The 288,358-nt window shown below is 37.4% G+C and overlaps 2 protein-coding genes across 4 annotated transcripts; one reads left to right on the plus strand and one right to left on the minus strand.

The window, feature by feature from the left end:
* The first annotated feature begins 100,618 nt into the window (after positions 1-100,618).
* On the plus strand, positions 100,619-216,719 carry ABCB5 (ATP binding cassette subfamily B member 5). The gene is given in 29 exon segments (XM_047694740.1): positions 100,619-100,670; positions 102,139-102,209; positions 105,214-105,268; positions 107,437-107,587; positions 111,569-111,623; positions 120,573-120,673; positions 120,676-120,763; positions 120,849-121,020; positions 123,630-123,754; positions 123,835-124,012; positions 125,591-125,704; positions 126,015-126,125; positions 129,070-129,195; positions 130,424-130,627; positions 140,423-140,593; positions 158,350-158,511; positions 163,304-163,438; positions 168,664-168,807; positions 169,794-169,898; positions 170,084-170,161; positions 177,488-177,571; positions 187,254-187,457; positions 190,861-190,961; positions 191,845-191,985; positions 200,737-200,893; positions 203,807-204,004; positions 207,922-208,128; positions 214,029-214,175; positions 216,312-216,719. Coding segments are annotated over 28 exon segments (3,765 nt in total). The 5' UTR covers positions 100,619-100,670; positions 102,139-102,156; the 3' UTR covers positions 216,510-216,719.
* Positions 216,720-234,609: 17,890 nt separating this feature from the next.
* Positions 234,610-239,260, minus strand: SP8 (Sp8 transcription factor). 3 transcript variants are annotated; one of them, XM_047694983.1, is made up of 2 exons: positions 239,129-239,260; positions 234,610-238,122 (listed from the first exon to the last, which is right to left on the minus strand). In XM_047694983.1, the coding sequence occupies exons 1-2, from the start codon at positions 239,147-239,149 to the stop codon at positions 236,620-236,622; spliced, it is 1,524 nt and encodes a 507-aa protein (XP_047550939.1). In that variant the 5' UTR covers positions 239,150-239,260; the 3' UTR covers positions 234,610-236,619. The 3 variants fall into 3 exon arrangements, with proteins under 3 accessions (XP_047550939.1, XP_047550940.1, XP_047550942.1); XM_047694984.1 differs by lacking the exon at positions 239,129-239,260 and adding an exon at positions 238,735-239,040; XM_047694986.1 differs by lacking the exon at positions 239,129-239,260 and adding an exon at positions 238,278-238,341.
* Between the last annotated feature and the right edge of the window lie 49,098 nt (positions 239,261-288,358).

The following is a 288,358-nucleotide window of genomic DNA, read 5'->3' on the forward strand; positions in this document are numbered from 1 at the left end:
TGAACATTGAGAAGGTCAGATTGATTTATCTGCTGTGTTAGTGAAGATCATATGTGGGACCCATATCCAAAACTACTAGAATCAAGGAAAATATACTTTTAATTTATTTAAGTCAAAATCATTTGTTAAAAAAGTATGAACATAATTCTTGAAGATATTTACACAAACACATATTATACTTCTTTTTTTTTTTTTTAGATACTACTTATTTATTTGGGTGTCACAGACATCATAAGCAGAGGGGAAGGGTAGAGGGAGAAGCAGACTCTGCAATGAGCAGGGAACTGGATGTGAGACTTGATCCCAGGACCCTGAGATCATAACCTAGGCAAAGGCAGATGCTTAACCGACTGAGCCACCCAGGCACCCCACATTATACTTCTTTAAAACTAATACAATGCTTCAATCATTTCTTCATCCATGTTTAACCAAATTTCTTTCTGTTATAAAATCTGAGTTTATTCTGATAGGTGTTTGCCAGAGAAATACTAAAACTTTTGCTTGCTGATACTATTTTTCACTCCCTAACTTTAATTAATGTATATGTATCACATATGTATTACATATTTTGATAATATAACTTACTCTTTTAAGATAGACTATTTCAAAGATAATAGAATATTTCAAGTTCCTTCCTTTTCAGTTGGAACCAATTGCCATTTTCTTTCATATCATGCTCACATAACACGGAGTAAATTGGGTAAATGAAGATGAAATAATAGCCATAAATACTCCTAAAATAGTAAAAGTCAACTTTGGCTTATGTAGAGCAAAAACTCTAGGATATGACATATTGGGAAAGTTTCTATTCTGCACAAAAAAATTGTTTTAAAAATGAACATTTCTCTGAAAATATAAAAAAAGTATTTTCCCAGGGAAAATATATAATATTTCCTAACTGTGAATCTTAGTAAACATTTTTTAAAAAGTTAATTTTCTCACAATCTAATCTACTCTAAATAATGATTTCTTCAAGTCCATGAATTTTGTTAACTTTCAAATGTTCATCCAGAAAACTGAAAAGCTGAAATTTTATCAAAAGATTAGCTGAGAGGAAAGGAAGCTCCGTGGTTCAATGAGAAGTCAGATGTTATTAACGAGCGTGGACTGCAGCTGTAACACATGAATCATTATAAGGAGCTAAAAGTCTCACTGTTCAGTGCACAAAACTATTAGTCTAATTCAGCCTCAGTTAAGTGGTAAAGACCTGGCAATGAACCAGATGGATTACTGGATGTAGTCATAGTGATAAATTGAATTTTCTTTTATAAAACATAGGCAGCTAAGTCTCATTCCCACAAGGACAGACGAATCATACTTAAAACCAAAAACACGGGATTAGAAATGTCTAGATAAAAATTTTGCAGACATTTTCTACTGTCTTCAAACAAGATCTCCAAAAATTCAGATTAAAAAAAACTCAAAAAACCTTCCATAATGTTTACATGTCAGCACCATGGAGAATATGTTTCAAACACCCCAACCCCCACTACTACCTTAAGTAAAATCATGAGGTTATTATTATTTCTGAATAGCAGGGCTATAAGTGATTTTTTAATAAAGTTTTTTCTTACCTCTATTTTCCACAATGAACATTCATTTCTTTTATAAAGAATACTCTATAAGGTAGAAAAAGAGTTATTGCAATCTCCTTCCAAAAAAGCAAGTTTTAAAATACCTGTGATAACACAGAACAAAGATGTTAAGAAATATTTTTCTAATTTAAATTGTAAAAAATTATTTAAAATAAACTCAAAATATTTGCCCTTAGAAATAAAATAGAACAATCTATGGAGTATTCTTACTCTCAGTATGTCATTTGGCCACCACAAAATCCTGTCAAGCAGGTGGAGTGTTACCTTTTTCATTTTACAAAGAAGATCATAAAAGCTCCTAGAGAAAAAATATTTAGTCCTAGAGTAAAACAACCTGTAAATGGCAAAAACAGATTTCCAAAGTCCCTACTCTCTGTCATTTGTGTTTTTTCTAAACCATTTCTAAATAAAAAGCATTCTCAATCCCTTCTCCTATATCACAGTAAATAAAAAACCTACAAAAAATATTTTTAATCACATAATATAATGGAAAATGTTTTATCTACTACCTGAAACAATCTATAATTATTTTTAAAAGACAGTGTACCCCCAAAAGATGATTTGATAACTTAGGCAATGATAAGGGGAAGGAGATGTGTTAGCACTCTCCTCCACTCCCAGGTGAACAATTAATTTATATTATCAGGATGTTGGCTACAGATCATCCCTACTCTGTGTTCTACCCAAAGCCATGACTCTAATGGAGGAAATCTGACCATGTCAGAGAAGATCTCAAGAGCTAGCAAGTATAGCATTTTGGTAGATTGGCCTCTTTAATCTTCCTTAGAGCTCTGACCAGCATTGAGTGATTTGGAAGAGCAACTAATCACAATAACATATGCTGACTTAAACCTACCTGGTTGATAAAAATCCAGAATACCAAAATCCTCAGGGAATATTCAGAATGAACAAATATGAGTGTATAGGAGAATTCCTAGTATAATCTATAACTGTCTCAAAAGAGAGAAAGAACTAAAGGAAAGCACAAAATAGATGAAATATTTTATTTTATTTCAAAGATTTTGTTTATTTCTTATTTATTTATTTATTTCAGAGAGAGACAGAGAGTGCACACAAACAGGGGAAGGGGCAGAGGGAGACAGGCAGAGAGAAAGGGAAAGAGAATCTGGAGCAGACTCCACAATGAGCCTGACCCCAAGGTGGGGCTTGGTTCCAGGACTCTGAAATCATGATCTGAACTGAAAGCAAGAGTCAGACATTCAGCTCACTGAGCCACCCAGGCATCCCTAGATGAAGTATTTTAATACTGGGAATTACAGTATGCATGTAAGTGTTGAATGTGAATATTTAGTAAAGTTTTAAAAATTTTGCTCTCAAAAGCAACTCATTGAATTGTGCCACATCCTGCGTAATACCATCCTATGCTCAACTGAAATTACAGATGGACTCTTTTTAGGCAATAGTTGCTTCTAGTCTTAAGAGAAGACGGACTTTAAATTTTAAAATGAAAAATCCATTTCTACAATGGTTAAAAGGTTTCATAGAAATCATATAGATTTTCTACCAAAAGTTAAATACTGCCAAAAAACAGCATCTATGTCAAAAAGACAAATTAAACACTTATTCCAGGAAAGAGCATATTTTATTTTGTTATGTTTTTGAATTAAAAGTAATTGAAAATTCCAAATAATGTATATTATATATAGCTTCTGAAAATAGTTTTCTTCTTAATAAAATGAACAAGAACAAACAAAAGTTATTAAAAAATGATTAATGCAATGGAAATACAAAGTGCTATGGGCAGACCGAAGTGAGATGTTTTTAACTTCAAATTAGCAACAACAACAACAAAAATCAGGTAAATTCCAATTCTAGTGACAACATGACAAACCAACTGTTCTCATATATGCTGGTGGGAATTTAATTTGGTCCAATCCTCTTATTAAAAATAAATCGACAATATTTCATTATTTTAACATTTATTTATTTATTTATTTAGAGCATGAGTGGGAGGAGGGGCAGGGGGAGAAGGGAAAGAAAGAATCTCAAGCAGTTCCAAGCTGAGCATGGAGCCCAATGTAGGTCTCAATCTCCTGACCCTGAAATCATGACCTGAGTTGAAACCAAGTCAGACACTCACTCAAATGACTGAGCCATCCAAGCACCCCCAAACTGACAATATTTACCAAGAGTCTCAAAAAAGATTTATATGCTTTGACCTTGAATCCTCCAAATGAGAAATAAAAGTTGGACAATTTATACATAAAGATGATCATTGCAGAACTGTCATTCATCTGTATATTTTCTTTGGAAAAATGTCTGTTGATGTCTTCTGCCCATTTCTTAATTTGATTATTTGTTTTGAGGGTTCTGATTTTGATAATTTCTTTATAGATTTTGGATACTAACCCTTTATCAAATATATCATTTGCAAATATCTTCTCCCATTCCAAAGGTTGCCTTTTAGTTCTGTTGATTGTCTCCTTCGCTGTGCAGAAGCTTTTTATCTTGATGTAGTTTCAGTAATTCATTTTTGTTTTGATTCCCTTGCCTCAGGGGACAGATCTAGGAAGAAGTTTCTACAGCCAATGTCAAAGAGGTTATTGACTGTGTTCTCCTCTAGGATTCTTATGGTGTAAGGTCTCACATTTAGGTCTTTAATCCATTTTGAATTCATTTTTCTGCATGGTGTAAGAAAGTGGTCCAGTTTCATTCTACTGCATGCTGCTGTCCAGTTTTCCCAACACCATCTGTTAAAGTGAATGTCTTTTTTCCATTGGATAATCTTTCCTGCATTGTCAAAGATTAATTAACCATATAATTGTGGATTTATTTCTGGGTTTTCTATCATGTTCCATTAATCTATCTATCTGTGTTTGTACTAATACTATACTGTCTTGATCATTACAACTTTGTAATATAACTTGAAGTCTAGAATTCTGATGCCTTCAGCTTTGCTTTTTATTCAAGATTGCTTTGGTTATTCAGGATCTTCTGTTGTTCCATACAAATTTTAGGACTGTTTGGTCTAGCTATGCCAAAAATGCTGTCGGTATTTTGATAGAGATTGTATTAAATGTGTAGATTTTTGGGGGTAGTAAAAATATTTTAACAATATATGTTCTTCTATGAGCGTGGAATGTTTTTCCATTTCTTTGTGTCATGTTCAGTTTCTTTCGTCAGAGTTTTCAGGGCCAAACTGATTTACATCAATTTTTATATGTTAGAAATTGCTGTAGATTATAAATATCTAATGATAAATATTAGTTTATTCTATTTGTTTTCTTAATTTATATTTGTAATAAACTGATAAAATTACACTTATGTTCTTTTTCAAGGAAATCAAGGAAGAACACATTAGAATATGATTAATAATTATTTCTGCTGAAGACTGAAAATACTAAGTAGTGGAATAATAATTATGGCATAAAGTATTTGAGACCAAGATAATAATCATCTAATAAAACTAAATAGAGAGTTATAGAGTTAAATTTTCTAGATTATAAAAGTAAGGTGATTTATAATCCAATGTTTATATATATTGGAAATTCTCACTAGATTTAAGATTCTCTTTCCAGAGTTTGCTTGCTTATTATTATTATAATCAACCAAATATACATAATTCTTTTTTGCAGTCTTTATCTCTACCTCTGAAACTCCCTCGTATCCTAGTTTGGACTTTTTGTCATTAAGACTTATAAGGACATTTTAGTCATATTTTAAAGTGGAATTTTCCTTTGTATAAAAAAGTATGATTTTATTATTTGATTTAATTAAATGTTTACAACTTCTTAAGGAATAGCATAGATTCCTCTGCCAGATGGCATTTTTAAATATTTTTGATATATAACCAACATTTGGGGTTTATTTAATGCAAATCCAATAGTTTTCAGGATTAACCAACCATGATCATGAGGTTGGCAAAAATGGTGTTCAACTCTTAAGCAAGTCACTGAGATCTTGAAGCCCAAAGGAGGAGTGAAACACAACTCTGGGAAGAGGGGCAAGTTCCAAGAGCGTGTCGAAATATTAAGGACTAAGCAAAGGCAGGGATACTAGTAGGAGATAAACTCCTATGAGTCTTGACAGGATGCTTTAGTGTAGTGTTGAAGGAACATGCTAAACTGTGACACACAGGAGCAGTTCTGACACAAGCAAGTGTTGGGTAAGGGGTCCATTACCTATGTTATTTATACTTCAACACATAGTCTTTAAGACCCATGGAAGGAGAGGCTGTGGTGATTTCTGGCGTATAAACCTGAGTTACAGTATAACCTACTGAGGTGGCCACTACTCTTCTAGAACTCAATAATATTATCAAGCAAATTGATTCCACTTCATTTAATATTCTGTCACTGTATTTGTTTTACAATCTAGAATGTAGGGACATGTGGGTGGCTCAGTTGGTTAGTATCAGACTCTGGATTTCAGCTAGGGTCATGATCTCAGGAGTCATGGGATGAAGCCCTGTGTCAGGCTCTGCTCTTCGCAGGGAGTCTGCTTGAGATTCTCTTCCTCTCTCTTTGCCCTTCATTTTCTCTATCTCTTAAATAAATAAATGAATATTAAAAAACTAAGACAAAACAAAATAAAATAATATCTAGAATATTTACATTGGTTCATATCTATTTGTGCATTCCCATTCCCAGGATGGCTATATCTGGCATTCATCTGCAAGTGGCACCTGGAAGCAAATACACCTATCTACCTCATCACACATATCCCTAAAATAGCCCTGTCAAGCTCCAACCCAATAAAGGAAATAAAATTAAAAATCATTTTAAGGGGCACATGGGTGGTTAAGTCAGCTAAGTGCCAGCTCTTGATTTCAGGTCAGTTAATGATTTCAGGGACAAGCTCAGGCCCTGCCTTAGACTCTGCACTTAGTGTGGAGTCTGCTTGAGATTTTTCTCTCCCTCTCCCTGCTCATGCTCTCTTTCCCTCTCTCCAAAATAAATAAATAAAATATTTTTTAAAATCATTTTAATAACTGCTAAACAGAATGAATCTTATTTTTCAAGTTAGTCAATCCTCTCTGTATTACATAGTTGTGTATTTATATTTTAATTTTACTTTTAATCTGTAATAGTGATTTTGAATTGGCCTAAATTCTTGATAAGAAACAATTCTTACCTATTCTCAATTTTCATGCACTAAGTGTTAACTCTGAGTGGCTAGAGGCAGTGAGAATTCATCCAAAAGTAGGATTCTGGTATTTCTAAGTGGAGCATGGGCAAGGACAATTGCAGTTTGCTATATAACCTTCCATATAATGACACTTATTTTTTTCCTATTTTGATGTTAAATTTCAAATAAATAAATAAATAAATAAATATAAATAAATATATATATATATATATTAAAATATTTAAATAGGAAAGCTACTATAATATGCAAAAGAATGATGAGACTGAGGAATATACTTCAATATTACCTTTAATGTAGGTCCACAACCAAAAATATAATTTTAGTGGTTTCATAAAAAGTACTGACATAAGGAAAAATATTTGAAAATAAACTTAAAAAAAAAAAGAAGTTTCGGGCGCCTGGGTGGCTCAGTGGGTTAAGCCGCTGCCTTCGGCTCAGGTCATGATCTCAGGGTCCTGGGATCGAGTCCCGCATCGGGCTCTCTGCTCAGCGGGGAGCCTGCTTCCCTCTCTCTCTCTCTGCCTGCCTCTCTGCCTACTTGTGATCTCTGTCTGTCAAATAAATAAATAAAATCTTTAAAAAAAAAAAAAAAAAGAAGTTTCTAAAATTTAAATGCAAGAAAAGATCATTGGAAGTTGAAATATCTAAAGTCTTACAGAACTGATATGTGAGTTGGGGTTGGCAAATGGTGGTAACAAACAGGACAATATCTCTGAGGCTTAACATAAGATTTATTTCTTGCTAATGTCACATTCTTTTGCAGTCATGAAAGGACTCAGATTTCTTCCAGTTCGTGAGTCCACCATTCCCAATTGCCTCTCTGCTGCAAAATGATCAAAGAGAACAAATATGGAATATAATATGTATATAAAATACAATAATTAAATATCATATAAATAATATAACAATTAGTATTATATATAGGTATTATATATTATTTAATATATATTACATATATATTTATGTATAATATATATCATGTATTTTTTAGGGTCAGAAGGTATTTTCAACATACTATTTTTTTCTTCAAATTTTTATTTAAATTCTAGTTAGCTAACATACAGGGCAATATTGGTTTCAGTAGAATTCAGTGATTCATCACTTACAACACCCAGTGCTCTGGGTATTTATAAGACTGATGAATCATTGAACTCTACGTCTGAAACTAATAATATACTATAAGTTAATTAACTGAATTGAAATAAAAACAGACACCCAGTGCTCTTCATAACAAGGGTCCTCCTTAATGCCCATCATCCATCTTGCTCATCCCCCACCCACATCCCTCCATCAACCCTCAATTTGTTCCTTAACTCTAGTGTTAAGAGTCTCTTATGAAGGGTGCCTGGGTGGCTCAGTCGGCTAAGCGGCTGCCTTTGGCTCAAGTCATGATTCTAGGGTCCTGGGATCGAGCCCCACATCTGGCTCCCTGCTTGGCGGGAAGCCTGTTTCTCCCTCTCCCATTCCCCCTGCTTGCGTTCCCTCTTTCACTGTGCCTTTCTCTCTATCAAATAAATATATTAAAAAATCTTAAAAAAATTTTTTTAAGTCTCTTATGGTTTCAAAATTCTTTGAATTCTAATTCAAAATATCTTTTTTAATATCTTTTAAGATGTGGCTAAATCTAAAAGTTTTTTATAAAGTCAATATAAAGAGAGACATTAAATAATTAACAATACCAGTATTGTATTTCACTGATATGGTAAAAATAAGTTGAAAGGTTTATGAATGACTGAAATGTGATACTGAAGGACCCTTCCAAGTTAAAACTCTTATTACTTTATTACATGAGTCTGATGTCCCTCAAGTTCCTCTGTTTCAAGTAAGCTATTTATAGTTAAGTCATGGTGCATGAACCATGTTTCTGCTCCAGAAAAAGTTATGGGTATGTTGAGATAAAGATTCCTTCAGGCTTCAATAGTCACAAGCACCTGTTACATTGATCCCAGTGTGAGGGACTAATATTACCATTTCTTACCCATGCTCTGACCTGAAAATAATGAGAAATACTAAGATCACTATACAAACAATCCTTAGGGGCACCTGGGTGGCTCAGTGGGTTAAAGCCGCTGCCTTCGGCTCAGGTCATGATCCCAGGGTCCTGGGATCGAGCCCCGCATTGGGCTCTCTGCTCAGCAGGGAGCCTGCTTCCCTTCCTCTCTCTATGCCTGCCTCTCTGCCTACTTGTGATCTCTGTCTGTCAAATAAATAAATAAAATCTTAAAAAAAAAAAACACAATCCTTAGACCTGATTTTTTAGAGTATCTTACAGTGAAGCTCACACTGTAAGATAGGTCACACAGTTCCTTTTACAGATCATAATATATGCAAAAATCTAGAGAAATTCATAGAAAAGCAAAGTGAGGCTTAAACATCCTTAATATTCAAGGACCATAAAATTTTCCAATATTTTTGCTATGAAATTGTGCTTGTCTCTGAGATGTTCTTAATGTTTGGCCTCATGGCATACACTTAGAAGATTGTTGGTCAAGGGCTATTCATTGTTACAGGCTAAACTGTCTCCCCTAATTCATATGTTGAACTTGAATGTGACCATACAATGTGACTATATTTGAGGACAGGGTCTTTAAAGTGGCTAAATTAACTAATTAGGATTAAATAAAGTTATTAAAGTGGGCAGTAATTTCATATGACTGGTGTCCTTATAAGTGATTAGAGCACAGATATGCACAGAGAGAAGACCATGTGAAGATGTAAAGAGAAAACAGCCATCTACAAGCTAAGGAGAGAGGTCTCAGAAGAAGCTATCCTGCCAAAACACTGATTTCAGACTTCTAGCCTCCAGACCTATAAAAAAATAAATCTCTGTAATTTAAACCACCCAGTCTGTGCTATTCATTATGGCATCCCTACAACCTAATACACACCATGTTTATTAAAATCTTGCACTTCAATGTTTTCAAACATATGCTCTCCCAATTCTTGAGAAAATTTTGGTTTTCTCTAAAATGGACTAGGAAGGGGTTCCTGGGTGCCTCAGTCGGCTGAGTGTCTAACTCTTAGTTTTGGCTCAGGTCATGATCTCAGGTCCAGGGATTGAGCCCCACATAGGGCTCTGTGCTCAACAGGAAGTCTGCTTGAAGATTCTCTCCCTCTCCCTGTGCCCCTCTCCCCACTCTCCCTTCTCTCTCCCTCTCTCTATCTCTCTCTCTCTCTGAAATAAATAAATAGGAGCACCTGGGTGGCTCAGTTAGTTAAATGTCTGCCTTTGGCTCAAGTCATGATCCCAGGGTCCTGGGATGGAGCCCTGTGTCTGGCTCCTTGCTCAGTGGGGAGTCTGCTTCTCCCCCTGCCTTCCCCTGCCCCCCACTCCCACTCTCTTTCTCTCTCTCTTTCTCTCTCAAATAAATAAAATCTTAATTAACTAATTAATTAAAGTCTTTTGAAAAATGGATTAAGGAGGGGTGCCTGGGTGGCTCAGCTAAGCCTCTGCCTTCAGCTCAGGTCATGATCTCAGGGTCCTAGGATCCAGCCCTGCATCGGGCTCTCTGCTCAGCAGGGAGCCTGCTTCCTCCTCTCTCTCTGCCTGACTCTCTGCCTACTTGGATCTCTGTGTATGTGTGTGTGTGTGTGTGTGTCAAATAAATAAATAAAATCTTTATAAAAAAATGGATTGAGGAAATTTATTGTGAACCAAGACAGTCAACCTATCCAAGGGAACTCCCCCCCCACTCCAGTGGCTCAGAGATAACTCAGGATTATAAATAGTTTATGGTGGGGCCCACAGTTTCCCAATTAAGATGACATTCTTCTAACCTCAATGCAGAATCAGTTCTCTAGGGCAGACTCTAAAACAAAAAAAAAAAAAAATTCTCACTTGGAAAGCCTTTATACCAGTAGCCACTTCTCATGAAGGGGCTTGATTTCAGAGTATACTTGGGTCCATATGGTCTTAGCTAGGATCCCACCCATTTGCAGAATTCTCCTAAGAGACTGCTTCGCAGGGAGACAAAATGTTCCAAAGCACAACTTGGTAAACAACAGTGTTCTGTGTGATTAGAGAAAGAGGAGGAACAGGTGGTTGGGAAAGTCTGAATCTTCGTCCCCTAAGAAGAAAGATTTATCTTATCTACTGAAATATCATAAAAAAAGGAATAAGTCTTGAATAGGAGACAATTTAGTATGTTCTTGAGGACCACAGCAGTTTTTCCCAGAGTGATCCTCTTGGAACACTAGCTTCAGTAGATGTTCCTCATTACAAGGGCTTCATGACCAAATGAATTTTGAAAATATTGCATTCTCTATCAACTTAGGGATTCACAATTGCATAAATACATAAAAGGTCCTAAGAAATCCTATCAGTTAAAAAAAAAAAAAAAACCAACGATACTAAAAAACACAACAATTTAATTCTGTGAAACCCATCATTTCTCAAACCTATCTGACCAAGAACCCCTTATTAGAATTATTAGCAAGCATGCTATGACATACAGTTTGGGTCTACAGTTTTGAACAGAGAGTCATGAAGAAACCCTGCTATATATAACATATGTATATATTTATATATATATATTATATATATATAACAGATATATATATGCCACAATGAGAATGTCAAAGGAATTGAAATTCCCTTCTCTTAATAATAATATTTAGTTGCTTTGAGCAAAGCAACATATTTATCTTAGATATTCTAATATACCTCTTTTTAGAATTTATCTGGAGATATATAGATAGATAGATATAGATATATACGTATATATACACACATATATATATACACACATACATGCCATACTACATGTTACAACACATACACAAATGCATATTCTATTTATTTCCAAAGAATGTTCAGCATTTATCTATAGAGGAGTAATGGCCCTTGTGAACTAGGTTAAGAGGCAACATGAAGAACAAAAAAGGAAATTCTGTAAGCGTGACTTGACTCCAATTACTCCTCACTGAAAAAGCTGAGTAGTTCTATGTAATATCTGTCAAAAAGATGGCTGACTCAGAAAGATTTGGCCTCAATCCCTTGGCAACCATTTTAACTTTGTGACTGTTTATGCCAAAAACAATCAGCCTAAACTGTACACATTTCAGACAGAAAAAAAAAGTTATCCAAAATGGAATGAAGTCAAGTGAGGAGTTAACCTTTTCAAATAAGTTGATAGTTTTGCAGTTTTACGTGGTATATTTTCCTACCAGCCTTCACTCTAAAGTGTAGAAGATATGTCTGAGATATGAAATTAATACTGTGTTGATTTTGTTTAATTTTAAAATATTTAGCCTGCATTTTTAAAAGATTTTATTTATTTATTTATTTATTTTAGAGAGCTATAGATAGCATGAGCAGGGGGAGGGACAGAGGTAGAGGAAAAGAGAAAGGGAAAGAATCTCAATCAGACTCTACACTTAGCACAGAGCCTGACATGGGGCTCAATCCCATGACCCTGAGATCATGACCTAAGCTTAAACCAAGAGTTGCAACTTTAACCAACTGAGCCACCCCTGTACCCCTAGCCTGCACTCTTTAAAAGAAACTGGCCTTCAGACATTTATTTGCATTAATCTAAAAAAAATTGGTATTGTCAAAGCTGGAAAATATACCCAGGGTGTTTCATCACAATGGAGTATATGAATGCTTACAGTTTCTGCCTGGCAGAAACCAAATTGCTTCATCAACTCAATTAACTCCAAAGATTCACAGGCAAATGAGTCATCTACCACTGTTGTTTACATGAAGTTTTCAAAGGGTTCAGTGACAAAATGAGTCTGGCCTATTTCTTGATAAACATGTCTCAATACCACTCCACTGAATACAACCAAATCATCTTCAAATTCTCTCATATCATATTATCACTGAGAACAAGTAATGTGATTATTAAAGGTCCAATTAATTCTAACTATTAAATACAATAATATTATTTTTTACTCTTTTTTAGAAATTGTGCCACTTTTAAACATGAACATTTAACATTTTATATTCCTTTTTATCACCAGTAAATCTTACAACTCATGAAATCTTAAAATCAAAGAAAGAGAGTTCCATTAATATTTTTTCTCTTTAGAAATGTTTTGAACAAAATTGGATTAATGTAATACGTGGGCTCATGATGCAAAGTCATTAATCTACATATATGCACCAAATAACAAAGTACCAAAATACATGAAGCAAAAATGATAGCAGTGAAGGGCAAAAATGGCAGTCAACAATAATAGTCAGAGACTTTAACATCCCACTATTAATATTGGAAATAATAGCTAGACAGAAGATCAGAAACAGGAAACTTGAATAAAGCTACGAACTAACTTGACATAACAGACATCTATAGAACATTCAACACATCAATAGAATATATGTTCTTCCCAAGTATACATGGAACATTCTCTAGGACAGACCATATGCTAAGTCAAAAAGCAAACCTCAGAATATCTGAAAAGATAAAAAAAAAAAAAATGTAAAAGTATGTTCTTTGACTAGAATGGAATGAAATTACAATCTTTTAGTAGGAAAATATTTGGGAAAAATCACAAATACATAGAAATTAAAACACTCTTGAATAACCCATTGGTCAAATAAATCAAAAGGAAATCAAGTAATATATTGAGATGGAAAAAAATACCAAAATTTACAGGAAGCAGTTAAAGTGGAACCTAGAGGGAAATTTCTGTTTATGCCTATATTAAGAAATTATAAAGAATTCAAGTGAAAATTCTAGCTTTCCTCCATAAGACACAAATGAAACCTAAAGCAAGTAGAAGGAAGAAAATAATAAAGACTACAGCAGAAACAAATGAAAAAGAAAATGGAAAAACAATAAAGAGTATCAATGAAACCAGAAGTTTGTTCTTTGAAAAGTCTACAAAATTGGAAAATGTTTAATTTTGTACACCTGGAAAAAAAGAAATAATACTCAAATTACTAGAGTGAGTAATGAAAGAGGGATATTATTGCTGACATTAGACAAATAAAAAGGATAATAAAGAAGTACTACCAACAATGACACACCAACAAAGTAAATAACTTAAAAGGAAATGGACACATTCCTAGAAAGACACAAACAAAATTAACTCAAGGAGACTACACTGGGCGTACCTGAGTGGCTCAGTTGGTTACATGTCTAACTTCAGCTCAGGTCATGATCTCAGGGTCCTCAGATCAAGCCCAGTGTCACACTCTGTGCTCAGCGGGGATTCTGCTTGTCCCTCTCTCTCCCCCTCTAATCCTCCCCCTACTCGTACTCTCTCTCTTTCTTATATAAGTAAATAAAATCTTAAAAAAAAAAAAAGACTACACTGAAGAGCACTAAACATTGTTGAAAGAAATTATAGACAATAAAAATAAATGGGAAAACATACCAAACTCATGGATCAGAAGACTGAACACTATTAAAAAGGCAACACTCCCCAAACTGATCTACAAATTCAATACAATCAGAATCTGAGCTGAATTCTTTGAACAATTTGACAAGCTGATTATAAATTGCAAGGGACCTAGAATAGCAAAAACAATCTAAAAGAGAAGAACAAAGAACAAAGTAGAAGGATTCACACTTTCTGATTTCAAAATATTACAAATAACAGTAATTGAGACAATGTGGTACTATAAGGGTAGACATATAAATTAATGGAATAAAACAGAGAGTGCTGAAATAAACCTATACAACTATGGTCAACTGATTTTTTGACAAGGGTGCCAAGGTCATTCAATGAGGAAAGAATAGTCTTTTTATCAAATGGTGCTGAGACAACTGGACAGCTACATGCAAAATTAGAGAGTTGGACCTTTACCTCACATATTCACAAAAATTAACTCAAAATGGATCAAACACCAAAATATAAGAGCTAACACTATAAAACTGTTGGAATAAAATTGAGGTAAATTTTCAGGACACTTGATTGAAAACATAAGAGCTAACACTATAAAATGGTTAGGAAAAAAATGGGGTAAATTTTCAGGCCATTTGATTTGGCAATGGATTCTTAGATCTGACAGCAAAGGCACAAGCTTAAAAACAGATAAACTGAAAAATGTGGCTGTGTGTAAGCAGCCCCAATAGGGCTCAGCACGACCCCAAAGTGAATTCTGTCCTGTGGTAAGGGAAGAAAACCAAACACACCAGTTTTGTGGGTGGGGATTACCTATTTTTAAAATATTTTATTTATTTATTTGACACAGAGAGAGAGAGAGAGACAGTGAGAGAGGGAATACAAACAGGGGGAGTGGGAGAGGGAGAAGCAGGCTCCCTAATGAGCAGGGAGCCTGATGCAGGACTCAATCCCAGGACCCTGGGATCATGACCCAAGCCAAAGGCAGACACTCAACCAACTGAGCCACCCAGGTACCCCCAAACATACCAATTTGACTGTGGGTCCCAGCAATGAAATGTGGGTTGACATCCGGTCTAACTTCAGGCCCCACTCACCAATAAAAGGTTCTCAGGGAGAGTGCTCTCCAGTGTGGTGTGACCACAACTATGACAAATACTTGGTCTGTCCCAGCTCAAGCCCAGGGCAGCTCAGACTAGCTACTAACAGCACAGAAACCAAAATCTGCCCACATCAGGCAAAGAGACCCACTGCAGACAACCAGACTGAAGACAAACAGGACTCAGCCACAATAGTAGGGTGCAACACATAGGAGACATTCCCCAAGTACCAGGTTCTGGTGAACAGGGGACATTGCATTACAGGGCACCATAGGACTTCCTCATAAGGCCATTATTTTCAAGAGCAGGAGACATAGCTGACTTTCCTAACACAGAGAAACAGACATATAGAGTTAAACAAAATGAAGAGACAGAGGACTGTGTCCCAAACAAAAGAACAAGGCAAATTCACAGCAAGAGAGCTAAGCAAAATGAAGACAAGCAATATGCCTGATAGAGATTTTAAAGTAGTGGTCATAAAGATACCTTCTTTAGGTAGAGAAGAGTGGAGGCCCTCAGTGAGACCCTCAACAAACAGATAGGAAATATAAGAAAAAACCAATCAGAGATGAAGAACTCAATAACTGAAATTTTTTTTTTAAGATTTTATTTATTTATTTGACAGACAGAGATCACAAGTAGGCGGAGAGGCAGGCAGAGAGAGAGGAGGAAGCAGGCTCCCTGCTGAGCAGAAAGCCCGATATGGGGCTTGAACCCAGGACCTGGGATCATGACCTGAGCCGAAGGCAGCGGCTTAACCCACTGAGCCACCCAGGCGCCCCAAATAACTGAAATTTAAAGTACTCTAGAGGAAAAAAAAAAAAAAAAAAGAAACCAGAAGAATGGATCAGCAACCTGTAAGACAGAGTAAAGGAAAGCAATAAGACTAAACAGGAGAAATAAAAAAAAGAATTTTTAAAAAATGACTAGATTAAGAGAACATAGTGCCACCAGCAAGTATAACAACATACTCATTATAGAGATCCCAGAGGGAGAAGATCAAGAAAGAAAAAATAAATATAAGATGAAGAAAAAGTTTTTAAGAAATAGTAGCTGAAAACTTTCTGAATCTGAAGAAGGAAACAGAAATCCAGATCCATGAGGCAGAGACAGCCCCAACAAAGTAAACCCAAGGAGGTCCACACCAAGACACACAGTAATTAAAATGGCAAAATGTAGTGATGAAGAGAGAATTTTAAAAACAAGACAAAAGAAAAGTTACATACAAGGGAAACCCCATAAAGTTATCAGCTGATTTTTCAGCAGAAACTTTGCAGGCCAGAAGAGAGTGGCATAATATAATTAAAGTGCTGAAAGAAAGAAAGAAAGAAAGAAGAAAAAAAAAAAAAAACCCTTCAGCTAAGAATACTCTATCCAGTAAGGCTACCACTTAGAATAAAAGAAAAGATAGAATTTCCCAGACAAAAAAATAATTAACGAAATTCATCACCACTAAGAAATGTTAAAGAGGCAACTCTGTGATTGGAAAGGAAAGACTGTAAACAGAAGAAAAGCAGGAAAGACAAAAGCAGTAAAATTAAAATATATAATTAAAATTTATACATATACATAAACAATCAAACAAACAAACAAACAAAATATATATATATAAATGAGTCAAGAGATTCACAAAAGAGAAGGATGTAAACTATGATACCATGTACCTAAAATGTGGGGAGAAATGAGCAAAAAAATTTAGTGCTTTTAGAATGCAACCATCAACTTAATATAGTGGCCATCAACTTAATATAGACTAGTATATGCATAAGACGTTATATTCAAATGTAATGGCAACCACAACCAAAACATAAGATGTTATATGTAAATCTAATGGCAACCACAAGTCAAATTTGGATCAAAAATAATAAAATACCTAGGCATAAACTTAATCAAAGAGGTAAAAAACTATAACCTAAAAACTATAAAACACTGATGAAAGAAATTGAAGACAACACAAAGAAATGGAAAAACATTCCATGTTCACGGGCTGGAAAAACAAGTACTGTTAAAATGTCTATACTACCCAAAGCAATCTACAAATTTAATGAAACCTATCAATATACGAATAGCGTTTTTCATAGAACTAGAATAAACAATCCTAAAATTTGGATGGAACCACAACAAAACCCAAATAACTAAAGCAATCTTAAAAAAGAAAAACAAAACAGGGTTGCTGGAGGGGAGGTGGGCAAGGGAATGGGCTAAATGTACAATGGATATTGAGAAAGGCACTTGTCATGAACATTGGGTGTTATATACAAGTGATCAATCACTAAATTTTACTCCTGAAACTAATATTATACTATATGTTAGAATTTAGAGGATTTAACAACTTGAAACATTAAAAAAATTCAGTGTCAGCCATCATTTTAGTGTTTACTATATATCAAGAATTTTACATAAATTAGTTGGTATTTTAAACTTATTTTAAATTTACTGCTTGGTTCAACAAATATTTATTAAGCTCCAACTCTGTGTCAGGCATTGGATCTGTAACAGCAAGCCAAATAAACAAGATATTGAGTCTCACCAAAAAAATAGCCAATAAGCACTTGAAAAGATGCTCAGCATCATTAGGTATGAGAAAAATACAAATAAAACCCACAATGAGATACCACTTCATACCTACTAGGATAGCTAAAATCAAAGTTATAGAATAACAAGTGCTGATAAAGACTTTAAAAAAATTGGAATCCTCATATACTGGTAGGTGGAATGTAAAATGGTGTAACCACTTTGGAAAACAGTCAGGCATTTGCTCAAATGATTAAACAAAGAGGCATCAGATGACTTGGCAATTCTACTCCTAAATATATACACCCAAGAAAAGAAAACATATATCCACACACAAAAACTGTACATTAATGTTTAAAGCAGCATTAGTCATAATAGCTAAAAGGTAGAAACAATCCACATCTTCATCAGTGAACAAATGGATAAACAAAATGTAGTAATTCCATATAATGGAATATTATCAATCCCTAAAAAGGAATGAATACTTACACATGCTACAATGTGGATAATAAACCTTGAAAACATTATACTAAATGAAAGAAAATAGTGATAGAAGTCCACATATTATATGATTTCATTTACATGAAAGTTCAGAACAGGAAATCCCATAGAAATAGAAAGCAAATTAATGGCTGCTTAGGACCAGTTGGAGTAATGGGGGACAAGAAAGTGATAGTAAAAGGTATGGTGTTTCTTTTTGAGAAGAAAATGCTCTAAAATTGATAGCAGTGATGGTTGTATTTATTTGTAAATATACTAAAGACCATTGAATTGTATACTTTAAATGGATGGACTACATATGTGAATTATATTCAAGAAAGCTATTTAAAAATTGATAATATAAAAAAAGTTGATATTGGGGCGCCTGGGTGGCTCAGTGGGTTAAAGCCTCTGCCTTCGGCTCAGGTCGTGATCCCAGAGTCCTGGGATCGAGCCCCGCATCGGGCTCTCTGCTCAGCAGGGAGCCTGCTTCCTCCTCTCTCTCTCAGCCTGCTTCTCTGCTTACTTGTGATCTCTGTCTGTCAAATAAATAAATAAAATCTTAAAAAAAAAAGTTGATATTATAGTAAATAGATAGAAATTGATAATATACAAAAAAAGTAACAATAGAAGAATTAGAGTATTTTGTCAGCATAAGACATTTTAACATCTCTTCCAACAATTGATGGATTGAGCAGATAAAAAATCAGCTACTGTAGAAAAAAAATTTTTTTAAATTTTATTTATTTATTTGACAGAGCTCACAAGTAGGCAGAGAGGCAGGCAGAGAGAGAGTGCAAGCAGGCTCCCCGCCAAGCAGAGAGCCCGATGTGGAGCTTGATCCCAGGACCCTGAGATCACAACCTGAGCCAAAGGCAGAGGTTTAACCCACTGAACCACCCAGGCGTCCCTACTGTAGAAAATTTTAATGACATAACTAATACTGAATAAATAGAACCAAATATTAGAGTACAAATTTTTCTCAAGCACACATGGAACATTTACAAAATCAGTTATGTATAAGGCCATAAAACAACTCCCCAAAGTTGAATGTGTCACACAAAATCCCACTCTGCAACAAGAAAGCAATTAAGTTAGAAATTACTAACAAAAAAATTTTAATTCTGTGTATTTAGAAACTAACTAATTGGTCAAAGAAGAAATCATAATAGAAATTTTTAAAATATTTTCTCATATTTTTATCCATTTTTAAGAAATCTGAAATGTGATAGAAGTATAATAAATGCCACCTATAATATAATTTAAAAATATCACAAATAAGCAGATTGGAGCCTTGCAATTTCCCATGGACTGTTTGGCTTGTATAATTAGTACCAAAGCAATGAGTAAAAATAAATTTCTAGCTGACAGATTAGAGAGATTACTCAGCTATATACAAAAAGTTGGATACTGCTGGAAGCCTCCCCTATGATTGGCTTTATGAGTAAAAAACTAACAAGATCAGACTTTTTTTTTTTTAAAGATTTTATTTATTTATTTGTCATAGAGAGAGAAGCGAGAGTGAGCACAGGCAGACAGAGTGGCAGGCAGAGGCAGAGGGAGAAGCAGGCTCCCTGCCAAGCAAAGAGCCCGATGTGGGACTCGATCCCAGGACGCCAGGATCATGACCTGAGCCGAAGGCAGCTGCTTAACCAACTGAGCCACCCAGGCGTCCCAAGATCAGACTTTTTAAGCTCTTTTTCTATAAATACACAATTTTCAGTATCCATTTCCATGGGAGAAGTGTCAGAGAGTTTCTGATTTTTACTATCACTCTCTCAGCAATAATTATTTAAATTAAAAAGATATACAGATATGAAGAGTCTGAATAAACAGGGCTTTATATACAAGGATTTTCCTAAGATGTTCCTTTCCCTACCTAATTCATTCAAAGTTTAAGTACACCCATTTTAATAGGCCTCCCAGAAACAACATCATAACTTCAACAAGCAAATCATACCCACAATTTTGTTTCATGAGGCACTAGTGATATGATAATTACATAAATGCTATTGATATTTTTTGACCCAACTTAAAATAGGTTTTCCCTGAGAAAAATGGTATGTTACATACAAGAAACGTTGTACAGAATTAGTAATTTAAGTACAGGTAGTTAGGGGTGCCTGGGTGGCTCAGTGGGTTAAGCCGCTGCCTTCGGCTCAGGTCATGATCTCAGGGTCCTGGGATCGAGTCCCACGTCGGGCTCTCTGCTCAGCGAGAAGCCTGCTTCCCTCTCTCTCTCTCTGCCTTCCTCTCCGTCTACTTGTGATCTCTCTCTGTCAAATAAATAAATAAAATCTTTAAAAAAAAATAAAATAAAATAAAATAAGTACAGGTAGTTAGGAATACCATCAAATTAAAATATTCTCTTTTTTAAGTTACACACCTATAACTTTCAAGTTGTTTTTAGAACAAAAGTGATTGGCTAAAATATGTCAATCATATATCTGACAGATACAACTACCAAACTAAGTTAAGTTGGTTAAACTACCAAACTAAGATTTCTAGAGTCTAAATTGTCTTTTGACATTTAGAACAAAACTAAAAGCTAAACACTAAAACTGAGACATGGAGCATGGTAGACTTTTTGTTCTAGACATATGTCAGAAATATGAAGTGTTATATGCAAGAAAGATTTAAGAAAAGTTTTGGCAATATTAAGCTACAATTTCAAGATTCTCAGTAATCTTTCAAGACATACAATGAAGAACAGATATTATTTATAGAATGGATTGGCTTCTTCTGGACAATTCAAGACCAGATAATATCCCTCTATTCAATGGCTTAACCATCATACACACTACAGCTGATTCTCTTAAATATCATACATGTATGTAATGAACACATTTAACTCCTATTTACTTTTTATAACAAATGGTACTAATGATGATGACATCGGTTACCATTAACTATTTCCTTTGTACCAGACGTGGTGTCATATATTTCACATTTCTCTCTAATCCTCATAGCAACATAATAAGGTTCTAGATATTATTATTATTTCTTTTTAAAGATAAAAATCTGAGGCCACAAAATTTTAATTACATCAAGCATCCAGTAAACATTCAATCCCAAGTCTGTAGTTCTTGAAAATCCAGGATCTTTCCTCTATTCCATGATTTCACTTGCATCTCCCTGTTGATCAGCCAGTTACAAACTAAAATCCAAATAGATATGTCTATCCTCCAGTGTGTGAAAAATATAATATATAGTTGAGAGTTTTTCAGACAACAAGAATTGTCATGACCTTGAGCAAAAGATTTCCTGTCTGGCTTTTGGCTGACTGTACCTACCAAAGAATATTCATGTATTCCCACAGGCTTCCTTTGTGTCACTGGGGCTGTTGGTTTATTATCATATTGCTTCCCTTTCACAGGAACCTGTTTATTACAGTTGGTTTTGAGTAACCTTGAGAGACGAAAGAGTTCAAGTATCATTTTTCAATCTACATTTTTCCAGTCTTCACGCCCTCTTCAAGAACAACAGCTCTCATATTTTAATGTGCATAATAAAGCACACCATGGGACTTGTTATAATTGCCACATTCCAGGCCCTTCCCTAAGATTCTGGTTCCTAAGTCTGCAATGAGATTGGGAATTTCCAAAATAATTTTGAAGCAGGTGACACTCATGATAGATTTTATCCTTCTCCTTGATCAACTGTATATAATTATATCCAAATAAGAAGAGTAGAAGATGAGGTCCAGGTTTGGATTAACATAGAGTTATATTCTACAGCTGCTGCTTTCTAGCTCTGACCTAGGACAAATCTCCTAACCTCTCTGAGTTTCAGTGTTGTGAAGATTTAACGAGACAAAATATGAACACTCTTAACTCCATGACTATTGCTCACCGAAGTCTTCAAAAAACATTTTCTCCCTTTCCCTCTCCCCTTTTAAAGCTCAAATCTTCATACTCCAAATCCAGTTTTCTCTCTCTACAACATTACTAAGAAAGAGCAAAATGCTGCCTGCTAGCCATGTTGCAGCTCAAAAATGCTGCCTGTCTTCTTAAACTTCAGTGCATTAAAACAAGGCTAATTATTTCCTTGATGATTAATCTTCTACTCATTGCTAGTGGAATTTTCCACTGACACCAGTTAATTTTGGCATTTTAAGCCTTCTTTGGGTAATAATGCCATTTGTTTAGAGAAAACAGAATAAATATAGAAATTCAACACTATACAAAACAGTTTATAAAGTACTGTGTTCCAGGGCAGCAAGAATTCACCTGAACTTTGTAAAGACTTACTGCTTCTTTGGTTCCTCTGAATGTGACTGGCATGTAGCTTGAGTCATACTGGCCTGATCAGCTTTTATTTTAGCTTCAAATAGAAGTAAATTACCTTCTATTACTGGACACACTTCAGTAGACATAAGTACTTTGGAAGAGGCTAAAAGAGTACATTCTCTACACTGGGTAATAGCTGTGCCATGGAAGAGGACAGAAAAGAAATGTAAAAAGTTGAGCAATTTATACTTTAATCTTCACATATATAGATCCTTGCTATAGGTTCAGGTTGGTGAAATACAAAAGAATATTCTCTCATTTATTAACTTCTTACTGTCTATGGACTTTTCATCTTAAAGGGGCCCTGAATTTAAAATGATTTTCTAATAGAAAGCAAATGGTAGTAAACTTTAAGATAGAATGGTATAATCATTAAAACATTATTGAAAGAATATGAAATACTTATTTGAACAAACTACTTGCATAGCCAGAAAGAATCTTTAAACTTTAAGTATCTTTACAGCTCTGATTCTTCTCTCCAAATTTAGATTTCATGAGCACCAACAAAAAAATATATGAAAAGTAGCCTCGATGCAGGATTTATTTTGCCATTTTCATTTACAGTTTTCCTACAAACAAAACATAAATATATGGAAACAAAAATGAGATAAAATGGTGTTTATCAGTACTTTATTTTATACTTTGTTCCTTTCAGACAATAGCCTACTCTCAAGAATCTAATTTGTAGCATTTATTTCTTCCAGAACTAAGTCTGAAACTTAGCTTTTCTGTTTCTTTTTTCTTTTTTTTTTTTTTTTAAGATTTTATTTATTTATTTGACAGACAGAGATCACAAGTAGACAGAGAGGCAGGCAGAGAGAGAGAGGGAAGCAGGCTCCCTGCTGAGCAGAGAGCCCGATGTGGGACTCGATCCCAGGACCCTGAGATCATGACCTGAGCTGAAGGCAGCGGCTTAACCCACTGAGCCACCCAGGCGCCCAGCTTTTCTGTTTCTAAACTGTGTGACACTGGTGATGTTACTCAACTTCTCTGACCCTCCATTTTCTTATGTGTAATACAAGAATAACATTAGTTCTCTCATAGAATTATTGTGAGGATTAAATTAAGTTAGCATCTAGGACTGATCCTGGAACATAGTGGGCATTCAATAAAAAAGAATTTTTAATATGCTATGAACATTTTAAAGAAATAACCATAAAGATAAAATAGATCTACAAAGAAAGACAGGCAGGGCATTTCCCAAGATGTCTAGTTGTTTCAAGGCATAAAATCATAAAAACTTAGTTGCCACAGGAAACTTAGGAAGTCCAAATGCTTGCATTTCTTTAGAACTAAACGTCTGAGCTTTTGCTATTTTGACATTGGGATCATCATATTACTCTTTGGTTTTAATGAATTTATCAGTGTTTCTTACTATAACCATTGTGTCTGAAGCTCTCCTCTATGGGTTTATCTATGGAAAAATGGAAAGTATCTACTACCTTATGGAAAGTATCTACTACCTTATTAAAATGGAGGTCTTCAGATTTGGTATATAGCTTACTACATAGGGATAACTAAGACTTGAAGGCACATTTCTTTAAGAAGAATTTATTATAGTGATAATCAAGAATACCATTTTCAAAATTTTAATTGTATATAGGCAAAATAACTGAAGCCCCAAAATATGCAATAGCTTGGAGTTTAATTGCAACTGGAAAACTATCCTTTGGAAAGTCTATGTGGATGGAAATATTTATGAGTTGGCACGGAGACCTGGCACAGTACATTTGCTATGGAATAATTTTAACTGTTACTTTGTTTTACAAGATGGATTTTATCTGGTGCCTTTATGGGAAGGCTAAACAAGTCTATACCCTCACTGTACATGCTGAGGTTGCTGTTTTAGTTTCAATTCCAGATATGCTTGAGAAGGTTTAATAAACATTTTATAGAAAAATGATCAAATGAAGCAAACTAGAAACATTTTCCATGTAAGAACAACATATTTTACTTGCTCTATTGTTTCATATATCATCAATTTTGCACCAGATTTTGGCAAAAAAAAAAAAAAAAATCCTGCCCCAAGAATTTTTATTTTTTGGACCATAAACAAACAAAAATCCAAAAGTAAACAAAGACCAAACCCAAGAAGGCATAAAACAATAAAAATCAGAATAATGACTTGCATGTTAAGTGGAAAAAGAAACCATATAATAAGTTTTCTGCTCATTCTGATTATAATCGAACTTTATCAAAACAGAGTGGTCTTCCCCACAAAAGATTCAAAATCTCTAAGTTTACTCTTAAATGTGAAAATAGCTACACTTTGGAACTACTGTTAATACTATGTTTCCACCTCTGAATGTATACTTTGAAAATATTAGATTTTAGGAATATATCTTACAGAAATATTCTAAGTCTACCAAATCTATATATATACAAAGATGTTCACACAATATTGTTGGGGCGCCTGGGTGGCTCAGTGGGTTAAGCCGCTGCCTTCGGCTCAGGTCATGATCTCAGGGTCCTGGGATCGAGCCCCGCATCGGGCTCTCTGCTCAGCATGGAGCCTGCTTCCTCCTCTCTCTCTGCCTGCCTCTCTGCCTACTTGTGATCTCTGTCTGTCAAATAAATAAATAAAAAAATCTTTAAAAAAAAAAAAAAAAAGAAAAAAAAAATATTAGAGTTTAGGAATATATCTTACAGAAATATTCTAAGTCTACCAAATCTATATATATACAAAGATGTTCACACAATATTGTTAAAATAGAAAAAATATTCAAATAACTAGATTTGTCTAAAGTAAGGAAGTATTAAGTTATATTCACAGTGGTTTATTCTATAGCCATTGAAAAATGATTTTGTAGGAAAATAAAAGGACATGGGGAAATGTGCATCTGATCATAAGTAAAAAAAAAAATAAATAGTATCATCCTATTTTTGTTTAAAAAATTTGTGCTTGGGTGCTTGGGTGGCTCAGTCATTAAGTGACTGCCTTCAGCTCAGGTCATGATCCAGGGTCCTGGGATGGAGTCCCACATCAGGGTCCCTGTGTGCAAGAAGCCTGCTTCTCCCTCTCCTACTCTCCCTGCTTGTGTTCCCTCTCTTGCTGTGTCTCTGTCAAAAAAATAAATAAAATCTTTTTTAAATAAATAAATAAAATAAAATAAATAAAAATTTGTGCTTATGTGCTGAAAACTGGTTTTTAGTTCTATTTGTCCATGTTTCTCCATGTGATATAGACTTACACTTTTTTTGCTTTGAAATTTAATGTATTTTCTAAAATTTCTAGCAATATATATACTTACTATCTTTGTGATAAGAAAGTATTTAATATAATAATAATTAAACATGGAAAAACTATAAGTAGTAGCAACTGCATTTTTACAAATAAGTAGACTACTTCTCTATTGACATTTCTGTTTCCAAACTCGTGTCACGGTATTCTTGTGTGTCCAACCCAATTAAATCAACTGAAGAGCCAAGTCTTGAGTCAAGGAAGAAAATTCAACAAAGGTCAAAAGTAAGTTAGGAACCAGGTAACTAGAGCAAAGTCAGAATCCACGGGACCCAGAAAACATTACACAGGTTATCCCACAGATCAAAGGGCCAGGAGCTGAAACCCAAGCAGTGAAAGGCAACTGTTTCTTGCCTAGCTCCATCATTCATGTTAAAGTGTGTCCATAGATGCGTGTGCATGTGTGTCAGATTTTAACAGAGTTCTAGAGAACTTGAATTTTCCTGACATTATATTAGGAAAGACAACTTTAAAACAAATACTTTATTTGAATTTAAATTCTGAACTCCAAACCAAAACTTCGGTCTCTAATTTCAGAATGGTTTTGGTGTGCATATTATAAGAAGCAGATGAGATCGTACAATGCTCAAGAATGTCCTTGCTAATGTGCTCCCCAAACTATGAAGATTCTTCCAATATTACTATAGCTATAATGGGAGATAATTACTTCATTTTAAATCTTTACCTCTACGTTAAAATAATCTCAATTCAATTACATTTTCTGCATTGGCTGGCAAATGGTTTTGGTTTGGGGGGGTTAACCTCTGAATTTGCCAATTTTTCTGAAAATCAGATTTCCAAAAGTGAACCCCTAGCACTAATACATTCAATACCACAAGGATTCCATTCCCAGCATTTTCATAATAATTAATCTTAGATTACATTTGGCAAAAAAAAAAATAATAATATTTTTTATTTTTAGAGTGTGAGAGAGCACAAGTAGGTAGAGGGGCAGAAGGAGAGAATCTTCAATCTGACTCCTAGTTGACCATGGAGCCCAATGCAGAGTTCTATCTCACAACCCATGAGATCATGACCTGAGCCACAACCAAGTTAACCGACTGAGCCACCCACATACCCATAGGCAAAAACTTTGAGAACAACTTGTGTTGTAGTTACAAAGATAAGACAGAACATGCAAACTAGATGATAATTTCAACTAATAATAATGTTATTTGTTAAGTTGGTAATAGTAATGACATAGTTTTATTTCATTATACCTGTGATAAAAATATGACCAGACCCAAGGGCTGGCTCTTCAAACAAGTTTTCCAGCTGGTTTCCCAGATAAAACCAAATTCCCAGAGTTCCATCATCTCTTACTGGCAACACCAAGGATCAGAACTACTTCCTCAAACACTTATCCCTGGTCCTAAGAGTCTTTCCTCCCACTTCTTATGGGACCTTTCCTTCGTAGCTCATTTCAGTAAGCTAACCAAAATAGCTACTTAGAGTACAGAAGCCACTTCTCTTGGTATGTAGAGATCTCAAGGTACAAAGTAACTAAGTACAGGCCAGCCTCTCAATTTACCTTAGCACAGTTTAACATATAAATCCAGGATTTACAGACATCCCAACTCTACTTCCTAGTTCACTTAGCATGACATAGGAGCACTTTATATATTGGTGCTTAACCACATACCTAATGACTCAACCTGAAAGATATCATGTAGTCCACTAGGTGGCAGAGATGTTTACAAGGAAGTGAAGATGAACAATGCCCAAGTCTCCTTAAAAATAGTTCAGGAAGCAGGAAACAAAAAAGAACCCAATTAGAGGAATATATGGCATTTATAATTTACATAATACATACACATTAAACTGTGAAACCACACATACATAAACAGAAATTTGAATTTTTAACAAGATATAAAAAGTCTACCACAAAGAGTAACAGCTATTTAGCTCAGCCAACACTGTTTATTTTAAATAATTTTTTTTTAAAGATTTTATTTATTTATTTGAGAGAGAGACAGTGAGAGACAGCATGAGCAAGGAGAAGGTCAGAGGGAGAAGCAGACTCCCCATGGAGCTGGGAGCCCGATGTGGGACTCGATCCCGGGACCCCGGGATCATGACCTGAGCCGAAGGCAGTCGTCCAACCAACTGAGCCACCCAGGCGTCCCTTAAATAATTTTTAAAATAAAATTTGCCTCTTTTTTTTTTTTTTCATTTTTAAGGGAGATTGAACTTTAAAGGAAAACCCAGTTAACTAGGATTTCACTGACAAAAGTAATTTATTTCCAGTCTGTACACCTACAAGCTTTGGATCTCTTCCTGTTGTCTGTTGTCTGCTATATGTCAAAACTTGCTATTGTATCAGAGTTAATATATCTCAACTCTGGAGGTGACTTGTTGGCCAGAGTTTTCGGGAAGCTTTTTTCTGTTCTCATTCTACAGTCTTTGTTTAAGCTATCTTAGAAATTATTCTCTTAACTTGACAAGAACTTCATCTCTCTATATGTTCTATATGACAAAAAGAAATAAGTCCTGGTGGAAAGAACTAAGATTTTTAAACCAAATACCTAAATCTGAATCCTGACTTTGCCACTTAGTAACTACCTGATCCTGGACAAGTTTCCTGACATCTTCAAGCCTTTGTTTCCTTCTTAATAAAATGGGAGAAAATAGCCAAACTCACAGGAACATCATGGGCATCAAATGAGAGTATGTGGAAAACATTTTAAAGCATTATACAAATATAAATGATTAAATATATGTGAACATATATAAATATATATGTAAATATGTATTATCATCATTCAGAATTAACAGATCAAATTTGAAAGAAACATAGGACTGAAAAATATCAATGTTAGAAACCTAAAAAGACTAGTTGTAAATGTTCTTCAGGGCCCAACCTTCAAGTTTCTAGAGAAAAAATACTTGGGTTAGCAGAAGGCCATGATTATGACAAGGGCACATAGATTTACCTGCTGAAGAAACTTTATGAACCTTGGCATAACAACATGAGCAAACAAATGATTCAGATCCTCTTCTCTTAGAAGTTAAAACTATGTATGAATACAATGTGTGCTATTTCTGTTTACCCTGATGGAAATGTAAAGCCATATTCTCTAGTACTTCAAAACTAATTACTTTCTTTTGGATTCTTGTCATCTTACTTGAATCCTTTAAAATTCATGCTTAATTGGTTGATTCTCCATTGCACATCTTTCTTTCTTTCTTTTTAATCTACATACTAAGATCAGGTATATTTGAAGTTATTTAAAAATTTTTCATAAAAGGTCTTCATGTAAAATGTATATTTCAATGCAAATAGATTAGCGTATTCTAAAACCATGCTACTCAAAGTATGCCCACGGTCTAGCAGCAACCAGCATCACTTTAGAGCTTGCTAGAAATACAGAATCTCAGGCTCCACTCTCAACCCACGGACTTAGAATCTGCATTTTTAGTAAGATTCCCAAGTGATCTGTATACAGTTCAAAGTCTGAAAAGCATCATCTGATATTTATGTTTAATTCAACTGTTGTGTCATTTGATCAATCCCAAATATTGACCTTCTCTATAATTCCATTAGACATTATGAGGTTTTCTCCTTTTAGCATTTATACCTTTTTTTTTAACCTCCTTGGAATATAGCATGTGAGGGTCTTTGTGATTCAGCCCCTACTGCCTCCTCAAGCTTTTGTTCTCTCCTTCTTCTTCTTTTTCCTCCCTATCAAGCTGTCTTTCAGAAGTGTTGCAATACTTGAAACTGACATTAAGAGACTAAAGGTGTACTGCATATGTTCCCAGTTAGGTATTCACTTTGACTACAGTATTAATTAAGAAAATAAATATGGGGATGCTAGAAAGATTTTTAGCCAGGAAAAGATTGAAGAGGAAGATTAAAGCTGAAAATATTGATGGTTTCATTGAGATTGGCCTGAGTCATCATAGAAACTTCTCTTTCTAAATGTTTTTCATTATATACCTAATTATGAAATTTCTAATTCTGTGTTACCTGCCATTATGGAGAAATAATAGAAAATATCCCCACATGAGTTGGGACTTTACTTATGGAGGTGAAGATGGAAGCCATTTTAAACCCAATTTTAAAAGAAGGAGGAGGAAATAAGGAGACTGAGGAGAAATAGTGTTCCATACAATAGAATAGTGGCAACTCAAAGGATACAGGAGGGTACAGAATAGAAACCGTAGATTTCAACACTCAGAAGAATATTTGGGTAACCAAGAGTAAGGAAATATTCAAAAAGATATGGCAAGATTGAACCTTGAGGACCTGCATCCAGAGAGATATGAAGAATCAGATCCTTTCTTAGCACACCATGTAGGACTTCCAACATTTCTTGCAACATGAGACGACAGTACCAGTATTAGGTGAGTATTATACTTTGATTTTAGAAATAAGTCGATATTCAAAGTGATGATCTTTAAAGCTTTTCTAAATGAGAAGACTCAAAACTATATTGCTAAAAACATAACACATAAGATATCATAATCAAAATATCACAATATTATTAAAACTCCGTAATTTGACTTCAGAATATTTCCCATTGGCAATTACAAAGCAGCACGGATTCTATAGGTTTCAATTGCAAAAAATACTATGTCCTTTGAATTGCAACTTAGTATAAACAAATAGAAAGAATGACCAAAGATGACTACATGTCTAACTACAAACTCATCATAATTAAGAGAATTTGTAAGTCTTATAAAAAATTCTATTGCTTGATGCCATAAATTACATCATAAACTCAAGTAGAGATTATTTTACTTTGAAAAAGTTATTTCGGTCCTCTGCACCTCATTTTTCCCCATTTATCTAATGCTGATTACTAATCCTCACTTTACCTGCCTTAATTCATAGGAGCTAACAACACAACAGTCCTATTTGCCAACATACAGTCTGATGGGAATTTTCTTTCCTAATTTTTGAAAGTCTTGCAAAAGCATAAATATTAAATATGATTCATGAAAGCATGTAAGAAATTATCATTATTGAAAAGTATGAACTACATGAAATAAAGGTTAGGAAAAACTGAGATAGTTAATTACAGTTAATCCAATCTTTGAAGTCAAATAATTGTATAAGTGACTAAAAGTGTTCCATATTATTATGTACAAAATCCTAATTTAAATGCAAAGCTTTCATATTTTATTAGGAAAAAAATCAAGATTTTTGAGTATGCCATGTTTAAGGCATTCCACTTATTTATACCCTAAAATTATAATTGTATATGAAGGAATTTGATTAGCACTTTGACATAATTGATTTCTTAACTAGAAGGAAGAACCTAGAAATAAATAAAATCCTTACCTTCTCCACAGTGTCGAGTTGAAGAGGCAGCTCTCTAGGGCTGCTTGTTCTCAGTCCTGACAGGAAGGAAGTGCTCATGGAATTCATTTCCTGCACCAACTATCAGCAGTCCCCAAAGCCATAATGGAAGTCTCACTTCTTGCTTTCAGATGTCCTAAAAAGTCATATATATGCTTTCTCATTATTTTAAAATACAGAAATATAATACACTGATTAGAAAGGAGTATGCCTCTCTGGTGGCCATAAACATACATTCATTTTTGCTGAAATTTTACTTTGAGAACACATTTTATCTTTTAGTACTAAAGAAGTTCTACAGAAATGTTGTAAGAATTACACAAAGTACTTGTGTATCCTTCACCCTGATTCATCAATTGTTAATTTTTTGCCATATTTGCCTCATCTTTCTCACTTTCTATTTATATGTATGTGTATGTATATGAAAAAATTTTCCAGAACCATTTGAAAGTGAATCATAGACATTTTACCTATTAACCCTTTAATACCTCAATACATATATCTTCAGAAAAGGAATTCTCTTTCACAGATCCAGTATGATAAACAATTTTAGGAAATTTAACACTGAGGTTGTCAACTAATCAGAGTTTATATTCAAATTTCACCAATTATTTAGCCATGTCACCTCTTACTAAGCAGTCTTAACAAATAAACTGGACATCCTACTTTCTTTAAGGGCAATAGACAACTGGAAGTTACAAAAAGTCATTTTATTTCCCAGAATGCACTAGGCATCAACATAGATATGTAACTAATGTGTTGAACAAATGTAATAAAATGTCATCTGCTATCTACACAGAAAAAAAATAAAATCCGAAACTATGGTTAACACAGTCTAGCAACCTACTAGAAATGGGTAACTAGAAAAATATATAAATAACAGATAAAATTAATATTTAATGAACTCTTTTACCATATTCTAATCATGGAAGAAAAGTGGAAAGAGTCTCTTGGAGCCTCATTGAATGAATTCAGAGTCCATAGATTCTGACCTCACAGATTCATAAAGTTAATTCAACTATTGCCATTTTTCAAAATTTAACAGTGTGAACATCTGCTAGTAATATAGCAAAGGCTAAAGAACAACTGTTTTCTCAAAGTTTGAGTATAGTACTCGTAGAAGAAGACTTTCTTCTGAAGCTATCTTAGGGCTTAACCTAAAACTTAGCCTTCATGGCCTTCACAGTTTACAATGATATCACCAATGTGGGAGAAACTGGATTAACAATTCAGTCAAGGGAATTGCTGGGAACAATATTAAAAACCACAATAATCTTTGTATGGCTGTACAGACTGTTTAGAAAACTCTGGAATATGTCCCAAGAGATAAAAGTACTCATGTTAAGGCTGATTCCTGGGCATCTATACAAAATCATAGCCACTTCACTGAACAGACTAATAGAAGAGGAAATTCCAGCAGCTTTCAATAAAAGTTAATATTTACCTTTGTAAATGCATAAATACCACACTTGATAAATAAAGTTAAAGCATTCTAGTCAAATAGAAATAATACTAGAATAAGGTTTAACTCAATAGGACAGAGAAAGGCATAGGCCTGTGAGGGCTCAAAATGAGGAAATATCAGTTCTCTTACTTTTTTTTTTTTTAAAGATTTTATTTATTTATTTAAGAGACAGAGCAAATAAGAGAAAGCATGAGAGGGAAGAAGGTCAGAGGGAGAAGCAGACTTCCTGCAAAGCTGGGAGCCCAATGCAGGACTTGATCCCGGGACTCCAGGATCATGACATGATCCGAAGATAGACACTTAACCAACTGAGCCACCCAGGCACCCAATTCTCTTACTTTTTAATCTAGATAAAATCTTTCATTTCTGGTCAAGCTTTTAGAATTTCAGCCACTAAAATACCGAAGTTCTTCATATCTGCAATGGAATCTCTTATATGTTGATAAAGAAAATAATTGAGTCTTTATCAGCTGCATCATAAATGTATTCTATAATATGTTAATATGTAGGTTGTATAACTTAATAAGCTTTATGTTCAAGGAGCTCCCAAATATTTAAAAAAAAAATTAAAGAACATATACACAACAGGCATTTTTATCCGTCCAAGGAACTTTAATTGCAACTGCTACTGTACTTTTAAATTGTATATTTAGGGACGCCTGGGTGGCTCAGTTGGTTAAGCAGCTGCCTTCGGCTCAGGTGATGATCCCAGCGTCCTAGCATCGAGTCCCGCATCGGGCTCCTTGCTCGTCAGGGAGCCTGCTTCTCCCTCTGCCTCTGCCTGCCATTCTGTCTGCCTGTGCTCGCTCTCTCTCCCTCTCTCTCTGACAAATAAATAAATAAAAAATCTTTAAAAAAAATAATAAAATAAAATTGTATATTTATTTAAAAACATTTCTACCAATTCAAAATTTAAGAGTAATTTTTAAAAATAAATTTAATGCCCTCCCCTAAAAATGAGACTATGTATGCATTTCAGCTAGTTTTTTCAATTTAATAAAAAAGGTCTTACCTATTTCTGACTTAATTTAAGCAATTACTAAAGTTGTTAGGGTTTTTTTTTTTGTTTTTATTTTCGTTTAGAGATCTCTTTTAAAAACTACCAGTTGGTAGAATTACTCAAACAATATTTACAATCATCTCAATCCCCTCTGTGTGGATATGTAAAGAAGTTTTCTATTTATTTTGTGTAATTGCATTATATATATTTAATTGAAAATATTTTTTGAATGACAGTACATTTAGCTAAGTTACAGATAAAGATAAACAGTGTAAAAGGAAGAATTGGCTGATAGTTTAATTATAATGTTCTTCTTACAGAAGAACAAAAAAAGCAAGACAGCAAAATGTCCAAACCATGTCAAATGGTGATATCTCACTTGGGCATCATATTCACATAAAAAATGTGGAAGAAGAAATTTAAATATAGTACATAAATGTTAATGCTTCCTTCATTCTTAGTTTCATTTTTAAGGATAATGAAGCCAGGTTTCAATTCAAAAACTTCTTTTAAAATACATCATCTGCTATAAATAAACTAATTAATAATTAATTAATTAAAATATATTTTCTTGTGGTGCTGCTATGAACAATGCTGAATTAAAATATTCCTGGAGCCATCTTACCTCTCAACAGCACAACATATACCCTCCCCGCCTCACTTATTCAACCAATCAATACCTTTAAATTGTAATACTTAAACCCCGATCAAAAGTTTTGAAAAGAAGGGTCACCTAGGAGAAAAAAAAATTCAAAACTCCTTAGAATGTGAAATGGTATAAGATATGTGAAAGTAGGGCGGAGAAGTAGCAGCTGAGACTACTTCGGGTAGCGGGAAATCAGCTAAATAGCTTATCTAAAGATTGCAAACACCTACAAATCCAACGGGAGATTGAAGAGAAGAAGAACAGCAATTCCAGAAACAGAAAATCAACCACTATCTGAAAGGTAGGACTGGCGGAGAAGTGAATCCAAAGCAACAGGAAGATAGACCGCGGGGGGGAGGGGCCGGCTCCCGGAGAGCGGCGGAGCAACGGAGCACAAAATCAGGACTTTTAAAAGTCTGTTCCGCTGAGGGACATCGCTCCAGAGGCTTAACCGGGGTGAAGCCCAGGCGGGGTCAGCGCGGCCTCAGGTCCCGCAGGGTCGCAGAAGGATCGGGGGTGTCTGAGTGTCGCAAAGCTTACCGGTATTGGAACGGGGAAGCCGGCTACAGAGACAGAGCGGAGGCTACAGAGACAGAGCCGAGGAGTGACTCTCAGCCCGGGGTTGCCTTGAACCGGTTGCAGGCTCCGTCAGCTCAGAGCATGGCCGGAAGCCAGGGTGACGGGAGTCATTGGGCGCTGTTCTCTGAGGGCGCACTGAGGAGTGGGGCCCCGGGCTCTCGGCTCCTCCAGGCTGGAGACCGGGAGGCCGCCATCTTCATTCCCGTCCTCCGGGCTCTACGGAAAGCGCTCAGGGAACAAAAGCTCCCGAAAGCAAACCCGAGCGGATTACTCAGCGCGGCCCCGGGTAAGGGCGGTGCAACTCCGCCTGGGGCAAAGACGCTTGAGAATCACTACAACAGGCCCATCCCCCAGAAGATCAGCAAGAAACCCAGCCAAAACCAAGTTCACCTAGCGAGGAGTGCAGTTTCAATACCAAGGAGAGCGGTGGAATTCCAGAGGAGAAGAAAGCAAAGCACGGAACTCATGGCTTTCTCCCCATGATTTTTTAGCCTTGCAGTTAATTTAATTTTTTTTTCTTTTTCAATTTTTTTTTCTCTTCTTCTGCTAAATTTTTTTAATTTTTACCGTTTTCTTTTTTAACGTTTTCAAAATAGTTTATCTAATATATATATATATATTTTTCCTCTTTTTATATTTTTTCTTTATCGGCTTTCTTTTTTTGTAAATAGTTTCTTTTTTTTTTTTTCTTTTTGAACCCCTTTTTATCCCCTTTCTCCCCCCTCACAATTTGGGATCTCTTCTGATTTGGCTAAAGCATATTTTCCTGGGGTTGTTGCCACCCTTTTAGTATTTTACTTGCTCCTTCATAAATTCTTATCTGGACAAAATGACAAGGCGGAAAAATTCACCACAAAAAAAAGAACAAGAGCAGTACCAAAGGCTAGGGACCTAATCAATACAGACATTGGTAATATGTCAGATATAGAGTTCAGAATGACGATTCTCAAGGTTCTAGCCGGGCTTGAAAAAGGCATGGAAGATATTAAAGCAACCCTCTCGGGAGATATAAAAGCCCTTTCTGGAGAAATAAAAGAACTAAAATCGAACCAAGTTGAAATCAAAAAAGCTATTAATGAGGTGCAATCAAAAATGGAGGCTCTCAATGCTAGGATAAATGAGGCAGAAGAAAGAATTAGCGATATAGAAGACCAAATGACAGAGAATAAAGAAGCTGAGCAAAAGAGGGACAAACAGCTACTAGACCACGAGGGGAGAATTCGAGAGATAAGTGACACCATAAGACGAACAACATTAGAATAATTGGGATTCCAGAAGAAGAGGAAACAGAGGGGAGCAGAAGGTATATTGGAGAGAATTATTGGAGAGAATTTCCCCAATATGGCAAAGGGAACAAGCATCAAAATCCAGGAGGTGCAGAGAACCCCCCTCAAAATCAATAAGAATAGGTCCACACCCTGTCACCTAATAGTAAAATTGACAAGTCTTAGTGACAAAGAAAAGATCCTGAAAGCAGCCCGGGAAAAGAAGTCTGTAACGTACAATGGTAAAAATATTAGATTGGCAGCAGACTTATCCACACAGACCTGGCAGGCCAGAAAGAGCTGGCATGATATATTCAGAGTACTAAATGAGAAAAACATGCAGCCAAGAATACTATATCCAGCTAGGCTATCATTGAAAATAGAAGGAGAGATTAAAAGCTTCCAGGACAAACAAAAACTGAAAGAATTTGCAAATACCAAACCAGCTCTACAGGAAATATTGAAAGGGGTCCTCTAAGCAAAGAGAGACCCTCAAAGAAGTAGATCAGAAAGAAACAGAGACAATATACAATAACAGTCACCTTACAGGCAATACAATGGCACTAAATTCATATCTCTCAATACTTACCCTGAATGTTAATGGGCTAAATGCCCCAATCAAAAGACACAGGGTATCAGAATGGATCAAAAAACAAAACCCATCTATATGTTGCCTACAAGAAACTCATCTTATACCCGAAGACACCTCCAGGTTTACAGTGAGGGGGTGGAAAAGAATTTACCATGCTAATGGACATCAGAAGAAAGCAGGAGTGGCAATCCTTATATCAGATCAATTAGATTTTAAGCCAAAGACTACAATAAGAGATGAGGAAGGACACTATATCATACTCAAAGGAACTGTCTAACAAGAAGATCTAACAATTTTAAATATCTATGCCCCTAACGTGGGAGCAGCCAACTATATAAACCAATTAATAACAAAATCAAAGAAACACATCGACAAGAATACAATAATAGTAGGGGATTTTAACACTCCCCTCACTGAAATGGACAGATCATCCAAGCAAAAGATCAACAAGGAAATCAAGGCCTTAAATGACACACTGGACCAGATGGACATCACAGATATATTCAGAACATTTCATCCCAAAGCAACAGAATACACATTCTTCTCTAGTGCACATGGAACATTCTCCAGAATAGATCACATTCTTGGTCCTAAATCAAGTCTCAACCGGTATCAAAAGATTGGGATCATTCCCTGCATATTTTCAGACCCCAATGCTCTAAAGCTAGAACTCAATCACAAGAGGAAATTTGGAAAGAACCCAAATACATGGAGACTAAACAGCATCCTTCTAAAGAATGAATGGGTCAACCAGGAAATTAAAGAAGAATTGAAAAAATTCATGGAAACAAATGATAATGAAAACACAACGGTTCAGAATCTGTGGGACACAACAAAGGCAGTCCTGAGAGGAAAATATAGAGCGATACAAGCCTTTCTCAAGAAACAAGAAAGGTCTCAGGTACACAACCTAACCCTACACCTAAAGGAGCTAGAGGAAGAACAAGAAAGAAACCCTAAACCCAGCAGGAGAAGAGAAATCATAAAGATCAGAGCAGAAATCAATGAAATAGAAACCAAAAAAACAATAGAACAAATCAATGAAACTAGGAGCCGGTTCTTTGAAAGAATTAATAAGATTGATAAACCCCTGGCCAGACTTATCAAAAAGAAAAGAGAGAGGACCCAAATAAATAAATCATGAATGAAAGAGGAGAGATCACAACGAACACCAAAGAAATACAGACAATTATAAGAACATACTATGAGCAACTCTACGCCAACAAATTTGACAATCTGGAAGAAATGGATGCATTCCTAGAGACATATAAACTACCACAACTGAACCAGGAAGAAATAGAAAGCCTGAACAGACCCATAACCAGTAAGGAGATTGAAACAGTCATCAAAAATCTCCAAACAAACAAAAGCCCAGGGCCAGACGGCTTCCCGGGGGAATTCTACCAAACATTTAAAGAAGAACTAATTCCTATTCTCCTGAAACAGTTCCAAAAAATAGAAATGGAAGGAAAACTTCCAAACTCATTTTATGAGGCCAGCATCACCTTGATCCCAAAACCAGATAAGGATTCCAACAAAAAAGAGAACTACAGACCAATATCCTTGATGAACACAGATGCAAAAATTCTCGCCAAAATACTAGCCAATAGGATTCAACAGTACGTTAAAAGGATTATTCACCATGACCAAGTGGGATTTATTCCAGGGCTGCAAGGTTGGTTCAACATCCGCAAATCAATCAATGTGATACAACACATTAATAAAAGAAAGAACAAGAACCATATGATACTCTCCATAGATGCTGAAAAAGCATTTGACAAAGTACAGCATCCCTTCCTGATCAAAACTCTTCAAAGTGTAGGGATAGACGGCACATACCTCAATATTATCAAAGCCATCTATGAAAAACCCACCGCAAATATCATTCTCAATGGAGAAAAACTGAAAGATTTTCCGCTAAGGTCAGGAAAACGGCAGGGATGTCCGTTATCACCACTGCTATTCAACATAGTACTAGAAGTCCTAGCCTCAGCAATCAGACAACAAAAGGAAATTAAAGGCATCCAAATCGGCAAAGAAGAAGTCAAACTATCACTCTTCGCAGATGATATGATACTATATGTGGAAAACCCAAAAGACTCCACTCCAAAACTGCTAGAACTTGTACAGGAATTCAGTCAAGTGTCAGGATATAAAATCAATGCACAGAAATCAGTTGCATTTCTCTACACCAACAACAAGACAGAAGAAAGAGAAATTAAGGAGTCCATCCCATTTACAATTGCACCCAAAACTATAAGATACCTAGGAATAAACCTAACCAAAGAGACTAAGAATCTATACTCAGAAAACTATAAAGTACTCATGAAAGAAATTGAGGAAGACACAAAGAAATGGAAAAATGTTCCATGCTCCTGGATTGGAAGAATAAATATTGTGAAAATGTCTATGCTACCTAAAGCAATCTACACATTCAATGCAATTCCTATCCAAGTACCATCCATTTTTTTCAAAGAAATGGAACAAATAATCCTAAAATTTATATGGAACCAGAAAAGACCTCGAATAGCCAAAGCAATATTGAAAAAGAAAGCCAAAGTTGGTGAATTCCGCACTTCAAGCTCTATTACAAAGCTGTCATCAACAAGACAGCATGGTACTGGCACAAAAACAGACACATAGATCAATGGAACAGAATAGAGAGCCCAGAAATGGACCCTCAACTCTATGGTCAACTCATCTTTGACAAAGCAGGAAAGAATGTCCAATGGAAAAAAGACAGCCTCTTCAATAAATAGTGTTGGGAAAATTGGACAGCCACATGCAGAAAAATGAAATTGGATCATTTCCTTATACCACACACGAAAATAGACTCAAAATGGATGAAGGATCTCAATGTGAGAAAGGAATCCATCAAAATCCTCGAGGAGAACACAGGCAGCAACCTCTTCGACCTCAGCCGCAGCAACATCTTCCTAGGAACATCGCCAAAGGCAAGGGAAGCAAGGGCAAAAATGAACTTTTGGGATTTTATCAAGATCAAAAGCTTTTGCACAGCAAAGGAAACAGTGAACAAAACCAAAAGACAACTGACAGAATGGGAGAAGATATTTGCAAATGACATATCAGATAAAGGGCTAGTGTCCAAAATCTATAAAGAACTTAGCAAACTCAACACCCAAAGAACAAATAATCCAATCAAGAAATGGGCAGAGGACATGAACAGACATTTCTGCAAAGAAGACATCCAGATGGCCAACAGACACATGAAAAAGTGCTCCATATCACTCGGCATCAGGGAAATACAAATCAAAACCACCATGAGATATCACCTCACACCAGTCAGAATGGCTAAAATTAACAAGTCAGGAAATGACAGATGCTGGCGAGGATGCGGAGAAAGGGGAACCCTCCTACACTGTTGGTGGGAATGCAAGCTGGTGCAACCACTCTGGAAAACAGCATGGAGGTTCCTCAAAATGTTGAAAATAGAACTACCCTATGACCCTGCAATTGCACTGCTGGGTATTTACCCTAAAGATACAAACGTAGTGATCCGAAGGGGCACATGCACCCGAATGTTTATAGCAGCAATGTCTACAATAGCCAAAGTATGGAAAGAACCTAGATGTCCATCTACAGACGAATGGATAAAGAAGATGTGGTATATATACACAATGGAATACTATGCAGCCATCAAAAGAAATGAAATCTTGCCATTTGCGACGACGTGGATGGAACTAGAGGGTATCATGCTTAGCGAAATAAGTCAATCGGAGAAAGACAACTATCATATGATCTCCCTGATATGAGGGAGAGGAGATGCAACATGGGGGGTTGAGGGGGTAGGAGAAGAGTAAATGAAACAAGATGGGATTGGGAGGGAGACAAACCATAAGTGACTCTTAATCTCACAAAACAAACTGAGGGTTGATGGGGGGAGGGGGTTGGGAGAGGGGGGTGGGGTTATGGATATTGGGGAGGGTATGTGCTATGGTGAGTGCTGTGAAGTGTGTAAACCTGGCGATTCGCAGACCTGTACCCTGGGGATGAAAATATATGTTTATAAAGCTGTAAAAAAAAAAAAAAAAAAAGAAAAAAGAAAGGATGAATACCCAAGTTTTGTAGCAACATGGACGGGACTGGAAGAGATTATGCTGAGTGAAATAAGTCAAGCAGAGAGAGTCAATTATCATATGGTTTCACTTATTTGTGGAGCATAACAAATAGCATGGAGGACAAGGGGAGATGGAGAGGAGAAGGGAGTTGAGGGAATTTGGAAGGGGAGGTGAACCATGAGAGACTATGGACTCTGAAAAACTGAGAATTTTGAAGGGGTGGGGGGTGGGAGGTTGGGGGCACCAGGTGGTGGGTATTGTAGAGGGCACGGATTGCATGGAGCACTGGGTGTGGTGCAAAAATAATGAATACTGTTATGCTGAAAAAATAAAAAAATTTAAAAAAAAAAAAAAGATATGTGAAAGTATGGTAACAGCTGCTAGGCACAGATGAAGGTTTTTTGTTTTTTTTTTCCAGAGTCGGAAAATCACTAAAAGACTCTAAGAGTCAGAGACACCCATGATTTTTGGTGCCATTTAAAAGCTTTATTGCATCTTCCACAGCTTTACTTCGTGGTTATTTACTTAGGAAGAAACTGAGGGGACCTAACAAGCAGAATGAACTAAAAGTGCCACATTCTCTGATCAATTCCCACCTCCCCACTCCCAGGTTTCATTAACTAGAAATACGTCACATGCTTAGCTTCAAGAGAAGCTAGATAAATTGTATTTAACTTCTGCCACTTCTATAGTTAAAGTGCCCAAGAGAGAAAGGGGTGGGAAAGGGTGTTGAAAATAATAACCAACAGGATCTACCATATTTCCTTTGAAGAACTTTATACAGTATGTTAGTAATATTATTATAATCCCCCATAACAAAATATTTTGTTTTTACTCTACATAGTGTACATCTATTTTTGTCCTGGGGTTGATTATTTTATCAGCTTTCATAAGCCTCCCTCTCTCTGATCTCAGCAGCAAGTAACTGCCTGTTACTGATAAATCTGCCTTCTGTAAAACCTGGCACAGCCGTCAAAAAAAAAGAGGGGGCATGTTCCATGATCACACTATGGAAGAAAAAAACAAATATACCAATTATTTTATTTAAAGCAAATTCCTCACATTTTAATTTTAATAACTTAATTATTAAATGAAGTAATTTACATCCAGTTTTTCCTTTAAATAACTACTCTGTAATTAGTTGAATGTGGTAAGATGTGCTGCCTGAGGCTGCAAAACCTGACTCTGTGCCTTGCATATTAATTCTGCTGGTCCACACATGCTTAACCTTTACTGCCAGCTTCTGGAGGATTTACTTTTATATGCTAATAGGTAATACCGGGCCAATATACCTCCTTTCTTTTTTTCTTTCTTTCTTTCTTTCTTTCTTTCTTTCTTTCTTTCTTTTTTATTTATTTATTTATTTATTTATTTATTTATTTATTTATTTATTTATTTATTTATTTATGGATACTAACCCTTTATCAGATATATGTCATTTGCAAACACTTTCTCCCATTGGGTAATTTTTTTTATTGTTTTCTTCACTGTGCAGAAACCTTTTTTCTAAAAAGATTTTCTTCATTTATTTGAAAGAGAGAATGAGAGAGATAGAGCACAAGAGAGGGGAGTCAGAGGGAGAAGCAAACTCCTGGCTGAGGAGGGAGCCTAATGTGGGGCTCAATCCCTATATTCTGGGATCATGACCTAAGCAGAGGGCAGCCACTTAACTGACTGAGCCACCCAGGTACCCAAATACAACTCCTTTCTTAATGGGACCTAGAACCACAGGCCCTTTACAGTATCTCAAATGAAAAGAAAACAGAATACCTTAACCTGGGCCATGGAAGCGAATACCTCAAAGAGCACTTCAGAAATAACAAGAGGGAGCCTCGGTGGCTCGGTTGGTTAGGCAACTGCCTTTGGCTCAGGTCATGATCCTGGAGTCCTGGGATCGAGTCCTGCATCGGGCTCCCTGCTCCACAGGGAGTCTACTTCTCCCTCTAAACTTCTCCCTTCTTATGCTCTCTCTCTCACTCTCTCTCAAATAAACAAATAAAATCTTAAAGAAAAAAAAAAGAAATAACAAGAAAGTCACCTGTCCAGAAAAACAACCCCTACTTACAAGCAGAAGGCTGTATTTGCAACAAATCAAAACCACAATGAGATACCACCTCACACCAGTCAGAATGGCTAAAATTAACAAGTCAGGAAACAACAGATTTTGGTGAAGATGCAAAGAAAGGGGAACCTTCCTACACTGTTGGTGGGAATGCAATCTGGTGCAGTCACTCTGGAAAACAGTATGGAGGTTTCTCAAAAAGTTGAAAATAGAGCTACCCTATGACCCAGCAATCACATTACTGGGTATTTACCCCAAAGATACAAATGTAGTGATCTGAAGGGGCACGTGGACCCAAATGTTTATAGGAGCAATGTCCACAATAGCCAAACTATGGAAAGAACCTAGATGTCCATCAAAAGATGACTGGATAAAGAAGATGCAGCATGTATATATATACATATGTATATGTATACACACACACACACACACACACACACACACACACACACACACATATATAATGGAATTCTATGCAGCCATGAAAAGAAATAAAATCTTGCCATTTGCAATGAGGTCTATGGAACTAGGGGGTATTAGGCTGAGTGAAATAAGTCTTGGAGAGAGATAACTATCATATGATCTCTGTGATATGAGGAATTTGAGAGGCAGGGCAGGGGTTGTGGGAGGTAGGGTGGGAAAAAATTAAACAAGATGGGATTGGGAGGGAGACAAACCATAAGAGACTCTTAATCTCATGAAACAAACTGAGGGTTGCTAGGGGTTGGGGGGAGGGATAGGGTGGCTGGGTTATAGACATTAGGGAGGGTATGTGCTATGGTGAGTGCTGTGAAATGTGTAAACCTGATGATTCACAGACCTGTATCCCTAGAGCAAATAATAGATTATATGCTAATAAAAATTTTAAAAATAAAAATAAATAAATAATTTTTAAATTAAAAAAAGAGAAGGCTGTATTTCCAGGATCAGGGTTCCATGTTAATGGTCAAAGGCTGAACCATGTCGAAAGGTGAGTACCACTGAAAAGAATAATTTTTTAGAATGATATCCATCAATTCCAGCAATTCCAATTGCTTTCTTATTATGATAGATCATGAATGGGGTACAGGATGAAGTATATAATACATGAATAACACAAATGTCACCTCTGAACATCACTATGCACAGCCCTGCTGCCCAAAAGGTAAACACAAACAAACCACAATTTGAAGGTGATATTGTCTGGGGGAAGGAAAGGCCAAACTGTGAATACAAACAGAATGATAAAATTTGGCAGCCAAGGTATAGCAGCCAACGGAATACGGCAACCACAGTTTGTAAGCAACTCACATTCAGGAATCTGACCTCAATTTATTGGCCATCCCCTAAGACATACTGAACAGTCATGGGAAATCCAGTGATAGCAGTGGTCAAACTTCAGGCAAAGAGGCTGACAGCGAGTACTAGGAAAGTCTATCAGCGGAATGTAGCACCCCAGCCGCTTAGCCAGGGCTCAAGAGTAGATGCCGTTCTCTGAATCAAGCCCATGAAACGTAGCACAAATATTCAAACCTAGAGTTATTAAGGATTTAAAAATTTATTGTGACAGGAAACAGACTTAAGGCTGCACATTTCAACCTTCTTGCCTTTTGGTTTACAAAGAATATGGGTATAGCTGCTCACAGACTTGGCCCTGGGCATTCACCACATCTGTAACACTCCATCTCCACAAACCAGATGGGAGGCTCCAACAGAGAGGAAAGACCCAAGCCAGGTTCTCTGAATGGGGCCCAAGGTCAGAGCCAGAGGGAAGGAAGGAAGAGGGACTTAAAGCTCAGATTTGAAGGGTTAGGGAGGGACTCAGGGTTGTGGCTGAGCTCTAAATAGGAGGCAGATGGCTCCTGTTATGCCAAGAGACGGCCCAATAGCTACAGTATCCTTTTTGTAAAGAATACAATCATAGTGTTTAAGTCATCTGTTTATACAACAAATATTTATTAAACCTGTACCATATGACAAGCATAGGGTCAGCACTACAGATAAACTCACAAACAAAATAGATATAGTCTGGTCTAAAACTATGAGCTTAAGTCTACAGAGGAAAACTGACATTAAGTAACAATTCCAAATCTTTTCTTACATATTGCAGTAGGTTCTACAAGGAAAAGAACAGAGTTCTAAGAAAAAATGATAGGGCCAGTTGGCCAACTTCTTTAAGTAAGGAGACCAAAAATTACCTTTCTTATATAAGGAAGGTATTCCAAGAACATGTAACAGAAAAATACAAGCATGGCGCCTGGGTGGCTCAGTCTGTTAAGCATCTAACTCTTTTTTTTTTTTTTTTTTAAAGATTTTATTTATTTGTCAGAGAGAGAGAGAGAGCGAGCACAGGCAGACAGAGTGGCAGGCAGAGGCAGAGGGGAGAAGCAGGCTCCCCACAGAACAAGGAGCCCGATGTGGGACTCGATCCCAGGACGCTGGGATCATGACCTGAGCCGAAGGCAGCTGCTTAACCAACTGAGCCACCCAGGCGTCCCAGCATCTAACTCTTGATCTCTGCTCAAGTCATTATCTCAGGGTGGAAATTGAGGTCCCCCCCCCCATCAGGGGACCTTAGTCCCTTTCCCTTTGCGTGAATGTGTGTGTTCTCCCTATCTATAAGAAAAAACACACATATATATATAAGTATATGAAAAACACAAGCAATTCTTTTTTAATCTTTTTAAATAAAAATTTAAACTTTAGTATTATATATTATATTGTAGTAATACATAAACATACAGTACTATAGAGGGATGATTGTCCAACCACTAATGGCAAAAAAACCTAAAATCAACTTTTCTTTTTATTTGGTTTTACTATAAAAAATAACATAATGACCTTCCCCTCCATGTGATACAACAGGTAACTATTCACAAAACCAACAGAGAGCTAGAAGGTAGTAAGAAGGAAGAGAAGATCCCAGATATTACTTACATATTGATCTATCTACTTCTAAGAAAGCAATATTTAATCTTGGTTACTATTTAGGCAATCCAAATATAATAGTTGAAATCTGGGCAAACAAACTCATACAGGCACCTATTAGAGATAGAGGTTTCAAGATAGAGGTTTCCAAGATGATAAAAGAATTCCAAGCATTAGTAGATACAACTAGCTCTGGAAAAAATCAAAGTAATTTCAAGTATTTAGAGAATAAGCAGACAAACTCATTGGGGTATGATGTATAATCACATTTGAAATGTCAATTCCCAAAGGAGGATAAAAAATCTAAACTGTGAAATGACCTAACTAGAGGTTCATGGGCCCCCAGATTTTGCTTTTATATATATACAAAAGTTTGTAAGCATATAGAAGGGAATACTAAGGGGTCTGTGGGGTGTAAGTTATATGGTGTAACTTATTTGTGAAAATTTCAGTAAGTGTATACTTGTGACTTGTACAATCTTTTCTGTTTGTTTAATATGCAAACTAAAAATGATTTGGGTTTTTTTCAGTTTGAGAGAGAAAAAAGTCAAGTGGAGAAAAATACAGGAACCTTTTAAGAGGGACACTAGAACAAAATCTTTTTAAAAGGAGAGCTTAGAACAGCTTTTACAAAATTGGAAATTAGTTGGTAAAACATCGCCATGCCTGCTCCTTATTTTAAATAACAGGGGAACGTTCAAGAGGTGCACAAACTTAGTGAAATCAAAGATCTTTGTACTCACTTAAAAAAAAATTTGACCTTAACTGTACATTTGAAAAATCAATGTCATCCTTTAATCTGTATTCTAATCAGAACTTTATCTTCACATATGGCTTTCATTTACATACACCTGGCAAGTTTTATTTTGCTCTTTTGCAATTTTAATCGTTAATGCCTGAGGCAACTGCTCATAAAATTATAAATACTGCACTTGCCTCTTACAGCTATCAAGTAAAAAATAAAAGTAATATGATGCTTACTCTATAAAAACAATGGAGGAAAATCTGAAGTTGCACTTACTCAGTATTTATGAAAGAATCTAAGTTAAAAAGAATTTCTCTTTCTTATGACTCAATTTTCTGTCTCTACTTTTTGTATTGTACAGTTATTTTGAGAGATAAAACAAATTCTACCAAGTGTTCATCCTAGTTTTTCTGGCTATTTCCTAATTATTAATGCAATTTTTTTTAGATCTTAATCCCCTGGAAATTTTGGATTTTCAAATCCCAGGTAATTATATAAGAATAGGCTCTCCTCCATTCTGTCCTCCACCACCACCCGATATCATGGATTTTCCTTAGATAAAACTGAAGATGATCACTCCCTCTGAATGTGTAACAGCTATTCAGCTCTTGATAAGAATTGGGTCAAATTTATCTATTATTTGATAGCTTAGAGAGCTATCAAACAGTATCCTAGGACATAAATGATACAGATGCACAACAGACACTTACTTGTGAACAAAAAATAAAAGTAAAGAGCAGAATTTGTATTATGGAAAATTATAGTTTTCAATAGCCATTATTTTCTTCATGAATGGAGTCTTAATTTCACTGGGGAAAAAAAAAAAACACCTAAGCATGTGCTAATATTGTGGTTTATCCCCTAAGTTGCTTAGATGAGATCACAGAATCATTCATTCATTTCGTGAAACCAGTTACTCATGGTCACTCAACTCAATTTCCTTCTTATTAGACCCTAACAAAGGCATTCACGAGGCCCCCTTTTCTCAAAGGTTAAAATACTCCATGAACCACTACATAATTGTGAAAGTATGTCTTGGTCATATGTACAAACTCAGCAACATGAACTAAGACTCCCAGAGAAGGAGTGGGGAGAATTTTAATTTTAATCCACTCACTGCAACTAACAAGCTGAAAAAAAAAATCAGCCAATTGTTCCATCCTACTCCATATATATATTTTTAAAAAAATAAAAGCAGTTCCTTAATGCAACTGTCCCTAAGATGTGTTCCAAAACACTAAGTTTCTTCACAAAATTTTGGGCAATTCTGACTCTGGCAATCCTATACAATCATCTTGGAGATTTGCAAGAAACATTAACATAGTAAAGGTTCTGAGAATTCCTGCAGTTCTGCTTAACTTTGTGCAACCTACACAAATGTTTTACATTTTCTTGTAACCTAACACCCCTAAACATCTGTAAAGCCTGCACTGAGAAATGCTGCACTGGTGATTTTCAAATTCTGTTCTGCAAAATCATCTTAGGATTTGCCAGGAAACCACAGTGAGGGAAACCAAGAAAGCAAAGAGGAAGCAGTCAGCTGGGAGTACATTGGATTTCCCACCCCCACTTTAATCTTATTTACCTTTGGGCCTCGACTACAATATCACTCTGAAGGAATCCATGACTGAAAAAAAAAAATCTTTTGTTTCTAAAATTCTCTGATTCAGAAATAATTTATTTCTGGACATCTGAGTGGTTCAGTCGGTTAAGCTTCTGTCTTTGGCTCAGGTCATGAGCCTAGAGTCCTGGGATTGAGCCCCTCACCCCGTCGGGTTCCCTGCTGAGGGAGAAGTACATACAGCTGTTTCTCCCTCTTGCTCTGCTGCTCCCCTTCTTGCGCTCTCTCACTCACTGTCAAATAAATAAATAAAATCTTTTAAAAAAAGAAAGAAAGAATTTCTTTCTAGTCTGAATTGACATGTTAAGTTTATTATGGGAATGCCTAGAGAGAGTCCATGGTATTTCCAAGATATAGGTTCTTATGGTACATTGAATTATTGTTAATGTCATCCCCTCCCTACACTTGCTGTGCCTTCCTGGAGGCAGAATTCACTTCCCTGCCTCACTGACTGGGGTTGAGCCCTCTGACCTGCTTTGGTCAAGGGGATGTGAGGGTCTAAATATACTGGTGTGGTTTACTTATATCCCTCTTGACTTAACAAGAGAAGAGTATGCCCTAGAAAATGCCTGCTCACCAGCCAAAGCCTAGGAATCAGGAGACACATGAAGCCCAGTTGATACCAACAAAGCTACGGCCAACACACAGCCCTCACCTAACCTGAGAAAGAAATTAATGTTTATTGTTGTAAACCTCTCAAATTAAGGGATTATTTGTTGACAATGCAAAAGATAAAGTTCTAAATCAAATCTATGCTGACCTAATCCCAAATCAAGAGTCTGCAATTCTACCCTTGAATAGCCTCAGACTACATAATTAGGTTTAAGATAAGAGTTGCTGAATTCACTCATAGTTTTCCAATTACTCTGGATAACTTTAAGAAAGTATAGTAATGCTGTATTTCCTCTCTCTATACCCAAATTCCATTCTTTACCCTGCAAAGGTAAATATTTTACCCTTTATGATTTATAGGACAATCAATAGTTAACAACAATGCCAATAAAACTCAACTATATGTAGTTTTCCAGAAGGGGAATCAAAGTATTTTCCCTTTGTTTATAAAGCCAAATACCACTTTGGGGTTGGTATTTAAATAAGAAAAATTTGTGTACACATTATCCAGGCTTATGAGTGTTTTCAGACAGCTTAATCAGCTCAAAATTAAAAGTCAACTATGCTTAATCAACCCGTAAATCAAACAAGAGCCTTCCCAAACAATGCGTGAAAAGCAGTCCATAAAGGAAAGAAGAAAAAAAAAACACCAAAAAGCTATATTCACTTCCATCCTAAAAACTGAAACCACGTCTACTAAAAACAGGTACACAGGGAGTTAATAGGTTTTCACTTGGCTCAAGCTATTTAAATTTACAGGATAGTTATATGAAAATAGTATCCCATAGTATCTGGAATAACCATGGAATTACTCCACTTAATAGAAAATACAGTTGGAAAAATACTTACCTCAGAGAAAAATTCTACTAGTAAAGTATCCGCCCATGGTCATGTATAAAGAAATGAATAATGAAAGACTTCTGTAAGTAATATATTCTCACTGAGTTAAACATGTGCACAGAAGAGCCATACAATCAAAACGAGAACTGTATAAGAATAGTAAGAGACAAAACAGCAGCAAGATTCAAAATTCCTAAGAAATGAATGTTAATAATATACATGAAGCTTAGAGCTCATGATTCTTTTGAAAAGGAATGAGAAAGGGATTTGTGATCTATAAAGGGAGAGGAATTTCTCTGACTCAAATAATGAAAAATAGTACTAACTACTATATATTAAGCACCAACAATGTGACCATAAATAGTTGAATAAAATAACGTTAAATAGGGAACAGTAATCTGGCACCATATATAACATGCCCATTTTACAGATGAACAGATAAGAACTCCAAGAGTTTAAGTAACATGTTCTCACAACTATTAAAAAGTGGATTTCTGGGGTGCCCAGGTGGCTCAGTGGGTTAAGCCTCTGCCTTCGGCTCTGGTCATGATCTCAGGGTCCTGGGATCAAGCCCCACATTGGGCTCTCTGCTCAGCGGGGAGCCTGCTTTCTCCTCTCTCTCTGCCTGCCTCTCTGCCTGCTTGTGATCTCTGTCTGTCAAATAAATAAATAAAATCTTTAAAAAAAAAAAGTGGATTTCTTGTGTGTGAATACAATACAGATTAAATATAACCTTATAATCTGAGAATGTGTACCTTGGGAGTGTATTACCAAAAACTTCTGTTAATTAAAGAAATGAAATTGTCAAGATTCAAGTTACTGATTTTTATTTTGACAGTAAATTTTTAAATTATTCATAAAAAAAGCTTTTGATTTTCTTTGTAGTGATATGGAGACATGTATGTAAAAAACAAATAAAGATTGTGGGAGCATTAATTTGAAAAAAAAGTGGATTTCTTTAAATGAAAGAGAGGATATTATAACAAATGCTGCACAAATAAAAAAGAGACTACCTGTGAATAATTATATACTAACAAAACACAAAACATAGAAGAAATGGATAAATTCCTAGAAACATATAACCTACTAAAACTGAATCATGAAGAAATAAAAATATGAACAGACCTATAACTAATAAGGAGAATTAATCAGTAATCAAAAACCTACCAATGAGGAAAAACCCAGGACTAGATGCTTCACTGGTGATTTCTACAAAACATTTTTTTAAACATTAATTTTTTAGAAGAATTAATATAACCCTTCTTAAACTCAAAAAAATAAAAGAAGGAACACTTCCAAATGTATTTTATAAGGTCAATTTCACCTTGATACCAAAGCCAGAAAACATACTACAAGGAAAGAAAAACTGAAAACCAGTATCTCTGTTTACTATTGACATAAAAATCCTCAACAAAATACCAGCAAACTAAAACAAAAACCAATCAATATAATGTACCACCTTCACATAATGAAAGGCAAAAACCACATGATCTTAACTGATGTAGAAAAGGCATTTGAGAAAATTCAACACCCATTCATGATTCAACAAACTAAAACAGAAAACAACCCCAACATAACAAAAGTCATATATGAAAAGTTCTTCAGATTCATTGTACAAAAATGTAAATACACTTAACACTACTGAACTATACATTTAAAAAGGTAAAGACAGTACATTTTATGTTATGTGTTTTTTACCACAATTTTTAAAAGGTGGAGAAAGTATTCGGATCCAGTTTTTGTTTTTGTTTTTTCACAGATGTTTTCCTGCAACATATACCTGGAAGTGAATGAAAGGAACAGTAAGCAACCCCTGGTGGAAAGAAGGAAATGGCTAGGTGAGCAGGTGTTGACATTTGTATCTGTTAAATGAAAGTAACATGACAGGAAACCAGAACTGTTACATAAGTACCAATACATACAGGAGCCGGTTGTTCGAATGTCAGGATATGTACCTTTTTAAAAGATTTAAATGACAATCTTTTTCTTCAAAGATTTAGTACTTACTTCACCGTATTAGTTTGCTAGGATTGCCATAACAAAATAACCACAAACTGGTAATTTTCTCAAAATTCTGGAGGCTGAAAACCCAAGATCAAAGTGTCAACAGGTTTGGTTTCTCTTGAGGTCTCTTTCCTTGGCTTACAGATGGCCTTTCTCGGTGAACATGCATCCCTGATTTCTCTTTCTGTATCTCCAAATCTCCTCTTCTTCTTTTTTTTTTTTTAATTATTTATTTGACAGACAGAGATCACAGGGAGTCAGAGAGGCAGGCAGAGAGAGAAGAGGAAGCAGGCTCCCCGCTGAGCAGAGAGCCCGATGTGGGGCTTGATCCCAGGACCTTGAGACCATGACCTGAGCCAAAAGCAGAGGCTTTAACCCACTGAGCCACCCAGGTACCCCCAAATCTCCTCTTCTTATAAGGACACCAGTCAAATTGGATTAGGGCTCACCCTAACGGCCTCATTTAACTATAATTACCTCTTTAAAAGACCTATCTCCAAATACAGTCATGTTCTGAGGTAATGGGTTAGGACTTCAACATATGAATACCTGGGGAACACAATTTAGTCTATAACAATCACACATACAGTTTAATTTCCTAGTTAGTTTCTCATGTGGTTTTTACTAAAGAAAAATGGAAGAGCTGTGGACAAATAGTTCAGGTCATGTGTTAAACCAGGGAATATAAGAGAATGTAATTCTTTTATGTTCTCAGCATCACCAGTCATTTATGTTTCAAACCGTATTTTCTGAGGCATTCACTATAGGCAATTTCACAAATTATACATTTCTCCAGATCCAGCCTTTTTTGTTTGGTTGGTTGGTTGACTGGTTAGCTGTTCTGCATTTCACTCAGTAGCAGGAAAAAAAAACAAACAATCAGGCTATCAGGGCCAAGTGCAAGTTTGGAAGAACATCTCTATAATTCTGCAATTTTGTTCCCAAGAGATTTCACAACATCCTTGGGGAAGTCTGAAATTAAAACTTTCCTCAAAATGTTTTAATAGTCTGGCCTGCAGACTTACTCCAGACTGGTAAGTCCCTAAGTATTTTTAAATAAAATTTAAAATAAATCTACAAATATCTCAAAAGTTTTTTGTAATATTCTAAATGAAAATGTGATTTAATTTTGTCTCTGGAAACCAGATATCCTTTCTTTTTTTCCAGATTCATTTCACAGTCATTTCTGTAATACATTCAACAGCCATTACTTCCTCTTCTGCATTTTTACCTGATTTAAATTCTTGTGAAAACTCTATGCTTGCACCCACTGACTAATTTTCTCAGTTGTCACCAACATCAGTAAATATTTATAAAAGACCAGCTAGATAAACTGCATTAACTAAATACATACACATATTATATTCTTCACACGCACACGCGCGCGCACACACACACACACACACACACACACACAAAACAGCTCAGGAACTACTTTTAATTCAAGGACCTAATTGGTGTGTTTAAGTACATATTGGTGTCGGGGGGGTGGTTAGGTTCTCTTAATAGAAATTAATGGAATTGAGGAAAACAATCCAACTCACAGCTTTCTATAATTTATGAAGAGCTATGCACCAAAAATTTTCCTTTTTCAATAGTATGAGATCTAGTACATCTTTTGATCTATAAATAGAAAAAATATAAGACAGTTTAGAACTGTTTCTAAATGGATAAGAAAATTAGATTGTTCAAATTTAAAGATCCTTATATTTGCCTGCCACTGTGAATAAAACCTAAAATTCTTATAAAAAAATTTGAAGATTCTATTTATTTATTTATTTGAGAGAGAAAGAGAGTACAAGAGGGGGTTAGGAGCACAGGGAGAAGCAGACTCCCCACTGAGCAAGGAGCCAGATGCCAGGACCCTGAGATCATGACCTAAACCGAAGGCAGCCACTTAACTAACTCAGGTGCCACTGGGTTGTTCAAATTTAAATAACATCACCATACTAGTAAGAACATATTTGTTTATAGAGATTTTAAAGTCTCTATTACAATTTTTAAAGTACAAACAAATTCATAAACTTTATATCCCAAATACTGTTTATAAAGGCCCAAGTTTTTTCTTCCTTGATTATATCTTACAAATACTGATCTACTTTTAAAAAGTTACATATTTTTATTTGTAAGTCAAAGTGCTGATTAAATATTTCATTTAACTTCCCTACTACTGTACTGATAGCATTCTTTTTTTTTTTAAGATTTTATTTATTTATTTGACAGAGAGAGACCACAAGTAGGCAGAGAGGCAGGCAGGGAGAGAGAGGAGGAAGCAGGCTCAGAGAGCCTGATGTGGGGCTCGATCCCAGGACCGGCATCATGACCCGAGCCGAAGGCAGAGGCTTTAACCCACTGAGCCACCCAGGCATCCCCATGTACTGATAGCATTCTTAAATACAGCTTACTACATTAAAGAAAAAAGTCACTCTAGTTCAATGGGAATATCAAAGAATGAGTATCAGTAATAGTCATACAATAGTCAAATGAGACTATGAGAATGTTAAATTTCAAATACATTGATGTAATACCAAATTTTCCCCTACTAACCTAAAGATGCTGGCACATAATACTTTTCTACTTCCTTGAAATGTCCAGAAAACAAAGCATTATCATGCTAGGAATTTAAAAGGATACATCAAGGAAATACTGATGATGAAACATCATCATCATGTTGCTCTTTAAAAAAAAAAAAAAAAAAAAAAAAACTTTCCTGAGGGATACCTGGGTAATTCAGTCAGTTAAGCATCTACCTTTTGACTCAGATCATGACCCCAGGGTCCTGGGATGGAATCCTACATCAGGCTCCTTGCTCAGTGGGAAGCCTGCTTCTCCCTCTGCCTGCCCTTCCCCCTGCTTGTGCATGCGCAAATAAAATCTTAAACAAATAAAATCTTAAAAAAAAAAAAACTTTCCTGAAAACACAGAAGAACAATATTTTATGACTCCCTGATTAGACTGGGACCCCCTTGTGTACATTAAAATAACATAAAATAGGAGAGAGGGTAAGTTGGAGATAAGTTGTGTTTAAATGTCAACTTTCATCTAACATTTGAAATATCAACACCTTGTTGGCTGCTAGGATCTTCGTAACAAAGTAAGTATGAGAGCACTAATACCAGGAAATATCCCTGCCAGACAGCCTAAAAACATAAGAAATGCTTAGGACAGACATTGGAATAAGCTTTGATTCTCTATATAGTCAAACAGTTTCATCTCCTAATTGCTTCTCCACCACCCAGGGTACTTCTGAACTATCTTTTATGATCAATTTTATGACTTTATGAAATGTGAATTAATATTAGCATCAGATTAAGAAGAAAATATCAGAAGGAGATGAAAATATGGAGGTAAATACAAGGTCCATAAAAGGGTAAAATAAAAATGCTTTTAGGATTTTTTTTTTGCCATTGCTTTATTTCTTGAGTTAACTGTATTTTATAATTGATTTCTGTGCTTCTAATTCTCCATTAAAACATTACCAAGACATTAATGATTCTGCCTTTGGTCAGAATGCCTCTCTTGCTGAACTCTTATCTAATCTTAAAAGGAAAAAAAATGACATGTTTATGTATAAAAGCTGGCGTTCTGACTGCATTTGATGGCTGACAGAACCTGGAAAGGAAACACTACCCAACAACCACATTACCAAGAAAGCAAGCTCCTTTTGCAAGGGTTATTCTTAATTCTTTTGGACTTAGCAAAATGTGATAAGAAGGAGGATTCCTTCTGACACCAGTTATGTTCCGCCTGCCTGTCTCAAGCCTCTCCTGTTACCTCAGCAATCACATTTATGTGGATGACTCTAGCCCAATTTCTCCCCTGCCCTCCACACCAACATTTCAGTGTAATGGTTGACACTTCCACCTGGATGTTCAGCTAACACATCTGGCTCCAAATGTATTCAAAATGGAATGCCCTCCATCTACCTCCCTTCCCCCTACTCTGATAAATCTCCCTTCTTTTCTATTTCCTGTTTGCCATCACTATCTGTCACCCATCTTTGAAGCCATGTGTGGGTCCTTCCATTGTCTCCTCCCCACCAGATTCTAAATCAGCCCATCTTTTCGAAGCTAAGCTCCTTAGTGTCTGTCTACTATTGTCAAAACCTCCAGTCTTTCTCTGAAGCAAGTGGTCCGCTCTTCTGCTTAAAGATGTGCCTACCTATGGCACAGCTGTCACAGGCTATCACGAACCCATATGGTGCTTTTATACATATCAGAAAAGGCTCTTCAAGACACTTGGCATCCATCTGTCAGGGAACTGTCATAATGTAATATAAATAACATGATAAAAGTAATAAATACCGTAATAAACACAGAAATATAACAATACATATAGAAATGCAGAGTTACCATGTGAATGACAACCTCTGAGATTTGTAGTGCATTCTCTTCACACAACACTGAGAAGCCCTGTGACCCTGCCATCCTTCAACTCCATACATTTTAATGACCCCTCATCACCTATAAAAAGAAAAATGCGCACTCACCTACCTAATACAGGAAATTCACCAGGCTGGCTTCAGTCAGCCCCTCCAATATTATCTCTTATTTCTTAAACTCTTCACATACCTATACTCCACTCTAGCTGGCACACTTTCTCAGAACTGACTCACACTTGCCTGTTACCTTGACTTTAATCATTTGTCTGCCTGGTACATCCTTTCTCCTTTTTCCATCTGTAAATATCTCATCCATTTTTCAAATGTCATTTCTTCCAACAAGCCATATCTCTTCTCCACCTAAAATAAAGAGTGAGCACTCCTTCCTTTGAACCCCACTGTGTTTTGTTTATAACTCAATTATAAAAAGTGCAATATTCTGCCTTTTATTAGAGTCACTGGCTCATTTGATTGATCCTGTACCAACTGGTAAACTTCTTAAAGTGGGTATTATGTGGTGGTAATTTTATGTCTTCTATGAAGCCAAATCCAGGGTTTATACAGAATAATTTTTTTTTAATTCACTTAATTGAACTAAATCACTGGGTCTCATTCTCAATAAGGATGCATTAGATTTTTATGGTTAAAAGCTTTCCTTATTCCTTAGGAACCCTATAATAAGAAATTTTTTGTTTTCTAGCTACTTGCCAAAAAATTAGAATTAATAATTTTATTTCCAGTCTTCATCATATTCCATTTGCTTTACTTCTCCAAGAGCTGAATAACAGTCCATTGTTATTAGATATATAACCCATAAGACCTATGTTCACTGTTTCATTTTGCTCAACCAAGCAAGGCTAAAAATGATTCCTTTTCTTTATCTTATAAAGTTAGTCTTTCCCTTATTGTATAGGTCTTCACTTCCCTAACATCTTCAGTATATATAATAACAAAAGTCTTTCAGAGAAAGTAAGTGGTATTTCCTTATTCAAAATGGAGCAAGGGCGCCTGGGTGGCTCAGCTGTTTAAGCGTCTGCCTTCAGACCAGGTCATGATTTTGGGGTCCTGGGATGGAGCCCCACGTCAGGCTCCCTGTTCAGCAAGGAATCCGCTTCTCTCTCTCCCCCTGCCCACCCTCACTGCTAGTGCTCACTCTCTCATTTTCTTTCTCTCTCAAATAAATAAATAATCTTAATTTTTAAAAGCCCCCAAAACAAAACAAAGCAGATCCAGCTCACAAATAATTATAAGACAGGAAGCATCTTTGTTCTTCATCTGCTGGGACAAGTAGGCCACTGTGGATTTTATCACTTTAGTGTTAAGACCATACTTAAACAGTGCTAATGAAAAATTATTACCCTATTTGATTCAATTTGGATAACTTATAAATATGTGACAAATGCATAATTTTTTTTTAAATATTTATTTATTTGACAGAGAGACACAGCGAGAGAGGGAACACAAGCCGGGGGAGTGAGAGAGGAAGAAGCAGGCTTCCCACCAAGCCGGGAGCCCGATGCGGGGCTCGATGCCAGAACCCCGGGATCATGACCTGAGCTGAAGGCAGACGCTTAACGACTGAGCCACCCAGGTGCCCCCAAATGCATAATTTTTAAAAATTATCCATTTATGTTTCTAAGGCCCACAGAATCAAAGACACATGTCAAACACTGGGTTCTAGATGCCAATTAAAGATGGTGATGATTAATGACACAAAAATACAAATGCAAGTAAGACTGACAATATTTATAATTTAAAATCATTTTAACTCCCTGCTTCATGACTGAACCTAACAATTAAATCCAGATATTTGCATTCGATTGCCCTGAGATGAGAGCAAATATTTATTCCATCACCCCTAAATAAGCTCAATTTCTATTTTATTGAAATGAGATTGCATTTCCCTTTTTGTTTTCACTCCTAGCAAGATCAGTTACCTGAGACTGAATTCTTACTTTCTAGACCCAAAAATACATAAGAATGCTGATGTTAAAAAACTCACAGTGTGTTAATTTTCAGTCACAGGGACTTAAAGTTTTGGTCTCCGATTCCTACTCCAAAATCCTCTATAACTTCTCTAACATGTGGCCAACTAATCTCCACTTTAATATGTCTAATATCAGGAAGCTCACCATTTCACAAAGAAGTCCTTTTCCGTAGAATTAATTCAAACTTAAGAAAGCCCTTTCTTATGATGTACTGAAATTTACCTTTTTTTCTAACTTTTCATTCATTCCTACTTCTATCCTCTAGGGCTACAAATGATTTAAAAATTACCATTTCACATCATGGCCCCCTTTTAAATATTTGATTAAAATTACCTTGCCCTTCCTTGGGTTTCAATCTTAGCTCTACGACTTGCCAGCCTTATGTATCATTCTGGCTTTAAATGACTTTGAAAAGATTATCCTGTGAAAGTTACTATCTTTAAGCCTCAGAGCTTTCCCCTATAACTTGGAGATGAAAATAGATCTATCTCATTGGGTTTATTTTTTAAGGATTTCACGAGACAAACACTTATAGAAGTGCTTAACACATTGTCACTGCCCCCTTTGACTATGATAAAGATCTTTCTTCAAATATCCTCTCTCGGTATGTTCTATGAGAAGCCCTCTTTCTCTCAGTCTGTCACCATCTCTCCATTTTTGTTTTTATTTAAATTGTTCTTTCACAATGTCTTTTCCATCTGCTTGGCAAAGAGAAAACAACAGTGATGCTGCTCTGGCCCCAAATAGTTCTACAACTTGTGATACCATAGTCAAGTCCCACTTACCCTTTGTTGTGGTCTACCTTCTCTACAGGCTGGAACTCAGCACAGTATTAAAGACCACGATGCTGATTGACACCGCCCATTCTTCTCTTGGAATTTCTATTCCAGGGTCCTCATTCCAGCCTTTATCCTCTCTCAGAGCTACAAAATGTAGATTGTCACAGATACTCTTTTCTCTCCAAGCTTCCCCTAACCTCCAACAGAAAATAGATAAATAAATGCAAGAATTCTAGGGTACCTAGGTGGCTCAGTTGGTTAAGCTTTCGACTCTTGACTTCAGCTCAGGCCATGATCTCAGGGTCCTGGGATCGAGCCCCATGTCTGGCTCCACACTCATGAGAGAGTGTGCTTGAGGATTCTCTCCTCTCCCTTGGACCCTCTTCCTGCTCTTTCTCACTCTCTCAAATAAATAAATATTTTTCAAAATAAGCAAATAAAAAATAAACACACACATTCCATGTTCTTTTTTGTCAGTGCCCTTGTCTGATCAGGTGTTGTATAGTTAATCTGACAAAGCACTTTTGCTGTTGAGATAACAGGAACTAATGGATTAATTTTTTACCTTTCCAAGTAACAAAAAATGTTATATTTGAGACCAACTTTAAAACCCTGACATATGCTTGGAATGACTTTAAGTCTTTGAGAACATATGATTTTTTCTTGCAGGTATCTTAATAACAGGCCAATAACCTTATTTCTCTCAGTTCTTTAAATTTGTCTTTTTTTTTTTTTTTTAAATTTTAGGGAGAGAGAGATTATGGGGGGAGGGGCAGAGAAAGAGGGAGAGAGAGAGAATCTCAAGCAGACTCCCTGCTGAATACAGAACCCCATGCAGGGCTGGATCTCATGACCCTGAGATCAGGACCTGAGTCCAAATCAAAAGTCACTCAACTAAGTGACCCCAAGAGACCCCTTTAAATTTGTCTTTAGTGGGGTGTTTGTGTGTATATGTGTGTGTGTATGCAGGACATCACAGGCTTTCGTATCTGTTAATAAGAAGTGGTAACTTCCTTAGAATGGCAGTGATGGAAATCTCAGACTAGAGAATGTTGATATGATATGGGCTTCTCAATAAGAAATCCTGTGACATATCTTAAGTAAAGGTACTTACCCCTGAAAGCTCACAATATCTGGTTTAGTCCAATTTAAATACAAGCCTATTCATGACCTCATGCTATGAACACATTGATATATAAAAAATATATTTCACAAATCCTGCTGCTGTTCTTTGTGGGTGGGTGTTCACTATCAACAGATGATTATCTAAAGATTATTAAATTACCTTTAAAAGAGAGAAAAAAAGAGGGATGGCAAATGCTGCAGGGCTAGTAGCAAGCTTCTCTTTCCTCAGTATTTTCCTAATGCTTTCTTAATGCTAGACCTCAAAATGGATTATCCAAACAACTAAAAAGATCCTTATAATCAAATAGATTTTTCAACCAACATCAACAAAAAATACAACCTTCCTGTGCATTTTGTGTATTCCCCAAACAGGAAATTACTTAAATTCCTCTAAAAGTTAGGCTACTCTTTAAACAGCATTGATTTCCTCAACCATTTCCATTAGAAGTTATCCTTGCTAACTAAGAGACCACTCTTCAAAACAAATTTAAAGTAATATGTTAAAATCAATTTTGCTCATATTAGTGGCTGGCTTTACTGAGAAACATCTTCTATTGGCTTGTTTTCTAGATGCGGCACATTTCAGAAACCCTATCCTATAGAAATTTAAATGGAAATAAAATAAGAAAATAAATCAGTGATTCAAAAGATTAAGTTTTAGCTATTAAACACCACACTTTGGGTCTTCTGTACCACTCACCATAAAGTGACCACTTTGAGTGGATCAAGTTGATTCAGCAGTTGATAAAAACTAAGGCATCAATAAAATCCATCTTTTGTTTTCACAAACATCCAAAATTCTCATTTATAAAATAAGGAGGAACATGATGATAACTATACATAAAAATGATAGAACCACAGCTCTGGGTGGCTCAGTTAGTTAGGTGTCCACCTCTTGATTTTGGCTCAGGTCATGATCTCAGAGCTGTGAGATCAGACCCTGCATCAGTTTCCATGATGGGTATGGAGCCTGCTTAAGATTCTCCCTCTCTATCTGCCCCTTTCCCCACTGCTCTTTCCCCCTCTCTAAAAAATTTTTAAAAAAAATTATAGAAACAACACAGATATGTCAAGAACAAAAGACATTAAAGAGCTCTCTTTTGTGGACATTGGTATCTGGGTAAAAGGAATGAGGGCTCAACTCAACCAGTTAACCAGTTAACTGGGCTTACAATCTGATGTCAGATATGCTTCTTAAAATAATGTTAAAAGAAAACATTTAACAATCTCACATTCTTAAATACTTTCTTTTTAGATTAAACCACTTTTTATTTTATTTTTTTATTTTTTTTAAAGCTTTTATTTATTTATTTGACAGAGATCAAAAGTAGGCAGAGAGGTTGGCAGAGAGAGAGGGAGAGGGAAGCAGGCTCCCTGCTGAGCTGAGAGCCCAATGTGGGACTCGATCCCAGGACCCTGAGATCATGACCTGAGCTGAAGGCAGCGGCTTAACCCACTGAGCCACCCAGGCGCCCCTAAACCTAAACTTTTTAAATCAATATTCTACACATCTTAAATGTATCAGTGTTTTAAAGAATATAACAGAGTTTCCTATTTATTATCTTACTCTGTAGAAGCCTCTCTAAACCTGAAGATTCCCTTCCCTTGCCCCTTTGGGACCCAAATCACGGGACTTTGCACAGTTATACGCTATCCTCAAGTTCAGTCCCAAGCTGCTAAGACTTTATCTCTGAAAAGGGATCACACATTTTCAGTGACTTATTCTGAAGCTCATCTTTTTATTCCTGACAATGACCTTTCTAAAAGGTAAACATTTCTTAGCATTACTGATAAAAGAGATCCTTTGTACTTAAACTTGTAGCAGAACAGACACAAATGTGAGTCAGCTAACATAGCAGTCAAAATGCATATAAACCAATCGCTGCTAGAAAGGTATCATGTGGATATATAGCTGCATTTCAGAAGATCACTAAAAATGTATGAAAAATTTGGTGGGTAGGGCACCTGGGTGGCTCAGTGGGTTAAAGCCTCTGCCTTTGGCTCAGGTCATGATCCCAGGGTGCTGGGATCGAGCCCTACATCGGGCTCTCTGCTCAGCGGGGAGCCTGCTTCCTCCTCCTCTACTCTCTGCCTGCCTCTCTGCCTACTTGTGATCTCTCTGTCAAATAAACAAATTTTTAAAAAAAATCTGGTGGGTATGTTAATTTTTAGAAATAGAGCCCTTAGCTTTTATCAGATTCTCAAAAAGTTAAATGACTCCCAAATTCTAAGAATCAAGCTTTCTAAGGTAGATACGTTTTGGAGAAGTTCCAAGTTAAATGCTTGGAATCAAATATAAATAATCGATAGATGTGCATACACATGTATATATGTATCTATATATATAGATGTATAAAATCTTCTGCCACTAATTTAGATGTTGCACAAATTGACAATGTGTTGGTACTTACTATATATGTTTCTCAGCACTTACTATATATGACTCTTTAAATATAATAAATACATACACCTTTATGAAGTTGTTGAAAATGTTTTTTTGGGATTCGCAAGTAAACAAATAACTATGTTTCACACAGATGAAAGCTTATATAATAACTATTTCAATGAGAAAAACAATATTATAAGTTCAAATGGCTACATATGGAGATGTCTAGCAACTTTTTCTCTTATTAGGTCATGTGTAAAGAAAAGATGGAGTTGGGGTGCCCGGATGGCTCAGTGGGTTAAGCCTCTGCCTTCAGTTCAGGTCATGATCTCAGGATCCTGGGATCGAGTCCTGCATCAGGCTCTCTGCTCAGCAGGGAGCCTGCTTCCTCCTCTCTCTCTGCCTACTTGTGATCTCTGTCTGTCAAATAAATAAATAAAATCTTTAAAAAAAAAAAAAAAAGAAAAGATGGACTCATTTGCTGTATCGTGGATTTGATCTTGCCTTAAGCTGTACACCACCAGTTACCAAGAGAAAAAGACATGAATCTTTCCAAGTAAAGGTATTAAATTCCTTCTGGCTTAAAAGAATAGTTATATAAGTTACACATGCACATGCACATGCACACACACGCATGTGCACACACACAGACATAGGATTCATGAGGAGTCTCTCATATCCTCATTCCCTCTGAATCCTTTATATGCCAGTGTAAGCCATGAAGAAGTAGGAGTTTTTAACTCAAGTTCATTTATTTAGAAATCTTTTCTGCTAGGGCGCCTGGGTGGCTCAGTGGGTTAAAGCCTCTGCCTTGGGCTCAGGTCATGATCCCAGGGTTCTGGGATCGAGCCCGCATCGGGCTCTCTGCTCAGCAGGGAGTCTGCTTCCTCCTCTCTCTCTCTGCCTGCCTCTCTGCCTACTTGTGATCTCTGTCTGTCAAATGAAATAAATAAAAATCTTTAAAAAAAAAATCTTTTCTGCTAATGCAGCATTTTGGTTCTGAATCAGGATATGTAACTCTGGGGTATGTGTGTAGAGTATCCTAGAGGCCCTCCTTCGGAATGCAGACTACCAGCCCAGACATCTTCCCAAATTTCATGATATTCATCTGAATGTTACTATGAGACCCTTCATCCCCATGCCACTGCCATAATATTCCGCAAGAAAGAAAAAATCAGAGACTGCACTTTGCTCCATTTCAAATCATTCCTTGGGAAAAAAAAACAAAAAACAAAAAACTTACATTATCTAAATTAAATTATAAAAAGGAAAAATCACAGAATCCAAATACAGCCCAACTATGTGGCTTTAAATAAGTCAGATTCATAAGCTCAATGAAAAAGTAACATTAGAACTTTAGGTCTTCTGCTTGCAAGTTCATCATTTTTTCTATGGTGCTTCTTGCCTTCTTAATTATGTCTTTGATACTTCATGAATCAGAACACAGTTCATATTGTAAAAATACTGCAGTTGAATGTTAGTCACAGAGTACTTTCCAGGTAATAGTCATATACATGATAAATAACCCATACCATAGTTAAAGTGATACTTTTTAAAATATCTCGGGGCGCCTGGGTGGCTCAGTGGTTTAAGCCGCTGCCTTCAGCTCAGGTCATGATCTCAGGGTCCTGGGATCGAGTCCCACATCGGGCTCTCTGCTCAGCAGGAAGCCTGCTTCCCTCCCTCTCTCTGCCTGCCTCTCTGTCTACTTGTGATCTCTCTCTCTGTCAAATAAATAAATAAAATCTTTTAATAAATAAATAAATAAATAAAATATCTTAATTCACATAGCAAGCATTTCCACAGTATTTTGTATATACCAGGAACTATTCAAAGCATGTTACAAATATTAATTATTTTGATCTTTACTCTAATCTCACATTGCAGGTGCCATGGTCACCCCATTTTACAGGTAAGAAACCAGAGACACAGAGAAAAAAATAATTTGCCCAAAGTGACCCAGCTAACAGGTCAGGGAGTCAAGACTTCACTGAGGTAATCTAGCTCTACGATCCATGAGCTCAGACAGTGTCATTCCCCTGCTTGAAAACATCCATTATCTTCCCATCTCACAGAGTAAAAGTCTAATTTCCCACAATGCCTTACTATGCCCTATGTAACACTGATCTACCTAGGACAAACCAAGCAGTCTCCCACTCAGGGTCTTTAAGCTATCCCTCCGCCTAGAGGACTCTGCTACTATACACACCTTTAGCTTGCTCTCTTGCCTTCCCTATTTCATACACAGATATTGCCATCTTCCCTATTCTTTATTTTTCTCCAGAGTGTTTATTATTGCCTAAATATGTATTTGTTTCTTTCATCTATTTCCCGCTACTACCATTTTAAGTGCAAGCTCCATGAAACAAAGGCTTTGATTTTTTTTGTTTGCTTCTGTATCTCCAGTGCCTAGACAGTTGCTGGCATGTAGTAGGCATTCAATCATCATCTGTTGGACAACTGAATAATGATTTATGAATGTGTAGAAGATTCATCCATCTGTGGAAAAAAGGGAAGAAATGTTGATTCTACTCTGTCTAGCCTGCCTTTAACTCCCATGCTATGTGACCTAAAATTTTTACCCTGCTGATGCATTTTCTTCAAAAGGACCCAGACTACAAAGTGATTCAAAGTACCTGGAAAATTATACTTGTAATACAATAGACCAATCCTGGACACAGAATAATCCTAAACTATTTGTAGATAATTACTCAGCTTTCTCATAGGCTAGCTAAAATTTAATGTAACTTTTTAAATTATTTACAATAAACAGTACTAGTAAAAATAATCAACGTAAATATTCTATTCTCAGTAAAATTTTTATAGACTAAAAACTGACAGGGGCGCCTGGGTGGTTCAGTGGGTTAAGCCTCTGCCTTCAGCTCAGGTCATGATCCCAGGGTGCTGGGATCGAGCCCCGCATTGGGCTCTCTGCTCAGCGGGGAGCCTGCCTCCCCCTCTCTCTCTGCCTGCCTCTCTGCCTACTTATGATCTCTGTCTGTCAAATAAATAAATAAAATCTTTAAAAAAAAAAACTGACAAAAACTTTTATCTTGTTGATAGAATTTACAGCCACAAAAACATAGCAAGTAAGAATTATATTTTGTACAAACAAAAAAGTCACATAAAATTGACAGCAGTTAAGTTTGAACATTTTATTCACTTAAAAATATTTATATAGCTTTCACAAGTTTAGCACCATTCTAACACTTCTAATAAAAAAGTTATTTATTGGGGCACCTGGGTGGCTCAGTGGGTTAAAGCCTCTGCCTTCGGCTTAGGACATGATCCCAGGGTCCTGGGATGGAGCCCCACATCGGGCTCTCTGCTCAGCAGGGAGCCTGCTTCCTCCTCTCTCTCTGCCTGCTTCTCTGCCTACTTGTGATCTCTGTCAAATAAATAAATAAAATCTTTAAAAAAAAAGTTATTTATTAACCCTCAGAGAATTAATCACAGAATTATAGTACAATATTATAAAATAAACTATGAGTTATATGCTAATATCATCCTTTTGCATAGAAGAGAGCAGTGAAGCATAAGAAAGTTAAGTAACTTACCCTAAGCAACCCAGAAGGCAGTGGCAGAGGCAAGTTTGGAACCTATCAATTTAGTCCTATAGTCCCTTCCATGTACTGCTCCCTCTCTAATAAACCTTTATTACTAATAAGAAAGTTATAGAATATTTACCTCTTATTAGAATTTAGATCTGAAAATTTTGACCAGGCATATTGAGCTTGTTAAAAATAGTAGCCACAAAAGAAAACTCCCAATGACAAAAGCTAAAAATCAGTGCACTATGATATGAATAAAACAACTATAAATTAATAATTTGGGAATTTGTACAAAAAATAGTTCATTGTAGTGAAAATAATTTCTGAAAAATAAAACAAAAGATGCCGTACAAAATAGTTATTAAAGAATAAAACAGGTTTTATGAAGTTTGCTCTTCTATACCAGCTGAGGTGGGTTAAGTAAAACTCTGGTAACCGATGACAACTAACTACATTCATTTCAATGGTTTGAAGCTGGAAAGTTTATTTTCATTCATGCTACATGTCTATCATATTCTGACAGAGGTTTCTACACTGATTGTGTTCTCTTGGGACTTTCATCATCTAGAGTGCCATTGGTTGAGGTGACAAGCATCACCTCTCCTATTTCATTGGCCACAGCAAGTTACATGCCATGCCCAGCCTCAAGCAAGTACAGAAGTGCCATTCCCTTGCGTGCCCAGAAACAAAGGAGAATCACTTGTTAGTAAGCAAGTTTTCAGTCAAGATTCAGCAGTATATGGCTCCCAGATAAATACACAAAACAATACTTGATTTACAAGGAAGGTGGGGGAGTGGGAAATGACTGTAGGTAGGATAGGCAACCATCATTTCTGTCACCATCAATGCTGGAAATAATAAGCATTTTGTGAGTTTGAGAACTCACAAAATGCCCAGCACTGTGCTTTTATTGTGCATTTATTTTTTAATCCCCAGAGCACACAAGATAAGTGGGTTTTTTTCCTGTCTATTTTACAAAAGAGGTTAACTGAAGAATAGAGAAGTAAGATAACTTTCTGAGCTTTAGAGCTAGTAACTGTTGGAATTAGGACAAGAATTTAGACAATCTGATAAATATTCCCCCTTAGAACTGCTCCTCTATAATGTTTCCCCTATTGTGCTTCTCTACAGAATAGCTCACAATTCAGAATTCAGAGCACTTTATGCCTGGATATTGCAGGTTTTGCAAACAGTATTCATCAGTGGATCTTGTGTGCAAAACAGAATTTGACCCTGGTGGTTTAGCTATAACTGGAAAAGACAACTTCCACAAAACTTTCTCATAAAGCCTGTTGCCAAGATTGTTGAGAACAGCATGTGCTTTTCCAGATTGTAGTGATAAGAAGGTCGATGTTGCTGACACCTGCAAATCTTGAAGAGGCAGCACATCTCCAGGAGGGGGATATTTTTGCTGGCCTCCACAAAAGCCTGCATTGGCTTCTTGGTGGGGGAAGCTGGCTGAGAGTACTGGCAAACCACACTGATGAGATTCACACTGTTGGAAGGGCCATCAACAGGAAATGGTCAATAGATTGCCCTAAACCCACTGAGTTTGCAGAGGGGTGCTACTGAAATAGTCTGGACATCACCATGCTGTCGAATCACTTGAATTCTAAAGGTGGAATAATTGAAGGAAAAAGGAGTCTCTGCCTAAATGTTCTCAAATTACTCACCCACCCCTGGGAGTTTATATATCGTACCAGGAAAAAAATGTAACTATTACAGTGTCTGTTATCTGCTGAGCTACAAATCTCTTCAATAGGTGCTAATTGTCATGGGCTGGTAGGCCCTGATGATAATGACCTCCAGTCATTGTTCCCACCACAGATCTCACACACACTCTCTCTCTCTCTCACACACACACACACACACACGCACAAGTATACACACACTCCATATCTTTCTTGTCTTGCCACAGCTTCCTTCAAGTCCACTTGATCTCTTTTAACACTAGGTATGCCCATTGGATCCTTTCTTTCACCCATAGGGTACAAAGGACTCTGTGAAGAGGTCTTCAGCACTATTAGCTCAGGTTATCCATCTTGTCAAAGCTGGTCTACTAACCAGCCCCATGATAATCAAAGGCCTTCTAATATGATTCCAGTCTACCTTGGCTATAACCTGAAAGCCTGGGATAGGATGCACCAATTCCCTTCTGCTTGGGAGGTGGGACTGAGGGGATAACAAAGCAGGATTTGAATCTCTGATCAATTCTTACATCATCATACATTTTGTCGATTTTGTCATAATCTTCATGCCTTATTATCAGGACTTTGGATTCTGATATCCAAAGCCACACTTTTGAACTTTAAAGTAGCTTACTTGTTTCAAGAACTTAGTTTTCAAGACTTTTGCTTCTGCTATGAGTTTCAAAATCCATTTATCAGTTCAACTAACATTCCCTTTCTAAGCTGTATACCTGCCCTCTCTCTGTGAGCAGTATACAAGAAAACTATATTGTGAGGAAAAGGTAATAGAAGAGCTCCTCAGTGAAACAGCAGAAAAGTGGGGTCAAAAATTCTCACTAATGTATCTCAGAATATTATTTGTTGGACATGCTTTCTAGAATGCTGAGTGTTTTATCCTATTTTGAGGTTAGTCTAATAAGCATAATAGCTACACGTATGAAGCATTTACTCAGTGCCAGCACCTTAGATGACTTTATCTTCTAATCCCCACAAAACTCTATGAGTTGGAGCTTTTATCTCCTTTCATAGATAATAAAAGGGAGTCTTAGATAGATTTATCAACTTAGCCAAGTTCACACAGGTGGTAGATGGTGCAGCCAGGCACTATGTTAGATCCTGGATGTACAAAAACTAATGATACAAGGATGAATAATACAAAGATGAATGTACCATCTTTACAGACATCAGACATCTCAATGGATCCTTATAGCCCACGTGACCAGGACTGTTACTAAGGTTTACACATATAGAAGAGGTATTTGACCAAGGATTATGGAAGACTTACTAAAGAAATTAACACCTGAGTTGATTCAAGAAAAATAATCAGGAAGGTTAGACAAGTACAAGGAATGGGAGAGGAAGGAAAGGAACGGGTATTTTAGTCACAAGAAACAGCTTCAACAAAACCTCAGAGGCAAGCTGAAATAGAATGATTTGCTCCCTGTTTAGGACTATTTCTCCAGTTATCAAGTACTGTGTAACAAAACACCTGAAAACTTAGTGTCTTTAACAGCAGTTATTTTGCTATGAACTTGTATTTTGGATGGGGCTTTGTGGAAACACCTCATCTCTGCTCTGCCTGGCATCATCTGGAACAGCTCAAAGAATGGGCTAGTATCAACTGAAAAACTCACTCTTACATGAATTGAAAATGGCAATAGGCTGAGACCTTAGCTGGGTCCATGAGCTGATAAACCTATACCCCTGGCTTTTCCCTGTGGCTTGAGCTTTCTCACAACATGGTCACCAGGTTGCCAGGGTAAGCATACTGAGACAGTAAAGAAAGTGGAAGCCATATCACATCTTTTGACTGAGCCTCATAAATCTTGCAGTGTCATTTCTACCACATTCTCTTTGTCAAGACAGCCACAAAATGCCATGCAATTTCAAAGACAGAAGCAAAGACCTCAACCCTTAAGGTGGGTATAGCAAGGTTTTTGAAAAGCATATGGAATCAGAAATATGGCTGTAATCTTTCTTAAAATATACAATCCAACACAACTCTAAACATAAAAGAACAATATAAAATGCAGGTAGTCATCTCCTGTAACAATGCTCTTTCCTGATCTAATCACACCATTAGCTGGATGAGGTCATCAATTTACTCATTGTTTACCAGGAGGCGGTTACCAGCATAAAGTCAAGAAAATAATGTAAGTCATTCACAAGGCATCAGCATGGCTTACCCACACAATAGAATGGGCACAGGGAAATCCCATCCTCAGTGTACATAATGCTTGTTGTGTTACCTTGGCCACGTGGCAAAAAATATATTCACGCAATGTGTGCAAAAGACTTAGCTAAAAATTATGTCCAAAGGTTTGAATTTCATTCTTGCAACTGAAAGTTATTTATTTTCTAGGTTGCTACAGAAGCTTCTACATCTTCTATAGGTCATAACCTGTAAGCCTTACCAAGAATCCCTAACGGTTTTCCAGAAACATTTCAGGAAAGGTCTTCTTGTTTGTGAAAATGTTCTCAGAATGGCGTGGATGCTTTTAGCTTCATCTCACTTACTGGATACAACAATCATAGCCCCACGCCATTTAATTTTAACAGTCAGATTTTAAGACATTATTGGTTCCAGGTCCTATGGGGCCAGAGTGCAGGTAGCTCCACAATGAAATGTAAGTTGGAATAGGGCCCTAAAAGGAATAGGGCCCTCTTATCTAGAAAAATTTAACTCTGCATTTTCAGCTTCTTAACCACCTCACCTCCCCCTTCGATGGGATCATCAGAGACGCAGAGTGGAAAAGCAACGATTTCTATTGCCTCCCACAGGTGAGAATCAAATAATGGTGAGCAAATGCAGACACGGACCCTACAACCATGGAATTTACATTTTGGGAGGAAGGGCAAAGGTTAATCAATTAGTTACTGAAAAAGGTATGTAATTGAGAAGGGGAAAATCCTATGAAGGAAAAAGCACCTGTGAAAGCATATTATAAAGCTGGCCCAGGAAGGCCTCCCCGCAGAAGTGACGGTTGAGCTGCAGCTGCAGAATGAGTATGAGCTCACCTGCAGTCAGGGGTGAGAGGGGCAAAGGGATGGAAGGGGAGCTCCTGACAGAACAAATGAGCAGGGCCCTCTCAGGATGCAGTAGGGTGAACTCAAGGAAGTGGAAGAAGGACAGAAGGCCCAGCACACAAGATACTTGGAGGTGTGGGCTCAGGCGAGATTGGAGGACCCTTCGTCCTGAGAACAAGGAGAGGTCATTAACAAGTTTTAAGCCTCGCTATTTTTAAGCTCATTCCATCCCAGTTCACATAATTGTCAACTAGAGGAAACCAAGCGAGGGTAGGGCCGTTTTTGAGGTACCCGTGCATGTTTGCCGCCATGGCTTAGCACTCGGACTCTACCGCTCGACCACTTTGTTTAGCAATACCTGTTCTTGCCGTCAACTCCTTCCCTAGACGCGTCCAGCCTCCACACCACAGCGCGGGAAGCCAGTTCCTCCCGAGCTGCGACCTCCGCCGTCTGCTGTGGCGGGAAAGCAGGCGCCGCCGGAAACGACGATGCCCTGTGGGAGGACCCGGATGTAGAGGGCGCAAACCTCTGGGGGTAAGAATCCGGACTCCTGCGCTTAAGGCAAGGACCCTGCTTGTCGTCGTCCATGGCTGCTTCATCGTCTTGGTCCTTGGCAGCACCTTTCTGGCGTATCTGCTTGATGAAAGATGCAGGGATGGGACCACTAAGAGGCTGAGAGGCTCGTGAGTTACCAAGAGGCCCGTGGCCTCCAGATCGTGGATTCCAACAGCTTGGACCCCAAGAAGATCCAGCTGCCGGACAGAAGACGAGGGCTTGACCCCCGAGAAGCGCCACGCCACATCCCCCAGCCTCTGCCCGCCATTCTGCCCTCCTCAGAACACCTCATCAAAGAGACCGAAAGTCTGAAAGGTTTGCCTGTCATGTTGTCAGAACTTTATAATGTGGGGCCTGGCCGAAGAGAAGATCTGTGAAACAGTCAGCCACCTGTTTTAGGACAGTTGGAAGAGAGAAGCCTTTGCTTGGAGACGTGCTGCCACTGAAGCGAAAGCAGACCTTTGATGTTTTTAAAGGGGAGCTGACTGGCCGAACATCTCTGAGAGCAAATTCAGATGATTTTGTAAATGGTCAGCCGAAGGAAGGCCAGTCTCTGGAGAGAAGACCAGACCAGAAACAGAAGCCCCAGCTCTATATGAAGACAAACGGGTACCTGTTTTATGTTGGGACGAGGTTGGGGGTGGTATCTGCTATGCCCAGACCAAGATTTGGCGGGAGGGGAACCTTAGCAAATGACGAAGGGACCAGGATAAAGTAATTACACAGTGAAGGAGGCTCAAATAATGGTTTACAAGGGACTGAGCTGTTGTGATTCTCCCTGACCCCAATACCCGAACAGTTGATGTTCCTACAGTTCTTCACATCCCTCTTCTGCTCAGAAGCTTTTAGAGGCAAAATCGGGAGGGAGGGTAAGTTACAGTGCTCCTCTTTGTTATTTCTGGTCCTATACAGTCTGTCTCCTCCGCAGCCAACTCCCACTCTTCCCCAATGAGTCTTGCACTTCACCCCAGCTCTATATTTATTTCCACCTCCATGCTTGTGCTCATGTCATTCCTCCTCCTCGGAATGATTTCCTTACCTAGGCCATCTCTTACTCATCTGTTAGAACATCCCCCAAGTCCCAAGTCTATGAAACCCCCACGGCCACTCCTATTTACATTTATTTCTCTCAGATTTTAGAGCCCTTGTTTCTTCCACCCTGCGTATTTGCAACTAGTCACAAATGAATGCCAGTTTTGTAATACTCTCTATTTGCCTAGGTTTGTCGTGTCTTTTCTAAGAAAAACACAAGTCCCTTGTGAGGAGCTGTGTTGGATCTCTTACATCTCTAATAGCTTAGTTGAAGGGTAAACTTCAGGGAAGAGGAACAGAGGCAGTCAACAAACCGCTCTTAAAAACTTGAAGTCCCCTAATGGGAAATTCTATATCATATGCAACAGTGACATCTAGTGGTTAGAAGGTTGCATGGCCTTTTCTGACTTTTTCAGTAGTTGGGACAAGACATTTACAAAGAAAATGTTGCAGATTATTTAATGAATCCAAATTATTCCCATCATTTGTGCTTGCTTATGAAGGGATTTTTAAATGCATATTTATTTTCTCTGCCTTCCCAGTGCCTTCCCCTATCCTTCTGTGACCCAGTGGCCCACAAACTGCTGGTAAGGGGTCCCTGAGTGTGCTTCTTACAAACCACAATTTCCCTTTCCCGTAGGAAGACCAAGAAGCTTTTCATGGCGATTATGTGATTTTTAATTCCCTGCTTCCTGTTAGGATAGAGATTTATGTGCGTAAATATTTGTTTTGGAAATAAAGTATGTAATTGAGGAAGAAACTTGAGATGATAAATATGATAGCTCAAGTGGAAACTCATCTCAAAGCCAAATGGGAGAAAAGCAGTGTGGAAAAGGAAAGCTTGTGGACTTTGGCTTCTGAGGCACTTGGGATCAGATGCCAATTCTTCCCACTAAAGTCACACAGTAGTTTCGTCAGACTAACATCCTTGGGACTCAATTTCCTCATCCCAAACAATGAGGTGACATATACCATGCCATGCTGCTTTGGGAGGATTAGAATCGTGTAAAATAATTTTGATCCAGGGGCATCTGGGTGGTTCAGTCAAGCAGTGAGTCTTGATGTCAGCTCAGGTCATGATCTCAGGGTCGTGGGATCAAGCCCTTTATTGGGCTCCCTGCTCAGCTGGGAATCTGCTTAAGGATATTCTCTCCCTCTGCCCCTCCTCCCACTTGTGCTTGTTTGCATATGCGTGCACTTGTTCTCTCTCTCTCTCTCAAATGACTAAGTTTTTTTTTTAGAGATTTTATTTATTTACTTGAGAGCGTGAGAGAGAGAGAGAGCATGAGAGGGAAGAGGAAAGAGGGCAGAGGGAGAAGCAGACTCCCTGCTGAGCAGGGAGCCAGCTGCAGACTCAATCCCAGGACTCCAGGATCATGACCTGAGCTGAACGCCGTTGCTTAACCCAACTAAGCCATCCAGGCAACCCTCAAATGACTAAATCTTAAAAAAAAAAAAAAAAAGAAAAAAGAAAATCTGGTCCAGAATAGGTAGTCAATAAATGATAGTTATTATTTTATTTACATTTTACTAAGAATAATTGTCCTCATGTTTCCAACTTGATATTTAAAAAAAAAAAAAAAAATCCTGGCTTTATTTTGGATTATCAATAACTAACTTTGATTCTGACTGAAATTACTTCATCTCTCTTGGTTTCAGATGCTTAAACTGAAAAATAATGCATTTGGGGAAAATAAGTCTCTGAAAATGAAAACTCTAATCTACCATAGACATCAAAATTTGAATGGTAATGAAAGGTTTAAAAAAACTGGAATGGACTGAAATTATCTTTATATAGGGAACTTGAAAAATTTTAACTCAAGTTATAAATTATAAAAATAATCTGGATTTGTGGAAGGAGGAAAAAAAGCTCTAGGAATAAATATGTAAACCAATTTATCACAAAAAAAAAAAAAAAGTTGTGAAATACTGATTTGTGTGGCCCTCCTGTGGGCAGAATGTGAATCACAATCGCCGTTTTAAACTGTATATTTTGTTAGAAAACATCACTTGAGTACTGTCAGTTTTATCTGAAGTCTGAAGTAAAAAGCAAGAGCTTATTTCAATAGTTGACCTTTTTGCCCGTTATTTGGAACGTGTACAGACTGTTTTCCACATAAAGAATATTCTATACCATGGTTTCTTTCCCAATCCCACAGGTTACTATCACTGTTAGGCCTCAACTATATAACTCCACAAATAGTGGTAGCCCAAGTAACAACAATGGGCAGAGATGTTTCTTTGGGAAAGTCAAAGAATTTCTGGGATGGAAGAAATTTGAGGTCTCTTTTCTAAATTCTACTTGAGTATATCAAAACACACCTCTCCCCCAGTTTCAGCTCTAGCAATGAGAGTAAATAATCCCCTCCCCATCTAGGAAAGATGCAGCTGTCTTCTCCTGTTGGGTATTAGACAAACAGCTAGGCATGAGCAGAAGACCTGGGTTCTAATTCTTCCATCTTTATGGAAGAGGGAGTAGGAGGTCAGGGGTAGTCATTCCAAAATCCCAGGGGGTTAAGCAAGGTCTGTTTTGTGCTCAAATCAACAACCATTGCAAGTTAGCTATAGCTCTGTTTCAAGTATTTATTCTGTGATGCAGGCTGAAGTAGCAGCCACTAACAGACACGTTAGTCTGGTGGCAGAGGGAAAAAATAAATTGACAACTGCGATGGCTCAGAGTTTCTTCTCACAAGAAGCTCAGGCCTCTTCCACTCACATTTCTCAGTCAAGGCAAGTTAGAGGACCAAGGCTGATGTCAGTGGAACAGTAAATATACCCCTCTGTACTTCTCTGGAGGGACTTGAGAGAAGGGCATAGTAATGAAAGCCAGCAAATATTTTGAACAAATAATGAAATTTACTCCCTTTTGTGAACATAAACAGACCAGCATGGTCTCCGAGTCCTATTTGAGTCAATCCAAAAACTGGAAATGATCATTTTCTCCAGACAAAGCTCAGGATTACAGTAAACATCAAGTAAAACTAATATATGTGTGTGTGTATGTATGTATGTATGTATATATATGTGTGTACAAGTTAATACATATATGTTGTTACATCCTTACCCAGAGATTCTGTCCAGTAGATCTCATGTGGAACCGTGATATCTCTATTTTTTTCAATGGTCCAGTATTGAGAAGAATTGTGGTAATAAAGTTCTGATAAGTAATCTCCAAACCCAGCCACACATCTTAGAAACCAGAGAGCTGTTAGAAAATACACATTTCTGGGCCTTATGCCAAAGATTCTGATTCAGTGGAGCTCAGATAGAGCTCCAGATTCTGTATTTTTAAGAGCTCCCCAGAACATACTCTCATGTAAGACTAGGCAGGGAACCCTTGAGCTCTAGGATCCTTTTTAGCAACAAAATTCAGCAACCTATAGTTAGTAACTTCCCCTTTTATGCAGGGAGAGGCAATTTTTGTTGTATTGTTTATGTAACTTTGTTTAAACTTTATTTTATCTCAATCTAATACAGATTTAGTCAGCTGATTTTAACCAGGCAAAAAGAACAGGTACTGATTTGTTCATAAGAAAACATAATTTTGCTCAGTAAGAGAAAGAGATATGTGACAGAAAAGTAAAGGGAATGATGCTTAAAGTGAACATTATAGTACTGACACAGAAAATAATGATGTTTAGTGCTCCCATTTATTCTGTGATCACAGGCTCTGGCTTAACATACAATATTCTCTCTGAAGCCTCAGGATTTGCCTTATGAGATAGGAAATATACCCATCTTAATCTGGGTGCCAGAAAAGTAAAGTCACAAAGACTAGAAATGGTAAACCAGGATTCACACTCAAGTGTCTAACTTTAAAGTGCAGGATTTCAGCCACAGCACTACCCAGATGACAGTGTCCCAGAACCTCCAGGAAACTCCATCAGAGGCTGCCAAAGAAAAGGGGGAAAGTCAGCAGTAACACAAGTGTCAAGTAAGCAATATTTTATACTTTGTTCCACCTCCCCAGGTGGCAGCAGTTCACTGGTCTCCTCTCATTGCTGCTGTGTCCCAGATGCCTTTTCTCTACTTGCATATCTCCCTCTCTGTTGTTGTCACTGTGAAGTCAACCCTCAGATTAACGATCACAATGTAGCCGCACTTTATCATTTACCGAGTGTTTTCACAGCTTTATCTTTTACTGGTGTCAGAAGTAGTATTCAAGAAATGCAGAAACCAAGGATCATAAAGCTTGAGGTGATTTGTCTAAAGCAGGTTTCCAACATAAGTATTATTGGACTGGATAATTTTTGTTGTAGGGCTCTGTCCTGTGCATTGCATGATCATTACCAACATTTGTGGATCCTACCCACTTGATGTACCACCACCCCCAATTCTAAGAACAAAAAAAGTCTCCAGACATTACCAAATATCCCCTAGAGGACAAAACCATGCTTGGTTCAGAATCACTGGCCTAAAGGGATGCAGCAAACAGATAGGAAGTACTCTCTGACCCACATCGTGTGGCTACAGACTAGTGTACATTCCATTGCATCCCTGAAGCCTCCCTAGAAATGTAAAATTTTGGAGCCTGAAGGTTTTAGTGACATCCAGGAGACTCCTTTATTTTACCAAGGAGCAACCTAAAGCATAAAGATGTAAGGTGACTATCACAATTTTATGGCTCAAAGCCAATTAAAAATAATTTTAAGATTGTTGAAATTCCTGTGAAGTCCTATTACTGATACACATTGTATGATGAGAGCACGTCTTGTCCTGTGGCCACATCCATTACCCATCACATATCTCAAAAGAGTGCATCTGTCATGCCAGTCTTTATATCTTGAATCTTCTTCACCCTCTATGCCAAACTTTCTGCAGGGTCTAACAGTGGCAACTGAATTATCAAATTAGAATAGCAAGTTAATGGCATAGATGCCCATGGATGAGCATTTCTAACCTAAGATTTCTTTTTAATCAGCTGATAAGCAGACCATTTAATAGCAAACAAAACAAAAAAAACTAGCTAAAGAACCTTTCTTTACAAAATCCAGGGACCTCCATCAAGCAAAAGGGCGTTTTCAGAATGGAGAGGTCACGGTCCTCCCCGGAGATAGAACATTTCATTGGAATAGCAGACTCATCCAAGAGATGTTATCCTGTCCCCCACTGCCATTGCCAGGCTCAGGGAAAGCCTCCAGCTGAAGGTCATCTAGCCACTCTATTTCCCCATGATCACTTTTGGACCTTTGCTAAGATGAAGTAGAATATTAATTCTTAACATCTAGTACTAGCCTTAAAGCACCTTAAAGAAATATATTCTCCTTGATTTATTCTGTCCTCAGTAAGTAACACAAACTATGTGGCCAATAAAAATTTATTAGACAACTTAAAAAAGAAAATCAGGGCTTCCTGATTGATTTTCATGATCCCAATGTCCACCTAGAAGCATTTTGCTTCTCCAACAAATTTTAAGAATTCTGCCTCTTTATCCTCACCCAGGAGAACCTTTAAGAGAGAGGGTGAGATTTAAGCATAATTCTGGTCCCTGAGTCTGGCTGTGCCTGAAGCTGGCAAACTCCCAAAACTGTTTTCGTTTACCTATTTGGTGTGGATTTCTGTCACTTGTAATCTAAAGAGTCCTAATTAATATACCACCTTCAGGAATAATCAGTTTTGTTGTTGTTCTTATGGTTTAATACATAAAATTTGAAGAAGAAATCAAGTAGGTAACCCAGTTCAGACTATTAGTGCTAAAACAATTCATGCCATACCACTGTTACTCCTCATGCTGAGGCTTTTCAGTCACCTACAAGTTTCTGTGGTACTAGAAGCCAGTCATCCAAGAAATATAAAATCTATCATAGGTGTTCCCATACAATAAAAGGAAAACCACTTTTCTGGCCAGATGAGAACATTTAGAAAATAGGGTAATGCTGTAGTCAAAGAGCTTTCCTTTCTAAATCTTCTCCGACTCCTCCCTTCTGTCTCCTTTGTCTAACATTCTGATCACTTCTATTCCACATCTGAGCCGTTTACCCAGCTCCACTTTTCTCAGATGTTCTTCAAACAGAATGAGCTCTGTATCCCTTTCATCAAGAAACCAATGGAATCTTAGCTAATGCCCTGGCTCCATGCCAATAGTAGATACTGTTGAGATGTAGCAGTTCCTCAGATTTATAAGTTTTCTCAGGTCTACTCCATCCCTAATTATGATATTCAGGTGTTTGGTGTTGCAAGGAAGAAAACCAATTAGTATTTCTCTTTGGCCACACACAGAATTTCAGAACAGATGGACTTGGATGCCAAATACTGCTGTAGAGTTTAATTTTTTTCTTGCTCTAAATTTAAAATATCATTGTAAAACTGTTTAAGAATTTAAAGCTAAGTTTTAAAAAGTGCCCTTACACTCTTTGAGAAGTGATAGAACATTAGCGCATGACCTCAGAATAGGGTTGGTGTATAGAAAACCACCCACCCACACATCTGTAAGTATATCTAACATTTGAATTCAGAAATTTGTCCAGTTTAGATCAACAACACAAGAAATTAACTGTGTCAGGTACTTTTTTTTTTTTTTTTTAATTTTCCATATTTTCTGATGTTTTGACATCTTGGGGCCTTGCTGACCCTGGAGGGACTGCCCCTCCCAGAGTTAGCTAATTCCTAGAGAGAGCAAACAATTCATCCTAGAATGCTCCTTTCTTACATAAACTTATCCAGAGCCCATACCTTCAAACATCTCCTTTATTAGGCTTTCGCGTGCTGAGTGATTTGTGAATTAAAAATTATTTCAGAAAGCTTTATAAAACTAGGAGGGCAAAAGCATTGCTTCTAACAACTTGCTCAATTGTTCATTTAGAGCCTATGATTTAATTTTATTATTACTATTTTTTAAAGATTTTATTTATTTGAGAGAGAGAGAGAGCATAAGAGGAGAGAGGTCAGCAGGAGAAGCAGACTCCCTGCCAAGCAGGGAGCCTGATGTTGGACTCAATCCTGGGACTCCAGTATCATTACCTGAGCCGAAGACAGTCGCTTAACCAACTGAGCCACACAGGCACCCTAATTTTATAATTTATTTACAGAAGGAGCTATTAACAAGCAAGTGGCCCCCACATGTAATTAGCTGGTGTTTCCTTGCTTGGAGGAAATTAATCTTGTGATCAATTATAGCTTTTCTTTTAACTGATGTTTAAATGAGAATGCAGTTGATGGCCTACTGGTAGATAAAAAATGCATTTATGAATGCCTGGCTGTCTGGCTGGGATATTTTACGCACCAGAACCACATTAATGTAATCTTCTATAATTCATATTATGTAATAAATTCATATTTTGAAATAAAAGCATAAGTGTCCTTGAGAAGTTACTTTTCCTTCATTTCAAAGAGGAACTCTAGGGGAGGAGTCAAGATGGCGGAGAAGTAGCAGGCTGAGACTACTTCAGGTAGCGGGAGATCAGCTAGATAGCTTATCTAAAGATTACAAACACCTACAAATCCAACGGGAGATCGAAGAGAAGAAGAACAGCAACACTAGAAACAGAAAATCAACCACTTTCTGCAAGGTAGGACTGGCGGAGAAGTGAATCCAAAGCGACGGGAAGATAGACCACGGGGGGAGGGGCTGGTTCCCAGCGAGCGGCGGAGCAACGGAGCACAAAATCGGGACTTTTAAAAGTCTGTTCTGCTGAGGGACATTGCTCCAGAGACTTAACCGGGGTGAAGCCCACGCGGGGTCAGCGTGGCCTCAGGTCCCGCAGGGTCACAGAAGGATTGGGGGTGTCTGAGTGTCGCAGAGCTCACAGGTATTAGAACAGGGAAGCCGGCTACAGAGACAGAGCCGAGGAGTGACTCTCAGCTCCGGATTACCTTGAACCGGTCGCGGGCTCAGTCAGCTCGGAGCGCGGCCGGAGGCCAGGGTGGCAGGAGTCATTGGGCGCTGTTCTCTGGGGGCGCACTGAGGAGTGGGGCCCCAGGCTCTCGGCTCCTCCGGGCTGGAGACCGGGAGGCCGCCATCTTCATTCCCATCCTCCGGAACTCTACGGAAAGCGCTCAGGGAACAAAAGCTCCCGAAAGCAAACCCGAGCGGATTACTCAGCCCAGCCCCTGAAAAGGGCAGTGCAACTCCGCCTGGGGCAAAGACGCTTGAGAATCACTACAACAGGCCCCTCCCCCAGAAGATCAGCAAGAAATCCAGCCAGGACCAAGTTCACCTACCACGGAGTGTACTTTCAATACCAAGGAGAGCGGCGGAATTCCAGAGGAGGAGAAAGCAAAGCATGGAACTCATGGCTTTCTCCCCATGATTCTTTAGCCTTGCAGTTAAATTAATTTTTTTTCTTTTCTTTTTCAATTTTTTTTCTTCTTTTTTAACAATTTTTAACTAGTTTATCTAATATATATATTTTTTTTCTTTTTATACTTTTTCTTTATTGGTATTCTTTTTTTAATTTTTTTTTCTTTCTTTCTGAACCTCTTTTTATCCCCTTTCTCCCCCCCCCCCCCCCACGATTTGGGATCTCTTCTGATTTGGCTAAAGCATATTTTCCTGGGGTTATTGCCACCCTTTTAGTATTTTACTTGCTCCTTCATATACTCTTATCTGGACAAAATGACAAGGCGGAAAAATTCACCACAAAAAAAAGAACAAGAGGCAGTACCAAAGGCTAGGGACCTAATCAATACAGATATTGGTAATATGTCAGATCCAGAGTTCAGAATGACGATTCTCAAGGTTCTAGCCGGGCTCGAAAAAGGCATGGAAGATATTAAAGCAACCCTCTCGGGAGATATAAAAGCCCTCTCTGAAGAAATAAAAGAACTAAAATCGAACCAAGTTGAAATCAAAAAAGCTATTAATGAGGTGCAATCAAAAATGGAGGCTCTCACTGCTAGGATAAATGAGGCAGAAGAAAGAATTAGCGATACAGAAGACCAAATGACAGAGAATAAAGAAGCTGAGCAAAAGAGGGACAAACAGCTACTGGACCACGAGGGGAGAATTCGAGAGATAAGTGACACCATAAGACGAAACAACATTAGAATAATTGGGATTCCAGAAGAAGAGGAAACAGAGGGGAGCAGAAGGTATATTGGAGAGAATTATTGGAGAGAATTTCCCCAATATGGCAAAGGGAACAAGCATCAAAATCCAGGAGGTGCAGAGAACCCCCCTCAAAATCAATAAGAATAGATCCACACCCCGTCACCTAAGAGTAAAATTGACAAGTCTTAGTGACAAAGAAAAGATCCTGAAAGCAGCCCGGGAAAAGAAGTCTGTAACGTACAATGGTAAAAATATTAGATTGGCAGCAGACTTATCCACAGAGACCTGGCAGGCCAGAAAGAGCTGGCATGATATATTCAGAGTACTAAACGAGAAAAACATGCAGCCAAGAATACTATATCCAGCTAGGCTATCATTGAAAATAGAAGGAGAGATTAAAAGCTTCCAGGACAAACAAAAACTGAAAGAATTTGCAAATACCAAACCAGCTCTACAGGAAAATTGAAAGGGGTCCTCTAAGCAAAGAGAGACCCTGAAAGTAGTAGATCAGAAAGAAACAGAGACAATATACAATAACAGTCACCTTACAGGCAATACAATGGCACTAAATTCATATCTCTCAATACTTACCCTGAATGTGAATGGGCTAAATGCCCCAATCAAAAGACACAGGGTATCAGAATGGATCAAAAAACAAAACCCATCTATATGTTGCCTACAAGAAACTCATCTTATACCCGAAGACACCTCCAGGTTTAAAGTGAGGGGGTGGAAAAGAATTTACCATGCTAATGGACATCAGAAGAAAGCAGGAGTGGCAATCCTTATATCAGATCAATTAGATTTTAAGCCAAAGACTACAATAATAGATGAGGAAGGACACTATATCATACTCAAAGGAACTATCCAACAAGAAGATCTAACAATTTTAAATATCTATGCCCCTAACGTGGGAGCAGCCAACTATATAAACCAATTAATAACAAAATCAAAGAAACACATCGACAAGAATACAATAATAGTAAGGGATTTTAACACTCCCCTCACTGAAATGGACAGATCATCCAAGCAAAAGATCAACAAGGAAATCAAGGCCTTAAATGACACACTGGACCAGATGGACATCACAGATATATTCAGAACTTTTCCTCCCAAAGCAACAGAATACACATTCTTCTCTAGTGCACATGGAACATTCTCCAGAATAGATCACATTCTCGGTCCTAAATCAGGTCTCAACCGTTATCAAAAGATTGGAATCATTCCCTGCATATTTTCAGACCACAATGCTCTGAAGCTAGAACTCAATCACAAGAGGAAATTTGGAGACTAAATACATGGAGACTAAACAGCATCCTTCTAAAGAATGAATGGGTCAACCAGGAAATTAAAGAAGAATTGAAAAAATTCATGGAAACAAATGATAATGAAAACACAACGGTTCAGAATCTGTGGGACACAACAAAGGCAGTCCTGAGAGGAAAATATAGAGCGATACAAGCCTTTCTCAAGAAACAAGAAAGGTCTCAGGTACACAACCTAACCCTACACCTAAAGGAGCTAGAGGAAGAACAAGAAAGAAACCCTAAACCCAGCAGGAGAAGAGAAATCATAAAGATCAGAGCAGAAATCAATGAAATAGAAACCAAAAAAACAATAGAACAAATCAATGAAACTAGGAGCCGGTTCTTTGAAAGAATTAATAAGATTGATAAACCCCTGGCCAGACTTATCAAAAAGAAAAGAGAGAGGACCCAAATAAATAAAATCATGAATGAAAGAGGAGAGATCACAACGAACACCAAAGAAATACAGACAATTATAAGAACATACTATGAGCAACTCTACGCCAACAAATTTGACAATCTGGAAGAAATGGATGCATTCCTAGAGACATATAAACTACCACAACTGAACCAGGAAGAAATAGAAAGCCTGAACAGACCCATAACCAGTAAGGAGATTGAAACAGTCATCAAAAATCTCCAAACAAACAAAAGCCCAGGGCCAGACGGCTTCCCGGGGGAATTCTACCAAACATTTAAAGAAGAACTAATTCCTATTCTCCTGAAACAGTTCCAAAAAATAGAAATGGAAGGAAAACTTCCAAACTCATTTTATGAGGCCAGCATCACCTTGATCCCAAAACCAGATAAGGATTCCAACAAAAAAGAGAACTACAGACCAATATCCTTGATGAACACAGATGCAAAAATTCTCGCCAAAATACTAGCCAATAGGATTCAACAGTACGTTAAAAGGATTATTCACCATGACCAAGTGGGATTTATTCCAGGGCTGCAAGGTTGGTTCAACATCCGCAAATCAATCAATGTGATACAACACATTAATAAAAGAAAGAACAAGAACCATATGATACTCTCCATAGATGCTGAAAAAGCATTTGACAAAGTACAGCATCCCTTCCTGATCAAAACTCTTCAAAGTGTAGGGATAGACGGCACATACCTCAATATTATCAAAGCCATCTATGAAAAACCCACCGCAAATATCATTCTCAATGGAGAAAAACTGAAAGATTTTCCGCTAAGGTCAGGAAAACGGCAGGGATGTCCGTTATCACCACTGCTATTCAACATAGTACTAGAAGTCCTAGCCTCAGCAATCAGACAACAAAAGGAAATTAAAGGCATCCAAATCGGCAAAGAAGAAGTCAAACTATCACTCTTCGCAGATGATATGATACTCTATGTGGAAAACCCAAAAGACTCCACTCCAAAACTGCTAGAACTTGTACAGGAATTCAGGAAAGTGTCAGGATATAAAATCAATGCACAGAAATCAGTTGCATTTCTCTACACCAACAACAAGACAGAAGAAAGAGAAATTAAGGAGTCCATCCCATTTACAATTGCACCCAAAACTATAAGATACCTAGGAATAAACCTAACCAAAGAGACTAAGAATCTATACTCAGAAAACTATAAAGTACTCATGAAAGAAATTGAGGAAGACACAAAGAAATGGAAAAATGTTCCATGCTCCTGGATTGGAAGAATAAATATTGTGAAAATGTCTATGCTACCTAAAGCAATCTACACATTTAATGCAATTCCTATCAAAGTACCATCCATTTTTTTTTCAAAGAAATGGAACAAATAATCCTAAAATTTATATGGAACCAGAAAAGACCTCGAATAGCCAAAGGAATATTGAAAACGAAAGCCAAAGTTGGTGGCATCACAATTCCGGACCTCAAGCTCTATTACAAAGCTGTCATCATCAAGACAGCATGGTACTGGCACAAAAACAGACACATAGATCAATGGAACAGAATAGAGAGCCCAGAAATGGACCCTCAACTCTATGGTCAACTCATCTTCGACAAAGCAGGAAAGAATGTCCAATGGAACAAAGACAGCCTCTTCAATGAATGGTGTTGGGAAAATTGGACAGCCACATGCAGAAAAATGAAATTGGATCATTTCCTTACACCACACACGAAAATAGACTCAAAATGGATGAAGGATCTCAATGTGAGAAAGGAATCCATCAAAATCCTTGAGGAAAACACAGGCAGCAACCTCTTCGACCTCAGCTGCAGCAACATCTTCCTAGGAACATCGCCAAAGGCAAGGGAAGCAAGGGCAAAAATGAACTATTGGGATTTTATCAAGATCAAAAGCTTTTGCACAGCAAAGGAAACAGTGAACAAAACCAAAAGACAACTGACAGAATGGGAGAAGATATTTGCAAATGACATATCAGATAAAGGGCTAGTATCCAAAATCTATAAAGAACTTAGCAAACTCAACACCCAAAGAACAAATAATCCAATCAAGAAATGGGCAGAGGACATGAACAGACATTTCTGCAAAGAAGACATCCAGATGGCCAACAGACACATGAAAAAGTGCTCCACATCACTCGGCATCAGGGAAATACAAATCAAAACCACAATGAGATATCACCTCACACCAGTCAGAATGGCTAAAATTAACAAGTCAGGAAATGACAGATGCTGGCGAGGATGTGGAGAAAGGGGAACCCTCCTACACTGTTGGTGGGAATGCAAGCTGGTACAACCACTCTGGAAAACAGCATGGAGGTTCCTCAAAATGTTGAAAATAGAACTACCCTATGACCCTGCAATTGCACTGCTGTGTATTTACCCTAAAGATACAAACGTAGTGATCCAAAGGGGCATGTGCACCCGAATGTTTATAGCAGCAATGTCTACAATAGCCAAACTATGGAAAGAACCTAGATGTCCATCAACAGACGAATGGATAAAGAAGATGTGGTATATATACACAATGGAATAATGCAGCCATCAAAAGAAATGAAATCTTGTCATTTGCGACGACGTGGATGGAACTAGAGGGTATCATGCTTAGCGAAATAAGTCAATCGGAGAAAGACAACTATCATATGATCTCCCTGATATGAGGGATAGGAGATGCAACATGGGGGGTTAAGGGGGTAGGAGAAGAGTAAATGAAACAAGATGGAATTGGGAGGGATACAAACCATAAGTGACTCTTAATCTCACAAAACAAACTGAGGGTTGATGGGGGGAGGGGGTTGGGAGGGGGGTGGGATTATGGACACTGTGGAGGGTATGTGCTATGGTGAGTGCTGTGAAGTGTGTAAACCTGGTGATTCACAGACCTGTACCCCTGGGGATAAAAATATGTTTATAAAAAATAAAATTAATTAAAAAAATTAAAAAAAGAGGAACTTTATAAAAATTCTATATAAAACAACCAGGGATAGAGCTAGAGTGCTCATTATTTTATGCAATGGATCTGAAACTCTAATTTGCATTAAATCACTTGTAGAGCTTGTTAAAAAAATGTGTATTCATGGTTCATACTCTCCAGAGATTCTGATGCAATAATCTGAGCAGAAGTTTAAGAATCTGCGTTTTAATCAAGAAGTCTGCATCCTGACACAGGTGTTCCAAGAATCACAGTTTAATAATCCCAGAGAAACCATTACCTCCTAAAGACCCATTGTTGAGCCAGTCTACAATCAGCCATCAGCTTTTGGGTCATAAGTTATTTTTTAGTAGCATCTCCTCTCTACATGTTGGGCTGATAATGTTAATTTTATATGTAGATAAATACATACATGTATCTAGATATATTTGTTTCATTAATACTCCCTCTTCAGATCCAGACATAAATAGGTAAACAGGTCAGTCACTAAATGTCTATCCAAGTTAAGGCAAGTTAAACACTTTGAATCTCCGTTTCCTCATCTTTAAAATGGGATTACAATGCTGCTTCATAGAATTATGGTGAGGATTGAATGAGTAAATGTATATACAACAAAGAGTTAAGGGGTCAGTAAATAGTAGGTATCACTGTTAAAAGATAGGGGCAAAGGCAGTATGACCCAGTGATGCCTTACATTTGTAAATAAATTGCTTTAGGGTTTCCAGAGCCCTTTGACACACATCATGTCATTATACTCATACAATATGTATGTGAAATAGAGAGTATAGGATTTTATTCCAATTTATATGTCAGATTCAACTTAAGTCCGCTGTCATGAGCATTTGCTCACAGACTAGTGGGGGTGGGAAATGAGCCTCAGAGTAGTTGAAAGGGTAAAAGGTAGGAGTTTCTTTTGCCTTTTGAAGCCAAGAAATTAGTGTGCCACAGAATTCCCCTGTAAATTTCAGAGCTCCTAGTGAGTTTCAAATTTATAGAATGGCAAAGCAGAGTAGCTCAGTGGTTATGAGCTTAGGTTTTAGAATAGACAAATTTGGTTCCACCACTTTAATAGTTGTGTTGGGGTGCCTGGTAGCTCAGTCATTGAAGTGTCCAACTCTTGATTTCGGCTCAGGTCATGATCTCAGGGTTGTGGGATTGAGACCCACATGAAGCTCTGCACTCAGCTGTGAGTCCACTTCTCTCTCTCTTTCTCTCCCTCTACCCCTACCCTTGTTGGTGTACTCTCTGTATCTCTCTCAAGTAAATTTTTAAAAAATCTTTTAAAAAATGGTTTTGTTACCAATATTATTTAAGCCTTCTAAGCTTCAATTTCCTCTTATAAAAAAAAACCAGTGACCAAATAAGATCTATTGCATAGTAGTAATAATATCTAATATTTATTGAAGCTTCTATCAGGTACTCTTCACAGTGCATAGCAGAGTAATGCTCAAAATAGAGATGGTATATACCCGCCCACTCATGCAACCTACAAGTACTACTGATATTTGGGAGCTCTTGATTACTATTGCCAACTCAAGAGTGAAACAATGAATTTTTTTCTAATGTGAAGAGATAGCTAATTGACAAAAGATTAGTCACCATTATAAGTACTTACTTTATTAGGATACAGAGTAAACATGAAGAGACTATGTTGATAAACCCAGATCACAAAATGATACCATGGCAAGGTCGGATTTCTGCTCTGTGCAAGACCTTTTTTCTTCTCTAGAGATTGCTATGATCCTTTCATTTTACTCCGAATAAAGAATTTCACTTAGGGAATTCCCTTATAGAGTTCCATGGTTTTATCCCACATGCTCTTGGTCTGGAAAATTACTTTGTAGTCTTCTGTTTAATATTCTGAGTTTCTGTTAAAGATGGAATTTTTGCTGAGTTAAAGGCCCACACAGTTCTTACAGGTTCCAATTTGGCACCAACCCTAAATCTTTTGTGGCTTTGAGTTAGTCTTGGCAGAACACTTCCAGAGTAGGAGGATTTTTAATGGATTTCTTTAAAGAGTCACTTTAAAGTGTTCATTTAGGCTCAAACCAAAGTAAACTGACCATTTTATTCCCATGAATTTTAGAGGGCCAAGGGTAAGAATTCAGGGGAAAATGTGGTAAGCAAACCTACTGAGAGTTTAGTTGATACTGTGGTTTGATACTATAAAACAGAAGCAAGACCATGGTGTCACTAAAAGAAACTTTCTCACAAAGGCTTTTTTTAAATTTCCGCTCTTATGCTCCCATAATATTGGTGGTGTTTTGAATATATAAATATACATGTACACATAAACACACACATATATATGTTTTTATACCAATGCCAAAGTTGAGTGGTAAAAATTGATAGTTTGCTGAAAATCAAATCGTAATATGAACTTCCAGTATAAAAGAATAACTAAAATTTTTACAGAAAATGTTAGTGAAAATTTTAAAGTCATGATAGTGAATGCTGCAATAAACATGACAGTGAAGAGCCATAATTTTCCACTATCAGCTGCTACTAGGTCCTAGAGTGACTACGCAGCATTTGTATCTTACTATGTAGAAATTTATCTGAGATAAGTGAAAGACAAAAATATTCTCTCACAATGGTATTTTCTCTTCTCCATAGTCTTTATATTATTTATTATGTCTGAAAATTTGTTTGATTTTGGAACTTTTTATCCTCAGGAATATTTGAGATGGCAAACTGATACTCTGCTTTTAATTCTTGCTCATAAGTTGTGAAGAATTTCCAATGAGACTTTTTCTTGAGAGAACTCACATTTTAAATATAGTTTAAAGGTTAAAAATTAAATGTGTCTTATAATGGTAACATTGTTTAATGTTATAATAAATGTTAGTATCCAATAATTCTATAAAGATTAAAATAATACTCCTTGATTTCTGTTGTACTCTATCTTTTGAATCATGTAGTGACTATTTTTCATAATCTTAAATCTATCTAGCTAAAGTAGCTTTTCTACTATTAACACCTTAGTCAAATTTATTTTGTTAACTGTTCTTTTTCTATTGAAAAATAGTTGACATATAGCATTTAAGGTGTTTAATTTTAAGGTATATTTAAGGTGTTGATCTGATACATTTATGTATTGCAATATGATTACCACTATAGCATTTATACCTGTGTCATATCATAAAACAATAATTTCATTTTGTGTTGAGAACATTTAAGAGCTAGTCTCTTAAGTTTAATAACTTCAATTTGTTATATTTCTTATTAAATATTTACTTTAAAAAAAGCTAAATATCGGGGCGCCTGGGTGGCTCAGTGGGTTAAAGCCTCTGCCTTCGGTTCAGGTCACCATCTCAGGGTCCTGGGATCCAGCCCCGCATCGGGCTCTCTGCTCAGTGGGGAGCCTGCTTCCTCCTCTCTCTCTCTGCCTGCCTCTCTGCATACTTGTGAACTCTGTCAAATAAATAAATTAAAAAAAAAAAAAAGCTAAATATCCCATCCGGGATTCAAATAAAATTATTCTAGTAAGTAAAAAAAAAACTCTCTTAGCAACTTTGAAGTGTGATTACAGTATTGTTGACTATAATCACAATGCTGTACATTAAACCTCAAGAACTTATTCATCTTCTAGCTGTAAGTTTATACCCTTTGACCAACATCTCCCTGATTCCCCTACCTCCCAGCCACTGGGAACAACTTTTTTTTTTTTTAAACATTTTATTTATTTATTTGAGAGAAGAGAGAGACAGTGAGAGAGAGCATGAGCGAGGAGAAGGTCAGAGGGAGAAGCAGACTCCCCATGGAGCTGGGAGCCTGATGTGGGACTCGATCCCGGGACTCCAGGATCATGACCTGAGCTGAAGGCAGTCGCTTAACCAACTGAGCCACCCAGGCGCCCAGGGAACAACTTTTATATTCTGTTTCTATGAGTTCGACTTTTTTAGGTTCCGTATGTTAGTGAGACCATGCAGTATTTGTCTTTCTATCTCACTTAGCATAATGCCTTCAGGGTCCACCCATGTTGTCCCAAATGGCAGGATTTCCTTCTTTATCATGGTTGGATAATATTCTGTTGTATACATTTACCATATCTTCTTTGTGGAGACTTAGATTGTCTCCATGTCTTGGCTATTGTGAGTAATGCTGCAGTAAACATGGGGGTACAGATATCTTTTCAATATACTGTTTTTGTTTCCTTTGGATATATATACCCAGAAGTCAAAATACTGTTTTCCATAGTTACTAAACCAGTTTCCATTCCCACCCTTGTCTTGTTCCTGACCTTAGAGGAAAAGCTTTTAAACTGTTATCATTGAGTATGTTAGCTGTGGGCTTAATATACATGGATTTTATTATGTTGAAGTAATTCCTTCTGTACCCAATTTGTTGAGAACTTTATCATAAAAGAGGTTGAATTTTGTCCAATGCTTTTTCTATTGTGTATCTATTGAGCTGATCATATAATTTTTATCATTTGTTCTATTAATGGGATATATCGCACGTATTGATTGGAATATATTGACTCATCCTTGCATCCTAGGAATGGATCCCACCTGTTCATGGTATATGTTCCTTTTAATGTGCTGTTGAATTTGGCTTGCTAGTGTTTTGTTGAGAATTTTTGCATCTCTATTCAAAATAGGTATTAACTTATAGTTTTCTTTCTTGTAGTATCCTCATCTAGGTATCAGGTTAATGCTGTCCTGTAAAATGAGTTTGGAAGTGTTCCTCATATTCAATTCTTTGAAATAGTTTGAGAGGGATTGGCGTTAATTCTTCTTAAGTGGTAGAATTTACAGAGAAACCATCTGGTCCTGGGCCTTTCTTTGTTGAGAGGTTTTTGATTATTGATTTAATCATTCTGCTCATTATTCAATAGATTATATTGTTTTCTAGGCATTTATTCATTTCTTCTAGGTTATGTAGTTTCTTGGTGTACAATTGTAGTTCATTATATCATAATTGTCTCTTTTGATCTTTTGTATTTCTGTGTTAGTGGTAGTATCTCCTCTTACATATCTGATTTTATATATATGAGTCCTTTCTCTTTTTTTTTTTTTTTTTTGTTTTGTTAGGCTAGCTTTTGGTTTGTCAATTTTGTTTATCTTTTCAAGAAAGCAGCTCTTAGTTTCCTTTGTCTTTTCTACTGTCTTTCTTCTCAATTTCCTTTATTTTCATCCTGATCTTTGTTATTTCCTTCTTTCTGCTAACTTTGGGCTTAGTTTGTTCTTTTTCTAGTTCCTAAAGGTATATAGTTAGGTTATTGATTTGAGATCTTTCATTTTCTTTTTTTTTTTAAGATTTTTTATTTATTTATTTGATAGACAGAGATTACAAGTAGGCAGAGAGGCAGGCAGAGAGAGAGAGGAGGAAGCAGGCTCCCTGCTGAGCAGAGAGCCCGATGTGGGGCTCGATCCCAAGACTCTGAGATCATGACCTGAGCCGAAGGCAGAGGCTTTAACCCACTGAGCCACCCAGGCGCCCCAAGATCTTTCATTTTCTTAATGTAGATATTTATCACTCCAAACTTTCCTCTTAAAACCAGCTTTTGCTACATCGCATAAGTTTTGATATGTTCTGTTTCCAGTTAGTTTGCATCAAGATATTTTTTGACTTCTCTTTTGATTTCTTCTTTGATCCATTTGTTGTTCTGAAGTATGTTTCTTAATTTCTACACATTCATGAATTTTCTAGTTTTTCTGCATTATTAATTTCTAGTTTTATGCCATAGTGGTCAGAAAAGATATTTGTTATCATTTCAGTCTTCTTAAATTTGATAACAATTATTTAGTGATCTAACATATTGATGCTGGAAACTATTTTATGTGCACTTGAGAAGAATGTATATTTCACTGCTGTTTTGTGGAATGGAATGTAGATATCTGTTAGGTCCATTAGGTCTAAAGTTCTAGTCCAAAAAATAAGTAAATAAATAAAAATGTAAAAATAAAGTTCTAGTCCAATGTTTCTGTATTGATTTTCTGTCTGAATGATCTATCCATTGTCGAAAGTGGAGTATTGAAGCTTTCAACTATTATTGTGTCATTGTTTATTTTTCCCTTTATACCTGTTAATACTTAATATATTTAGGTGTTCCATTGTTGGGTGCATAAATATTTACATTTGTTATGTCCTCTTAATGAATTGACTTCTTCATCATTATATAATGATCTTCTCTATCTCTTATTGCAGTTTTTGACTCAAAGTCTATTTTGTGTGATGCAAGTATAGCCACCCCTAATTTCTATATATGTGTAGTATCTTTTTCCATCCCTTCACTTTGAATGTATATGTATCCTTAGAGGTGAAGTGAATCTCTTGTAGGCAACATATATTGTGGTTTTTGTTGTTACTGTCTTTTCATCCAGCCACTCTGTGCCTTTTGATTAGAGAGTTTAACTCATTTATATTTTAGTAATTTTTAATAGGTACTGACTAATGCCATCTTTTTAATGATTTGCTGGTGGTGTTGTAGTTCCTTTGTTCCTTTCTTCCTCTCTTCCTGCCTTCCTTTGTGAATTAATGATTTTCTATAGTGGTATACTTTAATTGCCTTTTATCTTTTTTTAAAGATTTTCTTTTTATTTATGTATTTTAGAGACAGAGAGAGTGCACATGTAAGGGGGTGGTGGGAAAGGAGAGGGAGAGAGAATCTGAAGCAGACTCTGTGCTAAGCAAGGGGCCCACTGTGGGGTGGGCTCGATCTCACCACCACAAGATCATGACCTGAGCTGTAACCAAGAGTTGGACGCTTAACTGACTGAGCCACCAAGACACCCCATCTTCTCTTTATCTTTTATAAGTTTTTGCTTTGTTGTTACAGTGTGTCCCAATTAGGGAGAATCAACATAAAACATATTATGGATTTAACAGTCTGTTTTAAACTGATGACAGTTTTAATCATATACAAAAATTCCTTTCCCCAACATTTTGTTTTAGTATCATAATTTATCTCTTTTTATATTGTATATCCAATAATTAATTATTATAGTTATAATTATTTTTACTAATTCTGATCTTAAACTTTATACTAGAGGTAAATGATTTAATACATCATCACATTATGGTACTGGAGTATTCTAAATTTGACTATTATTTATTTTATCAGTGTGTTTTATATTTTTACATTAATTTTGTATATTTGCATCCTTTCATTTCAGCTTTAAGAACTCCTATCAGCATTCCTTGTAAGGCGGGTCTAGTAATGAAAAATTCCCTCAGCTTTTGTTTGTCTGAGAAAGGATAACTCTTCTTTATTTCTGAAGAACACCTTTGCCAGCTGTAGTATTCTGGGTTGACAGATTTTTTTTTTGTTCCAGTGCTTTGAATATATCATCCTGCTCTTCTGACCTGCAAGATTTCTGCTGAGAAATCCACTGATAGCCTTATGGGGGTTATCGTGCATGTGAAGAATTTGAACTTCCTTACTTGATGAACTTTGAGGTTCTCAGTCATTACTTCTTTAAAACAGCTTTCTGCCCTTTTCTTCCTCTCTTTTCCTTCTAAGGCTCCAATAATTCATATATTGTTTCTCTTAATAGTACCCTATTGTCCATATAGACTTTCTTCACTCTTTTTCATTTTTTTTCCTTTGTTCTCCTCTGACTGGTAATTTCAAATGTTCCATCCTCTACTTCATAGACTCTCTCTTCTGCTTCATCTAGTGACCTGTTGATGCTATTGCATTTATTTTATTTTATTTTCTGATTCTTCAGCTCCAGAATTTGTTTGTTCTTTCTTTTTCTATCTCTGTTATACTTCTCATTTTGTTCATATATTTTTTTCCTGACTTTACTAAATTGTCTATCTATTTTCTAACACTAGCTTGCTGAGCTTCCTTAAAAACAACTACTTTGAATGCTTAACCAGGCAAATTGCAGATTTCCATTTCTTTGAGAAATGGAAGATCATTGTGTTCCTTTGGTGGTGTCATACTTCCTTCTTTTTCATGCTCCTTCAAATCTTGCAATACTGTCTTTGCATTTAAAGAAGCAGTCACCTCCTCCTGTCTACTGACTGGCTTCAGGATTAAAAAATACCTCCATCAGCAGTGTTAGGGATTCTGAGGCATTCTCAGGATTTTTCTATGGATATACCTGCTCCCCATCCTTGTTCCCTTGGAAATTCTTAAGATTGTGTGCCTTCTCTTGATTTTGCAAAACCAAGCCAGGTGCTGACAGCTTGTTTGTTTTTTTTTCCCCCTAGAATGCTGCTCAGTTTTGTGTGTTATCTCCCAGTCCCACAGAATCAGGCAAGTTTTTTATGCATGTGCATGTATACTCACTAGCTATCTGCAAAGGCTTGCTTCCACAACCCCCAGTGGGTAGGGGCGGGACAGGTGAGACATGCAGAATGTTAGGGTGTCCATAGGCCAGCTTGGGGCGGGGCTGCAGGCAAGAGGTCCCCAGCAGTTTAAGAGTTGGCTTTCTGCTGTACAGTTAATAGGATCTGCATTCCTTTTGTACATTCCAAACCCTGGCTGCTATTCTACAAGCCACTCCCTGCCCTGCAGTCAAATAGCATGCCTCAATATTGTGGATAGAGTAAGAAAGGAATAGGTATCTTTAGCAGCTTCCCACCCAGCTTGGAAAGTGAAGCTGTTTATTTTACTTCTTCAATCCATCCTATCTTACAACTTTTTCCTCTAACACTGTGCTGAAACTTCTCCATTGGATTCCTAGACTTCCGCAAAGACACCAGTTACCTGTAAATGATTGTCTAAATTGGCGTGCTTTGGGAAGGAAATGATCGAAAGCTCCTATTTCATCATTTTGATCCCCGTCTAACTATGACTTTGCTTTTTTTTTTTTTTAATAGTGATGTTACAGTCACAGCTTGTGTTAATTGATATGCCTTGTTTGCCCAAAAGTGATAAAATGAAGCAAATAGTTATGTAATTCAAATAAGGAAGTTAGGTATTGTTAAGTTGTAGAATACTTTTACTGTTCAGTAAGGATTAAATGGCTTGCCCAAAGTTATAAGTCTAGTGTGAGTGGGGAATCCAGAATTTGATAGGCAGTTTGACTCTACAACTGTGCGTTGTTGTATGATGGCCTTTGGCCATATGTGGCTCTTTAAATTTAAATTAAATTATATGAAAATAGAAATTCAGTTCCCTTACCAGCTACATTGCAAGTGGTCAATAGCTACACTTGCCTAGTGGCTACCATATTGGATAGTAAGGAGAATATTTCCATTTTTTCAGAAAGCTCTGTTGGATGACACCACAATAGAAGCAAAATTCTTGGCCTCTATACTATACCACTTCATCTATACTTTTATATACCATTGTCAGATTATTAAAGCAAATTTATTCTCAGTTTTAATTATTCCATCTGTGCTGATGACCATTATAGCTGTAGCTTGGCAGTTTTCCTAATTATCAGTGCCACATTTCTATCTATATGCCAGATATGTTCACTTGGACAGTCTGATATCAATCCAAATATAGTTTAAAATTGAATATCTCCTTTTCTCTAAAACCAACAGCTTCCCTTGACTTCTCCAATTCCATCTTTGTTACTTTTTATTTCCAGATAGTAAGGTTAGTCACTGAACTTTTATTTTTTTGTTCCTTTTTGCTTGTTCTCTGAATCTATATCCAATCAAACTATCCTCTCAAGAGATATCTGGGTGGCTAAGTTGGTTAAGCATTCAACTTTTGATTTTGGCTCAGGTCATGATTCAGTGTCATGAGATGAAGCACCACATGGGGCTCCTCACTGAGCATGGAGCCTGTTTAAGATTCACATCCTCCCTCTCCCTTTGCCCCTCCCCCTCAAATGCTTTGTCTCTCCAAAAGTTTAAAAAAAATATGACTTTTCTGAAAATGAAATATGACTCTGAAATATGACTTTTCTACTGCTATGACACTGGACCATAATGGGTGTATTGAATCTTGTTTTCCCACAAGTCCTTCCAGTCTACCCATGACATCAGGTTAATAGTACCAAATACCAGTGGCCTTATCCCTCTCAGAAAATTACAATATTTACCCTTAAAAATTGGTTGAATGCCTTTTACAATCTTATCTACCTTATCTGTTCCTCCATTTCTGCACGAACTATTCATTCTAACCAGACTGGCCTCATTCCTCCATTATGATACAGTTTACCTTTGCATTCCTAAAATTATGTTCTTGTTCCTCCTCCACACATCTTCACTTATTGAAATCTTAACATCCTCTAAGGATTAGCCTTAGGGGCCTCCTCATCTGTGGAGTGAAACCATTTTAGGTCATTATGTTCTTCTCAGTTGCTGGAGTAGTCACTCTAGTACTAGTCTTCATATAACTTTCTGTTTTGCTAAGTGTATTAGTCAAGGTTCTACAGAGAAACAGAACCAAGAGGATATATATATCCTGTTGGGTTTATCTATATATTTAGGCATCTGTGTATGGGTGTGTGTGTATGTGTATAATATGTATGTGTATGGAAAGAGAATGAAAGAGAGGAACAGAGAGATTGATTTTAAGGAACTGACTTAGATGAGTATGTTATCTGTCAAGTCTGAAATCCTCAGGGCAGGCTAGAAGAATGGAAATTCTGGCAAGAAGTTGATGTCTTGTGTCTGAAGGTACTCTGGAGACAGAATTCTTTCCCCTTGAGGGGACCTCAGCCTTTTCTCTTAAGGCCTTTAACTGATTGTTAAGTTGTAGAATACAACTTAAGGCCTACCTACATTATGAAAGATAATCTGCTTTACTCAGGATCTACTGATTTAAGTGTTAATTACATCTAAAAAATTACCTTCCCAACAACATTTAGATGGCTATTTAATCAAAAAAATGGATGCTGTTGCCTAGCCAAGTTGATACATAAAATTAACCATCACTTTAGATGTGTGTATATATATATATATATATATAGAGAGAGAGAGAGAGAGAGAGAGCTCTTGTATAGAATTCTTAATTCCACAATCCAGCTACACATGTGGATGGGGGAAGGGAACAACATTTGAGGAATTGCAGTAAGTCAAAGTGTAAATATTGCAGGGTATAAAAACATTTGGAGCTTGTGAAGAGTATAAAACCACCCATCCATTTCAGAAAGCATAGCTTTATGGAGAAAAAGGAATAAAAAAATTTTGTGAAATTTGTCCATACACAACAATAATCTTTTTACTACTAGTTTGTTCCTTTTGGAGCTTCTGTAAAATTCATGTCTTCTTTTATCTAGTCAAAAATCCTGTGCTTTCCACCCAACTAGTCTCTTTTAGCTCTTTTAGCTGTGCATCAAATCATTCTTACCCAGCATGCTTAATTAAGTGCCACTCAGAAAATTTCTTCCCACGGTGATATTTTGTCATATGACTTTCCATTTGCCATATGAAATCAGATTTTTTTTTTTTTTTTTAAAGCAGGAGCCCTGAGGTACCCGGCTGGCTCAGTCAGTGGAGTATCTGACTCGACCTCAGGTGGTGAGTCTGAGCCCCAGACTGGGCATGGAGTCTACTTAAGAAAAAAAAAAAAGTAAGATCCCTTGTAAACAAAATGTTTCTTTCTAAATTTATATTTGTTTGTATCCTCTGTAGTACTTGCTATGATAACTTCTACGTAGTTCTAACAGCTGACTGACAGGTAGTTCTTTGGCTCAATAAGATGTTCTGAGTTCTATTCCCACATTACCTACTGATTTTTGAATATTACTACCTGATTATCTCACCAGTATCTCACACTCGATATGTTTCAAACTAATCTTATCTTCCTTTTGAAACATTGTTAGGATATGGAAGAACAAAAGGGCAGCTATCATGGACAACGTATATCTTCATATAATGATGACCTCCTCAGTTTCCTGTGACTTTTTTTCATCTTGTGTCCCTTTGCCTCAATGCACTTTTTCTTTCTACCATATAAATCATACTCCCTCTGCCTGGGATACTCTTCCTGATCTCTGTATGGCAACCCCCTTCTTGTAATCCACCTTAAACGTTACCTTCTATAAGAGGTTTTGTCTGACTAGAGAGTTTAATTGCCATATTACTCTTTATGATATCACCCTATTTTAATTCTATGAATAAAACTTAACACAATCTCATTTTTTAAAATGCACTCTATGAGATTCTGATAGCAGAGGTCCTTTGTTCACACTTTAAAACTATGCTATGGACAGTAGATAAGAACAGTATGTTGCCATTACACTGTATTTTGAACTTTATTTTTATATTCTTAGTTTTAGAAAAAAAAAAAAGTGCCTTCTATTTGCCAAGACTTTGCATCAAATGCCGTAGAATTGTGCTTCTCAAAATTTGATGTGCATACAAACCACCTGGAGAATCTTGTTAAAATGCAGATTCTATTCAGTAGTTTTAGGGCAGGACCCAAAATTCTGCATTTCAGGAATGGATTCTAAAAGGCATGATTCAGTACAGCAACTGTGAACAACAACATGGGGATTTCTCAAATATGAAAAATGGAACCACCATATGATCCAGCAATTACATCTCTGGGTATATATTTGAAAGAAATCAAATCACTATCTTAAAGACATTATCTGTACCCCCATGTTCATTACAGCATTATTTATAATAGCAGAGACATGGAAACAACCTCTAAGGGTCCATCAACAGATGAATGAATAAGGAAAATGTGGTGTGTACACAAATACAGACACATACACACCAGGAATATTATTCCCATAAAAAAAGAAATCCTGCCATTTGTGATGAATCTTGAGGGCACTATGCTAGGTGAAATAAATCAGAGAAAGAGAAGTATCATATGATCTCCCTTGTATATGGAATCTAAAAAAAATTATTTACTTTTTTATACACTAACATTGATCAAGAAGGAAAATTTAAAAAACCATCCCATTACAATAACATCGTGAGAAACAAAAGAATTAAGAATAAACTTAGTTGAGGAGGTGAAAGCTGAAAACTACAAAACATTGCTAAAAGAAAGCACAAATGGGAATCCATCCTATGTTCATGGACTGAAAGACTTAATATTGTTAAGAGGACAGTATAACTGAACGTGATCTACAGATTCAATACAATCCTTATCAAAATCCCAGTAATGTTTTTTGCATAAACAGGAAAACTCATCCTAAAATTCCTATGGAGTTTTAGTAGCAAATAACAAAACAATCTTGGAAAAGATAGCAAATAACAAATAGCAAAACAATAGAAAAATAATAAATAGCAAAGACAGTCTTAAAAATAGCAAAAACAATCTTGAAAAAGAAGAAGAAATTTGGAAGACTCACACTCCCTGATTTTAAAACATATTACAAAGCTGTAGTAATCAAAACAAAGTAGTACTATTGTGAAGACATACAAGCCAATGGAATAGAATAGAGAGCTCAGAAATAAACCCTCACATATGTGATGAAATGATACTCAGCAAGGATGTCAAGATCATTCAATATGGAAAAGATAGCATTTTCAACAGAATGAAACTGCTGCTGGTAACACTGGATATCTACATATAAGAGAATGAAGTTAGACCCTTCACTTTACACTGTATGGAAATATTAACTCAAAATGAATAAAATATCTAAATGTAAGGGCTAAAACTATAAAACTTTTAAGAGAAAACATAGGGGGAAAGCTTTCTGTCATTGGATTTGACAATAATTTCTTGACTATGACACCAAAAACCCAGGCAACAAAATAAAAAATAGATAAATTTGACTCCAGCAGAATAAAAAACTTTGTGCATCAAAGGATATAATCACAAGACTAAAAAGACCACCCACAGAATGGGAGAGAATATTTGCACATCCTATATCTGATAATGGTTTAATATCCAGAATACATAAAGAATTACAGCTTAACTACAAAATAAAAACATATTAATGGGCAGGTAGCTTAAACAGACATTTCTGTACAGAAAACAAAAGAAAATAGCCAATGAAAAATTAAAAGATGCTCAATTTCAGTAATGATTAGGGAAATACAAATCAAAACCATGATGAGATGCCACTTCACACCTATCAAGATACTATTATCAATAAACTAGAAAATAAAAAGTTTTAGTGAGGATATGGAGAAATTGGAACTCTTGTGCATTGCTGGTGGGAATGTAAAATGGTATAGCCACTGTGATAAACAATATGGCAGTTACTTAAAAAGGTAAGCATAGAATTGCTATATGATCCACAATTTCCACTTCAATTCCAAAAGAATTGAGAGAAGGACTCTAATACTTATATACCAGTGTTCATAGTAGCATTATTCACAGTCACCAATAGGTGAAAACAGTCCGAATGTCCATCAACTGATGAATGGATAAACAATGTGGTATATATAATTGATGAAATACTATTAGCCTTAAAAAAGGAATGGAACTTTGATACATGTTATATCATGGATGAACCTTGAAAGCATGCTGAGTGAAACAAGCCTAACACAAAGGACAAATATTACACTGTTCTACTTATCTGAGTTACCTATATTAGACAACTTCATAGAGATGGAAGGTAGAATGGTAGTCACCAGGAACTGGGAGAGGAAAGAATGGGAGTTTATTATTTAATAGGTATGGAGTTTCAATTTGGCATGATGAAAAAGTTTTGTACTGGTGATCTTTGCACAACATTATGTATTTACTTAATGACACTGAATGGTAATTTAAACGTGGTTAAAATGTTTAATTTTATGTATATTCTGCCACAATTAAAAACCAATGATTCTGCATGTCTAATAAAGTCTCAGGTGTTAGCTGGTTGCCGGTCTTAGAACCACTTTGAGTAGCAAGTCTATAGTCTTTGAGTAGCAAGACTATAATATAGAGGAAAAGTGTTGGGGAAGAAGGATTTGTGTGAGTTTCTCAGGAGAAGGGACTGTGTCTTTCTATTTTTGTAAACAGCTGCTACATTGTACAAGCTCAATATCTTTTTCAGTGAATTTTTGAAGGAATAGGTAAAGAAATACAATCAAATAGGGTAACTAAGAATTGTAATATAAGAAAGAATGTGTCAGTGAACATGATACAGATATGAGAAAAGCCCAAAAGAAAATCAGGGACACTACAGGTGTTTAAAAAGTGTTTCTTTGAATCACTTGAGTTTTTTTGCTCACTTTGTTTCCCATGTGCAGTATTGCATGAAGAACATAGTGTGTTTTACCTGGAAACTAACCATTGTTGTAATCTGATATTACAGCATGGTCAGAAAATAAGCTTGGTAAAGCACAGCGTGAAAGTACAGTTAGTTATTTGTTGAGGAGAGAAACCACACATGATTTTGGTGTAAATGAACATACCATGCACTGACTGAGGTAAGCCATAATTGTTTTTATTTTTTTATGAATTTGTGAGTTTTATTATGTAATTGTTAAATTCTATAAAATACAAATGATCAGGGGCGCCTGGGTGGCTCAGGGGGTTAAAGCCTTTGCCTTTGGCTCCGGTCATGATGCCAGGGTCCTGGGATCGAGCCCCGCATCGGACTCTCTGCTCAGCGGAAAGCCTGCTTCCTTCCTCTCTCTCTCTCTGCCTACTTGTGATCTCTCTCTCTCTGTCAAATAAATAAATTAATTAAATATTTTTAAAAAATACAAATGATCAGTAGAGTCGATTATTACTTTCCTTACATATATGCCAAATAACTGGAGATAATGTAAAGTCGGTATAGCAATTATAAAGATTTCTTATATTATAATCTTATGACCATTGATCCCGGAAAAAGAAATAATATGCCAATGTATTTGTATCATATTTTACTTCTCAGCCACTAAAAAATTACCCATTGAAATTCATTCCTTCATGGAGGAGCTTACTTTTTAAAGTGTAGAGATTTTGGTTTTTGGTTTTTGGGTTTGTTTGGGTTTTTTTTAATACTTGGATAGTATTTCATTAGTTAGTAATTCTACTCTAGAGTTTATTTTTTTTTAAGATTTTATTTATTTATTTGACAAAGAGAGAGATCACAAATAGGCAGGCAGAGAGGGGGAAGCAAGCTTCCCACTGAGCAGAGAGCCCGACGTGGGGTTCAATTCCAGGACCCTGAGATCATGACTTAAGCTGAAGACAGAAGCTTAACCCACTGAGCCACCCAGGTACCCTCTACTAACATAATACTAATACTCTAATATGGAGTTTAAATCCATATTATTTATAATCATCTCAATATCAGTAATATGTTATATTGTCTAACAAGTGAGACTGAGTCAAAATACATTGCAATGAAATGAAAATTTATGTACATAATTACAATCCTTCAGGCTAGGATTCTGAAGTGTCATCGAAAGGAAGAATAAATTATTCTCAATATAATTTTAATGATCAATGGGTTTTCAAAGTATTCTAATTTTTTGACAGCTATTTATACATGATAGAAATTCTAACTTGCTTATACTTGGTAAAGTAGAAAGCCCTACTCGCTAAAACTGCTGACTAACAGAAATTTGCATCAACTTTTTATAGAGAAAAGTAAGCATGAGAAGTTTAAAAGTTTCATCAATTACAATCAAATAAGTGGCAGAATAGGAATAAAATCCACTGTCCTGAAAAAATGCATTATCTATGGAATCTGGCTTTCCTTTTATTTCATTTCTAGAATTTTTATTAGCTCCAGATCTAAGCCCAGGATGAAGTAACAAAATTATAAATTCAGTGGTAACATCTGAAAAAATAGCTTCCTAACCAGAAACTTCATTTGGGGTGCTCTTAAGAATGTGAAGAATGCTTTATATCAACTACATGATGACATTTTACACAGTCATGCTATATTTCTTAATATTTCAGAAGAATTGAATTATAAATATGGCAAATTCTGAAAGAGCTGAAGAGATGCATGAAAATTATCAGAGAAATGGGTAAGCTTTGCCTAAATTCTACAAAAAGTGTTCTGCAACTTCAAATATATCTTATCCTTTTCAAAACTATAGCAAAAATGTTAATAATTTTTTTTCCAAAAAGAGCAATGCCTATTTGCGTTTTTCTGGACCTCATCTTAATCACTATTACAACTGCCTTAATAGCAACTTTAGGAAGTGTAGTAACTATAGGATGTATTGATTTAGTACTTTTAGTTCTTCAGATCTCTCTTCTGAATTTCTTTTTTTTTTAAGATTTTATTTATTTATTTGACAGAGAGAGATCACAAGTAGGCAGAGAGGCAGGCAGAGAGAGAGGAAAGGAAGCAGGCTCCCTGCTGAGCAGAGAGCCCGATGCGGGACTCGATCCCAGGACCCTGAGATCATGACCTGAGCCGAAGGCAGTGGCTTAACCCACTGAGCCACCCAGGCACCCCATCTCTTCTGAATTTCTTGTACCTTACCAGTATAAGAGGAGAAATACCTGAATATTTTCAATTCAATTCTCTATGGAAACTTTATTCCACGTGGTACAGTTAATGAAAGAAAATACTGGATTCTGATTATTTTTCACTAAATGGATGTCTTTTGTCTATGTATGTGTGTATGTTATAAAAATTTCCTATACCTATAATCCATTAATTTATAGATTTAAATTGAAATGGCTTAAAGTCTATTTTAATTTCACTTTTACCATAATAATTGTGTTACACTTAGATATATGAGCTGTAAAATCCAAGAGCCCTCCTTTTGATCTCCTGTTTCATTAATGCAGGACTACAAATAACCAGAAAGGGAGTTCTCACTATATCTGCCCATGTACTCTTCTCTACTCTCAACTCTGATAGAAGAGAGACTTTCAAAAGACTACCTGAACCTTCCTTCAAAGGCTTTTCATGAAGGTCAATGGGTGACAGAAAAGTTTCCCTGAAACAAAATGTATCAAAAGAGAGCATACTGAGTCTTACTCTTTAAAATCAGCATTTGGGAGACACATGGCTGGCTCAGTTGGAGGAGCATGTGTCTCTTGATCTCAGGGTGCATGAGTTCAAGTGCCACATCAGGTGTAGAGATAACTTAAATAATAAAATAAAAAACTTTAAAATCATGGGGCGCCTGGGTGGCTCAGTGGGTTAAAGCCTCTGCCTTCAGCTCAGGTCATGATCCCAAGGTCCTGGGATCGAGCCCCGCATCGGGCTCTTTGCTCAGCAGGGAGCCTGCTTCCTCCTCTCTCTCTCTCTCTGCCTGCCTCTCTGCCTACTTGTGATCTCTGTTTGTCAAATAAATAAATAAAATCTTAAAAAAAAAAACAAAAACTTTAAAATCAGCGTTTGGAATAATGGAAGAGCTATACAATCTTAAAGCACTTGTCATCTATGAAACATCTCAGAGCAGATTGGCCCAGTACTTAAGTAAATTATTAACTTCAAGAGGAATAAAATTAAGTGACTTGTCATTTATCAAAGCTGACAGAACAATATGTTATAAAGCTGTAGAAAAGAGAAGTTCATCTTCCTATAATGTATTTTTTAGAAAAGTTAATCTGATGACCTCCAGTCTTCCATTAATGTTTAAGAATCTTTTGTGTATGTGCTGTTGATGGGAATGCAAGCTGGCGCAGCCACTGTGGAAGATAGTATGGAGGGTCCTCAAAAACTTAACAACAGAGCTACCCTTTGGCCCAGCAATTCCACTACTAGGTATTTATCCAAAGAATACGAAAGTGCTGATTTGAAGGGGCATGTGTACCCCAGTGTTTATAGCAGTAATGTCCACAATACCCTAACTATGGAAAGAATCCAGTTGTCCAGCAGCAGATGAATGGAAAAAGAAGAGGTCGTGTGTATGTGTGTCACACATACACTGGACTATTACTTATCCATCAAAAAGAATGAAATCTTGTCATTTGCAATGAGGTGAATGGAACTAGAGGGTGTTATGCCAAGTGAAATAAGTCAGAGAAAGAAAAAATACCACCTGATTTCACTCATATGTGCAATTTAAGAAACAAAACAGATGAACATAGGGGAAGGGAAGGAAAAATAATATAAGACAAAAACAGAGAAGCAGACAACCCGTAAAGACTCTTAACTATAAGAAACTGAGGGTTGCTGGAGGGGAGGTGGGTGGAGGGATGGGGCAACTGGGTAATCGACATTAAGGGAGGGCCCTTGATGTAATGAGCACTTAGTGTTGTATGCAACTGATGAACCATTGAATTCTACCCTTGAAATTAATAATACACTCTATGTTAACTATATGTTAATGGAATTTAATTGAAGAAAAATACTGTATGCCTTACATGAGGCATACAGTATTTTTCTTCAATTCAATTCACAGAGATAGAAAATAGAATGATAGTTGCCTGAAGCTGAAGGCAAGAGAGAAGAAGGAGGATTGTTTAATGATACAGAGCCAGTTTTTCAAAAGAGTTCTGTGGATGGATGGTAGTAATGGTAGCACAATATGAATGTACTTAATACTAATGAACTGTACACTTAAAATTAGTTAAGAGGGTAAATTCTGTTACCTGTATTTTACCACAATTTTAAAAAATTCTACTTCAGAGGTATGACTTCAGTTGTTACCCTAACTAGTATAGAGACAGCCAGTGACAACTTACTTTCCCATTGATTATAATATAGATCTTTGTACTATGTATCATTGTGTTTTTAAAATTTCAGTGTTTATGCAGATTTGCTATCAAGAGTGAAATTTGATACTTTAGAACAATTTTTTTTAAAGATTTTATTTATTTATTTGACAGAGAGAGATCACAAGTAGGCAGAGAGGCAGGCAGAGAGAGAGGAAGGGAAGCAGGCTTCCTGCTGAGCAGCGAGCCCGACGCAGGACTCGATTCCAGGACCCTGGGATCATGACCTGAGCCGAAGGCAGCAGCTTAACCCACTGAGCCACCCAGGCGCCCTTAGAACAATTTTAATTAGAAAATTTTGCAAGTTATATTCACATTGTAACCTCTCCATTTTCAACATTTATTTTCCAGAAAACCACAAGAACTGCCCAAAGTAAGAAAACAAGTTGTTGGACCTATTGAAATAGTAAGTAAAGTCACTTTAAGAAAGCATGTGTATTGGGCGCCTGGGTGGCTCCGTGGGTTAAAGCTCTGCCTTTGGCTCAGGTCATGATCCTGGGGTTCTGGGATCAAGCCCCACATCAGGCTCTCTGCTCATCAGGGAGTCTGCTTCCTCCTCTCTCTCTGCCTGCCTCTCTGCCTACTTGTGATCTCTGTCTGTCAAATAAGTAAATAAAATCTTTAAAAAAAAAAAAAAAAAAGGAAAGAAAGCATGTGTATCCAAAACTTTTAGGGAATTGTCAGTAGTGCTTAAAATAATTGGTAGTTTACATCTATTGAAGGGTAAAGGGAAATTTTAAAAGTTATTAATCAAAATATGATTTCCAATAGGAAAAAATATAATCAAACCAACATTCCCATAATAGCGATAAGAAAAGAAACACAGTATTTATATAATGATCCCAGTTTTGCAAAAAAAAAAAGCATGTATGTGTATGTGATGCATAAGTATTGTCAGAAGCTATTTTTTTAATTTTTTTTAATTTTTTTATAAACATATAATGTATTATTAGCCTCAGGGGTACAGGTCTGTGAATCGCCAGGTTTACACACTTCACAGCACTCACCATAGCACATACCCTCCCCAATATCCATAACCCCACCCCCCCTCTCCCAACCCCCCTCCTCCCAGCAACCCTCAGTTTGTTTTGTGAGATTGAGAGTCTCTTATGGTTTGTCTCCCTCCCGATCCCATCTTGTTTCATTTATTCTTTTCCTACCCCTCAAACCCCCCACGTTGCATCTCCACTTCCTCATATCAGGGAGATCATATGATAGTTGTCTTTCTCCGATTGACTTATTTCGCTAAGCATCATACCCGTCAGAGGCTATTTCAAGTGGTGGGGAGTTGTGAGTGACTTTTACTATTTTGTGTTTATATTTCAGTATTTTCTAATGAGAATACATTGATATAAGTTGCTTTGTTATTTTTAAAGTGTATAAATTATTTTGAAATAAAAAATAATTATCTAAATATTTTATAAAACCTATACATAAAAAACTATATGAGTGCATTTCTTTAGGATTATGTTCAAGGAACATGTTCAGGAATGTGTTCCCAAAACAACTCCTCTTCCTACTCTAATCTCTGTGTCAGCCTGGCTGTCAGTGTCATTAGAAATTTACATGAAACAGTACCTGCTTTTTCAGAAACCAAGTTCTAAAAAGAGTGGGACATAGCAGAACATGACAAACTTTATCAAAAAGATAGCACACTATTCTGGAGGAAGGTGGAAAAGCAGATACCCTTTTCTCTGTAGTACCAAGTACAGTACTCTGGCAGTTACTCCATAAATACTTATTAGCAATCACATGAATAAATGGAAAAACATTAATTTTTTTCAATCTCTACTCATAAAATATGTACTAAGTTCGTCTTGCTGTTACACAAATCTCATTTTATTTCAGTACCATTTTAGGTTTTATCTTGACTTCTCAGTAGGATAATATCCACATTTTCAAATTTTGTTCATGTTTTTGTTTGGAATTGTTGGGATCTGCTACAGAATAGAATATAAAGCAATAAGTATTTGGCTTTCAGTTATTTCTTTCCTATTCTAAACAGCTTTGCAAATTGTTATAAACCCTTATTTAAAGAATAGATGTTGTCCTGGGTAGAAAAAATCCAAAGAATTTAAAATAATAATGAAAAATATGATGTATTACATTTGATGAACTAATTTTTACTACATGGTTACTGTTCACTGCACATAGTTGTATCACTGCTATGATGCTGATAAGCCTAAAGAATTGAGAGTTGAAAGTTCAGCTGACCATAAGCCAAGATACTGTCAATGCAGTGTTTCAAAATATTTTATTCCAGAATCAGCGAAATGGAAGGAAGTTTCTGATTCATACCCACATCTGATCTGACCTGTGTCAGAGATGTCACAGATATATAATTGTACTGATTTTGCTACTTTATATTTTTCAACACTTCTTCAAAATGCATTGTAAATCTTTAAGATCAGGGATTTTTTTTTTTTTACTTTATTTACAAATACCTTTCCACAATTTTATACATTTATTTAGTCTCCTAATTTATAAAATAACATTTACTTGATGGCAAAAATGTAGGCTCATTTTGGTTTTGTTTTTTATAGCTATAATGCCACCATGTTTTGTTTTCCTCAGTTCCGCTTTGCTGATGGACTGGACATCACACTCATGATCTTGGGATTACTGGCATCACTGGTGAATGGAGCCTGTCTTCCTCTAATGTCGCTGATTTTAGGAGAAATGAGTGATGACCTTATTAGTGGGTGTCTAAGCAAAACAAATACAAGTGAGTACAATATTTACTTTTCTGTATTTCTGGGCCTTAAATAAAAGCCTTATGTAAAACAGCTCATAATACAGATTTTTGTATTATCAAATAGTTTCTACATAATATGTATATAAGTCATTTATTCCTCTATGTTACTAGGGACAAAAGAACCAAAATTTGTTTTAGCCTTTGTCAAAGAAACAGAATCAGTAAGATATGAGTGTGTGTGTATATATATCTAGAGATAGAGACAAAGAAAAAGAAATTTATCTTAAGGGATTGGTTCATGTCATTATGGAAGCTGACGTGTCCAGAATTTGTAGGGTGGGCCAGCAGGCTGGAGACCCAGGAGGAGGAGACTGCTCATGGTATATAAAAATCATCTGAGACTGAGTATACCTCACCTTTTCTCTCTAGGAAATTAAAATAATTTTCATGAGAAGTGATGATTATATCATGATTTAACCAAAGGCTCAGGCCATTCCAGGGCACTGATCTATAATTCACCCTTTAAAAAGGAGCAGCCAAGAATGACAAAAATCTCTCAGCTGCTTAGAGTTTCATTAATAGTACGTATGTATATATGCATGGCATTGTAGAACATAATGCAGCAAGGAAGCCAAACTGAACATGCAGAAAATTACGGTACTGGAGACAAAAGCCCTAAATAAAGATAGGAGGGAAATCTAGCAATCAGATGTGGGTGAAAAAGGGGTTCTGTTTTCCCATAATTATAGATGTCCTTCATATATCATTACCTTTGTTGTATCCTATTTCAAGATCATGTCCTTAAAGGTAACATTTTTTAGATGTAAACCCAGCACTTCCATGCACTGACATACTAAGTATCCATAGTCTTTTTTTATCTGATGGATATTATAAATTTTAGTAATTCCCTGATTTTATATGTTTTTCTCCAAATAACACAGTAGAAAGCATCCCTATGGCTATCTATTATAACAGAGATAAATGTATCATTAAAACCTGGACTGTCTTGGGATGGTCCACTCTCACCACTGTTGTTCAACATAGAACTAGAAGTCCAAATCTCAGCAATCAGACAAAATAAATAAATAAATAAAAATTAAAAGTATCCAAATCAGCAGAGAAGACGTCAGACTTTCACTCTTTGCAGATGACATGTAGGAAACCTGAAAGACTTCACCAAAAAATTTCTAGAACTGATAAAAGAATTCAGCAAAGTCAAGGATATAAAATCATTGCACAGAAGTCTGTTGTATTTCTATACACTGACAGTGTATACAGTTGCACCAAAACCCATAAGATACCTAGGAATAAACCTAACCAAGGAGGTAAAATATCTGTACTCTAAAAGCTATAGAGCACTTATGAAAGAAATTGAGGAAGACACAAAGAAATCAAAAAATATTCCATGCTCATGGATTTGAAGAACAAATATTATTCAAATGTCTATGTTTCCTAGAACAATCTACATATTCAGTGTAATCCCTATCAAAATACTACCAATGTTTTTCACAGACCTAGAACAAACAATCCTAAAATTTGTATAGAACCAGAAAAGACCCCAAATAGATAAAATAATGTTAAAAAAAGAGAACCAAACCCGGAGGCATTACAATTCTAGACATCAAGCTATATTACGAAGCTGTAATCATCAAGACAGTATGGCACTGGCACAAAAACAGATGCATAGATCAGTGGAAAGAATAGAGAGCCAAGAAATGGACCCTCAACTCTATGGTCAACTAATCTTCAAAAAACAGGAAAGAATGTCCAATGGAAAAAAGTCTCTTCAACAAATGGTGTTCGGAAAATTGGACAGTCACATGCAGAAGAATGAAAGTGGAACACTTTCTTACACCATACAGAAAAATAAACTCAAAATGGATGAAAGACCTAAATGTGAGACAAGAATCCATCAAAATCCTAGAGGAGGATACAGGCAGCAACCTCTTCGACCTCACTCGCAGCAACTTCTTGCTAGACCTGTCTCCAGAAGCAAGGAAAACAAAAGCAAAAATGAACCATTGGGACTTCATCAGGATAAAAAGCTTTTCCACAGCAAAGGAAACAATCAACAAAACTAAAAGGCAATCTGTGGAATGGGAGAAGATACTCAAAAGTGACATATCAGATAAAGGGCTGGTATCCAAAATCTATAAAGAACTTATCAAATTCAACACCCCAAAACCAAAAAATCCAGTCAAGAAAGGGACAGAAGACATGAACAGAGATTTCTCCATAGAAAACATGCAAATGGCCAAAAGACACATGAAAAGATGCTCAACATCACTTGGAGTCAGGGAAATATGAGTCAAAACCATTAATGCCACCTCACACTGGTCAGAATGGCTAAAATGAACAACTCAGGAAACAACAGATGTTGGCAAGAATGGGGAGGAAATTGGAACTCTCTTACACTATAGGTGGGAATGCAACCTGGTGAGCCACTGTGGAAAACAGTATGGAGGTTCCTCAAAAAGTTAAAAATAGAGCTACCCTATGGCCCAGCAATTGCACTACTAGGTATTTATTCAAAGGATATAAAAGTGCTGATTCAAAGGGGTACATGCACTCCAGTGTTTATAGCAGTAATGTCCACAATAGCCAAACTATGGAAAGAGCCCCGATGTCTAGTAACAGATGAATGGAAAAATATATATATAAAATATGTGAGTGTATATGTGTGTGTATATATATATGTGTGTGTGTGTATATAAAATATATGTGCGTGTATATATATGTGTGTGTATATATATAAAAGTGTGTGTGTGTGTGTGTGTGTGTGTGTGTGTGTGTATGCCATCAGAAAGAATGAAATCTTGCCATTTGCAATGACATGGATGGATGGAACTAGAGAGTGTTATGCCAAGTGAAATAAGTCAGAGAAAGACAAATACCACCTGATTTCACTCATATGTGGAATTTAAGGGAAAAAAAAAACATGAACATAGGGGAAGGGAAGGAAAAAATAAGACAAAAACAGAGAAGGAGACAACCCATAGAGACTCTTAACTATAGGAAACAAACTGAGGTTTGCTGAAGAGGAGGTGGGTGGGGGAATGGGGTAACTGGGTGATGGACATTAAAGGAGGGCATTTGATGTAATGAGCACTGGGTGTTATATGCAATTGATGCATCTCTAAATTCTCCTGAAAATAATAATACACTATATGTTAATTAAATTGAATTTAATAAAAATGTTTTTAAACCTGTGCTCTTTTTTTTTAGACATAAGCCTAGCTTTTATATACTATACCCCCTTCTGTATCCTATTTAACTTTAAATACTAATTTATATCCTCTTGTTTTCCACCTGAAGGCTAATCTTTCAAGTGTCCCAGTCTTGTTTGAGCAGAATAAAACCATCACTTCCACCTCTAGATCCTTCATGTGATGATCTCCTGTCTCCAGAGTTATTAATTTTTAATATTTTAATGATGGAAAGATTAAGGATGTGATTCTGTTTATTAAACAAATGGAGCCACCAATTCACTGAGTAAATATTTATTGACTGCCAACCATGTCCTTCTCTCCAAATTAATGAGTGAAAGGAGGAGGAAAAAAAAACTTAGCAACCCTAAGTCAATATGCTTGGGAGTATTCCTTTTGTTAGAGCTGCTCTATAATAGATTCTCTCACCAGCTTTAGATAGGATGGGCAGTACATAGCAACTGGTACTGCTTTGATTATAATTTTTGATTTTGCTTAAGGCTTCTACAGGTTTTTTGAATTTCATTATGTAGGCTGTCAAATGTGATGAACATGTAAAGAGGTTTGATAAAGGTTTAGATAAATACATTGATATCATTGGTATATCATGACATATTATTGAAGAGACCAAAGATTACTATTTCAAATTTTAGTTTAAAGAATAGAAAGTTAACATTATTATAAATCTAAGATAATAAGTCCATTTTCTTGAGAATATATTATATTTGTTTTGGAGTGCTATGTATGAAACAGTATGGCCAATTATGAATTAATTGCTTTCAAAATTTAAAACACTGTTTTACAGCAAATTACCAGAATTGTACTCAGTCTCAAGAGAAGCTGAATGAAGATATGATTAAGTAAGTCCAAATAAAATGTTAATATCGTGTATATTGCATGCTGCTTTATTCAATACTTACAAGGAAGAAACTGGGGTTTGGTGATGAATATCACATGTAAGTTATTAAAGCAAATGAGTCCTTTTCTTTAAATATACTATTTTTAAATTTAAAAATTAAATATACTTCTACATAAATTTTTCTTTAATTTGAAAGGTTCATATGTAGGCTCATTTACTTTAAGTTGTATTTGACAGAATTTTCATGAAAATAAAATTCATTTTAGAATTTGCATTTTTAGGCCAATTTTGCATTCTAGAACTGAAGGTACATATCCTAAAGACAAAAGAATTTGTTTTTCCTTTTTTTCCAAATTATTTTCCTTATGAACCTTATAGAAAAATGCTACTTCTATACACTTTAAAAACCAAAGAGTCATGTGCAACAAATATTAAAAATAATAAAATAATTTTAAAAATTAAAACAATAAAGTTTTATTGACTAATTTTGGAGACTAATTTTCAGACTATTAAAGTAATGTTGTATTCATACTAAAAATTGTAAAATCTGGGGGCGCCTGGGTGGCTCAGTCATTAAGTGCCTGCCTTTGGCTCAGGTCATGATCCCAGGGTCCTGGGGTTGAGCCCCGCATCGGTCTCCCTGCTCAGCGGGAAGCCTGCTTCTCCCTCTCCTTCTCCCCCTGCTTGTAGTCCCTCTCTCACTGTCTTTCTCTCTCTCTCTCTCTCTCTGTTAAATAAAGAAATACAATCTTTAAGGTAAAATAAATAAATAAATATTGTAAAATCTGAAGTAAATAATTTATAAGGACATTCAGTTTTTGTAGTTTCTGTATTCAACAGTATCATTTCCTTTGTCATATGTTAAGTTTATTAACACTTTAACTGCTTTACTGTATTCGCTGGACTTTCATAGTGTTTCACTAAAATTATGAGAGTTTTTGCTACAGACCTAAGCGATCCCTCATTTTTCTCCAAAAAGTGAAGCCTGCGTGTTGCACAACCCAAGGGACACTTATCACATTGCAGTGAAGATCTCTGGACCATAATTCTTGACCTGCACTGTCCAGTATGTTAGCCACAGCTATATATGGTTACTTAAATTTGAATCAATTAAAACAATAAAACCTAAGTATTTAGTTCCTCATTCTCAGTCACATTTCAAGTGTTCAGTAGTCACATTTGGCTGGTGCCATCTTGTATATCACTGATAACAGAACATTTTCTTCATCACAGAAAGTTTTATTGTACAGCACTGTTCTATGCAATGTAAATGGCGCCCTCTCCAGTTGTACTTTGCTGCAGCCTCAGCTTTCTTTGAGAGACAGCTGGTTTTTAGCAACTTTTACATAGAATTACCTTATATTGGTTCTTTTGAAAATTTCTGATTAAAATTCAGTGTATTTCCTTCTACTGAATTCTGTTTCTACAATGTCAAACTGGGGTTCTTTAGAGAATTTTTTTTTTACAAAGATTTTTTATTTATTTATTTGAAAGATCACAAGTAGGCAGAGAGGCAGGCAGAGAGAGAGGAGGAGGAAGCAGGCTCCCTGCTCAGCAGAGAGCCCGACGCGGGGCTTGATCCCAGGACCCTGGGATTATGACCTGAGCCGCAGGCAGAGGCTTTAACCCACTGAGCCACCCAGGCGCCCCGTCAAACTGGGGTTCTGATGTATAATCATGAATTTTGAATTTCTTACAAAGAAGTTTGGAACTTTTAAATATAGGAACATCCATTTTTTAAAAAACAGATTAAAAAAAGGATAAAATGAAAAGGCATGTCTATGTACAATTATTAGAAGGTCACAAAATTTACCAAATAAATTCTTGACATTTATACTATAAAATCTGTTATGCTGTTGTTTTTCAAACTGGTGTTCTGTTTTGGAATATTTGGAATACATGAGGAAAACAAGTTTCCGTGGTCAAACGGGTTTTGAAATGCTGTATATAACAGCCTCCTCTTGGATACATACAGTATAGGTAAGTGTAGTAAAACTCCATTTACTCCAAGTTATTAAACCTGTTTGAGTATAAAACCCAATTTTTTCCCCAAACACCTGCTAACATCCGGTGAAACTAATGTTTTGATGTAACATTTTGGGGAATCATTGCTTTATATCTTTTTTTTTTTTTTTTTGATGAGGACAAGGTAATACCTCTTTCAGCTATAATCATCAGGAACCAAAGAATTTTATTCCACCTTTTATTTTCCAAAGACAATAACTTATAGCTTTATGTAAGTTTAACATTTTATTTTATTTTTTATTATGTTCAGTTAGCCACTGTATAGTACATAATTCGTTTTTGATATAGTGTTCAGTGATTCATTAGTTAAGCATAACACCCAGTGTTTATCACAGCATGTGCCCTTAATACCCATCACCCTTTCCTCCCCACCCAACCCTTCTCCCCTTTGAATCCCCCAGATTTGGATTCAACAAGAAAATATTCAACTATTTTCAGAATATTTGGTAAATAAAGCAAGGATACAGGTTGAACATTAAGTTTAACGTTTTAATGTTCAACCTGTGTCCTTGTTTTATTTACCAAAAATTCTGAAAATAATTGAATATTTTCTTGTTGAATCCAAATCATAATGACTAAATAGTACCAAGATTATTGCTGGTAATATGATGCCTCCTCTTGCCTCAAGAGTTAATTAATTAAATCCATATGAACTTCTAAGCAACTTGCTCCCTCCCTTTTACTACTTCTGATACATCTTTCATAGTCTACTTTAAAGGGGCAAACTATATGACCATGGTTGTGTTAGATTTAGTTCAGTTGTATTTCATGTAAAATCCATTATAATAGTTGTATAACCATGATAGAAATTATTTCTCTCACATGAAGATATCTGAACATAGGTAGTCTATGTATGAAATATGGCTTAAAAGCCATTAGGGACTTGGCACCCTCTGTCTTTGTACTGGTCCTGTCACCACATCTGTTTTAGCAGGGCATATTGCCACTTCAAATAAAATGGAAGTTCTGTTATTTAGGAAGAAGATAAAATCGGATATCGGCCAATAGCAATTTCTGCTGCACCAAGTAGTGGCCTAGAATAATTCCCAGATTGTGTACAGTGGGACTATTAATAAGTAATACATTGTAAAAGGAGAAAGATGTTCATAGTTAATTGGTCTGAGACAATTGAACTGAGTTGAAGAACAAAATTAAACAATTTCCTTACATTTTTTAATTTTTTTGTTATGTTCATATATATTATCAGTTTCCGAGGAAGAATGATGCTAGGTATACAGGGTTTCCCAAATCTACTTGAGAACCGTTTTTCCTCAGAAATACTGGTAAAGTGATTCAGATTTTAAGTTCAAGATTCAGATCATGGATTCAGGATTCAGATCTTGGGCTCTGCCACTTTTTAACTACAGAAGCTGTTGGGTAACTTGTGTAAGCTTTGGTTTCTTCATATGTGAAATGAGGTGTTAATACTTCGTAAAGATTCAGTAAAACTCAGATGTCAAGGGATTGACATAATATTTAACACAAAATAAATGCTTAATAAGTGAAGCCATCAAATCAGCCTTAACTTGCAAGCAGTTTTGAATCAGAAGACTTAGACCATGAAGGCAGTCTCATTTCCTGATGCAGAATAAAATATCCGGGCTCTGGGACTACTGATGTTTGTTCTTTGGGGACTACTGAGGTTTCTTTTCCTGGGTCCCAGGTAGTTTGGATGTCTGATTACTGGATAAATGAAGGGTTAGTAAGTATAGTATCTTCCTTTCAAAATAAATTGAATGTGTTGCTTTCTTTGTTTTTAAGAAATAATCTCTTAAAAAGTGCATCAGTTCTTCTGTAAAATTATTTTAACTACTTTTTCTGATTAAATGCTTAATAGTTTCATTGTAAATCGTGTAAAAAGGCACAAAGAAAAATAAATCACTCATAATCCTGCCATTAATATATAAGAACATTAGTTTTAGTGTATATTATTACAACTTTTTTACATGTATGTGTATGCATATATAATTTTAATATAATTAGAATTATACTGTTCACATTATTTTAATAGCTTTATTGAGGCATAATTCCCTTATCATAAAACTCAACAGTCTTAACTGTACAATTCAATGAATTTTAGTAAACTGACAGAGTTGTGCAACCATCACCACAATCCATTTTTAGCCTACTTCCACTACTCTGCAAAGATCCCTCTTTTGTAGTCAATCCCCATTCCCACACTCAGCCCCCAAGCAACCATTTACCTGTTTTCTGTCTCTAAAGATTTTCATCACCTGGACTTTGCATGTGTGTGGAAATACATAATATGTAGGGTATTTGGCTTCTTTTCTTTATTAGCATAATGTTTTTGAGTTTCATCCATTTTGTAACATGTTGTCAGTAGTTTATTCCTTTTAATTGCTTAGTAGTAATTCATTGCTGGGATACACCTGCAATATTTATCTGTTTACTAGTTGATGGAAAATTTGAATGTTTCTGGTTTGGGGCTATTTATAAAAAATGCTTCTGTGAACATCAATATAGAAGTCTTTGTGTATGCATACATTTTTATTTCTCTTAGGTAGACCTAGGGGTGGAATTGCTAGGTCATAAGTTATGTTTGTCTTTTTAAGAAACTACCAAACTGTTTTCCAAAGTGGCTATACCATTTTTGCTTTTTCACCAACAATATGTAAGCGTTCCAGTTTCTCCTTGTCAACATTTGGTTTTGTCTGTCTTTTTTATTATAATCATGGTAGTAGGTGTGGAGTGATACATTGTGGCTTTAACTTGCATTTCTCCAGTGACTAATAGTGAGCACTATTTTCATTACTTTTTAAGCATTCATATATTTTCTTTGGTTAAATGTCTGTTCAAATATTTTGCCTATTTTTTAATTCTGTCATTTGTCTTATTACAGAATTATGAGAATTCCATTTTATAAATTCTAGATGCAAGTTCTTTGTCCTATGTGTGATTGGCAAATACTTTCTTCTAGTCTGTAGGTAGTCTTTTCATTTTATTAAAGGTTTCTTCTGAAGCCCAGAAGTTTTAAGTTTTGATGGTGATATACAATTTATCAAGTTTTTCTTTTATGGATTGTGCCTTTGGATGTTAAGAATTCTTTGTCTAAACCAAGATCATGAAGATTTTCTCCTACATTTTCTTCTAGGACTTTGAATATTTTAGCTCTTACACTTAGGTCTGTAATCCATTTTGAGTTTATTTTTGTGACTGTTATGAGGTAAGATTCTAACTTTTTTTGCATATGGCTATATCTATTTGTCCTGGCACTATTCTTTGAAAAAATTGTCTATTCTCCTTTCTCCTATTCTCCTTAGCATCTTTACTAAAAATCAATTGTCCAAATATAAGGATTAGTTTCTGTTCTCTCAATTTTGCTGAATTTATTCTTGTATCTATTCTTAGGGTAGTATCATACTGTCTTGATTAGTGCAATTTTTGGAAATAAATAAATAAATAAAACCAGAAATTGTAAGTCCTCCAACTTTGTTCTTAAAAATTATCTTGGGTCTTCTGAGTTCTCTTCATTTCTATGTACGTTTTAGGATCATCTTGCCAATTTCTGCCAAAAAGTCTACTGGGACTTTTGATAGGGATTGTATTGAATCTGTACATCAATTTGAGGATATTGTCATCTTAACAACATTGAGTCTTCCAATCCATGAACATGGATTACCTCTCCATCTATTTATATCTTCTTTAATTTTTATCAACAGTGTTTATAGTTCAGTGTTCAGATCCTGCATTTCTTCTTTTGATTTGCTTTTATAACCCATTTTCCTCTTAAAATATTGTAAACATTAAAAACTGTCAACTCATTATTTGCAACAGTTTTATTAAAGTTGTCATAAATACTGAATTAGCAAATATTAAACCATTGTTACTAGGGTAAATACAGGGTTAGGTTCCTGTGACCCTATGGTCACAACATTTTCATCATTCAACACAAACCCTCAAATTATGTGTATTTCCATTTAAAGACAACTTATTTTAAAAACAATTATCATATGATCTCTCTGATATGAGGAATTTGAGAGGCAGGCTGGGGGGTTTTGCAGTTAGGAAGGAAAAAATGAAACAAGATAGGATCTGGAGGGAGATAAATCATGAGATTCGTAATCTCACAAAACAGAGGGTTGCTGGGGGGTGGAGGGGTAGGTATAGGGTGGTTGGGTTATGCACATTGGGGAGGGTATGTACTATGGTGAGTGCTGTGAAATGTGTAAGCCTAATGATTCACAGACCTGTACCCCTGGGGCTAGTAATACATTATATGCTAATAAAAATAATTTTTTTAAAAAGACAACTTATTTAATATATGTTGTTGATTCATTAACATTGAATTCAGAGTCAATAGCACTATAACTCATGCCTGAATGACACCTATCTAACACATATATTTTCTCCATAGGACACATCATAGCTTTCTTACACTTAGGAATGCTAGACAGCACTTAAGCATGCTGCCTAAGAGTCACTTTAAACAGTGGAATCATCAAAAATTAAAAACACAAAAATCAGAAAAAGGTGGCACTACATAGACCACAAAAATGTCACTTGTTCACAGTGTGAAAGCTAAAACAAGAAGGCAGAGTGTTGCCTTGTTCAACCTCAGCTGGGAACATCTTTGTTGGGCAGCTCAGATTTTTTATACTCTATGCATGTCCATGAGTAACAATGAAAACATCTGAGTATTTATTTGGGGGTTAAAAATAAGCTTTAGTGACCAAGCAGATTTGCCAACACATAAACTGGGAATAATGGGGAGCAACTGTATGTTCCTCTGTTTTCCTTGATACTTTACTTTCCTGGCTTTCTACCTACCATGTTAGCCACTCTCCAGCTTGCTTTGCAATACTTTCTCTTTACCCCAAACTCTACCATGTACCTGAGCTCATTCCTTGGTCCTCTGTCTTTTTCATCCACACTTAATTTTCTTTCTCTGTGGGTAGTCTCAGTCAGTCCTTTGTTTTAATTACCACCTACAAGCTGATGACTTTCAAATTTACATGTCTAGCCTAGACCCTGCTCCAAGTATTTCAGACTCTCATTTTCAGCTTCTTACTTAAAACCCACTTTGATGTTTAATAGGCACCTTGGTCCTAATGTATCTAAATCAAAACACATGATAGCTCTTACAAATCTATTCCATTCCCCATTGTCCATGGCTGTACATGGCACACCATTCACCGAGTCGCTCAAATCAAAATCTAAGGAGTTATCCTTAATTTCTCCCCTTCCTGCATTCTTCACAGTCAGTACATTGGCAGTTTCATTTTGCTGTATTTCCAAAATATAATTAGAATCTGTCCATTTCTCTGTACATCAGCTGCCACCATTTTCGTCCAAGTCCCTATCCTTCTCACACACTGGCCATTGCAATAGCCTCCCAACTAAACTCCTGCTTCAATTTGTTTCACTTCCATTTATTCTTCATAGAGGAGCCAGACTGATCTTTTTAAAAATTGAACTGATAAGGGCGTCCCATGCTTAAATTTTCCAATGGTCTACATTTTTTCTTAAAATAAAAGCTGTGCAGGGCACCTGGGTGGCTCTGGGTTAAAGCCTCTGCCTTTAGCTCGGGTCATGATCACAGGATCCTGGGATGGAGCCCCACATCAGGCTCTCTGCTCAGCAGGGAGCCTGCTTCCTCCCTCTCTCTCTGCCTGCCTCTCTGCCTGCTTGTGATCTCTGCCTGTCAAATAAATAAATAAAATCTTAAAAAATAAATAAATAAAAAATAAATAAAAGCTGTGCATTGTACCATGGCTGCCCTACAATATTTGCTAAATTCTCTGACCTAATCATTTCATACCACTTTGGAGTTCTTTTGTTCCTGGAACATGCTAAGGTTTTTCCTGCCTCAGATACCTTATTATTTTCTCTCCTTTTTCTCTATTATTTTTCTCTCTTTTCTTGCTCTTTTTATAGCTGGCTCCATTTTACCTTTTGGAATCCAGCTCTTTTACTTCCTCAAAAAAGTTTTTCTTAACCATTCTATCTGTACTAGCTCTCCCAACCCATTTTACTCACTGGCTATTCTGTGACTTTATTGCCCTGTTTACTTCCCTCAAAGAACAACCTAAAATTATTTTTCTATGTGTATTGTCTGTCTCCTCCCACCAGGATGTAAATTCTTACACCAGCATGTAAATAAAGGAGGGCCTTATTATCTTGCTCATGACTGTATCTCTAAAATGCCATACATAGTGGGTACCTAGTATATATTTTTTAAATGACTCCATTTATCTGGTCTCCTATTAGATTGTTTTCAGCTCTTCTTTTTTGTTGCTAACAACCATGACCATCCAGCTAGATTAATCTTTTTACATATTTCCTTAGGGCAAATTCCTAAAGTTGAATTTTGTATTTAATAGTATATATATATTTAAACTATTTTGTACAGTGCTTTAGACTACTATCATTTCTTCATCCACCTATTCCATGTACAACTATCTTAATTACTTCAATATAACTTTCCAAATGAAAGTATTAAAAATTATTGAAAGAAGATATAAGTAGCAAGTGTTATAAAATAGTAGTTTGTAGGGGCACCTGGGTGGCTCAGTGGGTTAAGGCCTCTGCCTTTGGCTCAGGTCATGATCCCGGGGTCCTGGGATCGAGTCCCGCATCGGGCTCTCTGCTGAGCAGGGAGCCTGCTTCCTCCTCCTCTCTCTCTGCCTGCCTCTCTGCCTACTTGCGATCTCTGTCAAATAACTAAATAAAATCTTAAAAAAAAATAGTAGTTTCTACTAATAATTTAAGAGAGACGTACTCTAGACTAGAGAAACCTAGAATTTTGTGTTCAATGTACTTTACTTCTCATGGAGATTTATTTTGACTTATTTTATAGGTTTTAGCACAAATTCTCTCAATCAAATATTATGACATCTCATTTTTTTTTATCAAAGGGGGAAACTGCACTTGAGTCTCACTAATATTTCCAATAATCTTTTTTCAGGTTGACTCTGTATTATATTGGAATAGGAGTTACTGCCTTGGTTTTTGGCTACATGCAGATTTCCTTTTGGGTTATGACAGCAGCACGACAGACCAAAAGAATTCGAAACAATTTTTCCATTCAGTTTTGGCACAGGACATCAAATGGTTTGATGGTTGTGACGTTGGTGAATTTAACACTCGCATGACTAAGTAAGAGGATTGATGTATAGTATATCGACTTTGTTTTCGTATATTCTATATCAGTGACTTAACTGCATTTACTTACTTGTTTCAGTGACATCAACAAAATCAGCGATGGTATTGGAGAGAAGATTGCTCTGTTGTTTCAAAACATATCTACTTTTACTATTGGCCTGGCAGTTGGTTTGGTCAAGGGCTGGAAACTCACCCTGGTGATTCTCTCCACATCACCACTTATAATTGCTTCAGCAGCCATATTTTCTCGGGTAGGCAAGATGGCTAAATGCAGTGTTGACTGGAAACAGGAGTATAAACTAGGTTATTTACTAAATTTGTCAAATAAGGCATTTCTATTCATTTCCTATATCTAAAAATGGAAAGGGATATTAAACATCACCAATACTTTTGATTTTGTTCACTGTTAATCACTTTTTTGCCTACAAGTTATTTGACCACAATGAGGTTAATTTTAATATCTTACTAACACTAAAAGAATTCCTCTTCATTTAGTAGCCTAGTGCAACTTCAAATGACAGCATAGATAGAGAATTATGAGAGAGTCTTACACGTTCTAAATTTCCAGATAAATGTGTGCAATTCATTTCATCAGAACAAAATAAGAAAATCCTAAAATTGTAAACACTTTTTCATATCGGCCATTTCAAGTTTTTATTTTTTATAAGGCTCTTAAATTACATTGCAAATGTCTGCTAATGTCGACTTTTTGTACTTTAGAAATCTGTTTCAATTTTTTAAACAAATTATGTATTTTCATTTTAAATTATATTTCTAGCACTGTTGTGAGTATACCACAAAATATTAATCTATTTATAACTGGGATTAGAAACCAATGCTCTTTGTTAAGTCCAAAAACAACCAATATATCCCAATATCTCTCTCCAAATCAAGTCTGGCAATTCTACCAATGTGTATATCCATCACCTAGATTGGAGGCACAGTGCATTCTTAGGGATGGATGAGGTTTTTGATTTTGCAAAGCTAATTATTCTTTATGGAAATCAAAGCTATAAAATTCACTGAGTTTATTTGCTAACACTATTCAAGTTCAACCAAAAAAGAATTTGCAGTAATAAAAGTCTATGGCTGAATAATTTCTTAACAGGCTTCAATGTTTAGGCAAGAAATCTTTATCTAATGAGACTTCTAGTATTGACCTTATAGCCCTTATAAAAATCTTCATCCCCAGCATATTTGAGATGAGGAAACCCTCTCAATAGGAAGATTGCCAACTATGTGTTACTGAGGTCAGAGCTTAAACTTAACTGCCCAGGAAAGTAAAGTGGATAAGAAGTTTAGAAGTAACAAGAATGGGAAATCTAAGTTCTGCTATTATATTAACTGGTTATAAAAAATAAGCAAATAAAGCTCAAAGTTACCCAAATAACCAAAGATGCCAGGATGTGTGGTTTCTACCTTACTTTTATTATTATTCATTTATTAAGCATCATTCATTTATTAAACATCAGGGCTTTTTGCTAGGTGTTTCTTCCTTTCCAGTGATATATATGTGAATTCAGAAAATAATGAGTATTACTCAGTTTATGCTACCTTCTTTAACAACTATCCAAGTGTGTCTTATTTAAAATCATCTCCAGGGGCACCTGGGTGGCTCAGTCGTTGGGCGTCTGCCTTCGGCTCAGGTCATGATCCCGGGGTTCTGGGATCGAGCCCCGCATCGGGCTCCTGGCTTGGTGGGAAGCCTGCTTCTCCCTCTCTCACTCCCCCTGCTTGTGTTCCCTCTCTCGCTGTGTCTCTCTGTCAAATAAATAAATATTTAAAAAATAAATAAATAAAATAAAATAAAATCATCTCCAATTATGTGGGATGTGTTTTGAAAATGAAATTTGTTATGTGAGTAGGCAATAAAGACTTATAGCTCAGAGGTCAATTTTCCTTCTATTCCATTTCATTGAACAATTGTGCTAAACTAAATGAAATCCTTTACTATTAAAAGAGTAGGAAGTGAGATGTTTAATAAAGAAGCACATTCTGATTTTTTTTTTAAAGATTTTATTTATTTATTTGACAGACAGAAATCACAAGTAGGCAGAGAGGCAGGCAGAGAGAGAGAGGAAGGGAAGCAGGCTCCCCGCTGAGCAGAGAGCCCGATGCGGGGCTCGATCCCAGGACCCTGGGATCATGACCTGAGCCGAAGGCAGCGGCTTTAACCCACTGAGCCACCCAGGCGCCCCGCACATTCTGATTTTAAAATTTTTACAAATCAGGTAAACCTGCCTAATATCAACAAGCATGATATACTCCTTCTTCTCTGTCTCTTAAATCTCACCTCTTACTGTTAGAGATATAGGATTTACTAGTAGCCTGCATTATGCAGTAATAGCTTTAGGGGTCATACTCCAGACATACGCAGGATCATCTTCCTCTTCCTGTTCTGTGACCTATAACCTACAGAAGACTTGCTTTTTACGTAATAACAAATCAAGTCAAATTAGGCTTACTAGTTTCCAAAGTGCACCCAAAAAGGACTGTGTCCCTAATACCCATCTCCAAATCAGGTCTTTCCCAATTTTATTTATGTAAGTACCCAGGTTCTAAGGTTTTAAAAATATAGGGAGGGAACAGTGAAGCTCTGCTTATACAAGGCAGAGCAGAGATTTAGATTGAAGATTACTTCAGACTAAGTTCTTTCACTGCAGTGAGACTTTAAAAAGTCAGTTAATATCTCTGGCTGTTGCTTTCCTAATTTGCAAACTGAGAAAGTTAGGTCAAATGATCTTAAGTACCTTTTCAATAATAAAAGTCTGCTGTTCTAGATTCTACCTGAATTAAATGCTCTGCACGTTACTGCCTCAGGATCATTTTTTTGGTTAACTGTGGTCCTGGTTTATTACAGATAATCATTTCATTGACCACTAAGGAATTAAATGCCTATTCCAAAGCTGGGGCTGTAGCAGAAGAAGTCTTGTCATCAATCCGAACAGTTATAGCCTTTGGGGCCCAGGAAAAAGAAATTGAAAGGTCTGTTCCTTTAATTATGACAATATTTGCTTGGTTTTAGTTTTCCCAAAGTCTGTTCCATTGCATTTTGTCTTTTTAAGGTATACACAGAATCTAAAATATGCAAAGGATATTGGCATAAGAAAAGCTATAGCTTCAAAACTCTCTCTTGGTGCCGTGTACTTTTTTATGAATGGAACCTATGGACTTGGTTTTTGGTATGGAACCTCTTTGATTCTTAGTGGAGAACCTGATTATACCATCGGAACTGTTCTTGCTGTAAGTCTTGAGAGCAAAGGTAACTGGCCCATATAGTCTTCTTATCTAACCAACTGAGCCACCCAGGCGTCCCTATAGTCTTCTTATCTAGAGCTTAGTAAAAATTGTCTTTGAATGACAATGAATGTCAAAAAATGAATGTTTTTTATAAATTCTCGTTTCCATCAAATGATTTGTATAGGGGCGCCTGGGTGGCTCTGAGTTAAGCCTCTGCCTTCAGCTCAGGTCATGGTCTCAGGGTCCTGGGATCGAGCCCCACATCAGGCTGTCTGCTTAGCAAGGAGCCTGTTTCCCCCTCTCCCACCCTGCCGGCTGCTCTGCCTGTTGTGATCTCTCTCTCTGTTAAATAAACAAATAAAATCTTAAAATAAAAAAATAAAATTAAATAAATAAATAAAATTAGAATAAAAAAATATTTTAAAAAAGATTTGTATATACCTTTAAATTATAGTTATAAAGGCAGGATTTATTCATCCAGTGTATCTTTAAAAGCACCATGCTTTTAGAAGAATCCTAAATGAATTCCCTATTAGGATATAGAGTTTTCTTAATCCAGCAATTAAAAAGGCCACTCTCTAGTGAGACTTTTTCCTTTCAAACTTGCTGAGGTAAAATGGTAGTCTACATTAACCTTGTTGAATGTCTTCCCTCTGAAAAATTCTGTAGATCAAACTCTCCTGCCCTTCCTCTGTCCTTCAGCATATGGTAATGTTAAAGACAGACTATCTGCAGCTCTGTCCAATGTCACAATTTAGAGGATTTTTTTTTTAACTCTTAGGGGTTTTATGTTAAATTTTTATTTATTCACTTATCCTCCCAAATTTCAACAATAAACAGTTCAGTTCAGGATTAAGAACAATTTGTCTTGCTGAACTGAATTGATCTGGTCTATATACTTCAGTTCTTATTTGGCCTTCCCATTCTATGTAGATTTCTTTTCTGTCAACTAAAGTTATCTTTTGGATTTGAGACTTTAATCATTAAAACTTGTATATAAATGAAACTTGAGCATGAGGAATTTGGGGCACATCCTTATTTCTCAATTTATGTGTGACTTGGGACAAATGACTTGCTAAACCTTAGCTTCCTCATTTGTAAGATAGGGAAAATGCCCCTGACTTAGGTTCTTTCCTTATTTTATTTTTTGCAAATATGTGTCTGTCTGAAAATGAAAGATGTCCAATAATATAAGAATTCAGAGAAGTTCAACAGAAATAGTATAATGTCTCTATGCTACTGAAATCTGTGACATCCTTCTCTGTAAAGTTTAAGGGATCAATCAGCAAAGAGGAAAGGCAACTCATCTCGCTCAACCAGTAAGCACTCCATAGTAAGCAGATTTTCCTACTCAAACTTCCCGGCAGGTGATAAGAAACCCATGGGATAATCAAAAGTTGTTTCACATTAAGAAAAAGCCATCATACTTGAATTAACTTGTTTCCTTTATGTTTAGACAACTTCCATTCCTTCCTACCTTATTTCTCTAATATCTCTTTGATCTCAACCATATATACATTTCATTCTGTTGTCTCTCTTATGTAATTGAGGAGGGTAAATATTATTTTCTTGTTCCTATAGGTTTTTTTTAGCGTAATCCATAGTAGTTACTGCATTGGAACAGCAGCCCCTAACTTTGAAACCTTCACTATAGCCAGAGGAGCTGCCTTTCATATTTTCCAGGTTATTGATAAGGTAAGACTTCAAACTGCTTTGAAAGATAGCTATCATTACTACAAGAAAGAAACCAAAAAATTGACACACTTATTTCACTAAAACAAAAAGATGGGCAAAATCCATGTTGGACAATTGGCTATGGAAAGAGATTGTTTTAACTTTTCTAAAATGACATTGTATTTTATTGAAATCTTCATGTCTAACTCAGTATAATTCTGAAGCAGAAAAGAAAACATTGTAAAAGAAAACAGTCTTTAAACTATTTTTAGGATGTAGAGTGTCAGGTTAGTCCATTGAAGATTTGTAACATTCTCCTTATTTTTCCAAGAAACCTGCAATAGATAACTTCTCAACAACAGGATATAAACCAGAATGCATAGAAGGAACTGTGGAATTTAAAAATGTCTCTTTCAGTTATCCATCAAGACCATCTGTCAAGGTAGCTTAATTTAATTATAGAATTGTGCAGTCTTATGTTATCTTATCCTGGCCAAGATCTCTTCTTAAGAGATTATTTAGGATCATTTTGACCAAAATTTTGCTACTTTTCTTTGAAACTTCAGGAGAGAAAGAGAGAAAATAAAGAAAAAAGAAAAAGAGAGGGAAAGGAAGGGAGGGAGGGAGGGAGGGAAAGAGTAGGCCAAAGCCGGGAGAGGGAGAGAGTGGAAGGGGAGGAAAGATAGATCAGTAATGAACCAAAAACTCTTGAAGAGCTAGTTGTATTTTGCAGCCTCTTTTCTATATCCAACTGACTAAAACATTTTCAACTCCCTGAAATTCCTTTACTCTGCATTTGGGAGCACACCAAAATGTCTTGGATTGATGGCATCACCTGTCGGTGGTCCCTGAATATTATCACATTCAACAGAGATAACTCAAATTAACTTTCTAGTCTCAAACCTGAAGAAACTATGCCCATGTTGTGCCTTTCCCTTCTCCCTTTCCTAAGAGCTCTACTGCACCAGCATTCGTGTCTCAGGTACATTCTTCCTCACTTTTAGATACATATATACCCTCATGTGTATGAGCAGGCACACTTGCTGCACAGAGTTTTTCCACCCTCCATCATTTAGACTTTGACAAGTTGTGAAAATATTTATCAGTCTTGTCTTTTTTTCTTTTCATTTTATTTGTGTACTTATCCAAAAAAGGTAGTTACAGCTAAAAATTGCAAAGAGTAATTACTAACAAAATACCTATGTCGTAGAAAAAGGAGACCATGGGGCAATTGGGTGGCTCAGTCATTTAAGTGTCCAACTCTTGGTTTTGGCTCAGATCATGATCTCAGGATTCTGAGATTGACCCCCGTGTTGGGCTCCATGCTCAGCACGGAGTCTCCTTGTCCCTCTCCCTCTCTGCTCCTCCCTCTGTGCTTGTTCTCTCACAAATAAAACCTTCAAGAAAAAGGAGACTATTATTTTAAGTAAAACTGATAAAAAATTACTAATGCCATCAACTTTAATACTGTCTAAAATGCCCCCATACCCCCTGCAAAATTTGCATCCAGAAAAGATCTGTCTACTCCTACTTTCTTATTTTTTTCTAAGTCTTTGATTGAAATTCTCTTTTCAAACCTTTTTATTTTTTTAAATTTTTGTTACTTAATTACCATTACTGGAATAGTGTTGTTTTTTACCATTTTTCTTAACATAAACACAGCATTTACAACTACATTTGGGTTGTTTGTTGAAGACTTAAGTACCAGTTTGCCATTAAATTGCATAGTAAAGTGCTCTCTGGGTTTTAAACAACTTTTTAAGTGAACTTTTGAAATACAGCCCTTTTTTAAAGCTAAAGAATGAATAATTTTAAACAAAGAAAGAGTCTACCACTTTTAAATAAACAAAACACAGATTCTTGGGAAGCCTGATTTGCTCAGTCTGTTAAGTGGCTCCCTTTGGTTCAGATTATGATCCCAGAGTTCTGGGATGGAGTTCCACTTCAGGCTTCTGGCTCAGCAGGGAGCCTGCTTCTCCCTCTGCCTGTCATTCCTCCTGCTTGTGTGTCTCTCTCTGTCTCCTTGACAAATAAATAAATAAATATTTAAAAAGCAACAACATAGATTCTTCCAAGGAAAGTAACAGAAGCCAACTCCAGAGTGAAGTACAGATGGGAGAGGAGGTACTCCCACCAGAAGTCCCCAGTTTCTCACCTCCTTTACACAATTCTTCCCTGGTTGGCCCTTTGAAAGTTTTATGTTTAGCTTATTTAAAGGGTCTGTTTCTTTACAAATGGGGAGACCAAAGTGAGAGAGTCCAAGGAGAGATTCCCATATTTTCTGGCCAAGTACATATAAATGCAAGCAAAAATAGGTGAGGGTTTGCTTGCTGTTGTCGTTTTCATAGGGTAATTATTTGTCAGGCTTCTCTCACATTGAAGGTCTGTAGGACACGAAAAGCTGGTAGCAACTCTCAGTGATTGAGAAAAATTTTTAAGTGCTACACCATGAGATCTGCTAGATAAGGAGGGTTTCTAATGGTGGAATCCCATTCATGGGAGCACCTAGAGAATCTTCCTGGTTGTTTTACTTTGCAATACATTTTGTGATAATATTAAATATATATATATATTTTTTAAGTATTTTATTTATGCATTTATTTGTCAGAGAGAGAGAGCGCACACAAGCAGGCAGAGTGGCAGGCAGAGGCAAAGAGAGAAGCAGGCTCCCCGCTGAACAAGGAGCCCAATGCGGGATTCAATCCCAGGACCCCAGGATCATGACCTGAGCCGAAGGTACCGGCTCAACCCACTGAGCCACCCAGGCATCCCACATTTTTAAGAAATAATTTTCTTAAGTAGCTCATGAAAATATCTGGCAAGATTTCATTCAGTTGTTGCAAATTAGAAGATAAAAATTTTCACTAACTTGGTAGTCATTAAATTGATATAAATTGAAAATATGAACAGTTTGCTGTGGCTAGTTAATATTCTATGAGTACTCTTAGTCTAGATCCCCTCTTTATATAGAGAGATGGTAAGAGATTTTTTATCATTTTTCAAAGTTATGTAAATTTTATTATACATATATATGAAAGAAAACAAGATCTAAATTTGTTTTTAAATATCACAGAAAAATTCATTTTCTGTTTATAATTATACATTAAATCTCTGAAAATATGGGAATCATATTTTCACATACCTACTTTTTTTTTTTAAAGATTTTATTTATTTATTTGACAGAGAGATCACAAGCAGGCAGAGAGGCAGGCAGAGAGAGAGGAAGGGAAGCAGGCTCCCTGCTGAGCAGAGAGCCCGATGCAGGGCTCGATCCCAGGACCCTGAGATCATGACCTGAGCCAAAGGCAGCGGCTTAACCCACTGAGCCACCCAGGCACCCCTCACATACCTACTTTTATAGAATTTTTCTCCCTACTTTCCAATAGATTCTGAAAGATCTGAATCTCAAAATCAAGTCTGGAGAGACAGTGGCCTTGGTTGGCCCCAGCGGCAGTGGGAAGAGTACTATAGTCCAGCTTCTACAAAGGTTATATGATCCTGACAATGGCTTTGTAAGTTCACCTAGCAAAATCATTTGTAGCACCTAGCAATCATTTCATCACATGATGAAATTAGGAAATACCACCTATAACAGAGAGCTTACAACTATATCGGTTTTTAATTTTTAACATTGGCTTGATAAGAGATCGACAAATAAAATAAGTAACATATAGTATGTTAGAAGGTGATGAAAGCTGTGGAGAAAAATAATTTGTAGTACTCAGAATTTACAAGATTATCATTTTCTCAAAACTCCCAGAAGAATATCTGTAGAAAATATGCTCTCTCATTTTCTTCTATTACCCATAATGTTGCACTTGACTTTGTTACCCTTGTAAATAGCATAGAGAATAAGACTACGATAGTTATGGAAGCATAATTCTTAATGCTTCTCTTAAGATTTTCAGCTATTTAAAAGAAAATCTACCCCACTAGAGCCTGGTTTCATTTAAATTTGACTTCCTAAGTCTTCATTTGGAGTATACTAGATTCACATATTCATGCTAATATTAAATAACTAAATTATTGGATAAGCATTCCATACATAAAACAATAGCATAGAATACCAATTCCCAGAGAGAATACTAAAGTTGGTGAGAAAGATAGGCTCTGTAAGTTATAATTATCAAACCTTGACCCTCCCACTGGAATATTTGGAATAATGGGTAATGACACTATCTATGAGAAAGACTGTGTTCATTTACTATTATTTATATAAATGAATAAAAGATATTTTTGCCTTTTGCAGTGAAATGGGGTGTTAAAGAGAAGAAAGGGAATTTCCTAGGGTCACCTAGCTGGCTCAACTGGAAGAGCATGTGACTCTTGCCTCAGGGTTGTGAGTTGAACCCCACGTGGGAAATAAAACTTTTTAGAAAAAGTGCATGTTTTAGAAAAATATGCAAAGATCACATCAATCTTAAAATAACGAAATTGAAGTTTGTTACATGTGTTGACATGATAACATTTGTGGCTCCTATAGCATTAATCTACATAGTAATTTGTTTTTCTTAGAGTTAAGATTTTCAGGTGGTTTGACAAGATTTTAAGCCAGGTTTTTGACATTTTATTCATTCCCATTTATCAGAAAAAATATACATACTATAAATATTTTATCAAAATAAGTCTTTGATCCCTGTAACACCCTGCTTCTCAGCTTATGGTTTGTACGACTAAAAAGACTCTAAACACAATGCAGTGTAAGGCATCACAACATGATTCATTCCTTTGGTTTGGCAGATCACAGTGGATGGGAATGACATCAGAACTTTGAATGTACACCATTACCGAGAACATATTGGAGTGGTCAGCCAAGAGCCTGTTTTGTTTGAGACCACCATTAATAACAATATTAAATATGGACGAAATGGAGTGACTGATGAAGAGGTTGAGAAAGCAGCAAAAGAAGCAAATGCTTATGATTTTATAATGGCATTTCCCAATGTAAGTACACTATGTAGCCTGTGGTCTTAACTTAGAACTAAAGCAGGGCAATATTCCAAAAATAAGATAACAAAAACAATAACTTCTACAGAGTAGGGGCAGTGTGAATAACTGTTGAATTGTCCTAAATGAAACATCTATAAATGAGAAAGCATGGCAACAACCAGAAGAAGAAATGCATCATTGAATCATACTTAGTTCTTACTGGTTCTCACTGCAACTGGAAAAGAAAAATAAATGAAGAATATATAACAAAGAAATATGAGACAAAATCATCAGTCCAAACTGAGAATTGCTGTGTCTGCAAATTGTTGATTTGTAAGGCCATCTTGTGGCTAAAAGTGAGAATATCACAGATAGTGTGGAGATTGGTTCTGTGATAAGGCAAAAGGAAAACCAGGACTGTTTTTTAGAAGCACATGAGGATCATGGGGAAGGAGAGAAATAAATGAAATAGGATGAAACCAGAGAGGGAGACAGACCATAAGAGACTCTTAAGCTCAGAAAATAAACTGAAGGTTGCTCAGTTTTATAAGTTTTATACTTTTTTATAAGTAATATATTATACGTTAAAAAATTTTTAAAAAGAGAAAAGGAGCACATGAAGCCAATAATGGACAACAGAAGTAAAATCATATTTGGAAAGAGATATAATAAACTAAAACTCTTGATATTAGTTTATATCACATCCTAATGGGTATTTAGAATTGATAGGTATAAAACCATTTATTTACATTTCCCAAAGTATTCATTCATCAAAATCACCTTGAACCTATTGTGGGGAGCATTCTGTAAATTACAAAAGGATGAGATTTGAAATTAAAATACAGAATAAGGGATGCCTGGGTGGTGCAGTCAGTTAAGCGTCCAACTCTTGATTACAGCTCTAGTCATGATCTCAGGGTCATAAGATCAAGCCCTGTGGTGGACTCTGCTCAGCAGGAAGTCTGCTTGAGATTTTCTCTCTCTCTCCCTCTTCCTTTGCCCTACCACGTGCACATATTTCCCTTTCTCTCTTACTAAAATAAATACATCTTTAAAAAATAAAATACAGAATAAAATTCTATTACATCAAAAGGAAACAGTAACAGAAAAGTTTATTTCAGTGGATATATATTACATGAGTCATAATAATTTTGTTCTTTTTCTTTTAATAAAAACTTTTGTTATGTCACTAATTATCTTTTATCCCCCATTATTTTGGGTCGTAACTGGAATAGCAAACTCATTAAAGGCTTGAGATCATTCTTTGCCTTGTAGTTTGGGAAAACAGACTTCCTTTCTTTGACCTTTTAGCACTTTCAGTGACTTCCTTTCCTCAAACACCAAGGATCTTCAGTTTCCCACTTGGAATTAGGGAGTTTTCTGGACCTCTTAACTCATACCCTGTAAGTTACTACTTGCCTTTAGTAGAAGGTCAGTATTTACACGAAGATGTCCCTTGCTATAAATTTTATGTAAATCTTAAAGATATAATCCAAAGAACAAATTAAAGATACTGGCTTATCATGATGGAAACTAAATTACACAGCCATGATTGACCAGAGAAATAATAAGCACAGTAATAAATAAGATTTCTAGAAGTCCTCAATAGAAAAATTGGGGAAATTGGCACTTAAATGCCATTACTTTTATGATATGCACATATTTTTAAATTAATGTATTAGGATTAACTGATATTTCCTGGCCTTTTCCCATAATCAACCATAAAAGTGGTTAAAATATATTAGGCATAGAATAATTGTTTCCAAGCATTGAACAAGAGATAACACAAAACCGTGATCCCTGAGAGAAAGGACACTCATGAGGAAAGCCCATAAAGTTGCAGCATTCCTCGTAGGAACAAATCTCTGACCCCATCTCTGTGAACTAGAATCCAGACAGAACATGGCACTCCACTAAACTGAAAGGCAGAGATAGAATTTCACAGCAGCTTAAGCAACTGGAGAGGCAATGAAAGAGCTGTAGAGTTAAGATATGGGGACAGAAATCCCTGTATGCACCCCTTAGGAATCCTTAGCTGAGGATAAGACTTCCCAAGGATTATCAAAGAGCAACTGCAACAAAACTTTGAGTATAATAGAGATTCTAAAAGTCAGGGAGTGCGATGGGGATGTTGAAAGCACAGCCCAGCCATAGTGGAGCAATAACATTTGTACCTTTTCAATACCTCAGGCATATAGCTGAGACACCAAAAAAGGCCACACCTTAAGATTAAAGACCATACCTTAGAGTATGCTGACTCTAGACCTGCCCTAACAAATTCTAAAACCTAGCCATGACAAGATCCCCAAAGGAGATAGAACTTATAGGTTGGGTCCTGCCAAGTTTAAAGATTTTCTACAGATTCACCCAACAAAGCATAAAACCAGAATTACACAAGTTCAAAATGACCAGTCAGGATTCGAATTGCTTACTAGAACAAAAATCAACTTTGTTTTCAGAAGAAAATAGAATTCAATAGTTTTTCCAACATAATGTGCACAGAATTCAGTATATATTCTGCAACAAATAGATACCCAAACAGGAAACTATGACCCATAAGCAAGAAATCATAATCTAAATGTGTATGCACTTAAAAATTTCAAAATGCATGAAGCAAAAACTGCTAGACCTGAAAGAAGAAAAAGAAAAACCCACAATTTTACCGAAGCCATCAGTACTTGATAGAACAAGTAGGCAGAAAATCAGTAAGTTCAGGTAATCAGATGACCTGAACAATGCTATCAACCAACTAGCTCTAACTGACATTTATAGGACACTCCACCCAATAAAGCAGAATACATCCTTTTCAAGTACACATGGAAGATTCACTGAGATAAACAATATTCTGGGCCATTAAAAAAAAAAACAACTTTGCAAGTTCAAAGAAAACATATAAAAATGTTCTCAGACCATAATAGAATTAAAGTATAGAAATCAGTAACAGAAATATATATGGAAAATCCACAGATATTTGATGAGATCGGGCGCGTTCAGGGTGGTATGGCCATAGGCTGGAAAATCACAAGTATTTGAAAATTAACTAACTCACTTTTAGATAATTTATGAGCTGAAAGAGGAAGTTTTTTTTTTAAGATTTTATTTTATTTGACAGAGTTTACAAGTAGGCAGAGAGGCAGGCACAGAGAGGGGGGGAAGTAGGCTCCCTGCTGAGCAGAGAGCCCAATGCAGGACTCAATCCCAGGACCCTGAGACCATGACCTGAGCCAAAAGCAGAGGCTTAACCCATTGAGCCACTCAGGCACCCTGAAAGAGTAATTTTCAATGAAACTTAATGACTATTTTAAACTAAATAAAAATGAAACTGATATTTATCAATACTTGAAGAATACAGTTAAAGAACTGCTTTAAGAGAAATTTATAGCCTTAATTCTTCTTTGAGAAAGAACAAAAGATCCAAAATCTGTAAGTGAAGCTTCCAATTTGAGAAACTAGAGTAAGAGCAAGTTGAACCCAACTTGCGGAAGGGAAATAATTAAGATTAGAGCAAAAATGAGTGAAAGCAAAAACAGAAAAACATTAGAAACAATCATTAAAATCAAAAGTTGTTTGCTTAAAAAGATTAATGAAATCAGTAAAACCATAGCAAGGCTGATAAAGAATCAAAATAGAGGAGAGAAATTCCCAATATCAGGAATGAAAGACAGTGTACCATTATTGATCTCAAGGAGGTTAAAAGATTACAGGTTTAATATGAGAAAAGCTTTGCCTATGAATTTGACAACTTAGTTGAGGGTCAATTTATTGAAAGACATCACCAAAACTCACTCAAAAAGAAGCAGATAATTTTAGTAAGACCTATAACTATAAAAAAAAGTTGACTAGATATCTAAATAGAGGCAACAGTAACAAATGAAAATAAAATTAAAAGTGGTATTCAGAATAACATCAAAAAATATTAAAATAGAACAAATTTAATGTATGTGTAAATCATCTATATGAAAAATATGAAATGTTTCTGAGAGAAACTAAATATCTAAATAAACAGAATGTAACTTATTCATTGATTTAGAGATACAGTATTTTTAAAGATATGTGTTCTCCCAAAACTGAAAAATCTGATGCTATACAAGTCAAAATCCCAGTAGTCTTTTTTTGTGTGTCTAGAAATTGACCTGCTGATTCCAAAATTTATTTGAAAATTTAAAGGACCAAGAAAGGGAAAACAATTATTAAAAAAAAAAAAACAAACAAAACAGCAAAGCTGGAAGACATAAATATCTAATTTTAAGACAACCATTAAGGCAGTGGAAATGGCACAGCAATGGACATGTAGATCAGTAGAAGAGAATAGTGCCCAGAAAAAAGACCCACACATATCTAGCCAAATGATTTTTGACAAGGCCAGTATTAATTTGTTTGGGGAAAGGAAAGTCTTTTTAACAAATGGTGCTGGAAAAATTGGATATCCATATGAGAAAAACAAATGAAATGTGGCCCTTACCTCACCCCAACACATATTAATTTGACATGTATCTTAGATCAAATGTAAAAACTTAAACTATCAAGGGGCGCCTGGGTGGTTTAGTCAGTTGAGTGTCCAACTCTTGATTTCAGCTGAGGTCATTATCTCAGGGCATGTAATTGAGCCCCAAGTCAGGCTCACCAGTCAGCAAGGAGCCCGCTTGAGATCCTTTCCCTCTGCCCCTCTTTCCACTTGTACTCACACTCTCTCTCTAAAAATAAATTAATCTTAAAAAAAATTAAAGTATCAAACTTCAGAAATAAAAACTTAGGTGAAAACCTTTGTGATTTTGAAGTACTCAAGGAATTTTTAGATAGGGAAGCATTTATTATCTAAAAAATAATAAATTGAACTTTATTGAAATTAAAACCTTTTAAAGGGGCGCCTGGGTGGCACAGTGGGTTAAAGCCTCTGCTTTCAGCTCAGGTCATGATCCCAGGGTCCTGGGATCAAGCCCCGCATCGGGCTCTCTGCTCAGCAGGGAGCCTGCTTCCTCCTCTCACTCTCTGCCTGCCTCTCTGCCTACTTGTGATCTCTGTCTGTCAAATGAAATGAATAAAATCTTTAAAAAAATAAATAAATAAATAAAAATAAAAAAAAATAAAACCTTTTAAAATACACTATTTAGAAAGTAAAAAGATAAGAGAGAGTGAAAGAAAATATTCACAATACATAGATCTGACAAAGGATACACACCCAGGATATAGATAGAACTCTTACAACACAATAATAAAACAAATGTACAAACTCGAACAGATATTTCAAACACCCACAAAAAGAAATAGACAATATACAGAAAAAAAATATTCAACATTATTAGTCAGCAGGGAAATTCAAAGTAAAACCACAGTGAGATACCATTCCACACTTGCTAGAATGGCCAAAACTAAAAAGAATGACAGTCATAACTTTTGATGAGGCTGTAAAGCAATTAAGTCTCTTATTCATTCTGAATAAAGTGAATTGGTACAGTTATTTTAGAAAGAAATTTGCCACTTTATTATAATGTTAAACATATACTTATGATTCAGCATTCAATCCCCACATATTTTTCCAAAAGAAATGAAAATATGACCACAAGAACATTATGTACATAAATGTTTGTAGCAGCTTTATCATACTATTCAAAAGTTGGAAACATTTCAAATGTTCATCAGCAGTTGAATAGATAAGCAAATTGTGATTGATATATGATTGTTAGATGAAATACAAGATTTTCAGTACATTTTGAATTTCAGATAAGCAATGAATAATTTTAGCATAAGTATATCCTAAATAGTGTATGAGATATACTTATGCTAAAGAAGTATTCACTGTTGGGCGCCTGGGTGGCTAAGTTGGTTAAGTGACTACCTTCGGCTCAGATCATGGTCCCAGGGTCCTGGGATCAAGTCCCGCATCGGGCTCCTTGCTCACTGGGGAGCCTGCTTCTCCCTCTCCCTCTGCTTACTTGTGCGTGCTCTCTCTCTCTCTCTCTTTCTCTCTCTGTCAAATAAATAAATAAATAATCTTTAAAAAAAAAACAAGAGGTATTCACTGTTAACTGAAAATCAAAATTAACTGAGCTCCATCATTTTTTGTTTTTGTTTCTGTTGAATTTGGTAACCCAAGATAGATTCACATTTTGTGGAAGCACTACTCAGAAATAAATAGGAGTGAACTGCTGATCCACACATTATGGATGAATCTCAGAAATATTATGCTAGGTAAGACAGACTGAAAAAGCACACACTGCAATTATAGCATGGCTGCAGGATACAAGGTTAAAACACAAATGTCAGTCATTTTCCTATATATCAACAATGAACAAGTGGAATATGACATTAAAAGCACAACACTATATATATTAGCATCCAAAACAATGAATTACTTAGGTATAAATCTTAAAAAGTATGTATAAGAACTATATAAAGAAAACCACATGACTGATGAATGAAATCAAAGAATTTTTTAAATAGAGCGATATTCCATGTTTGTGGAGAGAAAGACTCAATGTTGTCTAGATGTCAGTTCTTCCCAATTTGATCTATTGATTCGGTGCAATTCCAATCAAAATCTTAGCAAGTTATTTTGTGGATATCAACAGACCAATTCTAACATCGATATGGAGAGATAAAAGACCCACAACAAACAACACAATATTAAAGAACAAAGTTAAAGGACAACACTAACTTTAGAACTTACTATAAAGTTACAGTAATCAAGACAGTGTGGTATTGGTGAAAGACTAAGCAAATAGATCAATGGAACAGAGTACAGAGTTTAGAAACAGACTCACATAAATATAATCAACTAGCATATGACAAAAGAGCAACAGCAATACAACAGAGCACATATAATGTGTTATTGCTCATTTCAATGAACAAATGGAACAACTGGAAATCCACATGTAAAAAAAATCTAGACACAGACCTTATACCTTTCACAAAAATTAGCTCAAAATAAATCATAGATCTAAATATGAAATGCAAAAATCATAGAACTTCTAGAGATAACAGAGGAGGAAACCAAGATGACTTGGGTATGGGAAGATTTTTTAGAATCAACATCAAAAACACAAACCATGAAAGAAGACTTTGATAAGCTGAACTTCATTAAAATTAAAACTTCTGTTCTGCAGAAGACAAAAGCATGAGAAGATAAGCCACAGACTGGGTGAAAGCATTTGCAAAACACGTATCCAATAAAGGACTGTTATTCAAAAATATATAAAAAAATCTTAAAATTCAACAAGAAACCAACTTGATTTAAAAATTGACAAACGTCTTTACAGACACTTCACCAAAAGAGATATGCTGATGGCAAATAAGTGTGTGAAAAATGTTCCACATCAAATATCATCAGGGAAATGCAAAATAAAACAGTGAGATACAACTACATGCCTTTTAGAATAGCCAAAATCCAAAACACTGACAACACCATATGCTGACAAGGATGTGGAGCAACAAAAACTTTCATTCATTGCTGGTGGGAATATAAAATGGTATGGAGATTCGGAAAGACAGTTTGTTGGTTTCTTATAAAACTAAACATAGTCTTATCATATTATCTATTAATCATGCTCCTTGGTATTACCCAAAGGAGTTGAAAACTTAGGTTCACACAAAAACCTACACACAGATGTTTACGGCACCTTTATTTGTATCCCCAAAGCTTAGAAGCAACCCAGATGTCTTTCAGTAGGTGAATGGATAAATAAACAGTGATATGTCTGGACAATAGGATGTTATTCAGTGCTAAAAAGAATGACCAGTCGGGGCGCTGGGTGGCTCAGTGGGTTAAGGTCTCTGCCTTCGGCTCAGGTCATGGTCTCAGGGTCCTGGGATCAAGCCCCACATCGCATCGGGCTCTGTGCTCGGCAGGGGGCCTGCTTCTCTCTCTCTGCCTGCCTCTCTGCCTACTTGTGATCTCTGTCTGTCAAATAAATAAATGAAATCTTAAAAAAAAAAAAAAAGAATGACCAGTCAAGTCATGGAAAAATCCTAAATGTGTAAGTGGAAGAAACCAGTCTGAAAAACCTACATACTGTATGATTTCAATTATATGATGTTCCTGAAAAGGCAACACTATGGAAACAGTAAAAAAGATGAGCAGTTGTCAGAGTTTGAGGTGGAGAAGAATAGTCAGAATACAGGTTTTTAGGGTAGTGAAAACACTCTGTATGATACTATAACACTCAGATACATGTCATTATGCATTTGTCCAAACTCATAAAATGTATACCACCAAGAGTGAATCCTAATGTAATCTATGGATTTGGGTGATTATGATATGTCTGCGTAGGTTCATCAGTTATAACAAATGTACCACTTTTGTGGAGGATGTTGGATGGGGGGATATCCTGTGGAATGGGGGACATTGCATGTGTGTGTAAAAGGTATATGGGAAATCTCTATACCATCTTTTCAATTGTACTTTGAACCTAAAATTGTTCTTAAAAAATAAATCAAAAGAAGGCATGCACTGTATGATTCTATCCATTAGAAGTTCTAGAACTAGTGAAATTAATTTATAGTGATAAAAATCAGTGTGTGGATGTGGACTGGAAAGATTAATGAGGGAACCTTCTAGGGTGATGGAAATATTCTGTATCTTTACTGGGGTGGTGATAACATGGCTATAATCATTTGTCAAATCTCATAGAACCATATCCTTAATATGTGTGCATTTTATTATGTATAAATTATTCCTCAATAAGGTTTATGGTGGGTTTTTTTTTTTATGTGAAGACCAGACTCTAAAATAATCAAAGTTTTAGAGACTATTTAAATTTATAACCTTGAAGAAATGAGCTGTGGGTCATGGACATAATCCAGTACAATATTACTATGTTCCGTTAGTTCTAGAAATTATCTCCACTTATATCCCAAAAAATAAAAAAACAAAATAAGCAAAAGAAGGCCTAAAAAGTGTTCCAGGATGGAAAAATATTTTGAGAAGTTTGATTTTGCATTAATCTTCCCATACTTTCTTTCACGACCCAGAATATCCAGGAAGGAAATTGTAGGTAATATATTAAGTTGTTAGTAAACCTTTCAAATAATAGTTAAGAATGTAGGGGTGCCTGGGTGGCTCAGTGGGTTAAGCCTCTATCTTCAGCTCGGGTCATGATCTCAGGGTCCTGCATCGGGCTCTCTGCTCAGTGGGGAGCCTGCTTCCCCCTAGCCCTCTACCTGCCTATTTTCCTACTTGTGATATTTCTCTCTCTCTGTCAAATAACTAAATAAAATCTTTTTAAAAAATAGTTAAGAATGTAGTTGTATTACTATGGTTCTTTTAAAGATATCAGTGCATTCTAAAACTGTCTTTAAAAACTTTGAAAATTGGTTCAAATTATTATTAATCCACCTAAAAATCCTTCATGATCATACATTCTCATTTCCTTTTTTTTTTTTTTTTTAGATTTTATTTATTTATTTGTCAGAGAGAGAGAGCTCAAGCAGGGAGAGCTGCAGGCAGAGGGAAAGAGAGAGAAGCAGGCTCCCCGCTGAGCAGGGAGCCCAATGTGGAACTCCATTCTGGGATCCTTGACCCTGGGATCATGACCTGAGCCAAAGGCAGACTTAAACTTAACCTCCAGGTGTCCCGTTCTCATTTATTTGAGTACTAGCCAAATTTTTCTTAGGTCCTCTCTTTATTAGACTCTTTTTTTCAAATAGTTGTTTGTATTTACAAAGAACAGATCAAAGGTCAAAAGCAGCCAGGCTGAAGTAGTGATTAAGCTGATATTAAAACATAATATGTAATAATATGTGATTGTCATTTCCTGCTCAAATGACTTGATCATGCTGTCTTTTGTTTTGTGCTTTTTCTGATTTTTCAAATAGAAATTTAATACCTTGGTAGGAGAAAAAGGAGCACAAATGAGTGGAGGACAGAAACAGAGAATCGCTATTGCTCGAGCTTTAGTTCGAAACCCAAAGATCCTGATCTTAGATGAGGCTACATCTGCCCTTGATGCAGAAAGTGAATCAGTTGTTCAAGCTGCACTGGAGAAGGTAAGTGAGCAGATCATTTCTTATATCCATAGTCCTGGTTCAACACAAGAAAGTATGTCTCTGCAGTAGATTATTTCTTGAGTTGAGAGCCGTCGTTAAGATACTGATGCAGAGTGTTCACCCTTGTAAAAACTTCTACATGATGGAAGTGATTTGGACGAGAGAAGAAGATGCCATAGCTGCTGCTAAAAACATACAAGAGGCTGATATCCAAGCAGTCATCCCATCTATGCCTCTTTTCCAATAGCTCTGCACTTTACACCTCCCCATAATGATCCCACACCACTACCACCATCACAGCTATAACCACATCAACTCTTAGTCTCTTTTTTACACACCTGTGGGTTCTCTTCTGTGACCACTTTTCCTCTTTTTTGTGTGTGTGTCCTCTTTTACCACAACCCCAAAGAGTTCTTAACTTAATTTCACCTCTTGTGGAGAAGCATAGAGTCTGGTTTTCCTGCCCTTAAACCATCCTCCTCTAAAAGCCCTGGACCCTCTAACCGCACACTAACCTCCTGCTCACTGCTAACTGCTGACATACTTCAGGACCACAATGCAGGGATGGTCCTTTACCAAATTGCATTGCATTTGGGAGAGTAATTTGGGGGAATAATTTTTCATATCACTGCCATATGAAAAACCATTGAATACTTCTTTCAATGGGCAACCCTACTTTTACTTTTTTTTTTTTTTAAGATTTATTTATTTACTTGAGAGAGAAAGAGTGAGCAGGGGGACAGGCAGCAGGAGAGGGAGAGAGAGAATCTCAGGCAGACTCCCTGTTGAGTAAGGAGCCCAACACAGGGCTCAATCTCAAGACCCTGAGATCATGACCCAAGCTGAAATTAAGAGTAAACTCTTAACTGACTGAGCTGCCCAGGTGTCTCCAACCCCTTTTTAAAATCATGGCCTTCAGACCCTTCAGAAGGCTTAATGACACATATTACTTTGAGCTTGTTTGAAAATGTGTTTTTCTGCCTAAGAAGATTACAGGCTTTTTCTTTTTAAGTATTAACTTTGTGCAACCAGAAATGGATACTGGCCACCAGAGTCCCCACTGCTTATTGAATAATCTATTAGTTACTATTATTACTTGCAAGTCAGACTGTGTAAGTTTTTACCCTTGTTTCCATTCCAAAATAAGAGTGCCGTGTGTTGCTTGTGTGTTGCACTCAAATTGTGTTCAGTGGTGATGCTTAGTTCCTTAGGGCGTGAATGTACAAAAATTTATTATACTTAACATAACCATCTTTTAACTTATATAAGATTTGCTTTCATTTTATTGAGATACAGTTAACAGATATATAAGATTTTTAAAAACATATCATAATAGTCTCCAGCCATTTTTTAGAGGTTAAGTGCCCATTGCCTTTTCATCCAATGTGTTAATCACTTCAGGCAATCAGAACTTGCTCAAACTTCTAAAATGATAGTTGCTTGGTAACATTATAAACTAATAAAAGATTTTTTTTACTACTGGTTAAAGTGAAATCTATATCATAATAAGAGAGCAACATAAAATGTAAACCATGATACAGTTATATACAATAGGTGTCCTTGTGCACAAAAATGAAGACAACATGTATAAAAATACCAATTGTATGGCAGAATTATGAGGGAATTTAAGTTTTTAAAAATTCATTTACTATTGTTTTTCAGTTTTTAAACATGAGGGGATTATTGACATTGTGGAGATGTATAAGTGTGAAACTTCTTTAAGTAGGTTTTGCCGGTCTTGTGGGATGGAAGTAAATGGTAACAAATGGGGTGACAAGTAGCACAATAAACTGAGTAATTATATATGCCTCAGTTGATTGGAAAATGACTCATAGCAAAGAGAAGAAATAAAATATCGTAAAGGTAACAAGAGCTCCAGTGCCATGAAAGTCCTCTATACATACCACACAGAGCACAGTTGTGGAATCAAACCTTTGGAGAGGTCCCTACCTAACAAGGGAGGGCTTGCAGCAGATCTCATTTCTGCTCATCTAAGAACTCTCACACCTGCTGCATAATATGGCCTAAACTACAATAGGCAGCAGATTTTTACAGCTCAGAATATCTTGTAAGCTACTAACCAAATAAAGAGGAAACAACAAAATGTATCCCTTCTTGTTGGTGAATGCTGTATCCACCTCTCTCTACACCGAGCCTTCACTTGTTCCTCCCAACCCAGCCTCCCCTTTACCCTCATTGCTTTCCACTTACATCAAGTTCTAGAACAGTAAAACTAATCTGTAGTGATTAGTTATCTTATCTAAAGCAGTCTAAAGTAGTCACTGATCTAAAAGCAGGCAGTTCAGGTCATGATCTCAAGGTGTGAGATCAAGCCCCACATTGGCTCCCCACCCAGGGAGAGTCTGCTTAAGATTCTCTCTCTTGCTCTCCCTGTGCCCTTCCCCACCCCATCTGCGTATGCTCTCTCTCTCAAATAAGAACAAATAAATCTAAAAGAAAGAAAGAAAGAAAAAGAAAAAGAAAGAAATTAATCAAATCAGTGGTTTCCTGCAGCAGATGGTGCATTTAGACTAAAAGAGCATCAGGCATCTATCACTCTTGTCCTCACTTAGATTATTGCAGTAGCTAACTTCTTGCCCCCACTCATGCCCATGCAATCTGGTTTTTGTTTGTTTGTTTGTTTCTAAGATTTATTTATTTATTTATTTGACAGACAGAGATCACAAGTAGGCAGAGAGGCAGGCAGAGAGAGAGAGAGAGAGAGGAGGAAGCAGGTTCTCCGCTGCGCAGAGAGCCCGACGTGGGGCTCGATCCCAGGACCCTGGGATCATGACCTGAGCCAAAGGCAGAGGCTTAACCCACTGAGCCACCCAGGTGCCCCCCATGAATCTGTTTTTAACACAGCATTCAGGTGATGCTACTAAAATGTAAATCTGAACATGTCATGTTCTGTTTCAAATCCTCCTGTGGCTTCTTAACTCACTCTTGACTCTGAGTAAAAACCAAATTCCTTATAATAAGCTACAAGTTTCTGTGGAGTCAGTCTCCAAACTCCTTCTGGAACCTCACATCCCGAACATTGGCTGCTCTTTTTTTTTTTTTTAAAGATTTTATTTATTTATTTGTCATAGAGAGAGAAGCGAGAGTGAGCACAGGCAGACAGAGTGGCAGGCAGAGGCAGAGGGAGAAGCAGGCTCCCTGCCAAGCAAGGAGCCCGATGTGGGACTCGATCCCAGGACGCCGGGATCATGACCTGAGCCGAAGGCAGCTGCTTAAACAACTGAGCCACCCAGGCATCCCCACTGGCTGCTCTTTAAAGTGCCATAGCACTACTTATCAGCTAACAAACTGCATGTGTATTTGTTTATTTTGTTTTCTGTTCTCCACTGGAATGTAAAGTCAGTGGTGACAAAGGCTTTGATTGGTTAACTGCAGTATCGCCAGCACTAAAATGATGCCCCGTCCTTAGTCCTTAAGCATTTGTTAAGTGTATGAGTGTGATACAGAATAGTTTCAAAGCCTGAAGTCCTATTTTCTGGATTTCTTAAGTTAGGCTTGTTGCACAGTAGTTTTGCTTCACTTATCTTGTTCATGAAGGGAACCTGGAGTCAGTGAATAAAGATTTATGCTACAGGCTATGTGCTTCCACTCTGCTACTGGTTTGGACCCAGCGTGCCGATGCAACAGGCTGCCATTCAGTCCCAGTAGAGGAGGGATGGCAGTAAAAACCTGTAGGCCCCTGGGGAAGCAGAGGAAGCCCACACTGACTTTGGGATAAAGCCTGTGAAAGCTCTTTGAAATGTTAAAAGTGGTATGCAAATCTAGGGATAATTATTACTAAGGGAGGGTCAGCTACACCACATCAATGGAGAACCTTTAAAAAGACTCTTTGCTAATTATGAGGGAAGGGTTTCCATTACAGTTTTATTCTTTGAAGAGACAGAGCTGCTTTGTTGCCGCCCTCATGGGCTTTCTTTATCATTACTGTTCTTTCTCACTGTGATGCATTCTGCTGATCTTCCTCAGAGGCCCCTTAACATATTTATATTACTTGGAGAACTGAACAGTAAGAAAATTGATATATTGCATTAAGCTGTGGGCTACTTTATTAAATTAAGCCCAAAGAAGTGGTTATCCAAAGTTAAAAATAGGTTAATTATTACACAGTTGGTGCATTTTTTCAATTAAATATATTTGCTTTTTATATGTAGAATTAGGGATTTATTCATTTCTTTCTTCCTCTCTTTCTTTCTTTCTTTCTTTAACCATTTGTAGCAACTTCATAATAGTTGAGAACAGAAAGGGAATTTCTGCAAGGGGATTTCCTTGGTTAGAATTTAGCCAGAAGAATGAAGGTAGCATAGAGACTATCTCATTCTAAAAGCATCATGAAACACTTTATAAGCCTGCCTAATCAAGCTCACATTTGTTAGGCTTGGTGTTAAATTATAGACCACTGATTTATTTTAGGATAGTGCTTCTTCCTCTTTGATAGCTCAGGTCCCCATTGAGTCTGACTAAGAAAGGGAAAAATAAATCAAGGTAACTCCCAGAAAAATCTACAAATGCACTTGTACACCAAGATTTACATATAGTATATATTGAAGGGTTTAGAGGTGCCCTGAGGCCATTCATGAGTCATTATTTTAGGTATAGTAAAGGAACAAATGGGTGATAGTAGCTAATCCTTATAAGAACCCAATGAGATATGAACACTTATTTTCCTATCTTACAGATTTGCACACTGAAGCACAGAGAGGTTGAATAACAGGTAGGCAACAATGAAGCCAAAATGTGGACCCAGACATGTTTCTTTAACTCATTCACGTAGCCACTTGCCTCAAGATTATACATCTGCTAGGAACTTAAACTAAATCTTAATCCAGATGACCCTTCAAAACTAGCCCCTTATTAAAGATAGAATTACCATATGATCCAGCAATTCCACCTCTGGGTATATACCCAACAAAATTAAAAAAAGGAATTCAAACAGATATTTATATACTAGTATTCACAGCAGCATCATTCACAATAGCCAAAAGGTAGAAACAACCTAAGTGCTCATTGACAGATGAATGGATAAACAAAATATAGGTATATACAATGGAATAGTTCTCAGTCTTAAAAGGGAAGGAAATTCTGACACATGCTGCAGCATGGATGAACCTAAAAGATACTATTCTAACTAAAAAACAGATGCAAAAGGACAAATATTATGTGATTGCATTTATATTAGAAACTTAGAATAGTCATGTTCATAGACAGAAAGTAAAATGGAGGTTATCGGGGTCTAAGGGAGAGGGGGAATGGGAAGTTATTGTTTAAAGAGGTATAGAGTTCCACCCTGGGATGAAGAGTTCTGGAGTTAGATAGTGGTGATGGTTGCTCAACAATATGAATGTACTTAATTCCACTAAATTATACACTTTAAAACGGTTGAAACGGGTTAAAATTTTATATGTATTTTACCACTAGAAAAAGAAAAAGAATAGCAATCTAAGCCTGAATATAAAAGGATAATGATACAGAAGGAATTGACCTCTCTGATCCAGGAGGACCCAACCCTTAAAAATAGTTAGAACGGTAAATTTCATGTTATTTATATTTTACCGGAGTTAAAAAAAAAAAAAAAAAAAAAAACAGGAAAAGAAAACACTAGGCTTTTTCTGAAACCACATTGCCTCCTTGGGAAAGAAACAAACCATACCCAAATTGAGGCTCCCATGTCAGCTTATAATAGACTCACTTTTGTCCCCTTAAGCTGCTTATTTGGATCCTATTGTGTATATAGCTCATGGGTTTTTCTTTTACAAATGGTTTTAAATCATTATTACTCAGCAGGATATTTCAGAGTCTTAAAAACAATATAATAAAAAGCCTTAAAAATATAGCAAAATATTTTTCCATGATACAAGTAACTATCTTGGTAATTTCTGTAAATTTTAATTATTCCTAAGCCTCATCCTCCCCCATAAATAAGAAAACCTTCTATATAAGATATTAATTTTTCTAATTGCTACCAAATAAGATATCTCTAATATATCTCTTATATAATCTACATAATATATCTATATTATATAATATATCTCTAATATATAATCTATGTTATATAATAATATATTTCTAATATATTATTTGTTCATCAGTATTCTGGGCTAGATAAGATATTATTCCCTCCTGGAAGAAAGATGAGCTAATTATTGTAGCATTTTCTCTTCTTGCCCACCATCTGCTTTATCATTAATTTTTTGTTGTAATTTCTCCACAGATATTTGCTTAATAAAGTTAAATGAAGGAGAAAGGTATTAAATGGCTATGAATAATTTTATTATTATCAATTATTAACTTCTTTGTTAACTTATTTAGAAGAGAGAATGGAGATATTTCAGGTTATAAAAAGAAAACATTGTACTATAGAGTACTGTTCCATATTCCTAATTAAGTAGTACATGTGGCCTCATCTCATCAAAGAGTTTAGATTTTGAATGTGTTTTACTCTATATAGAGTCTTAACCTTAGTGTGTGTGTGTGTATATATATATATTCTCACATGAGTAGATCCCTACAAGCTGAAAACAAGAGGTTTGAGTAGGAGGTGAATCACTTATTAAATATGATATTTTGCTATTTGCCACTCTGTTTTACAAAAGAGAAAGCATTTTCGGGCAGTAATTCTACATTGTTCAGCTATGGAACCAGTGTTGACTCAGAAGAATGGCAAGCCAATTGACTTTCAACATCATAAGGTAGTTAAGACACCAAAAATGCTGTGTTTCCTTAAAACTGCCATAAAGACCTTTTTATAGCAGATGTTCAATTAAAATTCAGTAGCTCAAAGGGAAGAAATTTGTAAAACAGTAACGAGAGGTTTTTTGGACTGTTCTTGGAGTATTAGGTACTAGCATTTTCCAGGAGCCTCTTTTTTTTTTTTAAAGATTTTATTTATTAATTAAGAGAGAGAGAGTGTGCACAAGCAGGGGAAGGGCAGAGGGAGAAGCAGACTCTCTACTGAGCAGGGAGCCCAACATGGGGTTCAATCCCAGGACCCTGAGATGACAACCTGAGCCAAAGCCAGATGCCTAACTTACTTGAGTCACCCAGGCGCCCCTTCAGGAGCCTTTTGAGGAGTGGAGGGAAGTAGAGAGGGTGGTTGAGCAGGGAGGGCTGTGCGCCACCACTCCAAAAATTCAAATGGCAACTAACTATTAGTTTGTATGGTTAATTTAAATCCGTTAAGCTTCCACATGTGCTTTTACTTAATAAAAGGATTTTGTAGCTTAAAAAAAAAAGAATTTGAAGACCACAAGACTGTATTACATCACGAAGTATATGTCATCAGTGAGCCCCAAGTCCACCTGAGCCAACCTGCTAGGATGCAGTCAGTGGGAACTTGCCTTCCATAGGTTTCCCACCCCTTGCTTGCCGTGGGACATGAGAACTCTTGAGTTTACAGGCTTTAACAGAGAGTGTATTACCCCTGTTAATTGACCCACCAGTCAAATTCAGACCCTCTCAAATGCTCACAGTTTTACATTGTTCTTTCTTTTCCTCTTGCTAACCTTTATTCAAGGCACATGACCACCACTGGTGAAAACCTAGCTAGCCTCCTCAGGCCCTTATCTCTGCCCTAGTATTTCCATGAGGGATGTTTTAAAACAGCCTCTATTTCAAAGTGCAAGTTAATTACCTGGTGATTTATTGTTGTGCATGGAATTACAAGGTAATCTAAAAAAATGCCAGCAAAGTGTCAAGTAGAGACCTACCTTCCTGTTGACCTTTTTTTGGTCAAATACCTAATTGTCTGGCTTTTAACTTTGTTTAAACTATGAAGGAGGGGAGAAGATACTAGGAAGTTCTTTCAACTTGGTACTCTCTGGAAGAACTAATAGCAACAAAGACATATTGAAAATCTACCATATCTTCTCTGAGACATCTGAAAAAATCAGTGGAATGGATTCTACTACCTCCCTTATTTTTATAATACTTCTTGTTAAAAAACAACAACAACAAAACCAAAGCATCAGCTCAAATTTCTTTGATCAGTTTTCTACAAAGTCTTGATTTCCAAAATTTCTCCCATGTTTTAAGTCTGAAACAATTAGTGTTGTCTCCTATTGCTAATACATCAGTTTTCGGTTCCATTTATGATGAGGTAGTGGAGCTGTATTTTTATAGTGCACTTCATAGTACCTTAACTGTGTAAGATAATTGGAAGCCCATGTTATGAGTTTTTCAAAGCATAGCTTTTTCCCTTTTTATTTGTAATTTTTTAAAAATAACCTCTATTTCCAATGTGGGACTCAGATTTACAACCCCAAGATCAAGAGTCAAATGCTCTACTGACTGGGGGACCAGCCAGGGACCCCTAGTTTTTTACCTTTTAAAGTATTAAACATTTTTTGTGGTTTGAAAGACTCAGACACTAATTCATGCTATAATAGATTAAACTGTAATAAAATATTTAGAGTTTGGACCATGAGCCTGGCAGAGTAAAGATGGTACAGATGGGTAAATGCAGTCCATTCCGGTCTGCAGGAACATCAGTGCTCACTAAGGCACAACTGCAGAAATGTCATCCCTTACTGTCAGTTTTCAGATGTCAGACAACAGCATTAACTTTTACAAAATAAGTAAACTTGTTCCATATGTAATGGCTGAGAAGTGAAGAAATATTAGAAGTAAGGTGTACAAAAATACCTGTGAAGTGAGCCTCCCATGAAGAAAAGAAGGTCTAGAAAATACAACCTGCATCAGGAAACTTTGTAATTCTGACTATGTCATAAGACTGCATATGATTCTCAAATCTTTTCTAATTGCAGTCTCCTAATTGATTTTACAACTTCCTTTTCCCTACATTCTCCTTAGAGTATCTTGTTATATGTGCCCTTTTATATATTTTAAGTAAATTTCATACATATTAATTTGCTTTGAGAAGTATTTAATAGTATTGTAAAATCATTTAGCTAATTTGTAACATCTTACACCCTCATCTTTAAGGTTTGAGATCTGGTTGCTTTTATAAAATAACATTTAGGGGCGCCTGGGTGGCTCAGTGGGTTAAGCCTCTGCCTTCAGCTCAGGTCATGGTTTCAGGGTCCTGGGATCAAGCCCCACATCGGGCTGTCTGCTTAGCACGGAGCCTGCTTCTCCCTCTCTAAAAGAAAACATTTGTCACCTTGAGGGAATGTAATTGAATAAATGAGAGAGATATGAGCCAGGAGCCTGGGTGTCTGAGTATTTTCACCTTTGTACTAGTAGTCCTAATGCATGCCTACTCAACAACACCATTCTATGTTCATTGCCCTTTAGGGTTCTGGAGGCCAGTCTCCGGGTCTCAAGACCCAGCATACAGTTAAAATTGAAGTTTGAATGAGAAAAGTGGGATTACTATAGGCTGAATGTCTTATCTCTAAAAAAACTAGGCACATCAGACAAATCCAGACTGAGGGACATTCTACAGAGTATCTGACTGGTATTCCTCAAAACTATCAAGTTCATAAAAAATAAGGAATATCTGAGAAATTGTCCCAGCAAAGAGGAGCCTGAGGAGAGAAGATGGTTAAATGTAGTGTATTGAGAAGGGGATCTGGGAGCAGAAAAAGAATAATAAGTAAAAATTAAGGAAATCTGAATAACGTATGGAATTTAACGTATTGATACTGGTTCATTTGTTTTAACAAATGCATCATAGAAATGTCAGATGTAGGGGCACTGGGTGGCTCAGTGGATTAAGCTGCTGCCTTCGGGTCAGGTCATGATCTCAGGGTCCTGGGATCTAGCCCCGCATCTGCCTCAGCATCCCTGCTGAGCAGAGAGCCTGCTTCCCCCTCTCTCTCTGCCTGACTCTCTGCCTACTTCTGATCTCTCTCTCTCTGTCAAATAAATAAAATCTTAAAAAAAAAAAAAAAAAGAAATGTCAGATGTAGACACTGGGAGATACTGTGTACAGGATATAGGAATACTGAAGTCTTTGCACATTTTCCCTAAATCTAAAACTATTCTAAAATAAAGTTTATTTTAAAAAAAACTAAAGCAGGGGCGCCTGGGTTGCTCAGTCATTGCGCATCTGCCTTCAACTTGGGTCATGATCCCAGGGTCCTGGGAGGCTGCTTCTCCCTCCCCCACTTGTCCTGCTTGTGTTCCCTCTCTCGCTATCTCTGTCTCTCTCTGTCAAGTGAACAAATAAAATATTTTATAGATAGATAGATAATTAGGAAAAATAAAAACAAAGCAAAAAAATAACATTTTACCAATTTTATTGTACCATTCACTAGGATGATTCTGTATAGCAAGCCTTAGAATTACCACATACAAGTAAATAGGAAACTGAGGAAAACAAAAAGCAAACAATAAAAACTCTCTTCCCAATTATCTTTCACTTGTTAGTTTAATAAAATGTCTATATATTTGGCAATTTGAAAAATAAAGGAAGCACTAAACATTTTAGTGTTTTGACCTCTTTTCTGAGGACTATGTTACTCATAAATATAACCTAGAGAAATTCACATATGCTTGTAAGTGCCAATTAACAACATAATTATGTGTACATTATCAGACCATGCAGCAATTAAGAAAAATAAATCTTCCTACCTACAATACAGTCAGTTGCTCCTCAACCCACTTTATCATTACATTTGCATTATGTTCATCAAAGTGCCTCAATCCCATTCAGAATTCTTAGAGAACTTCAAGAATGGCAACTTGGGTGCTATAAATACAGATGCTTCTTTTGTTCGACATTGTTTAACAGATTTTTTTGAGATTTAACTGACTTAAACTGCACATATGAAAGTATACGATTAGAAAAGTTTGGGCTGGGGCGCCTGGGTGGCTCAGTGGGTTAAGCTGCTGCCTTCAGCTCAGGTCATGATCCCAGGTCCTGGGTTCAAGCCCCACATCGGGCTTTCTGCTCAGCAGGGAGCCTGCTTCCTCCTCTCTCTCTGCCTGCCTCTCTGCCTACTTGTGATTTCTCTCTGTCAAATAAATAAATAAAATCTTTAAAAAAAAAGAAAAGAAAAGAAAAGTTTGGGCTTACATGTATACCTATGAAACCACCACAATCAACATAGAGAAAAAATCACTCCTCCAAATTTTTACATGCCTTTTGTAAACACTCCATTCAACCTTCCCTCTCCCCGCCCTGCCCCACTCTTATCAACTACTAATTTGTTTACTACCAGTATAGATTACCATGTATTTTGTAGAACTTTGTGTAAACAGAATCATACATTATGAATTCTGTCCTGCCTGACTTCTTGCACTCAGCATAGTTGTTTTCAGACCTGTTGATACTGTGAAAGGTATCAAGAGTTCCTCTTTATTGGTGAATAGTATTGCATTATATGGATGTACCACTGTTTGAGATGATTGGTATTGATGCCCATTGAAGTTATTCAGTTTGTTTGCAGTTTTTGGATATTACATATAAAGTTACTCTGAACATTCATTTGTAAGTCTTCTGTGGACATGCACTTTTATTTCTCTTGGGTAAATATCTAGGATTTAAATGGACAGGATTTAAATCTAGGATTTAAATATCAAGGATTTAAATGGACCTTATGGTAGGAGTATGTTTAAATTTTAAATGAACTACCAAACTATTTTCCTTTTATATTCCTGTAATATATAAGAATTACAGCTAGTCCACATACTTGCCAACACTTGGGATAACCAGGCATTTTAATGTTAGCCATTGGAATAAATTTTTATTTATTTTTAAAATTTTATTCTTGATAGTCCATCTTGGGATGAAAACAGAAGTCTGTCTTTTTTTTTTTTATACCACTTACTCCATTTTTTGAGGCACTGCTTTGGTATTATCCTTTTCCAAATACTCACTTTTTTTTTAACTTTTTAAAAGATTTTATTTATTTATTTAACAGATACAGATCACAAGTAGGCAGAGAGGCACATGGGGGGTTGGGGAGGTGGAAGCAGGCTCCCTGCTGAGCAGAGAGCCCAATGCAGGGCTCGATCCCAGGACCTGAGATCATGACCTGAGCTGAAGGCAGAGGCTTCACCCACTGAGCCACCCAGGCACCCCACTTTTTTATTTTTTATAAAATTTAGAAACCACCCATCTTTTAAATCATATACAATAAACTGTCAGAGGGTATATTTATAAATATTGTTTAGGGCGCCTGGGTGGCTCAGTGGGTGAAGCCTCTGCCTTCAGCTCAGGTCATGATCTCAGGGTCCTGGGATGGAGCCCCACATTGGGCTCTCTGCTCAGCAGGAAGCCTGCTTCCCCCCTTCTCTCTCTGCCTGCCTCTCTGCCTACTTGTGACCTCTGTCTATCAAATAAATAAATAAAATCTTTCAAAAATAAATATATAAATAAATATTGTTTAGATGAAGTATATGTTATAGAATCAAAAATAGCTCTTTTGATATGTATGCCCAATATTATAAGATCACTCTTAAAGATCAGTAATTCTCATCATTATCTGCATTTCAACAGAGGGAGTTTAAATGGGTATACTTGGTTCATGTGTAAAACTGTTACAAAGATATATACTTGCCAAATGAAGGCCTATCTTTAGTGCTGGTACAAGATACAGGGAAAAGAAAATTTGCAATGGGAAGCAGTCAATGCAAAGGGCTTTAGTCACATTAATAGGAACACATCATGCCACAAAGATGCAGCAGAGTTTGTGGACTTAGAGTATTCAAATGACCTGAGTTATGTTGTAGCATTGCCACCTACCCTCTATATGGACTGGTACCCATTAATTTCTCTAAGCCCCAATTTTCCTATCTCTCAGAAACCTATCTTCCCAGACAGCTCATAGGACTGTGTGAGCAAAACCAAACAGAGGAATGTTATAGAACATTTTACACTCTAACGTTCTTTAAAATATGTTTTCAAAAGAATTATTTTTGCCATCAGTAGTTAATAGTTAATCTGTAATATTGTTTAGTAGCTCATTGATGGATGATTATTTTATGGCCTTCCTATTTCTTTATTAAAGATAACAAAACCAGGGGTGCCTGGTGGGTCAGGCAGTTAAGTGTCTGCCTTTGAGTCAGGTCAGGATCTCAGGGTTCTGAGATAGAGCCCCACATTGAGCTCTCTGCTCATCAGGGAGTCTGCTTCTCCCTTTCCCTCTGTGCTCTCTTGCTCTTTCTCTCTCAAATAAATAAATCTTTTTCTAAAAAAAGATAAAGCTAGTGTGAGTCACCTGAAATTAAAATTATATACATACACATATATATGTATGTAATATTTAACATATTTATATTCAGTTGTCTTGAGTAAAAAAACAAATTAGCAAAAGTAATTCAAAATATCATGTCTATATTTATTCATTATAGCATACAATAATTTTTACCTTGATCATTTTACAATGTCTTATATCTCAAAAACATGGTAAGATTGGCATCTAGGGAAAAAAAAATAGAATCTAAGTGTTGAGAAAGACCTTGAAAGTCCTATATCCATATGTAGATACAGAGTGTTGGGTAATTTGTAAAGAGCAAATATCATTTATATAAACAATTTCCCCATTCTGAAACTTCCAATAAAAGAAGAAATGTTACTTAGCATTGCTTTATATGAATTAGTCCCAAATATTCTATTCCTAGGCCCATGACCTTCCATTCTTCACACACCTCTGCTATATGTGAACCTCAGTATTTTTTCAGAAATCCATGTTCTCTTAGGCCCAAATGCCTGGTCTTGTCATAGCCTCTGTCATCATTGCCCCCCTCTCTCTTTCCCACTTGGCAAACCTTTGTCCATGTATTAAGACTTTACTCAAAAGTCATCTATTTGGCAATGTTCCTCTATTCAACTAAACAGTTAATTATGTCTGTGCTATAATATTTTTATATAGCTTCTGTTGTATACTTACTACTTTATGTTGCAATTCTTTTTTTGTCCCCCCTTATTAGCTCTCTCTGTCAAGGGCTTTGGAATTGCCCTCAATAAATACTCGAGAGTCTCCAGCTTGAAGATATTTGATTAATAATTTAAAATTAGTTATTTATGGGGTGCCTCGGTGGCTCAGTTTGTTAAGTGTCTGACTCTTGATTTTGGCATGGGCCATGATCTCAGGGTCATGAGATTGAGCCCCACATCGGCTCCATGCTGATCATAGAGCCTGCTTAGTATTCTCTCTTTCCCTCCCCACTCCCCCATCTCCCCAGGTGCATGTACTCTATCTCTCTCCCTAAAAAAAAAAAAAAATTAGTTATTTCCTAAGAACTTCCCATGTGCAGAACATGGTACCAAAAACATTAATCTGCGCAATAACCCTAAAATATAGGTGACATTATTTCCCCATTTAATAAATGAGGAAACTAAGACTCAGGGAGTTTAAATATCTAGTCTGACACCACAAATCCAGAAATTGACAGAAAAAAGATTTAAACCTAGGATTTGTGATTCCAGAGAACACAAATAATGAAGAAATTATTGAAAGTTAGGTTTTCCTGCTGTGCCTGGGTAGCTCAGTCATTTAAGCATCTGCCTTCAGCTCAGGTCAAGACCCCAGGATCCTGGGATTGAGCCCCACATCAGGCTCCCAACTCATCAGGCAGTGTGGTTTCTCTCTTTCCTTCTGCTGCTCCTCCTCCTGCTTGTTCTCTCTGACTTTCCCTCTGTCAAATAAATAAGTAAACTCTCCAGAGAAAAAAGAAAAAATTAGGTTTTCCTTTATAAACATGATACACTATATATGAGATTATTTACTATTTGTACTTAATTAGCATGTAATACAATAGTTATATGCATCATTATATATATTAGAGTATCTATAGTATGAATTGTTATTGAAACAGTAGACTGTTCCTGTATCGTGAGTCTTCTTAGTCTATAGTTCATAAAACTTCCTTAGCTATTCATGCAGTGTGATGATCTGCCTTCAATCTAAAAAATCAGTGGAAATTTGATGAAATTATCTCATTATCTCATACTTTTAGAAAAGAAGAATGAAATTGGGCTGCTGGAGGTAGAAACAACTATCTGTATTATCTAGTCTGTGTGATAGGAGATGTAGGTTAAATATAATGCACATTTAGATGCTTTGAATAATAATTACAGAGTCTCATTATTATAATGTTATTGAGTCATGACAGGGAGAGATCCAACCTTAGAAAGATGTTAAACTATCCTTTTTTCCCCTTTTTTTTAATCTGCTTTTTTTAAGGACTCTTAATATCTATGCTTGACACAAACCAGCAAAGGTACACCTATTTGGAAATCTTTTTACTTTTATCAGTGGTCAGGGCCAGCTACATAGTTTGTGAAGCCCAGTGAGAAATGAAAATGTGGGACCTCTTTATCAAAAATTACCAAGAACTACGAGATGATAACAGCAGAGCACTAAACCAATAGTGGGACCCTTTTAAGCTATGGGGCCTTGAGCAACTGAATAATTCATATACCATGAAACTGGTCTCTACTGCCATCATGACTAGGAGGAACTTTTGACTGATAGAGTGACTTACCCTCACTTCTGAGCTTTAGGTGTCATTCCTCCTTACTAACCCAAATTCTAACATTCTTAGTTGGCATGGTTGAGTACAAAACATGCATACATGCACACACACACACACACAAACACACACATACACAGACACATCAGGAATGTATACACCTATATTGAATATGTTTATATGTATGGATGTACTCTTGACATAAATATATTTTTACATGTGTATGTATATTTACAGATGACTATATTTCAAAAACCTAAATTAGTAACAATATCTGCTTAATGCAGAAGTCTAGTTTTTTGTTTTTTTTTTTTAAGATTTTATTTATTTGCTTGACAGAGATCGCAGGTAGGCAGAGAGGCAGGCAGAGGGAGACAGGGGGAAGCAGGCTCCCCACTGAGCAGAGAGCATGACGCAGGGCTCGATTCCAGGATCCTGGGATCATGACCCAAGCCAAAGGCAGAGGCTTTAACCCACTGAGCCACCCAGGTGCCCCAGAAGCCTAGTTTTGATGATTTGTAGTATCTCTATCCCCAATCCTGTTTCCCCAAATAATTTTAAAAATTAAAGTCCAGGTAGAGTACCCAACTTAGGTAGTTAACCACCTCTCTATTGCCATTTGGAACCTAAATGATATATATGATTTCACTGGAACTTTCCTTATTTTTTTAATTTAAATTCAATTAGCCAAGGTAATAAATACATCATTAGTTTTTATAAGAGGGTGCTTCTTTCTCCAAATGCTCACCAATATTTGTTGTTCCCTGTCTTGTTAATTTTAGCCATTCTGACTGGCGTAAGGTGGTATCTCATTGTGTTTATGATTTGTAGTTCCCTGATGGCAAATGATGTGGAGCATTTTTTCATTGTAATATTATGTGACTAAGTCCTCAAAAAAGAATATATAAACAAGTCCTGAAAATTAATAAGAATAAGACAGTTCCAACAGAAAACCAAGCAAAACCTGACAATTCACAGCAGAGAATATCCAAATCATCACTAGCCATACGAAAAGTTGTTCAACTTTATCAGTCATCAAGGAAATCCAAATAAAGCCACAATATGATAGTACCCACCTACCAAAGACAAAAAGTACCAAGTGTTAGTGAGAATAGAGTAGCCATAACTCTGCTGCATTTGGGGAGTTTATAAATTGGGACAATCACTTTAAAAAGCTGTTTGGCAGAATCTAAAAAAAACTGGGCAGTTCTTCTCCTTAGTATGTAACTTATAGAATTCTCTGCATATATGTTCATCCAATAAACGTGTATAGGAATCTATTCATAACAGAAAAAAACCTGGAACTTCCCAAATGCCAATCAGCAATAGTATGGATAAATAAATTGTGGTATATACAAATGGAATTTTGCTCAGTAATAAGAATGAATGATCTGCAACTAAATACAACAAAATGGATGAATATAAAAAAACATAATGTTAAACAAAAATTCATAGATACAGGGGGGTATATATTGCATGGTCCCACTTACATAAAATACAACAGAAAATCAAAACTAATCTATATGGTTTAAAGTCAGGAAAGTGATTACCTATCACTAGTGGTGTGGATAAACAGTGACAGTGATTGAACGAGCCTAAAGAGAGTTTCAGAGTCCTGGTAATGACCTTTTTAAAAAACGGATGTTATGCATCTGGATGTATTTTTTTGTCAAATGCACTGATCTATGCATTTATGAGTACTTTTCCATATCTGTAAGAAATTTGTGAAAAAGTTAAAAATATGTATTACCTTGAATTCATACCCAACTAGTTAAGTAATAGAGATTACTTAACATTTTAGAGATGAAGAAAATAGTGAGTTAAGTTACTGAATTACTTTTAGTTACTAATAGCCAGGCAATTATTACATAGCTCAGAATAAATGATCTTTAATTTCCTGTCTAGTTCAAGATACTGTCATTTTACAAGTCCACCAAATTAGAATCTAATTAACTTTCAGATTTTCTTTTTATTCTAATTTTTATTGGCCTTCCTAATCTATTAAAGTCCAAATTTCTATATGCACAGATAAGTTTCCTTGATATTTAAAATAATACTACAGGGACACCTGGGTGGCTGAGCTGGTTGAGCATCTGATGTTGATTTTGGCTCAAGTCTGATCTCAGGGTTGTGAAATCAAGCCCCATGTTAGGCTCTGCACTCCATGGGGAGTCTACTTGAGATTTTCTCTCTCCTTCTTCCTCTGCCCCTCCCTCTTACTTGTGTGTGCACCCTTTCTCTCTCTCTCTCAAATAAATAAATCTTTTTAAAAAATACTACAATAGGCTTTCTTGAATATTGCAGAGTTTGTTATTTATATTATTTTCTTATTTATTTTTTATACTTACTCTTTGTAGGCAAGCAAACGTCGGACTACAATTGTCATAGCACACCGACTTTCCACTATTCGAAATGCAGATCTCATTGTGACTATGAAAGATGGGATGGTGGTGGAAAAAGGAACACATGCTGAACTAATAGCAAACCAAGGTCTATATTATTCACTTGCAATGTTACAGGTATGTTTATGTTATATAATGCTATGTTAGCAGGGGTTTGTTTTTTTTTAACTTTTCAGAGATCATACCATAGACGTATTGAATCATCATCTCAGTTTTCAGAAAGCAACCAAGGAATTCCTCAGTGAAGAAGTTCACTGTGATTAATATCTTCAGCATTGTGCTAGATAATATGAAAATTAAAGAATTAATGGGTACATAGCACCTAATAATTGCTGGGCGCACTGCAAATAGGCTTCAAAGCTTGTACATGGCAGATCCAGAACAGTCTAACTCTATATACTGTCATCTTTTCATCAGAACACAAATTTAACACACAATCTCTGAAAACTTAGTTGCAGAGGCAAAATGCAGAATCTTGCATATGGATGTTACAAAATATAGAAATAACCAAAACTGATAGGGAGAAGGGAAGCTAGATTACCCATGGAAGGTTTCATGAAGAAGTCTTAAAGGCTAGAAGGTGGGAGTTAGAAGAGGAAGAGAAGTCTTTGTGGGTGGAGAAGCACCACAGATATAAGAAGGAACTTGGTGTGCAACAAACAGAAAAACCAGCCTTCCTCCCACAAGTAAAAATGAGCATAATCAAAAACAGTTGTATTAGAAAGCCAAGTCATGGAAATTCATTTTTTTAAAGATTTTATTTATTTATTTGACAGAGATCAAAAGTAGGCAGAGAGGCAGGCAGAGAGAAAGGAAGGGAAGCTGGCTCCCTGCTGAGCAGAGAGCCCGATGCGGGGCTCGATCCCAGACCCTGGGATCATGATCTGAGCCAGAGGCAGAAGCTTTAATCCACTGAGCCACCCAGGCACCCCCAAATCATGGAAATTCTTAGAAACCAGGCAGAAGAGTTGTTATTTTTTTTTCCACTCTGACTTACTTTACTGTATCAGAATCACCTAGTGCATTGCCTGACACATATAGGCATTCAATAAATGCTTGCTGAATAAAAGGATATATATAAAAATGTATGTTATATAAACCACACCCTCTCAGGTAGACTAGAAAGCTTATCAATCAAAAGCTTTAGCCAATCAAAAGGAGGTATGATAATGCTGAAGGCACTCTGGCATATTCTTTTTTTTCAGATCTACATTTCAGCATGCCAGGTGATCTCACATAGTTTTTTCATTAGGACACATTAATATAAATTGTAGGAATTAGGCTGTAGCTAACTTCCTCCTTCTGGCCCAGGTCTTCTCTTGACCTGGAAGGCAGTCTTCTTTTCAAGGGGTCATGTACAGACAACAAATCTCACCGCTTTGCAGTTTATTTTACTTCTTCAACTTTCTGATTACATTTTTTATGTTAATATTATTATTCCATATATAAAGGACCTATATAACTCAACATGAGAAAAAACAAATCCAATTTAAAAATGGCAGAAAATATAGTAGACATTTATCCAAAGAAGACATTCAGATGCCCAACATGAAAAGCTGCTCAATATAACTCATCATCAGGAAAATACAAATCAAAAATATCCTAAGATATCACCTCACATCTGTCAGAATGGCTAAAATAAAAACCACAAGAAACAAGTGTTGGTGAAAATGTGGAGAAAAAGGAAACTTCATGCACTATTGGTGAGAATGCAAACTGGTGGAGCCACTGTGGAAAACTGTATGGCAGGTCCTCAGAAAGTTAAAAATAGAACTACCCTCTGACCCAGTAATTGCACTACTTGATATTTAGCAAAAAAATACAAAAACACAAATTCAAAGGGAAACATGCAACCCTGTGTTTATTGCAGCTTTATTACAATAGCTAAATTATGGAAGCAACCCCAGTGTCCATTGATTGATAAATGGATAAAGAAGATGTGGTGTGTGTGTGTGTGTGTGTGTGTGTGTGTGTGTGTGTGTTGGAATATTATTCAGCCATAAAAAAATAATGAAATCTTGCCATTTGGCGACAACATGGATGGAACTAGAGAGAATAATGCTCAGTGAAATAGGTCAGTCAGAGAAAATCAAATACCATTTCACTTATATGTGGAATTTAAGAAACAAAACAAATAAGCAAAGGGAAAAAGAGAGAGAGAGAAGCCAAGAAAGAGAGTCTTCAATTATAGAGAACAAATTAGTGGTTACCAAAGGGGAGGTGGATGGGGGAGGAGGGGAGGGTAAATTAAATAGGTGATGGGGATTAAAGAACACACTTATCATGACCAACACTGAGTAATGTATAGAATTGTTGACTCACGATATTGTACATGTAAAACTAATATAAAGCTATATGTTAACTATACAGGAATTAAAATTTAAAACTTAATAATTTTCACAAATTAGAAAATTTAGAAAGTTATGATCCTCCATCTCATCATCAAACTCAAAAATTCACATTTTAAAACCTTAGCTTTCTCCACAATGCTAGAATAAGTTATTTTTAAACATTTGCTATAAAGCAGGGATAGTCTTTAAAAAGTTTGAAAATATAATCTTATATTGATTCAAAAACTGCCAGTTCCAATTTTATTTCACATTAGGCCATATTTTACTTTAAAAATAAAAGTTAGCTGTTATATGCGAGTTGAATTTACATGATTTTCTTTCCAGAGTAGACTTAATAAGTTATGAAATTATGAAGTTCAATATTTTCAAACTAAAAAGTATAATAATAAAAGAAAATAGCTATGGTTAAATTAACCCTATTTTGAGATTTTTTTTTAAACCAGTATATTCAGATCTTTCTTTGAAGTAACATGTCTTAATTTTTCATTATAACTAAACAAAAACTCTATTATTAGGTCTTAGATTAAAGAGTTTCACAGTGTAAGGAAAATAAAAATGGAGTGTTTGTGGTATAAATGTATAAATACTTAAAATGCTTTATTCAAAATGGATTAGTAGTCTCTCATTACCTAAAATAATGTTCATTCTGATAAAACAATACCATTTTAATATTCAATGAACAACTACAATATTCTGGGTACTGCAAAGTAAATATAACATCCATGATATCTCCATGGACAGGAACTCATTTCTGAAACCCTAGAAGTGCGTATTTACCGCTGTGCCTATAGTGACCAAATGAATCAGTTTATTAGAATCCATGTGTCCCTAAGTACTAAGAAGTTAATATTGCTAAGGGAATCAATTTCAGGAAACAGAATAGCAGTGGTTAGGATTATGGGCTCTGGAGACATCATAAATTTGAAAATCCTGACTCTGCCACTTAACAGTTTTAGGACCTTAGGTGAGTTATTTAAATTCTCTGTGCCTCAGTTTGCTAATCTTTAACATGGGGAAAATAATAGTAACTTATTTATGAATTACTGTGAGTATTAAATGAGTCATTCATGTAAAGTGCTTAGAATCTATGTTGGCATACTAAATTTTATTATATTACTAATACTAACATTATTCAGTCAAACTTTTTATGAAAGTTCAAACCATGAAGATTAATGCTATAATTATTTACCTTGAACATATATGATTATTTCCAGACCTATTCCTTTAGTGACTTTTCGCATGAAAATTAAATAAAAACAAGTAGAGATAGATACCAAAACTTCTTGTCATCATTATTTTGTCTAGCAGCCTTCTCAGGAAAAGAACTTGTCTTTGACCTGTTAAAGAAACTTCTTAGAAAAATTTATTATGAGAAGAGGTCAAATTTTTATTTTAAACTTGCTACAAAGTAAATAGCTCTTGAAAAAAGACAAATAAAGGATTTCTTTCTTGGTAGAGAAATTTATAGAAAAAAAGAGAAAGTGATAGCATAGAAGAATGTCTGATTAAAAATGTTAGGATACTATAAGGCTGGTTAAAATTTACTGTACTTTGAAATGCCTGATTAATAGTTGTTAAGCTTGTCAAAGAATCACAGTCACTGAAAAGACTTCCACGTACATATTCTCATTTGCACCTAAATCCACCTGAGGCTTTTTGTCTCCGCTCCCCACCCTGGTCTGGGACACCATCATCCAAACCGGGCTGCTCATTTCTATCTTGTCTCCCATCCTGTCTCTTCATGGAGAAGCCACAGATTTACTTACACCACATTCAGAGGAGCAGGAAATATGTAATTTCTTTATTTCACTAAATTTGGTCTCATTTCTCTGAATAGCAAGAAAAGCAAAAACTAGACTTAGAGCAATCTGGTTTAGAACTTCATCTTATCAAAAAAAAAAAAAAAAAAGAAAAAAAAAAACTTCATCCTATCCAGTGATTTAAACAGTTGTTTTTTGTTGTAGTTGGGTTTTGTTTCGTTTTGTTTTTAAGTTAACTTGATGTCTCTGGGATTTTTTATTCTCTAGGAGCTGGTCCTACTGATTTTGCTTTCTGAGCAGTTTGGAATGGGCATGAGTTGCTGGCCTGGAAAGTGTTCCTGCCTCCTGAGATCTCTCTCATGCCCAGGACTAGCATCACATTTAAGTGCCTAGCGATATGTTATAAGTTTACAAGCTCTACAAAAGGGTAGGAAAAGTAGCTACTCTTCTGTAGGTAGCAGCAGAGTCAGAAAGAGTATTTGAGTCATCTCCCTCACAAAGCTCTTTTTACTAAAATCTGTCCTTATTAATGGAATAATTGTTTTGTACTAAGGCATTATTTTTTCCAGTTAAAGTACAGGTCTTTGGAAAAGAAGCCACAATAAGCTCTTGTCACCCATTAACATTTTAGTAAAAGTTGGACTTACTAGCTCTCTACCAAGCCTGAAAATCAGCAAGAGTTGCACAGGAATCTATCACTTTCAGTATCAAAGGCAATACAGTTTTAGAGGGGTGCTTAAGAAAAGTCTTGAATTTTGAAAACATTGTTCTAATAGTAACATATATTCTTCATTTAAGGATATTAGAAAAGCTGATGAACAGATGGAATCAGTGTCTACTGAAATAAGTATCAACTCCGTTCCTCTGTGCTCTGTGAAGAGCAGCAAGTCAGACCTTCCTAACAGGTCTGAGGAATCCATCCAGTATAAAGAGGTAATGAGTAATGGTTTAAGTTTTATTCACATGTTCTCCAATTAATTTTTATTTAATTCTTATAATATTTAGAATTTATGATAAAATATTACTGTAACACTAAGTGTACAAAACATAAGTCTTTCCCAAATTTCACTGTAATATCACTGTGATGCTTTAAGAAGGTGGCCCTCAAACAAGACCATATATGTCACAGTCCATTTTGGGGTCAAGAAGACTCTTAAGAATGGGCTTGTTCTTCTTTTTCTAGTTCCTTTAGGTGTAACAGGAATTGGCTAGTGAAAATTCAGAGAACTTTAAAGAATGCAGAGGTAGGAGATAAAAGTAGCAACCACCCCTGAGGTTAAAATAGAGATCCAAGGAAGAGTCTCATTTTTTTCCCCCTGTCAAGGCTGAGATTCATACCTTGGTTCAGAGGACACAGCTTTGGTTCAGTGGATAGCAGAGAAGTTGCTAAGGTACCTCACTGGTGGAGTTTGCTGGAAATCTGTCCTGTTGCATGCCACAACCTACTGGGTACCAGGAGAAGCTACGGGGTACTGTTGGAACCAGGAGCTGGAGAGGTTGCCCTCTGCAGGAGTCAAGTACAGTTCCATGTGTAAGCAGATGCAAGCATTAGTCACCTGGCAAAAACACAGACCAGTGCTGTCTGGGTCCCCTGGTTACACCTTCCTGGCCAAGCCAAGAGCTGGAGAAAGCATCTGCTGGCCAAACATAGGAGAAAACCGTACTCAGCAGGCACCTACTCTGACAAAACTCTGCAAGCAGAGCAGCAGAGGGAAAAGCTTATCCTGGAGGAGCCTTCCCAGAAAGCCACCAGAAAAAGAAGAAAAATTCCCTCCTTGTGCAACGTTTTTCCAGTACCCTTAACAGACAAGGCTTGACATCTTACTAACTGGTAAAGGAAAAATGTTTATAAGCCAAAAGAGTGGATTTAGACCCAAGAGGAAATAAATCAGTAACCACGACAGAGATGGTATTATTTTAAATAAGGGGAATAGCTAATATAATGGCCTGGAGTTGGGGGTCACATTGATTAAGAAGAAAGGGATGAACAGAGAGTTGTGTGAGATAGTCAGGGACCAGATCTGTAGCACCTTGTAGATAGATAGATAGATAGATAGATAGATAGATAGATAGATATCAGTGATAAATGGAAATATTTTATTTTAAGTTTCCTAACTGATATACAATATTACTTGAAGGTAGACTATGACCTTAATAGTAGTCAAAGTTGATTTCAGAGCAAAAAAAAAAAAAAAAAAAAGGAATAAAGAAGGTTTTTCATAATTTTAAAAGGATCAATTTGGGCACCTAAGTGGCTCACTCATTAAGCGTCTGCCTTCAGCTCAGGTCATGATCCTAGGATCCTGGGATCGAGCCCCACATCAGGCTCCCTGCTCAGCAGAAAGCCTGCTTCTCCCTCTCCCACTCCCCTTGCTTCTATTCCCTCTCTCTCTGTCAAATAAATAAATAAAATCATTTAAAAAAAATAAAAGAATCAATTTATCAAGAACTGAAAAGAGTAATAAAAATTCACAATTTTATTCAGAGATTTCAATACATCTCTTAAATATTGATAAAACAAGTAGAAAAAATTCGGCAGGGAAATCGCACTACTGGATATTTACCCTAAAGATACAAATGTAGTGATCCGAAGGGGCACGTGCACCCAAATGTTTATAGCAGCAGTGTCCACAATAGCCAAACTATGGAGAGAACCTAGATGTCCATCAATAGATGAATGGATAAAGAAGATGTGGTATAGATATACAATGGAATACTATGCAGCCATCAAAAGAAATCTTGCCATTTTTGATGACGTGGATGGAACTAGAGGGATCAGGAGGGAGACAAACCATAAGAGACTCTTTTTTTTTTAAGATTTTATTTATTTATTTGATAGACAGAGATCACAAGTAGGCAGAGAGACAGGCAGAGAGAGAGGAAGGGAAGCAGGCTCCCTGCTGAGCAGAGAGCCAGACGTGGGGCTTGATCCCAGGACCCTGGGATCATGACCTGAGCCGAAGGCAGGGCCTTTAATCCACTGAGCCACCCAGGTGCCCCCATAAGAGACTCTTAATCTCACAAAACAAACTGAGGGTTGGTTGCTGGGGGGAGGTGGGGAGGGAGAGGGTGGTTGTGTTATGGACATTGGGGAAGGTATGTGCTATAGTGAGTGCTGTGAAGTATGTAAACCTGGCGATTCACAGATCTATACCCCTGGGGCTAATAATACGTTATATGTTAATAAAAAATAAAAAATTTTAGAAAAAGAAATTAATGTAATTCCTCTTATTAAAAAATTAAAAGAAAATATCTAATCATCTCAATCAATACAGAAAATTCATTTGACAAAATGCACTGTCTATTCCTGATAACTCTTAGCAAGCCAGGAATTGAGAGAAATTGTTTCAACCTGATAAAAGGCATCAACAAAAGATCTACAGCTAATATTATTCTCAATGGTGAAAGACTAAGATCAAGAACAAGGCAAGGATGTACACTCCCGCCACTTCTAGTCAACATTGTGCCAAGTTCCAGCCTGTGCAATAAGGCCAGAAAATAAAAGGCATCTGGATAGGAAAGAAAGATATAAAACAGTCTTTATTCAGAGATAACAACTATTTATGTAACTGAGCTTAGCAAGGTTGCAGAATACATGATCAATATGCAAAAATCAAAAATAGGAATTGAAATTTTAAAAATAACATCATATACAGTAGTATCAAAATATTAAATACTTGGGGATAAATTTGATTTAAATAATTACAAGATCCACACACTGAAATATATAAAGTATCACTAAGAAAAGGAAAGGAGACCTAAATAGAGGAATATACCATGTACGTGAGTAAGAAGTTTCGGTTCTACAGGTTCAAGGCAATACCAAACAATATTTCAGCAGGCTTTTGTGTAAAATTTGACAAACTAATTCTAAATGGAATTTCAAAAGGATAAAGTAAAACAACTTTGAAAAAGAACAAAGTTGGAGGATTTGTACTACCTGAGGATTTGTACTACCTAATTTCAATTCTTTATACAGCTATAGTAATCAAAATAATGTGCTATTAGCACAAAAATAAAAAACTTGATCAATAGAACAGAATAGAGTTAAGAAATAGACCCACACATAAGTGGTTAATTGTAGTTAGACAAAATCCAAAGGCAATTCAATAGTGAATGTATAGTCTTTTCAAGAAATGATGCTATACTTCTATATAACCATATGCAAAATAGTCATCCTCAATCCATACCTCAGATCACAGATAAAAATTAACTCAAAATGGATTACAGACCTTACTGTAAAACCTAAAGTTAGAAAACTTCCATAAGAAAATCCAGTAGAAAATCTCTGTGACTTTGAATTTAGCAAAGATTTCCTAGATACAACACCAAAAGGACAATTAAAGAGAAAGACGTGATAAATTAGACTTCACCAAAATCAAGACCTTTGCTATTTGTTTTGTTTTGAAGATTTTATTTATTTATTTGACAGAGATCACAAGCAGGCAGAAAGGCAGGCAGAGAGAGAGGAGGAAACAGGCCTCCCGTCAAGCAGAGAGCCCGATGCGGGGCTCGATCCCAGAACCCTGGGATCATGACCCAAGCCGAAGGCAGAGGCTTTAACCCACTGAGCCACCCAGGCGCCCCAAGACCTTTGCTATTTATAAAACACTCTTAAGAGATGAAAAGATAGGTCAAAATCTGGGAGAAAATATTTGTAAGACACATACCTGATAAAGGACTGTGTCCGAAATATAAAAAGAACTCCCAAAGCACAAAAAGAATACCAGCAATCCTTGGGGCACCTGGGTGGCTCAGGGGGTTAAAGCCTCTGCCTTCAGCTCGGGTCATAATCTCAGGGTCCTGGGATCGAGCCCCACATCGGGCTCTCTGCTCATCAGGGAGCCTGCTTCCCCCTCTCTCTCTGCCTGCTTCTCTGCTTACTCTTGATCTCTCTCTCTCTGTGTCAAATAAATAAATAAAATCTTAAAAAAAAAGAATACCAGCAATCCAAATGAAAAATGGGCAAAAGATTTGAATATACATTTTGCCAAAGAAAATGCACATATAGGAAACAAGCATACAAAAAATGCCAAATGTCGTTATTCATTAGAGAAGTGCAAATTAAACTTGTAATTGAGATTTCATGACACACCTATTAGAATGGTGAAATCTAAAAAGACTGACAGTAGCAAGTGTTGGCAATGATGTAAAGCTACCACTGTTCCATATTTTGCTGAGGGTAATATGAAATGCTAAACACTTTGGAAAACACTTTGGCAATTTCTTAAAAAGTTGAATATACACTTACTACCTGATCCAGCTATTCTATCTCTGGGTATTTACCTGAGAGAAATGAAAGCATATGTGCACACAAAGTCTTAAATATGATCACTCATAGCAGTTTTATTTGTAATAGCCCAAATCCAAATATATGTCAACAGGTAAATGGATATATAAATTTTGGCATAGCCATACAATGGAATACTGCTCAGCAATAAAAATGAATGAAGTGTTAATTTATACAATATTATGAATAAATCTCAAAGTAATTATGTTGAGCAAAAGAAGCCAGATGAAAAAGAATACATACTGTATGATTTCATTTAAATAAAATTTTAGAAAATCCAAAATAATCTGTAGTAACAGAAAGCATGTCAGTAATTGTAGGGGAAGAGGATTGGAAGCTAAGAGGTGTGGGAGAGGGAGATTACAAAAGGCAGTAGAAAACTTCTGGAAATAATGGATATGTTCATTATCTTGACTATGGTAATGGTTTCATGGGTGTATAGTTACATCTAAACTTACCAAGTTGTACATTTTAAATATATACAGATTGTTGTATGAAGACTATAGTAACTCATTATAACTCTAAAATACATGACATTTAAAATTCTTTAGGAGGGGTGCCTGGGTGGCTCAGTGGGTTAAGGCCTCTGCCTATGGCTCAGGTCATGATCTCAGGGTCCTGAGATCGAGCCCCACATCGGGCCCTCTGCCAGCGGGGAGCCTGCTTCCCCCTCTCTCTCTGCCTGCCTCTCTGCCTACTTGTGATCTCTCTGTCAAATAAATACGTGAAATCCTTAAAAAATATATTTTTACTTTGCCATCTATTATATTTTATATTTTACATTATAAATCTGTTTAAAATTGGTTAACTTCTCTAAATTCCATTATGCTCTCAAACTGGAATTCTAACCAAAGTGTTTTATTCATAGACAAGTCTTCCTGAAGTTTCTCTGTTCAAAATTTTTAAATTAATCAAGTCTGAATGGCTTTCTGTGGTTCTGGGGACGTTGGCTGCTGTTCTAAATGGAGCTGTTCATCCAGTATTTTCCATCATCTTTGCAAAAATTGTAACTGTAAGTAAAGCTAATTTGCTAATATTTTTAACAATTTTAAACAAATTCAGTGTGAGAGAGCAGACCTGTTGTACTTTGACCTAGTAATGGGGAAACTGGGATTTGCAGTGTGTCACCCATAGTGTAGGATCCACAATAGGAAGGTTAACTAATGTTCTCAGGGGATAAGCCAGTCTCTATTGTGAAGTCTTGGCTGGGCCTTGTTGACTGGGCAATCAGTAAAGAAATTACTTTGTTTTCTAATTTTGACTCCAGTGCCGTATCAGCATTCCAAAGCACTGAAGCAATAAAATAGACAAATACAACTACTCTTCTTTCAACTAGTCCAAACAATGGCCATTTTTTATTACTAGCCAGCTCAAAGAAAAGAAATAACAAGAGCTTAGGATTGTGCCAAGGGACTCAGGAGAGTTGGTGGATTCAAGAACACAGTCACGTTAAGTCTTCAGTCTCCCAGATTTGCACAGCTACGCTTTGTCAACATAGATGCCAATATATGTAAAATTAGTGCTCGCTTCGGAAGCACATATACTAAAATATATGTAAAATTACTAATTTTCGGAACAATTTCTAGGGACATGTATAAAGGTCTCACATTGTAGGTAGTACCTTAAATAGAAGAATATTAAGAAACCTAAATTATTAGCCATTATTAGAAATAGTAATTCAAACAAACTGGTGGTTTCTTTGAAAATATATTGTGATAATAATAGCAGAAGACTCATTGTCTGATCTCATATTTACATAGCTTAAGTGAGAAATTTGACAGCAAATCATTTTTTATCATATGTAATGAATGTAGTGGATAGAATAATGGTACACTTCTTTTAATTATACATTCTTTTCATTATACATTCTAAAAATGTATATGTAATCTTATTCTTATGTTGAAATCCATTCAAAAATTCCTGATAGATATTTCAGGTTTTTTCTCTTTCTTTTGTATTTTCTTCCAATCACCTGATAAAAAATCTGTTCTGTTTCAGATATTTGAAAATGATGATAAAACCTCATTAAAGCATGATGCTGAGATGTATTCCATGATATTTGTGATTTTGGGTGTTATTTGCTTTGTCAGTTATTTCATTCAGGTAAGTTTTTAATGAATTAAACAAGCTTGAACATGATTATTTTTTATGTCATCCTCTCTGAGTTAAAAATAATAACAATAATAACAATATAAATAAAATATAAATAAGTAATGTAGTGACTAAATGTTACAAAGAAATAGAGAAGAGAATTAAGAATAAATATAAATTTGCTTCTTGTTTTTCAGGGGTTATTTTATGGCAGAGCAGGGGAAATTTTAACCATGAGATTAAGACATTTGGCATTTAAAGCCATGTTATATCAGGTCAGTGTTTATTTGATTTTTTCCTTATTTTATTTAAAATGTATTTTTAAATATTCCAGCTTGTAGTTTTTCAAGTCAATTTCTTGACATAATCTTTCCTTTGATCCCTTAAAAACATGCCTCTTATGTTCTAAACAGCATCTAACATCAGAGTTCTTACAGTATATATATGTATTTTTAAAGATTTTTATTTATTTATTTGTCAGAGAGACACGAGGGAGCACAAGCACACAAGCAGGCAGAGGCAGAGAGAGGAGCAGGCTGCTGAGCAGAGAGCCCGATGCGGGACTCGATCCCAGGACACTGGGATTATGACCTGAGCCAAAGGCAGTGGCTTAACCAACTGAGCCACCCAGGCATCCCTACAATATATTTTTCTAATAGAATCAAGTGCAGGGGCGCCTGGGTGGCTCATTGGGTTGGGCCTCTGCCTTTGGCTCAGGTCATGGGTCTCAGAGTCCTGGGATCCAGCCCCGCATTGCATCGGGCTCTCTGCTCAGCAGGGAGCCTGCTTCCCCCTCTCTCTCTGCCTGCCTCTTGGCCTACTTGTGATCTCTGTGTGTCAAATAAATAAATAAAATCTTAAATTAAAAAAAAAGTAAGTTTAAGATTCTTATGTTTGAAAATCCAACTTGGGGTGCCTGGGTGGCTCAGTGGTTAAGTGTCTGCCTTTGGCTCAGGACATGATCCCAAGGTCCTGGGATCGAGCCCCACATCCTGCTCCCTGCTCAGTGGGAAACCTGCTTCTTCCTCTCCCACTCCCCCTGCTTCTGTTCCCTCTCTCTCTGTGTCTCTCTCTGTCAAATAAATATATAAAATCTTTAAAAAAAAAAAGTAAAAAGAAAATATAACATAATAGAAAACAGTACTTAGAGTCAATTCTTTTTTCCTTATATTTATCTTGACAAATCTTTTTATTTAAGATTTTATTTTTTTATTCGACAGAAATCACAAGTAGGCAGAGAGGCAAGCAGAGAGAGAGGAGGAAGCAGGCTCCCTGCTGAGCAGAGAGCCTGATGGGGGGCTCTATCCCAGGACCTTGAGATCATGACCTGAGCCAAAGGCAGAGGTTTAACCCACTGAGTCACCCAGGCATCCTGACAAATCTTTTTTTTTTTTTAATGTTTAATGTAGTGTTCTAGGATCAGATTGAAAGACCAAATAAAAACTAAGAAGAATTAAGAGCTACAGTATCTCAGGGAACATATTTTAAAAGGAGAAGATAATTCCTCTAGTTCTCATCCATGTGCATACCTTAAGTTTTTTCACCCCATGCTTCTGAAAGCAGCCAATAATGTCTCTGTCCTCATCAGAAAAGTCCTGAATTCAGGTAGCAGGCACTGGCAGGTTCGCCTGCCATACACAGATGATCAATCACACCTGTGAAATAACTAAAACTAGGTAGATCAAGTAATAATTTTGAGAAGTGAATCTTTTGTTTTTTATAGTTTCTGAATGGGTGAATTTTATTTTTTAATTAACATATAATGTATTATTTATTTCAGGAGTACAGTTCTGTGATTCATCAGGCTTACACAATCACAGCACTCACCATAGCACATACCTTCCCCAGTGACTATCACCCAGCCACTCCATCCCTCCCACCTGCCTCCCTTCCAGCAACCCTCAGTTTGTTTTCTTTTATGGTTTGTCTCCCTTTGAGAAGTGAATCTTGAAGGCAAATGGCAAGAATGTCTCAGATCAGCACTTCTAAAATTTTTCAAGGGGATGAAGTGTATTGGGTTCCCTGAAAACCAGTATTCATTTGGAACACTTCACCACACTTGATGTCACCAGAGCTCCTTGTGCAGGAGCAAATAGCTTCCTGCCTAGGTCATTTCTTGTCAGAAAATAGAATTACTGTCACTCCAGCTGAGTCGTCAAAACCAGTTTTTACATCTTACGATGTTTAGCAGTAATGTTCAGAGGGCTGCTGTGTAACAAAATTCCTAGGACTTTTTGCTCTCGGGGAACTACAAGCTACAAAATTCAGTAAAGCAAGTGTAAGCTTTCTCATAGCAACCTGATGCATTCTCTGCTCAAAGGCCTGTCAGAGATAATTGGAGACTCTCCTTAATCGAGAAAAACAAAAATATACTTAAGGGATCATAAAACCATTTAATGGCTGCACAACTCACTCAAGTTAAACTTATACTTTAATTTTGTTTTGTTTTTTTTAATGAATACTTTCTTTCCTCAAATCTTTGATGAAATTAGGGTAGGATTTTAATTAATACTGTATTTTACACTTACAATTTCTGCTCATTTTTGTTTTTCTGTATGAATTTATGTTTTTCTACATTCAAGGAAATTTATTTTTTTCAATTTCCAGGGACTTTGACAGTGTATCTTGAATGTCTGAATGTTTTGCACAGAAGAATATATGTAACTCTTCCAAACATGCTTTGAACTTTGTCTCTAAAGGTTCACAGTGTGCTTTTGGTGGAGTCCCAAGTCCAGGAGTCAGTTTAACCAGTCGTTACTGTGAATCCAATATCCTAGGGTTAATACTAGACATTAATGCTCTGCCTACCATTAGGCACATGAATAGCTGGACAGTAACATTCTTGGATAAAGTAGCTTCTGCCCATAAGAATGCCCCAATTTGGGGCACCTGAGTGGCTCGGTGGGTTGGGCTTCTGCCTTTGGCTTGGGTCACGATCTCAGGGTCCTGGGATGTAGCCCTGCATCAGGCTCTCTGCTCAGCAGGGAGCCTGCTTCCCCCCACCCCCCCCCCCCCCCCGCTTCCCTTCTGCCTACTTGTGACCTCTCTCTGTCGAATAAATAAATTACAAAAAAAAAAATCTAAAAAAAAAAACAAAAAAAAGAATGCCCCAATTTATAAACCAAAAACTCTGATCCTTCAAAAAGCATACACATTGAAACACACACACAGAGACTCTGTGCTATTTAGCACATGTTATTAAATTCCTATAAATTCAACTCAGTCCCTGTCATCTCATTGTTTGTTTTTTCTCTTCATGCTTTAGCATTCTTTTTGCTTCTTATCTTTGCTTTTTCAAATTGGAGGAAAAGAAGAGTAGGGTATTTGGCCTGTTCTTTAAAAATACCTACCCAGTTTCAATTTTGTCTACAGTAAGGGACTCCTAATTCGTACTTTTGCCTAACTCTTATTACCTGGTTTTTGTCCTAAGACTTTTTAGGCTTAGAAAGCATGCTGAGACTTGCACTGTTTTTTACAACTATTTTGAAACCTCATTTGAGGCAGAGGTATTTATGGAATCAGGTGTGGTCTTTTTGTAGATATAAAATCTGTATTTTATTTGATTACTTGACATCCTTTCAGTTGAAAAGAATGTCCTAAGTGTTGCTGACTTTAGTGGTTGTAGATAATTTGTTTCTTAAAGCTAAGTTTATACTTCTTAATGATAAGAAAGATTGGATTTCTGAACAGATAAGTATTTTTGCCTATTTCTCTTTAAATTAGATTGGCTAGGGCTTCTTTGGGGGAGTCTCTAAATCATGAGATGATAGAATTAATGGTGATCACTAAGGGGATCTCAAAAAGCTACTTCCAAAGGGATTTGAGGTAACAAGCCCTGAAGCAAGAGAAACAGGTAATGAGACTCAACTATAATGCTTCAGTTAAATGGGAGATAGAACATAATAGTGGATTAAAAACTCTAGCATCTGGTTGCCTAGGTTCAAATCCTGGACTCAGAACTTGCAAGCTATATGGACCTGGGTAAGTTATTTAATCCCTCAGTACCTTGGCATCCTCATTTATAAAATATGGATAGTCAGGTGCCTGGGTGGCTCAGCTGGTTAAGCGACTGCCTTTGGTTCAGGTCATGATCCTGGAGTCATAGGATTGAGTCCCACATCAGACTTCTCCCGCTGACCTCTCTCCCTCTCTCTCTCTCTCTCAAATAAATAATAAAATCTGTTTTAAAAATATGGATAGTCATATCTACCTCATACAGTTATGATTAATTGGGAAAATACATACCAAATATGTATGCATCACAATGTGTTGTTTTTTTTTTTCTTTTTTGCTTCTAGTATAATTATTGACAGGGAAAAATAGATTTAATAGTATCAAAAACCTGATAATCTTACAATCATTTTACCATTAGGAAAGGAAAAAAGAAGCTAATTTTTACTCAACACCAGCTATACTCCAGAAACTCTAAGTGTTTTAGCATACATTGTCTGTGCTGGAATACAGTCCCTAGAGTACACATTGCTGACTTGTTGGAAAGTAATTTTGGACCTCTTGCTGATTGAACATCAGATAATGATTAAGACTCATCACATATATATCCTATGCCTAGTGTATTATACAAGTTACTCTAGAATCAAGAATGTAATATTCCATAATAAATTATTCTTTCTAGATTTTTACTTTATATTGTTCCAGAATTTGTGTTCCATGCCATGTTGAAAAATAGAAATAATTGGAAAATATGAAGTTTATCTTAATTTTTTTGAGTGTACAATAAAAAAAAACCCAGGTAATGTCTTCCAGTTCAAGAATGCTGTAGTTATTATCATTGCTGATGTGTATTCATAGTATGTTAGGCTTTTGAGTGCGGGTGTATTTTCAAAATGGTGGTTAGTAGTGCAAATTATAATCTCTATAGGATGCCCTTTGGGTATCTTCAACTCTTTGGAACACCTTCCCAATGCAGGAGCTTACAGAGTAGTACTATCATACTGGGGTCGTACCCACCCTTGCTCTTGCCGTATTCCTCCATGGGAGAATTATTCTCACACAACTGTGTGATTAATGCACACACAGCCCTCTCTCTGTTATGCTTCTGTTTACTTAGTTGGCAGAAACACGTAACCTGAGTGTCAGGGCCCTGGCTGAGTTGTAAGCCAACAATTCTTTTGTTCTTCATTTACTAAAAATAAGTCATTTTCCAGAGACAGGCTCCACATGATTTTAATCCACAAGAGATATAAGTGATTTGAGTGAGTGGGAGGAAACTTCAATAGCTAATGAAGGGAAATCAGAATTCCTGAGGCTAAGAAATGCTGTCTCTATTAGCTGTTGAAAATGAAATTGGCTGCAACATTATGCTTTTATTGCTTATATTTTTGACCTACCTCCTTCAGATCGCATGCTTCTTGGCCACAGGGGTTTTACATTGGCCTCTTTGCCTCTATAGCCTCTCACAATGCCTGGTGCTTATAAGATCTAGGAAGTAATATGAAGTGTCAGAGGAAATCTTGCCTATGTGGGTCCTCAAGAGGAGATAGACTTTTTATCTCCTTTTTATACGACCCCAAGTTTAGACAGAAAGGTTTGGAAATATTTTTTTAATTTCAAGTTTTTATTTAAATTTCTGTTAGTTAACATGTATGGTAAAATTAGTTTCCAGTGTAGAATTTATTATTCCTTACTTACAACTCCCAATGCAGGGGCGCCTGGGTGGCTCAGTGGGTTAAAGCCTCTGCCTTCGGCTCAGGTCATGATCCCAGGGTCCTGGGATCGAGCCCCACATCGGGCTCTCTGCTCGGCGGGGAGCCTGCTTCCTCCTCTCTCTCTCTGCCTGCCTCTCTGCCTACTTGTGATCTCTGTCAAATAAATAAATAAAATCTTAAAAAAAAATAAAAATAAAAAAAACAACTCCCAATGCAGATCGCAAGTGCCCTCCCCAATACCCATCACACATTTAGCCCATCCCCCAGCCCTCCATCAACTCAGTTTGTTCATTATATTTAAGAGTCTCTTATGGCTTGCTTCCTTCTCTCTTTTTTCCCCCTCCCCCTATGTTTATATGTTTTGTTTCTTAAATTTCACATATAAGTGTAATTATGTGGTATTTGTCTTTCTGTTAACTTCACTTAGCATAATACACCATAGCTCCATCCCCATCATTGCAAATGCCAAGATTTCATCTTTTTGAGGGCTTAGTAATATTCCTCTGTGTGTGTGTGTGTGTGTGTGTGTGTGTGTGTGTGTATCCCCTTCCTCTGCATCCTCACCAATATCTGCTGTCTTCTGTGTTGTTAACTTTGGCCATTCCAACAGGTGTGAGGTGGCATCTCATCATGGTTTTGATTTGTATTTCCCTGATGATGAGTGATGTTGAGCATCTTTTTGTGTGTTTGCTAGCCATCTGTATGTCTTCTTTGGAAAAATGTTTCTTTATGTCTTCTCTTGACTGGATTTCTTGACTGGATTATTTATTTTGGGGGTGTTGAGTTTGATCAATCCGTTATAGATTTTGGATACTAACCCTTTATCAGATTTGTTATTTGCAAATATCTTCTCTCATTCCATAAGTTGTCTTTTAGTTTTGTTTTTTCCTTCACTGTGCAGAAGCTTTTTATCTTGATAAAGTCCCAATCATTCATTTTTGCTTTTGTTTTCCTTGTCTCCAGAGATGTGTCTGGTAAGAAATTGCTACGGTCAGTTTCAAAGAGGTTGCTGCCCGTATTCTTCTCTAAGATTTTGATGGTTCTGATCTCACATTTAGGTCTTTCATCCATTTATTTTTGTGTATGGAGTAATAATGTGTTCCAGTTTCATTCTTCTGCATGGCACTGTCCAGTGTTTCTAACACCATTTGTTGAAGAGATTTTTTTTTCCATTGGATATTCTTTTCTGCTTTGTCGAAGATTATTAGTTGACACAGTTGTGGGTCCATTTCTGGGTTTTTCTGTTCTGTCCCACTGATCTTTATGTCTGTTTCTGTGTCAGTACTATATTGTCTTGATGCCAGTACTATATTGTCCCATAATACAGCTTGAAGTCCAGAATTGTGATGTCTCCAGCTTTGCTTTTATTTTTCAAGGTTGCTTTGGCTACTTGGAATCTTTTGTAGTTCCATACAAATTTTAGGATTGTTTGTTCCAGGTCTATGAAAAATGCTGGTGGTATTTTGATAGGGATTGCATTAAATGTATAGATTACTTTGGATAATATAGACATTTTAACAATATTTGGTTTTGTTTAGGAATATTTCTAAATTGTTTTATGCATTAACTTTTTAAATAGTCTGCTCTTCACAGATTACTTATGGAGTAAAAATTACAAATTACAAATGGTTCAAAATGACCATTTCTGATGTTGATTATTGTACAATATTATAGCATTGGTAATGGTTCCAAGCCATTGGGCTTACATTCTTCATTTTGTATCTAATTACAAATCTTTATGAAGTAAGAAACAAAAGTCATTTGATTCATGGTATTTATAAGAATTAAATATGTGGGGGTATGGGGTTGATAAATGCCTTCTGACTTATTACAACAGAATCACAAGTCAGAAAAGAACCTTTTTGATAACCATATTTTTTTTTGTTTTGGTTTGTTTCTTTTGATAACCACATGTTAATTCTCCTTTTTCTCTAGGATATTTCCTGGTTTGATGATAAGGAAAACAGCACAGGAGCCTTGACAACAGTATTAGCCATAGATATAGCACAAATCCAAGGAGTATGTATATTGCTTCTTGGGGGAGTTTTTTGCTTTTATTCTTCAGTGGTGTATGCATGTAGTGTGTATGTGTGCAACACAGAGATATCTGTGCATATTTGTAAGCTATACTAAAATGACCCACATCCTTAAGGAGAGCAGGTAAGTCTCAGGGCTACCTGGCAGCTCTCAATGAAAGATATAAGGAAGGCTTTCAGTTCTGGATGTTTTTAACAACAAAACAAATTTTTTTAATTGAATCTCCACATTATACCCCTGAAACTAATGTAACTTTGTATGTCAACTATATGCTCACATAAAAAATAATAAAAAGGGGGGGAAAGGATTTAGCACATATAATAGGATAAACAGAGGACCAAAGAAAGATAACAAGAATGAGCTAAAGAGCTCAGAACTGAATAGTAAGACATGAAGGGTAGCAAAATGAAAACGTACACAAAATTTAGAAGTATTAATAAAAGAGGAAAGTGTAGTTTTTCCTTCTAAGGATAGATTTGTCTTACCAGAGAATACAAGAAGTTGGTTACACTTGTGAAAATTCACAAGCATCCATAATGGCTTGCAAAACTAATTTTACAACGTAGAAAAAGCTCAAGAGGAGATCTTCATCTTTATTTCTTCCTAAAACTCCTTTTCATTATTTGGAAGGCAAGGTTCTAAATTTATTAGACAGAATTTAAATTTTAAAATAGGGCTGAGGAGATCAATTTTACTGGTATAACTGGGAAAAAATGATGGATAAAATTTCACTTAATAGTCAAGTAATGAACATAGCATTAATCTTCCATAGCACAATAGAATTATCTGAATGACAATTTCTGGGTTTAGGAATGACAGGGTTCACTCCCTTATGGAGAAATAATCCCTATAATTCCAGTTGAATCTCCATTCCACAAAATTTGCCACTTTTTTTTATTATGTTCAGTTAGCCAACATATAGTACATATAAGTTTTTGATGTAGTGCTACTTTTTCTTTGCTAATATTTTCTTTGCTGATATTTTTCTCTACCTATCATTTAAGTTTTTTAAAATTCCAGGGAAATAGGCATTCCTATTAGCAGCAATGTTAGACTTGTATGACATCTTCCCTTTTAGCAAGTATTTACTTCAGCCAAAAAAACAAATTAGAACTGAAAGACCAACCTCACTCTCCTTACATTCAGTTTTTAACAAATAGTGTTGTCTCTCATTGAGAAAAATGAATGAAAATATTTGTCAGCCTGATTACTTACAAGCATCTGGCTAATACCATTTGATCAGGAGAAAGTTTCTTGTTGGAATTTGTAAATGTTGATCTCATAATAATTTCTGGGCAAGTCAGATCATTTTCATTGAATGAAAAGTAATAGCTAAAGATTAAATGGTTGAAATACTAATGGGAGATTTTAAAGCTGTCAGATTTAAAAAGCAAGACAAGCAAAGAAATTTTCCATGAATGAGACTATGTTTACTGGCATGTAATTCACATAAACACTTGCTTTGCAATATAAAGACAGATTCATATCTAACTTGAATGAATACTCTTTCTACTGAAGGAAGAGTTATTTACCAATCCTATATTGTCCATTATTTATTTTCTCACAAAAACATGCTAGAGATGAATTAGGAAATAATAACTCAGGGTCATATTTCCTATTTTTTCAACTTAAGACATATTCCATCTCAGTTTTTCATCATGCAATTTCAGTTAAATTTTATTTTATCAAATGTATTAGGGTAAATGTTCATAAATTACCTCCTTAATAATAATAGTAAATACTAATAATAGTAAATATTACTTTAAAACCTTTACTAATGACTAAAAAATATATACACATTTAGCCATTTTTAGAAACTCAGGTACTTTGAGAGTCATGAGTAAAACATGTCAGTGAAATAAAGTCATAGAACAACATGAGTCTTGAAATACTTGATTGAATACAACTGATTTAACTGATATTATTTCAGCCCAAAGTAATGGCTTATTGCCATACATCTGTCAACAGACTATTTTCTATGTAATATATAGTGTTATTAAGGATACAAAGCCATTTTAGATTCTTTGGAAAACTAGGTTCCATAAAACTATAAGTATTAGTTCTGTATATTTTAGCAACCCTTTTTCATCACCCACAAGTGTTACCTCATTTTTGCCCACAAGAAATTGTGTTATTCATGCCATGATGTACAGTTGATATACCACTGGCAGATACAATGTTAGTTCCAAGAACTCTTCGCATCAGAACTATAATTATATTGTCCCAAGAAATCATAAAAATTTCATTTAATTCCAAGAGCCAGATAAATTGATTGGATTCTAGCCAGAGCTAGAATATCATTGCCCAGACAGTGGTGACCTCATTTCCTGATTTAACTTTTTGACATGGGAGGTGTATAAAACAATTTGATATTACTTGTGATTCAAACAATGTTAGTCATCATCAAAATGACTCTACCACATTATAAGGTTGGCATGTAATTGCTGTTTTGCCTTACCATTTTAGGTTGAATTCATTAAGAAACATTATCAAGTCTATAGCAAAAGGTAATGTCCAGAGCCATAGTAGTTAAAGGTGATTCTATCTGTAAAGGAAAATTTTGTTTCAGCCCTGAACTCAGAATGTTTCAGTGAAACTATCACTACTAAACACACCCTCAAACTATTGTGTGGCAAGACAAGTCAAGATATTCAGCTTCCAATTTTGACAAAAATAGAAACAACAATGGTTAAGTCTATAGGACCAAATGAACTTCATCACTGACCATACTGGCCCAATAATGTGTGATAAATTATTTTCCACAAAATACTTGCTGGTAAGTAATACAGGATTAAATTGAGGTTCTAAACATTTTACATTTTCACAAACTTTGTAGATTTGTCCAAGTAAGCCTTTTTTTCTACTCCACAGTTATTTTTATCACCATTAGTTATAATATATCTTAGCAGATTTCACTTCTGGTTATACTGACTTCCTTTTCATTTAACTTCTTAGAAAATATTATCACCTATAGTTGATCCACACAGACCATTTATAGCAGCCAATTTTTAATCACTTCAAATTCAGCATTGGCTCCTCAAAACCAACAATTGAGCAGTATCAGTAACATACATCAATCCGTCAAGAGCCAGGGAAGTCTATTCAAAAAAGTATATCTGATTTTGATTGACTACCAGTGTTGCTGCAGTCTTGTCAACTTTTTGAGCAACTGTTCTCACTTAAGGGCTAATTGTCTGATATAGGTTTATGCTCACTGAACACATTTCTTCCACTGCTCCAATTAAACATGATTTAATAAACTCACTGTTCATAAATGATTTTCTTTGCTTAGCTAATGAATGAGCCACTCAGAAACTTACTTTGGTTTCAACTTATCTTCACTTTTTAGTTTTATGAAGAAATTCTATTAAATGAGATATTCCATTTTAAATTTTCTAAGTTTTCTGAATGTTGCTTTCCTGTGGATGAAGAATATTGTGATAAGTGCTTAGTTTGGAAATGTTGACCTATTTTGTATATTTGGTAGTACTATATAGTGTTATAATAAACACAACACTGTGGCATCTGATGAGAAAAAGTAATCCACAGTCCACTATGCCTTAAAAGCAGGACATTCAAGGTCTCCTTTACTCTTCCTTTCTTATTTTTAGATGATGGATATACAATGGTAATTTTTAAAACTAAGATAAAATGTCACAGTACAGCAATTCATGTGGCACTAAATGCTGTCAAATTATAATTGCATCACAGATTTGTAGCACACTGAGCAGCAATATAAAGTGAGGACAGTGGCACATGGGTTAGGGTTAGAGTTAGGGTTGGGTAGGGTTAGGGTTAGGGTTAGGGTTAGGGTTAGCAATATAAAGGTGATCTGTCTTTATTTTTTTTTTTAAGATTTTATTTATTTATTTGACAGACACAAGTAGGCAGAGAGGCAGTCAGAGAGAGAGGAGGAAGCAAGCTCCCTGCCAAGCAGAGAGCCCGATGCAGGGCTTGATCCCAGGACCCTGGGATTATGACCTGAGCCAAAGGCAGAGGCTTTAACCCACTGAGCTACCCAGGCACCCCAGTGACCTGTCTTTATATTACAACCCTAACTCTAGCAACTACTCAACTCTATCATTACAATTCTAAGACAGCCACTTATAATACATAAAGAAGGGGTGAGACTAACCTCCAGTAAAACTTTATGGACACTGAAATTTGCATTTGTAAAATTTTGATGTGGGTCTTTTCTATATGTTCTTTTCTCTTAGCTTTTTGAATGTATGTTATCCATTGATAACTTTTATTGTCATTTACTAAGTTGAACATTTGTGTCAGTTCTGGGTCAGTTTCAGTTGATTGATTTTTATGCCATTATGGGTCCTGTTTTGCTTTTTTATGTATCTAGTAAATTTTGATGAGATATCACACATTGCAAATATAACATTTTTGGGTGCTGGATATTTTTACATTTCTGTGAACGTTTTTGTTTTGTTCTGGGATTCAGTTAAGTTACCTGGGAACAGTTCAGTAATTTGGGTCTTAATTTTACGGTTAGGCAGGACTGGAGTCTATGACTGAGGAAAGACCCTTATATACTCTACCCAATGCCCTGAGAGCATGAGGGCATGAGGTTTTCCAGTCTGGCTGGTGTGACTATTCCCAGCCCTCACACAAGCACTCTCAGCGGAATATTCAAGGAGGACCCTCTGCAGATATCCAGATTTCTCTTTCTGTGTGCATCTCTCTTCTCTGGCGTTCTGTGCTACAAACTAGTTTCCTTAGCTGGCCCAGATTCTGTTTTGTCTACTTAATTTAGGGAGTCTGTTGGGCTCTGTCTCAGTTTGCTCACCCTACATTCCAGCCAGGGAGCTCTTTCAAGGCCAAACTGGAGCAGTCACTGGGCTCACCTTGTTTGTTTCCCATCTCTGCCCTTATTTCATGTGGGAGGTTAAATCCATTTCTTGTTACCCCAGAAGCAGGAATCTTATCATATGGAATTTTATTTTATTTCTACAATTGCATTCTGAATTCTCTTCCATTTATTTTTTATACTAGCCATTCCTCTTTGTACACTATAATTTTCTAATAAAATTTTTATGCTCGGAGTGCTTAGGTATCTCAGTTGGTTAAGTGACTGACTCTTGGTTTCAGCTCAGGTCACGATTTCAGTGTGGTGAGAATTGAGCCCAGCATGGGGCTCCACGCTTAGCAGGGAGTCTGCTTAATACTCTCTCCATCTCACTCTGCCCTCCCACCACCTCATTCTCTCTTTATATAAAATAAATAAAATCTTTTTTTAAAAAGTATTATTTGCATTTAGCAAATTGCCAAAGACATAGTTCCTCTCCATAATAATCCCTAAATCCATAATAATCCATAAATTATCTAAATAATTATTTAATCATGACTTTCTGCTCTTAGTTTCCAAGAAAAACTTATATCTTTGTGCATGTTGCTAAAGAATCTAAGGAAGTTTAAAATTCCTGTGATTCCAGGACACCTGGGTGGCTCAGTTGGTTAAACAGCTGCCTTTGGCTCAGGTAATGATCCCAGGGTCCTGAGATCAAGCCCCACATCAGGCTCCTTACTCAGTAGGGAACCTATTTCTCCCTCTCCCCCTGCCTACTGTTCCCCCTGCTTACATGCTCTCTCTCTCTCATTCTGTCAAATAAACAAAATCTTTAAAAAAAAAAATTCCCTGTGATTCCAGTCCCAAATTCTTTCCAGAGGTACATTATCCTCTAGGTCTTTAAGACTATTTTCTGTTTTCCTTTAGTTCTTGTAGTATTTTTCAAGGCCAGATGTTTATTATTTTCTGTTAATTCTTCCTAGAACAGGAAAAATATATTTAGATTCTTCTTATCCTACTGCCATCACCAAAAGGCAGGGGGTGGGAGGAGAGGAACAAGTAAGTATATTCATTTGCTAGGGCTGCCATAATAAAGTATCACAGACTGGATGGCTTACACAACAGTAATTTATTTCCTCAAAGTTCTGATTGTGAGAATCCCCAGATCAAGGTATCAGCAGGATTGGTTTCATTTGGGGTCCTCTATGCTTGACTTACAAATAGCTATCTTTAGGGCACCTGAGTGGCTCAGTCTGTGTAGCATCTGCCTTTGGCTCAGGTCATAATCCCAGGGTCCTGGGATCAAGCCCTGCATCGGGCTCCCTGCTTAGCAGGACTTAGCCTACTTCTCCCTCTCCCACTCCCCCGCTTATATTTCCTCTCTCGTTGCCTCTGTCAAATAAATAAATAAAACCTTTAAAAATAATAATAATAGGGGCGCCTGGGTGGCTCAGTGGGTTAAAGCCTCTGCCTTCGGCTCAGGTCATTATCTCAGGGTCCTGGTATCAAGCCCCACATCAGGCTCTCTGCTCAGCGGGGAGCCTGCTTCCTCCTCTCTCTCTGCCTACTTGTGACCTCTCTCTCTGTCAAAAAAATAAATAAAAATTTAAATAATAATAATAATAAAATAAACAGCTATCTTCTAGCTGTGTCCTCATATGGTCTTTCCCATGCATGAGCACATGTCTGCCTTCAAACTTCCTCCTCCTAAAGACATAAGTTACATTGGAGTAGTGCTCACACCAGAGACCTCATTTTAAGTTAATTACATCTTTAAAGACCTCATTTCCAAATATAATGACATTCTGAGGAGCTGGGAGTCAGGACCACAACATATGAATTTGGGGTTAGGGAGAGACACAATTCATCCCATAACATACAATATCGTGTTTCCTCAACATCACCCTTCAACTCTCAAGAGTCAGAGTGTAAGTCAGCATTAAGTAACAAATGACATTCCTATTTCAGCCTTAGAGGTCTTAGAATTAGTTTATAATACCCTTAGACACTTAAAATAGTTTACCTTAGTTGTCATTATTTAATGGTTTGTTGGGTTTTGCTCTTACTACTTGTTTTTACTTTTTTGGAATTTTCTTTAATAGTGAGAAATAGGGAAATAGCAGATTATCAAATGAGTCTTGAAGCTGAAGCCAGAAAAATATTTTAGGAATAAGGCAGAGCCTTGGGGGACACAGGACTTTTTATTGTTGTTGTTGTTGTTTTTAATTTTACTTATTTATTTGAGAGTGTGTGAGAGAGATTACAAGCAGAGGGGGAAGGGTAGAGGGAGAAGCAGACTCCCTGTTGAGCAGGAAGCCTAATAGGCAAGACTTGATCCCAGGACCCCTGGATCATGACCTACACCAAAGGCAGATACTGAACAGACTGAGCCACCTAGGTGCCCTACTGTTGTTATTTTTTTTTTAAATTTTTTATTTTTTCAGCATAACAGTATTCATTATTTTTGTACCACACCCAGTGCTCCATGCAATCCGTGCCCTCTACAATACCCACCACCTGGTGCCCCCAACCTCCCACCCCCACCCCTTCAAAATTCTCAGATCGTTTTTTCAGAGTCCATAGTTTCTCATGGTTCACCTCCCCTTCCAATTTCCCTCAACTCCCTTCTCCTCTCCATCTCCCCTTGTCCTCCATGCTATTTGTTATGCTCCACAAATAAGTGAAACCATATGATAATTGACTCTCTCTGCTTGACTTATTTCACTCAGCATAATCTCTTCCAGTCCCATCCATGTTGCTACAAAACTTGGGTATTCATCCTTTCTTTTTTCTTTTTCTTTTTTTTTTTTTTTTTTACAGCTTTATAAACATATATTTTTATCCCCAGGGGTACAGGTCTGGGAATCGCCAGGTTTACACACTTCACAGCACTCACCATAGCACATACCCTCCCCAATATCCATAACCCCACCCCCCTCTCCCAACCCCCTCCCCCCATCAACCCTCAGTTTGTTTTGTGAGATTAAGAGTCACTTATGGTTTGTCTCCCTCCCAATCCCAACATGGGGGGTTGAGGGGGTAGGAGAAGAGTACTGTTGTTATTTTAATGATAATACTAATTTGAGGGTACTTTAGTGAAATCTGATACAATCTTCTAGAGAAGCAATTTGATAATATTTATCAGGCATGTAAGAGTATGTACCCTTTAACATATTACTCTAGTCTAGGTATTTAACATGAGGAATTAAAAGATGAGCATAAAGATTTTGCACAAAGATGCTCATTACATCTTTATTTTTAATAGTGAAAAATTGGAAGCATTCTAAGTATTTTTTGAAGACTATTTAATCACCAGGAAAAAGCTTGAAGTGTAATGTAAAAGGATTAAAGCAGGATACAAAGCTACATACACAGAATAATTCTAATCTGAATGTCTGGAAGGATGTAAATTTTAACATTATCTAAACCTTTCCAATGGTCATATTTTCATGATCATAACAAAATAAATCTTTTAAAATGTGAATTGACATTGTTGATATAGCTATTTTTCTAGGTAAATGGAGTCTCATTTTTTCATCTGAGCACCAAAGGAATTTAACATTTCAGTTTATTACTTATCATGTGTCCCACTGAAAGTTGATTCATAAGACATATAGTTCTCATAAAATAGTTATAAAGATATTTCTACTTATTTGGGATTTTTTTCAAAATTTAAGTTACCTTATACCGTGTTTCCAACTCCTTTTTGATAAATCTTGATAATGATGCTTTAAATCTTTGCTTAGTGAAACAAAATAAAATGCAGAAAATGGAATACAAAGTAATGATATCCAAAGTATACACCTTAATGAATAGTATAAATCATTCGATTCAGCACTACTACGGTATAGTGACTAAGAATGTCGGCCCCTCCATCAGTGTAGAAGAAAGAGGAATGTTGGGTTTTGGAGCCCACATATGGTGAGTTGCACATTCTTGTGTGGTGGCAGCCTGGTGTGGGAAAGCCAAGCCAGAGCAGAGGGAGAAGGGTATCCATGCAGGGGAGAAACAGGGGCCATGATATCAGATTGGTTACATACAGAGAGTTTGATCACATAAATAAATCAAAGAAAATGGGAGCCAAGTTTCTCACTGTTGCAGAAGGGGATAACAAATATGAGAAGGAAGAAAGCTGAAAATAACTTCATGGTGCTGGATTGGAATTGGAGGTATCGAAGTGAATTCATGATTCATATAAATAGAGATATATAGATTTCAGTTTGTGTCTGCATCTGCACACACACACACACACACACAGATTCCCCAGTTTTTTCCACTGATACGCCATTAATAATGAGCATAATATTGACTTTTAAATAACATTATCCACCAAAAGGAACCAGGACTCCTTGGAGAAATGATAGATTCCAGCAGTACAGCCTGGAGAATCTTTTTGTGTCAGAAAGTAAGAACATATTCAGAGAATGATAGGGACATGTCAAAGAACAATATCCAACATAGACAGACAAAGCAGAGCACCTGGGTGGCTCAGTCCATTAAGCATCTGCCTTCAACTAGGGTCATGATCACAGAATCCTGGGATTAAGCCCCACATTGCATCAGGCTCCCTGCTCAACAAGGAGCTTGCTTATCCCTTTGCCAATCCCCCTTCCTGTGCTCGCTCTCTTTGTGTCAAATAAATAATCTTTTAAAAAATAAATAAGATAGAAAAGGCATAATGACTTCTTAGTAGAGGACAGTTTTTTAAGTATGGGTATTATTTAATTTCTAAGTACAAGTTCAAAGTAAAAATGTAAGTATAAATCCTAAAAAAGAAAGCCTGCCTTGTTTTGTAAGAAACTATAATAGGAATACTTGTAAATTTAAAATTAATTGACTTTTTTCCCAAAATATGTCTTGTTATAGGCAACAGGTTCAAGAGTTGGTGTCTTAACACAAAATGCAACTAACATGGGACTATCAATTATCATTTCCTTCATATATGGTTGGGAGATGACACTCTTGATTTTGAGTATTGCTCCAGTACTTGCTCTGACAGGAATGATTGAAACCACAGCTATGACTGGATTTGCCAAAAAGGATAAGCAAGACCTTAAGCATGCTGGGAAGGTAAAATAAAGACTTTTTACCATCATAACATTTTAAGAGGAAAACAAAGAGTTGCCATTTTTATAGTATGCTAACTTCCTTTCTTAGGTGCCTGTAAAGAGGTATATATGAATTGAAATGCATCCAGACTAATTTAGGATGGGGTATAAATAGGCTGTAGTATAACAGGATTTGTGATTTAGAGTGTAGACTCTAGAATCAAATTGGCGAAATTACATTTTAGATTCTATCACTAACGAATGTGTGATATGAGCAAGTTGTGTCAACCTTTCTGGACTTCAGTTTCTTCCTCTGTAAGGTGGGAATAATAATAATAACACTTGCAGATTTTTCTAAGTATTACACAAAACACAGCGTTATTATATTCAAGACATTTAGAATAGTGTCTAGAAGATAGTATGCACTCAATAATGCTAGCCATATTGCCATTATCAGGAGGGAAATTGCTAACATCATGATTCCACATTCTCTGATTGTTGAATAATTAAATTTTCTTAAACAATTTTAGTTATTTTTATTTCTCAAAATGTAGAGGAAATAAGAGTTACTGAATATAAGTCAATTTTCTGTTTCTGATAGTGCCTAAAATAAGATTTTAGAAACAAGGACCATCTTTATACTGATCAAGATGAACATTTTAATTACTGGGAAAATGTCTCTCAGGAACAATCATATTTATAAAAATAATCATTGGGGCGCCTGGGTGGCTCAGTGGGTTAAGCCTCTGCCTTCGGCTCAGGTCATGATTCCAGGGTTCTGGAATGGCGCCCCACATCGGGCTCTTTGCTCAGCAGGGAGCCTGCTTCCTCCTCTCTCTCTGCCTGCCTCTCGGCCTACTTGTGATCTCTGTCTGTCAAATAAATAAATAAAATCTTTAAAAAATGAAAATAAAAATAAAATAATCATTATATTTGAGGTTTAGGGGACATTAGCATTGTAGTTTCATAACATCTAAGAATTGAAAGAAATGTCATTTGATCCAACCAGTTATCCAAAAAAGGAATCCCTTGTATGACATCCCTGTCAAGTGTCCCATCTTTTACCCCTTTTCCTCCAGTGGCAAGCAGTGCATTACTTTCTCAGGTTGCCTACCCTGAATAGCCTTTGGATGGTAGGCAATTTTTGGTTTTGGTGTTTGTTTGTTTGTTTGTCTGTTTGTTGGGGGCCTTCTATCCTACCATACTTGGCTTTCATCTCAGTAGAGGTCCAAAGCCCCTTCTCATAGCAGCCTTTAGGGAACTGCATCATGTAAATGCCAAGTCTTCTCTTAGTCATCCATCCACAGGTCTTTAAGCTGTTCCTCTCATGATACAGTTTCAAAGACTTTTATCACTTGGGTGAACACCCTCTGAGTCTGAAAATGATTTTAATACTAGTTTTGTTCTATATCCAGTGACTATCACAGTTAGACATGAATTGGAATGCCAAGCATGTGACTCATTGAAATCTGGTTTGTGTGACCCTTGGACCTTTCCACCTTCCTTGGACTAGATAAAGACCCTTGGAATGGCTGCTTGGGCACTACAGACTGAACTGTTTAGCATATATTTGCCTCAGAGACAGTGAAAAGTTGTTTGGCCCTCCCTGTGGTGAAAATTATCACAACCTTCAAATTAATGGGGCTATGATTAATTGTATTTTACTCATCTTAATTTTTATATCATGAGTTTTAACCTTTATATGTGTCCTTCAGTTTTTCCTTTTTAGATTATTTGAATAACCCCAGACTATACAGTCAGTAACTGTAATCAAACAATCTGTCTCTTTCTCAGTAGCTTTTAATCTACTTACCAAACACCAAAACTTAGAATAGGGACCAATAAAATATATTGGTCCTTCTTCAGTTGCATGTGTAGATTTGGACAAATCATCAACTGTTCTACTTTTCATACTCAAAATAACTGTATTGGTTTTTTGGTTTTTTACAGAGGACTATTTTCTAAGATTCTATAATGATATTAGTCCTTTCTCCATTGTGAAAAATGATCACAAAGATTTTTTGCTCATTTTCTCCCTCAGGGTTTCAGCATTTTTACCCATTTTTCTTGCATACTATAGTGTATGTTACAAATGGTGGTTACTTTGAGCTTACTCTAAAATTAATGAGAACTTAGAACAACTCAGAGTCAAAATTGAGAGCAGAATCCAGGTGCCCTGCACACCATCCAGAAATCTGGTTCTCTCCTGTAACCCAAGTTATTCTTTAAATAACACTGGGTGACCACCTAGGTCTTCCTCCGTCCCACAGTCTACACTGCCACTATGGAAATAGAATGCGAAAGCAGGAAATTTCTCTTTCAAGTCAATATGTGTTCTCATGTCCAACAAGTTATTCTAAGCCAAAAGTCTCCTCCATTTCTCATGTAATTATTCCTTCTTTTCAAATATTATAGAAATATGGAAAAGCATTAGGGCACCTGGGTGGCTCAGTTGGTTAAGTGGCCGACTCTTGATTTCAGCTCAGCTCATGATCTTAGGGTCCCAGGATTGAGGCCCAGGTCAGGCTCCACACTCAGCAGGGAGTCTGCTTGAATCTGCTCTCTCTCCCTCTCCCTTTGCCCTTCCCTCTGCTCATGCGTGCTCTCTCTCTGTCTCAGAAAGAAAGAAAAGAAGAGGAAGGAAGGAAGGAGAGAGAGAGAGAGAGAAAGAAAGAAGGGAAGGAAGGAAGAAAGGCATTAATTATATTTAAATTAAGTATCTTTTTTTAAAAGATTTTATTTATTTGACAGACAGAGATCACAAGTAGGCAGAGAGACAGGCAAATAGAGAGGGGGAAGAGGCTTCCTGCCGAGCAAAGAGCCTGAGGCAGGGCTCTATCCCAGGACCCTGGGATCATGATCTGAGCCAAAGGCAGAGGCTTTAACCCACCCACCTTGAGCCACCCAGGAGACCCTAAATTAAATATCTTTTTAAGTTCACAGACATCAAAATGAGAAATGGCTGTAACTTATATAGCATTTAATAGCCTTACCCATATTACTTTACTGCAGTGTTCCTGAGGTTTTTTGGTTGCTATTTGTTTTTTTGTGCAATTATTTATTTGATTCTGTCTACTGTCTTCTTGAATTATCTCATACTTTCTTTGCATAATTACATATGAACATAATGCTAATGTTTGATCTCTCTGCCTACAGAACCAGTTTAAATAGAAATTCAGTGAAGATTCCAAGGGGACTGAATTTAGATCTGTGGACTAAATCTTTTCAAAATAAATTTTTCTTGAGCCTATTATCCTAAAATGTTATTTTCCTATCTTGTTTTTGGGAAAGAAAAAAAGAAGCTAAGAAAACTTATTGACTTAATGCTATACTTAATATGCCCCCAATATAAATGACTGGAATTCACAACCAGAGTTTAACCATTACTAATTTTATTTCTTTATTTTACTGTCCTATTTTATAAGATAGCAACTGAAGCTGTGGAAAATATTCGGACTATAGTGTCATTAACAAGAGAAAAAGCCTTTGAGCAAACATATGAGGAGACACTTCAGATCCAACACAGGTGATTGTAGATTCATACTGACTTCATTAACTAACTTTAGCTGTCCCTGTAAAGGCAGTCTTCCTGGATGACAACAGTGGTTTGCCTGCCAATTTATTTGCTCTGGAATCTTTCCTAATAATGGTATATCATCATTTCTCATATGACTTCATCAAGAGAAGACTAGAAAAAGCAATTGAGAACAAGCACAGGTGGGATATTTTAGTCTTCCCATGTTGCTACTAACTATAGTTAGTAGTATGAACTACTACTAACTATGCACATTTTTATTATTTTCCTGAAACCAATTTGAGGGTATAATATATTCAAGAAAGAAAATAAGATTGCTTAGCCCTTTATATTGAATAGCTAAAATGGTTTACATTTTAAGATGAATGTATATATGACAAATGTGATCACTCCTTTTAATTTTAAACCAGTCCTCCTTATCACATTTACTTAGTGATACTATTTGCATTACTTTATCAGAGAGATAGCTTCGAACTCTTTTACATTCATGCCTGTGGTTGGTACCACCCTTTAATTTCCACTACTTATTGTGCTAGTGAAATGTTACAATAGACAATATTTCTAAATACTTCAAAACCAAATCTCTTCAACTCTTTCATTAGCTGTTCATTCACAGACCTTGTCCATTCGTAGAGAGAGGAAATTTTGTTGCAATGAACTATAGAGTACAGAACTATAGAGAGAATCATTATATTATCTGTTTTCTCTATAATAATTCTCATTTTAAAATACTCACTTTCTCTTTTATTCTTAGAAGAATGTATATCCCTTAAATGATAATATGTCTAGTCTTCTGTATCATTACTCTACATTCATTTTAAATGAACTTGCTATACCTTGTGCCTCATTACTTAGTAAATTTTGTGCATTTCAGAAATACCTGGAGGAAAGCACAGATCTTTGGAATCTGTTATGCATTCAGCCATGCTTTTGTATATTTCGCATATGCAGTGGGTTTTCAATTTGGAGGCTATTTAATTCAAGCTGGACGAGTGACCCCAGAGGGCATGTTCGTGTAAGTTGTGCAAATATTTAAATCCTGAAAATGGGTTATGTACTTAAATTAACCAGAAAGATTCCTACTTTATACTTCATTGATCATTTAAATCACATAATGTGGGAAATACATGCCCAGAAAGTTTTTAAATATTATTTTGTTATTTAATATCTTTAAGTGCCGTCTACCTGGTAAACGGATACTGATAGAGTATCAGTAGTCTGAGTTAAACTCGCAAATGAATTTCTCCCTACTTCAGTTTACTAGAATGTGGGAATGTAGGCATAAAATATGCCTTATTGTCATCCATTCCTTCAAGAATTTGTAAAACTTCATGGAACTCCCAGCGGAGGAAGGTAGCATTATCAAATAAGACTATACATTTGTGGGGCACCTTGGTGGCTCAGTGGGTTAAGCCTCTGCCTTCAGCTTAGGTCATGATCCCAGGGTCCTGGGATCGAGCCCCGTATCAGGCTGTCTGTTCAGCAGGGAGCCTGTTTCCTCCTCTCTCTCTTCCTGCCTCTCTGCCTACTTGTGATCTATCAAATAAATAAATAAAATCTTAAAAAAAAAAAAGACTATACATTTGTGAGGCTGAGTTCTTTGCTAAGCAAATTGCTTCAGAAGAAACACATACAAATGAGTACTTCCCTTTAGAAAAGTCACATTTGGAATTGGTCATGGCATCACAAAGAGGATGCTTCTTCTTAAGGCATTTGTTTGAGCATAGTAGAAAGTTGCTTTACTTTCTAGGAACACCTAACTTCAACTTCTGAAATTAGAAAAATTAATTTTGAGTGTTAATTCTGAACTTCTAAGATGACAGAACGTTGCTAATCTGTATCATAAATGTCACTGCTAAATATTTAGAGCTAGAGAAATCTATACAATATTTGACTCCAGAAGTAATGCTATGTTTTTTTTTTACAAGCCCACTAAAACATACACATCAAAGCAAGGAGCAGCCTCTTCAGAATACTGACTTGGGAGATTATACCTATTCCAAACACGCTGTCATTTGGCAAAATATGTTGGGAATTTGCCTTTGGGGTTTGCCTCCCAAGACTCAGGCACATTCTTTTGAATTCCTCAGTGATGGCACACAGTTGTACTTTGAGGACATATTCAATTTGAGGAAATGACAAAAAAGTCATTTGAAGCCTGGACACCTGGATGGCTCAGTCAGTTGAGCATCTGCCTTTGGCTCAGGTCATGATCCTGGGGCCTGGAAGAGCCCCACATTGGGCTTTCTGTTCAGCAGGGAGTCTACTTCTACTTCTCTCTCTGCCCTTCTTCCCCACTCGTGCTAACTTGCTCTCTCTGAGAGAAATACATAAAATATTTCTTTAAAAAAAAAAGTCATTTGAAGCCAGTTAATTTTAGAATAACTTGCAATAATTTTTGGCTTCTATTCATGTGATTATTTATTTATTTATTTATTTATCAAATATTAACTTCCTGGGGGAAGTTTTTTTGCTAGGCACTCAGAAGAAAATAGTCCACAGTTCACCAACCCAGTATTCCTGAATCTTATCTGACTATAAGTCCCTTTTGCAGTTTCCTAGAAGCAGATTTCCTTCTAAAATGGAATATCTGTATTTGAAATTTCAACAGAAATTGTAAGCTCCTTGTTCTGTTTTCCTATACCTTAACACATCGTGCAGTATTGCCTATATGAATACATAAACCACAGTAAGACATGTAGTATTGAGCTTCATTCTGATTACACGAACTAATCTACTTAGATTAACAAGAAGCCAAATGTAGAATCACTTATAGTAATTTATTCAGCTCACCAGCCTGCACTAAATTAGCAAGTTTTTCCCTTAGTTCTAATGTGATACAGGCGGATCACAAGCTTAAAAGTTGACTGTATTCCAAAAGTTTATTTGTAAGCCAAATGTTTGACTCAGAACATATTTTCCTCATTTTGCTCTGAACCTTCTGCAGCCATCTTTAAATCTCTAGGGTCTCATTTCTTCAGGGTTACTAGTCTTTAGTATTAGTTGAAGGCTAAGCCAATTAAATATATTTATACTAATGTAGGATGTCTAATGATTTTATAAGTTCTCACCGTGTGTAAAAACTTTTATGGGGTGCCTGAGTGGCTCAGTCAGTTAAACATCTGACTTGGTTTCAGCTCAGGTCCTGATCTCATGGCTCATGAGATGAAACCCCGCATCATGAGGGGCTCTGCACTCAGCAAGAGTCTGCCTGGAGAGCCTGCTTCCCCGCCCCTGCCCCCTGCCTGCCTCTCTGCCTACTTGTGATCTCTGTCTGTCAAATAAATAAATAAAATCTTTAAAAAAATTAATTTCACCTTTAAAAAAAAAAAAAAAGGAAGAGCATGCAACTCTTGATCTTAGGATCATGAGTTCGAGCGCCATGTTGGGTGTAGAGATTACTTAAATAAAAACTTAAAAACAAAAATAAAAAAGATTTGAGACTCAAGTTACCTAACTTGCCCACAGTCACAATTCAAGATGACAGACACTTTGTTAGCAGACTTTTTTTATTATTATTGTCATTATGATAATTATTTATTCTATAGAAAACATTCATAGACCTTCTGTAATTTTTTTTTTCAATTCTTTCTTAGTTTTCCAACATCAGAGCTGGGCTGATTCATTTATGTTAAGAATCATCTTAACATAAATGAAACAAGTAAATTGCCTAATGTTATTTTATGACCCTAAAATATAGGAGAATCAAAAGGCCCCAATACAAAAACTCTTCCTACTAACCTACCATACCTCCTGAATCTCTTTTCATTAAATTCATTAAAAAGAGTCATTTCTGAAGACATAAGCATTTTAGCTGTCAAAACATACGTAGGACTATTAATAAATATAAGGGCAAAGGTTAAATGGTTAATGAACAATATCACATTGGTATTTCCCAGTACCCTGAGGAAAGGAAGAAATAGGGAGCTGTCTGAGCTAGAGGCTCACTGTAGTCCCCAACTACCATGAATGTGTTACATTTGTCCTTTAGACACACTCAATTATACCTGGCCTAGTAGACTTAGTGCCTTCCAGAATTTAGGGTGACAGACAGCTTTCTATCTAATCAACTAACCGAATGGAAGACGTTTACAAAGAAAACTTCCTTCTAATAGAAGGTACAAAGAACTTTGTGCTGTTCTCTAATCAGTGGTTTCCCAATTCAACAATCAAAGAGCTGGTTAAATGCGCAAATACCCAGGTCTCACCTCACAAACTTAACCCGGACATTTGTAGATTTGATATAGGGCCAGGAATCTACATTTTAACAAACATCCAGATTATTCTGAGACATAAATCTGAGGATCACACTTTAAGAAATATGAGCATAGGAACTAAATGCCAGGCTGCTCTCCATACCCGCTTGAAACCTTAGGGTTTTCTTTTGCCCGCTACCAGAAACTTTCCCAGAATTATATAAAAATTGGCAAAGTCATATTTTAAATTATTGTTCAAAAAATAAAGGTGTTTTATTCAGCCAAAAAAAAATGTGAATGTATTTTCGTGATTCATAGCTACAGGAATGGGTAAGCTGTCTCTGTCAGAAATGACAGTGTGCTTTGGAAAAGGAAAATGCACAATTTTAACAGCAGAATCCTTTGATGTGCTCATAATATTAGTTTATCATCAAGGCTACTATCAGCCTTAGCTTTTTTCCTCTTAAAAAAAAAAAAGGCAATATATATTAGTAGAAGCTGTCTTCATTCATCTCTGTTATTATAGGAGTTTCTCTGAGATAAAGCATTTCAGAAAGGTGATAACATTTTCATTCTGCTGGCTTGCTGTACTGGGCAGGCATTTAGAAAATCTCTTCTTTTTTTTAAGATTTTATTTATTTATTTGACAGAGAGAGAGATCACAAGTAGGCAGAGAGGCAGGCAGAGAGAGAGGGGGAAGCAGTCTCCCTGCTGAGCAGAGAGCCCGACTAGGGCCTGGATCCCAGGACCCTGGGATCATGACCTGAGCCGAAGGCAGAGGCTTTAACCCACTGAGCCACCCAGGTACCCCGAAATTCTCTTAAGTTTTCACACACCTGTGTGTAGTAAAATTCTCCCCCTCTGCCTCTGTTAGCCCTGGCAACACTTTCAATGTATATTATAAATGTACAGATTTTGAAAAATACAAAATAAGTTTATTTTCTCCTGTTTGATTTTCCATTAGCACCTTTAGGTTACTTTCTAGCTGACTTGCCTTTTGCAATCCAGGTCAGAAACCACTAGCGTCCAAGCAGAGGTTTTTGCAATTTTCCATACCTCCACTTCAGAACTTCCCTCTATCTGTTTCTTCCTTCTTTGCTATATACATTAGCAGGAAGCAGATAGGTGAGAAAGAATCACGCACGGCAACCCTCAGTACAGTAATAATGAAAACTTGCTGAGAGACAGAACCACACATTTCATGTGTTGCGGCCTAGTCCTCCAAAAATCCAAATAAAGTTCTTGACAAGAAATCCTTTGGACTTTGAATATTAAATGTGGTTATTGGCCATATAATATTCAACATAAGTGGGTTTTCAATGAATATTAATAGTTGGTTGATGTCTTGAAGTACTAAGGGATAGAAGGAGACAAGCTAGGCCTCCCCCACCATCTTTTGCTCTGGTAGGCCAAGCAGCCATGAAAGAACTGTGGGTGTCATCATTATAATTAGGAGAGAAGCCTTAACTAGCCCAAACAAGGAAAACAGGTAAGTCTTCTTTCAGTGTTCACTGCCATGGCAGCCACCCAATTTATGCCCAGCTCTACCTCAAGGATTATCCAGAAGAGAAGAGACAAGATAAGGAAAATAGATAAAATGATCAACCACTGAAGGGATCTAAAGGAGAAAAATCAAGGTGGATTTGATTATCTAGGGCTCTATGAAGATTCTAAAATGGGAAACAAAGTGGTAACAAGCCCCCACATGCAGGGGGAGATTGTCCAGGCCAGCTTTCCACTGGAAGGAACACCATGTAAGGAAAGTACAGTGAACAAGCAGGTTCAGGTCCCAGTCCTACAGGTTTATAACTGTGTGATCCTGAACAAATGCTTAATTTCCCTAAGCTGTATTAAGAAGGGATAAGAGTTCCTGCCTTACTTATCTCTTAGATGATCAAGTGGTTTCATATATATGAAAACATTCTCTAAAGCCCAAAGTACCAAATAAATTTAAGTTGTGTATTTTCTCTCTTCCATGTGTTGAGGAAAGGATTTAGGATGGGAAGAAAAGAATCTTTGGAGTGTTCTATGGATGTTAGGGAAAAACAGTATGAGTACAGTTATAATGGCCACCTCTGTGAGGAAAAATACTCTGCTTTCCAGTCAAAAAGACGAAACTTACTGAGTGTGAGCTTCAGAAGCTGGGATCTGACCTGGTGTGCTGATGTATCTCTATAGAAGTGTGAGAGCTTATTTGTCAACAAAAAGTGTCTCATTAACTTTCACTTCCATAAGAGTAATAATAATAACTTAAACATTTGTTGAGCACTGTACAATGCATTTATATTATTAATATATTTAATTCTCACAACAGTCTGTAAGATATAGATAGTCCTATTTATCTCCTGTTTACCAGTAAGGAAACAGAAGCACAGAACATGCCCAAGGTCACACAGCTAGTAAATAAACAGTGAAGTTTGGATGTAGTCCCAGTGGTCTGGCTTCAGAGCTCTGAACCCCCCAGTATACTTACTCTTAGAGTAAGTCACCAAAGGTATACAAACTGAGTATGGAAGCAAGATTAAGGGGAGACAAATAGACGTGAACCAATAACTATGCAGGCTATTCCTATTTGGATCAGTTGTGTTAAAATTAGGATCATTCGTTTCTGTACTTTTTTGTGTTGTTCCTAGACAAAGAATATTTGTAAAATTCCAGTTTGATTTCAGCAGCAGTGATGGGCAAGAGGATTTTCCCCCATTGCTTGGACATCCTTGAAAGAATTATTGTAGTGAGGATCCAATGACACTGGCCCCATGAACTTACAGAGAACCCATAAAACTAAGGAGATCAAAGCCCAGCACCTGAAAATCCTTTCCAGACCTCTTCTTGCTCAATATTCTCCCTTAATCCTGGCCAACCCACAAAGTTTCAGTACTATTTGTTGTGTAATAAATAGGTTTTGAGTAAAGATTAACTGCAGTTCAGTTCATTCTAGGTAATTGGGCCAGAATCAGCTAGGGCACATTCTGTAACAGACCAGTATCAGCCTATGTTTATACAGAACCCACCTGGGAAAAAAAATATATAAGAGATTAATGTCCCTGACTCAACCCCCAGATAGTTCTCTTACCACAAAATTAGGTTCCTCAGTATAATTCTCATTAATATCAACCCCCCTTTGGACTTACCCTCCCCTCAACACATACACAATAAAGACAGCACTGAGCTTTTAGCTAATACTCTCCCTCCTCTACCGAAACTTTCCTTCCTCTAATGTGCATCCTTAAAGTCATTTATCTCTCACAGATACAAGTTCTCGATGGAAGGCCCTTCTCCCCTTCTCAGTAAACTTCCATTTTAAGAGAAGGACATTTTAACAGGGGCACCCGGGTGGCTCAGTCGGGTGAGCATCCAACTCCTGATTTCGGCTTAGGTCATGATCTCAGGGTCCTGGGATCGAGGTCTACATCAGGCTCCAGGTTGAGCACCGAGTAGGCTTAGGATTCTCTCTCTCCCTCTCCCTCTTCTCCTCCCCCTGCCATCTCTCTCTCTCTATCTCCCTCTGAAATAAATAAATAAATAAATAAATAAATAAATAAAATCTCTTATTTTAAAAAGAGAGGGACCTAACAAAGACATTGTCCTCTGTATATTTATCCTTAATATTCAAAATGAATTTTGCGGTGGAAATTTAGGACAGGTAGATATTTTGGCATGTCTGAAATCAGAGGAGGAAGGTATTTTTTCTGTTGTTCTGAGAAGCCTCTATCCTTGTGAGACCAGAATCCAGGTCTCCAGACTCATAATCCAATGATCTTCTCATCTCACTGACTCTTGGATCAGACTGAGGCTTAAGTCTAATTCAATTAGATTTTAACTCGCATTAAAGAAAAAAAAAAAACCTCTGATGTGTTACTAAACTCAGTAATCACTTCTAATATTTATAACTGGATATTGAGTATTTTGAATGGCATTTTGGGCTTTAAACTATTTCCATAAACATTAGTACTAAAAATGTCTTGATATCACAGAACTAATGGCTACAAAAAACATCAGACATACACGTAAACTGGTTTTTATAATTTATACGGTGCTTGACCTTTGAAAAGACAACAATTCAGGATCTGAGGTTTAGGCCACTGAAGAGATTGCATCAATGTCCACCCATTGGTAGGTTCCATCTCCAGAGAAACTCACAAGGAGACCAGAACATGTTTACCTTGCTGTGATCCAGCATGGCAAACAAACAGCTGGGTTCTATGATAGCCTTTTACTGGTCAGTAAGGGGAAAGGGGTAGGGGGATGGGCAAAATAGGTGAAGAGGACTATGAGATACAAACTTCTGGTTATAAAGTAAGTAAGCCATGGGGATATAAAGTACAGCACAGGGAATATAGGCCAGTAATATTACAGTATCTTTATATGGTGACAGATGGAACTAGACTTACGTGGTGATTATTTTATAATGTATAAAAAATGTTGAGTCACTATGCTATATCCCTAAAACTAACATAATATTGCATGTCAGCTATACTTCAATAATAAATAAACAAATATTGCCACTGGAACTTGTCCAGTCTTAGCTGAATTATACTTTTAGTTCTGCTACGGAGATACATTATATTTTATTCTATTAAAATGTTTCCATGGCTAAAATGAAAATGAGAGAAAAATATTTGACCGTGGCCACATGATATGCCACATATCTGTGCATATTCTGTATGCTTTCAGATATCATTTGCATACTTACTATTTTATAATTAAAACATGTTTTGAAAGTGAGACCATAATCTGTATAGCAAACCTAAAAGATCAAAGCTCTTCTTCCAGGCTTAAGGTATATTTTAGTCAGATTTTGTTTCAAGGACCTTAACAAAATATAATCTCCATGCTTTGCTCTCTCTTTAAATCATGTAGCACTTCAGGCACATAAACAATCATGTGGCATCAGTTGTCTGTTCTAATTACATTATATGCAAAAAAGGGGGAGATACCTATTCATATTTCCTGTGTAAATTCAGATCTTACTACTAGAGACTCACCCTTCCTATGGTCGTTGACTTCTCTGTCAAATCTCCAAGCAAGTGAGCCTTATATCAAGGTGGTTAAGTTTTATATTCACTAGTTTAGGGCCTTTGATCTTTGTCTCTAATTGGAAGAGGAACTTTTAAGATTACGTGAGCTCCAAAGGTTATTTTGGTATACAGTGCTAGGGATGATCACTGTGTGGTAGAAAATTATAAAAGAGGTATCACTGGGGCACCTGGGTGGCTCAGTTAAGTATCCAACTCTTGGTTTTGGTGCGAGTCATGATTTCGGGGTCATGGCATCGAGCCCCAGGTCAGACGCTGCACCCACTGGGGAATCAGCTTGAGATTTCTCTCCCACTCTCTCTCTCCTTCTGCCCCTTCCCTTGCTTGCGCTCTCTCTCTTTCTAAAATTAATTAATTAATTAATTAATTAATTACAAACAAACGAAAGAGATATCATTGTTGGGACTTCAACATTAGTGGTGTTGTCTAGACCAAAAGTTTATTTATATTCCTGTGCCTGCTTTTTCCTTCACTTTTTTAGAGTTCTATTGTTTGGAAATGAACCTAAGATTCAAATGCTTTATCTTTTGATAGAATTTTTACTGCAATTGCATATGGAGCTATGGCCATTGGAGAAACACTTGTTTTGGCACCTGAATATTCGAGAGCCAAATCTGGGGCTGCACATCTGTTTGCTTTGCTGGAAAAGAAACCAACTATAGACAGCTATAGTCAAGAAGGGAAAAAACCAGTAAGCACAACTATGATTTTAAATGTCCACATTATTAATTATACATATGAATACTCTTATATAGAGACTTAAATGAAGGCATTATTTGATAACTTTGCAAAAGATACTGCTCTAAAGAATTAAAAACTTGTATAAAATAACTGTTATGGCTACAAAGGGAGAAAGGGGTCTTTTCACCTCTGCTATTAAAACATACAGATATTTTATATTAAAAAACATACTTCTAGTTTATTCGCCTGATGCCTTAAAAATGTTCTTGAACAAAGAATTTATTTATATATTTAATTTTATTTAGACAGCCAAAACTTTAGTCTTGGATGAGGATTTGCATTGGCATTAATTCTTTTTTTTCCTCTGATAATTTATACAAAATGAATAATGTCTGCTGTTTCAGACACCGCATTTTATGGAAAATATATCTGCAATCAGAAGAGGGGGAAAAAAGGAACTATATTTATTTAAATTCACACATACATAGACACACATATTTAACCACTAACTCTAAAAGACCATGAATATGAAGAGAGAAATAATAGTGAGATTGTATAATTTCAAAACAAGCCTCTTAATAGTATCTTATGCATTAAATATATATCCAATTTTAAGACTTTTCTAGACAGTTTAAATTTAAAAGTAAGAATAGCCATTAGGTATATACTTAAAAGAAATTTTTCATTTAAAATTATTTCCCTCTTGGGGCGCCTGGGTGGCTCAATGGGTTAAGCCTCTGCCTTCCGCTCAGGTCATAATCTCAAGGTCCTGCGATCGAACCCCCCGTCGGGCTCTCCACTCTGTGGGGAGCCTGCTTCCCTCCTCTCTCTGCCTGCCTCTCTGTCTACTTGTGATTTCTCTCTCTCTGTGTCAAATAAATAAATACATAAAATCTTTAAAAATAATAATAAATAAATAAATAATTTCCCTGTGAAAATTTTAACAGTAGATTTATATGTATGGTAGCTAAAATAGTACATTATCTCTAAAGCTACTAATTATTAAAAAGAATGCCAGTCCTTAGTTACAGATTTTGAAAAGATCTTGACATTCTCTCTTTTTTTTTTCTAAAGATTTTATTTATTTATTTGACAGACAAAGATCACAAGTAGGCAGAGAGAGAGGAAGGGAAGCAAGCTCCCTGCCGAGCAGAAAGCGCGATGCAGGGCTCGATCCCAGGACCCTGGGATCATGAACTGAGCCAAAGGCAGCAGCTTAACCCGCTGAGCCACCCAGGTGCCCCAGATCTTGACATTCTCAAAATACAATGCTCAAAGGTGCATCATAGTCAAAATAAGATTTCATATTTGTCTTTTAGAAAGTAAAGGACATAGAAAACTTTTTTATTAATCTTGGGATTTAGATCTATAATAACATTGCTACTTGTTTCTTTCAGAGCATTATAGTAAAGGGATTGAGTATCTCACAGATAAATGTCTTCATAGAATTACATTACAAGGCATGGAATATTGGAAATGTTTCTTATTAAAACTGTAAAATTAATTTATTTACTCATTTTATTTAATATACAAATATTTCTAAATATCACTCCCTGTGCTTTTAAAAATTAAAAACTGGGAAAACAAAATATATGAAGGTAATCGATATATTTTTCTATCTACTTTTGTAGATGGTTGAAATTTTCCATAATAAATGTTTAAAATAAGGGGGCCTGCGTGGCTTAGTTAAGTGTCTGCCTTCACCTCAGGTTGTGACCTTGGGGTCCTGGGATTGAGCCCCAAGTCAGGCTCCCTGCTCAGCGGTGGGTCTTTTTCTCCTTCTCCCTCTCCCCCCTCCCTCTGCTCGTGCTCTCTTTTTCTCTCTCAAATAAATAATCTTTTTAAAAAATGTTTAAAATAGTAAGAATAAATTTTAAAATGTATTAAAGTCTACTAGTGTAAAATCTCTCTATGCCTTTTTCCAAAGGCACAGAGCATACACAAAAATAATGCACACATAGTTTCCAGGTTGATTTTGTTAGACATTTATGCATAAATAATACTCTTTTTGGGGAAAAGCAGAAAGCACTGAATAAGCTAAAAATAAGCTACTGTAGCACTTAACATTTTGGCATATATCCTAACATTTCTTTCTTTTGACAACAGAGTATCATTATCAAACATTTTTTGATGCTCTTGTCCTCCACCTACCCCTGGCTTCTGCCTGTATGCTGGGTTCAGAAGATGCTGAGCATGACTATTAAACCTGACTATTTAAAATGCAACTGAATGAGGGCAGATAAACATGAAGATCAAAAGAACCCCAAAATCTTAGAACCAAATCTATACAGGGAAAGTTAATCATTTAGTAATAGTTCTGGGAAGTCTTTCATAAACATCTCTGGTATATATAAGTATTGGTTTACAAATACTTATACAAAAAAGAAATTAAAGCATAGAGAGAAAAATTAATGTTTAGGCATCACTGCCAAATAATGATAAATTGAAAACAAAGATAAGCCCAAATTCAAAACATAATGCATATTAACTCTAAAACCATGTCTAACTTACAAAATTAACATTTATACATATAGTTTATGAGGACCCCAGCTATTCTGAATTACGCAATAAAGGTCTGTAAAGCAAACTAAATTTTTAAAGATATGTATATACAGTTATGCAAAACATTTGGTCAAACAGCTAGTCTGCGGATTAGACAATGTCTATGTATGTAGTGAAACCAAAGGAAACCAGTGTTTTTTAGAACTCAGTGAGGTCCAGAAATGACAAGAAGTACAGATATAAAAATCTAAACAAAAGTGACAGAAATGATTATGCAGTCAGCAGCTCTATAGAGAGGAATATTGTTTAAAATAAAAGTGGTTATGGAAGCATGTGTAATTTTCAGGAAATAGTTGGCCAATGTGCTATAATGTGTTACAATCTTTTTTTAAGTTCTGAACCCTGTCAACTTTTTCCCCAGGATATATGTGAAGGAAATATAGAGTTTCGAGAAGTCTCTTTTTTCTATCCATGTCGCCAGGATGTTCTCATCCTTTGTGACTTCTCCCTCAGTATTGAGAAAGGGAAGACAGTAGCATTTGTTGGGAGCAGTGGCTGTGGAAAAAGCACTTCTATCCAGCTTCTGCAAAGATTTTATGACCCTGTGAAAGGACAAGTGGTAAGACTGATTTTAAATACTGCTTATCTAGGGTTTAGTAATGCTATTCTTAAACATTCTCTTGGGTTTAATCATCCTTACTGGTTTGAATAGGGCAAATAGTGCAGTAGTTTAGGGGAAAAAAAAAAACCTCTCTCCCTTAATTAAGTGGGCAAGCAAACCAATAACAAAAATGATGGATAGGACTTTGAGGCTAAATACAAAATACAAAGACTCAAAGATTCTTCGGTGATGATGGTGGCAGAAATTTTGATCTTAAATTGAAGACGACACAAACAGGTGGAAAGATATTCCATGTTCATGGACTGGAAGACCAAAAATTGCTAAAATATCTGTTACCCTAAACAATCTAAGAATTTAATGCAATGTCTATCAAAACACCAACAGCATTTTTCACAAATTTAGAACATTCTTAAAATTTATATGAAACCACAAAAGACCCAGAATAGGCCAAACAATCTTAAAAAGGAAAAGCAAAGCTGGAGGCATCACAATTCCAGATTTCAAGTTATGTTACAAAGTTACAGTGATCAAAACAGTATGGTATTGGCACAAAAATAGACACAGACCAATCGATGATAATACAGAGTCCAGAAATAAAGCCAAACCTACAATAGGGAAGAGACAGTCAATAAATGTGCTAGGAAAATTGGGCATTTACATGCAAAAGGATGAAACTGGACCACTTTCTAATATCATATGTAAAATAATTCAAAATAGATTAAATATATACATGTAAGACCTGAAACTACAACAGTCCTAGAAGAGAACACAGGTAGTAACTTCTCCGACATTGGCTATAGCAACATTTTTCTAAATATGTCTCCTAAGGCAAGGGAAATGAAAGCAAAAATAAACTATTGAGACTACATCAAATTATACTTCTGCACAGTGAAGGAAAACATCAACAAAATAAAAAGGCAGTCTACTGAATGAGAGAAGATATTTGCAAATGGTATCTTCAATAAAGGGTTAATATCCAAAATACATAAAGAATTTCTACAACTCAATACCAAAAAGAAAAATAAATCCAATTTAAAAATGGGCAGAGGACCTGAAGAGAGATTTTTCCAAAGAAGACATACAGATGGCCAAGAGACACATGAAAGATGCTCAACATCACTAATCATCAAGAAAATATAAATCAAAAGCACAATGAGGTATCTATCACCTTAAACCTGTCAGAATGACTAGAATTGAAAAGACAAGAAATAACAAATGTTGACAAGGATGTGGAGAATAACGAACCCTCATGCATTGTTGGTAGGGATGTAAATTGGTGCAGCCACTGTGGAAAAGAATACGGAGTTTCCTCAAATAATTATAAATAGAAATACCACATGATCCAATAATTCCACTGCTGGATATTTATCCAAAGAAAATGAAAACACTAATTTGAAAATATATGTGTGCCACTATGTTTATTGCAGCATTATTTATAATACCAAGAGATGGAAGTATCTAAACTAAGTATCCATTGATAGACAAACTAAGATGGAAGTATCTAAACTAAGTATCCATTGATAGACAAATGGATAAGGAAGATGTGGTATATATATGTAATGGAATATTACTCAGCCATAAAAAAGGATGAGATCTTGCCATTTGTGACAACATGGATGGACCTAGAGCGTATTATGCCAAGGGAAATAAGTCAGACTGAGAAAGACAAACGCCATATGATTTCACCCATATGTAGAATCTAAAAAATAAAACAAATGAATAAACAAATAAACTAGCAGGATTAGACCTATAAACACAGAGGAATAAACTGATAGTAGCCAAAGGGAAGGGGGGGAATGGACAGAATGGATGAAGGGGGTAAGTGGGAGATAGAAATTTCTAGTTATGGAATGAATGAGTCACAAGAATAAAAAGCACAACATAGGAAATATGTCCAGTAATATTGTACTAGACTTGAATGGTGACAGATGGTAGCCATACTTGTGGTGAGCAGAGCATAATGTATAGAGAAGTTGAATCACTATATTGTACACCTGAAACTAATATAACATTGTGTGTCAACTAGACTCAATTTTTTTTTTCTAAAATTGAAGAAAAATGAAAAGTCTACAAATTAGAAATTTTTAAAAAGAAAGAAATTTTGATCTTACAAGACATGGAATTCTTTTAGAATACAGGTGTTGGAGGAGGGGTCTAATATCTATATCTAGAATCTTTCTTCATTCTCTTGGTTTAAGACAGAGATAAGTTTCCTCTGCCACCCTGATTCAGGCTTCCTACTATTCCCACTGGCCTTCTCCACCCACCAACTCTCAAAAATTTTATGCATGTTTAGAGCTTATTTAAATCAGCTCCATTAAGTCCTGCATCCTGATCTCAAAAAAAAAAAAAAAAAAAAAAAAAAAAGCAAATTCTCTCTCCTTAGAATTCCAATGACTTTTTCTCACCTGGCACCCTTCTTACTCTTCCTTGTATTCAGTTTTTCAATTATCCTCTACCCCCAGCCAGCACTAGATCACATACACACAGACACAGACACAGACACACACACACACACACACACAATTTCCTGTTCTGCCTCCTCCCTACAAAAAGTCCTAAGCCCCTAAAAGTCAAAGACTGTCATATTAGTCCTCCTTCTGCAATTTATAGGTACTTTTTTTCCCATCACAGATTCTCAATGACTCTTTGCAAAATAAAATGGTTCAGAATGGTTCCCTTGTTACCAGTGATAACAATGAGTTAACAGTCCAAAATTAGGTAACAGTCATCTATTTACACATAATATAGCACATCCCTTACTTTAAACCCTCCAATGACGTCCTACTACAGTTGGAATAAAACAGAGTCAATTCCATCAATCCTGGTCCTTCGTGATCTGGTCTCTGCCTCTCTCCAAACTCCTCTCCTGTCACTCCCCACCTTGACTACTGTGTGTCAGACTCACGGCTTCTTTGTGTTCTTTAAACTCACTTACGGCCTTTGTTCTTGTTGTTCCCCTGCTTGGAATTTCCTTGCTCTAATCTCTTTGCTGACTCCTTATCATTCAAGTCTCAATCTAAATGCTTCTTCCTTAGGTAGGCCTTCCTAGATTACTCTGTAGAAAACAACGCATTTACCAACCTGCTTCCCCCCACATCCTCAGTCAATCTCAATTCCATTACCCTGTCGTCAGGACACTTTCTTTCTTGAGTTGATTATTTGTTAGTGTGTTTATTGCCTGCCTGTCTCCACTAGAATCTAAGCTGCATGAGGGCAAGAGTTTTATCTTGCATACCACCATTTCCCTTGTACCTGAAGAGTCCCCATCAGCTAGTAGGTATGTTCATCAAATGCCAGCTGAATGTTGTTACATGTTCACATGAATAAGCATGGTCGTGTACAAAATGACATACCTCTCTGTATGTGGACTGCTATCAGTCTACACCTTCTCTCTCTGGGCTTTAAAAAGTGAGGTCCTGGGGCACCTGGGTGGCTCAGTGGGTTAAGCCTCTGCCTTCAGCTCAGGTCATGATCTCAGGGTCCTGGGATCGAGCCCCGCATCGGGCTCTCTGCTCGGTGGGGAGCCTGCTTCCCCCTCTCTCTCTGCCTGCCTCTCCGCCTACTTGTGATCTCTCTCTCTCTGTTAAATAAATAAAATCTTCCAAAAAAAGTGAGGTCCTATTACAGCAGAGGTTACACAAAGCACCAGGCTTTACTCTAGACCCCAGGGAAGTCTCTAGACTATGTGGCCATTTGTAGAAATGTCAAGTAAGTTTAGGAGTTGACATTTTAGGCAGTTACACTCTGCTTCTATACAGTATCATTTACAATCCATCCCTGGAGAGCATTTTACTGTGAGGTGGCTTGAATCCCTACCCTTCTTATAATTTGTATATGTTTGAATATAGTGAACTGTAACGTGATATAGTTGTTGGATCTTCACATACCATTCTCCATTTTACTTTTGACAGCTATTTGATGGTGTTGATGTGAAGGAATTGAATGTACAATGGCTCCGTTCCCAAATAGCAATTGTTTCTCAAGAGCCTGTACTCTTCAACTGTAGCATTGCTGACAACATTGCCTATGGTGATAACAGCCGTGTTGTGCCATTAGAAGAAATAAAAGAAGTAGCAAAGGCAGCAAATATTCATTCTTTTATTGAAGGTCTCCCTGAGGTAAGAAAAATGTCTGAAATCTTGAATTACAAAGCTCCCAAGTAAGCCAAAGTTGTTGTTTTTTGTGCTCCTTGAATTAAACAATTTATTTATTGCTAGCATCTAATATAAAGTTTATGTAAAAAGCAAAAAGATTGAGATTTTTCTGTGATGACTTTTTCCAAGCCAAACTGTATTAATATTCACTGAATTAGTTTTCTTATTTTGATTCTTTACCTTTTATCCATATACATATATACTCTACTCCTGTCTATACCACTATCATCCTCCCTGCCCCTGGACTACTCTGGTAGCATCTTAGTCTGTCTTCCTGCTGCCAGTCGGCCTCATTATAATGCTTATTCCTCACAGTAACTAGGCGGATCTTTTAAAAACATAAATTAGGGGGCACCTGGGTGGCTTAATGGATTAAGCCTCTGCCTTCAGCTCAGGTCATGATCCTGGGGGCCTGGGATGGAGCCCCACATCGGGCTCTCTGCTCAGCAGGGAGCCCGCTTCCCCCTCTCTCTCTGCCTGCCTCTCTGCCTACTTGTGATCTCTCTCTCTCTTTCTCTCAAATAAATAAAATCTTAAAAAAAAAAAGCCATAAATTAGATTTTGTCCCTTCCTGCTTAAAACTTCCTAATGGCATCCCTTTGCATTTAGAATAAGTCCAGATGTCTTCTGTGGCTGGCAATGCTTTCTGTGATCTGGTTCTGCTTGCCTCTGCAGTTCCTTCCTCACCATATACTGATTCTGCTCCAACCATGCTGTCCTCTTTTCTATCTCATGAACATACCAAGTTTTTCCCTACTTCAGGACATTTATACTTGCTGTTTCTTCAGCCAGGACCTCCCTTTTTCTGGCTCTTTGCAGAGCCAGCTCCTTAACTTTCAAGCTCATTGTAATGTCATCTTTGCCAAGACCCTCCATGGCCACCTTACTTAGAAGAGTCCCCATCACTCTTGTCACCTACTACATATTTATACCATTTGACTTATACTCTTAAATTGCTTATGATCTTTCATTATTTTTGTTGTACTATTTCCCAAATTTACTCCAAACTACATGTTGCAGAGACTCACTGTGCTAACTTTACAGTAAACTTTGAAAACCAAGATATTTCCTAAAAGAAAGAAAGAATAACTTGTTTCTCAGTGTTTTTAAGTTTAACTGTAGTTTACCTTCATATCACCATTACATATATATATATATATATATATCCATAAAGAAATCTGGCACCAAATTATCATTTTGGAATAGGACATTGGACATCACATCTAGCAGCAATGTAAATGACCGTTTGTTGTAGTGAGGAAAAGACAGGAAGTTGGGAGATGACTTAGGAGCTATTTCCAGTGTTATGAATGCCTGGATTAGTAATTATAATGTGAAATAAAACAAGGAAAAGGATTTAAAAGATATTGGAAAAGTGGAATTGCCAAGACATGGCTCAGGATTGTCTGTGAAAAGTGAACAAGAAAGTGTATGATACACTGGACAGCCCGCTGGAATAAAAGCACAGAGTGTGTGATGAGAATACAAAGGAAGGAATGACAAATTCTCTAGCTCATAGAAAATCACACAGAAGATGCTGTTTTAAACCAGGTGTTGAAGAATGAGTAGGATTTCTCAGGCAGAGAGGAGACAAATCCATATTTAGAAGACAAATAAGCTCACATGAAAACATACACATGTAAAAGAGTTTTAGGTGTTTGGAAGGAAATAAATTTAAAATCCTGAGCATAAGGCATAAATTGGGGAATTGAGAAGTGGCCAAAACATGAGCAGAGACTAAATGTGAAGGTTTTGATATACTAGCCTAAGAAGTTTAGACTCAGTCTTATTGGAAATAGGAAACCACTAGATATTTTTTAGGTAAAGAAATAAGCTGATCAGATTTTAAAACAAAAAACTGTTGCTGAAGCTCAGCCTTTTCTTTGCTCATCCAGGAGGCACTGTGGCCTTTGTGGTGATGGCAGAGATTGGCATTAAAAGGACAAGCCTTGGTGCTTTACAACATTCTGGATCAGAACGGTGCAGGTCCACATTTTCTGTTCCCCAGTTCCAGTTTCCAAAAGCTGTTATACTCCATTCCTTACACACATCCCTTACCTTGTTATGTTTTGTGCTTACTTATTTGTTGGACAAAACGATGTGAAGCCATATGTAGTCTTTATTAATCCTACTTAAAATGAGTAATCAACTATTTTTTCACAAATATTCATATATTTGATTACCACTTGCTTCCCCAGAACTTCTGAAGGTGTTATTATTTACCACATACTAAATATAGTACACATATAATACATATACATATGTACATATAGTATACACAATTTGTGGTAAATTTTCTTCTAAAGTCAAACAAAGAGGGGCACCTGGTTGGTAGAGCATGTGTCTCTTGATCTCAGGGTTGTAAGTTCGAGCCCCATATTGGGTATAGAGATTACTAAATAAATACGGGACGCCTGAGTGGCTCAGTTGGTTGAGCGGCTGCCTTCAGCTCAGGTCATGATCCCAGCGTCTTGGGATCGAGTCCCACATCGGGCTCCATTGAGTCCCACATTGGGCTCCTTGCTCGGCGGGGAGCCTGCTTCTCCCTCTGCCTGCCACTCTGTCTGCCTGTGCTCATGCTCTCTCTCTCTCTCTCTCTCTCTAACAAATAAATAAATAAAATCTTTAAAAAATAAATAAATAAATAAATAAGGTTGTTTGCTTTTTTTTTTTTTTTTTTTTTTTGAGAGAGAGAGAGAGCAGGAGGGAGGGGCAGAGCAGGAGAGAGAATCTTAAGCAGGCTCTGCGCCCAGCACAGAGCACAAAAAGGGGCTCGATCTCACAACACTGAGATCATAACCTGAGCTGAAAGCAGGAGTCAGATGCTTAACAAAGTGAGCCATCCAGGAGCCCCCAAAACAGAATTTTTTTTTTAAAGATTTTATTTATTTGTCAGAGAGAGAGAGGAGCTAGAGCGAGCACAGGCAGACAGAGTGGCAGGCAGAGGCAGAGGGAGAAGGAGGCTCCCTGCCAAGCAAGGAGCCTGATGTGGGACTCCATCCCAGGACGCTGGGATCATGACCTGAGCCAAAGGCAGCTGCTTAACCAACTGAGCCACCCAGGCGTCCCCCCAAAACAGAATTCTTAAAGAGATATAGCCCTAAGGGCTCTGGTAAGGGATTTTGGACCTGCCTGGCAACTCAATATCAGAGGGTGAATAACAAGGCATTAATTTAGAGTACGCTCTGGATAACACATCCATACTATATGCCATAGAGGTGATCCGCAGGCATCCAGAAATATCCACCTAGGAAGGGAGTTGCAGCAACATGCCTTGCTCTTGAGGATCCTCTGAGAAACTCACCAGATGTAGATTCAGGTCTCAGTCAAGCCGCATCATGGCTCCTTGAATAAGACTTCAACCACTGAAACCACCCTAAATTCCTCCAAAGAGCTTGCAAGGATTCCTTAGAATACAGTTGATTTAGGATGAGACTCTTTTTGATGTTCCCTCTAGAACCCAACTGGCTTTTAGCCCCAGGTTCATATTGAAGAGTCATTGTTGCCTGAGCATGTCATAAACAGGTTGCATATTTCAGGACACTCACAATCCATCCCAGTGTTTGCCAGAAAATTAATTTAGATTTTCAGTTTAAACAGGAGACTGAAAGGGCACCTGGATGGTTCAGCAGTTAGGTGTCTGCCTTCGGCTTGGGTCATGATCCCAGAGTCCTGGGATTGAGCCCAACGTCGGGCTCCCTGCTCAGTGGGGAGTCTGCTTCTCCCTCTGCCTGCAGCTGCCCCTGCTGTACTCTCTCTCTCTGTCAAATAAATAAATAAAATCCTTAAAAATAAATAAGTAAACAGGAGACTGAGGGGTGCCTGGGTGGCTCAGTTGGTTAAGCATCGGCTCAGGTCATGATCTCAGGGTCTCAGGGGCCTGGGATTGAGCCTCTAGTCAAGTCAGACTCCCTGCTAGTGAGGAGCCTGCTTCTCCCTCTCCCTCATAAAAATAAATAAACTCTTTAAATAGGAAAATGAAACTCTGTAGTTCATTTTTTTTTTTAAGATTTTATTCATTTATTTATTTGAGAGATGAGCACGCCTGCATGAGCAAGGGGAGGGGCAGAGAGAGAAGCAGGCTCTTCACTGAGCAGGGAATCCGATGTGAGGTTTGACCATAACCTGAGCCAAAGGCAGATGCTTAACCAACTGAACCACCCAGGTGCCCCTGTCATTCTAAATTAAAAAATGAAAACCTTTACTTCAAGTATCTGAAAATGTTTTTAATTTGGTATTGAGACAGGTGTATATTCACATTTATAATCTGTTCTGCTTAATGATGGACAAAATGACTTAATTTTATCTGATTCATTCTTGATGCTAATTATTTTCCTATAATCCAGAGAAGGCCAAGAAATGCAAAGTGATTTCTAAGCTAGTATTGTTATCTTCTTCAGCCACGCTAGAATAATCCATGTACAATTTAAGGTAGACTGGCAGAGTTACAATCCATTATCATTTCCACCCAATCCTCTCTCAATTTTTGGTTTAAGGTTGGATTCTCTCATTTGGATGGGAACTTTTTGGTATGTGGAAATGAATGGCATAGTTTTACCTGATTATTCTGCCCTGTGAGTCCAAATTTAATAAAATGTATGTTAGAAGGCAGGGGCCCCTCATGCTGGCAGTCCTATACAAAAGCACAGAGGAGATAAAGTCTGTTTTCTTTGGAGAGCATTCACTCAGAGAAGACACTTCTCCTGGGCTTTAGTAACTCAGATACCATTGTTTTATATAAAGGTAACAACTGTGTATTTTGAATTGAAAAATGAACTTTGAGGGGAAGTAGACACATTTATCATGTGCCTGTGGCTGTGTCACAGGCTCTCATGATACCGACTCTGCCCGAATGGTACCCCTTGAAGGCAGTCAGATGTGGAGGAAAAAGCAATTAATTCAAGCTCCTCTAAGGCACTAAGACAAAATAAACAGCATATTAATCACCTGCTGCATCTTCGCTATGATGCTGCTACAAGGCTCCACCTTTAGAAGGTTGTATAATTAGACTTGCTTTCCCAGTGGAGTCAGTCCATCCACACATTCTTGTCTGGATATCAGTAGCATATATTTGTTAGACAAGTGGCAAGGGGTACTAGAAAGCAGTGTGAAACCTTGGAGGGAAGAGAATCAATGGGACAATCTAGAAAGCAAGTGGGAGCCTGCTTGCACCGACTGAACTGACAGGTCATGATATAGCAGACTACAACAGCTTCAGGATACTCCTCTAGCAGTTTCTTTATTCTTCTGTAGAGGAAAACACTGGAGAAAATGTCATTAGTAAGTAGGAGGGCCGTGGAAACATTGGGAGTGGTAAATGTCCCTATTATGGCCTGAAAAGATGAACGGACTGTCTCTGGGCTCCAGCTTAATTTACTGCCAGGAGGATAACCTGCAGGACTGAGAACAGAATCCCAGGCCCTAGAGAGATGTGCCTCTAGAGGTTCGGTGAGAGCCAGAGTGAAGAAACCCAGTGATTTCCTTGTTTTTATATACTCTAAATCATTTTGACCTGAAAATAGAAGGTAATAGAATTTAATGCAAAAAGATTTCTGTTTACTGGGAACTTTCTTTTGCCAGTAATTTTTTTTTCTTATGCTTTAATTCAAACAATCCCTTTGTAGAAACATAATGGCAAAGTTCTGCTGTTTGTGATCCGCGTAGATATGTAAATGAGATGGTACTGTTTACTGCTGGTTTAGCATTTATTTGCAACAAAGCCCAAGAATAGATTTCAGCACTTGTTGGGACACAAATTTTCAAGAGTAGCAAAATTTGAAATATTTAGATGGTTCTCGCCCACAGTTGTCATGCTAATTTAAATAACCAAGCCTTGCTTTCTTAATTGCATGTTCCTGTAATAGAAATACAACACACAAGTTGGACTGAAAGGAACACTGCTTTCTGGAGGCCAGAAACAAAGACTAGCTATTGCAAGGGCCCTTCTCCGGAAACCAAAAATTTTACTGTTGGATGAGGCCACTTCAGCCCTTGATAATGAGAGTGAAAAGGTAACATTCTCTTATTTCTTCTCAGAATATTATATCAAATAAGAGAGTGGAGTATTGTGAAAGAAGTCAGGGTCAGTTTGGGACAAGAAAGACCTGGAGAGAATTATAGTCATAGGGTCACATGTTCTAATTAAAGTTTTGGCCTTTAAAAAAAGTAGAGGCTGGTTGGGAAGGTGGGAGGGAGTCGGGGCACAGGACATCTTATGTTCTAGAAAGGTTTTCGCATTTGGAATGATTTACCAGTAAAGGCACAATTCTTGAAATGTTTCTCCAGTCAAGGAAAAGGCCCAAGAAAGATAACTTTCCCATTTTATTATTATTCTTATGATACCAAACAAATCAATAAGGCAATCTGCATGCATAAAAGAATAATCTAGGGCTGCCCGGGTGGCTCAGTGGGTTGGGCGACTGCCTCCAGCTTGGGTCATGATCCCGGGGTCCCGGGATCGAGTCCCACATAGGGCTCCCAGCTCCACGGGGAGTCCGCTTCTCCCCCTGATCTTCTCCCCGCTCATGCTCTCTCTCACTGTCTCTCTTTCAAATAAATAAATAAAATCTTAAAAAAAAACCAACAAAAGAGTAATCTACACTGCAACGTCAGAGGCTGCTAGTTACTCCATCCTCTATAGACAGTCAGCTCTGAGAACAAAACAAGAAAGCAAAGAGATGTGACAATAGACCTATACTGCAAGCTCCTTCAGATGTTTAATTTTGTTATGTCCTTGTACTCTAGTAGTTTCTTGCACATAGTAAGCACTTACTTGTTAAATGAACATTGGTTGAATGAATGATAACTTAAAATTTACTAAGTGTCCATCATATGCTATTAGCTCAATCCTCACAAATTGATGAATTAGCTTATTAGCCATGTGTGTTTTATATATTATATATTATATGTTATATATATGTTATATATATATTATATGTTATATTATATGTTATAATATATATATATTATATGTTAACACACTAAGGCTTAGAAAAGTTAAGTAACTTCTCTGAATTTTAATAGAGCGTGTCTGATCTAAGAGCTTATGTGGTTAACCATCACACAATTGCTTTTGGAGATGATTATCATTCTTGACTTCTAAGTAGACAGTGTGTTATAAAAGAAAAAACCATGATTTTTGGAATCAGGCATACCTGAGCTGTAATCCAGGATTCATCGATTACTAGCATTACAACCTTGGTCAAATGACCTGGACTTTTCAAATCTCAGTTTATTCATAACAAAAATGAAAATATCCCCCATCTTATGGGGTTATTGCAGGGACTTAAATTAGATATCGATCATTTGATTGAATATTTTATATATTCAACAGATACTGGTTTTCAGCCTCCACTCTCATTTCTTCTGTACATTATAACCCATCATAGCTGAGACTTTAGTCAGGACAATTTTAAAGCTAAATTCTACCAAAATAAATAAATAAATCCTATGAGAAGAAATGAAGTAAGTAAATTAGGCATTCTAGAAATAAGTCAATCGGAGAAAGACAACTATCATATGATCTCCCTGATATGAGGAAGTCGAGAAGCAACATGGTGGGTTTGGGGGGCAGGAAAAGAATAAATGAAACAAGATGGGATTGGGAGGGAGACAAACCATAAGAGACTCTTAATCTCACAAAACAAACTGAGGGTTGCCAGGGGGAGGGGATAGGAAGAGGGTGGTTGGGTTATGGACATTGGAGAGGGTATGTGCTATGGTGAATGCTATGAAGTGTGTAAACCTGGCGATTCACAGACCTGTACCCCTGGGGCTAATAATACATTATATGTTAATAAAATTAAAAATTTAAAATTTAAAAATTTTTTAAAAATTAGGCATTCTACTTAGATGTGGAAATACTACTTTCTGACTCTGAGTTTGGAACCACCTACTTACATACAGACAACCATCTCATTTTTATTCATTATCACAAAAGCTTTTCTAATTAGAAGTCTAAATATATCTATAACTACTTTTTCTGGATTTCTATTGAGTATGGTGAATTTTTCACAAAGCAGAGCAGTTGCCTTTGGGGATAAACAAATACACAAAGAATGTTATTAGGTTACTTTTATCAATTTGATTTGGGTAAGTTTATTTGCATCTAAGTCAAGCTAGCAATCACAGGTCCTTTTCTCTTCCAGGTGGTTCAGTATGCCCTCAATAATGCCAGAAAGGGGAGGACTTGCCTAGTGGTTGCTCACAGACTCTCCACAATACAGAATGCTGATCTGATAGTGGTCCTGCACAATGGGAAAATAAAGGAAAAGGGAACTCATCAAGAACTCCTGAGAAATCGAGATATGTATTTTAAATTAGTAAATGCACAGTCAGTGCAGTGATGCTGTTGGAGTTAGCACATATTTTGATCTTTGTGTAATGCAAAGAATGTACTTAATAATTATCTGGCATGCTTTGATCTCTTTTATTACATGTATCAATACCTAGAATCATGCTATTCAAGTACAGACATGTTCTGTGTACACAACTTCTTCTCTTCAGATTTTTTTAAAGGAAACAAAATTTGCTGAACTCATGTGAGATAATGCCTGCATCCCTCCTTTGTAAAAATGTTCTGACCCATGTGTTTGTAAAGAAGTTTACTACAAAATGAATCTATATTCCTATAAACTTTGGCTTTAAAATTGGGAATATTCCAAGAGAGAAAAATTATCCAATTAACTAAATTGAAAGATTTAATAAAGAGAGAGATGTAGTTGGGCTGACATTGTAGGCAGAATGATTTTAACTTGGAGCCTCCAGCATTTTGTAACACATATCAAACCACTTTGCGCAAGTCCTAGTCTTCAGACCATAGGACTTTCTCCCATAATCTCTCTCTCAATGTTTCTTTTAATATAATATCCACTGTTTCCCAAAATTCTATTATATCCCTTTATTAGGGGGATACAGAGGATTACAATGTGAAATTTCTGGCAGAATTAGATAGTTATCTTCTAATTTACTAGTAAGTAAAATGCTACACATATCCATCCTGAAGATCTCATTATTCCAAGCTTTAGGTTTTGCAGAATAAATTACAGGCATATTTGTGTATGAACACTTACTTAAAATAAGAACTGGTTTTATTATTGGTGAAAAATTTTAAAAGCCATCTTCTATTATTCAATCAAGTAATTTGTTTAAATTTTACATGTACTTTATGTAATATATTATCTAAAATTTCAGTGTAAACAACAATATTGATAAACTGAGTCATATTTTCCACTTAAAGATGTAATTTCACCTAATGATATTATCTCTATTTTTAATTGTATTTTCTTCCATTTACAGTGACACAGCCAGCCTCTCTAAAATATATTCTACCAATAATCAGAAATATTGTGAAAAAAAACTAAAACCATTTGTGCATATGCCACTTTTTTTCTGCCACTTTAAGATTTTTTTTTTTTAATTTATTTGACAGAAATCACAAGTAGACAGAGAGGCAGGCAGAGAGAGAGGGGGAAGCGGGCTCTCCACTGAGCAGAGAGCCCAAGTGGGGCTTGATCCCAGGACCCCAAGACCATGACCCGAACTGAAGGCAGAGGCTTAACCCACTGAGCCACCCAGGCACCCCATATGCCACTTTTTTTGATGGAAAATAAAAATAGGAATCGGGGGGCTGAGAACAGATTTATTGTTTAGAAGCATTAGCATGAAAGCCTGGGGCTCCTTTTTTTTAAGTTCAATTTAATTAACATATACTGTATTATTAGTTTCAGAATTTAGATGAAGAATTAGATGTAGAATGTAGTGATTCATCAGCTGCATACAACACTCAGTGCTCATTACTTCAAGTGCCCTCCTTAATGCCCATCACCCAGTTACCCCATCTGCCTACCCCCTCCCCTCCAGCAGCCCTCAGTTTGTTTCCTACAGTTAAGAGTCTCATGATTTGCCTCCCTGTCTGTTTTTGTCTAATTTTTCCTTTCTTTCCCTTCTGTTCATCTGTTTTGTTTCTTAAATTCCACATATGAATGAAATCAGATTGTATTTGTCTTCCTCTGACTTATTTTACTTGGCATAACACTCTCTAGTTCCATCCACATCATAGCAAATGGCAAGATTTCATTCCTTTTGATGGCTGAGTAATATTCCTGTGTGTGTGTGTGTGTGTGTGTGTGTGTGTGTGCACAAGGACCACCTCTTCTTTATCCATTCATCTGTCAGTGAACATATGGACTCTTCCATATTTTGGCTATTGTGGATATTGCTGCTATAAACATTGGGTTGCATGTGCCCCTTCAAATCATTATGCTTGTATCCTTTGGGTAAATACCTAGTAGCATGGTTGCTGGGTCATAGGGTAGCTCTATATTTAACTCTTTGAGAAACCTGCCTACAATTTTCCAGAGTGGCTATACCAGTTTGCTTTCCTACCAACAGTGTAAGAGGGTTTCCCTTTCTCTACATCCTCGCCAATATCTGCTGTTTCCTGAGTTGTTAACTTTAGCCATTCTGACCAGTGTGAGGTTACGTATCTCATTGTGGTTTCAATTTGTATTTCCCTGATGCTGAGTGATTTGAGCATCTTTGCATGTGCCTCTTGGCCATTTGCATGTTTTCTTGGTGAGAAATGCCTGGGGATGTCTTCTGCCATGGCTACTTTGCTATTATACATGGATATAGAGATCTTAGTGGTTTCCATTTCCAGAGTAGGGTGGGCAGGAGGAAAAGCACAGTACTATATGGATATGCTTAAAAGCTTCAGAACAAGAGAACCTCTGGCTTCAATTCTGTAATCCCTCCTGGATTAGCAAATACAGGCATACTTCATTTTATAGAGTTTTGCTTTACTGCACTTCAGTATTACAATTCAATTTTTAAAGTAGGCTCCACACCTAGTGTGGGCCTTGAACTCATAACCCTGAGATCAAGAGTCATATGCTCTACCAACTGAGCTAGCAAGGCACCCTTCGATATTGCATTTTTTACAAGCTGAAGATTTGTGGCACCCCTGTATTTGGCAAGTCTCTTGGTACCATTTTTTAATAGCATTTGCTCACTTCCTGTCTCTGAATCACATTTTTGTAACTCTTGAAACATTTTAAACTTTTTCATTACTATTATTATATTTGTTATGATAATCTGTGATCAGTGATCTTCGATGTTGCTATTGTAATTGTTTTGGATCACCATAAACTGCATGCATTAAGATGGTGAATTTATTGATAGATGTGTGTGTGTTCTAACTGCCTCACCTACTGGCCATTCCCCCATCTCTTTCTGTCTCCTCAATCCCCTCTATTCCCTGAGATACAATATTGAAATTAGGCCAATAACCCTACAATGGGCATAAGTGGTCAAGTGAAAGGAAGAGTCACCCATGTCTTACTCTAAACCAAAAGCTAGAAATGATTAAGCTTAGTGAAGAATACTTGTCGAAAGCTAAGATAGGCCAAAAGCTAGGCCTCTTAAACCAATTAGCCAAGCTGGGAATGCAAAGGAAAAGTTCCTGAAGGCAATTAAAAGTTCTACTCCAATGAACACACCAATGATGATAAAAAAGAAAAAGTGAAACAGACTTATGGAGTAAATTTTAGTATTCTGAATAGAAGATCACACCAGCTACAACATTCCCTTAAACCAAAGACTAATCCAGAGCAAGATCCTAACTCTCTTCAATTCATGAAGACTAACGAAGCTATAGAAGAAGTTTGAAATTAGCAGAGATTGGTTCATAAGACTAAAGAAAAGAAGCCATCTCTATAACATAAAATTCCAAGGTGAGGGGTGTCTGGATGGCTGTCAGTTAAGCATCTGACTCTTGGATTTTGGCTCAGGCTATGATTTCAGGGTCATGACATCAAGCCCTGCACTGGGCTCCATGCTTAAGATTCTCTCTCTCCTTGTCCTTCTGCCCTTACCCTGCTCTCTCCTTCTCTCTTTCTCTCTCTCTCAAAAAAAAAAAAAAAAAAAAAAAAAAAGGCAAGGTGAAACAGCATGTGCTGATAAAGAATGTGTAGCAAGTTATCTAGCTAGAAGATCTAGCTCAGATAATTAATGGAAGTATCTACTAAACAACACATTTTCAATGTAAATGAAATGGTGTTATATTGAGAGAACACACCATGTAGGACTTTCATGGCTAGAGAGAAGTCAGTGTCTGTCTTCACCAACTGAGCCACCCAGGCTCCCCAAACCTTTTCCTTTCTTCATGTTAATTTTTATCAATCTAGATGGCAGAACCAAAGATAAAAGATGCTTTCTTTAATTTACTCAAGTGAAATTCATCCTAAAATGTGTAACATTTTAGTAGAACATACAAACTAAGGACTCAAGAGTACACCCCTAACTCTAAATTTAAGGTCCATTTATAGGCATCAGAGAAGTGCTAAGATGAGCATATTTTTAAGATTAGATCCAGAGCCTGCCTCAGAGTCTCAAAGAAGTTTGTTAACCAAAAAACAATAACCAAAAAAAGGTAGAAAAACATTGTCCTAGACCCCAAAAACCCAGTCTTTTTATATATAGAATTCATGAATAAAAATTATAAGCTTGAGGGGCACCTGGATGGCTCAGTAGGTTAGAGCCTCTGTCTTCAGCTCAGGTAATGATCCCAGGGTCCTGGGACCAAGCCCCGCATCATCGGGCTCTCTGCTCTGCTTCCCCCCCACCTCTCTATGCCTGCTTCTCTGCCTACTTGTGATCTCTGTCAAATAAATAAATAAAATCTTAAAAAAAAAAAAAAAAGCAGCAGCAGCAGCTACATCTCTTCCTGACGATTCACAGACCTGTACCCCTGAGGCAAATAATATATGTTAATAATTTTTTTAAAAAATAAGGAAAATAAACCCAAAGAGGGTTCAGAGAGTTTCCAGTTTGGTGAACATGTGGAGATTTGGGGAGAATGTGCACCTGGAGTGGGCACACAAGACCTGCACCCTTTCCCCCTACCTGGCCCTATGTAACGCTTCTTTCTGATTGTTCCTGAGTTAGATCCTTTTATAATAAACTAGTAATCTAGTTAGTTAAAAAAAAAATTATAAGCTTGAGGATGGATAGAACAATTAAATAAGTACAATAAATGTTAACTTATTTTCTCTGTTGCACTACAGTTTTAAAAAGGCACACACTCGGGGCGCCTGGATGGCTCAGTGGGTTAAAGCCTCTGCCTTCAGCTCAGGTCATGATCTCAGAGTCCTGGGATCGAGCCCCGCATCGGGCTCTCTGCTCAGTGGGGAGCCTGCTTCCTCCTCTCTCTCTGCCTGCCTCTCTGCCTACTTGTGATCTCTGTCTGTCAAATAAATAAATAAATAAAAATTTAAAAAAAAAAAAAGGCACACACTCTTGTCCTCATTGTTTTGGTCTCTTTTTAGTGTGTTTGGAAATTTCTGTATATAGTTAAAAGAAAGAGCTATTACTTTTCTAAATCAATTCAGCATAATCAGTGAGCTCTCTTTGTTATACACAGCAAAAAATTTAAATTTAAATTTACTTAATAATCAAGTAACTGTATTTGGAGGACAAACTAAATTAATCTCTGTCCCCACATAACAATTTGAGATGCAAATACACTGGGCTTAATTCCTGGTAAATACATATGAACACACACACTAAGGTTTAAGTTATTTAAACACACTTTGAGCATTTTCTATAATGCCTACATATTGTTAAATTTTTAAATAGTTAATTTTAGAATCATAAGGGCAGGATAATGGGGTAATTCTTTATCTTTTTCAAATCATAATTTTTCATTAAAGAAAGAACTCAAGGAATATTTTACTTTTGTTTTAGAATTACAAATAAGTTCTTAAATTATGACTGGGATTCATGATCATGCTCAAGGCTTATTTTTAACCCAAAGTATGAGTAGAATACAAAGTAGGCACTTAGTATTTGTTGAATTGATTTTTTAAATTTTTGAACAAAAGCAAATATATCATTTAAAATATCACTATAAGATACTGTTATCTATACTATAAGTCGAAGCTATATTACATATGATATATGTCCAATCTACTCACCCTTTTCTTCCTCCCTTCCTCCAACAACTCAAGAGTTTAAGACTTTTTTTTTTTAAGATTTTATTTTTGGGCGCCTGGGTGGCTCAGTTGGTTGGACAACTGCCTTCGGCTCAGGTCATGATCCTGGAGTCCCGGGATCAAGTCCCACATCAGGCTCCCAGCTCCACGGGGAGTCTGCTTCTCTCTCTGACCTTCTCCTTGCTCATGCTCTCTCTCACTGTCTCTCTCTCAAATAAATAAATAAAATAAAATCTTTAAAAAAAAAGATTTTATTTTTAACTAATCTCTTCACCCAACATAAGACTTGAACTCATACCTGAGATCAAGAGTCATGTACTCTACCAAATGACCAGCAGGTGCCTCAGGAGTCTAAGACTTGTTAGTGGTTGTATTTAAGCGTTTCTTTCTAGTACATACATATCACCTATATATTACAAAACTTCAAGCTTTCTAATTTCTCATTTAGAATTACGTAAAAAACTTTAAAAACTTAGAATTAATTAGTAATTGAGTAAAACAGACTTTACTCTTGGACACTATTTCTTCAATGTCCATAAAATATTAAAATTTTAAAATAGAACTTCTTGTCCAGCTACTACAGCTCATTCAAATCAGAGTTATCTATGATGACGATGAATGAATAAACATACTTTAAAGGTCAATACTATGGCTTCATGCATCCAGAGACCAAAACATCTGGCTAATTCAATTAACAAACTATAAAAATCTCAAGTTATTTTTTTGGTTATCCTATAAACTTATTTAAGAGAGAGAGAGTGCACACAAGAAGGGGGAAAGGGCAGAAAGGGAGTAGAGAGAGAATCTCTAGCAGAGAACTAGTTGTTTTTCCAAAATTCTTCTGTAAAATGATAGCATAAATTCTGCCACTTCTTATTATTAATCTGCCACTTCTTATTATTAATCTAGTACTAATAAAAGGAAACTAATTTTCAAATCCTAGTTTAAGGAAACTGTATGGTATGAAGTCTTGAAGAGACTTTCTGCTTCCAGAGCCAGCACTTTTTTTTTTTTTTTAGACTATTTATTTATTTGACAGAGAGAGATCACAAGCAGGCAGAGAGGCAGGTAGAGAGAGAGGAGGAAGCAGGCTCCCTGCTGAGCAGAGAGCCCGATGCGGGGCTCGATCCCAGGACCCTGAGATCATGACCCGAGCCGAAGGCAGCGGCCTAACCCACTGAGCCACCCAGGTGCCCCAAGAGCCAGCACTTTTTTCCCCAAAATGTTCTTCATTGGCCCAAACCATCTACCTTATTTTGCAGTCAAGTGGACTCTCATTCAAAAAAGGGTATAACCATGGGGCGTGCACAGGTGGCTTAGTTGGTTAATTAAGCAGCTGACTTCTACACAACCTGGAGGTCCTGGGATTGAGCCCCAGGTGGGGTCCCATGCTCAATGGGGAGTCTACTTGTCCCTCTCCCTCTGCCCCTTCCCCTACTTGTGCTTTCTCGCTCTCAAATAAATAAAAATCTTTAAAACAAACAAAAAAGGGTATAATGATAGAAGGACAATTCACGACAAAAGAAATTAAAGTAGCAAATAAACAGATGGAAAAAAAGTTTAGGAACCTAAAATTTGCAACTTAAAGCAATAATGAAATTTATGTCTTATTAATCAAACAAAGATTAAGAATTCAGTGCATTTAAAGCTCTTTCAACCCCTGTTTCCTGGAGTATAAATGGCTACATACTTCCAGGACAGTAATCTGGTAATCTCTATTTAGAGCCTTTTTTTTTTTAAATGTATGTATGTAATTGCTCCATTCATGTGGAGCTTGAACTCACAACTCCCAAATCAAGAGTTGTACGTACTTCCAACTGAGCTAGCCAGGCACCCTTCTATCCAAAGCCTTTAAAATGTTCTTATTCCTTAAGAATTCCTTTCTCCTCTAGTATCCTAAGGAAATAATCAGAAATTAGAACAAAATGTGCATAAGGATGTTCAATCATTAGGAAACAACTAAATGCCCAGTACTAGGGAAGCAGGTAAAATTTGGATATATGTGGCCCATACAGTATTTTATAACCATTTAAAATTATGTTTGCATATAATTTATATAGTGAGGGAAATTTATTTTAGGATTAGGAAAAAAGCAGTTACACTCTTGTACATATATGTAAGAAAAAAATCACATAGGAAAAAAGATTATAAATAAAGACAGCTGTTACATCTCAGAAGTAGGGTTAAGGTAATTTGTTTCCTCCGCTTCACAATTTCTTATGCTTTCTAGAATATCTACAGTGAGCATCTAATTGTTTCTAAAGGAATGAATTTTAAAACTTTTATTGAAATGGAACGTATTTGGATTAGAATGCAAATAATGTGATTTGGCAAATTTGCACTTGTTTGTGAATGCCTCTCAGAATTCAGAGGGGTAATTATATTTTAAAAAATATTTTATATTTTAGGGGCACCTGGGTGGCTCAGTGGGTTAAGCCACTGCCTTCGGCTCAGGTCATGATCCCAGGTCCTGGGTTCGAGCCCCACATCGGGCTTTCTGCTCAGCAGGGAGCCTGCTTCCTCCTCTCTCTCTGCCTGCCTCTCTGCCTACTTGTGATTTCTCTCTGTCAAATAAATAAATAAAATCTTTAAAAAAATATTTTATATTTTAAAAAATGAATTGGTTTTAGAAAACAAAATGAAGGACAAAAAAGGTAGAATGATTTGTGGGAACCTAGTAACAATTTAATTTTCCAAGGAACACTCATCAACCCAGCCTCCAAAACAAGTTTGCCTAAACTTACTACTTACCAGTTTCTCTGAACCTCACAGTAATAACTGTGTTGCCTAGTGAAAGCAGAAGCATTGGGTGCTTGATAAATTTCCTATGTATAGATATAAATGGCATATATTGTTTTTAATGATTTATCTGATTGGTATACATGGCCTGTTAATATGTTTTTACTTTCTGAGTTGTGTGAAGGCAAAATGAATAAACCTTAGATGCCAGGTTTGTTCTCTTCCTTACCCCTTATTAGCCTGTACTGTTTTATATAAGCTACATAGAATTTTACCAATCGTTTCTAGGGATAATCACAAACGGTAACTTCGAAAGACAAGAAATTACTGGAAAATTAACAGCAAAATGAATCATAAGAAAGAAAACTATTATGAGAAAATGTCATTAATAAATTTGTGGATATTACCACTATTTCCTATAGCAATGCTTCCACAGAAGGGAAAACAAACTCTCCCAGGATAGAGAACTTTAACTTCTGACTCTTTAGTTATAATTTATGGAATACCTAGCAAGGGAATTTGATATACAGTACTGCTGCTACAACTTATACATGACTTCTAGAAATAATAGGTGTCCATGTTTGTGCAGTTTAATTAAGTCAGAGTTAAGCCAGGACATGGGTGTAAAGTACCTAGAATTTATATGACTAAAACTTCAGTATGGGGGTCTCACCTACAAGGATCTAATGAGTAGAAATTAAGATTTTTAAAGATACCTCCCTCTTTATAGCATTAATATTACAAAGAAGTGTGGAGATGATGACCAGCAAACATCAGCATAATAATACTTTCTTAAAGTTAGCTAAATATAATATCTTAGAATGCAGGATAGTACTAGTATTCTAATGCATAAGGATAACTCAGAAAGAAACCAAATGAGCTGAAAAATAAGAAACACAAAAGAGTAATAGGAAAACCAATTTTATAATTTCACCCTGCAGGTAACAAGTAAATCCTAATTTCATTATGTTCTTAGCATTTCCATGAATAGGTGCGAGTTATTTTGTTTTTTATGTTGTCTTTTTGTTAACATTGTCTTTATGGATACATAAATTTCATTTGAAAAAATGAAAAATCAAGACATCCAGTTAAATTTGAATTTCAAAAAAACAACAAATCATGTTTAGTATAAGCATGTTGCAAATATTGCATGGGGCATACTACTACTAAAAAGTTACTTCTTGTTTATCTAAAATTCGCATTTCACTATGTATCCTGTATTTCATTTGGCAACCCTAAGTATAGTAAAACACATTCTAAATAAAGAACACTTTCCTTTTTTAAAATGAAACTCCTTATAATCTTACTTATGACAAAAACCCATGCAAATGTATTGCTCCTATAGGATTTATATTTATCTGTGCTTAAAAAAAGAAAAAAGACAACCATTAGGTTTTAATGCTTTCTATACTGTAACAAACTAGTTCCTTAGCAAAAATAACGCTAAAATTTAATTTGAAAAATATGGTGGGACTAAATAGAATCATTAGATTACTTGTATTTTGTAGTCACTACATTAAGGACAATAATAATGAGCCAATAAATCATTCAAAACTATAGAATAAAAAATAGGTCTAGGCTACAAAGCAAACACTGCTAAGAATAAATTTTTGATAATTTGAAATGAAACTGTCAAATGTTCAAAATTTAATCTGATGCTTCCCTACATGAAAAAAAATGAGCTAGTTATGTTTTCTTGTATTTTAATTAACTATGAAAGAAATAAAAACTTCCATTCTAAGAAACTAAGCTTTAAAGGCATATCCCTGAGGAATAGGTTTCCATGTAACTTATTCTTATGTACTGTCTGCCTAGGCAAGTTGACCAAAAAGAAGTCAGCAGTTTCCTAAACTATAGCTTGTAACTGACGTGCCATGCAACATCTGTTGACTTTCACTCTTTATTTTTAAAAAATTATATACCAATATTGATTTCTTAGGTTTGATAAATACACCATAGTAACATAAAATGATAAAAGGGAAAACTACCAAGACTCACAGTACTATTTTTATAATTTTTCTATAAATCTAAAATAATTTCAAAATGGAAAGTTTACTTTAAAAAATGAAGTAAGAACCATACAGCTGCTTTCGGACTATAATACAAGGAGTTCCAAAACAACTTCACAGATATAAATACCATTTCTTTGCAAGAGGGGCCACTACTACACTCCTCTTATGAAATTAAAATTTTCTCTGCAAAACAACAGGTGGAATTTTAAGAATGGAACACATCACTGCTTCTGATTTTCCTGAATATATATACAAAAAAACTCAAATAAACATATCACTAAGCAAAGTATGTTCACACTTAATAATTATACCATATACTAAATAAATTATATCATTTGATTTCTACAAACTATATGCAACTAAAAAATATGTGATGTTCTATTGCCAAAATATTTACAAGGTTATTTTACTTCTTGCTGTTCATTACCATTACAACATTCAATTGTGATAACGAACTAAAATATGTTACTATTGAAAGCATAGGAAATAAAATATATGTGTACCTTACTCAAACTTAACTACTGCAGCTTTAAGCCACATAGTTATTTATTAGAAGAAAGAGCAAAATTTAACATGTCTCACAGTGCAAAAGCTACTGAAATGTTAGTACAAAAGCTACTGAAATGTTACCACAAGAACCTTATTAAAGTTGGGAGAAATAGAATTTAATGTTATTAAAATGATTATTTTCCCCTAAATAGAAACATTGTTTTTTAAATAGAAACTTTATATATCTTCAGACAAATTCTATTAAAGAGCATTTTTATGACTTCATATTTTTAAAACATTACTAAATCAAGGTGAATATCTTTTAAATACATTACCACCTGTCACCAGGTTCCCCCTCCCTTACAAAGTCCATTGTTTGTTAAATTGAAAGGGGAAAGAAACTGCTTATGAAAAAAAAAAAAAAAAAGCCAAAATAAGGGATAGGTATGTAGGAGAGAAATGAAGCATTGATCAGTGTAGAAGAATGAGCACAAAACTTCCTGAAATGATAGGAAACCTGATGATAGGGTACCTGCATAATTAGGGACATTAAATTGGGTGCAAAATTGCACAGTACAAATCCTTTACTTTCAGCTGAACTACACAATCATCTGAAATCTAGGGGGGAAAAACATCTACTTTCTTTCTTCTATTTCATTGCTTAAAATGGAGCGGCTAAAACTTAAAGCTGGAAGGATCAGTTCCCTCAAAGACGTAAAGATAACCCTAGGTGAATTATTGAGTTTTTTTTTTTTCAACATTCACATAGAGTACAGAGTGAAACGTGCATAATGTAAATCAACTCATTGTTTGCGCCCTTTCAAATTAGTTGCCAAAAGAAAAGTGAAAACTTGATAAGCAGGCTCCAATTTCTATGTGTTGATTTAGAAATCTTAAAGCTGGTGGGAGCTTAATTCATTTAAAGAAAGAAATTTAAAGGGACGAAAAGTAAACAAGGAAAATGCTATGCAATGAAACACTGATGTGAATGGGGCAGAAAGGATTTTCTTTAAAAAACAAAATAACAGAGTTCCATTGTGCTTTTAAATTACAAATTTAGGTTTATTTGATTTAGTTTAAGTATCAAAATGTATCAAAAATATCAAAACTTTTGAGTATCAAAATGTCATCATCCATTTAAATATTCAAATAGTTGAATGTAGTTTCTCAATATCTTGTGGGGGGAATTAAAAACCAAAATCTTAAAAATTAACTTCACATTTTCTAATAGGTAGATGATTATTCTGAATAAAGTAACAAAGACATTTTTTTCTTTTAACCTATCCCCCCATGAAAAGTCCGTTTCTGAACTTGCAAACTAGATCCGTTCAGAACACTGCAGCAGCTCCCAGTTTGACCCTTTTTCTCAGGATTCAAGCAAAAACGCCGACTCACTAAACTAAGTGAAGAGAAATGAAAAGACTAAATTCAGATATTCGGAGACAAGTCCCTGGTGGCTCATCTGCCCTCCTTCCAGGAAACTGCGTCCCTAGCTTTCATCAGTGTGTACTTTGTCTTAATAGGTATGCATGTTTAATCATCAAAGCAAATATTTTCTACCCTTAAAATGTAAGATCTTTAGTAGAGATTTAAAAATTATTTTAAAACCACAGATAAATTTAAATGGAAAATGTGAGGCCAAACTGCTTTGCAGGGGCAAGAAAAGGTGAGAGCAGGGAAGGACTATCATTTGCACTGAGATCTGAAAGACACTTGTAGCTTACTTGAGAAGCTTCATTTAGCATTGAGCGTACCGGGAAATTCTGTTCCTGGTGACAGCGCAGTGGGAATTCCCACTCCAACAACCCATGAAATGTTACTGCATAATTATTCACCTTCTGAGGCCCATTAGAACTTATCAGTAAAGAAAGAAATTTAATTTAAACTCACCCCTCTGTGCTAAAGAATGACTGGGACATGAGATCAAAGCGCAAAGCTCTGTCCTCCAGTGGTTTGCAACACCTAGGCACAATAGGGTGAGAGGACGAGGCATTCCAGCGCTTCCCGGCTTTCCGGACCCCGGAGAGAGGGGTGGGAACATGGGCTCGAGTCGCCAGCTAGTTTGAGGGAGGAGGGTAGTGGCGGCTCCAGAGGTGGTCGCCTCAAGTATATTCTGGGGCTTCTTGCCGGCCAGAATGTTTCTCTGTCGGAGGCCACAGGGGCTTGGCACTCGAGGCCCTCGCTGCAGACCTGATAGGTCATTCCCCCGCCTCACCCTCTACCGAGATACACGTCAGCTGAGTTCCCAGATTTAACCACAGGCGCTAGGAGGCTGGAGCCGTATCCTGCGCAGGTGTTCTGTTCTGAGAACTCCCCAGCGTACAAAGTGGAATCCACAAAGTGGATCCACACCTGTACGATGAACTTCCACGAGGAGAGGGTCTAAGTCCTAGAGGCGCGTAAGGGAGGAGCGGTAGAGAGGTTTACCAGGAGCCGGCTCCTCTCCTCAGGCCGCTCATGGAACTGCAGGTACTTTCTCCAAGTAAAGCACTTGAAAGGGTGCTCTTGTCCTTCCTTTCCTTCAGTTGTTCCCCAAATATGGGGCATAGAGAATGTTGCTAGTACTCCCCAAATATCCACCTGACCAAAGTGTCAAGAGGCAAAGAGGGAGAAGAAAGCCCAAGAGAAGTCGCTGGGTTTTAGGTGCAACGCGGTAAAGAAAAGTTGAGTATTGTTCAACAGGTACAATGATTCTCGTTCTCTCTCTCTCAAAAGATCTATTTTTAAATCTATAGCTATAGCTATTTCTCTATCTATCTAATGTTCCCCTAAGTAGTCAATGAGGTGGCTATACTGTTCTTTCATTCCCCAAATCAAATAGGGCAGTTTTTTCACAGCCAATCAGACTTGGTTTTGCGTCCTTTATGATAACAGCGTGGGTGAAGTGCTCAAGTTCCTTGATTTGAGTCTGGCAAGCCAATAATAAAATGACAAGACTAAAACTTCCCGCGGAAGGAGAACGCTGCACTTGGTAGAACGCCGCGACGGCTGGGGGCAGGTGAGAGTGAATGCAGCAGTTTGGCCAAGAAAAGAACACTGAAGGTGAAGAAGGGCAGGCAGACGTCGCTAAGAGAAGCTTGGGAAGAACGACCTGGGCGCGTCCTTGCCGCGGAAGACCCGGATGGCACTGGCAAGACGCGCAGCAGGGCCTGCCACCCTGGGATAAGGTGGGACAGAAAGGCTGCGAGGTGTAGGCACTCGCGGATGCTGAGAATTTGGAGAGCGAGGAAAGGAAAGGCAAACCCCCACCCCACATCGACCCGGGCTTCTTTAGAGAGCAGGGAGGTGAGCTCCGCAGAGTCTCACTGCCGGGACTCCCACGGTCGGTTCGCGCAAGGCCAAAGGCCCTGGGAAGCGCGGGTCGCATCCCGCAGGGGAGGCAGACGCTCGGCGCGCTGCAGAGCGAGCGCCGGGCGCATGGTGGCGCTCGTTGTCCGCGCAGCCGGCGGAGGCGCCCGCTCCGCCTTTGTGTGCAAGGGCACTACGCAGGCGGCTCCGGCCCGCAGCTTCGGGGTACAGTGGGTGGGGGTCGGGGCTCGAGGGGAGATCCCAGACTGCGGCCCCATCCTTCGCTGCAACCCGCGAGTGGACGATGTGGCTCGCCCGATCAGAACTCCTCCCGGGGGGGTCTCGGAATGTCTTTCTGAGGGCAGCCGGCAGGTCAAGGAGCGAGGAGGAAAGAGGAGGTAGAGTTTAGAAAGGCTGGGAAATTCTCCCAGGTTCAAAACCTCCCCCTGAATTCACAAAAAAAGAGAATGAGGGCAACTTTGGGTAGCCCAGACCTCAGCTGAGAGCTCTGCAGGGGAAGCAGAGGGCGCCTCCGCCGTTCCTCCCGCGCACCAAGAAGTGCTTGCCTGAGAAGCAAAGTTAGGGAGTGGGCTTAAAGGAAGCCCCCCTAGATGGGCTTAAAAGAATGCCTTTAGAACGGCACTGAAAAGCGGCAGCTTTGAGCGGGCGCTTTATTCCTGGCTCTCAATCACCCCAGGCTCTCCTCGCTGTCCCTAGAGCTCTGGAAGCCCCGACAGTCCTTAGGAACCAAAGCTAAATGTATAAGGCTGCTTCCTCACCGCCAGGAGACTCCGCAGAAAATTAAATTAAATTAAACACGCGTCCAGGGACCAAAGAAAATAGATTTCCCCCCTCCCCCACGCTACAGCAAATCAACACTCCTGCGCACCGGGAATGCTGCGAACCTAAAGAGATGGCCACTGACGCGCATCCCCTTAAACTGCAGCGGCTGGAGCCCAGGATAGCAAGGAATTACCGGCTTTCCTTTAATCCGGAAGCAGGGAATAAATAGGGCGCAAGCAAATTCCGAATCTCATTTTTAAACAACAGCAACAACTATCTAACAAGCAAAGTCCTCAAAAGATGCCACCCAGAGACAGTCCTAACTTAAAAATGAGTACACCATTGCTTTACACCTCACTCCTTTTGATTCCTTACTTAACACGATTTTCTTTTTTCTAGATACAGGGATAGAGTTAATCTGCTGGACAATTTTTTAAATAAAGAAAGGCAGGCAACTGTGGAAATCTTTTTTTTTTTTTTTTTTTTTTTTTTTTTTTTTTTTTTTTTAAGAAAGCGTTGATCATACCTGAGTTTTTCTTAAGAGTGCGGGGAGAAATAATAATGCCTGTCTGGATAGACGCAGCAAAAAACAGCAGGAATATAAAAACCCCCGTTTATTCAAAATACCTACATCAAATTAACCCCTCTTTGAGACTATTCATATGAAAAATAGAGCAAAATGTAGACCTTCTTTCATTATATCTATCTCCACCACCTTAGGCAACCAGAGAGTAATCACATCTACAGTTTTGTTCCTCTAAATTTCCTGCCTTAATTTACCAACCTAAAAGATCATCTGACCTTTGAGCTAATCCTACAAAATAAAATATTTAATTTAAAGAAATTCCTCCACAGGCCTTCTGTAACATTCCATTCAGTAATGTCACCAAAAGATCCACAGGGAGATGAAAATGTTGATGGCAGGATTATCGATCTGCCCACTCATGAGTCCAGTCTCATCATTTGCTTGTCTTTAATTTTTAATTTCAGCATTTTCTCCCCAAGGGGAAGCCCAGTTGGGAAGTTATACCAAGACTGGGGTAAGAATAAAGTTGAAGGAAGGCAAAACCATTTAGGAACTTCTTCTAATGTCAGTTGCTAAGGGAAAGGAACTCATCACATTGGCTTGAATTAAGCTTCTGGCATAAAATATTTTTGTTGATAGTCCAATGTCAGCAAGTCACAGATCCTAAGATGAAGAAGATCAGAGAGAGCAAGAGAGAGAAATTGAACAGCAAAGGATAAAGCAAGGTGGAGAAGAAAGTTTGGGGAAGAAACAAGGCACATCAACCGAAAGGCTGGGCTGAGCCATAGCCCTGTTCCCATCTCTGGAGGGTGCACTGATAAAACCCCCTGACCTCTGGGTCAACAACTAGTTTAACTCTACCTTGATCTGAAGACTGGGAATCTTGTCTCTTGGTTCAAACTGAGATCCAGCCTTTGGTTTCATTTGTGTGAGCCTTCAGGCACTGTTAAGAGGTGCTTTACCACAGACAAAGCAGAGAGAAATCACAAATTTGCACCTTATCTTCCATCCTCTGAAAAGAGGATGTTCATCTCCAAAAGGGAACCCGGCCAACCCTCCACAATGTGAATCTAGAAATACCACTCAATAAGCATCAAACAAAATAAACCAGAACTAGAAGGGCAAGGAGGAGGTGAAGGAGAAAAGCGAAAGTTTGCAATCTGTCCCCCTTCAATGACCCGCAAAGAAACCTTCCAAACAGTATCTCTCCTTGTCATGACCCACTTCTTAAGTCAAATGTGATTTTGTATGTAGTGCAACTTATATTATAAATGCATCAAGCAGCTTTCCTCTTACCTGCCACTACATTTAACTCCTTCAGAGCCGCTTTCTCCGAGTCCCTCGGCATTGCAACTTTCAATAAAAAAGAAACAACACTTAAACTGTGTTCTGCGTGTTAGTCCTAGGAAGAAAGTGACAGAAAGAGACTATTTTACTTTTTTAAAACCATTACTTAGAGCTTTAGTATACCAAAGAATCAGGGCTAACCTTGCTTGCCTAAAACCATAGGGATTGGAGGTCTCAGGTACCTGCATAGACAACAGGATTAAGGCAGTCTGCTACTTGGGTCCAAACTGAATTATTCTGAAATATTTTATCCCTAATTGTTTTTTTTCCTCCTGAGTTTACAATATTCACAGCACTCTGTATTTTCACTTTTTTCTATGGATAATAATGACTTTATAGAAATTTCAATGGAAATTTTTCAGGTCAAGAAGTACACCAAGATTGAACTTGGGGTGGAGAGAATGCAAACAGAAAGAAAGAAGGTAAACTTAGAAGAATCTGAACACACTAACTTTTTATTCAGTTTGATTCAAAATAATAATATTAATCTAATAGTGAAATAGTTTGATATAACATCAATCAACATTTAAAGTATTTTATGTTTCAAAGTATGGCTCAAGGAACACTCATTGCTTAAATGCACTTAGACATAACAAGACAATATTTTTTTATTGGCATCATTGACACCTATGAACAATAGCCTAGTAAATAGATTAAGGTTTAACCTTCCTTTTCTTTGGTGGCTGTTTAGAGACTTTAAAAGAACAGATAACTCATTTCAACAGGAATCTACTACTGATATTTACCTCTACATAATCTTTAGCTAAGACAGGGAATGCCAAAAACAAGCTTTTGTTAGCTTGACCTCCTCCACCCCCTAACAACAAAAGTTATCCCCAAACCCATGTTTTTATTTTAGATGTATTGATCTACCAATGTAAGGCTTGGCCTTTTAAATACCAAACACAATCAATGGCCAACAACCTGACTCCTTCTGGAGAGAAGGAAGCAGAACAGGGAAATTTCTTTGAATTGTTTGGTGACTTAGTACAAATTTGAAGAGGTCAGTAAATCCTGATGCTTTGAGCTAAATCTACTGGTAAATAATTAATTACATTTCTTAGACACTATAATCTTAATCTTGGTAAATAGAGAAACACAGCTTTGCCAAATAGATCATTCTATCTAAGTAATATCTTAAAGGCAGTTATTTAAATATTACTACAAAAAAAAAACCAGGGTTATATTTTGTTTAAATTAGACATTTAACTGAAGATAAAATGCAAATGTCCATAGTTTAAAAAGGAAAAAAAATACAAATTAACTGGCCTAGTCTTTTATCTGAGTTTATTAATACCATTTAAAATATTACAAATAAATCAATTACATCTCATGCATTTAAAATGCAAGTCTAAAATGTTCCAGAGAAAGGCTTTTCATTTCAATGTGAAATATCCAAATTATTTCAACATTACAATGAGCAATTAGTTTGCAGAATCTGCAAACATTTAAATGTAGTGTCAGGAGTGTTTATTAACAGTTAACAATATTACCTTCAGGAAATACACAAAGGCCAAAGTTAGTTGAGTTTCACTTGGACAATTTATTTAATACATGGGTTTTGGCAGACCCAGTTATTATGAAATATAGGAGAACTCTCACTTTAACTATGCCTGAACTGCCAGCAAATGCAAAGAAGTACATGCTCCATTAAATTAAATGTCATCCCACATTTATCAAATATTGTCTTAGTTACAGTTTGATACCTATCTAAATTCATATTCGAGCAAAACTAAGCCCCGAAAGTGCGTTTGTGGCTCTGCACCTCCAGAAGTGAGTTCAAAATACCTGCAGCTCATCAGAACTGCAACAATAACTCTTAGTATTTTGTGTGACCAAAAAAAGAAAAAAAAAATCAACTTTACTTCAATATATTTTCAAATATTTACTGGAAGTAATATACAAGAAAAATACTATACAAAATCGTCTCCTGGACAGCTGCACCTCACACCCATACACTGGTGGAGTTATAATTAATTGGTAACTAATCTAGAAGGATTCTCCAGTTGTACAAACCATTAGGTTTTAATATATTTTACAAAGTTTTTTTTTTTCCTATTTTTCCCTCTTTTGGCATTTAAACTACAGCCTCGTCTTAAATAAACGATAGCTTCTTCACTTGTTTATAAGTTTAAATCACACGCAAAAAAAAGTTTAACCCTAAGAATCTTCAATGAATTCCAAGAATTTACAGAAATGGGTACAATACAAACCGGTGGCTGGACTAGCAAAAAAAAGCTCAGGAGTGGTGAAAAACGAGGTAGAAAAGGACAAACACGGAGATAGTTAATCTGGTCTCACCGGAAAGGGGCATTTTTGCATAAGAAAAAGACACCTACCCTCGCCCCCACCCCCACCCCATAAGTTAAGTTAATGCAATCAAAATAACTTTGGGATCAACGTTAGCAGTTTCGAAAGAAAGACTTGGTCACTGCTAGAGGACAAACTATCTAGAGGGGAACCAAGTAGAAGGATGCTGTATTTTTTCTTTAGTTTTTTATTAAAAAAAAAAAATGTTATAAAGGTGAAAGAAGGCTGCTGCAGCAATTCACCAGGACTGCCCTTCGCTGAAACTTGAATCGGTTCCACCTCAGGGAACAAAGGAAAAGAGGCAGAGCTGACGTTGGGAGAGCTAACTCTACAAACTCCGAGTCTCGGAGCCGCCGGGTGGACACCCCCACATATTTGCGACAGCTCTGAGCAGGGAGGGCAGCGGCATGCAGCGGCCAGGCAGGGCTCTCGGAAGCCGAGACCTCCAAGCCTCTGGTTCTCCAACCTCGCTGGAGGCTGCCCCAGCGGGGATGCCCGGCCTCCTGCCTCGCCCTCCCCACCGCGCAGCACAACCTAGTTCAGCCGAGCCGTTCCCTCTCCGGCCGAAGCCCCGGGTCTCCCAGACACTAGATCCGTCCAGCTCTACCTCCAGCGACCGCTTCCCTCTAAATGATACAATTTGGGGATGGCAGAGAGAGGACGAGGAGAGGACGGAAAATAAAGACCCGGCAAGGCGCCGGTTACAGCTGTACGGGGCTCCTAGAGTGTTACCTGGTGAGATGAAAAAGCCAGGGCCCAGGAGAGCAATGGGTGCTACTTACATGTCCATATCCCCTTTACAAAGCAAAGTCACAGAGTGAGTCAAAAGAGAGAGAGAGAGACTGAAGGAGACAGAAAGTGCGAGCAGGATGGACAGTGGAAAGAGGCTGGAGCTGAGGCCAGGACAGACGGGACCCAAGCGGACCGGGATGGGAGGGGGTCGAGGAGAAGGGCCGCGGCGGGATACGCGTCACTCCAGGCCGTTGCGATGCCCGGGCTCCGGGGGCTGCAGCAACTCCGGGGAGTGGCAGGGCGGGCTACCCGCGGCACTGTGCTCGCTGTCGGTGTCGCTGCCCTTCTTGCCGCCGCTACCAGAGCCCGCCGAGCCGCCGCCGCCACCGCCGCTGTGCGTCTTCACGTGCTTGCTGAGGTGGTCGCTGCGCATGAAGCGTTTGTTGCAGACAGGACAGGCGAAGCGCTTCTCGCCTGTGTGGGTCCGCAGGTGCCGCTGCAGCTCGTCGGAGCGCGTGAAGCGCTTGCCGCAGAAGAGCCAGTTGCACACGAAGGGCCGCTCGCCTGTGTGCCAGCGCAGGTGCGCCTTCAGGTGCGACGTCTTGCCATACACCTTGCCGCAACCCGGGATGTGGCAGCTGTGCAGGCCCTTGCGCCGCAGGCTGGCCCCGGCCGGGCCCAGCCGCTCCGCCTCCTGGCAGTTGGGGCAGTCGCAGGTGGCGCGGCCGGAGTAGCGGCGTGCGGAGGAGCGCGGGGAGCCCCCCAGCGGCGCCGACGGCCCAGCACTCAACATGGAGCCCCCAGCGCCGGCCAGCGGCGACGGGGCCGAGTCCGGATAGGAGCCCGGCAGCACTGGCTTGAAGCCGTCCATGAGGTGCTGCCCCGCGGGGCTGAGCAGGTGCGAGGAGGCGCCGCTGCTGAAGGCCGAGTGGCTCAGGCCCGAGTAATCCGAGTTGTAGCCTCCGAGCGGCGAGTGCAGCGAGGTCTGGAGCCCCCCGGCGGCAGGGTGCAGCGAGCCGGGCAGCGCCGCCGCGCCATTCGGGTTCTGCACGTCGATCCAGCCGGCGCCCACGTCCCACCAGCTGGACGCGCCGGCCGAGCCCACGTCGCCGGCGGCGCCCAGGCCTGGGTGCGAGGGCTTGAACCACGACTCGTACGGGTGCGCCATGCCCACGCGTGGGTAGATGCCCTGCAGCCCGTCCACCGAGGTGTGCACCTTGGAAATGAACACGGGCTGGTGGGAGCCGTCCTGCGAGTGCGCCGAGGAGCCGCCGCCGCCGCCGCCGCCCCCTCCGCCGCTACCCCCTGAGACACCGGGGGCCTGGAACACCGAATAGTCGTTTGCAAAGGGCGAACTGGAGGCGGCGGCCGCGGCGGCCGCAGCGGCCGCGGCGGCGCTGCTGGAGGTTAGGGAGAAGGCGCTGGAGCCCGGCGAGCCGCCGCAGCTGAACGAGTCAGACACCAGGGCCGCCGCCGCCGCCGCCGCCGCCGCGGCCGCCGCCGCAGCAGAGGACGTACCGCCGTTCCTGGAGGCCCCCGACACGCCGAAGCTCGAGAGACTGGAACCCACTACGTTGCAGCTGCCAGAGGAGGAGGACGAGGAACGTTTCCAGGGGTGAAAGCCTTTGCCGAAAGAAGAAGAGCTGTCCGAGAGGGAGGAGGGAGACGGGCTGGGGCTGCCGATCTTATTACAGGTAGCAGCAAGCATGGCCAGAGGAGTGGATCCCAACCTCGGTTCTTCCTGCGGGAAGGAGGAGAAGAGAAGGGTGGGGGAGGGGGAGGTGGGCAAAAGGACGGTGGGGGAGGGAGGAAAGAAAAGTGCATCAGTCCTCCGGTAACCTCCAAAACGCCCCACGGCACCCCATCTCTCGTTGCGGCACGCCGCCACCAACTCACCTGGCTCCCCCAACAGCCCTGGCACCCGGCTGCTTCCTACTCTACGGGAGGGGACAAGTTGGGCTACCGGCATCTGACTCGGGAGCAAAGCGCCATGCTAAAGAAGAGTTTGACAAGTATTCTCACCTAAAACAACACTCCCGTGTACACAAGGCCCCAGGCACTTCGAAACAAACAAGCAAGCAAAAAGTCCAGTTTGGGGAGGAAGGAAGTTTCCTTTGCCGAGAAGCCTGGGGAAAAACCAGTGGATTGCTTTTAAGAGCGCTTCCCCTGTAATCCAGAGAAAGCTTTGAAAATCCTGTTCCGGTCCCCAGAAACCCATGCTGGGTTGTTTCTCCCAGGCCAAAAGAGGTCAAACTAAAGAGCTCGCTCGCTCTTCCTGCTTTTCTTTTTATTTTCTTAAAGAAAAAAAAAAAATCTACAGTAGTAAAAAGAGAGAGAGACGGGTTCAACGTACCTGCAAGACAAGACGGGCTGCGGTATTTTTAAGGGGAAGAGGGAAAATCTGCAGTTTGCTCAGGAGGAAAAAGAGAGCACTCTTTACCCCCGAAATCGTCGCATATAAAATGGACTGGGAGCACGTCTCCCGGGCAGGGAGCGGCCGGGCGCTGCGAGGTGGCTTGTCTAAATGCCCTTCGAACCTTTTCCTGAGCTGAAAAAAAGTGACTCTGCCCCCCTCGCCCCCTCTTTCTTTTCTCCAAATTCACTTGTATTTAAAGGGGGGAGGAAAAAAAAAAAAAGCTCTCAATAGAGACAGATAGCCCGTGGCCTGGCCGGGGCGACTTTAACCCCCTCGGATCGGCAATAAAAGGAAACTAATTAAACCAGCAAGAGAAAATCCTGAGACTCACCCCTAGAAGTGAAGTTGCCATCACACAAAAGTGCCCTCCTCCTCTCAGAGGATCTTTTTTATATTGATAAATCAGAGGCAGTGTTTTTTTTAGAGGTGTGCAATACAATGATCAGTTCCGCCCATTCCACCACAATTGTAGCTCCCTCTCCGGCTTTGAAGTGCCGCGGAGGCGCGGCCAGCCAATCTGCGGCCTCGCCGGGCCGCGCCGCGCGCGCGCCGTGAGGTCATCGGCGCCGCCGCGGGCCGCCGCTGGCGAGGGGGGGCGGTAGCGGGAGGGGCGCGAGGGACTGCGCGTGTGTTCCAAAGCGGTGTGTGAGTGTGCAACAATGTAACCCTGTGCGTGTGTGACCAAGCTGAGAAGAAGACAGTGCAGACCGGGGGCGGGGGTAAGGGGTAGTGTAGCAGTGACACAGCGGCGGAGGGGGAGGAGGGTAGACCGTGCAGAGAAGGGAGCGGGAGTTACGGGTGACAATATAACCATGTGTGACAGGAGGGTACAGGGACAGATCAGTAAAGTGTTGGGGGAAGGGTGTGAGTGTACTGTAGTGTAACTATGAGTGACAAACCTAGGGAGAGAAGAAGGACTGGGCAGTAAAGAGTGAGGGGAGGTGGTAGGTGAGTGTGTTTGGTGTGGGAGAAGAGAGGGAGGAATAGTGTGTGTGTGTGTGCGTGTAGGGAGGGTGGATGCGTGTGTGCGCAGGAGAGGAAGTAGGGAGAAGAAGGCTGTGTGAATGTGTTTGTGTGAGAGAGAAGAGGGTGGTGTGTGTCTTTGTGTGTGTGCGTGTGTGTGTGCGCGTGGGCAACAAAGCTGGGGTGGAGAATAGGAACAGTGCAGTAAAGTGTACCTACACAGAGAGAAACTGACGATTTGAAGAGTGAAACTGCGAAGTTGAGTGAGGCTGAGTAAACAAATACTCACAAACGCTGTCTGTGTCGCCAGCTTCCTCTGGTTCCTTGTATCTAAAATCTTGAGTGATGTTTTTCTTAACTTCTTGGACTGTCACCACATTTTTGAAGGGAATTGTATTAACACCTACCTATACATTCTCGAAGCTCTACAGCGGAAGGGTAGAAACTTCGGGCCGCTGAGGGGTATTTTTAGGGGTGAGTTAGGGCGTGTGTGCGCCTGCGTTTACGAGTTGTTACTTTGATTCGGTGGCTTTCCCCCCCCCCTTTCCCTCCTGAGGTGGGATTCCGCTTTGGAAGTACAAGTCTCACTCTAGGGGACGAGCGTGTTAGTCCCGCGACGCTGAGTACATTTTAATACAAAAGGATTAGATAGAGATGGGGGTGAGAGAGTATTGTTTCTTTCTTTGGGTGAAAAAATGAGGAACGCTTTATGGAATTTAGAAGTTTTCACAGGAAACTTCACTGACACTTTCTGAGAAAAAAACCAAGAAATTTTGACTGAAATCTGTAAGTTTTATGGATCAGAGAATAGAGAGCCTTTTGAGAAATCTTGGACCACATGTATGGAGGCATCCGTCTAATGGCGTTTGAGCCGGGTAGCAATAAGTATGTGTGCATGCTGATAGATACACTTAGCTCAAATTTGGTGGATTTTAGAACTTGCTTACCATTAGTTACCTTCAGAAATGTCATTACAATTTTACTGTTCCCGCAAGGGAAGATCTTAAACCACAGTAAATACTATACCAGTGTAGCAAAAAAAGTCCACAGCCTTTCCAGCACCATTGAATATTTCACGGTTTTTTTTTAAAGTAATTCATAGTTTTAAGCAGTTACCAATGCTCTCAGAAATCTATTTTTAATGCAGAAGTGATTAAAATATTATTAGCTGCGGAAAGTGTCTTTTTTTTTTTTAACTGGGGAAACATTTTCATGTTACTGTTTTTGAACCCTACTCAAGTGCATCAAGAGCTTCTAGAAATGTTTAAAAAAGAGAAAGAGAGAGATAAATCCTCCTTGGGTTTACTAAACTCCAAAGTCAGGTTGTATCATTTGTGTTAAGTTTCACTTAACAGAGTTGAGGCTGATGTTTGTGGTGTGAGAGTGTGTTTCTGACCCGTTTTTAACAGTGTTGGGATATTGACTGTACATCATATCTATTGATTAAGAAGGTAAGGTACATTCTCATACTTTGAAGTAAGTGTGAAGTAAATTAATGAACTGCTTTCTTTCTCTGAAGGCTGACGCTTACCATAAATGTCGTGTTTCTCCCTGCAAGCCGCTCTGAATGATTTTAGCGTGTTGAGAAGGCGTGACAGGCCAGCCCAGAAGGAGGAAGGGGTGGGGGAAGGAGGGAACTCCGTTTAACAAATAAAAGAGAATTAACTTCATTGCTTTGGTCTCTTTCTATAATGATATTTATTCATTTTAAGGACCTAATACACAGTTGTTCAAATTTGGGGTTTAATTCTAATCAATACCATCACCCTCAAAGGTAGAGGAAAAAAGCTTTGAAAGAAGACTCCCTTATTTATTTTATCATTTTATCCTCCTATCTCCTAGAAGGTAGTGAGGTAAGACTAGTAAAAAAGTTAAATGCTGACTCTGAGAGTAAATAGAAGCATTAACCACTGTTTCCTCAAAAAATGCTGGAATCAGAAAAAACGCCACGTCATGTGATAACAGTTTTGAGCTCCCTACTTCTAAGGTTTTTTATTTGGATAAATTCACTTTGGAATAATATGTAATTTTTCCTATAACAATGGGTGATAACATAGGTGTGGATTTAATGAACATTCTGGATTCCTCGATTTCTATAAGGTTTTGCAGCATTTGAGGATTTTCACAAAGGTTTGTTTGTGCATCTTTCTTCATTAGAAAATATACAGAGATATAGAGGGAGATATACACATATATACACACATATATATTCCACTTAGCCCATTAAAAAAAATTGTTTATTTCACATTAGTGTTGGTCAAAGGGCATTTTTCCCTTATACTGAGCCCGCTCCACTTCCCCTCCCCAAAAGAAGTGGTTAGTGTTTGTGATAAGGCATAGGACAACAGAACTAAAAAGGAAAAACAAAAAAAAATCCATAACTGATCAAAAATTAAAACAGCAACAATCTTGCTTCTGGTTTCAATGAAACTGATCTTAATGGCAGTTCTTTCTCCACTTAGGAGAAGTGACTCAATCATTTTTGAATCCCCCACAGGAAGAAACATCTGTAACCCATTGTAGATACAGCCTGTCTGGCCAAGCATTTCTTAAGGCATACAGTTCAGTTTACCTTTTGTGATATTGATCATTACTCAAGTATTGTGCTATGACAACATAGAGGTTTTGAAGGGAAGGAGGAAGAAAGAAAGTGCAGACTTTCTAACATTAAAAGTTTCCCCCACCCCATATTGAGTTGAACATGCTGGCAAGGAGAGAAGTAGACGGATAATCTGCTGTTTCTTGCAAACCTGTGGGATCCACTTTCAATAAAGCTAAAATCTATTAGCATTCTGTATGCATCTGCAGCATAAATTTCATTTGAATTTCAAATTTAATAAACCAGGAGGTTTTTAATCATCCCTGGTTTTATTTGTTTGATATTAACATGCTTATTGACCGGGTCTGGTGACCAGTTTGATCATTACAGGACAGCAAAAAGTTAATTAAAACGACCACAGCCCCTTAATCATATCATCTGTCTCATCCATGTCGCTCTCTTTATTACCGGTGATGATGGATAGTCTCTCAGATTAATTTCTCTGTTTCTTCGATTTGGACAACAGCTTTTGGGACCTAATTTACATCCTGGGAACAACTTGCTCAAGTATATCTAACACCTTGCAGCTACAATATACATCAACATCTCCTTAGATGGAGTGGAAAACGGGGGCTTTTTTTGCAGCCGGGTTTGAAGACTAATCAATGCTGCGATTTGGAGCTCTTACGCTTTCACAGTCAAAGAAATAAAAGGTCCTAAAAGCAAATTGGAGGCCTCGATCCTTGCTTTTCCTTTTCAGGGAGTGGGGAGTGAAATATGCCTCCGCTGTTTGATTAAGTAGATTAAAATGTGTAGATACAACGACAAGTAAATAAAACCATTTGTAACCATTAAGTACAATTAGGGATTTATAGTAGAAAACATCAAAGTTATCCAGGCTTTCAAGTGTCGGGCAACACATCTACACCAAATACTGCTTTTTGGACAAAGTGTGGTCCGGTATATGCACAGTACTGAAAAAAGCCTGAAAGAAAAGAAAAAGAAAATGAAAAAAAGAATTCACATGAACTACTGCATATAGGCGCGTACCTCTGCTGGGTACGTTTAAACCGGGCTCTTCGCATCTCGGTTTCCGGAGCGCTGGCACGGACGCGCAAGCTCTGGGAGCTGATCGGCCGGCGCCCGCCGCGGACCGAGTGAATGCGGAGCCGGCCGCGAGTGCCTGGCAGGCGCCTCTCCCGAAATGAGAAGACAGCCCCCAATCCCTGGCCACTGTGAGGGGACCTTGCGCGGACGCGCTGGCTACTAAATAAAGCGTGAAGAGGGATGGTGAGGCAGCCCAGCGCCGCCGCCGGCCGCAGGGAGGAGCGGGCTGGGCCAGGTTGGGGGGCTATCTCGTGGTCGGGAGCTTTCAGGTCAAAGTTACTTTCCTGCTGAACAGAAAACCTGGCCAGGCATGAACCTGTGGATTCCTGAGGGGTGCCCTTTTGCTGTCCACTCCTGCTTTGGGGCGGCCTTTACTAGGAAGTTGCCTAACATTTCCTGGGAAGGGAGGTAATAAAAACTCCTCGCTGGTGGCAGATTGTTGAACCGTAGGTGGGAAGGGATCAGTCGTCCAGAACCCAGAGAGGGTTGTATTTTCCTGATTGGAAAATGGGAACTTCCACGCTGAACAATAGCCCCTATTAGCGAGGTTATTCGGTTTCAAACTGTCCGGCCACATTTACAGCCGAGTCCTTACTTTCCTGGTACTGCTTAATTGGATGTATTTGTTGACCCCAGTGAAGCAGCAGTAACTCTTCCTCTTCTTGCATCGGGTCTCCTGGTGGAAGCAAAGCGTTGCCTTGAGGACTCTTTTTGAATAAATGGGACCACTTGAGAAAAATTCCGTATTTTTTTCTCAATTGATTTGGTATTTTTCTTCTGTGTCACACCGCTTAATAATTTTTTTTCTTCTCTGCCACTTAAGAACATTCAAAAACTAGCAATGGTTTAATGAAAAGGTTTACTCATCTAACTTAGAATATTACATACTTTGCTTCACTTTAGCTAGAGCGTTCAAATCGCATATACTCAGAAGACAAGGAGGACTTTTCCCATGTATCAATCATATGAATATGTAAGTAAGTTCATTGGTAGGAAAAGATGAAGATATTCACCAAAATAGGTATTTCTTCCTGTATTAAGGGAATAAAAAATCTTATTTCCTTATTTGTTGTCTACATGCATAATGTTCACATTCTCATAGTATGTTGATATGATTGTGTGCTAGTTTTACAGGCAGGCGTGTACTCTAAGGTATATTTCATAGTCATCTCTCTGCCAGCCCACAGATGAAATTGATAATTAATTCTACAGCACTTCCTATTCCTCCTTCATCATGTAAATGAAGGATACACACATGGGGGAAAGAGTTTGCTCATTTCGGGTGAATGGGGTGAATGTGTGTGCGCGTGTGCGTGTGTGTCTGTGTATTTTTGTTGTGCAAGGCAAGGAAGAGAGGCTTAGACAGTCAGACAAGTTCATCCTTGATTCTTTCCTGGAATGGATTTGTTTCAGCTGTTTTTTCTTTTGGTATTATATATCACTTTCTCACAGCTAACATGCAGAGTTAAAAACTACTAAATTCTTATCCTCAACATTATTGATTTCTTTTCATTCTGTTCTGTTACTAGAGGAGGTAATGTTCCCAGATTACCTCGTGGTCTCCTCCAGACGGTTGACAATTGCAATCGTAGTTTCGGGAAGATAAATGTTACTTTGGGAATTGTGCTTAATTACAAATAATCTAGGAGCTGCTCTGGTCTCTGGGTTTAACCACACATGTGTTCAAACCATTGTACAAGGTTTACAATTGGGTGATATTTATGAAAGGCGATACAGTTAGTTTTTATAAAATCATGGGATAAACTAGGATACTCCCACTTGGGGTTTGTCAAAAGACCTTCAGAGATAACACAGACCCAGATAACACCACCAACAAAAAAGTGTGGATCCTCAGAGTACTTGAAGGCATAAGGGGGAAAAAGGGCGGGGGGGGGGGGTCGGAATCCTCTAGGGTTTACCTTCAGGTCAATTTTATTAAAATGAAGACCTGAAAACAAGCCATTCTTTGTTGAATTCTTAAAATCTCTTAAGTAAACCTATTTTTCTGTAGAGAGCATTTCTGAACTCACATATTCTGATTTTCTTCTCTTTTCCTTTTCTGACAGAAGTCTTGTAGATTTCCCCTGAAATAGCCCAATGGTTATTTTTTACAGTTCCTCTTGTAACTCAGCTGCTACCTTTGTGTGTCTGATTCTTTGCTTATATGGCAGCTCAATTAGTGTTGTTTGTGTGTGTGTGCTCGCTTTTTTTTCTAATAGTCTTATTAACAAGAAAAAAGGTGGCGAACAGGTTATTCTCTTAACCTGACCTGGCTGTAAGAGTAAGATGAGCAGCACTGAACAGATGTCCCCATTTAAGCCGTTCTTTTCCCACATGCCTGCTGGATATTGCAGGCGCGCAGGAAGCTCGCTTCAAACCTGGCCCATTTCAGGCCATAATGGCCACGTTATTTCGGCCCAGTGAACACGAACAAAATCGCGTGCTTTAGAATCATTCGACTCTGAGTCCAGGAAAAGCAGGGGGTGTGGTGGCAGTGGGGGTGGCTAGGGAGGGGTGTGTATGGGAGGGGGGAGCCGATTTCATCTCGGATCGCAGGAAGAGAACTTGCTCAAAAGAATTTTTCCCCGGCAAATATGGTATAATTTACAGCGCAACTTAATAATCCAAGGGGCAATGCAAAAGCCCTTTGCGTTGTAAACCGCTTCTAATTACCTGCCAGAGCAATTAGCTGACTATCACGAAGAAATTAGATCGCTCAATGTAGCATAAATAATGCGAATAATTTTGTAAGAAGAATGGAAAGCGAGACCTGGTGTTTCTTTATAAGGAAATAACACCTCGTACTGTACGAGCCCTCCATGAACACATATTAATGTCTAGGCATGCATGGCAATGAGTCCGAGCAGGAGCCCTCTGGCTGCGGTTCAGCACTTTTTCCGTTTACGTATGCGGGGTGAAAGTCGGCTTCCAGGCATTCGATCTCCAGCCTTCCAGCTCACAGTAATTAACACATAGCGACTTCAATGGGAAAACCTGTTTTCCAGATGATTTTTACAATGCAGCTTTATGTCTCATTTGGCAGTTTAAATAGCTGGAGTTGTTTTCTGGCTTCATCTCTACTATCATCTGTTGAGCATATTTTGCTTAGAATATTGAATCCCACCCAAAACTTGGGTGCAGGCTTTTGCTAACTTTTTTTTTTTTTTCTTAAGAAGTGGCGATATCTGAAGCTACTTTGAGGACACTAGGGTAAAGAATTCTTGTGGGGTTATGAACGATATGTTTTCCTGAATGAGGCTGCTCTATATATTGGGGTATTTTTGTGTGCTTCAACTTTATTAACAAATCTACATCAATTGTATTATATTTAACTCATTTCTCTTCATGAGTCTTTCTTATAGGGGGATTCAGATAGTGAGTCCACACATTTCTTAGCAAAGGATTTAAGAATAAAGTGAAAACCTAATTCTGGAGGAAATCTGACAGTGCATTTAGGTCTGATAACACTATCAGGCTCTTCGAAATTTAATGGGTTTGTAAATTACAAATGAGAAGAGAGCTTCAAAAGATGTTTGGAAATCGAATATGTGCGCCGACACCCATCCACCCACCCACCCACACTCTTGCTCACAGCTCCACGTTTTCAGGTGCCGCCAAAGTGAAAGGAGTCACGTGCCCCCCGCCCCCCCCCCCCCACCCCGCGCCTTTACCGTAGTAAACGAGATGGGTCACACATTTGGGTCAAGTTGAATTAGCCCGGAGAGTTTCCGTGGTAATCGAACTGGATGTCTCTATTGGTCACAGCAAAGGGGCGTCGTGTGAATCCGGCATTTGCCTGGTCCAGCACAATCCCTAGGCTGAGTACTGCCGCCGCAGCCCTAGTAGATTAGGGTTAGCCCCCTCACATCCGCACAACCCGCTCATCCCCACACATCAAAATCTTTGCGTCAGGTCATTTTTTAGTATCTTTCACGCCTGATTTCAGTGAGTTTTGCAGGACTTCGCAATGGTCTTGGCCCGACCCGTCGCTCACACCCAGTTTCCTCCATCTGCGAAGACAGAGACGATTTTACTGGTGACTGGAGAGTTCTAGATGGAAAGGGAAGGAACAGCAGTGATTGATTTCACAAACCCAGGCTACAGATTGGATTAGTGCCCTTCGTGGCGTCATGTCTATGCAGTCCTTCTCTCCTATTAAATGGGCGCCAGCTACTTTAGCCCCCTTCTCCCGCAGCTCAGGGTGGCTGGGCTAGGGAATAGGGAATAAACATACATACAGAGGCGACCCATTACCGGATTCTGCCCCCACATCAGAGTGTGTTAGACGTAAAATATCTACATCACCTCCAGGAAATTCATGACATGATGTGCTAATCATTGGGTTCAAGGACATCTACCTTACCTAGCGTGAAGACTCCTTCCAGTTCCTGACAGAAAAGCCCATCTCGATGGAACAGGGAACTCGTTTTTAAGGCTTGACAAGAATGGACTCCTGTACTCAGCAGAGGTTAATTTTTGAAAGGAAATAAAATCTTTATTTTTGCTTATGGATTCTGGAAAAGTAATAAAGGCTGCTCAGATAGGATAATGCACATTTCCTCAGTCCTCTCACCTGAAAATTCCAACTTACTGAATGCTTTCGCAGTTCCATTTCTTCCGAACACATAGCACCGCTCCTCCCCACCTCGCCTTGATGATTCTCCATCTTAAATAACAAGGACCTTGCTGGCCACCAAAGAAGGGTGTCACATTTTAATTCAAAACAAGGGCCAAGACTGCAAGACTGAAAGAGTGAGAAGAGATCAAACTCTTTCCTCTTGAAGTGTCTGCACTTAATCTGCACTAGCCCCCAGAGATAGTCCCTTCTTTCCCTCTCCTCTGTCTTTACTTCAACGTTTCTTCCCTAATTTTTTGCACCGTTTCTTAAGATAAAAGAAATAAGCTGAACTCATTATTGTCATGTCTGTAATTGTTATAAAAACATTTTCTGGTTCTGTTTCATAAAGGCATACGCATTGGTCTTCAATCAATATTGAAGAAAGCAAACATTGGAAGAACCAAACCCCATGACTTTGGAGTCTACACTCAGCATTTGCCGCCTTGAAGTGAAATGTCCATTACCTTCAAAAAAGCAGCTACTAACAACAGAAAGTTCTCATTTTTCTGTAGATGGTGCTTCAAGTAGTTTTCTAGATTACACCTATTCTAGTTTAGGCACAATCCCCCCACTTCCCATACACCTTGAAGCTAAAAAAAGTTGTTGCAAACCTTGATGATTTGACTAGCACTGTCCAAGGTCAGTTTATTTGAAGCTTTCTGGATAAAACTGTTAGAAGGACTAATGTACCCACTTCCAATGTTTTTCTGCTTTGGTTCAAGAAGTTCTCTAAGTTTAGAGAACAAAAGGACGTAAAAAATGATTTCTGCCATTTTGGCATACTTACCAAATGGGACTCTAAGAAGAGGTGTGTAGCAAACTAATAAGAGCCAAAGTAAAACCAAAACAAGTATTGTTTGTTGTTGCAAAAAGACACCTGCACTATTGATTTGATTGACTGGTATTAGGGCAGTAAAGAGTGTTTTGCTCAATTTGTGTTTTAATAGATCTTAGCAGATTTAACTGAAAATTGGCCAATTAATATATGGTATTTAAAATTTCAAAACAAGCCTTAGGTATCACAACCAGTTTTATTAGGTGATTTTGCTGTTGATGTACCAACTAAGTCTACTTTTTTTCTTAACTTAAGCTTGGGTGATTCGAATTTCCTCTCCTTCAGTTACCTAAGACTTAACAGAACTCCAAAACGGTTAGAAATAGGTGGGAAAGTTGTAGGTTTACAAGTCTGCGGGAGGAAATTAAAAGGCCTGGTGTGTCCCAGTCCATAACTCAGTTGGAAGGGAGAACCTTGCGGACCGAGTGTCCCAAACGGGATTGGCTCGCTGAGGCCTCAGTGGACACGAGAAGCCGCGAAGATCCGCGCGATCCCGCGATTAATTGTCCTGACAACGTGAGAGGTGCTCCCGCTTTTGGTTTCACGCATATTCGGGGTGTTTTGCCCTGTAAAGTTTGCCACTGATATTGTGTCCCTTTTCTGTGCTACGGCTATCCAAGGGATCAGGTAAGGAGACTGGCAACGAAAAACTCGAGGCTACAGCCCAGGGTGGGGTAGGGGCAGAGAAGAAAGGCTCCCGCCTCACATCATCCTGCAACGGTGGCAACCGCCCAGGAGTCGAAGCTTCCCAAAAGTGAGTTTAATTAATACCCTGTCCTTGGGAAAACTAGAATAAAAGGTGAGTAGTGGACTTTCCCCACCCGTCGCAGGATCGGGAAGAAACGAGTGCCCGTGGTCTTGTGCAGCAGTCGGAGAGTCCTTCCAAACGGGGGGCCGTCGAGCTTCCAGGCAGTCTTCCGGGAGCCCGAGTGGAGATCTCCGACAGCTCCGCAGATAGTTTCCGGACGCAGCAGTCACAATATTTGCACTCCCCTTTCTTGCCGGCTCGCCACTCCCTCCCCTTCCTCCGGTCCTCCCCTCGCCCCCACCCGCGACCGTCGGCCGTCGCAGGGCCCGCTTGCCCTCCGCCGCCGGCCCAGCGCGCAGGCCCACGCCGCCTCGCACCTTCCGGGCCCGGGCGCAGGCGGCCCGCGGGGGGGCACAGGCGTCCCCGCCTCTCGGCGCGGCCCCGGTCTGCGGCGGGCGCAGGCGCGGGAGGCGGAGGCGCGGGCGCTCGGCTCCCGCGCGGCCCGGCCCAGCCCCGCCCCGCCCCACCCTCCGGCCCTCCCCTCCGCTTAGCCGCGCTCTCCCGCCGAGCGCCGCCACCGGCTCGGCTCTCGGCGGGCCGGGACGCCATGGGCTGCCGCGGCTCTTGGGCCGGGAGGGCCGCGGCGGCTCCCGCCAAGGGGGAGGCGCCACCCCGCCTTGGGGCGGTTGTTTCGCGCGGACTCCCGGGCGGGCCACAAAAGCCCCTTTCCGAAGGCTGGCCGGGTCGGTAGTCGGGTGTGCGACGGCGGCTCCCCACCCCTGCACTCAGCAGCCCGCCCCGCTCCTCCTCCTTCCCTCCCCTGTCCCTCCTCCTCTCCCACCCCCCGAGGGTTCGCACACCCCGCGGGCGGGAAGGTGCCGCCCTCGGGGCGGACAAAGGGGCAGTCGGGGCGGGAGTGGGCTGCGGCCGGCACGCGCGGCTGCGGAAGGGGCCCGCCGCGCCCCCGGCCCCCGACCTGACTCTTGCTGGGCGGCCGGCGCAGCCGGGGGGCGGAGGGAGGCGGGCACGGGGTGGGGGGACCCGCTGCGGCCGCGCGGGGCGTGTGTACTGGAGGGGGTCGCGGACAGGTCAGGCGGCCTGGGACCCACCCGACCCGGGTAATAGTTGAATATCCTGTTCTGCTGTTCTCCCCCTCCGGATCTTAACGGGACTGGACTGGACTTGAAAGCTCTTTTGAAAAATTTCTATTCTTGTTTCTGTCAGAGATAATATATTAGAATCACCCAAAGGGCTGGTTAAAACGCTTATGTTGGGCCCCATCCCCAGAGTTTGTGCTTAAGGAAATCTGGGAGCAGGAACTGATCATTTGCATTTCCAACTAGTTCCCACGTGATGCTGAAGCCGCTGATCCCGGTACCACTGTAGAGAATCACTGCTACACAATTCCTGCCTCATCACTCCCTTTCTATACACATGGGGAGAAGATCTCCCACAAAGATCCCAAACGCACTGCTTGGGCTCTCATTGCCAAGGTAGTTTCACCTCTTTTAAAGGTAAGCTCTATACTGGGTGTGGATTACATTTTCTTGCCTGAAGCTCTAAATGCTGAAGCTCTAAACGCTGGAGTGTAATCCCAGTGCCAGTGGCGCTTGAGAAAGTGACGCTGCTTAGATGAGGACCAGAGAAAGTCACAGCTCAGCTGACAATTTCCCCTCATTCAGAGCGGGGCCCAAGGAGATGGGTCTCAACGCTCCAGCATATATTCAAAAGGGAATCAAGTAATTTTCTTCTAATGTAATGACAATCGCCTGCCTTTTCTTCTTTATTAGTTTTTTTTTTTTTGTTGTTGTTGTTGTTGTTCGGTCCTTTGTTCTGCATATTTTTATTCTATATTTTACTAAAGGACCCAGATTAAAAAAAAAAAAAAACACGCAGAAGAACTGGATGACAAGCAGAGACTTGATGGAAACTTTTTTTTAAAGCCACGTTACAGTTGAAAAATTCTCTGATGTTTTAAAACATATCTATGGATTTAAAGGGAACATGATCAGTAGTATCACTTTAAACTCACACCCTTCCATCTCAAATCTGATTCAAATAAAAAATTATTTGAAAATCTAGTGTGAAATATATTTTGATATTCGAAACCAGTGAGACTTAGTTGAGGAAAACTACCCCAAAAGAAGCACACTAAACTTCTCTTATCCTCAGTGGGCGGTGTTAATCATCTGGTTTGAGCCTTGTAGTTTTCACTGTCAAATACTTGGGTTTGCTCAAAGGGAAGAAAGTTGGGGACTTACATTCACTGTTTTTCAAGAGGAGATTAAACACAAAATCGATTTAATGGAGCATCTGTAATCTTAAATACAAGAAGTCAAGAGCTGAGGCTATAATAGAAAGGTTAGCTTTCCTCCATTGTTCACACAATCTAACTCATATTTTTGGAACTTAATTATCAATGAAAGCTACTACATCAATGCAATACAGTATAGGCAAATTACAAGAACCTTTTACTTCTCCCAACTGGGTTCAAATTGCAAATCTTAACACTGAACAGTGTGCTTTTGGCATTGAATATTCAATACAGTGAAATGTGTTTTAAGTGAACCACCCAAGGGCCCAGGAACATTTGCTTAATAATGATACTTTGCAATTCTATAGGGCCTTTCAGGCAAGGATCTCAAGTGGAATGCTCTTTAACTATACCCTGCATGGGAAACCTTGGGAATATTTTAAAGTGCTCACTTAAGGCCTATTGGAAAGCATCTTTAGTATAGATTTCACAGTATGGTTTTAAGAAATGAGGTACTGTAGAATTTTCAGTCTCAGGGGTATCATATTCATGGGCGTTTGACGGGTATTGAATATTTATTAGTTATTTCATGTGAAGCTTAAAAAGTATATTTCCCCCAACTTTTTATTTTGAAAAATTTCAAACCTACAGAAAAGTTGAAATAATAGTAAATGAAACATTTAATTTCAGTGAACACCCATATTCCTTTCATCTAGACTAACATTGTTAGCATTCTGTGACAATTGCTTATATGTTCTCTCTCTCTATCTTTAGGTAGGTAGATATTGACATACTACCTCTGAATAGATAGGTAGCTATAGCTATAGGATACCTAATTACTTGTTTGCTTGTTTGTTTATTCATGCACCTGCATATATTTTCTGTTCCACCCATTTAAAGTAAATTTTTTTTCCATTTATAGTAAATTATGACCATCATTGTACTTCTAGATGGTTCAGCACACTTCTGGTAAAAGGGTGTTTTACCTAACTGTAATGACAATATAAAGAATACATTCTACTTAAAAAATATATATATATATAAAAGAATACATTCTAATGACTTTATTTTTGAATTGAGAGTAATAAATTTTGTCAGTATAGTCTATGAACTTAGAAAATGAGAGTTAAGCCAATTCTGGTATAAACAATTCTAAAATACTATTCTATTACCTAGGCACCTTGGGAATTTAAGAACCTGAGATTCTGCTTAAGTAATTGCTGTAGGAACAATATATACTAAATGTTTTGAAGTCAGATTTCAAAAACAATTAAAAAAAACAGAAAACCTTTTTGACATGCTTATGGAACACAAAAGGAACATTTATATTCCAATCCAAGCCTCCCCCCCAGAAAAATTAATCTGCTTTTACCTTAATTAATGTTTGATCTAAATTATCAGAATAATTGTCTTAATTATCCACTTTATTTTGCTAGCTAGTGTAGACTTAACCAAAGTGAAAATAGCATTGGCAGTTATGTACTTTGAGAAGTGTATATAGACCATTTACATAATTTAGTCAAAATGGCCAATTAATTGGTATAATTATGAATGTCTAGACTTAGCTTTTATGGGTAGGCAGAAGAAGTAAAATCTCTCCTCTTTCCAGTGGTTGCCCTCCTCTAGCTTTAAAGATCCATATTTTTCTTGTATTGAATATTTTTACATCCCTAATTTAAAATATTCTCATATTTTTGTAATATAGGCATATTAATTAAAAGTAATTATCCAAAGACTATCAAGTATATCTTCTTGCCTCTTACAAGTCCTTGAATTAAGACATAACTTAATGTGTGATTTATCCCACTTTTGGAAATGTATATAATTACATATTTATGCCTTATACTTAATTTTCACTCATTAGCATTATTCTCTTTTCTATACAAAGTCAACTTCAAACTGCATGAAATTCCTAGAGCTCAGTCATTTTACAAATAAATGTCGATGAGTTTATGCAGGTTTTTAGGTGTGAAATTCATAAGGCTTTATGTAAAATTTAGCAGGAACATTAAATTTTATACATACAATTACCTCCTTAGGTCAGAATCATTGTTACTTTGATTATTTAAATGTAATTTAATGTTTTCCTTTATTCTTATGGTGTTCATATTTTTAACATGTCTTTCTACTGTATTCTATAAACTTTTCATCCTCTAAAGCTATTTGTCAAGGCAAAGCAAAGGTATTGATACTTATGTTAATCCTTTTAAACAAAGAACTGCAGTATGAATAGTTTTCCTCAGAACTTAAGCTTCAGATACATAGGACTGAAATTATAATACATGTTTTTGACCACTACTAATGATTATCAGCTCTGTCCCTGGTAAATTTGTTTTTATTGAACAACTGAAAGAAATTGAGAATAAAAATAAAAATACTTCTACAATTGATAGACATTTCCATACATTTGGAGAAGCTATAAGTATAATAAATATTGAATTATACATGGAAAAAATGGTTTCAATTTCCAATTTCACTGATTCTCTATATTAGATTAGATGACGCCTTTCTTAAACTACTGGTGCCTCAGTTGGATATTATTTGCCCTACCAACTCCCCAAGATGGCTCTGAGGATCCAATGAAATAAGGTATGTGAATTGTCCTGTTTATCGAGCACCTACTCTAGCCAAACATAAGCAATAAATGCCTAATTTTCAAGATATTTACAGTCTCTGAGTAGAACGGCAAAAGTACAGGAAGTTACCAACGCAACATATGGTAGAGAATTGAATATGTGCTTAATGAGTTGTACAAATCATTACTTTGGGTCAATAGGGAGTTGCAAGAGGACAAAATTACCAATCTTCAGTGGATTATAAGGAGATACATCTAACAGATATGGAACATTTTGAAGATAAAAATTTTTACTTTTCAGATTTTTCATGGGTAAATCTGAGACAAAGCTGGAACAGCCCTTTTTATTTGACACATACCATAAAGCTATAGATGTATCAGTAGCATATAATATATATATAGTAAAATATAGATACAATTAAAAGGTAATAAATAGAGAGAACTAATTGTTGGTGTTTTGCTTGGATTATCAGGTAAAATGGTGTTCTGAGACCTCATCAGTAAATACTGCCTTGTACCACTCAGTATCTTAGATTTGAAAAAAAAAAAAAAAAAAAAAAGACAGCTGGCTTAAAAAGAAAATTTTATTGAAGTAAATGGGGCTCCAAGACTGTCATCCTCTTTTGTTTGTCAGAGATGAGGGCCTGCCCACTTTGGGGGCACTGGCTCTACATCTGTCATTCCATTCACCAGTAAGTCTCAAAGTCAGGACACTACAGCTGTCCTGTTCTTTTCACCCTTTTCTGGGATAGAAGAGATGAGACAACTGGCTGGCTGGTCCGGGCTTCATCGCATATTCAGCAAGTCTACACAAGCACTATCGTGTAATTGTATTGTTCTCCCCTTTATTTGTAAAGCAGAACTTTTCAGTCTAAAAGGCCACTGGAATGTTTATTTTACTATATGTCCTTATTTAATAATTTTGCTTTGAGTTACATTTGTTAATAAAACAGTGGTGTCAAACTGTTAGCCAAATTTATGTTCTTTCATATACATGTATATATTTGCATACCCAGAAGTAGTTGGTGAAGGGAAGGGAAAAGGAAAATCCAGTTGGAAGGTTCTAGTTAGGTTTCCTTCCTAATAAGGACTAATCTGTTGACTTCCCACATAAGACATGTGGACATAAGCAAAGAGTCTTTTGTGTTTGGAAGTAGCAAATTCTACTAATTCGGTATTAATGGCTTGGATCTGTCACAGGAACTTGAATGTAGAGAATCAAATGGCTTTTCTATTGGTTGGTGCCTGGGCTAGTTCTCTTTAAACTCTGCAGCTTTGAGTTGGATTGAATTGGTAGAGACAAGATCAAAGTTCGTTTGGGTTTTCCTTTCGCTGGCTGTTGAGTGTGTATGTATATGTGTGTGTTTGAATTAGTCTTTAATCATCCTAATAATTGTAATGGAAAATTACTAATTCCAATTTTTAGCACCAGAAATTTAGATTATTCCACAGGTAGGTTTGGAACAGTTCTAGTGAAACAGACTTTAGAGCCAGTAAACAGAAAGCCAAGTTCCTAGGAAGATACTCCACATACAAATTATGGGACAAACACATGATTTCTGAAGATAGTATCCATTTGGAAACTCAAATTCATTTTCAGATCTAAGGGTATTTCGCCAAAGAATACCATGCCTAGCTACTTACCATAGGAAACTTAGTAACATAAATAACCAACAATATAAGACTTCTACACAACTAATACCGACAGAGTTTGAGCAGAGAAACTAGAACTGAAACTAAATAAAACACTAAAAAAGAAAAATGTAAAGACTATTTTATTAGTTTTTTTTTAATTGTTGAGAACAAAATTACAAGTTCTTTTGTTATTTGGAAGATTAGTCTGTCGGCTATTAATACCATACTGTAGATTTTTGCAAGATGGGAGTTATTAACCCTAAACGTCCAGCTGTGTCTACATCAGGAGTTCAGCTTCAAGTAAAGCTTAAGTTTGCCCATTCCTTTTCTTTCAGCTTTGTTCCTATTCTAAACTATTAAGTGTTAACAGCAGAGGAAATCAGAAAAATGCCTTAATTACCCCATAATTCTACCTAGATACCCAGGAAGCCTTGTAATGAGTTTCTAAGGGTGCTATCTGGTAGTTCTTGCTCAGCTGCCGTGAATTTAAATGCCTAATCTCAATGCATGGCCTTCACATCCTTTGGCTTTTCTTGAGTCTCAGTTGTTATTTATTTTTTTTTTAAGATTTCATTTATTTATTTGACAGAGAGAGAGAGAGAGAGATCAGAAGTAGACAGACAGGCAGGCAGAGAGAGAGAGTGGGGGAAGCAGGCTCCCCGCTGAGCAGAGAGCTGGACACAGGACTCCATCCTAGGAACCTGAGATCATGAGCCAAAGGCAGAGGCTGAGTCACCCTGGCGCCCCTCAGTTGTTTTTAATATTAGTTATACTTTCATCCTCTTGAGAATGTTTCAGAAATCCTGATGTCTAGGCCCTACCCTTAGACATTGACTTAATTGGTTTGGAATGTGGCCTGTATCCTGGGATTCTAAAAGCTCCCCCAAAGAGTTTTGACAAATGATTTTAACCTCCACCTGAGGTAGAGAACCATTGACTGAAGGATGTGCTACTTGGAGGATGCTCAGAAACTTACAGTTTAGCAGCTCCTCTCCAGGTCTTTCCTACAAGGTCTTTTATTATTGTGTGTTTTTTTTTTTTTAAGATTTTATTTATTTATTTGACAGAGAGAGATAATGAGATAGGGAACACAAGCAGGGGGAGTGGGAGAGGGAGAAGGTGGCTCCCCACCGAGCAGGGAGCCCAATGTGGGGCTCCATCTCAGGCCCTGGGATTATGACCTGAGCCGAAGGCCGATGCTTAACGACTGAGACACCCAGGTGCCCCTTGCAAGGTCTTTAGGAAAGGGTGATAAGCTCAGATATCTACAGGGAGAAGCAGGTAGCGCGTTACATAAAATCAGAAGGAGAACAAAGTTCGTAGGATTCAGAACCCTGTCGTATGGAATGTCTTTTCTCATTTAATTACCACAATATTCCATACTAAATGCCTTCATTTTGTTATCATTGCTGTCTTAGATTTTAAACTCTTTAAGGACATTGTTTATTCCTTATACCATGTACCTAGCAGCACTTGGTAGATTTATTTAAATAATAGGTATTTCAGTTCCCTTGTTTCACACTCCTCCTCTGACCCATGTATAGTAGATTCAACTTAGTATTATTATTATGGAAGAGAAGACGAAAGTTGAATATTTCTCCACTGACAGTTACAGGGAAGGAATTCTTTCTTAAAACTTTACCTGTGGAGGGACGCCTGGGTGGCTCAGTTGGTTAAGCAGCTGCCTTCGGCTCAGGTCATGATCCCAGCGTCCTGGGATCGAGTCCCACATCGGGCTCCTTGCTTGGCGGTGAGCCTGCTTCTCCCTCTGCCTCTGCCTGCCATTCTGTCTGCCTGTGCTCGCTCGCTCTCCTCTCTCTCTGACAAATAAATAAAGTCTTTAAAAAAAAAAAAACAAAAACTTTACCTGTGGAAACTAAAAGCCTCTTCCTTTTTTTTTTTTTTAAAGATTTTATATATTTTATTTGTCAGAGAGAGAGAGAGAGAGAGAATGAGAGAGCACAAGCAGGGGGAGCAGCAGGCAAAAGGAGAGGGAGAAGCAGGCTCGATGCTGAGCAGGGAACCCTATGTGGGGCTCCATCCCAGGATCTCCAGGATCGTGACCTGAGAGGAAGGTAGACACTTAACTGGCTGAGCCACCCAGGTGCATCTAAAAGCCTCCTCTTATGCTAGTGATTCTTATCTTTCGCTTTATCTTTTTTAGTCAGCTTTATAAATGCCTAATAAGTTTCAAGTTAATCCTCTCAGGTTTTATAGGCAGACAGTCTACTGGTAATTATAATTTGGTCTCTCCTTTAATCATACTTCACAATCTCTTACCTACAGTTCCTTTTGAAAATGGAAAGTTTGTAAGTTTGGCACTAAAACCTAACCTGAATGGATGTGAGGCTGTTCACAGTCTTTATGTTTCCACTTAGCATTAATCTTCATACATTTTAATGTAGAAATATTGCTGATTGCAGAGTGCCGCATCTGTTTCCGTTATTATGTGATACATAGTAAACTTGCCAAATCATGAAAACTTCTGAATTCTTGAATGTGTACAACCCCTGAGTCAGAAAAGGAATGTAGACTGTATTTACTGCTTTATCTTAATGTGTTTCATTTTGGGAGCCTATTTATATTCCTATTTAATGTCTAAATCCCTACTTAATTTTTTGATAAAAAAATCTAATGTGAAATTATAACTTTTGTGAGCGAATATGGCACTAAGTTCTCTTTTAGTAATGAGGAAGTTGATTTTGCTACTTTTGGTGGTAATGATGTTGGTTCTGCCATATTTCTTCAGCAGAGGATACAGCCACTGATTGCAACAAAAGCTTTATGTACTGGAGGGAAAAAAATTGTATTGGGAAGAATACAGCTGACTAGAGTTTGCTTTTACCCAAACATTGAAATCCCTTATATAGATTCTAAGAAGCAGCATGAAATACTGTCTTCACTTCAGCTGGGAAGTTATCTAACTGTATATAGCAGGTAGCCATAATGATCATATTATATACACAATCTGTTCAGTTAGATGTTAACTGTTGGTGGTGATTATTTTATTTATTACTTTTTTAAAGATTTTACTTATTTGGTCTCCTGGGTGGCTCAATCGTTGAGCATCTGCCTTTGGCTCAGGTAATGATCCCAGGGTCCTTGGACTGAGCCCCGCATCAGGTTCCTTGCTCCGATGGAAGCCTGCTTTTCCCTCATCTACGCCCCGTGCTTGTATTCCCTCTCTAGGTGTGTCTCTGTCTGTCATATAAGTAAAATCTTTACCAAAAAAAAAAAAAAAAAAGATTTTTCTTATTTATTTGAGAGAGAGAGTGCGCACAAAAGTGGGGGGAGGGGTAGAGGGAGAAGCAGACTCCCTGTTGAGCAAGGAGCCCAATGCAGGACTGGATCCAGGACCCTGGGATCATGATCTAAGCTGAAGGCAGATGCTTAACTGACTGAGCCACCCAGTGCCCCCATGGTGATTATTTTAATTTGCAGTTATACTCATGATTTTTAAAATAAAGGCATAAATCTAGGGATTACCATTATAAAAAGCTAACTTATTGTAAATGATCTCTAAAGAGAATGTGATTTAGGGACTTCTACATAAATTTAACAGATTGAACATGTAGGTACTTTCCTGTCCTCTCTCCAGACACCTATGAAAATCATAATGAAAAGATACGAGAGAGCAAAGTAGAACCCGTAAATAAATCAAGAAATAGTCGTGGAATCCCGAAAACAATCCAACCAAAGAGAAAAGATGAAGGAAAGAGTGACAAATAGATAGTAGGTTTGGAGAGGGCAACCAATCCAGGTAGAATCAGGAAGCTGTGGGAAGGAGAACATCAAGGAAAAAATGCGAAAGTAATGGATTATTTGATGTGCATAAATATTTAAAAAAATTAATGAACATTTGACAAATCTGTTATAGCTTTTGGAGAAAAAGATAGCCATAAGTACATAGAAAACTAAATGAATGTGAAATCAATGAAATTAATAACTCTAGGAAAAACAAAAATGTTAATGAGAGAGAAAACAATTGGAATATACCACTTGGCTCAATAGTTAACAATACGTAGTCATAATATAGTAAATACCAATTATTCATCTAAATAAAATGTTTATATAACTATATTGGTTGGATGGGGAGAAAAACATATTTTTTTTGAAAGGGAGGTGAGGTGGTATGAGAGTTAATCAGCATACATAGATAGCATCCATAATAAGAAATCAATGGGTAATATTAACAAGTATATATTTACAATTTGAAAATATGTGGTTAGTTACTTAAAGTGGTTGCTTTAGTCTATAGGATTTGGGGCGGAATGGTGGAGAACAGGGGAGACTTTTTAATAGTATTTGATTTTTTTATATCATATGTATGTATTACATAGATAAAAATTAAAGCAATACCTTAAAAAAAATGTGGTTTGAGGAAACACCCTCAAACTATTCTTTCACTTGCAAAGCAGTTAGTATGTACGTATGTGATTTATTTTAAGGCTCCCCAGATCAAAATATTTTTTCAGCTTGTTACTAGGGGGAAATGCTAAAGCTAACAAACTCAGAAACTCCCTTATATGGGCTCAGAATTCCAGTCAAACTATTAAAAAAAAAAGTTGTAGCAATGAAGGAAATTAACTTCCATGTTTGATTTTTTATTCTATCTCTTTGATTTCTTAGTAGTAAAGTGCAATGGAGTCAATATTCCTGGGTGTGAAACAGCTCTGTCACTTATTATGTGATCTTGGGCCAGTAGCTTAACTTCTCTAAATTTTGGTTTCTCCTCTAAAATCAAATGATAAGGGTTTCTATTTCATAGGATAAAATGAGATTATATTAGTTAGCAAAGTGTTTGGAACATCACAGGTATTTATTAAATACTAAACTATTATTTTTCCTTTCTTTTCCCTCCTTTCTGGGAACAGGATATTCTCCAACAGCTCTGTTAACATGCATTGTTTCCTACCACTAGATAACTAGATGCTTTTTAACTTGCTCTATTAGATAGTTATCTCATTATCTCTAGCTACATCTGTTTTTATAAACCAAAGAATTATGACCCATTATATGCTATACAACTAAACTAATTACTTAATAAGTGTCTATTATATATTAGGCAAGAACAAGTAACTAGTTTCTAATATTCTGAGGAAGTACATTTAACATTAATTATAATTATAGAGAATTTTCATTTGTCAGCCTTAAATTGCTATATATAAAATCTGATTAAGCCTTTGATGAATTATGAGTAATTTATTATTCCTATTTGACAAATGAGAACACTGAGGTTTGCAAAGGCTATATAGGCTATATAAGTTTATTTTATTTTATTTTTTTTTAAGATTTTTATTTATTTATTTGATAGACAGAGGTCACAAGTAGGCAGAGAGGCAGGCAGAGAGAGGGGGAAGCAGGCTCCCTGCTGAGCAGAGAGCCCGACGTGGGGCTCAATCCCAGGACCCTGAGATCATGACCTGAGCCGAAGGCAGAGGCTTTAACCCACTGAGCCACCCAGGCACCCCTAGTTTATGTTTTTAAAAAGGATTTCATTCTGTTCTAGTACATGATATACCTCAATTCATTATAATATTATCATTTTAGTACTATTATAAGTGCTGCTGAAAAGTAATAAAATGTTTCAAAATTTGAATATATAGTTAGTGATAACTTTGTGCCATAAATTGGATGGCATTTTTGAATCCTAAATGGCTATAGGGTTACCCTTGGTTGCCACAGGATCAGTAAGACTTTTCTCCATTTTGAGTGCTTTGATTAGTTTATTTGTGCATTTGTTCATTAAATTACTACAGAATGCTCACAGTGGTTTTCTACCTCCTCACTTTCAATCTGGAAGTGTCTTTGGGTCTACAATGAGTCTCCTGTAGACAGCATATCTATGTGTCTTGCTTTTTTTTTTTTTAAAGATTTTATTTATTTATTTGCCAGAGAGAGAGGGAGAGAGAGCAAGCACAGGCAGACAGAATGGCAGGCAGAGGCAGAGGGAGAAGCAGGCTCCCCGATGAGCAAGGAGCCCAATGTGGAACTCGATCCCAGGACGCTGGGATCATGACCTGAGCTGAAGGCAGCTGCTTAATCAATTGAGCCACCCAGGCGTCCCGCATCTTGCTTTTTTATACAATCTGATACCCTGTGCCTCTTGATTGGGGCATTTAGTCTATCTACATTCAGAGTAACTACTGAACACTTTAGTGCCATTGTATTACCTATAAAGTCACCGTTCCTGTATATTGTCTCTGTTCCTTTCTGGTCTCTGTTACTTTTTGGGCTCTCTCTTCCCTTAAAAGATCCCTTTTAATATTACTTGCAGAGCTGGTTTAGTGATCATAAATTCTTTTAGTTTTTGTTTTTCCTGGAAGCTTTTTTAATCTCTCCTATTTTGAATGACAGCCTTGCTGGGTAAAGTATTTTTCTCATTTAGTACCCTGGATATATCATACCAGTCCTTTCTGGCCTTCCAGGTCTCTGTGGATGAATCTGCTGCCCATCTAATGTTTCTACCCTTATAGGTTACAGACTTGTCCTGAGCTGCTTTTAGGATTTTCTCTTTGCCTCTGAGATTTATGATTTTCACTATTTTATGTTGAGGTGTTGACCTATTTTTATTGATTTGGGGGTGGAGGTTTCTCCGTGCTTCCTGGACTTTGATACCTGTTTCCTTTGCTATAATTTGCTCCACTATACCTTCTGGCCCCCCCCTCTCTCTTTCTTTTCTTCTGGGATCCCAATTACTCTAATACTGTTTCACTTTATGGTATCATTTATCTCTCTAATTCTCCCCTCATGATCCAGGAGTTGCTTATCTTTCTTTTTCTCAGCTTCTTTATTCTCCATCATTTTGTCTTCTGTATCACTAATTCTCTCTTCTGCCTCATTTATCCTAGCACCTATAGCCTCCATTTTTTATTGTACCTCATTTATAGCCTCTTTTATTTCAACTTGATTAGATTTTAGTTCTCTTATTTATCCAGAAAGGGGTTCTCTAGTGTCTTCTATGCTTTTTTTTTTTTTTCAAGCCCAGCTAGTATCCTTATAATCATCCTTCTGAATTCTAGTTTTGACATCTTACTTATATCCATACTGATTAGGTCCCTTGCAGTCGGTACTGCCTCCTCTTGTTATCTTTTTTTGAGGTGAGTTTTTCCATCTTGTCATCTGTCCAGAGAAGAATAGATGAATGAGAGAACAAAATACTAAAATGGCAACAACGACCCCAGAGAAATATACACTAAACAAGAAGAGAAGACTAAACAATCAGAAAAGACCCAAAACTGAAAACAAAATAATAATAAAAAGAATATAATTAGACAGGCAAACAGAACAGAGCAGTACACTGGGTCCTGTGTGTGTTTTGGTCTGTTTGTTAGAAACTTAGATTCCAAAATTGTAAAGAAAGAAAAATTTACATATGTACAAAAATAAAATTAAATATAATGAAAGGGTAGACTATAATCATAAAATGAAAATTAAAAGATTAAAAAAAAGAAGGAATATAAACAGGTGAACAGAACAGAGCAATACACTATATCTTGGGTGTATTTTCGTCCATTTGTTAAAAGAGACTGTACCCCAAAATTGTAAAGAAAGGAAAACATATGTATGCAAAAATTAAGTATAATGAAAGGATAGAATGTAACTGTAAAAATGAATATTAAAAAAAAACCTTAAAAAGAGAGTTAATAAAATAAGAAATTGGCTGAAAAAGGGAAGAGAAAAAAAAAAAAACAATGTTGAAAGCCAAGGGAAAAAAAAAAAAAAGAAAGAAAAGAAAAGGTATGGCCCTTACCCTCAAGCAGTCCAGTGGGGAGATCTATCCTTTTTATATTTTTAACACAGTGCTATTAAGGACATAATGCAGAGGTGAATGGAGGGCTCTCAGTTTAAGGTGGAGTGTACAGTCTAAGAGCACAGTGATTTGAATGTTGGCTCTTGTTTGTGGTCACCTTGGACAAGTTAGTTAACTCTCTAATGCTTAGTTTCCTCATCTATAAAAGGAGAGTATAGTAGTATCAAATGCATATGGTTGTGAGGAATGAACCATCATTAAGTAGCCAAAGCAGACTGGCTTTACCATTTCCTCTGTATATGCCAGGCTCTCATGTTTAAAGACACTGAAGTAAGCAGAGGTTTCTAGCACTTGGTCTGCATCTTCCCTCTAGTGTGATCTCTCAGAGGATTCTGCTGTTTCTTCAGCATGTCTCCCTTTGGTATTTAGCTCACTTTCAGAGCCTGGATTTGTGGATGGCAGCTTTCCTCCTGTCCTTCCATCCTTGAAATTGTAGCTACTGTGAGAGTTTATCAGTAACTCCAGGGAATATATGAATTGGGACATTGGAAACTGGTTGAATTTCACTAGCCTAGTTGTTACTTCCTGGATGTCCTTTTGTATTTTTACTTTTATAGTTTTATTTCCACTTGTACCCACCAATGTGGTTATAAGAAGTAGCACCAAGTAAATATATAGAGCCCCCAAAATTGCGAGTAGGTTAGGGGTGCCTGACTGGTTCAGTCAGTAGAGCATGCAACTCTTCATCTCAGGGATTGCAAATGCAAGCCCCACGTTAGATGTAAAGATTACTTAAAAATGAAATCTGGAAAAAAAAAAAAGAAGAATTGTAAATAGGTTAGTAACGTCCTTCCCAAACGTGTATAATTACATGAGTTTTATCTGGTATGGAACACCTAATAATTAAGAGTGTGGCAGATATTAGCTTTCCCCATTGTATAAACAGAGTAATAGATTACCGTGACTCTCAAAGTACAAAAGTAATTTTTTGCAAGTAAGAGTACAGAATATGGAATACATGTATTAAATCATAATAGATATCTTAATCATAGACTCCATAAGAATCCCAACATTTTCCCACAATAGCCAAACTCTGGAAAGAGCCCAGATGTCCACTGGCAGATGAATGGATAAAGAAGATATGGCATATACATATAATGGAATATTATGTAGCCATCAAAAAATGAAATCTTGCCATTTGCAACAATGAGGATGGAACTAGAGGGTATTATGCCAAGCGAAATAAGGCTATCAGAGAAAGACAATTATCATATGATCTCGCTGATATGTGGAATTTGAGAAACAAGGCAGAGGATCATGGGGGAAGAGGGGAAAAAATGAAATGGGACAAAAGCAGAGAGGGAGACAAACCATAAGAGACTCTTAATCTCAGGAGACAAACTGACAGTTGTTGGAGGGGAGGGGTGTGGGAGGGATGGGGTGGCTGGGTGATGGACATTGGGGAGGGTATGTGCTATGGTGAGCACTGTGTGTTGTGTAAGACTGATGATTCACAGACCTGTACCCCTGAAACAAATAATACATTATATGTTAGTAAAAAATAAAAATAATAATAAATTTTAAAAAGATAAAAAAAAGAATCCCAACATTTTAACTCTGAAATATCTGCTAAAAATTATTAGCATTTGATTATTTATATTTGATAATAGATATTTTACATTGCTCTGAGATTTTTTCCTTAAACTTAATTTTTATTAATTTTATAATTCTATTGAAGCCTTAATCAGCAAGCAGAATTTTCCACATGTCTGCTTAGTGTTCTTTTTCTGGCTTTATTGAGAAGTAATTGACATACATTACTGTATAAGTTCAAGGTATATAGCATCATGGTTTGGTTCACATATATTGTGAAATGATTCCCACAATAGGTTTAGTTAACATCCATCAGCTCCTTTGGATACAGTAAAAAGAAAAAAAATTCTCCCTATGATGAGAACTTTTAGGCTCTACCGTTGTCGTAACAACTCTCCTATATATCATATAGCAGTGTTAACTATAGCTTTCATATTATATATTATATCCCTAGTACTTATAATTGTGAATTTTTTCCTTTTGAATGCCTTCCTCTAATTCCCTCTTCTCCCTCCCACCTTTAGTAACCACAAACCTGATCTCTTTCTCTATGAATGTAGTGTTTTTTGTTTGGGGGGTTTTCTATTTGTTTGTTTAGATTCCATATGTAAGTGAAATCATACAGTATTTGTCTTTCTTTGTCTGATTTATTGCACTTAGTATAATAAAGTGTATCCATCTATGTTCCTGCAAAAGGTAGGATTTTCTCGGCTTTATTTATTTGTTTATTTTTAGTGAATGAATAATGTGTGTGTCTCCATTCATCCACTGATGGACACTTATATTATTTCCATGTCTTGGTTGTTGTAAATAATGCTGCTATGAATATAGGGATGAGCTATCTTTTCAAGTTAGTGTTTTTATCTTTGGATATATTTCTAGAAGTAGAATTGCTGGATAATCTGGTAGTCCTATTTTTCATTTTTTGAGGAACCTCCATACTGTTTTCCAGAGTGGCTGCACCAGTTTGCATTCCCACCAGCAGTGCCCAAGGGTTCCCTTTGTTCCACATCCAAACCAACACTCATCTCCTGTCTTTTTGATGATGGCCACTCTAACAAGCATGAAGCGATATCTCATTGTGCTTTTTTTTTTTTTTAAGATTTTATTTATTTATTTATTTGACAGAGAGAGAGAGAGAGAGATCACAAGTAGGCAGAGAGGCTGGCAGAGAGAGGGGGAAGCAGGCTCCCTGCTGAGCAGAGAGCCCGATGTGGGGCTCGATCCCAGGATCTTGGGATCATGACCTGAGCTGAAGGCAGAGGCTTAACCCGCTGAGCCACCCAGGTGCCCCTCTCATTATGGTTTTAAACTTAAAGAACTTTTTAAAACAGAATTTGTTCTGAGACAGTTCTTTTTTTTTTTTTTAATTTTTTAATTTTTTTCAGCATAACAGTATTCATTATTTTTGCACCACACCCAGTGCTCCATGCAATCCGTGCCCTCTACAATACCCACCACCTGGTGCCCCCAACCTCCCACCCCCCACCCCTTCAAAATTCTCAGATCGTTTTTCAGAGTCCATAGTCTCTCATGGTTCACCTCCCCTTCCAATTTCCCTCAACTCCCTTCTCCTCTCCATCTCCCCTTGTCCTCCATGCTATTTGTTATGCTCCACAAATAAGTGAAACCATATGATAATTGACTCTCTCTGCTTGACTTATTTCACTCAGCATAATCTCTTCCAGTCCCGTCCATGTTGCTACAAAACTTGGGGATTCATCCTTTCTTTCTTTCTTTTTTTTTTTTTACAGCTTTATAAACATATATTTTTATCCCCTGGGGTACAGGTCTGCGAATCGCCAGGTTTACACACTTCACAACACTCACCATAGCACATACCCTCCCCAATATCCATAACGCCACCCCCTCTCCCAACCCCCTCCCCCCATCAACCCTCAGTTTGTTTTGTGAGATTAAGAGTCACTTATGGTTTGTCTCTCTCCCAATCCCATCTTGTTTCATTTACTCTTCTCCTACCCCCTCGACCCCCCATGTTGCATCTCCTCTCCCTCATATCAGGGAGATCATATGATAGTTGTCTTTCTCCGATTGACTTATTTCGCTAAGCATGATACCCTCTAGTTCCATCCACGTCGTCGCAAATGGCAAGATTTCATTTCTTTTGATGGCTGCATAGTATTCCATTGTGTATATATACCACATCTTCTTTATCCATTCGTCTGTAGATGGACATCTAGGTTCTTTCCATAGTTTGGCTATTGTAGACATTGCTGCTATAAACATTCGGGTGCACGTGCCCCTTCGGATCACTATGTTTGTATCTTTAGGGTAAATACCCAGCAGTGCAATTGCAGGGTCATAGGGTAGTTCTATTTTCAACATTTTGAGGAACCTCCATGCTGTTTTCCAGAGTGGTTGCACCAGCTTCCACTTTCCAGAGTGGTCCCACCAACAGTGTAGGAGGGTTCCCCTTTCTCCGCATCCTCGCCAGCATCTGTCATTTCCTGACTTGTTAATTTTAGCCATTCTGACTGGTGTGAGGTGATATCTCATGGTGGTTTTGATTTGTATTTCCCTGATGCCGAGTGATATGGAGCACTTTTTCATGTGTCTGTTGGCCATCTGGATGTCTTCTTTGCAGAAATGTCTGTTCATGTCCTCTGCCCATTTCTTGATTGGATTATTTGTTCTTTGGGTGTTGAGTTTGCTAAGTTCTTTATAGATTTTGGACACTAGCCCTTTATCTGATATGTCATTTGCAAATATCTTCTCCCATTCTGTCAGTTGTCTTTTGGTTTTTTTAACTGTTTCCTTTGCTGTGCAAAAGCTTTTGATCTTAATAAAATCCCAAAAGTTCATTTTTGCCCTTGCTTCCCTTGCCTTTGGTGATGTTCCTAGGAAGATGTTGCTGCGGCTGACGTCGAAGAGGTTGCTGCCTGTGTTCTCCTCGAGGATTTTGATGATTTCCTTTCTCACATTGAGATCCTTCATCCATTTTGAGTCTATTTTCGTGTGTGGTGTAAGGAAATGATCCAATTTCATTTTTCTGCATGTGGCTGTCCAATTTTCCCAACACCATTTATTGAAGAGGCTGTCTTTGTTCCATTGGACATTCTTTCCTGCTTTGTCGAAGATGAGTTGACCATAGAGTTGAGGGTCCATTTCTGGGCTCTCTATTCTGTTCCATTGATCTATGTGTCTGTTTTTGTGCCAGTACCATGCTGTCTTGATGATGACAGCTTTGTAATAGAGCTTGAAGTCCGGAATTGTGATGCCACCAACTTTGGCTTTCTTTTTCAATATTCCTTTGGCTATTCGAGGTCTTTTCTGGTTCCATATAAATTTTAGGATTATTTGTTCCATTTCTTTGAAAAAAATGGATGGTACTTTGATAGGAATTGCATTAAATGTGTAGATTGCTTTAGGTAGCATAGACATTTTCACAATATTTATTCTTCCAATCCAGGAGTATGGAACATTTTTCCATTTCTTTGTGTCTTCCTCAATTTCTTTCATGAGTACTTTATAGTTTTCTGTGTATAGATTCTTAGTCTCTTTGGTTAGGTTTATTCCCAGGTATCTTATAGTTTTGGGTGCAATTGTAAATGGGATGGACTCCTTAATTTCTCTTTCTTCTGTCTTGTTGTTGGTGTAGAGAAATGCAACTGATTTCTGTGCATTGATTTTATATCCTGACACTTTACTGAATTCCTGTACAAGTTCTAGCAGTTTTGGAGTGGAGTCTTTTGGGTTTTCCACATAGAGTATCATATCATCTGCGAAGAGTGATAGTTTGACTTCTTCTTTGCCGATTTGGATGCCTTTAATTTCCTTTTGTTGTCTGATTGCTGAGGCTAGGACTTCTAGTACTATGTTGAATAGCAGTGGTGATAACGGACATCCCTGCCGTGTTCCTGACCTTAGCGGAAAAGCTTTCAGTTTTTCTCCATTGAGAATGATATTTGCGGTGGGTTTTTCATAGATGGCTTTGATAATATTGAGGTATGTGCCGTCTATCCCTACACTTTGAAGAGTTTTGATCAGGAAGGGATGCTGTACTTTGTCAAATGCTTTTTCAGCATCTATGGAGAGTATCATATGGTTCTTGTTCTTTCTTTTATTAATGTGTTGTATCACATTGATTGATTTGCGGATGTTGAACCAGCCTTGCAGCCCTGGAATAAATCCCACTTGGTCGTGGTGAATAATCCTTTTAACGTACTGTTGAATCCTATTGGCTAGTATTTTGGCGAGAATTTTTGCATCTGTGTTCATCAAGGATATTGGTCTGTAGTTCTCTTTTTTGTTGGGATCCTTGTCTGGTTTTGGGATCAAGGTGATGCTGGCCTCATAAAATGAGTTTGGAAGTTTTCCTTCTATTGCTATTTTTTGGAACAGTTTCAGGAGAATAGGAATTAGTTCTTCTTTAAATGTTTGGTAGAATTCCCCCGGGAAGCCGTCTGGCCCTGGGCTTTTGTTTGTTTGGAGATTTTTGATGACTGTTTCAATCTCCTTACTGGTTATGGGTCTGTTCAGGCTTTCTATTTCTTCCTGGTTCAGTTGTGGTAGTTTATATGTCTCTAGGAATGCATCCATTTCTTCCAGATTGTCAAATTTGTTGGCGTAGAGTTGCTCATAGTATGTTCTTATAATTGTCTGTATTTCTTTGGTGTTCGTTGTGATCTCTCCTCTTTCATTCATGATTTTATTTATTTGGGTCCTTTCTCTTTTCTTTTTGATAAGTCTGGCCAGGGGTTTATCAATCTTATTAATTCTTTCAAAGAACCAGCTCCTAGTTTCGTTGATTTGTTCTATTGTTTTTTTGGTTTCTATTTCATTGATTTCTGCTCTGATCTTTATGATTTCTCTTCTCCTGCTGGGTTTAGGGTTTCTTTCTTGTTCTTTCTCCAGCTCCTTTAGGTGTAGGGTTAGGTTGTGTACCTGAGACCTTTCTTGTTTCTTGAGAAAGGCTTGTACCGCTATATATTTTCCTCTCAGGACTGCCTTTGTTGTGTCCCACAGATTCTGAACTGTTGTGTTTTCATTATCATTTGTTTCCATAAATTTTTTCAATTCTTTTTTGATTTCCTGGTTGACCCATTCATTCTTTAGAAGGATGCTGTTTAGTCTCCATGTATTTGGGTTCTTTCCAAATTTCCTCTTGTGATTGAGTTCTAGCTTTAGAGCATTGTGGTCTGAAAATATGCAGGGAATGATCCCAATCTTTTGATACCGGTTGAGACTTGATTTAGGACCAAGAATGTGATCTATTCTGGAGAATGTTCCATGTGCACTAGAGAAGAATGTGTATTCTGTTGCTTTGGGATGAAATGTTCTGAATATATCTGTGATGTCCATCTGGTCCAGTGTGTCATTTAAGGCCTTGATTTCCTTGTTGATCTTTTGCTTGGATGATCTGTCCATTTCAGTGAGGGGAGTGTTAAAATCCCCTACTATTATTGTATTCTTGTCGATGTGTTTCTTTGATTTTGTTATTAATTGGTTTATATAGTTGGCTGCTCCCACGTTAGGGGCATAGATATTTAAAATTGTTAGATCTTCTTGTTGGACAGTTCCTTTGAGTATGATATAGTGTCCCTCCTCATCTCTTATTATAATCTTTGGCTTAAAATCTAATTGATCTGATATAAGGATTGCCACTCCTGCTTTCTTCTGATGTCCATTAGCATGGTAAATTCTTTTCCACCCCCTCACTTTAAACCTGGAGGTGTCTTCGGGTGTAAGATGAGTTTCTTGTAGGCAACATATAGATGGTTTTTGTTTTTTTATCCATTCTGATACCCTGTGTCTTTTGATTGGGGCATTTAGCCCATTAACATTCAGGGTAAGTATTGAGAGATATGAATTTAGTGCCATTGTATTGCCTGTAAGGTGACTGTTATTGTATATTGTCTCTGTTTCTTTCTGATCTACTACTTTAGGGTCTCTCTTTGCTTAGAAGACCCCTTTCAATATTTCCTGTAGAGCTGGTTTGGTATTTGCAAATTCTTTCAGTTTTTGTTTGTCCTGGAAGCTTTTAATCTCTCCGTCTATTTTCAATGATAGCTTAGCTGGATATAGTATTCTTGGCTGCATGTTTTTCTCATTTAGTACTCTGAATATATCATGCCAGCTCTTTCTGGCCTGCCAGGTCTCTGTGGATAAGTCTGCTGCCAATCTAATATTTTTACCATTGTACGTTACAGACTTCTTTTCCCGGGCTGCTTTCAGGATCTTTTCTTTGTCACTAAGACTTGTCAATTTTACTATTAGGTGACGGGGTGTAGACCTATTCTTATTGATTTTGAGGGGGGTTCTCTGAACCTCCTGGATTTTGATGCTTGTTCCCTTTGCCATATTGGGGAAATTCTCTCCAATAATTCTCTCCAATATACCTTCTGCTCCCCTCTCTGTTTCCTCTTCTTCTGGAATCCCAATTATTCTAATGTTGTTTCGTCTTATGGTGTCACTTATCTCTCGAATTCTCCCCTCGTGGTCCAGTAGCTGTTTGTCCCTCTTTTGCTCAGCTTCTTTATTCTCTGTCATTTGGTCTTCTATATCGCTAATTCTTTCTTCTGCCTCATTTATCCTAGCAGTGAGAGCCTCCATTTTTGATTGCACCTCATTAATAGCTTTTTTGATTTCAACTTGGTTAGATTTTAGTTCTTTTATTTCTCCAGAAAGGGCTTTTATATCTCCCGAGAGGGTTGCTTTAATATCTTCCATGCCTTTTTCAAGCCCGGCTAGAACCTTGAGAATCATCATTCTGAACTCTATATCTGACATATTACCAATGTCTGTATTGATTAGGTCCCTAGCCTTTGGTACTGCCTCTTGTTCTTTTTTTTGTTGTGAATTTTTCCGCCTTGTCATTTTGTCCAGATAAGAGTTTATGAAGGAGCAAGTAAAATACTAAAAGGGTGGCAACAACCCCAGGAGAATATGCTTTAGCCAAATCAGAAGAGATCCTGAATTGTGAGGGGGGAGAAAGGGGATAAAAAGGGGTTCAGAAAGAAAAAAAAAAAAACTATTAAAAAAAAGAAAGCCGATAAAGAAAAAATATAAAAAGAGGAAAAATATATATATATTAGATAAACTATTTAAAAAACGTTAAAAAAGAAAACGGTAAAAGTTAAAAAAAATTTAGCAGAAGAAGAGAAAAAGAAAAAAAAATTGAAAAAGAAAAAAAAATTAAATTAACTGCAAGGCTAAAAAATCATGGGGAGAAAGCCATGAGTTCCGTGCTTTGCTTTCTTCTCCTCTGGAATTCCGCCGTTCTCCTTGGTAGGTGAACTTGGTCCTGGCTGGGTTTCCCGTAGATCTTCTGGGGGAGGGGCCCGTTGTAGTGATTCTCAAGCGTCTTTGCCCCAGGCAGAGTTGCACCGCCCTTACCCGGGGCCGCGCTGAGTAATCCGCTTGGGTTCGCTTTCGGGAGCTTTTGTTCCCTGAGCGCTTTCCGTAGAGTCCGGAGGACGGGAATAAAGATGGCGGCCTCCCGGTCTCCGGCCCGGAGGAGCCGAGAGCCCGGGGCCCCACTCCTCAGTGCGCCCTCAGAGAACAGTGCCAAATGACTCCCGTCACCCTGGCCTCCGGCCGCGCTCCGAGCCGACCGAGCCTGCGACGGGTTCAAGGCAACCCTGAGCTGAGAGTCACTCCTCGGCTCCATCTCTGTAGCCGGCTTCCCCGTTCTAATACCGGTAAGCTCTGCGACACTGAGACACCCCCGATCCTTCTGCGATCCTGCGGGACCTGAGGCCGCGCTTACCCCGCCTGGGCTTCACCCCAGTTAAGCCTCTGGAGCGATGTCCCTCAGCGGAACAGACTTTTAAAAGTCCTGATTTTGCTCCGTTGCTCCGCCGCTCGCCGGGAGCCGGCCCCTCCCCCCGCGGTCTATCTTCCCGTCGCTTTGGATTCACTTCTCCGCCAGTCCTACCTTGCAGAAAGTGGTTGATTTTCTGTTTCTGGAATTGCTGTTCTTCTTCTCTTCAATCTCCCGTTGGATTTGTAGGTGTTTGCAATCTTTAGATAAGCTATTTAGCTGATCTCCCGCTACCCGAAGTAGTCTCAGCCTGCTACTTCTCCGCCATCTTGACTCCTCCCCTTCTGAGACAGTTCTTAAAGGAATAATATTTGGTAGAAATTTGAAATATTTACTGCCTATGTAAGTAGATCAGGGTTCAGTGTGAGGTCCAAATGATGTATACTAGTATGAGTCGAAGATGGTGTTTGCAGCATTACTAAGAGGGTAAAATTAATCACTTCATAGAATTTTGAATGTTTGTTTCTCCTATTGGCTTGAAAGTTCTTTGAGAGCATTGACTGTATCTTAGGCCTCTTTATTTTCCTTCTAGCTTACATTATTTAGCTTTGAATATTGAAAATACTAAATGAATACTCAAATGAATTAAGTGAACATCATTTGATGAACTTGAGATCTGCAATTTTTGCAATAAACTCTAATTTAATTTTTTATCTGAGTCCAATAATTCTTATCCATATTACTGTTAACATCTATCACTCTCGTTAGGTTGTTAGAAGATCAGGTGTTCAGTTAATTTGCAAGCTTAGATGGGGTTTATCATGTCATTCAAAAAAAAAAACTAATAAAACATTGGGATTGTGGACAAGATATGCTTGGTGAAATATTTTGATGAGATTTTTCTTTAAATAATCATAGTAAAATAATGGTCTGGATGAACATATGAAATCATTTGTGTAAGGTGGACTGCTAATTTTGGGGGGTTTTTTTTTGAACATTAAATATTGGACATAAAGTAGAAAGAAATTAAAATTCAAAATACATAGTGTCTTTGGTTCTTTTAAAATCATTTCTTTCTTTCCTTTTTTTTTTCTTTTTTTTAGTGGCTACTGTAGCTCTTGGAAAATCATATACACTTCAATCCCAGGAATAGTGGTATTGCCAAAGCAAAACATCTTCTATTTACATATAAATATCCTCATTCAGCATGACTGAATACCTTTCTCATTTATAATGATGTGGCAACAACTACAACAATCAAATTCCAAGACATAGATACTAGATTAAAGTGACTGAGCATATCCCAGGATCAAAAAACAATCTTTCAAAAATTCAGCCTGGTCCCAATGTATAATCCTTCTTAAAGCTATTTTGAATTACTGCCAGATTCCTGGCTATGATTTTGCAATCTCAACCAAATAATTCATAAGACCTTTGGAGGAGAATATTGGAACTTCCTGTCTCATCCAGTGACACAGAGGGAGGGTTGATCTCTTTTCACTATACCATCTATCTTTTGCTGAGAGACCAATAGTTTGAATTTATAAAGTGACCTATAGAAGTCAATGAACATTGTGGTTTCACATTAACCACAATATTGTCATTTCAGATGGAATGTACAAGTTCATCACAATCCATTTTAACCCTTTTGTGTTCTCACAGCAGCTGGAAGCCAGTTTATGTGGTCAGATAAATGGCTTTTGACTTTGACTTACATACTTTACATCATGCTCTGATCACTGAACTTGAAATATCTTGAAAACCAATTCAGGACATTTAAAAAACTGAGAAGAATTTATTCTGGAATTGTTCATTTTAAAATTTAAAATAAATTTATAAACTAATTTAGCCTTTGATTAAATATCATTTAAATATCAATCTCATTATCAGCTTGGCACAATAAGTCATTTTCCACCTCTTAAATGTATTTTTTTAAGAATTTATTTATTTGAGAGAGAGAGAGCATGAGACCGAGAGATTGAGTGAGGGGAGGGGCAGAGGAGCACGGGGAGCCCAACAACGACATGGGACTTGATCCCAGGATGCTGGGATCATGACTAGAGTGGAAGGTAGAAGCTTAACTGACTGAGCCACTGAGGCACCCTTAAATGTTTTATTTATTTATTTATTTATTTATTTGACAGACAGAGATCACTAGGCAGAGAGGCAGGCAGAGAGAGAGAGAGAAGCAGGCTCCCCGCTGAGCAGAGAGCCCGATGCGGGGCTCTATCCCAGGACCCTGGGATCATGACCTGAGCCAAAGGCAGAGACTTTAACCCACTGAGCCACCCAGGTGCCCCTAAATGTATTTTTATATCTTCTATTTTTGCCCCATTATCCCCCCATTGATGAAGAAGCATAACTCCATAAAATTGTTAAAGAACAAAAAGCATCTCAAATCATAGGAGCAAGAGGAAATAATGGTATAGCTGATTTTCATGAAGTTTACAATACTTCAGCAAATGTATTCAATGAATTATTTATCTTTTAAAAGGATTCCATAAATCTTTGACTTCTACATGTGATGATTTCTGTAGAAGGAATGATAAATAACGTGATTGGGGTGTAGAATTTTCTGATTGGAAAAAGAATTATTTTGCATTTTGCATGTTTGAATCAAGTTCATTTCAACAGAGTATAAGAAAAATTAATAAAGAATCTATCAAGATGTTAATTTAATATTTATACTTATAATTATTGATTTTGTATTAATATTCAATCACTGTTAAATTTTAAGAATCTTAAATAGGTGAGTTTAATTAGTGGTTAAGGACCTACCATCTGATCCTGTAGTATAGCTAATAAGAAGCTGCTCAGATACAGGGTTGAACCTAGGCATCCCCAACTTTACCTAACAAAGTGAACACAGAAGTGCTTTTGTTTAAACAAGAATCTTTGGAGGAGTGCAATTGGAATTAGTGTCAGCAAGTTTGCCAAAGAACCAAAGATGGAGACTTCAGGGTCTTAGGTACCAGAATTTCATTGTCTTGATGTTGAGGAATGTTTGTAAAGAGCCTGGCTGCTGCAGAATTAAGGTCAGCATATACCATCACTACTTGAACAGTACACTGAACTACAAGCAGAGGCCATAGCCCTATCCCTGCTCTAGCATGAACTTGCCTCAGCCCTGCCTTTACAGGTTTCCAACCACCATTTTAGGCCAACCTGTTCCCCATATCAAAAGCCTATCTGGCAATGAACTTTTAAGGACCCTTATAAAGCCTAAGAGCTGAGTGGCAAGGCTTCACCATTGGTTAAGTTTTGCCATCTCTGATTCCCCTACACTGGAGCTGGGCAGATGGTATGAATGGAATTCCTCTTAAGTGGAACTGTGGGTACCTGAAAATGAGGAGTGCATGAAGTAGAGCAGGGAGCCATTCATTGAGCTCCCTTTTTGAGTTGTTTGATACGGGGTGAAGGACAAGAGTAGAACACATGGACAAGATAAATACCCATGGAAGAGGGTGCTTTGAAGTCATTAGACTATTGATAATCTATGTCATTTTGTAGTGCAACGTGCCAACAACCCCAGGCCCTGGCTTATGTTCCTCTCATGTTGGAATGCCTCACTTCTTCTCTTGCTTAGTGGAAACCTGTATATCTTTTAGCGGTCTGCTTGTTGGGGTGCTTGGGTGGCTGTTGGTCAATTGCCCAACTCTTGGTTTGGCTCAGGTCATGATCTCATGGGTTGTGGGATCAGCCCCAGTAGAGCTTGGTTTCCAGCTCCATGCTCAGTGGGAAGTCTGCTTAAAGATTTTCTCCCTCTACCCTTCTCACACACACACTCTCTCTTTCTCTCAAATAAATAGTAAAAAGAAAAAAAAGGCCTTGCTTTTTGACACCCTCCTCAACTTGCCTCATTCTTCTCTCATCCTGTTCTTCCATTGTCGGGGAGTAGCTTATTCTGGTATGCCATCCCTTTTCATGAATGAATAATATTCCATTGAATAGATAGATGACATTTTGTTTATCCGTATATCAGTTGAACATTTAGGTTGTTTCTACCTTTTGGCTATTGTGAATAATATTACTCTGAAGATTCAGGTACAACTTTAGGTGATGACCTATGTTTTCATTTATCTTGGGTATATATACCTAGGCCTTTTTTCTCCAGATGCTCAGCAGTCAAATAGCTATCACACTTATAGGCCAAGGCCCTTCTGTAAGTTCTGAGGGCTATCTGTATGAAATCCTGACTCCAGACCTGACAGGTAAAGCCAAAATTCTACTCAACCTTCAAGGTCCACTACATTTATTTATGCATTCACTTTATACATTATGCATAAATATTTGCTCAATCCCTACTATGTGCCAGGCACTGTGCTATGTGCTGGGAATGCATCAGGAAACAATGACAGCAACAAATAGTTATTAGGAGACCTTGTTTATATTTTAGATGAATAAAATTCTGATAACTTGTTGAAATAAGAGGGTAAGTAGGATTAGAAAATTTAGGTTCATGTCCTATGCCCACAGTCTCTCAATCTCTTATTGGGCAATGCTGGGCAAGTGATAGAATTTTTCAAATGTTTTCTAATCTGTGAAAGAGATATTTTCTACCTCATGAAGCTATGAAGATTCCATTTAATAGTGTACATGAAAACATTCTGTAATGTATAACAAGTTAGTAGTTATTGCTCTTTTTACTATTCTAGTCCCTCTGGGACAGAGTAGGACTATGGTTAGGCAGGTCAGACTATCTTGGCTGAATCGTAGCTCTGTCACTTACTTACAAGGTTGTTGTGAGGATAATATTAGTTAATACATGTAAAATTTAAAATAGTGCCTTGCACATAATAAGCAGTCAACAAATACTAGTTATTATTATTTTTAAAAGATTTACTTATTTCGGGGGGTGCGGGCAAAGGGAGAGAGAGACAAGCAGACTCTCTGCTGAGCCAGAAATCTGACACGGGGCTTGTTCTCAGGACCCTGAGATCATGACCTGACCCAGATTCCAGAGTTGGGTGCTCAATCAACTGAACTACCCTGGAACCCCTACATATTAGCTATTATTATTTATGAAGTAGTCTTAGATGGTAGAATCATTCTCTTTTAAATTTCTGGGTTTTTTTAAACACAAAAACCCCTCTCTCTTTAAAAAATTTACAGTATTTTCCTTCTCTCTACTAACTAGAAACAGATTACACAAGTAAATAAACACTTCACAAGTAAATATAAACATTTCCAGTAGATGAGCAGGCTCAAAGACTTACCATGTCACCAAATCAGAGCTGTCATTTGTTGCAGAGCCAGCAACAGATGAATGAGGAGGAAAATTACCTCAGTAAGTGCATGAATGTCAGAGTTGAGATATAAAATATGCGTTGTATCTTCCCAAGCTACTTTCTGGATAAATGTGGAGGTCGTTATAAAAATCCCAAGACTGAATACTTAACTCTGGCAACACTTATCAAATATTGACAATTTTCTGGTACTACCCAAGTCTCTTCGATATGTGAATTGCTAATGGCCTTTTATTTCCTTTGTTTCTTAGATTCCTTTAGTAAGCTATATTTTTAATTGCTCAAGATGACTAAAATTCTTTTGTTAATATTACTTATATTTATAAGCATTCTTGGATGGTTCACTTAATTAGCATTAATCATGACTGGATACCACTATGGATGGATGAACTTTGGCCCATTTACGAGGTATGGCCTGGACCCTCTATCCATTACCTTTGTCTTCACAAATACATGACATTCTCATGAGAAAACCCTGCATCTTCAAGGAAAATGTTATTAGTTAAAGATAAGCTAACATAGGGGCACCTGGGTGGCTCAGTCGGTTAAGTGTTTGCCTTTGGCTCAGGTCATGATCCTGAAGTCCTGGGATGGAGCCCCACATGGGCATCGGGTTCCCTGTTCAGCAGGGAGTCTGCTTCTCCCTCTGCCCCTCGCCCCACTCCTGTTCTTCTTTTCTGTATCTCTCTCAAATAAAATTAAAAAAAAAATCTTAAAAAAAAAAGATAAGCTAACATAACAAACAGTTGCTAAATACATGCCTTAAAGAACATAGAAGTTTATATTTCTCTAACAACAAGAACAGTTGAGGGCAATTTAGCTACATGAGATTATTTAACAGTCCAGGTACCTTCCTTCAGCTTACATAAGCATCCCCTAGGGCTTATTGCCATCTGTTTGGTCAAAGTGGGATTTCCTTCTATCCAGTTTCCTTCAAATGGAAAGGGAAAAGAAGACATGACAAAACATGCCTAGTGTCCTAAGGCTCAGGCCAAGTAGTGGCCTTTGTTACTTGTCTTCACACTCTATGGCTATACCTAACCACAAGGGATGCTGGGAAATGTGGTCTAGCAATAGTCATGTGCCCAGAAAAAGAGGGAAAATAGATTTTGGTAGACCACTAGTAGTTTCTACTCAATATATTATTTGTTGATCTGCAGAATTATAGCTCCAAGACAAATAATTTGTTATTTCAGTAAACTTTTTCTTTGGCGGATTCATAGCAATTTAAACCTGCTTTCATATTCTCCTGGACTGCCATTTTACCATGCTATGTGGAGAGCAAAACTTACACTTGGGAGGAAAGTACTTTTCAATTTGGGTTGAATTTCCTCAAAGAAAGCCGGATAGCCCAGGAATCTTCTAAATGATATATTTTCCTCAGGGGCCAAAAATGAATACTTACTATTTGGGATATCAAAGAAGCTAGAATAAATGCAAAAGCACTTTGGAAAATGTAACGCCTTGCATAAATGTAAAGATTGTTATTATTATAATTTTATTATTGTTAAATGTTAGTGGTCTCTTCTTTATGGCTTATTATGCGTATTGGGTTACTATGGAGCTGAACTCCATATAAAAACGCTTTGTTTTTTACCTTCCCTTCCTTGTTCACTTGACTAGTCTGTCCTCCAGAGTTCTGTGTACTTCAGCAAAGGTGACCAAAATGTGATGATAAATAGAACAGACTTGGTCACAGAGATGAATAATATAGTGAAACTCTGTTTTCCTGATCATAATCTACATATTTATGCAAATTTACCTTCTTGTTCTGAACTCATAAAATTTCAGTATTGTTAATATACTGTTTCCCACAAATTAAGTTTATTTCTTGTAATTTACTCTTACTTTTTCAGAAAAAGCTTCATCAAAATTTACCTTTCTTTACTGTGATGCTGGCTTTTCCACCTAATAGTCTCATAATTGTTTAGAATGTTCTTTGAAGAAGTAACCCTTAATTTTCCTACAACCATTCCTTAGACTGGTCTCCCAACAAAAGGAGCTTGATTATCCCGTGGCTGGGTGTCTTTTCTGGTAGGTAAGAAGAAAACTGTAAACATCTGACCTCTTCTTAGGAAAAGAGAAAAAGTAATTCTTTTTTTTGAAATAACCAATTTATTTTTTCTTGTAATGTGCTCTGTTATCATTGTTGAATGGTGCGATTGTTGTCAAACAACAATGACTTCTTATAATCACCGATGATTTGCATTTTTATACTTTTTATGTGGAATTTTGTCCAAAAACCCAATGGGAGAGGAGCTTTCCAGTAATAATCATTCCTTAAGAGTACCCAAGAATATCGTATTATTTAATTACTGATTTATTTAATTTTTTATTAATTGGGTAATCCCCACATATTAGAAGCCTTGAAACATAAAGAAACCCTTGCCTTCAAAAAGCTCACATTCTAATCTTAGAAAAATTGGACCATGCTGACCAGAAAAAGTTCATTTTGTCCCTCATGGAAAAACATACTGCTTTTAGGAAAGTACCTCTACTGACTCACCAAAACATTAGTTTAGATTCTACTTGGGTTGATTTTATACACCATTCCTATTGTTTTAAGAATGTTTGTCCTCTACAAATGTCTCTTCTTTCAAAAGTAAGCCCACTTGGGGATTATGGTAATCTTTGTTCCTGATTAAAATTTCTGTGTCCTGTCGCTTTGTATTTTACCTTTCACAGTAGTTTAACCCACATTCTATGGTTTTTGCGATTAACTCTGAATATGGAATCTTAGTGTCGGTTTCATATAAGCCTCATCTGAACATAAAGCATGTCTCATTGTTTCATTTAAAATTTCTGCAGTAGCATTGATTTACCTTGCTTTAGTTTTGTTCACTAAGCAAAGAATTTTCTTTTGAGTCTGCACCCCCCCCAACTTCTTTCTTTCTTAATTGGTCTGCACTAGTGGGTGATTTTGTGGATTTTTTTTTTCTTTTTGGTTCAAAGCACTGATCAGTGATTCATAAAACTGGTTTTCTTTTTTTCCTTACAATTAAAATAAGCGGTGACATTTAGTCATCTACAAACCCTGGCCCTACTGTCCTTAGTGTTAAGATAACTGATTAGTTCCGCAGGCCTGCTGAACACCTCCCAGCATTCACCTATAATGGGCCATAAACTTGAAAGCCTCCTCGGCCTCTTTCCCTGTCTCTGGGTGAGGCTTGCAGGGTGGAGGAGGGGCACCAAACCGGGGGAGAATGAGTGAGAAACACTGACAGAATCGCAGGGGGAATGGAAAAAAAGAACTTAAGAGGATTATAACAAGAAAGGAAGCATTTGGAGTCCTGGGAGGTGATGCCAGTCAGGATCTCTGAATGGTTAAGAAAAGAAAAATTTCCCGTCCTCATGTAGGGCCTTGGGCAGGGAATTTTCTTTTTCACACTCTATCTCATTCCATCTTTCTTCCTGGGAACTGATGAGCCTGTATGTCAGGAGAGAAGGGACCAGGCCAGCTTCTCCCAAGAAGGAAGCCTCTTGAAAAGATGGCTTTGACTTGACATTTTCATGGGGTAGGAAGGGGCAGTGAGAAGAGGCATGAGTTTTAGCCAGATAAGCTGATGACATCTGAAAAAAGTAGGGCAACATGACTTCTCATGGAATGTAGAAAATTGCTATTCAGCTATGGCCATTCAATTTAGGGCGTTCTAAGAAGGGCTTTTCCACAAAAAGCCTTGAACTTTCTGAAGGAAGGTCAGGAAACATGGATCATTTGAATAAGGATTTTAATCTTGAAGTGTGTTTTGCTCATATTAGATTATATATCTTTTTTTTCATGAGCATGTAAAAATATTCAGTGCTAGAGAATCCTGTAGTTTTGAATTTTAAAAAATATTAACAGGCTTGCTACTAATCACATAATTTTCTTTCTTTTTAAAGATTTTATTTATTTATTTGACAGAGAGAGATCACAAGTAGATGGAGAGGCAGGCAGAGAGAGAGAGGGAAGCAGGCTTCTTGCTGAGCAGAGAGCCCGATGTGGGACTCGATCCCAGGACCCTGAGATCATGACCTGAGCCGAAGGCAGCGGCTTAACCCACTGAGCCACCCAGGCGCCCTAATCACATAATTTTCAATCACGAGCCTATTTCTAGTGCTTATAATTTAGATAACATATTGTCAAAAATATTCAAAATTCTAATTATGTGTAATTGCTGATTGTTGAGGCGAGAACTCAATTCCTTTTTTAAACGACATGAGAAATTTACTGAGAATTTGCTTAAGAATACTTTAGTGGAAGCCAGTTCATTAATACTTACGGTGTTTTAATGTCCTACGCAATCATTTTGAGGGACTGAGAGACAGCAGCAAAGAGGTAAGTGTTAAACACAGTCCTTCAATAACAGTGGAGCTTTGGGGTAGGGACAAGAGCTATTCCTCTGGTAGTCATCAACTAAAGGACTCTATAGACAAAAATCTTTATTTGTCACTCTTAACACCAATAGACAATTATGTCTATATATATGACTATCTTTCCTAGACTTTTTTTTTTAACGAAGACTATTTTTTAGAGCAATTTTTTAGGTTTTCAGCAAGACCTTTAGAAAGGTACAGGGATTTCCTATCTACCCCCTGCTCACCCAAGCCCTTCCCATTGTCAGCATCCCCCACCAGTGGCGTGTTTGTTACAATTGATGAACCTACGTTAATACATGGTAATCACTCCAAGTGCATAGTTCACATTATGATTCAACCTTGCTGTTGTACAATTTCTGGATTTGGATATATGTATAACAATATGTATCCATCATTATGGTATCATACAGAGTACTTTCACTGCCTAAAAATGCTTTCTTCTCCATCTACTCATCCCTTCCTCCCCTTCCCATCAACCCCTGGCAACCACTGAACTTGTTACGTTTCCAGTATATTGTTTTTTTAAGAATGTCGTATAGTTGGAATCATAAAGTATATATATCGTGTATATATAAAGTATATAGCATTTTCAGACTGGCTTCTTCCACTTAGTTTACACACATTTACTGTTCCTCCATGTCTTCATGGCTTGATAATTCATTTCTTTTTTGTACTTTTTAGTCCATTGTCTGGACATACCACCGTTTACTCATTCACCTTCTGAAGGACATCTTGGTTGCTTCCAGATTTTGGCATTATGAATAAAGCTGCCAAAATATTCATGTACAGGTTTTTGTGTCGACATAAATTTTCAACTCCTTTGGGTAAATACCAAGAGTGCTATGGCTGGATTGTATGATAAAAGTAAGTTTAGTTTTGTAAGCAACCAAGGAGCTTCATTATTTTGCCTTCCTACCAGCAATGAGTGAGAATTTCTTTTGCTCTATATTCTTGCCAGCATTTGGTCTCATCGGTTTTCTGGACTTGGGCCATTTTAATGGGAGCGTAGTGGTATTTCACTGGTGTGTTAATTTGTAATTCCCTGATGACATATGATGTGGAACTTTTTTTCATATGCTTTTTTGCCATCTATGTATCTTATTTGGTCAGGTGTCTGTTAAGGTCTTTGGCTCTTTTTTTTAAATCGTATTTTTGTTTTTCTGTCTTATTGTAGAGTTTTAAGATTGCTTGTGTATTTTGGATTATAGTCCTTCATCTGTTGTGTCTTCTGAAAATACTTTCTCCCAGTCTGCAGCTGTCTTCTCATTCTCTTGACATTGTCTTCCATGGAGGAGGAGTTTTTAGTTTTAATGAAGTCAGTTTATCAATTACTTCTTTCATGGATTGTGCCTTTGGTATTGTATTTAAAAACTCATTACCATACTTTAGGTCATTTGGGTTTTCTCCTGTGTTATCTTTTAGGAGTGTGATAGTTTTGCATCTGTTTATAGTTTATAGCATAGGAGTTATTTATAGTTTTAGGTCTGCGATCCAGTATGAGTTAATTTTTGTGAAGGGTGTAAGGAATGTGTCAAGATTCATTTTTATGCATGAGGATATATACATAAGCATGCATGACTGGGTACATTGTTGTGATTATTATTCTGAACAAACTGTTATCTGTTGGATCAACTAAGAATAAGAAAAATAGGCATTTTTATTTTACCTTTGTTTTTTCTTTCTTTGATGCTATCCCTTTCTTTCTGTAGATCCCAGTTGGTGACTTTTTTTTTCCCCCTTCTCTCTAAAGAACGTCTTTTAATATTTCTTGAAAGGCAGGTCCACTGATAACAAATTCCTTCCATTTCTGTTTGTCTGAGAAAGTATTTCTCCTTCACTTTTGAAGGATAATTGAAGGGTACAGAGTTCTGGGTTAGTGGTTTTTTTTCTCTTAACACTTTAAGTATTCCACTCCACTGTCTTCTTGCTTGCATGATTTCTCAGAAGTCAGACATCATACTTAGAGGTAAGTTCTGGCTCCTTTTCAGGATTTTTTTTTTTAAAGATTTTATTTATTTATTTGACAGCCAGAGATCACAAGTAGGCAGAGAGGCAGGCAATGTGTGTGTGTGGCGGGGGCGGGGTGGGGGGGGGGGCAGGCTCCCTGCTGAGCAGAGAGCCCAATGCGGGGCTTGATCCCAGGACTCTGAGATCATGACCTGAGCTGAAGGCAGAGGCTTTAACCCACTGAGCCACCCAGGCGCTCCAGGATTTTTTTTCTTATATTTGGTTTTTTGTAGTTTGAAAATGATACGACTAGGTATGGTTTTTTGGACATTTATTCTGAACTACCTTGGAGCTGTGTGGTATGGTGTTTGATATTGGGAAATTCTCAGTTACCATCCCAAATATTTCTTCCGTTCCTTTCTCTCTTTCTTCTTGAGGCATTCCCATTTCACATATGTTACACCTTTTAAAGTTGTCCCATGGTCCTTAGATTTTCTGTTCTGTTTTTTTTTGTTTGCAGTCTTTGTTCTCTTTGCTTCAGTTTTTGAAGATTCTACTGCTATATCCTCAAGTTCAGAGATTCATTCCTCAGCTGTGTCTTGTCTACTAATAAGCCTATCAAAGGTGTTCATTTCTGTTACAGTGTTCTTATCTTTAGCAAGGTATTTTCTTTCTTAGGATTTCCCTCTCTATGCTTACATTGCCTATTTGTTTTTGCATGCCATCTTCTTTATCCATCAGGACACTTAGTATATTAATCACAGTTATTTGAGTTCCCAGTCTGGTAAGTGCAACACCATCACTGTCTGGTTCAGATGCTTGCTCTGTCTCTTTATAATTGTGTTTATTGGGGCACCTAGGTGGCTCAGTTGGTTAAGTGTCTGCCTTCTGGTCTGGTCATGATCCCAGAGTCCCAGGATCTAGTCCTACTTTGGGCTCCCTGCTTAGCAGGGGAGCCTGCTTCTCCTTCTCCCTCTACTTCTCCTCTTGCTTGTGCTCTCTTGCTCTGTCAATTAACGAAATAAATCTTAAAAAATAAATAAAATAATGTTTTTGGGGTACCTGTATCAGGCCTAGGAGCCTAGGGATCCATGCTGAGTGTAGCATCTGCTTGAGTTTCTCTCTCCCTCTTCCCTATCCCTCCCTGCACCCCCTCCCCACTCCCACACTACTGTCTCTCTAAAATAAATCTTAAAAATAGAAAAAAATTTAAAAATTGTGTTTTTCATCTTTTGGTATGCCTTATAATTTTTTCCTGATAGCCTGACATGATTTACCAGGTAAAAGGAGCTGTTATAAATAGGTATTTAGTAATGTGGTAGTGAGATATTTGGGGGAGGGAAGGATTCTGTATTCCTATGATTAAATCTCAGTCTTTAGTGAGGCTAGGCCTCTGGACTGTGAACTCTATAAGAGTTTCTGAGTTTTTTTCTCTCCCCTTAGGTGGAACAGGATAGCTAGAGTGGGCTGGAGTTGGTTATTTCCCTTCCCCAGGTCAGTTAGGCTCTGGTAATTCTCCAGCTGTTCAGGCTCTGGTTAACTAGTTTCCCCTGAGAGCAAGTCTAGTTAAGAAGAGAGTGTTCTGCTTATTTCAAAATGGTACCTTTCCCCCTTCCTTTGCCAGAAGCATGGGGGCGTTTTTCTCCAGTACTTTTTGTGGGAATCTGGTAGAGCTCCTGGAGGTAAGTCTTAGAATACTGTGGGACCCTGTTTATGATTGAATCCCCCTGAACTTTTTAAATCTCAGACTTGTCTATATTGAGCCTCTAGCAATTTGTAATTTACAGTTCTGATTTTCCTGCCCCTGCACTGGTTCCCACCTTAGTTTCTGCTTGTGTATCTCTGCTCCAGGAAGGTGGGACTCCTTGTCTGTCTTGGGGGGCAACATTTTGTCCTGTGTCTTCACTTCTCGTATGGATCTAAGACGGGTTGTTGAATTTTCAGTCTGTTCAGTTTTTTTTTTTATCTTGTTTTACGTGGCAGCTTTCCCTCAGAAGTTACATGCAAAACCAGAACTCTCCTAGATTTTTTAGCTGATTAGAAGAGTACATGGTTGAGAAACTACAACCCAGTGGTTGTAAAAGTCCTGTGAGTCCATTAAGCAGTGCTGTGGTGGTCAAAGAAGACCTATTTCTTCCTCCTCCTGCTGCTGCTATGCAGTCCTCAGGAAGTCTGGACAAAAAAAAAAAAAAAACAAAAACCAAACCAAACCAAGCCAAACCCTCGCCTGAGAACTCTGGAGATAGAGCGTCAGGTGATTCTGTGTGTCCCTGGAATGAATGCCTGGAGAGGGGATTACCAGGGCAGCTTGATGCTGGTACCTCTGCTGTCCACAGCTGGTGAGTCTCATACCCTCTAATCATAATGAGATAAGGCCCCAGCAAAAGCTAAGTCTTAAGGTAAAATGTCTTAACAATAGTATTCAGAGTATATTCTTGTGGATTCCTGGCTCTTGATAAATTTGGTTAGGATGGAGGCAAACTTTTAAGTTAGAGCTCCTGTAATTATCCAAAGGGACAGGCTCCTGTGGGTGGACATGGAGGAACAGGGCCTGGTAAATCTTGAGCATTCCCCTCGCAAACCTGTGTTGGCTCATCCTTCATGGTCTGCAGTGGTGATTGGCTCAAAGGTAATAAGGCTTGGTGGTGTTGGTTCAGACAGGCTCTTGACTACAGGTCATCAGTTTGGTTGCAGTGATTATCAGAAACAACAGGACATTATTATCAATAAGTTGCATTTAATTGGCACCCAGGGTACGCATTGCAGCTAAGGTTTGAAATGGAACAGGGAGCACTTTTAGCCCTTCCTAGAGTAAGATCTGGTGCCACCCCCTTTCGTTCCTCCTTTCAGTTCGTGTGATTTCCTCCTGGCTCACACTGCTCCAGCCTTACCACCTTCCGTTTCTTAAATTGGCCAATATTAGTCCTGCCGCAGCTACTTTGCACCCCCTGTTTGCATTCCTCCCAGCTTCTCTTGTGTGTCACTCACACCATCCCGTCAATATGGCTCAACTCAAAGGTCACCTTTTCAGAGAGGTCTTCCACAGCTAGCATGGCAGTCCTCTATCTCTCACTGTCGGTTATGATCAAAACATGCTTCTGTTTTCTCCATCGCATTAGTCGCTCTTTGCCAATGATCTCTATTATCTTTTTTTCTTTGATGGCATTCCCTACTAGGATGAAAGCTCCATGAAAGCTGAACCTTGCTACTTCTTACCATTGTATCCCTCACACCCCAAACTGTAACTGGCACTTGGTAAGAATCAGGTCAATAGGGACGCCTGGGTGGCTCAGTTGGTTAGGCAGCTGCCTTCGGCTCGGGTCGTGATCCTGGCATCCTGGGATCGAGTCCTGCGTCGGGCTCCTTGTTCTGTGGGGAGCCTGCTTCTCCCTCTGCCTCTGCCTGCCCCTCTGTCTGCCTGTGCTCGCTCTCTCTCTCTCTCTCTCTGACAAATAAATAAATAAAATCTTAAAAGAAAAAAAAGAACCAGGTCAATATGTGTTTAATGAGTGGATGAAAAGAATTCCCATCCAGAATAACCCTCTTGAACTCCAGGGCTATGTCACATCCTTGTTTTTCTCAGCTGTCATATTGGAGCTTACATGCTTAAGCCATCCAGTTTCCAGACCAATCTAAACTTAAATGGGTATAATATAAATATGTTCA

This window comes from Lutra lutra, chromosome 11 (assembly GCF_902655055.1).
Source record: "Lutra lutra chromosome 11, mLutLut1.2, whole genome shotgun sequence".
Taxonomy (NCBI): domain Eukaryota; kingdom Metazoa; phylum Chordata; class Mammalia; order Carnivora; family Mustelidae; genus Lutra; species Lutra lutra.

Coding starts and splice junctions, on each gene's coding strand:
- SP8 (XM_047694983.1), bottom strand. CDS start 239,149: ATGGCAACTTCACTTCTAGGG. Junction 238,123..239,128: donor TGGCAACTTCACTTCTAGGG/GTGAGTCTCAGG, acceptor TCCTTCCCGCAG/GAAGAACCGAGGTTGGGATC.